This window comes from Odontesthes bonariensis, chromosome 16, assembly GCF_027942865.1.
Source record: "Odontesthes bonariensis isolate fOdoBon6 chromosome 16, fOdoBon6.hap1, whole genome shotgun sequence".
NCBI classification, from domain to species: Eukaryota; Metazoa; Chordata; class Actinopteri; order Atheriniformes; family Atherinopsidae; genus Odontesthes; species Odontesthes bonariensis.
Genome location: NC_134521.1, coordinates 31,374,485 through 31,662,842, shown reverse-complemented (window position 1 = coordinate 31,662,842; position 288,358 = coordinate 31,374,485). Strand labels below are relative to the sequence as shown.

General features: G+C 40.9%; 7 protein-coding genes and 3 long non-coding RNA genes across 14 annotated transcripts; 5 read left to right on the top strand and 5 right to left on the bottom strand.

The window, feature by feature from the left end:
• Positions 1-60,180: 60,180 nt before the first annotated feature.
• On the bottom strand, positions 60,181-67,597 carry nsrp1 (nuclear speckle splicing regulatory protein 1). Of its 3 annotated transcripts, none has more exons than XM_075486924.1 (8): positions 67,582-67,597; positions 66,364-66,403; positions 64,489-64,579; positions 63,917-63,973; positions 63,628-63,756; positions 63,228-63,435; positions 63,031-63,133; positions 60,181-62,885 (listed from the first exon to the last, which is right to left on the bottom strand). In XM_075486924.1, the coding sequence occupies exons 2-8, from the start codon at positions 66,381-66,383 to the stop codon at positions 62,051-62,053; spliced, it is 1,443 nt and encodes a 480-aa protein (XP_075343039.1). In that variant the 5' UTR covers positions 66,384-66,403; positions 67,582-67,597; the 3' UTR covers positions 60,181-62,050. The 3 variants fall into 3 exon arrangements, with proteins under 3 accessions (XP_075343039.1, XP_075343037.1, XP_075343038.1); XM_075486922.1 differs by lacking the exon at positions 67,582-67,597 and adding an exon at positions 64,797-64,858 and having other exon boundaries at positions 66,364-66,394; XM_075486923.1 differs by lacking the exon at positions 67,582-67,597.
• A 1,984-nt stretch (positions 67,598-69,581) lies between these two features.
• Positions 69,582-100,458, top strand: ssh2b (slingshot protein phosphatase 2b). 2 transcript variants are annotated; one of them, XM_075486921.1, is made up of 15 exons: positions 69,582-69,840; positions 72,653-72,696; positions 91,575-91,687; positions 91,812-91,876; positions 91,975-92,096; positions 92,187-92,252; positions 92,379-92,444; positions 92,617-92,811; positions 93,074-93,167; positions 93,399-93,527; positions 93,822-93,868; positions 94,100-94,246; positions 94,922-95,122; positions 95,683-96,721; positions 97,111-100,458. In XM_075486921.1, the coding sequence occupies exons 1-15, from the start codon at positions 69,778-69,780 to the stop codon at positions 98,410-98,412; spliced, it is 3,693 nt and encodes a 1,230-aa protein (XP_075343036.1). In that variant the 5' UTR covers positions 69,582-69,777; the 3' UTR covers positions 98,413-100,458. The 2 variants fall into 2 exon arrangements, with proteins under 2 accessions (XP_075343036.1, XP_075343035.1); XM_075486920.1 differs by lacking the exons at positions 69,582-69,840; positions 72,653-72,696 and adding an exon at positions 79,227-79,699.
• Positions 100,459-101,978: 1,520 nt separating this feature from the next.
• Positions 101,979-124,131, top strand: coro6 (coronin 6). The gene is made up of 11 exons (XM_075486916.1): positions 101,979-102,216; positions 105,776-105,975; positions 110,423-110,545; positions 118,267-118,396; positions 118,545-118,723; positions 120,560-120,679; positions 120,789-120,893; positions 121,044-121,189; positions 121,890-121,947; positions 122,608-122,835; positions 123,313-124,131. Exons 2-11 carry the CDS (start codon positions 105,778-105,780, stop codon positions 123,433-123,435), a joined length of 1,410 nt encoding a protein of 469 aa, XP_075343031.1. The 5' UTR covers positions 101,979-102,216; positions 105,776-105,777; the 3' UTR covers positions 123,436-124,131.
• On the bottom strand, positions 119,966-130,755 carry LOC142401478 (uncharacterized). The gene is made up of 2 exons (XR_012773134.1): positions 122,556-130,755; positions 119,966-122,415 (listed from the first exon to the last, which is right to left on the bottom strand). It is a non-coding gene; the product is annotated as an uncharacterized LOC142401478 (long non-coding RNA).
• Positions 130,756-131,018: 263 nt separating this feature from the next.
• On the bottom strand, positions 131,019-145,856 carry LOC142401473 (von Willebrand factor A domain-containing protein 7-like). Its single transcript, XM_075486914.1, has 16 exons — positions 145,840-145,856; positions 144,819-145,013; positions 144,456-144,728; positions 144,275-144,368; positions 144,020-144,154; positions 137,849-138,035; positions 137,588-137,763; positions 137,357-137,469; positions 137,141-137,257; positions 134,979-135,173; positions 134,769-134,901; positions 134,289-134,438; positions 134,045-134,137; positions 133,699-133,958; positions 133,301-133,600; positions 131,019-131,160 (listed from the first exon to the last, which is right to left on the bottom strand). The coding sequence occupies exons 2-16, from the start codon at positions 144,999-145,001 to the stop codon at positions 131,107-131,109; spliced, it is 2,463 nt and encodes an 820-aa protein (XP_075343029.1). The 5' UTR covers positions 145,002-145,013; positions 145,840-145,856; the 3' UTR covers positions 131,019-131,106.
• Positions 145,857-157,529: 11,673 nt separating this feature from the next.
• Positions 157,530-166,753, bottom strand: LOC142401479 (uncharacterized). The gene is made up of 3 exons (XR_012773135.1): positions 165,940-166,753; positions 165,742-165,798; positions 157,530-165,572 (listed from the first exon to the last, which is right to left on the bottom strand). It is a non-coding gene; the product is annotated as an uncharacterized LOC142401479 (long non-coding RNA).
• A 164-nt stretch (positions 166,754-166,917) lies between these two features.
• On the bottom strand, positions 166,918-185,028 carry cul5b (cullin 5b). Its single transcript, XM_075486915.1, has 19 exons — positions 184,977-185,028; positions 182,268-182,377; positions 182,074-182,173; positions 181,156-181,332; positions 180,916-181,057; positions 179,974-180,119; positions 176,592-176,672; positions 176,227-176,320; positions 174,410-174,540; positions 174,037-174,144; positions 173,883-173,947; positions 173,673-173,805; positions 170,728-170,859; positions 170,362-170,485; positions 169,825-170,000; positions 168,991-169,152; positions 168,673-168,791; positions 168,186-168,309; positions 166,918-168,019 (listed from the first exon to the last, which is right to left on the bottom strand). Exons 1-19 carry the CDS (start codon positions 184,998-185,000, stop codon positions 167,825-167,827), a joined length of 2,343 nt encoding a protein of 780 aa, XP_075343030.1. The 5' UTR covers positions 185,001-185,028; the 3' UTR covers positions 166,918-167,824.
• A 5,532-nt stretch (positions 185,029-190,560) lies between these two features.
• slc35f2 (solute carrier family 35 member F2) lies at positions 190,561-218,575 on the top strand. Its single transcript, XM_075486917.1, has 9 exons — positions 190,561-190,802; positions 191,301-191,406; positions 206,390-206,562; positions 210,239-210,366; positions 210,756-210,915; positions 212,528-212,684; positions 217,138-217,190; positions 217,271-217,425; positions 217,826-218,575. Exons 1-9 carry the CDS (start codon positions 190,766-190,768, stop codon positions 218,027-218,029), a joined length of 1,173 nt encoding a protein of 390 aa, XP_075343032.1. The 5' UTR covers positions 190,561-190,765; the 3' UTR covers positions 218,030-218,575.
• Positions 218,576-218,653: 78 nt separating this feature from the next.
• elmod1 (ELMO/CED-12 domain containing 1) lies at positions 218,654-245,886 on the top strand. Of its 2 annotated transcripts, none has more exons than XM_075486918.1 (11): positions 218,654-219,956; positions 220,341-220,412; positions 224,742-224,887; positions 225,120-225,148; positions 225,278-225,375; positions 225,574-225,703; positions 226,130-226,263; positions 226,654-226,722; positions 230,129-230,179; positions 230,546-230,679; positions 243,194-245,886. In XM_075486918.1, exons 2-11 carry the CDS (start codon positions 220,396-220,398, stop codon positions 243,367-243,369), a joined length of 984 nt encoding a protein of 327 aa, XP_075343033.1. In that variant the 5' UTR covers positions 218,654-219,956; positions 220,341-220,395; the 3' UTR covers positions 243,370-245,886. The 2 variants fall into 2 exon arrangements, with proteins under 2 accessions (XP_075343033.1, XP_075343034.1); XM_075486919.1 differs by lacking the exon at positions 218,654-219,956 and adding an exon at positions 220,002-220,141.
• Positions 245,887-261,507: 15,621 nt separating this feature from the next.
• On the top strand, positions 261,508-262,285 carry LOC142401481 (uncharacterized). The gene is made up of 2 exons (XR_012773136.1): positions 261,508-261,722; positions 261,800-262,285. It is a non-coding gene; the product is annotated as an uncharacterized LOC142401481 (long non-coding RNA).
• Positions 262,286-288,358: the final 26,073 nt, after the last annotated feature.

Sequence of the window (288,358 nt, the reverse complement as noted above, 5' to 3'; positions counted from 1 at the left end):
GGAACCTACCTAGAATTTATATATATGAAGGACAAAGGAGTTTGAACTTGTTTTGACTGAAGGAATTCATTTTATAGCAAAAATACCAATTTGGCCTTAACTCGCAAAAGTAAGGCTATTCCTGTGTTTCTTTCTCAAACAAGGTCATTTAAAGGGGTTTATGCATGGAACCTTCTTAGAATGGATATATATGAAGGACAAAGGAGTTCGAACTTGTTTTGACTGAAGGAATTGGTTTTTATAAGTAAAAATTCTGATTTCGTCTTAATTCCGCAAAAGAAGGCTATTCCTGTGTTTCTTTCTCATACAAGGTCATTTAAAGAGGTTTATGCATGGAACCTACTTAGAATGGATATATATGAAGGACAAAGGAGTTTGAACTTGTTTTGACTGAAGGAATTGGTGTTTATAAGCAAAAATCCGAATTTCGTCTTAATTCCGCAAAAGAAGGCTATTCCTGTGTTTCTTTCTCAAACAACGTCATTTAAAGAGGTTTATGCATGGAACCTACTTAGAATTGTTATAAATATGAAGGACAAAGGAGTTTGAACTCTTTTTGACTGAAGGAATTCACTTTATAGCAACAATACCAATTTGGCCATAACTCGCAAAAGTAAGGCTATTCCTGTTTTTCATTCTCACACAAGGTCATTTATAGAGGTTTATGCATGAAACCTACTTAGAATGTATATATATGAAGGACAAAGGAGTTTGAACTTGTTTTGACTGAAGGAATTCACTTTATAGCAACAATACCAATTTGGCCTTAACTCGCAAAAGTAAGGCTATTCCTGTTTTTCATTCTCAAACAAGGTCATTTAAAGAGGTTTATGCATGAAACCTACTTAGAATGTATATATATGAAGGACAAAGGAGTTTGAACTTGTTTTGACTGAAGGAATTCATTTTATAGCAAAAATACCAATTTGGCCTTAACTCGCAAAAGTAAGGCTATTCCTGTGTTTCTTTCTCAAACAAGGTCATTTAAAGGGGTTTATGCATGGAACCTTCTTAGAATGGATATATATGAAGGACAAAGGAGTTCGAACTTGTTTTGACTGAAGGAATTGGTTTTTATAAGTAAAAATTCTGATTTCGTCTTAATTCCGCAAAAGAAGGCTATTCCTGTGTTTCTTTCTCATACAAGGTCATTTAAAGAGGTTTATGCATGGAACCTACTTAGAATGGATATATATGAAGGACAAAGGAGTTTGAACTTGTTTTGACTGAAGGAATTGGTGTTTATAAGCAAAAATCCGAATTTCGTATTAATTCCGCAAAAGAAGGCTATTCCTGTGTTTCTTTCTCAAACAACGTCATTTAAAGAGGTTCATGCATGGAACCTTCTTAGAATGGATATATATGAAGGACAAAGGAGTTTGAACTTGTTTTGACTGAAGGAATTGGTGTTTATAAGCAAAAATCCGAATTTCGTCTTAATTCCGCAAAAGAAGGCTATTCCTGTTTTTCTTTCTCAAACAAGGTCATTTAAAGAGGTTTATGCATGGAACCTTCTTAGAATGGATATATATGAAGGACAAAGGAGTTTGAACTTGTTTTGACTGAAGGAATTGGTGTTTATAAGCAAAAATCCGAATTTCGTCTTAATTCCGCAAAAGAAGGCTATTCCTGTTTTTCTTTCTCAAACAAGGTCATTTAAAGAGGTTTATGCATGGAACCTTCTTAGAATGGATATATATGAAGGATAAAGGAGTTTGAACTTGTTTTGACTGAAGGAATTCATTTTATAGCAAAAATACCAATTTGGCCTTAACTCGCAAAAGTAAGGCTATTCCTGTGTTTCTTTCTCAAACAACGTCATTTAAAGATAATTATGCATGGAACCTACTTAGATTTGATATATATGAAGGACAAAGGAGTTTGACCTTGTTTTGACTGAAGGAATTCATTTTATAGCAAAAATACCATTTTGGCCATAACTCGCAAAAGTAAGGCTATTCCTGTTTTTCTTTCTCAAAAAAGGTCATTTAAAGAGGTTTATGCATGGAACCTTCTTAGAATGGATATATATGAAGGACAAAGGAGTTTGAACTTGTTTTGACTGAAGGAATTCATTTTATAGCAAAAATACCAATTTGGACATAACTCGCAAAAGTAAGGCTATTCCTGTTTATCTTTCTCAAACAAGGTCATTTAAAGAGGTTTATGCATGGAACCTACTTAGCATGTATATATATGAAGGACAAAGGAGTTTGAACTTGTTTTGACTGAAGGAATTCACTTTATAGCAAAAATACCAATTTGGCCTTAACTCGCAAAAGTAAGGCTATTCCTGTTTTTCTTTCTCAAACAAGGTCATTTAAAGATAATTATGCATGGAACCTTGTTAGAATTGATATATATGAAGGACAACGGAGTTTGAACTTGTTTTGACTGAAGGAATTGGTGTTTATAAGCAAAAATCCGAATTTCGTCTTAATTCCGCAAAAGAAGGCTATTCCTGTGTTTCTTTCTCAAACAACGTCATTTAAAGAGGTTCATGCATGGAACCTTCTTAGAATGGATATATATGAAGGACAAAGGAGTTTTAACTTGTTTTGACTGAAGGAATTCATTTTATAGCAAAAATACCAATTTGGACATAAATCGCAAAAGTAAGGCTATTCCTGTTTTTCTTTCTCAAACAAGGTCATTTAAAGAGGTTTATGCATGAAACCTACTTAGATTGTATATATATGAAGGACAAAGGAGTTTGAACTTGTTTTGACTGAATGAATTCACTTTATAGCAAAAATACCAATTTGGACATAAATCGCAAAAGTAAGGCTATTCCTTTTTTTCTTTCTCAAACAAGGTCATTTAAAGAGATATATGCATGGAACCTTCTTAGAATTGATATATATGAAGGACAAAGGTGTTTGAACTTGTTTTGACTGAAGGAATTGGTGTTTATAAGCAAAAATCCGAATTTCGTCTTAATTCCGCAAAAGAAGGCTATTCCTGTGTTTCTTTCTCAAACAACGTCATTTAAAGAGGTTTATGCATGGAATCTTCTTAGAATGGATATATATGAAGGACAAAGGAGTTTGAACTTGTTTTGACCGAAGGAATTCATTTTATAGCAAAAATACCAATTTGGCCTTAACTCGCAAAAGTAAGGCTATTCCTGTTTTTCTTTCTCAAACAAGGTCATTTAAAGAGGTTTATGCATGGAACCTTCTTAGAATGGATATATATGAAGGACAAAGGAGTTTGAACTTGTTTTGACTGAAGGAATTGGTGTTTATAAGCAAAAATCCGAATTTCGTCTTAATTCCGCAAAAGAAGGCTATTCCTGTTTTTCTTTCTCAAACAAGGTCATTTAAAGAGGTTTATGCATGGAACCTTCTTAGAATGGATATATATGTAGGACAAAGGAGTTTGAACTTGTTTTGACTGAAGGAATTCATTTTATAGCAAAAATACCAATTTGGCCTTAACTCGCAAAAGTAAGGCTATTCCTGTTTTTCTTTCTCAAACAAGGTCATTTAAAGAGGTTTATGCATGGAACCTTCTTAGAATGGATATATATGAAGGACAAAGGAGTTTGAACTTGTTTTGACTGAATGAATTCACTTTATAGCAAAAATACCAATTTGGCCTTAACTCGCAAAAGTAAGGCTATTCTTGTTTTTCTTTCTCAAACAAGGTCATTTAAAGATATTTATGCATGGAACCTTCTTAGAATTGATATATATGAAGGACAACGGAGTTTGAACTTGTTTTGACTGAAGGAATTGGTGTTTATAAGCAAAAATCCGAATTTCGTCTTAATTCCGCAAAAGAAGGCTATTCCTGTGTTTCTTTCTCAAACAACGTCATTTAAAGAGGTTTATGCATGGAACCTACTTAGAATTGTTATAAATATGAAGGACAAAGGAGTTTGAACTCTTTTTGACTGAAGGAATTCACTTTATAGCAACAATACCAATTTGGCCTTAACTCGCAAAGGTAAGGCTATTCCTGTTTTTCATTCTCACACAAGGTCATTTAAAGATATTTATGCATGGAACCTTCTTAGAATTGATATATATGAAGGACAACGGAGTTTGAACTTGTTTTGACTGAAGGAATTGGTGTTTATAAGCAAAAATCCGAATTTCGTCTTAATTCCGCAAAAGAAGGCTATTCCTGTTTTTCTTTCTCAAACAAGGTCATTTAAAAAGGTTTATGCATGGAACCTTCTTAGAATGGATATATATGAAGGACAAAGGAGTTTGAACTTGTTTTGACTGAAGGAATTCATTTTATAGCAGAAATACCAATTTGGCCTTAACTCGCAAAAGTAAGGCTATTCCTGTGTTTCTTTCTCAAACAACGTCATTTAAAGAGGTTAATGCATGGAACCTACTTAGATTTGATATATATGAAGGACAAAGGAGTTTGACCTTGTTTTGACTGAAGGAATTCATTTTATTGCAAAAATACCATTTTGGCCATAACTCGCAAAAGTAAGGCTATTCCTGTTTTTCTTTCTCAAACAAGGTCATTTAAAGAGGTTTATGCATGGAACCTTCTTAGAATTGATATATATGAAGGACAACGGAGTTTGAACTTGTTTTGACTGAAGGAATTGGTGTTTATAAGCAAAAATCCGAATTTCGTCTTAATTCCGCAAAAGAAGGCTATTCCTGTGTTTCTTTCTCAAACAACGTCATTTAAAGAGGTTTATGCATGGAACCTACTTAGAATTGATATATATGAAGGACAAAGGAGTTTGAACTCTTTTTGACTGAAGGAATTCCCTTTATAGCAACAATACCAATTTGGCCTTAACTCGCAAAAGAAGGCTATTCCTGTTTTTCTTTCTCAAACAAGGTCATTTAAAGAGGTTTATGCATGGAACCTTCTTAGAATGGATATATATGAAGGACAAAGGAGTTTGAACTTGTTTTGACTGAAGGAATTCACTTTATAGCAAAAATACCAATTTGGCCTTAACTCGCAAAAGTAAGGCTATTCCTGTTTTTCTTTCTCAAACAAGGTCATTTAAAGATATTTATGCATGGAACCTTCTTAGAATTGATATATATGAAGGACAACGGAGTTTGAACTTGTTTTGACTGAAGGAATTGGTGTTTATAAGCAAAAATCCGAATTTCGTCTTAATTCCGCAAAAGAAGGCTATTCCTGTGTTTCTTTCTCAAACAACGTCATTTAAAGAGGTTTATGCATGGAACCTACTTAGAATTTATATATATGAAGGACAAAGGAGTTTGAACTCTTTTTGACTGAAGGAATTCACTTTATAGCAAAAATACCAATTTGGCCTTAACTCGCAAAAGTAAGGCTATTCCTGTTTTTCTTTCTCAAACAAGGTCATTTAAAGATATTTATGCATGGAACCTTCTTAGAATTGATATATATGAAGGACAACGGAGTTTGAACTTGTTTTGACTGAAGGAATTGGTGTTTATAAGCAAAAATCCGAATTTCGTCTTAATTCCGCAAAAATAAGGCTATTCCTGTGTTTCTTTCTCAAACAACGTCATTTAAAGAGGTTTATGCATGGAACCTACTTAGAATTGATATATATGAAGGACAAAGGAGTTTGAACTCTTTTTGACTGAAGGAATTCACTTTATAGCAAAAATACCAATTTGGCCTTAACTCGCAAAAGTAAGGCTAATCCTGTTTTTCTTTCTCAAATAAGGTCATTTAAAGATATTTATGCATGGAACCTTCTTAGAATTGATATATATGAAGGACAACGGAGTTTGAACTTGTTTTGACTGAAGGAATTGGTGTTTATAAGCAAAAATCCAAATTTCGTCTTAATTCCGCAAAAGAAGGCTATTCCTGTGTTTCTTTCTCAAACAACGTCATTTAAAGAGGTTTATGCATGGAACCTACTTAGAATTGATATATATGAAGGACAAAGGAGTTTGAACTTGTTTTGACTGAAGGAATTCATTTTATAGCAAAAATACCAATTTGGCCTTAACTCGCAAAAGTAAGGCTATTCCTGTGTTTCTTTCTCAAACAAGGTCATTTAAAGAGGTTTATGCATGGAACCTTCTTAGAATGGATATATATGAAGGACAAAGGAGTTTGAACTTGTTTTGACTGAAGGAATTGGTTTTTATAAGCAAAAATTCTAATTTCGTCTTAATTCCTCAAAAGAAGGCTATTCCTGTGTTTCTTTCTCATACAAGGTCATTTAAAGAGGTTTATGCATGGAACCTACCTAGAATTTATATATATGAAGGACAAAGGAGTTTGAACTTGTTTTGACTGAAGGAATTCATTTTATAGCAAAAATACCAATTTGGCCTTAACTCGCAAAAGTAAGGCTATTCCTGTGTTTCTTTCTCAAACAAGGTCATTTAAAGAGGTTTATGCATGAAACCTACTTAGAATTGATATATATGAAGGACAAATGAGTTTGAACTCGTTTTGACTGAATGAATTCATTTTATAGCAAAAATACCAATTTGGCCTTCACTCGCAAAAGTAAGACTATTCCTGTTTTTCTTTCTCAAACAAGGTCATTTAAAGAGATTTATGCATGGAACCTTCTTAGAATGCATATATATGAACGACAAAGTAGTTTGAACTTGTTTTGACTGAAGGTATTGGTGTTCATAAGCAAAAATCCAAATTTCGTCTTAATTCTGCAAAAGAAGGCTATTCCTGTGTTTCTTTCTCATACAACGTCATTTAAAGAGGTTAATGCATGGAACCTACTTAGATTTGATATATATGAAGGACAAAGGAGTTTGACCTTGTTTTGACTGAAGGAATTCATTTTATTGCAAAAATACCATTTTGGCCATAACTCGCAAAAGTAAGGCTATTCCTGTTTTTCTTTCTCAAACAAGGTCATTTAAAGAGGTTTATGCATGGAACCTTCTTAGAATTGATATATATGAAGGACAACGGAGTTTGAACTTGTTTTGACTGAAGGAATTGGTGTTTATAAGCAAAAATCCGAATTTCGTCTTAATTCCGCAAAAGAAGGCTATTCCTGTGTTTCTTTCTCAAACAACGTCATTTAAAGAGGTTTATGCATGGAACCTACTTAGAATTGATATATATGAAGGACAAAGGAGTTTGAACTCTTTTTGACTGAAGGAATTCCCTTTATAGCAACAATACCAATTTGGCCTTAACTCGCAAAAGAAGGCTATTCCTGTTTTTCTTTCTCAAACAAGGTCATTTAAAGAGGTTTATGCATGGAACCTTCTTAGAATGGATATATATGAAGGACAAAGGAGTTTGAACTTGTTTTGACTGAAGGAATTCACTTTATAGCAAAAATACCAATTTGGCCTTAACTCGCAAAAGTAAGGCTATTCCTGTTTTTCTTTCTCAAACAAGGTCATTTAAAGATATTTATGCATGGAACCTTCTTAGAATTGATATATATGAAGGACAACGGAGTTTGAACTTGTTTTGACCGAAGGAATTGGTGTTTATAAGCAAAAATCCGAATTTCGTCTTAATTCCGCAAAAGAAGGCTATTCCTGTGTTTCTTTCTCAAACAACGTCATTTAAAGAGGTTTATGCATGGAACCTACTTAGAATTGATATATATGAAGGACAAAGGAGTTTGAACTCTTTTTGACTGAAGGAATTCACTTTATAGCAAAAATACCAATTTGGCCTTAACTCGCAAAAGTAAGGCTATTCCTGTTTTTCTTTCTCAAACAAGGTCATTTAAAGATATTTATGCATGGAACCTTCTTAGAATTGATATATATGAAGGACAACGGAGTTTGAACTTGTTTTGACTGAAGGAATTGGTGTTTATAAGCAAAAATCCGAATTTCGTCTTAATTCCGCAAAAGAAGGCTATTCCTGTGTTTCTTTCTCAAACAACGTCATTTAAAGAGGTTTATGCATGGAACCTACTTAGAATTGATATATATGAAGGACAAAGGAGTTTGAACTCTTTTTGACTGAAGGAATTCACTTTATAGCAAAAATACCAATTTGGCCTTAACTCGCAAAAGTAAGGCTATTCCTGTTTTTCTTTCTCAAACAAGGTCATTTAAAGATATTTATGCATGGAACCTTCTTAGAATTGATATATATGAAGGACAACGGATTTTGAACTTGTTTTGACTGAAGGAATTGGTGTTTATAAGCAAAAATCCGAATTTCGTCTTAATTCCGCAAAAATAAGGCTATTCCTGTGTTTCTTTCTCAAACAACGTCATTTAAAGAGGTTTATGCATGGAACCTACTTAGAATTGATATATATGAAGGACAAAGGAGTTTGAACTCTTTTTGACTGAAGGAATTCACTTTATAGCAAAAATACCAATTTGGCCTTAACTCGCAAAAGTAAGGCTATTCCTGTTTTTCTTTCTCAAATAAGGTCATTTAAAGATATTTATGCATGGAACCTTCTTAGAATTGATATATATGAAGGACAACGGAGTTTGAACTTGTTTTGACTGAAGGAATTGGTGTTTATAAGCAAAAATCCGAATTTCGTCTTAATTCCGCAAAAGAAGGCTATTCCTGTGTTTCTTTCTCAAACAACGTCATTTAAAGAGGTTTATGCATGGAACCTACTTAGAATTGATATATATGAAGGACAAAGGAGTTTGAACTTGTTTTGACTGAAGGAATTCATTTTATAGCAAAAATACCAATTTGGCCTTAACTCGCAAAAGTAAGACTATTCCTGTTTTTCTTTCTCAAACAAGGTCATTTAAAGAGATTTATGCATGGAACCTTCTTAGAATGGATATATATGAAGGACAAAGGAGTTTGAACTTGTTTTGACTGAAGGAATTGGTTTTTATAAGCAAAAATTCTAATTTCGTCTTAATTCCTCAAAAGAAGGCTATTCCTGTGTTTCTTTTTCATAAAAGGTCATTTAAAGAGGTTAATGCATGGAACCTACTTAGAATTGATATATATGAAGGACAAAGGAGTTTGAACTTGTTTTGACTGAAGGAATTCATTTTATAGCAAAAATACCAATTTGGCCTTAACTCGCAAAAGTAAGGCTATTCCTGTGTTTCTTTCTCAAACAAGGTCATTTAAAGAGGTTTATGCATGGAACCTTCTTAGAATGGATATATATGAAGGACAAAGGAGTTTGAACTTGTTTTGACTGAAGGAATTGTTTTTTATAAGCAAAAATTCTAATTTCGTCTTAATTCCTCAAAAGAAGGCTATTCCTGTGTTTCTTTCTCATACAAGGTCATTTAAAGAGGTTTATGCATGGAACCTACCTAGAATTTATATATATGAAGGACAAAGGAGTTTGAACTTGTTTTGACTGAAGGAATTCATTTTATAGCAAAAATACCAATTTGGCCTTAACTCGCAAAAGTAAGGCTATTCCTGTGTTTCTTTCTCAAACAAGGTCATTTAAAGGGGTTTATGCATGGAACCTTCTTAGAATGGATATATATGAAGGACAAAGGAGTTCGAACTTGTTTTGACTGAAGGAATTGGTTTTTATAAGTAAAAATTCTGATTTCGTCTTAATTCCGCAAAAGAAGGCTATTCCTGTGTTTCTTTCTCATACAAGGTCATTTAAAGAGGTTTATGCATGGAACCTACTTAGAATGGATATATATGAAGGACAAAGGAGTTTGAACTTGTTTTGACTGAAGGAATTGGTGTTTATAAGCAAAAATCCGAATTTCGTCTTAATTCCGCAAAAGAAGGCTATTCCTGTGTTTCTTTCTCAAACAACGTCATTTAAAGAGGTTTATGCATGGAACCTACTTAGAATTGTTATAAATATGAAGGACAAAGGAGTTTGAACTCTTTTTGACTGAAGGAATTCACTTTATAGCAACAATACCAATTTGGCCTTAACTCGCAAAAGTAAGGCTATTCCTGTTTTTCATTCTCACACAAGGTCATTTATAGAGGTTTATGCATGAAACCTACTTAGAATGTATATATATGAAGGACAAAGGAGTTTGAACTTGTTTTGACTGAAGGAATTCACTTTATAGCAACAATACCAATTTGGCCTTAACTCGCAAAAGTAAGGCTATTCCTGTTTTTCATTCTCAAACAAGGTCATTTAAAGAGGTTTATGCATGAAACCTACTTAGAATGTATATATATGAAGGACAAAGGAGTTTGAACTTGTTTTGACTGAAGGAATTCATTTTATAGCAAAAATACCAATTTGGCCTTAACTCGCAAAAGTAAGGCTATTCCTGTGTTTCTTTCTCAAACAAGGTCATTTAAAGGGGTTTATGCATGGAACCTTCTTAGAATGGATATATATGAAGGACAAAGGAGTTCGAACTTGTTTTGACTGAAGGAATTGGTTTTTATAAGTAAAAATTCTGATTTCGTCTTAATTCCGCAAAAGAAGGCTATTCCTGTGTTTCTTTCTCATACAAGGTCATTTAAAGAGGTTTATGCATGGAACCTACTTAGAATGGATATATATGAAGGACAAAGGAGTTTGAACTTGTTTTGACTGAAGGAATTGGTGTTTATAAGCAAAAATCCGAATTTCGTATTAATTCCGCAAAAGAAGGCTATTCCTGTGTTTCTTTCTCAAACAACGTCATTTAAAGAGGTTCATGCATGGAACCTTCTTAGAATGGATATATATGAAGGACAAAGGAGTTTGAACTTGTTTTGACTGAAGGAATTGGTGTTTATAAGCAAAAATCCGAATTTCGTCTTAATTCCGCAAAAGAAGGCTATTCCTGTTTTTCTTTCTCAAACAAGGTCATTTAAAGAGGTTTATGCATGGAACCTTCTTAGAATGGATATATATGAAGGACAAAGGAGTTTGAACTTGTTTTGACTGAAGGAATTGGTGTTTATAAGCAAAAATCCGAATTTCGTCTTAATTCCGCAAAAGAAGGCTATTCCTGTTTTTCTTTCTCAAACAAGGTCATTTAAAGAGGTTTATGCATGGAACCTTCTTAGAATGGATATATATGAAGGATAAAGGAGTTTGAACTTGTTTTGACTGAAGGAATTCATTTTATAGCAAAAATACCAATTTGGCCTTAACTCGCAAAAGTAAGGCTATTCCTGTGTTTCTTTCTCAAACAACGTCATTTAAACATAATTATGCATGGAACCTACTTAGATTTGATATATATGAAGGACAAAGGAGTTTGACCTTGTTTTGACTGAAGGAATTCATTTTATAGCAAAAATACCATTTTGGCCATAACTCGCAAAAGTAAGGCTATTCCTGTTTTTCTTTCTCAAAAAAGGTCATTTAAAGAGGTTTATGCATGGAACCTTCTTAGAATGGATATATATGAAGGACAAAGGAGTTTGAACTTGTTTTGACTGAAGGAATTCATTTTATAGCAAAAATACCAATTTGGACATAACTCGCAAAAGTAAGGCTATTCCTGTTTATCTTTCTCAAACAAGGTCATTTAAAGAGGTTTATGCATGGAACCTACTTAGCATGTATATATATGAAGGACAAAGGAGTTTGAACTTGTTTTGACTGAAGGAATTCACTTTATAGCAAAAATACCAATTTGGCCTTAACTCGCAAAAGTAAGGCTATTCCTGTTTTTCTTTCTCAAACAAGGTCATTTAAAGATAATTATGCATGGAACCTTGTTAGAATTGATATATATGAAGGACAACGGAGTTTGAACTTGTTTTGACTGAAGGAATTGGTGTTTATAAGCAAAAATCCGAATTTCGTCTTAATTCCGCAAAAGAAGGCTATTCCTGTGTTTCTTTCTCAAACAACGTCATTTAAAGAGGTTCATGCATGGAACCTTCTTAGAATGGATATATATGAAGGACAAAGGAGTTTTAACTTGTTTTGACTGAAGGAATTCATTTTATAGCAAAAATACCAATTTGGACATAAATCGCAAAAGTAAGGCTATTCCTGTTTTTCTTTCTCAAACAAGGTCATTTAAAGAGGTTTATGCATGAAACCTACTTAGATTGTATATATATGAAGGACAAAGGAGTTTGAACTTGTTTTGACTGAATGAATTCACTTTATAGCAAAAATACCAATTTGGACATAAATCGCAAAAGTAAGGCTATTCCTTTTTTTCTTTCTCAAACAAGGTCATTTAAAGAGATATATGCATGGAACCTTCTTAGAATTGATATATATGAAGGACAAAGGTGTTTGAACTTGTTTTGACTGAAGGAATTGGTGTTTATAAGCAAAAATCCGAATTTCGTCTTAATTCCGCAAAAGAAGGCTATTCCTGTGTTTCTTTCTCAAACAACGTCATTTAAAGAGGTTTATGCATGGAATCTTCTTAGAATGGATATATATGAAGGACAAAGGAGTTTGAACTTGTTTTGACCGAAGGAATTCATTTTATAGCAAAAATACCAATTTGGCCTTAACTCGCAAAAGTAAGGCTATTCCTGTTTTTCTTTCTCAAACAAGGTCATTTAAAGAGGTTTATGCATGGAACCTTCTTAGAATGGATATATATGAAGGACAAAGGAGTTTGAACTTGTTTTGACTGAAGGAATTGGTGTTTATAAGCAAAAATCCGAATTTCGTCTTAATTCCGCAAAAGAAGGCTATTCCTGTTTTTCTTTCTCAAACAAGGTCATTTAAAGAGGTTTATGCATGGAACCTTCTTAGAATGGATATATATGTAGGACAAAGGAGTTTGAACTTGTTTTGACTGAAGGAATTCATTTTATAGCAAAAATACCAATTTGGCCTTAACTCGCAAAAGTAAGGCTATTCCTGTTTTTCTTTCTCAAACAAGGTCATTTAAAGAGGTTTATGCATGGAACCTTCTTAGAATGGATATATATGAAGGACAAAGGAGTTTGAACTTGTTTTGACTGAATGAATTCACTTTATAGCAAAAATACCAATTTGGCCTTAACTCGCAAAAGTAAGGCTATTCTTGTTTTTCTTTCTCAAACAAGGTCATTTAAAGAGGTTTATGCATGGAACCTTCTTAGAATTGATATATATGAAGGACAACGGAGTTTGAACTTGTTTTGACTGAAGGAATTGGTGTTTATAAGCAAAAATCCGAATTTCGTCTTAATTCCGCAAAAGAAGGCTATTCCTGTGTTTCTTTCTCAAACAACGTCATTTAAAGAGGTTTATGCATGGAACCTACTTAGAATTGTTATAAATATGAAGGACAAAGGAGTTTGAACTCTTTTTGACTGAAGGAATTCACTTTATAGCAACAATACCAATTTGGCCTTAACTCGCAAAGGTAAGGCTATTCCTGTTTTTCATTCTCACACAAGGTCATTTAAAGATATTTATGCATGGAACCTTCTTAGAATTGATATATATGAAGGACAACGGAGTTTGAACTTGTTTTGACTGAAGGAATTGGTGTTTATAAGCAAAAATCCGAATTTCGTCTTAATTCCGCAAAAGAAGGCTATTCCTGTTTTTCTTTCTCAAACAAGGTCATTTAAAGAGGTTTATGCATGGAACCTTCTTAGAATGGATATATATGAAGGACAAAGGAGTTTGACCTTGTTTTGACTGAAGGAATTCATTTTATTGCAAAAATACCATTTTGGCCATAACTCGCAAAAGTAAGGCTATTCCTGTTTTTCTTTCTCAAACAAGGTCATTTAAAGAGGTTTATGCATGGAACCTTCTTAGAATTGATATATATGAAGGACAACGGAGTTTGAACTTGTTTTGACTGAAGGAATTGGTGTTTATAAGCAAAAATCCGAATTTCGTCTTAATTCCGCAAAAGAAGGCTATTCCTGTGTTTCTTTCTCAAACAACGTCATTTAAAGAGGTTTATGCATGGAACCTACTTAGAATTGATATATATGAAGGACAAAGGAGTTTGAACTCTTTTTGACTGAAGGAATTCCCTTTATAGCAACAATACCAATTTGGCCTTAACTCGCAAAAGAAGGCTATTCCTGTTTTTCTTTCTCAAACAAGGTCATTTAAAGAGGTTTATGCATGGAACCTTCTTAGAATGGATATATATGAAGGACAAAGGAGTTTGAACTTGTTTTGACTGAAGGAATTCACTTTATAGCAAAAATACCAATTTGGCCTTAACTCGCAAAAGTAAGGCTATTCCTGTTTTTCTTTCTCAAACAAGGTCATTTAAAGATATTTATGCATGGAACCTTCTTAGAATTGATATATATGAAGGACAACGGAGTTTGAACTTGTTTTGACTGAAGGAATTGGTGTTTATAAGCAAAAATCCGAATTTCGTCTTAATTCCGCAAAAGAAGGCTATTCCTGTGTTTCTTTCTCAAACAACGTCATTTAAAGAGGTTTATGCATGGAACCTACTTAGAATTGATATATATGAAGGACAAAGGAGTTTGAACTCTTTTTGACTGAAGGAATTCACTTTATAGCAAAAATACCAATTTGGCCTTAACTCGCAAAAGTAAGGCTATTCCTGTTTTTCTTTCTCAAACAAGGTCATTTAAAGATATTTATGCATGGAACCTTCTTAGAATTGATATATATGAAGGACAACGGAGTTTGAACTTGTTTTGACTGAAGGAATTGGTGTTTATAAGCAAAAATCCGAATTTCGTCTTAATTCCGCAAAAGAAGGCTATTCCTGTGTTTCTTTCTCAAACAACGTCATTTAAAGAGGTTTATGCATGGAACCTACTTAGAATTGATATATATGAAGGACAAAGGAGTTTGAACTCTTTTTGACTGAAGGAATTCACTTTATAGCAAAAATACCAATTTGGCCTTAACTCGCAAAAGTAAGGCTATTCCTGTTTTTCTTTCTCAAACAAGGTCATTTAAAGATATTTATGCATGGAACCTTCTTAGAATTGATATATATGAAGGACAACGGATTTTGAACTTGTTTTGACTGAAGGAATTGGTGTTTATAAGCAAAAATCCGAATTTCGTCTTAATTCCGCAAAAATAAGGCTATTCCTGTGTTTCTTTCTCAAACAACGTCATTTAAAGAGGTTTATGCATGGAACCTACTTAGAATTGATATATATGAAGGACAAAGGAGTTTGAACTCTTTTTGACTGAAGGAATTCACTTTATAGCAAAAATACCAATTTGGCCTTAACTCGCAAAAGTAAGGCTATTCCTGTTTTTCTTTCTCAAATAAGGTCATTTAAAGATATTTATGCATGGAACCTTCTTAGAATTGATATATATGAAGGACAACGGAGTTTGAACTTGTTTTGACTGAAGGAATTGGTGTTTATAAGCAAAAATCCGAATTTCGTCTTAATTCCGCAAAAGAAGGCTATTCCTGTGTTTCTTTCTCAAACAACGTCATTTAAAGAGGTTTATGCATGGAACCTACTTAGAATTGATATATATGAAGGACAAAGGAGTTTGAACTTGTTTTGACTGAAGGAATTCATTTTATAGCAAAAATACCAATTTGGCCTTAACTCGCAAAAGTAAGACTATTCCTGTTTTTCTTTCTCAAACAAGGTCATTTAAAGAGATTTATGCATGGAACCTTCTTAGAATGGATATATATGAAGGACAAAGGAGTTTGAACTTGTTTTGACTGAAGGAATTGGTTTTTATAAGCAAAAATTCTAATTTCGTCTTAATTCCTCAAAAGAAGGCTATTCCTGTGTTTCTTTTTCATAAAAGGTCATTTAAAGAGGTTAATGCATGGAACCTACTTAGAATTGATATATATGAAGGACAAAGGAGTTTGAACTTGTTTTGACTGAAGGAATTCATTTTATAGCAAAAATACCAATTTGGCCTTAACTCGCAAAAGTAAGGCTATTCCTGTGTTTCTTTCTCAAACAAGGTCATTTAAAGAGGTTTATGCATGGAACCTTCTTAGAATGGATATATATGAAGGACAAAGGAGTTTGAACTTGTTTTGACTGAAGGAATTGTTTTTTATAAGCAAAAATTCTAATTTCGTCTTAATTCCTCAAAAGAAGGCTATTCCTGTGTTTCTTTCTCATACAAGGTCATTTAAAGAGGTTTATGCATGGAACCTACCTAGAATTTATATATATGAAGGACAAAGGAGTTTGAACTTGTTTTGACTGAAGGAATTCATTTTATAGCAAAAATACCAATTTGGCCTTAACTCGCAAAAGTAAGGCTATTCCTGTGTTTCTTTCTCAAACAAGGTCATTTAAAGGGGTTTATGCATGGAACCTTCTTAGAATGGATATATATGAAGGACAAAGGAGTTCGAACTTGTTTTGACTGAAGGAATTGGTTTTTATAAGTAAAAATTCTGATTTCGTCTTAATTCCGCAAAAGAAGGCTATTCCTGTGTTTCTTTCTCATACAAGGTCATTTAAAGAGGTTTATGCATGGAACCTACTTAGAATGGATATATATGAAGGACAAAGGAGTTTGAACTTGTTTTGACTGAAGGAATTGGTGTTTATAAGCAAAAATCCGAATTTCGTCTTAATTCCGCAAAAGAAGGCTATTCCTGTGTTTCTTTCTCAAACAACGTCATTTAAAGAGGTTTATGCATGGAACCTACTTAGAATTGTTATAAATATGAAGGACAAAGGAGTTTGAACTCTTTTTGACTGAAGGAATTCACTTTATAGCAACAATACCAATTTGGCCTTAACTCGCAAAAGTAAGGCTATTCCTGTTTTTCATTCTCACACAAGGTCATTTATAGAGGTTTATGCATGAAACCTACTTAGAATGTATATATATGAAGGACAAAGGAGTTTGAACTTGTTTTGACTGAAGGAATTCACTTTATAGCAACAATACCAATTTGGCCTTAACTCGCAAAAGTAAGGCTATTCCTGTTTTTCATTCTCAAACAAGGTCATTTAAAGAGGTTTATGCATGAAACCTACTTAGAATGTATATATATGAAGGACAAAGGAGTTTGAACTTGTTTTGACTGAAGGAATTCATTTTATAGCAAAAATACCAATTTGGCCTTAACTCGCAAAAGTAAGGCTATTCCTGTGTTTCTTTCTCAAACAAGGTCATTTAAAGGGGTTTATGCATGGAACCTTCTTAGAATGGATATATATGAAGGACAAAGGAGTTCGAACTTGTTTTGACTGAAGGAATTGGTTTTTATAAGTAAAAATTCTGATTTCGTCTTAATTCCGCAAAAGAAGGCTATTCCTGTGTTTCTTTCTCATACAAGGTCATTTAAAGAGGTTTATGCATGGAACCTACTTAGAATGGATATATATGAAGGACAAAGGAGTTTGAACTTGTTTTGACTGAAGGAATTGGTGTTTATAAGCAAAAATCCGAATTTCGTATTAATTCCGCAAAAGAAGGCTATTCCTGTGTTTCTTTCTCAAACAACGTCATTTAAAGAGGTTCATGCATGGAACCTTCTTAGAATGGATATATATGAAGGACAAAGGAGTTTGAACTTGTTTTGACTGAAGGAATTGGTGTTTATAAGCAAAAATCCGAATTTCGTCTTAATTCCGCAAAAGAAGGCTATTCCTGTTTTTCTTTCTCAAACAAGGTCATTTAAAGAGGTTTATGCATGGAACCTTCTTAGAATGGATATATATGAAGGACAAAGGAGTTTGAACTTGTTTTGACTGAAGGAATTGGTGTTTATAAGCAAAAATCCGAATTTCGTCTTAATTCCGCAAAAGAAGGCTATTCCTGTTTTTCTTTCTCAAACAAGGTCATTTAAAGAGGTTTATGCATGGAACCTTCTTAGAATGGATATATATGAAGGATAAAGGAGTTTGAACTTGTTTTGACTGAAGGAATTCATTTTATAGCAAAAATACCAATTTGGCCTTAACTCGCAAAAGTAAGGCTATTCCTGTGTTTCTTTCTCAAACAACGTCATTTAAACATAATTATGCATGGAACCTACTTAGATTTGATATATATGAAGGACAAAGGAGTTTGACCTTGTTTTGACTGAAGGAATTCATTTTATAGCAAAAATACCATTTTGGCCATAACTCGCAAAAGTAAGGCTATTCCTGTTTTTCTTTCTCAAAAAAGGTCATTTAAAGAGGTTTATGCATGGAACCTTCTTAGAATGGATATATATGAAGGACAAAGGAGTTTGAACTTGTTTTGACTGAAGGAATTCATTTTATAGCAAAAATACCAATTTGGACATAACTCGCAAAAGTAAGGCTATTCCTGTTTATCTTTCTCAAACAAGGTCATTTAAAGAGGTTTATGCATGGAACCTACTTAGCATGTATATATATGAAGGACAAAGGAGTTTGAACTTGTTTTGACTGAAGGAATTCACTTTATAGCAAAAATACCAATTTGGCCTTAACTCGCAAAAGTAAGGCTATTCCTGTTTTTCTTTCTCAAACAAGGTCATTTAAAGATAATTATGCATGGAACCTTGTTAGAATTGATATATATGAAGGACAACGGAGTTTGAACTTGTTTTGACTGAAGGAATTGGTGTTTATAAGCAAAAATCCGAATTTCGTCTTAATTCCGCAAAAGAAGGCTATTCCTGTGTTTCTTTCTCAAACAACGTCATTTAAAGAGGTTCATGCATGGAACCTTCTTAGAATGGATATATATGAAGGACAAAGGAGTTTTAACTTGTTTTGACTGAAGGAATTCATTTTATAGCAAAAATACCAATTTGGACATAAATCGCAAAAGTAAGGCTATTCCTGTTTTTCTTTCTCAAACAAGGTAATTTAAAGAGGTTTATGCATGAAACCTACTTAGATTGTATATATATGAAGGACAAAGGAGTTTGAACTTGTTTTGACTGAATGAATTCACTTTATAGCAAAAATACCAATTTGGACATAAATCGCAAAAGTAAGGCTATTCCTTTTTTTCTTTCTCAAACAAGGTCATTTAAAGAGATATATGCATGGAACCTTCTTAGAATTGATATATATGAAGGACAAAGGTGTTTGAACTTGTTTTGACTGAAGGAATTGGTGTTTATAAGCAAAAATCCGAATTTCGTCTTAATTCCGCAAAAGAAGGCTATTCCTGTGTTTCTTTCTCAAACAACGTCATTTAAAGAGGTTTATGCATGGAATCTTCTTAGAATGGATATATATGAAGGACAAAGGAGTTTGAACTTGTTTTGACCGAAGGAATTCATTTTATAGCAAAAATACCAATTTGGCCTTAACTCGCAAAAGTAAGGCTATTCCTGTTTTTCTTTCTCAAACAAGGTCATTTAAAGAGGTTTATGCATGGAACCTTCTTAGAATGGATATATATGAAGGACAAAGGAGTTTGAACTTGTTTTGACTGAAGGAATTGGTGTTTATAAGCAAAAATCCGAATTTCGTCTTAATTCCGCAAAAGAAGGCTATTCCTGTTTTTCTTTCTCAAACAAGGTCATTTAAAGAGGTTTATGCATGGAACCTTCTTAGAATGGATATATATGTAGGACAAAGGAGTTTGAACTTGTTTTGACTGAAGGAATTCATTTTATAGCAAAAATACCAATTTGGCCTTAACTCGCAAAAGTAAGGCTATTCCTGTTTTTCTTTCTCAAACAAGGTCATTTAAAGAGGTTTATGCATGGAACCTTCTTAGAATGGATATATATGAAGGACAAAGGAGTTTGAACTTGTTTTGACTGAATGAATTCACTTTATAGCAAAAATACCAATTTGGCCTTAACTCGCAAAAGTAAGGCTATTCTTGTTTTTCTTTCTCAAACAAGGTCATTTAAAGATATTTATGCATGGAACCTTCTTAGAATTGATATATATGAAGGACAACGGAGTTTGAACTTGTTTTGACTGAAGGAATTGGTGTTTATAAGCAAAAATCCGAATTTCGTCTTAATTCCGCAAAAGAAGGCTATTCCTGTGTTTCTTTCTCAAACAACGTCATTTAAAGAGGTTTATGCATGGAACCTACTTAGAATTGTTATAAATATGAAGGACAAAGGAGTTTGAACTCTTTTTGACTGAAGGAATTCACTTTATAGCAACAATACCAATTTGGCCTTAACTCGCAAAGGTAAGGCTATTCCTGTTTTTCATTCTCACACAAGGTCATTTAAAGATATTTATGCATGGAACCTTCTTAGAATTGATATATATGAAGGACAACGGAGTTTGAACTTGTTTTGACTGAAGGAATTGGTGTTTATAAGCAAAAATCCGAATTTCGTCTTAATTCCGCAAAAGAAGGCTATTCCTGTTTTTCTTTCTCAAACAAGGTCATTTAAAGAGGTTTATGCATGGAACCTTCTTAGAATGGATATATATGAAGGACAAAGGAGTTTGAACTTGTTTTGACTGAAGGAATTCATTTTATAGCAGAAATACCAATTTGGCCTTAACTCGCAAAAGTAAGGCTATTCCTGTGTTTCTTTCTCAAACAACGTCATTTAAAGAGGTTAATGCATGGAACCTACTTAGATTTGACATATATGAAGGACAAAGGAGTTTGACCTTGTTTTGACTGAAGGAATTCATTTTATTGCAAAAATACCATTTTGGCCATAACTCGCAAAAGTAAGGCTATTCCTGTTTTTCTTTCTCAAACAAGGTCATTTAAAGAGGTTTATGCATGGAACCTTCTTAGAATTGATATATATGAAGGACAACGGAGTTTGAACTTGTTTTGACTGAAGGAATTGGTGTTTATAAGCAAAAATCCGAATTTCGTCTTAATTCCGCAAAAGAAGGCTATTCCTGTGTTTCTTTCTCAAACAACGTCATTTAAAGAGGTTTATGCATGGAACCTACTTAGAATTGATATATATGAAGGACAAAGGAGTTTGAACTCTTTTTGACTGAAGGAATTCCCTTTATAGCAACAATACCAATTTGGCCTTAACTCGCAAAAGAAGGCTATTCCTGTTTTTCTTTCTCAAACAAGGTCATTTAAAGAGGTTTATGCATGGAACCTTCTTAGAATGGATATATATGAAGGACAAAGGAGTTTGAACTTGTTTTGACTGAAGGAATTCACTTTATAGCAAAAATACCAATTTGGCCTTAACTCGCAAAAGTAAGGCTATTCCTGTTTTTCTTTCTCAAACAAGGTCATTTAAAGATATTTATGCATGGAACCTTCTTAGAATTGATATATATGAAGGACAACGGAGTTTGAACTTGTTTTGACTGAAGGAATTGGTGTTTATAAGCAAAAATCCGAATTTCGTCTTAATTCCGCAAAAGAAGGCTATTCCTGTGTTTCTTTCTCAAACAACGTCATTTAAAGAGGTTTATGCATGGAACCTACTTAGAATTTATATATATGAAGGACAAAGGAGTTTGAACTCTTTTTGACTGAAGGAATTCACTTTATAGCAAAAATACCAATTTGGCCTTAACTCGCAAAAGTAAGGCTATTCCTGTTTTTCTTTCTCAAACAAGGTCATTTAAAGATATTTATGCATGGAACCTTCTTAGAATTGATATATATGAAGGACAACGGAGTTTGAACTTGTTTTGACTGAAGGAATTGGTGTTTATAAGCAAAAATCCGAATTTCGTCTTAATTCCGCAAAAATAAGGCTATTCCTGTGTTTCTTTCTCAAACAACGTCATTTAAAGAGGTTTATGCATGGAACCTACTTAGAATTGATATATATGAAGGACAAAGGAGTTTGAACTCTTTTTGACTGAAGGAATTCACTTTATAGCAAAAATACCAATTTGGCCTTAACTCGCAAAAGTAAGGCTAATCCTGTTTTTCTTTCTCAAATAAGGTCATTTAAAGATATTTATGCATGGAACCTTCTTAGAATTGATATATATGAAGGACAACGGAGTTTGAACTTGTTTTGACTGAAGGAATTGGTGTTTATAAGCAAAAATCCAAATTTCGTCTTAATTCCGCAAAAGAAGGCTATTCCTGTGTTTCTTTCTCAAACAACGTCATTTAAAGAGGTTTATGCATGGAACCTACTTAGAATTGATATATATGAAGGACAAAGGAGTTTGAACTTGTTTTGACTGAAGGAATTCATTTTATAGCAAAAATACCAATTTGGCCTTAACTCGCAAAAGTAAGACTATTCCTGTTTTTCTTTCTCAAACAAGGTCATTTAAAGAGATTTATGCATGGAACCTTCTTAGAATGGATATATATGAAGGACAAAGGAGTTTGAACTTGTTTTGACTGAAGGAATTGGTTTTTATAAGCAAAAATTCTAATTTCGTCTTAATTCCTCAAAAGAAGGCTATTCCTGTGTTTCTTTTTCATAAAAGGTCATTTAAAGAGGTTAATGCATGGAACCTACTTAGAATTGATATATATGAAGGACAAAGGAGTTTGAACTTGTTTTGACTGAAGGAATTCATTTTATAGCAAAAATACCAATTTGGCCTTAACTCGCAAAAGTAAGGCTATTCCTGTGTTTCTTTCTCAAACAAGGTCATTTAAAGAGGTTTATGCATGGAACCTTCTTAGAATGGATATATATGAAGGACAAAGGAGTTTGAACTTGTTTTGACTGAAGGAATTGGTTTTTATAAGCAAAAATTCTAATTTCGTCTTAATTCCTCAAAAGAAGGCTATTCCTGTGTTTCTTTCTCATACAAGGTCATTTAAAGAGGTTTATGCATGGAACCTACCTAGAATTTATATATATGAAGGACAAAGGAGTTTGAACTTGTTTTGACTGAAGGAATTCATTTTATAGCAAAAATAACAATTTGGCCTTAACTCGCAAAAGTAAGGCTATTCCTGTGTTTCTTTCTCAAACAAGGTCATTTAAAGGGGTTTATGCATGGAACCTTCTTAGAATGGATATATATGAAGGACAAAGGAGTTCGAACTTGTTTTGACTGAAGGAATTGGTTTTTATAAGTAAAAATTCTGATTTCGTCTTAATTCCGCAAAAGAAGGCTATTCCTGTGTTTCTTTCTCATACAAGGTCATTTAAAGAGGTTTATGCATGGAACCTACTTAGAATGGATATATATGAAGGACAAAGGAGTTTGAACTTGTTTTGACTGAAGGAATTCACTTTATAGCAAAAATACCAATTTGGCCTTAACTCGCAAAAGTAAGGCTATTCCTGTGTTTCTTTCTCAAACAAGGTCATTTAAAGAGGTTTATGCATGAAACCTACTTAGAATTGATATATATGAAGGACAAATGAGTTTGAACTCGTTTTGACTGAATGAATTCATTTTATAGCAAAAATACCAATTTGGCCTTCACTCGCAAAAGTAAGACTATTCCTGTTTTTCTTTCTCAAACAAGGTCATTTAAAGAGATTTATGCATGGAACCTTCTTAGAATGCATATATATGAACGACAAAGTAGTTTGAACTTGTTTTGACTGAAGGTATTGGTGTTCATAAGCAAAAATCCAAATTTCGTCTTAATTCTGCAAAAGAAGGCTATTCCTGTGTTTCTTTCTCATACAACGTCATTTAAAGAGGTTAATGCATGGAACCTACTTAGATTTGATATATATGAAGGACAAAGGAGTTTGACCTTGTTTTGACTGAAGGAATTCATTTTATTGCAAAAATACCATTTTGGCCATAACTCGCAAAAGTAAGGCTATTCCTGTTTTTCTTTCTCAAACAAGGTCATTTAAAGAGGTTTATGCATGGAACCTTCTTAGAATTGATATATATGAAGGACAACGGAGTTTGAACTTGTTTTGACTGAAGGAATTGGTGTTTATAAGCAAAAATCCGAATTTCGTCTTAATTCCGCAAAAGAAGGCTATTCCTGTGTTTCTTTCTCAAACAACGTCATTTAAAGAGGTTTATGCATGGAACCTACTTAGAATTGATATATATGAAGGACAAAGGAGTTTGAACTCTTTTTGACTGAAGGAATTCCCTTTATAGCAACAATACCAATTTGGCCTTAACTCGCAAAAGAAGGCTATTCCTGTTTTTCTTTCTCAAACAAGGTCATTTAAAGAGGTTTATGCATGGAACCTTCTTAGAATGGATATATATGAAGGACAAAGGAGTTTGAACTTGTTTTGACTGAAGGAATTCACTTTATAGCAAAAATACCAATTTGGCCTTAACTCGCAAAAGTAAGGCTATTCCTGTCTTTCTTTCTCAAACAAGGTCATTTAAAGATATTTATGCATGGAACCTTCTTAGAATTGATATATATGAAGGACAACGGAGTTTGAACTTGTTTTGACTGAAGGAATTGGTGTTTATAAGCAAAAATCCGAATTTCGTCTTAATTCCGCAAAAGAAGGCTATTCCTGTGTTTCTTTCTCAAACAACGTCATTTAAAGAGGTTTATGCATGGAACCTACTTAGAATTGATATATATGAAGGACAAAGGAGTTTGAACTCTTTTTGACTGAAGGAATTCACTTTATAGCAAAAATACCAATTTGGCCTTAACTCGCAAAAGTAAGGCTATTCCTGTTTTTCTTTCTCAAACAAGGTCATTTAAAGATATTTATGCATGGAACCTTCTTAGAATTGATATATATGAAGGACAACGGAGTTTGAACTTGTTTTGACTGAAGGAATTGGTGTTTATAAGCAAAAATCCGAATTTCGTCTTAATTCCGCAAAAGAAGGCTATTCCTGTGTTTCTTTCTCAAACAACGTCATTTAAAGAGGTTTATGCATGGAACCTACTTAGAATTGATATATATGAAGGACAAAGGAGTTTGAACTCTTTTTGACTGAAGGAATTCACTTTATAGCAAAAATACCAATTTGGCCTTAACTCGCAAAAGTAAGGCTATTCCTGTTTTTCTTTCTCAAACAAGGTCATTTAAAGATATTTATGCATGGAACCTTCTTAGAATTGATATATATGAAGGACAACGGATTTTGAACTTGTTTTGACTGAAGGAATTGGTGTTTATAAGCAAAAATCCGAATTTCGTCTTAATTCCGCAAAAATAAGGCTATTCCTGTGTTTCTTTCTCAAACAACGTCATTTAAAGAGGTTTATGCATGGAACCTACTTAGAATTGATATATATGAAGGACAAAGGAGTTTGAACTCTTTTTGACTGAAGGAATTCACTTTATAGCAAAAATACCAATTTGGCCTTAACTCGCAAAAGTAAGGCTATTCCTGTTTTTCTTTCTCAAATAAGGTCATTTAAAGATATTTATGCATGGAACCTTCTTAGAATTGATATATATGAAGGACAACGGAGTTTGAACTTGTTTTGACTGAAGGAATTGGTGTTTATAAGCAAAAATCCGAATTTCGTCTTAATTCCGCAAAAGAAGGCTATTCCTGTGTTTCTTTCTCAAACAACGTCATTTAAAGAGGTTTATGCATGGAACCTACTTAGAATTGATATATATGAAGGACAAAGGAGTTTGAACTTGTTTTGACTGAAGGAATTCATTTTATAGCAAAAATACCAATTTGGCCTTAACTCGCAAAAGTAAGACTATTCCTGTTTTTCTTTCTCAAACAAGGTCATTTAAAGAGATTTATGCATGGAACCTTCTTAGAATGGATATATATGAAGGACAAAGGAGTTTGAACTTGTTTTGACTGAAGGAATTGGTTTTTATAAGCAAAAATTCTAATTTCGTCTTAATTCCTCAAAAGAAGGCTATTCCTGTGTTTCTTTTTCATAAAAGGTCATTTAAAGAGGTTAATGCATGGAACCTACTTAGAATTGATATATATGAAGGACAAAGGAGTTTGAACTTGTTTTGACTGAAGGAATTCATTTTATAGCAAAAATACCAATTTGGCCTTAACTCGCAAAAGTAAGGCTATTCCTGTGTTTCTTTCTCAAACAAGGTCATTTAAAGAGGTTTATGCATGGAACCTTCTTAGAATGGATATATATGAAGGACAAAGGAGTTTGAACTTGTTTTGACTGAAGGAATTGTTTTTTATAAGCAAAAATTCTAATTTCGTCTTAATTCCTCAAAAGAAGGCTATTCCTGTGTTTCTTTCTCATACAAGGTCATTTAAAGAGGTTTATGCATGGAACCTACCTAGAATTTATATATATGAAGGACAAAGGAGTTTGAACTTGTTTTGACTGAAGGAATTCATTTTATAGCAAAAATACCAATTTGGCCTTAACTCGCAAAAGTAAGGCTATTCCTGTGTTTCTTTCTCAAACAAGGTCATTTAAAGGGGTTTATGCATGGAACCTTCTTAGAATGGATATATATGAAGGACAAAGGAGTTCGAACTTGTTTTGACTGAAGGAATTGGTTTTTATAAGTAAAAATTCTGATTTCGTCTTAATTCCGCAAAAGAAGGCTATTCCTGTGTTTCTTTCTCATACAAGGTCATTTAAAGAGGTTTATGCATGGAACCTACTTAGAATGGATATATATGAAGGACAAAGGAGTTTGAACTTGTTTTGACTGAAGGAATTCACTTTATAGCAAAAATACCAATTTGGCCTTAACTCGCAAAAGTAAGGCTATTCCTGTGTTTCTTTCTCAAACAAGGTCATTTAAAGAGGTTTATGCATGAAACCTACTTAGAATTGATATATATGAAGGACAAATGAGTTTGAACTCGTTTTGACTGAATGAATTCATTTTATAGCAAAAATACCAATTTGGCCTTAACTCGCAAAAGTAAGGCTATTCCTGTTTTTCTTTCTCAAACAAGGTCATTTAAAGAGATTTATGCATGGAACCTTCTTAGAATGCATATATATGAACGACAAAGTAGTTTGAACTTGTTTTGACTGAAGGTATTGGTGTTCATAAGCAAAAATCCAAATTTCGTCTTAATTCTGCAAAAGAAGGCTATTCCTGTGTTTCTTTCTCATACAAGGTCATTTAAAGAGGTTTATGCATGGAACCTACTTAGAATTGATATATATGAAGGACAAAGAAGTTTGAACTTGTTTTGACTGAAGGAATTCATTTTATAGCAAAAATACCAATTTGGCCTTAACTCGCAAAAGTAAGACTATTCCTGTGTTTCTTTCTCAAACAAGGTCATTTAAAGAGGTTTATGCATGGAACCTACTTAGAATGGATATATATGAAGGACCAATGAGTTTGAACTTGTTTTGACTGAAGGAATTGGTGTTTATCAGCAAAAATTCGTATTTCGTCTTAATTCCGCAAAAGTAAGGCTATTCCTGTGTTTCTTTCTCAAACAAGGTCATTTAAAGAGGTTTATGTATGGAACCTACTTAGAATTGATATATATGAAGGATAAAGGAGTTTGAACTCGTTTTGACTGAAGGAATTCATTTTATAGCAAAAATACCAATTTGGCCTTAAAGGGATAGTTCGCCTCTTTTGACATGAAGCTGTATGACATCCCATATTAGCAATATAATTTATGAACATTGACTTACCCCCTGCCGCGTCCTGTGAGCCGAATTCCAGCTGAGTTTTGGGGTCCACGAAGCTAGTCCGGCTAGTTGGCTGGGGTCAATAAAATAAAGCGTTTTGCTTCTAAAAAAAATATCCGTTCCAAAGAGTAATACATTTGCATCACAAAATCGTTGTCCAGGAAAAAGTAAGACCTCACTTCGCTTGGCGCTATTTTTGCCTCCCTTGATATCAATGCGTCCAATGTAAAACTGTGCAGACCGAAGAACAGACCGAGCACTCCCTAGCCACCTAGCGATAGCTGCACCTGTTACGGTGTTTGCTGCTCGGAAGCAGGGGAGTGCTCGGTCAGCACTTCGGTCTGCACAGTTTTACATTGGACGCATTGATATCAAGGGAGGCAAAAATAGCGCCAAGCGAAGTGAGGTCTGACTTTTTCCTGGACAACGATTTTGTGATGCAAATGTATTACTCTTTTGAATGGATATTTTTTTGAGAAGCAAAACGCTTTATTTTATTGACCCCAGCCAACTAGCCGGACTAGCTTCGTGGACCCCAAAACTCAGCTGGAATTCGGCTCACAGGACGCGGCAGGGGGTAAGTCAATGTTCATAAATTATATTGCTAATATGGGATGTCATACAGCTTCATGTCAAAAGAGGCGAACTGTCCCTTTAACTCGCAAAAGTAAGACTATTCCTGTCTTTCTTTCTCAAACAAGGTCATTTAAAGAGATTTATGCATGGAACCATCTTAGAATGGATATATATGAAGGACAAAGGAGTTTGAACTTGTTTTGACTGAAGGAATTGGTTTTTATAAGCAAAAATTCTAATTTCGTCTTAATTCCGCAAAAGAAGGCTATTCCTGTGTTTCTTTCTCATACAAGGTCATTTAAAGAGGTTTATGCATGGAACCTACTTAGAATTGATATATATGAAGGACAAAGGAGTTTGAACTTGTTTTGACTGAAGGAATTGGTGTTTATAAGCAAAAATCCGAATTTCGTCTTAATTCCGCAAAAGAAGGCTATTCCTGTGTTTCTTTCTCAAACAAGGTCATTTAAAGAGGTTTATGCATGGAACCTACTTAGAATTGATATATATGAAGGACAAAGGAGTTTGAACTTGTTTTGACTGAAGGAATTCATTTTATAGCAAAAACACCAATTTGGCCTTAACTCGCAAAAGTAAGACTATTCCTGTTTTTCTTTCTCAAACAAGGTCATTTAAAGAGATTTTATTCATGTAACCTACTTAGAATGGATATATATGAAGGACAAAGGAGTTTGAACTTGTTTTGACTGAAGGAATTGGTTTTTATAAGCAAAATTCAAATTTCGTCTTAAACTATGTAACATTTCTACCTTAAAATAACAGCTTGAAAAAAATTGTGCGGCTAGAATGAGTTTTAATATTACGATTGGCTTATCTCCTATGCCCTTCGGGGGTCTGAGTTGGAAAAACTGCGCTATGTAACTTCGCTGGAGCGGCCCGGTAGCGGCCCGGGAGCTGAGCGGAAGTACTTCGACTTGCTTTCTGGCACACCTACCGCAAAAACAAATAGACCCCTCTCACGCTCCCAGGTACATTTGATTACTCTTACCTTCTCGGTCGACATAGCTTGCACCTTCTAACTCCTCGCCGGTTCGTCAACAAACGTAAAAAGTGAAAGTGAAAGGGTAGTAAACCTTTAACACATGTCTTAACTGTGTCACTAAAGACTGGGGTAGTTCCTAATGATCTTAAAGTGGCAAAGGTATTACTTCTCTTTAAAGAAGGTGAACCCAGTGTTTTTAACAATTATAGACCGATTTCTATGTTACCGTGTTTTTCCAAAGTTTTGGAAAAGTTAGTTTTCTCCAGAGTTATGAAACACCTTAATGATAATAATATTCTGTTTAAACACCAATATGGGTTTCGAAAAAAGCATTCAACATATATGGCTGTTTTGCAACTAATAGATCAAATTTCTACTGCTCTGGATAAAAATATGTTTGCTATTGGTATTTTCTTAGATCTCTCAAAAGCATTTGACACAGTTGACCATGATATTCTTTTGTCAAAACTTCACAGATATGGTCTTCAAGATGTTGTGTTCAAATGGTTTACTGATTACCTTAGTAACAGAGAACAGTATGTTTGCTTTAATGGTCATGAATCTATGAAAGCAAAACTATTCTATGGTGTGCCTCAAGGGTCAATTCTTGGCCCCCTTTTGTTTTTAATTTTCATTAATGATTTTGCTGTAATGTCTGACTCTTCTTTGTCCATTTTATTTGCGGATGATACCAACATTGTCATATCTCACTCTGACTTTGGATGTCTAATCAGAAATGCTAATACCACACTGGAATATGCCTCAAAATGGTTTCAGATGAACAAGCTTTCTTTGAATGTGAACAAATCCAATTATATACTTTTCAGAAACAAAAATAAAACTTTTCCTAAGCAGGACTTAAAGCTGCAAATTAATAACCTGGAAATTAAACAAGTCTCATGTATGAAATTTCTTGGGATATTAGTCAATGAAAGATTGTCCTGGATAAACCATATTGAGTATGTATGCAAAAAAATTACGAAGTCTTATGGTATTATCAGAAGAGTCGCTCCCTTAGTTAATCAATCTTGTCTCATGACGTTATATTACAGTTTAATTTATCCATATTTAACATATTGTAATATTGCTTTGGGTGCCTCATATTCTTCTTACCTTAACCAGATACTCCTAATTCAGAAAAGATTCTTAAGAATGATTTCAAACTCTACAAATCAGGCGCCATCTGCACCTTTATTCAGTAAATTCAGACTCTTGTCAATTTTTTCTATTAATATGCTTCAAACATCTCTGTTTATGTTTAATTTCATTCATTGTAAACAAGACATTCCAGGCACTTTTCATACGTTCTTTTTGTTATCATCAGATATTCACTCATATTCAGTAAGAGGTCAGAAGAATTTTCTTTTACCTCTTTGTAGAACTTCCAGACATAAATGTTTTATCAAATTCCATGGTCCCCAGCTCTGGAACTCCCTAGACAGAGGTCTCAAGCTTTTATCCTCCTACAAAATGTTTAAGTCTAGTTTGGTGAGGTATCTTCTGTCCAGGCAAAATTTCAATTGAAATGAAATTGTGATTTTGTTCTCTCTCTGTATTTTTCCTTGTCTCCTCCTCTTTTCTTTTCTGCCTTTTCTTTTCTTTTATTGGTTGATTTAATTTAGTGTTTTGTATTGGGGGGGGTTTATATAAGCCCTTGGGCTTCCTTTCCTCTCCTGCACATTCTTTTGGCATTTGTATTAATAAGTGTATTTTATTGTTTTATCATTGTGCATATTTAAATAAAAAAAAAATAAATAAAAAAAAAAAAAAAAACATGCAGACGGCTGCATGCATGACTCTTCCCATGGCCAAAGCATGACTCTCACATATAACATATAACATACTACACATCTCATGAACAACAAGATTTTTGTCTTTTTCATTTTAAGTGGGCCAAATCGCTTATATTAAAAGTAAACTAATGAAAATTGCTGCTGTGATTTGATTCTTTTAATAAGCCATGTAACTTGCTATGATCCAAGGTTTTGAACAGGTGTGATACTGGTGTGTGGCCACAGCGTGCACATCTGATGCTGCTCACAGTGGTCCTCAGTGTGCTCAGGGGGCTTGTGTGTATGCCCAGACACATGAAAAATTAGAGGGAACATTGCCGGAGACCAAAACATGTTGCTTTCCCTAATGCAGAAACCTCAACAGCAATATCTCAAAAAGAGACGATTCTACCCAATTGGACTCACCAAGGTATGCTCTCTGAATTTTTGTCTATGAATTCAAAATTAAACAGGTCAAATTATGACTTCGATGTTGTCCCTGTTTCTTCAGCGTGTGATATAACTTTTTTGTGCACATAAAAGGTCTGAAAAGTTACAAAGTCCATGTTATGTTGTGGACCTTTTGGAGGCCTTTACTGACTGGACCAAAAATAACTGTTTGCTCCTGAACACCACCTAGACCAAAGAGCTGGTGGTGGACTTCAGGAGATCTAAAACTCCATACAAGTCAGTCTGCATTGATGGAGGGAGATAGAGACTGTTCAGACCTGCAAATACCTGGGGGTGGTCCTGAATAATAAACTGGAGTGGTCTGCCAACATAGAAGCAGTGTACAGGAGGAGCCAGAGCCGTCTCTTATTCCTGAGACGGCTCAGATACTTCAATGTCTGCAGTGATATGATGTGCATGTTTTATCACACTGTCATTGAGAGTGCACTGTTCTATGCTGTTGTTTTCTGGGGGAGTTACACGACAGACTAAAACTGTAGGCATCTGGACAAACTGGTGAAAAAGGCTGGTTCTGTTGTAGGTAGAAGGCTAGACCCTCTCAGTGCTGTGGTGGAGCAACAGATGAGAAAATTGTATTCTGTTTTGGAGAACAATAAACATCCTCTCCACAGCATCCTAGCAGGACAGAGGAGCAGCTGCAGTGAGAGGCTCATCTCTCTGCGCTGCAGGACTGCGAGGTTCAGAAGGTCCTTTGTTCCCACAGCCACAAGGCTTTATAACCAGCTCATTGTAAATATTAATACATTTTTTGAGCTACTTGACTAATTTGAATTTCCCCCGTTGGGGGATGAATAAAGTATTTTTCTATTCTATTCTATTATCGCTATATAGTTCCCATTTTTTCACAGAATATACTTCTCCCGAATAGCCAGAAATGATATTCGTTTACATGTAACATGTTGCATGATGCATGCCAAGTCAATTAGAGCTTGGCCTGGAAGAATTTGGGGAGTGTTATTTCCACACCAAGGGTTAGGGTTTTCTTCAGTGCAAAAGGAAATTCTGTTCATTTCAACTTCCAAAAGAAGTGAGGAAAGAATCACTTCTGCATGACAATCTAAACCCTTCATATTACAAGGGCTGCTACCTGAACCAGGCTAGCTGACTACTCAAAACAGAGTATATATTTAATAAGGCAGCTTTGAAGAGAAATAAAATCAAATGAGTTGTTTCAGGCGGAAATGCATAAATAAGCTATGATATGGGCTCTTTAAAGGACACAAAATGAGAATAAGTGAGTATGAAAAATGCTGACTTGAGGAAAACAAAATATTACTAAGATGTATAAAGATTATTAATTATTAGTTGGACAGGAAACTCCTTTTTCTTCTTTTTACAGCCATTGTTTTATGTATTCCTGAGACAGGAACATCTGTCTGGTTTGAAAACTGTATAATTAAATTTTTTTTCCCATTTCATGTTCAACAGGTTCCACTAGGATCCCGCTAGGATGCTGTAGGTGCACACAAAACACACACAAGCAGACTGTTATAAAATGGCTTTATTCTTAGACTTTATGTATTCATATTCTGTAGTTCACTAAATAATCTATGTTCCTAGTTTGTACGTGTACACTCTGCTCATACAAACGCAATGTATGTCCAAGACTTTAAGATGACGTAGCGGGATAAAATAACTGGGTCAGATAAAGCGTCTCTTAGGACAGATAGGTCTGGTGCAGTAGATACCTAAAACAACACTCACACACAGACATCGCTTATCACATCCAAAGAACATTATTGCGGCTAGATCCAACACCAATTAGTTCAGCGCCGCTGTGGGCTAAGCAGGGGGAAATCAATTGTCTTACGCGCACTCAATGATGTAATGTCCACACACTCATCCGGTTTCTTCTGTTTATTGCTCTCCATATTATTCAGACTCCAATAGTCCTTTCCAATTGCAAGATAGAGCAGAAACGTTGAGACAAAGGCTTTTAGTCCATGCAATGTGAGAAGTGCGATGCGGTACACAAAAGGATAGCCTTCCCCCGTACTCACCCCACGCCAAACTGAACTGGCGCACAGGTGCCAGGTAGGGCTAATTAAGGGCTTCCAATTGCGTACCACACACGCCCAGTGTCACACCCATGTCCAATGATAACCAATAAACAAAAACACAAATCAAAGTGAACCAATAACCATAAAGTGTACCATAATGAAAACAAAAAATATAAAGAAAATAATTATGGCTCCTACAAACATGACGAAGATGGTGGATGGCCTTCTCACATCACTAGTAAATATTCAATGATAGTTGTCAAGTGTAGGTACAACCTCTGAGATAAAGGTGAACATAAATATGAAATGTTTCCGGATCGCGGGACTGGGTCGGACGGATTTCATGCGAGAACTATGTCTCTCCAAGTCCAGCGCTGATACTTGACCTGTGACCACCAATAAATACTTTGTTTAACTTAAGACTGCTCCAGCTTGTTCTTGGGCTTCCAACAAAAGAATCGGGCTAACAAGACTCTAGAACAAATATCACATACAAAACTCCTCGTTTCAGTAACCAGAGTAATTTGAGCTGATGCTTAGTGTAGCAGCATAAAAAGGTATGCTGCCACTTCAAGACAGCCAATTTCAGCGCCTGTCTATAAGTAGGCCTACGTCTCCACCTGTCATGAGGCTTTTTGCATCATGACGTCTGCCTGCTCCTGGTGTTGCGGCTGCTAACTGTTCTCTGCCCGTCCTCTGCTGCACCTGCGGATTATCAGGACCGATTCGTCCTTTGTGTGCGTTTTATGGCTGAAAGATGGCGGTGCCATAACCTACCAGTTTACAGCTACCTGATGAGCTCTTCTGCTGGCTTTCCACCTGGATGTCACCCGCTGCTGTTTTGCCTAATGGAAGATTAATTTAAGACCAACTTGGGTCTTTCTCTGTTGGCTGGGGCTTTGACTGTACGATTTTAAAATCGAATTGACTGAATTATTGTATTTGTTGTGACGTCACTGTTTTGTTCAGCCTGTTTTTGTTTATTTCTTCCTGGAACTGAGACTCTGTGTGGTGGCGGCGGTGACCCCTGGTGGCGGTGTCTCATCTTGTGTTTATTTTGTTGGAGCACCCTTTTTCTCGTTTGCTGTGGTTTCTTTGTAGTGTCTAGGGTGATCCCGTTTTCTTCACTGCATGTTGCCCCTTTTTCTTCACCGCCCCCTCTCCCTGGTAAGCCTCAGTTTCCCCTGAAATTAAACATTGTTTGTTCAACCTAAACCTTAGTGAACAACCGTCGAATTGTTTTATCTTTGTCATTTTAAAATACTGGAAATTAAAATAAATCTTTTAACTATTGAATTGTTTGGCACACTAATAAATTTTGTAAAACTTTTGAATCTTGTCTCCTTCTTGCAGTAAGACGAACCTGTGTCCTTTTACCAATTCAATTTGGAGTACAATTCCAGGTGGCGTTGTTGGTTTCCATTTCTCATTACAAAACTGACCATAGATTTGACATCTTGGACAATCATGGTTCCACAATTTTAAAGAAAACCCACCTCGGTCTGCCACATTAGGAAACAATTTCATGCTAATAAAGATGTCTTATTTCTTCTCAGACTTCACAAGTATGCTTGGGATCCTCCTCCTTTAAGAGGAACTCACCTGTCAATGGACAACAGACTTAAAGCTATGAAAGGGATGTGATCGAGGTGCATAGCCTGAAGGCCGGAGAATATGTCATCATTCCCTCCACCTTAAGACCCTACATGACTGCAGACTTTGTTCTCTCTGTATACACCAAGGCTAATGCTAAAAATCAGGTGAAGGCTTGCTGTGATACTTCACACAAACCATAATAGAAGCTCGTCTGAATGTCTGGCCCATCTCTAAGGGATGATGATAAAAGCCTGATACATAACAAAAAGTCGTTGTTAGTGACAGGTGAAAGGGTCTCATTCCTCTTTGCATCCAGTCCCCATGACGAAGGTGGTGATGTTTATGATGAATTTGTGGGAGCATGACCAGGTCATGACATGGCCTAATTACATCGTGTGCCTTATTGTGCGGCTCATATGAATATGGGTAAAGGGTAGAATGCGTGTTTATGATTACAGCAGAAGCTCGGCGCCGCCGAGGAAGATTGTGGCCCGGATGACGCATGCATGTTATGATTTAAACCAGTATAAAGTTGGTTCGCAAGATGAACCTGGCGGACATTTTGTAACATCCTGTATGCGTATTTGCTGTGACAGTTTGTTCAATAAACTCCCCAATGGACTGCTGACCGACGCGTGATTCGACTCCTTTTCTCCACAACATAATGGTGACCCCAAATTCGTGAGATTTTGCAATTGGATCCCGGCGGAGCGTGTCCTTGTGCCCCGACAACCGACATCAGCTGTAACAAGCCGGCAGGTTGGATGTTTTTCCTACCATTACGCAGCTGATTTCTGTTGGTGGTGCACAGCTGACGCTTTTGTCCGGCTTCCCCAAATTTAAAAGAACACAGGAGAGAGGACGGATCTGCTTCGGTAAGCACTCCATTGTTTTCCTCTGCGCAGGGGGGCTGCTGAAATTTGTTTGGAAATTTTGGGCCAAGAGGAGCCGAATGTTTGAATTGAGATAAAATTGGGTAAACAGCAGCTTATGTGAGTTGTAAAGCAGACAGCTGTGTTCAGTTGGTCTGGCTTGTGTTGTTGTATTTTTGTGATTAAGAACGGCTAGTCGCTAATGCTCGGGCAGGAAATAAATCAATGAGTTTAAACTGGAATAGTGGATACGCTTTTAGAGCGGGCAGGGTGGAAATCACCCGTTCATAGTGATGTCATAGAGCCAACGGCCGACCTTTAATGCATTGGGGGTTGGGCTACCGTGGGACTAAGGCGCACATTAGTCATTACTATATGTGAAAATCATTTTCACTAGTCAAGGAGTAGACGAATGCTGGTAATTGATTGACTTGCGAACATAAAAGTTTGAAGGTGGAATCAAAACGGCAGTTCAAGAAAACTCCGAAAAAGTCAATTCCAGTTCTATACGGGCACATTTTAAATATATATGTTTATATCATTTTATTTCTGCTTAGAACTCTTGGGAGTTATCCGAGACCTCAGTATAAAGACATTTTTTTTAGAAGGAAATTCAAATTCGTTCATGAATTGGCCACAGGAGATTATTAAGAGGTCACAGCGAGGCTGAGAAAGTACACGTCAGCGTCTGTTGCTTTGGTCAAGAGACCATATCACAAGGCTTGTAGAGAAACCACATTTTGTATTTCATATATTGCCAACACCAACATCTCCTGAAAAATTAAAAGTCTAAATGAAAGAAATTGACAATTTAAAACTGTGAAGATTTGAACGGTGACTGACACAAAACTTTGATTGACTGACTTGGTGTGAGTGTGTGTGACCGGTCTTTCTTTGTCTGTCAATGTGTGTGAAATCCTGCTGTTTTATGTGAATCTAAAACAGAAGAAAAGAAAAAGTTATTTTGTGTGAGGAATCAAGGTTCCAACTCATCTCATCCCTTGACTTTTGAGTATTTTAGTCATTTTGAGTTAACACAACGTCTTACATATAATCTTAGGCTAAATAAAAAATTAAGTGAGTGCAGAGACACTCAGATTTGCTTCATTGTTATAATTTGCTTCATTGTTATAGTTGCCGCATTGATAGTTTGTTGAAATAAGGTGTTGTTACAGTGATGAGCTGTGATTTTTAAACGCTGTGTGCTGATTTCTTTCATATTGTGCATTGCAAGGTGTTTGGTTTTCGGGAGGACAGCGAGGTGCTGCGCGGGCACGCTGCTTGTGTGGAGGCGCGCTGCTCTGTCCTTGACATTCTTGTGCTGTCTTTACACTCACAGATGTTCGTGCGTAATCACATTTTCTTTCCTTGTGTCTTCCAGGGGCAATTTATGGTTGAACTGTAATAATTATTAGTTTTCTTTAGGTAATGTGCTAATTGCGGAGTTGTTATCAGTCGAGTGAAAATCGGTTTCGCAATTCTAGGGAAGAGGTTCTGTCCCTAGGCCATTTGATGTTGACATTCCTGATAAAGAAAGTTTTCGCTTATGCATTGTTTCTGTATCTTTTGGTCTGTTTTTTCCCCTGTCCACAGCGTGTTAAATTGTATTTCTTTCTCTTTCCTAACAAACGCCATTTGAGGTGAAGAATAGTGCAATTGTTATTTCTGTATTGTTGGTTTGTATTTCTCCCTGTCCGCGGCTGGACAGCTTCTATTTCTTCTTCTCTCTTAACTTGTTACAAAAGTGTGACAAACGCCATTTTGAGTTGGGGTGTGGTGCAATTGTTATGTCTGGTTCAATTGTTATGATTGGGAGGAGTTAATAACAGCCTGGGAAGTAGATTTAGAGGTGTGTTCATATTTGATTGGTCAGAAATTCACGTGGTTCATTGGAGGCGGGTTTAGAGGTGTGTTCATTTTTTATTGGTTAGAAGTTACGTGTCTCAGACGTGTTTCATTGGAGGTAGATTTAGAGGTGTGTTCAGATTTCATTGGTCAGAATTGACGTAGCTGTGACGTGCATTGTATCATCGGGATTGGTGGAGAGACATTGTGTGTGGATTGGATCGGAAACATCCGGATGTGAGCAAAAGTTGGGGCAGCGCCAAGCCTGAGTCACTTTAAACAGAGTAAGCATTAACTGAGCTGTCAATTAACATTGGGTAGCATTAGTAATACAGCCAGTATTGGTTAGCAATAACTAGCATTGATTAGCATTGGTTAGCAATCACTAGCATAATTAGCACTGACTAGCATAAATTAGCATTCAATTAGCATTGGTCAACAAGGAAGCTAGTATTGATTAGCAATAAGTAGCCTTGTTTAGCAATAGTTAGCATTGGTTAGCAAGTGTTAGCATTTGTTAGCATTTCGTTAGCCATAATTAGCATTGATCAGAAATACAATTAGCATTGATTAGCAATAGCAATAAGGCAAATATTGGTTTAAATCTTAATTGACAATAAGTTAGCATTCATTAACAACGGCTAGGAAGCCAACATCAATTGGCATTGGATAGCAAACAATAGCATTAACAATAAGCTAATAAGTACCTAACTCCAAACTAGGAATCAAAATAGCAACGAGCTAAATTAGCTTAACAGTAGCATTGATAATATCTAATCCAATAATTAGCAGCATCTAAGCTAAATTTAGCCAAGCATTAAATTAGCATTGATTAGAGTTAGTTTAATTTAAATTGACTTTTAAAAATTGTTTAAAAAAAAAAAAAAGGGGGATAATAATAATAAGAATAAAAATAAAATTAGGGAAAATAAATAAGTAAATAAAAAGTCAAAAGAAGGGAACTAACTAGGTGAAACAATGGATGTAACACCAACAATAACCGTTAGCGCCAGGCACCCAGAACATTACAAAGATATTCAAAAAGTATCTCAAAAATGGGAAAAAAGAACCAAAAATATGTTCCCACCCTGGCCAAAGGATGGCACTTTCGATGTAGCTGTCTGTGAAGTTATGGAATAAAGAATCAAAGATCACAAATCAAAAAACAAAAGCAAAAAGAGACAGAAAAAGAGGGAGCTTGAATTAGAAATTTTACACTTCTTTGAAACTGAAGGTCTTCGTTACAGAAGGAATTTGAAGGAGGGCATTGCCATACTGAAGGGGGAACAGCTGGTAGTGGAGAAGGTCAAGCAGCACGAGTCTGCAGGACTATATCCAACACTGTCAGGGGTGATGAACATTCAAGGAGATTTTGAAATGAAAAATCAGGAAGTACCGTATGTACGCCCTGAACCACAAACAGCGACTTCAAGCCGTCAGGGAGCTCCTGAGCCAGGCGCTGTCGGTGGTTCAGATCAGGGTGCAAGGGGAAGCCCCCCACAATATCAGGCAGCATCAGGTCAAAGACCATCATGTGATCAACTATCACCTTGTATTGAACAGAACAGTCCAACAGCTTCAACAACAGCACAGGCCTCAGGTTATCAAAAACCACCATCTTTTGTAGAACCTAGGAGTCCAACAGCTTCAGCTTCAGCAACGGCACAGGTCTCAGATCACCAAAAAGCATCAAATCAGGATCGTACCACCACTCCCATAGTAGAAAAGTCCATAGTACTGGAAAGGACTTTACAAGAAAAATCCCTACTACAAGAAATGCCTCCCAAACATTGTAGTACGGCCAGGAAGACACCCCAGGGTTTAGGCTGTTATGCAGAATATGAGGAGAAACTTGCAGAAGATTCGTATTGGATAGAGCATAATCGTTCCATGGTTGATTTACAGCAAGAGATAAACCAAGCAGAGAAGCAGGTTCAGGAACAGAAACCACCAGGCCAGCAGGGAAAAGGCAGAGACAGGGATTATGATTTAAGATTCCGACCAAATATTCATCCACCACAGAGATATACTGATGCAGGTCAATATCCGATTTTGGTAAATGGGATGCAGGGACAGTATGTGCCGTGGCAGATGCTCGACCTATCGGGGCTGGTTGCTAGGACATTCACACAGGTGCAAGCAAATGGATAAGAGCTTTTGAACAAGAAACTGTGGGTAAACTGTTGGCTGTGGGAGACATTAAGGCAGTGTGGGCAAGGTGTTTTGGAACTACTACCATGGAGCGACACACTGTTGGATACAGATAATCCAGCGGCGTACGTTGCACGCCAGTTGGAAAAATGGAAACAAGAACTGGAACAAGACATTGAACAAAACCCAATGCTCAACTCTGTGTTCAGAGACTTCATTCTAGAGGCTCTGCCCGACTCAGTTCGAGCGAGGCTGGAGGATGTGGTAGAATTGAAAGCAATGACACATGCGGCATTCCGGGATAATGTGGTGCATGCAATTGACAAATACAGGCAAAGTGAACGGAAACGGAATGAGCAGGATAAGAACTTGCAGAGGAAACTCACGCAGATGCAGTTGGGAGAACCAAAGGTAGGAGGCCAGGCCCTGATGACACCGGGGACCACTGAACAGGTACCTCCACCCTCTGCACCCTCTACACCCTCTGCACCCTCTGCACCCTCTGCACCCTCTGCACCCTTTCAACCCGTCACACCTTATGCCTACCCACAACCACCATACACACAACGTGCAGGAGGACAAGGCCAGTATCGATCCCACCGAGGGTTCGGGAGAGTCACAGCTGGGAGACGGAGGCCCTCGGGAGCATGTTGGGCTTGTGGCGAGGTTGGACACTTTGCGGACAGATGTCCGCGAGCACCAGGAAATCAGAATGTGCGGCAGGACCGTGGCCAGTCCCCGCGGGGTGGATCAAGTGGCCCGGCAGGCCCATGGGTGAGTCCAAACTTTGGTTATTAGGGGTGCCCACAGAGTCCTAAAGGGGAGGGTCAGTTTCCAGTCGTAATGGTGGGAGCTGATGAAGAACCGATGCTGCAGGTTCTAATTGAGGATGAGCCAACTCCAATGTTGGTGGACACTGGAGCCACCTACACTTGTGTAAGTCAACATTATGCCACACACCTCCCCATGTCAAATAAATTTATTGAGACAATAGGATTCTCGGGAATTAAGCAGCTAGTACAAATGACCGCCCCCGTGCGCATCTCCACAGGGGAAAATTAAATCAGGATGCCAATCGGGGTATCTTTTCAGACTCCCCTTAACTTGCTGGGGAGGGACGCTCTGTGCAAACTAAAAATTAAGATTTGGTGTTCCCCGCAAGGCATAATCTTGGATAAAAAGGGTTTGGAGTTTCCAGAGTCAACGCAGGCAGACACAGCAAGAATTTATTGGTTGGGAGACATTTCTGAGCCAGTAACAGTGGCTTTGAACAAATGGGAAAAATACATTCAAGTCCAGTGCCCTAAAGCAAGGAAACCCACGCTCGATTATCATTGTACAATGTATTATGATGTTTCAAAAAGTGGAGAGTTCGAAGAGCCATGGGACAAACAAACAGAACACTCTGAGATGAATTTGACAACTCAATACATTATCATTGGAGAACAAGGGGCAGCCATGAATGTGGAATCAAATGCATTTATTTCAAAATGGTACAATGTGCCAGAGTCTGCTCCACATGTTACCTTGTTGGTGAATGAGAATTTTAAAGCAAAGGATGTGGGGCCCATGATGAAAACTGCTTTAGGAGTAAAGTGGGAGCAAACAGAGAATCCATTAATTTTCCAATCACAGGATGCCACAATGATTAAAATCCTATGCAGCGTATCAGCATTGGCGAAACCGCAGGCTGTTATGGCATTGGCGAACCAATCAGTCCAGACAGCAAAGCAAAGTGAGACACAAAGTGTTGAGAATGATCTGTTGAAAGAAATGATAGCTCATGTCCCAAACCAAGTGTGGTCTAAGAATGAGGCCGATGTTGGTTTGGTGAAATCTGCTAATCCAGTGAAAGTAGAACTGAGACCTAATGTTAAACTTCCTAATCGTCCTCAGTATCCACTCAAGCCAGAAGCAGAAGAGGGGGTAAGTGGGACAGTAGAAGGTTTTGTGGGAAAAGGAGTGTTGGTTGAGACAGTCAGTGTGTGTAATACTCCAATATTTCCAGTACTGAAGGCAGACAAATCCAAATACAGGTTAGCACATGACTTGCGTATGATAAACGCGATTGTGGAAGATTGGCCAGCAGAAGTGCCAAATCCATACACACTCCTCACCAACGTGCCTCCTGATGCAAAATTTTTCACAGTAATCGTTTTATGTTCCGCATTCTTCAGCGTTCCTCTGGCTGAGGAATCCCAGTATTTGTTCGCATTCACATACAGAGGTAAGAAGTACACTTACACCAGACTTCCTCAAGGGTTTAAACACAGCCCTCATGTGTTTAACCAGGTCCTTGGACAGGACCTAGAGGGCCTCGCATTGAACGGCACCCTACTACGCTATGTTGATGATCTCTTGCTATGCTCACCAACACTTGAGGCGTGTCATCAGGACTCCATGAAGATCCTTGAGAGGCTGGCAGAGGGAGGGTACAAAGTTTCTAAATCGAAACTGCAGTATTGTCAACCTAAAGTAGATTATCTGGGGAGGGTAATCTCGCAAGGAACTATTGCTATTTCCCCAACACACTTGGAGGGAGTAAGTAAAGCACCATGTCCAAAAACAATTGAGGAAATGATGATCTTTTTGGGGATGACAGGATTCAGTGCAGATTGGATAGAAGATTATGCAATCAAATGTGCTCCCTTGAGAGGGATCATGAAACAATCCAAAGACCAAAGGTTGAAAGCACCACTTGTGTGGACCAGCGAGGCTAAGTTAGCCTTCGAAAGTTTGAAACAGGATTTGCAGAAAGCACCAACACTGGCAACACCGGACTATGAGAAGCCATTTTTCTTATATGTCTCGAACAGACACAACATGTATGCTTCTGCAGTGCTGATGCAGGAAACGTGTAGTGGTCGCAGAAAACAAGCCATTGCTTATTACAGTACAAAATTGGATAATGTTGTACAAGGCTGACCACCGTGTTATCAAGGGTTGGCCGCAGTGCAGTATGCTTATGAGAAAGCATCCACAATAACAATGGGGTACCCAGTCATCTCAGAACTAATAAATCAGGGAAAGTATGTTGTGACTCAGGCAATGTTTGCAGTTTATGCATCTGTTGACACATCCGGATGTGAGAATACAGAAGTGTACCACATCGAATCCGGCAGATGTCATTCCACTCGAGTTTGAAGGAGAACCACATGAGTGTGTAGCAGAAACTATGAGATATACCAAATTGAGACCTGATTTAGAAGCAACTCCGCTTGGGCAGGCTGATGTCACCTACTTTGTGGATGGTTCATGTTTCAGAGATCATTTGGGTAATCATGCAGGTTTTGCAGTTGTGAAGCAGGAAGGCGGAGACTTTGTGACGGTGAAGGCTGAGAAGTGTGAACAGCCATGTTCGGCACAGTTGGCTGAACTGAAGGCATTAACGGAAGCATGTCGACTGGCGAAAGGTAAGGTTGCAAATGTGTACACAGATTCTGCATATGCTCATGGTATTTGCTATTTGTTTGGAGCAGTTTGGAAGCAGAGAGGGTTCAGAAGGGCAGACGGGAGTCCAGTGCGACACGAGGTCCAAGTAAGGGAGCTGATTGCAGCTATGATGCTCCCCGCGGGACTGGCAGTGATAAAGTGTCAGGCACATCGTAAAGGTAACGAAATGGTCAGTAAAGGTAATAACGAGGCTGATGAAGCAGTGAAAGTAGCATCAGGATGCCAACTGGCTGTTTTGGCACCAATGGTGTCACTGGAGCCAGTTGTCACGCCAGAAGACATCATTCTAATGCAACAGGAAGCAGGGGTGGGGGAGCACAATGTCTGGACGCGAGAGGTGCCACAAAGAACGAGAAGGGGTTGTGGAGATCGCATGAAGGTCTCCTGGTGGCACCGGTGGCTCTGCTGACAATGCTGATCTCGGATGTTCACAGTGTGCATCACTGTGCCAGGGGAGAGGTAGTGAAAAAGGTAAAACAACAAGGATATTGGTCACCATACATGCATGCAATGGTTGATGAAGTGTTGGGTCAATGTGAAATCTGTGCACAGAACAATGTGCGAAAGGGTGTGAAGACACCAGTGGGACACATTCCGATGCTGGAGGGACCCTTTAAGTCATTGGTCATCGACTATGTGGACATGATTAAAACAGTACAAGGTAAAAGGTACATGCTAGTGGTGATTGATCGTTTCAGCCGATGGGTCGAAGCAACTCCATCTAAGGATTTGGGAGCAGAGATGGTCGTGAAGTTTTTGGTAAGAGAGGTGATTCCTCGGTTTGGCATTCCAGCAGAGATTAGCTCAGATAACGGCTCAGCGTTTGTTCAGAAGGTTGCGAAAGGCATTCTGCAGCAGCTGCGAATCAAGCAGCGCTGTGGGGCCGTTTATCACCCACAAAGTCAAGGGATGGTTGAGAGAATCAATGGAACTTTGAAAGTGAAATTGAATAAAATCTGTGCTTCAACTAAGCTAAACTGGTTAGATGCTTTGCCGCTTGCACTAATGAGCTATCGTATGCAGACTCATAGAGTCACGCACCTAACACCGCATGAAATGCTAACGGGTCGACCCATGCCGGCACCTCAGTTGAGAGGTCCATTTAAAGGGCCCCCACTTGAGCAGTTGCAAACAGAGTTGAAAGCTTACATGAGGCAACTGACTGCAATCCATAGAACAATCTATCTACAGGAAAAGTCCAGAGACGTGAGTCTCGAACAGCCGGTTGAGAGACCAGTGGTGCCGGGCGACCAGGTGTACATCAAAGTATTCCGAAGGAAGTGGCACGAGCCAAGACGAGAAGGACCGTACGCAGTGGTGCGAGCAATGCCAACAGCAGTTCAAGTGGAAGGTAGCAACACATGGTACCATTTGAATCACTGCACTAAGGTTCGGGCTAAAGGCACAGACGGAGTTAAGTCCGAGGGGAAGGATGAACAAAAGGAAGGTGTTAAGATTTCTGACACTGATGAGCATCCAGGTGTGGGTGCTGGCCGAAGGCATGGGCTCAGGAGAGCAAGGCCTGGAGATGTGGGACGGGATCCCGCATCCAGGAGAGGCGGGAAGGGGTCCCGTGAGGATACCACCCCGCAGGGGAAGTAGCCAGCCTGGGTCAGATGAGTATGATGAAACAATACACACCCACTCAGACCATGCCGCACCACAAACTTTGCCAGCAATACACACTAGAGGTAGTCGTGAAAAGGCAGATGTTAAGCTTGAATTTAAGTACGTGGGAATAAAGGATGGTGAGGAAGTGTGGATCATGGGTCCGGTGGAGGAGATGACCAAATCACCGCCTCCGGATGCCACGACGAAGGGGCAATCGGAGGAGATTAGGTCGTCCTCGGGCCAGAAAGGAGTTGTTCACAATGGTGGTAAGAATAGGAAGATTTCTCGTGAAAATCTAGGGGGACTTGATACCATTAGCACTACAGGACGGAATAATCGTGTTAATCCAAGAACATATGGAGGGTACATGCACATGAAGAGACAGGGGAACAGTGTAACGGTGGAAGATGGTTTGTGGGGGAAGGCAGCACAGAATATGTGGTATAGATGGGCATGGTACACTACGAGAGAACTGACAGCGACGGAGTGTCTCATATGCGCAGACGCTCCAGGGGCGTTGCCTGTTGTTGTTCCAGAACCACACACCTTCAGGGACTGTGCAGTGGTCCAGCAACGGGAATGCAGAGAAGGTAGGTTTACACCTCAGAAGGATAAATGGTTATTGTTTAAGCTTCCTATGTGTGGGATTCAGTGCAGATTGATGTTTGGGGCAAATAAATTACAGGACTTTTTCAAAAAAGGGAGGGGCCACAAATTGGAGTCGTCCTGTGTGGAATTTAATCTTAGTACAACACAGGATGGGCCTCCAACTGATTATAGAGTAGATTACGATGGTGAGTTTGAATGCTTTACGAGTGGTGGATTTACTAATGACAGTGGAACTCACGTAGGTAACACTACCGTTAAATGCAATGTCACATGGGTTTTGTCTTGGTTTCCACACGCAAATATGAAACCAATATTTATCAGGACACCTGTGTGGTATGAAAATCCGGTTCCTTTGGATCAAAAATGTGAAGATATAGAAATGACAATTCCGACTCTCTACCTGTTTGGGGATCAGACACATCCAATAGCTGATAGCTACTGGATGTGTGGAGATGATGTTTTGTTAAATGTGTTACCCAACAGGTGGATAGGCCTGTGTGCACTTGTGAGGATGAAAACTTCGGTTGTGTTAGTGTATGACAAGGTAAACGAGTTACTGGGGTTGGATGTGGAAAATGGGAGAGTTAAAAGATCTAGTGGTGACTACATCATGGATAAGCACGTTTACTTGGATGCAATAGGGCAGCCGAGAGGGATTCCTTTTGAGTTCAAAGCACGCAGTGAGATTGCGGCTGGATTTGAGTCTATTTTGCCGTGGATCACGATTAACAAAAATGTGGAGTGGATTAATTACATATACTACAACCAACAGAGAATTCTTAACTACACGAGTGAAGGGCTTGCAGCCTTTGGAGAACAACTACATGAGACGAGTAGGATGGCTTGGCAGAACAGACAGGCTTTGGATTGGATATTAGCGGAGAAAGGAGGCGTTTGCCAGATGGTTGGGGAAAAATGTTGTACATTTATACCCGGGAACACTGCAGCTGATGGAACGTTTACAACGGCTATGAAGAAGATCAGGGAGCTGAAAGAGGAGCTGAAGAGTAATGCTGGTGGCAGTGAAGGGTGGTGGACTGGTCTGGATGGGATTTTGGGAGATTGGGGAGCGATGGCAGTGAAGGCGGGAATAGCTATATTGGCAATATTCATAATGGTCTCCCTATTGGTGTGTTGCATTATACCCATTCTGAGAAGGTGGTTGCTGCAAGTGATGTTCAAACAGGGTATGGAACAAACCAGGAGGCAGATGATAATGCGAGACCAGGTCTGAGGACCAACGCATGGGAGAGCGGGCCAACGAATGAAGGTTACCAACGGACGGTTCACATGATTCTTTCCTCAGATGTGGAACCAAGTTTAGTCTGATAGGGAGAAGAGATGCTGAAGATCTCTTTGATTGGGAGTGATGTACTGGCGACTTCTCCTCCCAGAGTTAGCTTAGCAGTTCCAGACCCAGCCGGACGGATGTTCGGCCAGGGGCAGACGACACCAGATTACGGGAGATGGGACGGGACTGGAAGAGCTGCATTACATTGCTTTTTATTACTATTGTTGTGTGATAATCCATAATTTTATGTATTGTACTTGGTACAAAACTGTGATTGATTGGTTTGATGGTGGTGTATTCATTCTATGTTTATTATCAATCAAAACTGATCACTGATATGTCCATTGCCAATTGTGTTAGTCAACTGTTCGGAGTGCGACCTTTGGTAAAGTGGTCGGTCGCCAAGTGGGGTGGGGCCGTAGGAGAGTTTTCCCAAGATAAGAACGTGAGTTACGAAGTAGCAGTCGGTGGGTTTTTCGCTCCTATGCACTGCGAACAGTGGACAGGTGTGATGGCAATGTTAAAATTTGTGTTATTGTTGAATTCATTTAATCATTGAATGTGATTCGGGTGCGTATATATATATTCCTTTTCAGTTATTCAAACATGTTCCCGTTAATTGAGATTGTAGGATTATTAGAATAATTTAGTGTTGATTATGTTATTTAATTATTAATTAACTATGTGGGATGATTTTCTTTCATTTTAGATTAGTTCTTTATTAAATCACTGATAAGTGATTTCAGGGGGGACTATGTGGGAGCATGACCAGGTCATGACATGGCCTAATTACATCGTGTACCTTATTGTGCGGCTCATGTGAATATGGGAAAAGGATAGAATGCGTGTTTATGATTACAACAGAAGCTCAGCGCCGCCGAGGAAGATTGTGGCCCGGATGACTCATGCATGTTATGATTTAAACCAGTATAAAGTTGGTTCGCAAGATGAACCTGGCGGACATTTTGTAACATCCTGTATGCGTATTTGCTGTGACAGTTTGTTCAATAAACTCCCCAATGGACTGCTGACCGACGCGTGATTCGACTCCTTTTCTCCACAACAAATTCAAGGTAAACACAAGAAACTTGTGCTAAAGAAAAAAAATAAATGGACCAGACTCGGTAAATAATTCCCTATTCTCCCTATAGAGATCAGTGAGCAGTGCTGACCAACATGTCATTGGGGTCATCAGGTGGGAACCTCCTTTCATCAGTGTTTCATCTAGTTAGGCCCACGACACCTCCAGGAGGCTAGACAATGACCACTGGCATCCCAGAGTCACCCCCCTAATGCCAGAGAACACTGCTCCTCACACCACAACAACCTTTTTTTTTTATTATATACAGCCACAAGCTACCTCAGCCTCTCACCAACTGCACACCAGTCACAGCCCGCTGTGGGGATGCATACTCTGGTTCAGATAGGGGGAGAAATAATAGAGGTAAAGATAAGTAGGAATGGGATTCAAACCCTGGTTCGGGTAGGGGGTAATGAAAATATAGAGGGTGCCAGAGATGGAGGCAGGACAAGACACACTAGCAGATTCAGCAGACAAACTCACCTAAACAGTCCTATAATCACTAAAAATGCAAGCAAAAACTAAGCCATACAACTCACTCAAAGCCAACTCACCCAAAACTCGCCGCCTGGTTTCAAAAGGCTCACATGGGCCACACCCTCCACTTAAATATCTTGAACTTCTTCTTTGCTTTTTCCAAAAGTCTTTTCACCCTAAGTGTTGCCCCTGCTGGGCCCCCAGCTGCTACTGCTTCTTCTAATCCAAATCCACTGACTGGACTTTACTGCCTCATCTGACACTTCAATTCAATTCAATTCAATTCATTTTTATTTATATAGCGCCAAATACAACAAATGTCATCTCAAGGCACTTAGATAGTAAGTCCAATTCAAGCCAATTGGAATTCAATTAATTAATAATAATCATAATTCATAAAATAATCCAATTCGTTCATATAGAGCCAATTCAAAAACAATTTCCTAGCTAAGAAAACCAACAGATTGCACTGAAAACTTTTTGTTTTTCGGTCCAATCTCCCGGCCTGAGCGGCGTGCCTGAGGCGACTGTGGAGAGAAACGACTCCCTTTTAACAGGAAGAAACCTCTGGCAGAACCAGACTCAGGAAGGGTGGCCATCCGCCTCGACCAGCTGGGGTTTGAGAAGACAGAAAAAGGGGGGGGGGGGGGGGGGGAAGGGGGGGGGGGGAAGGGGGGGGGATGGGGAGGGGGGCAGGGGGCCACCGCGACGGCGGCACTGTAACACCATTCAAAGGATATCTGTTGGAACAGGGAAACACGAGTTAATGACCACAATAATATCACATATACATAAAGAGAGTAAAGTGAGGAAAGGTGTGTCAGATGAGGCCCCCCAGCAGTCTAGGCCAATAGCAGCTTAACTATGGGATGTTTCAGGATCACATGAGCCATCCCTATTCAAGGTAAACACAAGAAACTTGTGCTAACGAAAAAATAAATAATAAAATAAAGTAAAGGTATCTGCTCCTCACACCACAACAACCATCTTTTTACAGCCACAAGCTACCTCAGCCTCTCACCAACTGCACACCAGTCACAGCGGGGTGGGGATGCAAACCCTGGTTCGGGTAGGGGGAGAAATAAAAGAGGTAAGAGAAGCGGGAATGGGATTCAAACCCTGGTTCGGGTAGGGGGTAATGAAAGTATAGAGGGTGCCAGAGGTGGAGGCAGAACAAGACACACTAGCAGACACACTATCAGATTCAACAGACCTAACTATAAGCTTTATAAAAAAGGAAAGTTTTAAGCCTGGTCTTAAAAGTGGAAAGGGTGTCTGCTTCCCGGACATTTACTGGCAGCTTATTCCACAATTGAGGGGCCTGATAACTGAAGGCTCTGCCTCCCATTCTACTTTTAGAAACTCTGGGAACCTCAAGTAAACCTGCAGTTTGGGAACGAAGTGCTCTGTTAGGAAAATATCTTACAATGAGATCTTTAAGATATGATGGAGCTCGGTCATTAAGAGTTTTATATGTAAGGAGAAGAATCTTAAATTCTATTCTGAATTTAACAGGGAGCCAATGAAGAGAAGCTAAAACTGGAGAAATATGATCTCTCCTGTTAGTTCTCATCAGAACTCTGGCTGCAGCATTTTGGATCAACTGAAGGCTTTTCAGAGAATATGTAGGACAGCCCAATAATAAAGAATTACAGTAGTCCAATCTTGAAGTAACAAATGCATGAATTAGTTTTTCTGCATCACTCTGAGACAGGATGTTCCTGATTTTAACGATATTACGAAGATGAAAGAAGGCAGTCCTAGAAACCTGTTTTATATGCGAGTCAAATGATAAGTTCTGGTCAAAAATAACTCCAAGGTTCCTCACTGTAGAACTAGAAGCCAAGGAAATACCATCTAGAGTAACTATATAGCTAGACAATTTCTCCCTGAAACGCTCAGGTCCAAAGATAACGACTTCAGTTTTGTCTGAATTTAGCAGCAGACAGTTCTGAGTCATCCAGGTCTTTATGTCTTTAAGACATGCTTGTAGTCTGACCAACCTATTGGTTTCATCTGGTTTTATAGATAAGTACAGCTGAGTATCATCAGCATAGCAATGGAAATTTATGCCATGCTGTCTAATAATGTTACCTAATGGAAGCATGTATAAAGTAAAAAGAATCGGTCCAAGCACAGAACCCTGGGGAACTCCATGACTTACTCTGGTGTGTGAGGAAGATTCTTCATTTACAAGAACAAACTGAAATCTATCAGATAAATATGATTTAAACCAGCCTAATGCAGTTCCTTTAATCCCAATAACATGTTCAAGTCTGTGTAATAAGATACTGTGATCGACCGTATCAAATGCAGCACTGAGATCCAACAGGACAAGCACAGACACAAGTCCGCTATCAGAGGCTAAGAGGAGATCATTGGTAACTTTCAGCAGTGCTGTTTCTGTGCTATGATGCACTCTGAATCCTGACTGAAACTCTTCAAACAAATTATTTCTGTGTAAATGATCACAAAGCTGAGCTGCCACTATTTTTTCAAGAACTTTAGACATAAAAGGGAGATTGGATATAGGTCTATAATGAGCCAACACTTCTGAATCAAGAGTAGATTTTTTAAGTAAAGGTTTAATTACAGCAACCTTAAAAGTCTGAGGTACATATCCTGTCAACAAAGACAGATTGATCAAATCCAATATGGAAGTGTCAATTAATGGGAAAACCTCCTTGAACAGTCTGGTTGGGATTGGGTCTAAAACACAAGTTGATGGTTTAGAAGAGACTATTGCTGTTGTTAGTTCAGAGAGATCAACTGGGCAGAAGCCGTCTAAATACAAATCAGGTTCTAAAGATACTTCTAAAGCTGCTGTACTTGATGATACATCACTAATAATAGTGGGAAGGACTCCATCAATCTTCTCTCTGATAGAAACAATTTTATTAATAAAGAAGCTCATGAAATCATCACTGCTGAGAGTTAAAGGAATAACTGGCTCAGCAGAGCTCGGACTCTTAGTCAGACTGGCTACAGTGCTGAAAAGAAACCTGGGATTGTTCTTATTCTCTTCTATCAATGATGAATAATAAGCAGTTCTAGCTTTACGAAGGGCTTTCTTATACATTGTTAAACTATCTTTCCAGACTAACTGAGACTCTTCTAAATTAGAGGAACGCCACTGTCTCTCCAGCTTTCTTGCAGTCTGCTTTAAAGCACGCAGCTGTGAATTATACCAAGGAGCCAACCTCTTCTGACTGATTACCTTCCTTTTCAGAGGGGCAACATTGTCCAGTGCTGTACGCATTGAAACTATAGTGCTGTCAACAAGAGAGTCAAGTGCTGCTGGAGTAAAGTTTATGTAGTCGTCCTCTGTCATATCTGCACATGGCAGTGAAGAAAAGGATGATGGAATTAATTCTTTAAATCTGGTTACAGCATCCTCTGATAGACACCTTCTATATGTAAATTTCTTCTCAGAAACTGTATAGTCAAGTAATGTAAACTCAAAGGTTATCAGAAAATGGTCAGATAAGACAGGGTTATGAGGGAACACTGTTAACTGTTCACTCTCAATGCCATAAGTCAGAACAAGATCAAGGGTGTGATTAAGGCAGTGAGTCGGTCCGTGAACACTCTGAGAAAATCCAATAGAGTCTAATATAGAATTAAAGTTCATATTCAGGCAGTCATTTTCAACATCTACATGAATATTAAAGTCACCCACTACAATGACTTTATCTGTACTCAGCACTAACTGGGATAAAAACTCTGAGAATTCAGACAGAAACTCAGAATAAGGGCCAGGTGGACGATACACAACAACAAACACAAGAGGTTTCTGTGATTTCCACTTTGCGTGGGAAAAACTGAGAATCAGATATTCAAAAGAGCTCAAACTAATCTTGGGTCTGGGACTGATGAGTAACCCTGATCTGAAGATAGCTGCCACTCCTCCTCCTCTGCCTGTGGTTCGAGGAACGTGAACATTTAAACAGTCAGAGGGAGTTGATTCATTAATGCTAACATGATCCTCCTGCTGCCGCCAGGTTTCTGTAAGACAAAATATATCAATATGATGATCACAAATCAACTCATTCACTAACAGAGACTTCGAAAGGAGAGATCTGATATTCAGCAAACCACATTTAATAGTTTGATGTTTTTGTTCAGTTAAAGTTTTTGTTTTAATAATTTCTTTTTGCACAAGAGGATTTGCTCCTTTTGTGTTAATCGATTGGGTGGGTAGCAGCAGGTGGGAAGCTGCAGAGAAGTGTGTAAGACTACAACTCTGCATCCTGGTCTGAGCCCTGGGTTGTCATGTTTTAGGGTGGCAAATAAATTCATCCATATTTCTAGAAATGAGAGCTGCTCCTTCCAAAGTGGGATGGATGCCGTCTCTCCTCATCAGACCAGGTTTTCTCCAGAAAGATTGCCAATTATCTATGTAGCCCACGTTGTTTGCTGGACACCATCTAGACAACCAGCGATTGTAGGACGACATGCGGCTAAACATGTCATCACTGGTCAGATTTGGCAGGGGTCCAGAGAAAACTACGGAGTCCGACATTGTTTTGGCAAAATCACACACCGATGCAACATTAATTTTAGTGACCTCCGATTGGCGTAACCGGGTGTCATTAACGCCGACGTGAATAACTATTTTACCATATTTACGTTTATCCTTAGCCAGCAGTTTTAAATAGGATTCTATGTCGCCCGCTCTGGCCCCTGGAATGCATTTGACTATGGTCGCTGGTGTCTCTAATGCCACGTTTCTGACTATAGAGCTGCCAATTACCAGGGTTTTGTCCTCAGCGGGTGTGTCGCTGAGTGGGGAAAATCTGTTAGAAGCGTGGACAGGTCGATGGTGAACAACGGGCTTGACTTTAGAGCTATGCCTCTTCCTGACAGTCACCCAGCCACGATGTAATCCCGGCTGCTCGGGTTCTGCCTGGGGGCGGCTAATGGAGCTAGCTACGCTAGGTGGCTCCACACTGGCAAAAGGGGCCTGGCTCGCTATCGGTTGATTTTCAACAGTGCAGAGCCGAGCTTCCAATTCAGATAACCTCGCCTCCAAAACTACAAAAAGACTACATTTGTTACATGTACCATTATCGCTAAAGGAGGCAGAGGAGTAACTAAACATCTGACACACGGAGCAGGTGAAAGCAGGAGAAGGAGGAAGAGAACCGGTAGCCATGCTAAGCTAGAGAGCCAGACACACCGCTAAAAAGTGAGAATAAAGATTAAAGATCTGTAGGAGTGTGTTAGAACAGAACGGTAAGCTATAGAGTTTAACTATGCAAAATTGTGTAAGTTATAGATCGAAATAAAGTGATTATCAGTACTCCAAGCGGAGCAAGAAATTCCACAGTGCACAAGCAAGGTAACAGGAAGTGATGCAACACGTCTTACCGCAAAGCGTCAATCCGTTCTGTTCTATTCTGCCCTGACAACCTGTTAAAGATTATGCACTTCCTTCACTATTTTCCTCACACTCTGTCCACCCAACTCCCTCAACATGAAACAAATGAAAATGAAAATGAAAATGAAGATGAGATGAGATGAGATGAGATGAGATGAGATGAGATGAGATGAGATGAGATGAGATGAGATGAGATGAGATGAGATGAGATGAGATGAGATGAGATGAGATGAGATGAGATGAGATGAGATGAGATGAGATGAGATGAGATGAGGCGGCTGTGGCTCAGTGGTTAGAGTTGGTCGTCCAATACCAGAAGGTTGGCAGGTTTGATTCCCACTCTCGCCACTCAAAAAGTGAACTGAACTGGTAAGACCTTCAGTGCAGTTGATTGAATGAAACAAGTCAGCTGTGCTGTCGCAGGGTTGGAACAAAAACCTGCACCTACACGGCCCTTTCATGGACCAGTTTGACACCCCTGAATTAAGAGTATATTCTCTTTTTGGAAGGTTCCTATCTCGCACTAACTGCCAGGTTGACAATATATATTTTATTTTATTATTATTATTGTTATCATTTTTCTATGTGTCTGTATGTTTCTAAGGGGGGAGGGGGGAGGGGGCAGGGTGGGAAGGAGTGCTACTCAGTTTATGGTCGTATGTACCAAGCAAGAAAGGGGAAGAGACTGAGGTATGCCTTCATTCTATCTATATAATGCATGCTGGGAAACAGTTTGGGAAGAGTGGTGGTAATTTAAACTTCTGCTCATGGAACGTGAATGGTATTAATGAACCGGTTAAGAGAGGTAAAGTGCTTGCTCATCTTAAATCCTTACAAGCGGATATTATGTTTCTACAAGAAACACATCTAAAGACTGACTCACACGGAAGACTTAGATGTAGGTGGATACAGCAAATATACCACTCAAATTTTTTCATAAAGGCTAGAGGTGCAGCTATTCTAATTCGCAGGGGGGTTCCTTTTAAACAAATGTCCACAATTACTGACAAGAATGGGAGGTATGTAATTGTTGTGGGGGAAATTCATTCCACCCCAATGACCTTGCTGAATATATACGGACCAAACCATGACGACCCAGAATTTTTCAGAAAAGTCCTAAATTTGATACCAGACATTTCCAACACTAACCTAGTCATTGGTGGTGACTTTAATTTTGTTTTAGATACATACCTGGATAGATCTTCTACCATTAGAATAGAACCCTCAAAGGCATGCAATCTCCTTAGGTCATATACAGAGAATATGAATCTATCTGATGTTTGGCGGCTCTCTAATTCTTCAAGTAGAGAATACTCCTTCCATTCCAAAGTACACAATGTCTACACAAGGATAGACTTCTTCCTGGTTGATGGCAAATTGTTGCCCTATTGTTACAATGCCAAATACCACAACATTATTATTTCTGACCATAGTCCAGTGTCATTTGCAATTAAGCTCCGTGGGCATTTACCCACACAAAAATCCTGGCGATTCAATCCAGAACTCCTTACAAACCTCAAGTTTTGTGAATACATAGAAACGCACATAAAACTCTTCTTTGAAACTAATGATAAAGATGACATTTCACCCACACTATTGTGGGAGACCTTTAAGGCGTATTTCAGAGGCTGTGTTATCTCTTTTCAATCATCACTTAAAAAGAGTAATAAGGAACGACAAATGGAATTAGAAAAACAAATTAATCAGTTCGACAGAGATAATGCTCAACAACCCTCTTTGGAAAAACACACAAAGATCGCTGCACTGAAATACGAGCTAAATAAAACACTGTCTGCTAAGATTAGCAGAGCCTTTGTTTTTGCTAAACAAAAACATTTCGAATTTGGTGACAAACCGCATAAATTACTGGCAAGACAATTACGAAAAATTAAAAATGACAGAGCAATTCATAAAATCAATTCAGGAACGGGACCTGCCCTCACTTCACATAAAGACATTAATGACAGATTCATGCAATTCTACAAACATTTATACACATCCGAACATAATGCATCGCCGGGCGCAGCACAGTCATTTCTGGATAAATGCAACCTTCCATCTTTGAGTGAAGCAGAGCGTAAGATCTTAAATGCAGACATCAGCTGTGAGGAGCTACTAGCAACTATTAGATCACTGAACAATGACAAAACCCCAGGCCCTGACGGGCTCAGTAATGAGGTATACAAAAAATTTGGAGCATTGTTGGTTCCATATTTGCGTGCACTATATACCAGGTCATATGAGGACGGTGTGTTACCGCAAACTTTAACTGAAGCCACTATCACCCTACTATTAAAAAAAGGAAAAGACCCAGGGTGTGGGTGTGGCCACACATTTCTGTCCTGGATCAAGCTCCTGTACAATAACCCCTGTGCTAAGATACTTACAAATCGGACACTGTCTGCCCCATTCCACCTGGGTAGAAGTACTAGACAGGGTTGTCCACTTAGTCCGCTGCTCTTTGCTCTAGCCATAGAACCGCTTGCGGAAACTATCCGTGGACATCCCAGGATACATGGCTATGAAACGGAATGCACTAGGAACAAGATCTCTTTGTATGCAGATGACATATTGTTATATATTACAGAACCCCCAATAACTATCCCTTCAATATTGGAGGTGGTTGGCTCTTTTGGCGTTTTCTCTGGGTACAGGATTAATTGGGGTAAAAGTGAGTTGTTACCAATACGATTGGGAGATCAGGAGTGGCTCAAACAGCTTCCTTTGCGTGTAGTCCAGGACAATTTAACTTACTTAGGAGTGACAATCACCAAGAACTATAGCGCCCTTTACAAGGCCAATTTCCCAGCCTTGCTAAGAAAACTGGAGCACAACATTCAATTTTGGAGAACGCTACCAATTTCCCTTCTGGGAAGAGTCAATGCCATTAAAATGATTTTTCTCCCTCAGATACTCTACCTTTTTCAAAACCTACCCATATTCCTCACTAAATCTTTCTTTAAGAAGCTAGACTCCATTATTCTTCCCTTTATATGGAACTATAAAGCACATAGAATTAAAAAAGAACACCTCTGTAAACATAAATCTGTTGGAGGGCTAGCTCTACCCGACTTCAAGCATTACTATTGGGCTGCTGGGTTGCGCTCTATCGCACACTGGTTGGAGGACGCTCCTTCGCTTTTCAATGGGCTAGAGATGGAGCGTGAAGACTGTTTACCATATTCAATAAGAGCAATTATATTAGCACCTGTGAAGATCAACAGAACATGTTACAAGAATAACCCTATCATTCATGACACTATCAGGACATGGAAACAACTGAAAAAGCATCTCAACCTTAGTGTGCTGTCCTCTCTATTGCCAATTGCAGCCAACCCCACCTTTATCCCCTCCACCTTGGATGGAGCATTCAATATGTGGATGGAGTTGGGGATAGGAAACATTGGGGATCTGTACATTAGGGGCACATTTGCCTCTTTTCAACAACTCCAGGAGAAATTTAAATTACCAAATAATAATTTCTTCAGATATCTCCAGATTAGGAACTATGTTAAAACATATCTTCCTAACTTTGAGACAGTAACACCAAATGCTTTGGAGATCTCCATTAAAATGTTTGCCAGGTCACACTCCATGATCTCTCAACTGTATGACACATTGCTGAGCATGTGTTCACCCAAAACGAACGCCCTAAAGGACAAATGGGAAACAGAACTTGGAACCGAAATATCTCAATTTGTGTGGGAAGAATGGCTTGAACACATACATGACTGTTCCATTAACACCCGACACTGTTTGATACCATTTAAAATTCTACATAGGTTACATTACTCCAAGGCCAAGTTGCATAAAATATTCCCAGACGTATCGCCACTGTGCGAGAAATGTGAATGCGCAGAGGCTACCTTATCACACAGTTATGACATATGCCATAAACTACAAAAATATTGGGGTGACATATTTCATTTCCTGTCTAGGATTCTGGAAGTCCAGATAATCCCAGACCCTGTTTTGATCATTTTGGGAATATCTGATGAGCTCTTAAAGCTGAATGTAGCACAACAGCGTCTACTGTCATATGGTGTTATAACTGCCAAGAAACTGATCCTTCTACATTGGAAGGGAAAAGAAGTGCCCTCATTTAAACACTGGTTATCAGACCTGACCGATACCCTCCACCTGGAGAGAATCAGATTCATCCTAAAAGATAAGTTGAGGGAGTTTGAAAAAATTTGGGAACCACTGGTCTCTTACCTTGATTCAATAACTGACTAAGGCTACGGCTACACGAAAACGAAACGAGGGTTTTTTTGAAAACGGGTACGAAAACGATTTCGACCACACAGGGGAGCTTCTCTGTCCACATGACAACGCGACGCTTGCTGAAAACGATGCAGTACACACGAAACACCTCTAGGTGCGCTGTAAGCCACCCCCACCGGTTACACCAGAACAATAGAAGAAGCAATGCGCATGCGTGTACGCCCCTACTTCTAACAGCGCGAAGCTCACGTTGTTCCTTCAACAACGCCGCTGTAGTTAGCAGTGTCTGCAGCAGTGCTGCTATCAATGTTGTGGGGTCCATGATGATTGCTGTCTGTCCTTGTTGTGTTGTCTTCTTCTTCCGGATTTTGAATAGAAGCCGCTTTTTGTTCTGGTCACTGACGTATGTGTATACGTCACTGGCGTTAGCCATGTGGCTGACGCAGATATAAACAAATCCGTTTTCGCTGTAACAATGGAAACGAAACGACACCATTTTCAAATCTTCCCACTCTGGAACCCGTTCTCAAAAACTATCGTTTTGGGGTAGTGGGAACGCCGGCTCCGTGTGGCCGCGACAGCCAAACGATAAGAAAAAGTATCGTTTACAGTGAAAAACGTTTTCGTGTAGCCGTAGCCTAACATGACCAACTGCGGGGCACTCCTGGGGGAGGTGGGGTGGTGGTGGTGGAGGGGGGAGGGACTTGGGTTTGGGAGGGGGTGGGGGGCTTGTCCTTTATGTCTTGTAGGTCTTGTATTTCATGTTTAATTTCTTACAGCGGACCACTACTGTCTAATGTCTTTTATTTTCAGTATTATTATTATTGTGTTAACGCTATTGTTTATGTTTTTATTATTTTTATTTATATTATAGATATTGTCACAATGCCTTTTTTGTTGTTATATATGTCAGATTTTTCTTAAAAGAAACATGTTAATGTCAGACCAAGTGCCTTGTTGAAAGAAATGTTTCACAATAAATATATTTGAAAACAAGTTTAGTATCCGACTATTAATGATGACTTGATAAACGTTGTTTTCCTTAAGACTCCTGACAAGCCCATGGAAGACACCACGGATGAGGACCCCATACAGGCCTTATTCAACCTCTATGCTGATCACGTCTGTTTTTGGGTTTTTTTTCCTCTTACTTTTTTTCAACTCTTTATATTTCTCTGTCGGCTCAAACGTCAAATAAAGAATGTTCTTTCTTTACCATTTCTGTGTTCCTGTGCCTGTTTTCAGGGTGGCGAACTGAGTGCCATCCAGCTCCAAAAGCTCCTGAATGACCGGTTCTGAGTCGTGCATTTGAAAAGTAAAACCCCAAGTCAAAATCCTTATAAAGCTCTGTTTTTCCACGTCTGTACCATACGCAGGCAACCAAAATGGTTTTGGTTTGGAAACCTGCAGGAGTATGATTGCCATAGTGGATGTATCCTAAAATACTGAAATAAATAAAAACATTTTTGATCTGAGGTTTAAATGGTTTTTCATGCTTTTGATGAAAAGAACTTTAACATGCAAAGCTCGATCAAAGGATGATGACCTTCTGAGTTCTCAATTCTCTGGAGGAAGATTCATGAGTACAAGGTAATGTAGGAAAAATCTCACTTACATTAGTATAATCCTCTGAGTATATTTAGGCTTAGTATGTCTTTAATGTTTGGTTAGGACATGCATGTTTAGGTTTAAGCCCTTATTTGGCTCAAAATGTTTACTCATCTTGTTTTGCAGTCTCTTACATTTGAATCGCAGTGGATCCCTGTCTGACTACGAGCTACAGAAGGCAACTGACGCTGCAGGTGACATTATCTACTGCTTGATTAAATCAAACATAGTATTTGAACTAAGAGAAAATCTGCTACCAATTTACTGATTGGAGTATTTGTCAATGTCCACTGTCTGTCTTGGAATGCATGTCAATGATTACATGGTGAAACTGATGATATTCCGATATTCAGGCCTCGCATCCACTTCCATGGAAGACTTCATCACTCTGTTGCGCCTCGACAGGATGTCAAGTAAGTAAATGGCGGTCCTTTCAAAAAGGACAGCTATACATTTGAACATTTGATTTGCTCAAAATGAAGGGCAGAGAAGGGGTACAGGACAACTGTGGCATTTCTCAAGATATGTTCAGGCTTACGGTGCATTCAAAAATGTGATTTATTTTCTAAACAATGTTTTCAAGGACAAAAAAATCCAATGGAGCTATACGCCTGACCTGGGACGAGGCAAGTCGGTCTTCACTTGACTATATGATAGAAAAGACAGCATGGCAGAAATGGCCATATAACGTTAAAGAAGGAATAATGCTAATTTATCTGCAAAAATATAAACAGTGTAAGTGTTCTATTACAACAGGTCAAACATCTTGTGAAAATGGTCTATTAGAAATTGTTTTTACGAGAAAGTATGACATATTACTCTCTTTTCTTATGTTTCAGTAGTCCAACATCACCATGTACCACTAGATCATAGCTGACTCACAAGCCGAGCGCACTCACACAAAAAAGTTTGAGTAGATTGCTTTTACTCTTGTTTCATTGGGTCCAAGCAGCTGTACTGGAAACCTACTGTTTGTTATGATTGTTCTTCTTGATATGGTGCCAAACTTCTCCAAATACTACTTGTAACTATCCCATACTGCTTGGTTTGATATATAGGAATTGTTTTTTTTTTCTTCTCTCAACTCATCTTTGCTGTATTGGTCTTGTTTTGTTTTTTTTTAACATATCTGCTGGACCAGTGGTCCCAGATCTGACTTCAGGGTGATATAAGAGCTTTAACCATTTCAAGTTACACAAGAAATTTCACTGTCAATTATTCTGGATTTTACATGCCAATTTTTAATCGAGATTAGCTCCAAAAGATCATTTCTAAAAGAAAAATCTGAACTCATGAAGACATCAAACACATGAAAAGTTAATAACTTGCGACTGGCTACGTGGATTCAAACCGAACAGATTAAAGGAGAAGGGATATATTACAAGATCTCTTTAACATTGTTATACATCAAAATACTAAATAACAATATAAAAGGAATATAATAAAGTCCCAAGGAGCTGCTTTTTTTCCCTCGGTAAATCAAGTGATAAGTGTCAAAAGTTTGTGTCACTGCAATCTGTGGTCAAATCAATGTTTATCAGTCTACTTTTCTAAATTCAATTCAATTCATTTTTATTTATATAGCGCCAAATACAACAAATGTCATCTCAAGGCACTTAGATAATAAAGTCCAATTCAAGCCAAGTGAAATCATAAATATTCATAAAATAATCCAATTAATTCATATAGAGCCAATTCAAAGATAATTTCCTAGCTAAGGAAACCAACAGATTGCACTGAAACTTTGTTTTCGGTCCAATCTCCCGTCCTGAGCATGCCTGAGGCGACTGTGGAGTAAATGTACTCAGTAGATAAATTCTTTGGATATTGAGACATCAGATGTCTTGGGTGAGATCATCTTACTGGCATTGTGCACAGAACTTTCCATTTCATCAGGTGTTTGGATAAAATATTTGATAATACATGCAGAACCAGGTGACAGGTCAGCTTTTGGCTGTCATTAGAAGGTGTGTGGAAAACTTGGTCTGTTACTTCTGCTTACAATATATTTAGAATAATTCAATATATTTAGAGGTGCCAAAAACGTCAGTAAAAGCCAACAGTTAAAATGCAGACAATCTGCTGGGACTCTGACGGCCGTTTGTGGTTGTTTGGAACGGACGTCTTCCAGTGTAAACCCTGCAGAGTAGAACACATTTTCGGGATCTTTTGTAATAAAGAAATGTAAAGGATATCCTCTGAAAGTGTCATTCTTACACACATTTGAACATGTAACGGGCACCAAGAGAGGAAACGCAACATTCAGAAGGTATGGGAAGGAAATGTGGACCAGAAGTGATTTAATAAACCCATCATTGACTACAGCAGAGATTTAAGAAGAAAAAGTAATAAACATAAAGTCACTAGTCATTCTGCACTCATCCTGATTACATTATGAGGTACAAACGTCCTATTTACACTCATCGCTGTATTGATATAAAAGCTAAAATTCCCACATAAGAAACGCAACCTATTCCTGTCAATAAGGACCGTGAGCAAACTCTGCTTTCTCTGTTTGTCCATCACATGCACAGTGAAGTCAGTGGCTACAGGATACAGCTGTCGTTTATTTACACTTTCCTTATCATGCCACGAAAAGACTAAAACCAAGCATGAAGTGACCCAACTGACAAGTACTGCTGGCTCAATCCTGTTACAGACCTCTACTGCAAATACACAAATGTGTATTAATGTGTGTTTTTTTTTTTTTAAACGGTCTTCAACACTGTCACATTTTGCTTAAGGAATGTTAGCCAAGTTGGACAGTGTTCAGCTGCTTTTGGAAGCCCAGTGAAACTATATTCATGTCCGGGTTTTTAACAGATTAAACCTTCAGTAGGTTACTGGATGGGCGAGTTGAAAAGTATTGGCTGACAAAAAACAGACTTTTGTTTAAAGTCTAAAGTCATTTATCTTTTAATTGTGATAAAGGCTGAGTGCAATTCAGAGATGTTTTGTCATGTGCACAACCTAACTTAGTCCTCCTCTTTCTCGATGTAACTCTTACAGGCCGAACGAGCCATCTGCCTGGCCATGTACCTGTCTCGCGCTGAACTTACAGTCTGATTAGTACTGCGCTTTGCAAACTTGTTTCCCTTTTCCTCGGTTTCCTCACTCTCTTCAGCCTTCTCTTTCTGTTCATCTTCATTTTCCACAGCACATTTCCCAGCTGGTTCCACCTTTTCAAAAAAAAATTCTTCTCTCCTCTCTGCCTTTTCCCTCTCAGGTTCTTTCCTTTGCTCCCTCTCTTCTTCCTGATATTTGTCCTTCCTTCTGTCTTCATCTGAATTCCGCCTCTTCTCTCTTTCGCCATTCTTATCATGCTCCCTTTCTTTTGGGCTCCTCTCCCTTTTCCCATGCCTCTCTTCCCTCTCTGCGTCTCCCCTTCCTATGCCTCTATCATCATCTCTGCCTCGATCTCTGTCCCTGTCTCTATCTTTCCTTCTATCCCTGTCACTTCTTCTATCTCCATGTCGATCATCCCTTTCTCTTCCCCTGTGTCGGTCTCTGTCTCTTTCTCTATCTTTGTCTCTTGCCTTCTCTTGGTCTCTGTGGCTCTTTTTATGTCTGTCTCGGTTTCTTTCTCTCTCCTTCTCCTTCTCCTTTTCCTCTCCACTCCCTGATGAAGGTGACCTCTGTCTGTATTGACGTTTTGAGTGTGTGGAGCTTCCGCCAGGCTTGCTAAATCCAGACTTCTGCTCACGACCCTCCTCACTGTCACTGCCTGAACATGGGATATTCTCATGGGACGTAGGAGAGGGAACAGTTGAAGTCCTCTCTGTGTCTTTTGAAACATTTGTGGTTTGACTTCTGTGGAGGGACAAAAAAAATAAAAATAATATATATATATATATATATATATGATCAAAGATTAAGGATAACTTAGAAGAATATGTTGATTTAGATGAGAACAGCTATGTGTTTAATCAGCAAGTAATGAGAAGCTATGACTGACATGTTGGCTGAACAATCTGGTATCGCCTCCTCTCCAACAGTCTGATTCAGCAGGTGCCGGTAGAAGCCGCTCAGGTCTTTCTGTTTCTTCACATCCAAAGCAGCTAAGCAGAAAAAAACCCCACAAAAACTGAACACATTCATACAACTTCTCTGGAGACAGGTTTTTAAAAATATAGTTAGAAATGTTTATCTAACCTTCTATCTCTGTCTGTCTTCTTTCTTTTGCCTCCTCCTCCTTCTGCTCCTGCAGTTTCTTCTTGTACGCAGAGGTAACGTAAGCCTCTTTATCAGCAAACTGCTCTCCCTCTGCCTCCCTTTCCTTCTGAATCTTCCTCTCCTCTCTTCGTTCTTGCTCTTTCTTTCGATCCTCTACTGCTTTCATTAACTGATGGATATACTTTGGCTGTAACAAAAAAGACACAGTCAAAAATACTTACATCACGCCATGCTCACAGGGGAGTTCGAGGCTCAGATTTTTATTTGCCGACAGCAAAAGGACACAAGAACACAATGGCAACTGTACAACGGCACAACAACATAGTTTCAACCACTGGAGCAGCATGAGTTTCCAACTGTTCGACAAATGTGACATTACCCTTTTGTCGGAGCCACCCAGAATTTTTGTGTTGCCCTCAAGTCTCTGCTTTTGAATGTCATCATATACAGCATCATAGTCATATACAGTGCTGTCCTGCTCCAGGGCCTTATGCATCTCCAAACGAGTCTTTAAAAAGAGAGAGAAGAAGAGGAGGATCGATGAAAAACCAAACAAATGTCTGAAAAGATGACTGTGAGGAGGCCGAGTCCAAGAATTTCATTACAAGTAATGATGTCCCATAACTATCGCCTGTATATTATTTATTTATTTTATTTTTTTAACTCACCTGCTTCATCATCTTCTTTTTGATAGCCTCCTTCTGCAAACTTTCCCCAACTGAGGTCTGAGAAACAAAATATGTTAAGTAGATCTAGAAGAAGTCTTTATTTCACAGAAACCTGTTTATAAGAGGTCTTATACCAAACCAACCTCTGGAACCAGCAGAGATGAAACAGCCCCATGCTGGGTCTCCTTGCATTACCAGCTGTTGCTCAAAAATAAATAACTTAAATAACACTCAGAAACGCTGCAAACACTTTTTTTTTTTTTTTTGGTTTTTTGGTTGTGGAGCCAGCCAAAAAATAAGCGCACCGAGTGTGTGAACTCACGGGTTCTCCAGCTACACTGAAAGCTAGTTGGAATAATCTTCCTCACTGAGAGGCCCAACACCGATTCAACATGCTGAATCTCCAATAAAGATTAAACCCAGCAATTGTATCCAACAGTGCAGATAATGCATAACACACGAGAGACTAATGTTAACTGTTGTCTTAGAGTAATAGGGCCCCAGCAGTGATAAAATACAAATAACACTGTTCTGCTCATAAAAAAAATTCCTTATGAAAGAAGTGTACCCACCTCATCATCCGAGTCATCCCCGAACACTGATGGTCTCTGCAAGACTGCAGTCTTTGATCCTCCCTTCTTCTGTGGCAAGATCAGCCCATACCTGATCATAAAACCAAAGAAAGTTTCTTAAATCCTGTCTTGGAACGCATATTTATGTGAAAAGTAATAATCTACAAGGAAAACTGGTATCTCTACTGGAACTAACACAGAGTAGATCTGGAACAGCTTAATTAAGCTTAAAGGAATAGTTCGGCTCTTTTGACATGAAGCTGTATGACATCCCATATTAGCAATATCATTTATTAAATTTGACTTACCCCCTGCTTGCGTCCTGTGAGCCAAGTTCCAGCCTCGTTTTGGCGTTGAAAAAGGTAGTTAGCTGGGGCCACAAGATATGAAGGGAAAGAAAATAGCGCCAAGCAATTGTGAGGTCTGACTTTTTCTGTTGAACGATTTTGTGATGCAAATGTATTACTCTTTTGAACGCATATTGTTTTGAGAAGTAAAATGCTTTATTTTTGTGGCCCCAGCCAACTAGACTACCCAGACTACCTTCGTCAACGCCAAAACGAGGGTGGAACTCGGCTCACAGGACGCAGCTGGGGGTAAGTCAAATTTAATAAATTATATTGCTAATATGGGATGTCATACAGCTTCATGTCAAAAGAGCCGAACTATCCCTTTAACAAAGGAAAATCACAGCAAGTTGTGACATAATAAGGACATCCAATCTTTCATTGGATATATTACAAACGTTGGGAGAGCGACTTTAGAAAACAGAAGACAGCATGTTGAATGAGGAACATTCATATGATCTTTTGGACAGATCACTAAGCTACTGAGCAAAGGCTTTTGATGTGAGACCAATTTAAACAGTCAGCTCATCAGTTGGTGTCTTGTACCCTGCGTTGCCAGGATTAGGACTGCCAACAGAACCAGCAGGCTCTGTTGGGTCAGGTTTGCACTGATTACCATAGATGTATAATAATTTTTTCCAACAAATTCCTTTCAAACCACATCAATATGTGACCACTGGTTGTGCATATTGTGGTTTCAAGCTGTGTTTGAAATTCATAAAATTATCCGAACATGAAACATGCCAAATAGAATCCAAATGTAACAGGAAGACTGATGCATGTTAATAAAAATTAACCGACGAACAGAGGACACTAGGATAGAAAAGCTCCAGTAGAATGTTACACTAAACACAACTACCAAAAGCTGATAGTTCCCAGTATGACAAAGAAGGATCTCCGTGTCTTGTCCTAATGCTAACATTAATCCAGTTCATAAGGAGACAATAAGTTAGTAGTAAAGCACTATCCATTCTCAACAATTTCTGAATTTATATATATATTATTTTATTTTACAGAGTCAAGAAATGCTACTTATATAATAAGGTAATCAGCCCACTTATCAGTGCGCGACAGCATGGACTAAAAGTTAAATATTTTTATTTTTAAATAAATGTATTAAATACATTCTTAAAAAGCCCAAAACCAAGGCGAAATCTTTCAACTTAAGACACATTTTGATCATGTCATATTTTTTGCTCACGTAGATTAACCTACATTGTTACTATTCATAAGTAAAACCTATAAGTAGGCAAACATGTGACAAGAAAAAAAAAAAGACGTTCATAAGTGTCATACAAAAAGACAGCCTCTTTGGTTAGCACAACTTTAGCATTATGATAACCGGTTAGCTTAAGTAGCTGCAGTAGGAACCTTCGTTTTGACAAGGTAGCTAAAACTAATTAGCTACAGCGCCATGGCTGTTACTGTCACTTCGGATCCGACTCTAACCATATTAACAGATTGAAGCTGTTGTAATTAATTGTAAACCACACATTACCATAGCGTCTTTAGCATGTTAGTCACTTACTGCTTTGTAGGGACCGCCATCTTGCTCTGCAGGCTGTAAACTAGCACCACAGATTCGACACAAAAAAAGAAGAAGAAAAAAACTTAAATAAACTCGTACAAATAAGGAACGGAAGGCTACATTTGGACACTAATATGAACATAGCTGCTACGTATATAAAACAAAGCTGTATTTCTGGAAGTTGTATTTATCCTATGAAAATTTTATACATATTTTAAAAAAACAGTTTGACTGTTGCTAATGTACTGACATGTATTGTATTGTATATTGCAAAATATTTTGGTTTTAGAAAAGTAACTACACCATGAAATGAAAACATTACGGTAGACCCCTTCCCCAAACTGAAAACGGGGTGCATTTGTAGCCCACATCAAGAGATGGCGACATTGCTTCAAACATGACTTTGGCAACGGAAGTATGACTCTAAGCGTCACTTAAATCTGTACACATACCTGAAGATTATATTTTAGTTGCAATTTTAACATAATTTACATACTAAACAAAACACATTAACCAACAAAGAAATTACCCGTTTTCCCCCCTTTCTTTATCCGTGAAAATGAATTTCCAAATTAGAAACAGTCTATTTGAGCCCCTAATCAAAGAATGCATATCGAGATGTGAGCAGATCAATAAGAGTGGTTATTATTGTCCCTTATATTGCTAATATTGAAATTATATAGGCTTTTGTCAGTATTTACAAAATCCCAAAAGATCAGAGATACTTGAAATATAGTTATAATTTAGAAAAGCACAAATGTACCTTTTATATTTCCAAAACTGCAAAGTACACTTAAACTGCAGAGATCCTGATCCCCCCCCCCCCCCCAAACAAATTTCACTGTACCACAATAACTGCAAACCCCAGAGGTTAAAGAAGATTCACCTTTATTCTACATCAGTGATTATAGTTCATGTAGTTGCAAAATGCCAAAAACAAATTATGTGACAGATCCCTCTTGAGGAAAAATGAGAAGTTGATAATTTTGTGGAAAAGCCAATAGCTTGAAGTGTTTCTTTAAAGATGAACTGAGATGAAAGATCAACGGCAGTTTGCCACTCTGACTGGAGAGGAAATTGTGTCTAAGTAACAACAAAGAAACTCTCCTCTTCATTTGATTTGCTCGAGTCATTTGTTAGTTTCAGTGCTGTCCACTCTATTTTTGAAAACTGTGGTTAACTGTGCTGTTAAGTCAGATCAAAGACAACATGGCTCACCTGTGATTAAAGCGGCAGTTTTGAATCTCCATTGCTTCCCCTGTGTGACTCTAAATCCAAACACCATTATCTCTGTCGTAATCTGCATCTCATCTCCTCTGTGGCCTCCCTGCTAATCCTTCTGGCTCAAGCAAAAACAACCAAAGCTGCCTGACACATAAACGGAAGAAGTGATGATAGAATGAGCTACAAGGTGAACAAATAAATGGGCATGTAGACTGACATAAAGGGAGCAACGTTATCTGCCGAGACATTAGTTATTGAGTGATACATTCCTTCTCATCGTTGTGCAATGATGTATGAATGTCGACAAGGAAATACAGTTAATGATTTGAATTGCATTGTTTCAGGTTGACTTCACCCTCTGAATCATCCTCATATTTTCGTTTTTTTGGTATTTCAGTCCGATTATCACTCTAGTACATATAGAAGGAAAGGAAAGAAAGAAATCAAGCTGCATTAATGGTTGGAATAGTGGTGCTGTGGATCTGTGCATACCTGCACACGTTGGTATCTGGGCTGGTACCTTTCCTGATGACACACATTTGAGGTTTGTGTCAGGCTATTGTTGTTGCAATCGTTGATCTAGGCCCTCAGGTAGGGAAGATAACAGTGTAGCAGTACAGGTTCAGACAGGCAGGCTACGTCTCAAGAGTCATGAGATTTTGACTGACATTTTTTCTCAGTTTGTCTACCATTACACTCAGGCTCATAGGTATGCAAAGAACAAATCATATTAGCCATAAGACAGCCCTCTTCTTCTCTGAACTTCAACTGTCAGCTGGAAATACCACAACTTTAGATTTACTCTCTTAAAGTAAGCCAAAAAATACCTATAACTAAAAGAATAACTAAAACTAACTACAGCCCTCCAAACATAAATGCTTGTCAAAGCTGATCTAAACATTAATTCATAAGAACGCAAGAGCCAAGTGAAGAATAATGAAATCCAAAGGAAATGGCTTGATCGAAATTCTTACTTAAACTTTTAATTACACTCAGAATAGGTTGTTCCTATAGCTCTGAAAAAGGAATTAAAAATATCCTCCATTTGAATTTGAAAACTGACTTGAGTGAGAGTGACTTTAGAAAGTTGATTAGGTAACATTTTTACCATCAGTATTCTGGATAATAGTCAATAAAAATGTTTGACGCCTGCAAACACACAAGAACTAAGTAAAAGGATATTCTGATGTCACACATCAAAATCCTCGCAATCAGCTGTACCCGCAACAAGTGCACCTGTATAGTATCCTCTGTTGCTCATTCAAGTCAGAAGATGTTCTGGTTTAGTCAGATTCAGATTAGATTCAGATTTTTATTTGTCACATGTGGATGTACACCCATAGTGAAATGAAATTGCAACAAGCTCCAGTGTACAACTGTGCAGTATAGAATAAAATAAAATATGAAATAAAGATAAAAAATAGAAAGATAGAATATACATGGACTTCTGTGTAAGTGTCTCTTGAGATTGTTTTAAGTAACTTTTGTGTTATCTTAAACTTAAGTTGAGGTTCTTTAAGGTTGTTTAGAGATTTCTTGGAACCATCATGTGGAGTCTCTCTTATTTTGATTCATATAGAATTTCTTTGCTGCTCTTTTTAGTAAGTCTGAGTCTCTTGTCATTGTTTTATGTTTCCTTGCGGTCATTTGACTATCAAGAACAGTTACTAGTCACAGCCAAGAGGCTCTGGACCAGGGGTGTCTTGACTCACTAGACCCCTAAATCCGTGGCCATGAGGCCAAATTAGTAATGGATCAATTCCTGACTATATTTTAGTAACCTCCATCAAGTTATTAGAGTGCTCTTCTTCTGGGCCATATATTTATTGAATTCTATAGCTGGAGACTGCTTACTGGTTTACTAATTTTTCAACATAATAAATCATTACTCAAGTAATGGTCGAATTATTGTTTGACTGATAGGCACTACACATAACTGCTTCGTTTACCTCCAGCACTCAGATGGTTAACCGAGATTGACAAGCAAAGGGAAATTGGGCATGCGCAGAAGGCGTTGACAGAGGAAACAGCCGGGGGGAAGTCAAGCAGTCCACGATCAGGGAGAAAAAGGGAGGCAAAAACGAGTGGAGATAAATATTTCGGGTTCAGCTGAGGTTTTGTCCTCTCAAGACAATTATGCTCTTGTGGCCGCCGTCGCTTCCTCACAGGTGTCCGCTTCCCGGTCGCTGAATGGCGCTGGTTACTGTGCAGCGTTCACCTACCCCCAGCACCAGCTCCAGCCCCTGCGTTTCGGTAAGAGCAGCATAAATTTTTCAGCCCTCCTCCCCAAGGGCTTTCACCGCCACCAAACTCATATCTCCTTGCCGTTTAAGGCGACAGAGGGCTTCGTTTCCGCTGTCTTTTTATCGGCTGCTGACTGTCACCAAGTGCCTTGCCTTTGTACTCGTGCGCATGCGTGACATATCTGCTCATCATTTTCAGTGAACAGTAATAAGTGTCATTGCTCGCTGCTATGTTAACCTGCCCGAAAATCTTTAGTAGTTTTGCTCGAGAGAACTCCTAATTTTGCCTCATTTTTAATGTAGTCTGTTGACATGGTTTATTTTCACACATTTCTCTCAATTCAAAGGTTTTGCTACTATTTAGCTACTTCACAGGGTCCAGGATAACAAAACAACTTATAATACAGCATGCTAAGAACTGTTATTTGATTGCAGAACCTCAGCTTAGAAGTTTTCATGATATGTTACATAAACTTCCGCCCGTGTCAACGCTTTGTGACACACTCAAAAGCTGGTATTTATTTACACATTACGTTACTTTCGTACGCTCTCTTGATATGTATACGAGATTGTGGATTTTTTTTGTTTGTTTGTTTCTGCACGTCAGTCAACCCCCCAGATTGTCCCGCATATTTTATCCTGTCTCCCCCTCTCTTCCTGTCTGTCTGTAATGTGTGTGTGTGTGTGTGTTCGCGCGCACGCGCATGTTTGTGCGCGTGGTGAATACAGGTGTGTGCCCATGCAAAGCAGAGGTGCAGGTGGCTGCCCTGTTGCCATGCCTTCTGCTTGTCTTGTTTCTACAGAAGCAGGAACCAAACTAGAAAATCAGAAAACAGAGAAAAAGTTAAGCATACTGCTGTACACAACCACCGACACTTCCTGTGTGTGTGCTGCATTGTGTACTATTGGCAGTGTCTTCTCAGGCAGTAAAGTTTACACCTTCGTTTAAATACGTAGAAACACCCTTTGCCATCAGGGCCTGAGTGGATAAAGGAACAAAATACCCCGAGGGCGGGGGTATTGTGACCTGAAAGCAAACCTGTCCCTCACACCTTTTGTATTCTGAGAGTAGAACAGGTTCTGTGAGTAGACATAATGATAACCATCATGCAATGTACATGCATATTTGAGCCTATTTGCTCTGTCATCTTGAACAACTCAAAACATGTAAAAGTGTAGATTCGCGTGTGTGTTCTCTGAAGTAATCCGTGGGTGAGAGATGTGACTGTGGGCCAGTCTTTTGTGAAAATATGTTTTTAAACTGTGACCAGCAGTCGTGCACCATGATAACAGATTGCACAAACCCATGTCTGGCTTCCTGTGTCTTGCTGTCATGTGATGTGCACTTATATAAAGCCTTTCCTGAGATGCTTGTTTTCCACACCATGTTTACTTGAATGTTTGGAGTTTTGTCTGATGAGGGTGTTTGTAGTGAAAATACACACAATGCGTCAGGTACACTTGGGCACCATCACTTAGCCTTAAGTGGAGGAGATTTTCATACTTTTGTTTTGGTCATTGCAGATAATCTCGGCTGTAACACGTGTGCATGGGTAAAGATCCCCGCCCAGAGTGCATACTCAGGGTTCACATTTCCATACACTTTGGAAAAATCTGCATGTGTTTTCCAAAACAAAGTTTGGGTATGATGGCATGGAACAGCTGAGATTTACCATGCTACTTACTACATTACTACATATTACATTTAATCGTAGAGATATAGCCTTACTTATGCTTTGTGTGCTTTGCCTTTATTTGAAACTGGCTTATTAATTATATTCGGCGCAACAAACATAAATAAAACTGGGGTATTACAATCTTGCCATCTCCTAAAGTCCTGTCAGCTACACACTTTTTTTACGAGTGCAAAGATGGCTGTAACATCGGTATAAAATAACAGCAGCAGGCAATCTTGAGAAATGTACTACAACAAAAGAGAAAATAATACTCCTTCATTTCTCTTTGGATCTGCTCAGTGTTGGGGCTTCCTATTAGATTGTCCTCTCTGCCCTCCCTGTTTCCCTGCTTATTTGTATATATGTGAATATGTTGTTATCTGACCAGTCACATCTAAAAAGACAGACTGAGGTAATTTTCACGAGAGTTTGTAAATTGAGTTAAAGCTGAACATTGCTCCCGGCTCCGTCTCTCTGCACCCCTGCTCTGCTCGGGCAGAACCCAACACAAAACTGGATGCTGCTTGGAGTTTTAATGTGTTTGTGGCTTAATATTTGTGTGCATATGGAAGCATACAAGCTGCGCTTTATTACCCCACAATGGGAAACGGTTCCTTTTCCTTTTTCTAACTCTTAGTGTGGTTGAATCGGGCTTTGCTGCCATATTTAAAGCTTTCCTTATTGCACATTTCTTAGACTGCTCCCTCAGAGCACCATAAAATGAATCCAGTAGAGCCATGCCAAAATAATGATTGGTTTATAATGGCTTTTTCACGCTGTTACTCGCATAGTGTTAAACAAAAAGTATTTTCACATAGCTGATGTGGGCTTGTATGTTGTCATTTCACACAGAAAGAGAGGAATGATAAGAACTCACAAACTTTACCATGTGTCAGTAAAGCATTGTGCTGTGTCAACATCCAACTTACTTTGATCATTTTAATCTGATGATGTATCGCTTTTTCTGAACTCAGTTGTCAGCTTTTTTGATTTGTCATCCAGCTGCCACCAGTTCTATACCCTGATATACACATCATCGATAAAGGCTCATGCAAGACATTTGCTTGTTGAAACATTACATCCAGAATCTCACTTTGGTGACTGTAGAACCCTATCAGATATATTTCTCTTTTTTCATCCTCCTAGGAGTCCGGTAGTGGGGAGGATGACCACCGCTCTCAGCCGAGGAGGTAAGGTTGAGATGGATATGATTGTCTCTTCTGTCTCAGATGAAGCTCCTTCATCTTTTTTTCCCCTGTTGCATTGGCATTTTTCGAAAGTGCGGTGTGATTTTTGCAATCATGATTTTGAAATTTGTAATGCAAGGCCAAGTAGTTGAAGACACCAAGTCATCATGATATCAAACCCAAATCAGAACACAGAAGTTTCTGCCTCTAAAACCTGACCTAATCAAACTCAGAGGAACAGGAAAGAAAGTAAATTTCACACGTCTCTGACCCCGAAGACCCTCTTCCTGTACTGCTGTGCCTTGACAGAGCGCTGCTGTGCTATAGTCGTATCTCAATCCAGTGCTGCCCCTTGTTCTCTTCGTAGTTGAAGATCTGGTTTATCCTGTTTAACTCAACCATACTGGCAACCGCTTTTAGTCCACTGGTTATCAGCAATTTCTCTACACCCCCTGCTGTTTAAATGTTCTACATGACTGAAATGAGCACTCTTACTTCTCCTTTGTTATGCTGGTACCTTAAGCTCACATGAAAGCCTAAAATTCTCTCGTGTGAGATAATTCATGATGGTTTGCTGGCTGTCCATCAGGGGGCAGCAGCGTCTGTGTCGATGTGGGTCAGCGAGAGCTACACTGCTGATCCGGGGACAGATTGGTCAACTGCTCCTAAAGTCTGTGTGGTCATTGGCGCTATGAGCCATTCATCATAGAGGACTGTGTATTTGTGCAGCTGGGAGTGAAATCAGTACACACATACTGCGCTTTGTGTGTCTGTGTACACAGAGATAGGTACATGAAACAATATATAAACTAATTTTAGATAGACCTGATCATATTCCTACTCTCCTTTTCTATGACCGTATGCATCTGGATAAATGTGGAGTTCTCGGTGGAAATCAGGTGTTCCGAGTGCTTGATTTGACTGCATGCTGTTCCACCCTCTTGCACTATCAGCTTGTTACATTTTTTAATAGATGACATACATTTATATGGAGATGAAGTTCCTAATGAAGAGCTGGGGTTTGTGTTAATTTCAGCTGTGATTTTATTTATTTTTTTTCTTTAGTTATTTTTCTTATTTATTCTATTTTGAACATTTAGTTAATTAGCTCATCCTACCACATGTTTCCTTATCTGCTGGCTAGCCAGGTTGCAGTTTTGGTGGTCTTTAATCTGCAGCTACTTCCGTAGTTAGACCCTTGTCCTGCAGACAGTTTCCAACTTTGTTCTACTTGACAGAAGATGTGTTTTGAATTGGAGGGACACAACCAGAATCTGCACGAGGTGGAGAGCTGTGTCATGATTGACTTCCCCAAGCACACCGGGGCTACAGAGTAGAACAAAGACTCATAAACTTTGCTATCTGAAAATTGTGGAGTTTGAGTCTGTCTGTGGGACAGTTGACTCAATGTGGGGGGGCAGCTGAAAATCCCAGCAGTCATTGGGCAAGAGGCAGAGGGCACCCTGGAAAGGTCGCCAATCCATCACAGGGCCACAAAGACCCAAACGAGACAAACAACCATCCACGCTGACACTCACTCCTAGGGACAATTTAGAGTCACCAATTAACCTGACATGCATGTTTTTGGACAGTGGGAGGAAGCCGGAGTACCTCGAGAGAACCCACGCATACATGGGGAGAACATGCAAACTCCACATAGAGAGGCCCCAGCCGGGATCCGAACCAGGAACTTTCTTGCTGTGAGGCAACGCTGCTAAGCACCACACCACCGTGCAGCTTTCCTGATGTTTCCAGTATGAGATATCATAACTAGATAAAGAATGCCATGGAAAGAAACTCTCACTTTCTCCGTCAACCAGGTGAACGAAACAGGGTGTAGCCTGCCTCTTGACCCATGACAGCTGGGATAGGCTCCAGCAACCCAGCAACATAATTAAAATAATCAATAATTATTTTAAGGGTAGCCAGAAATGATAATTAAAAGGTTAGTTTCAATCAAACACAGATCTGACTGTATCCTGTTGCCAAATACTTTGTCTTGCGCATCTCTGAAAAGATGCAAACAGGCTGTCAGCTCTCTACCTTCCTGCACAACTGAGCCCGTTCACACCGCACACTGCTGATGTCTTTTGCCTGCCGTGCTGTAGAAACCAATTGCTGCAGCAGAGCTCATCTCTGACACAGGTAGTGAATTCATTCAGACTAGTATGTAGCGGTGCAGTGTGTGCCTGCGTAAGCGAGGCCCACTGCAGTGCTGCTGATTTAAACTCGGTGACACCAGCAGGATGGTGACAAGAGACTGACAAATTTTAGATAATTCTACAATTGTAGAGTTAATCTTCATGACGCATCAGTCTGATGGAGGGGAAAAAAGTGGAGAGAGGAATTATTTTTCTGAATGAGGAAGACGTTGGTTACATTTAGCAGTCCGTTTTTGTCTCCACATTTCTTTTGACCTTACAGTTACATGTGTATGTCTTTAAGCCTCGTACATTATGTGCTATCTGTCATACTGATTAGACTGTTATTAATCAGATTAAACTAGATCTAACGTTAAGTTGGTGCTAATCACTGATGAGTTTGTTTGTCTGTGTTTGAAGAAAATGAATAACCTTGGGTGCGTTGTACTGTAGTGTTGTGAGCACTAAGGTGACTGTCTATGTTTTTGTATACGTGGAAACTGTAGAGCAGCAGCAGAGTGTCTGGTGTCTGTCTGCCCATAAAAACCACATCCTGGTATTCACTGCTTGTCATTGGATGGTGTGAATTTCAGCCGTCAAACAGGAGGGAAGTCAGGTGGAACTTGAGAAATGGGTCCAACAGTCACATAAACATGTGGGTTGCTAAGACGATGCTGTGGCCTGTGATTGTTTTTAACTAGACCTGCAAGGCTTTTTACAAAAGACGCCACATGCGCTCCCTTAACTGATGGAGGAAATTTTGAAGGGGTCAGTGTGAGGGACAGAGAACTGCATGACAAGAAATGAAACGCATCATCTGGCATTTTAACAGGAAGCTGATGTGTTTTTCTGTAACGTTTGGATAAAGTGGCTGTTATCCGTTCACAACAAGTATTTAAGTCTCATAAGTGTCAATAGCTTTAGTCTTCTTCCCGCTTGACTTAATGTTTGACGATACTCAAACACGTTTCATTGTACACACTTGGACATTTTAAAACACTTGTGACCGAGCAGAGTAATGGACACGGGCCACTAATAGACCTTACAGAAAAACACCAAACTGCTGTTGTTGTTTATCTTGAAATATGAATTTGCTGTCAGGTGGTGCCTCCGAGCAGTTGCCCTCGGTATGTAATCCACACTAAGAATTGAAACCATGAGGGATCAGTAATCGGTGTAACCAAGTTTAAGGTCAGGTTTCTCCTCAACACACAGTGTGTCTGATGTCTTCTCTTTGATTTTTCAATCTTTTTTTTTTTTCCCCGTAGGCATGTTGTTGTTTGCTCTGTTGCTGGAAGGACACAAGGTGTCAGGTGTTGCTGACTCTGGTGAGAATGTTCCTTAAAGGCCTCAGACCTAGTGCTGGTTATGCAACTCTGTTATCCTTCCTCCAGCAGCAGGAATGAAACAACACAAATGTGATCAGCTGTGATCCCAGTGTCCAGAGGATGCCTCCTCTGCACGTGGTTTGGGGTGAGAGTAATTGATGATCAGGAGACGAGTTGCAATGGAGGCTTTTTCTGTTAATGTTAATTTTTTCTACGAGAGAGAAAGTTCTCAGCACACATAGTTGTCACTGCCTTGTCTATGAGCAGAAAATCAATTCCTGACACATACTGAATTTGAAAAAAACTAGATGGTTTCCATCCGTCCATTTTTTTCTATACCTGCTTAATCCAATTCAGGGTCACGGGGGGCTGGAGTCTAACCCAGCTGCCGTTGGAAGAGACGCGACGTACACCCTGACGGGTCTTGTGATGCTGTGTAGTTCCTAAATAGAAAGAGAGTTACTCCAGTTTGTTCAGCGAGCTCTCTAAAGTTGAAGACTTCAGGAATTGGGCTGGTTGGTTGGAAACAACTTTTTCAATAATACGAAAGTAAAGCATCTAAGTCGTACAAGTTGTATGGCCTCTGCTGAATGTAAGATATGAGTTCAAGTGGTAAGGATGGACTGAAAAGTGGAAAGTAAATAGCTTATGAATAATGCACTCAACCACAAAGCTATGCCTTTACTGCTGCACAGTTGAGAGTAAATGTAAACATACAGAAGAATGTAAGACATCCTTTTTATTTGGCTGCACTGTGATACCTTCACAAAAAATAAATAAATAGATGCAGCAAACATGGCAGAAAAACTATAGTGATAGTATCATTCTTTTCCCATTGATCTCCACCAACCAGTTATCATTTGTAAGTGTAATTTCTGTGCCCATGTGTCATGCAACTCAACCACATGTGTTTATTTGTGGTTTCCTGTACTTTAGACTTGTGTAAGTACAATACAAAGGGCCTTCATCGGCATTAAATGGACAATGGAAGGTTTTCTGATCTCCCATTGGGAAAATTGAAAATAAAAACACCACCAATAGTTACATTTCCTTTTACCTGAAGTTTCACATTTTGCATCTTTCTGCAAAAACTTTGGGCCTCATGCAAGAACATTTTCGTATTTTTATTTTAAATTTCTCTTACTTTTTTCGTACGAAGGTCTCGTGCGAACACGCCACGTCAGATTCAACAAACGCTCTTAACTTCGGAAAAAGTGTGTAAACGACCTGCGTAAATGATGAATGCCACCCGTGCGTATTTAAGTGCATGTCCACGAGGTAATACCAAATAAGGCTACGCTTCCTCTCTCCTGTGCCAGGAAGTGTTGAGTGTTTAGTCATGGAAACGGCATCAAGGCGCAAAAAGAACAACTTTACGGGTTCTGAGATTGAAATTCTGCTTTCAGAGATCCAAAAAGGAAAATCTGTCATTTTTAGCAGTGTCAGCAGTGGAATTACGGGACCTGCTAAAGCAAAGAAATGGGAAGCAATTATGAGTGCTGTTAATTCCGTGTCACCTGTTGTTCGTAATGTCCCCAAAATAAAAATGAAAAGGTTTGATATGAAAATGGCTTGAAAAAAAACGTCTCGCCATGGCCAGGTGCTCGATGACTGCAACAAAAGCTGTGCTTTTGAGTTGTTGCCTCATCAAGATGGCACTTTGATGGGGCGGTCCATTAGGGGGGTCTCCTGGCACCACAACTTCTGGTCTGCCTGGGCTGGTTCAGGTAGTAGGAGACCCTCGTGTGGTGGAATTGGGTTTGATCGGCGTGTTTGTCTCTGGAGTTGTGGCTCTAGCAAGCTGCATATTTGCAGCAGCACAGTCCTTGGCAATCTAAATCTGATCTCAGCCATTTGTCTGTCTACACGGTCTCGGAGCACACATGCGCTAAGGCATCCAAAAGTCAGCCGCTGGTTACGCTTCCCATTGACCTTATTATACACAGAGTCAAATTAACCTTCAATTGTTGCATAATTTAAGTCAAACAGAATAATGTCAGCATCATTATGGGGTATAATGTATCTATTTATGTTTGCTTCAAAGTAATTAAATATATATTAATTAATAATATGATTATTAATTAATAATTAATTAATAAATATATTCTGTTGTAGGCAGAAGGCTGGACCCTCTCAGTGCTGTGGTGGAACAACGGATGAGGAGGAAATTGTATTCTGTTTTGGAGAACAATAAACATCCTCTCCACAGCATAGCAGGACAGAGGAGCAGCTGCAGTGAGAGGCTCATCTCTCTGCGCTGCAGGACTGAGAGGTTCAGAAGGTCCTTTGTTCCCACAGCCATAAGGCTTTTTAACAGTGACAGCTGAGTTCTTCTCAAATTGATTTATTTATTTATTTTTATTTTATTTAGTCATTTATTATTATTAGTTAGTAGTAGTATTTTTATTAGAATTTGTATTATTATTGTTGTTGTTAATATACAATCATTGTAAATATTAATAATTTTTTTAGCTACTCCACTAATTTGAATTTTCCCCCATTGGGGGATGAATAAAGTATTTTTCTGTTGTATTCTATTCTATACAATCCATTAGTCAAGCAAATTTGATTCGAATAACAGCAGACTATTTTACGAAAGTCCTACGACAGGTCTGGATCACTCGTAAATTCTGTTCGTACCTGAAAGAAAACGTAAAATACGAAAAGATTGGTGAATGCGCAAATTCTCGTAAGCACGATTTAAGAACAAATCTGTGCGTGTTGTTGCATGAGGCCCAGTGTCTGACACAAATCTTTCTTTTGTTTTTCTTGATCTAAATTAAGCTTAGGGCAACATCCACCTATTGAGCTGTGTATATATATATATATATATATATGAAGAACTGCCATGTTTCTTCCACACATTCCATCAAATGACGGAATTTTATAGTCAGACTTTCCATACAGGATCACTTCTTGTACCAATATTTTCCTTAAGGTAGGCTACATCAGGAAGTCGAAGCACAAGAAATTCCATAAATGAAAACCCTGTTTGGAAATCCCCCCCCAAATTCTCCTTGGCGCTAATAATCCGACAAACAGACTTGTACATACTGCTGTTGTCACGGATTGGACCCTAGGTGTCTCCTCCCCTTCAGCTGCAGGATTTATCACAGCCTGCTGCGGACATGGGGCAGTATCACTGAGCAGATGGTGGTGCAACTGTTCTCCGGCATCATGCGTTTCTTCATACAGTAACAGGCGCCCCTCTAAATATCCCCCTTTTTTTTCTTTTTTTCATATCGAGACGACTTAGATGCTAAAACTAGAGTTTACACCCCTAGTTTTAGCATTTGAATAACTACAATTTTGAAAACTACCTTCCTTGTGACCACCTCCGCAGTCAATTGGCAGTTATCTGTAACCATCACCCACTACTGGGCGTCCTGTCGCCGCCACCCGACCAGCGATGCCTCCCGGTGTTGTAACCGCCCCGCGCAGCTCATCGGCCGGCTGCTTCTGCGCCTGCTGCGGGGCGAACATGAGAACTTATTTAACCGAGAACTCCGTGGTCTCTCGGGGGGAAATATATCAACTGTAAGTGTACTGAATGCCTTGTTCCTTCCCATGTAGAAATGATACTTTTTAATGTGAACTTCTGTTACACGGTGTAATATTTTCAACGTCACTTTGCTCGATGTTGGCCGTTTGAATCTGAGTGAGCCACTCACATATTGAGACAGTAGCTACTCTTCGCTGTATTGACAGTTCATGTCGTTCCCCTCACTCTCCACTATTGCACGACAAAGGCTTGTGGTTTTCCAATGGTAACTAAATGGGAAGGAAATGACAGCACAGCGGCAGCATAATTTGTAGTTGCAGAAGGATGTTTCCTTCCCTTTGCTCCATGATAAATTTGTCTGCCAGAAGCTTCACCTACTCTCCCCTCCACGGGCCTCCTCTTCTCCCCCTGTGTTTCAAAAGCATCCAGAGGGGACACAGGCGAACAAGGCACACTGTGTACTCTAGACAGACTCCAAGGATGTGAATAATTTGTCAGCCAGTGTCCAGCCAGTAAATGCTGGGGATGACACTGGGATTAACTGTCAATTCATATGTTTAATCAACCAAACCGAGATGGATCTGGTCTGCATTTAGACATTAGCCGCTTTCGGACTGTAGGAACCTTTGGCAGTTCTAATAACCTTTTAATCCGCGGGGCCGTTTTCTCCCGTGTTCGGACATACAGGAACTCGGGGCTATCTCCCTTAGTTCCTATAACTATTTAGCTCCTTCTCCTCAGCTGGGTCTTTTCATAGTTCTATAGAACGCATCTGACGGAGGTGTGTGGTGGTTGGTAGCTACGCCCCATGTCATGCTATCACGGCTGAAATGTTTCCTCATAAGACACAGACACAACCGGCGGGTGTTTAATAAGTTAAACTTACACTGGTCTCATTTGTCTGCAGCGCTCTGCTCTCCTTTCTTCCTTCATGAAATGAAAAAGTATCGTCTCCTGACTCTCTGTGAGCTCTTCCAGCCTCGATATTAGACGCCTGATGTGATCGTCCATGATTAATATCACCATCATGCAGACCATGAACACGGTGGGCTCCCCGCTCTCCATGTTAGCTTCTTTGTGGTGTGTTTTCTTCTCTCCTACTTTTACGGGTTTTGTTTTGTTGTTGAATGTGGCGCTAAACGGCTAACGGCTAACACGTCACTGACGCAGACGGCTGCACGCGGCGCATCAGTCCCGATCAGGTCCCGACTCATGTGCGAATGCAGACTGAAACAGAAGGACAGTTATCAGAACGAAATTCGAGTAGGACAGTTCTGATAACTGCGTTCTTAGAACGGTCTGTCCGAAAGCGGCTATTATTTGCGCTTTTAGATGATGTTGGGTTTGTGTGAACAGGCTCGGCTGTCCTCTCTCACAGTGTATCGGCATTAAGATCCTTCAGGCTTGTCTGTGTGTGTGTTGTTTATTTAGAAAAAAGTATTTTCCCGCATTTCCTCTCTAGTTTCAGTGTTGCCAATGCTTTCAGTACATCTAATTCCTGTTGAGGTCTTGGCTGGCCTGAGGATGGTATGAAGACTTTAGCCCCTTTCACACTGACGAATAACCCGCGTTTAATCCGCGAATTTAGCGTGTCCGCTGCTGCGTTCACACTGCCGACCCGGGCTGCCGCATCAACTCGACTCGCCTTTCGACCCGCGTAGGACCCTAGTCTTTTTGCCGAGCTGAGTTTGGTGTGAACGCAAACGACGCGGATCGGACGTGGCCGTGGCGTGACGTGAGGAGTTTAAAAGACAGAATGGACAGCTGATTCAGAACAACAGCGACAGGTGAGGACAAGTTTTACTCTGTTTTAGCCTACATCAAGTTCGAGACATTTTTTAATATGGCCAACTGGGGAGCAGTGTTCGAATTACGGGGGGTACCGGGGGGGGGGTCTGACCCCCCCGATTGAGACTTGATACCTCCCAAATGGGACTAAATTACACTTTTGGGGGGTACTGAAAAAATTGATCTATTATTAAAATCAGGTGTTGAAAATGTCTTGTTACTTAGCATTTTTCAATGTGTACTATGAATAACCAAATAAAATGCGTTTTGGAACACCCCTTCAATGGACTGTACCACCAGCGGGCGTTTCGCATGTTCGCAGGCAGCTCGCGCATAGTCCAAAACATCGGCAGCACTGAGATGCAGGGTTTTGATGCCCGTTAAAATGATGTTTGAGATGCGAGCGCGTGGAATTAAGCTGTCAAGGTGGAGGTTTCCCATGATTTGTTAAATGAAACTAACAAATCAGACTAATATTATTTCAACTTTAAAGCACTGAACTTACAAACACTCAAGACAGGTGACCGCCCTTCCCTTTCTCCCATGCGAAAAAAGTTAGCCTACATCAGAATTCCATCGCGAGTCAACATGCACAAGTAGTTTCAGTTCAAAGACAGAGGCGGACTGCTCTAATCCAGAATACACCAACCAACATACTTGATGTCAGAAAATAAAGTACAAGGCTTATCATGTGTTTAAAGCACAATTGGAATAATATAATTTAACTAAGTTAGAAGAAGGCAAATGGATAGTGTGACTCCACCAAGCAAGAAGCAAGGATAGCTGTGTTTAGCAAGAAGGCAAAAAGGATAGCATGCCCACAAAGAGGTAGGAAAAATGGGATTCCTTACCATATGTCCGCCGTGACAAATATAGGATTAATCATAATTTTGACTGTGTTTGAAGCCATTTCATGTAGCAGCTAGCAGTATACCATGACTACTAGCACCACGGGGCTGTCTGATAGCACTTTTCAATCTCAAGAAAAGCGCACACTGTTTACAGCAGACATTACAAGCTATGTTGAATTTGGCAGTTGTAGTCTGATAATTTACAGCTTGATTCTGTATGCGTCATTGGGTTCACTTTGCTGTTTGACATTTCTTGATTGCGTTTCGTGGGCACTACATAATGGCTAGTTGCTAGTTTGCTAGTGGGCTTTTGGTAAGCCATACAGCTGTTTGAAGTTGGGTCGTTGCTAGGTTTAATATTTATGTATTATTCTGCATGTGTTGGTTCTGCTGCTGTGCTTGTTGCTAACTGGAAAGTTAGCAACGTCCTGCTGCAGCAACGTGTGTGAGACAAACTTTGGCTAGGTGGTTGAACTTGACAGTGCTGCGTGCAGATTTGAGCTGAATTCACCTGCGCAGCGCGGATTTTGCAGGGTTGCCAGATGATTTCCAAACATGCTCAAACCCCGCTTGGAGGCACTACATCTAAACTAAACCAGTCTAAACTGAATTGTATTTATTTCTATGGCCATAGAGCCATATACAGATACAGAAAAACTCGCCCAATACCCATTTTTACCCGCAGACGGTCATCCAAAACAGCCCAATCTGGCAACACGGAGTTTACGGAGACGAGTGCTTTGATGTGATCTTCCCGCGAACGTGGTCACTTGATTCATGTGAGGCTCTAGCAGGGAGTTTGCAAATGATAACGTATTGTTGTGTTTGCATATCATGATATATTTTTTTTTGTGTGGGGGGGGGGGGGGGGGTGATGTCATCAATTGATCCGCAAAAAGTCTGACCCCCCCGAAGCCCGGTGGATAATTCGAACACTGCTGGGGAGACAAGGAGGTCCGCAAGCTCCTCAGCCTCCGAGCAGAGGACGTTATTTACCGCCACATTTCGGGGACTATAGTGCTTTTGTATTCTCCGCATATGTTCTTCGGCGGCATCCCACATTGTAACCATCCACACCCCGTAAAATAACATCTCCATGAACTCCATATACAATTGCAAAAACGAGTCCTCAAGGTGTATTTAACCCTACCTCCGACGCATGGCTTGTGCCTACGTCATTGTACACGCCCAGCATTTTATGTGTTTCGTGTGACGCTCTGCCACTAGGCAACGCCCCCTGAACTCGGCTTCAGGCGACACGGGTCACCAACACGCCAAGCTTTCACTTTGCTCGACGCGGTGCAATGTGGAGGTGCAATTTGGACCCGCTAAGGTAGCGGGTCGCAGTGTGAAAGGGGCTATTGTTTAAAAGTGAAGAGTTCAACTAAAAGACAGCCTAAAATAGCCCAATTAAAATCCATGTCAATATTTGTGATTTTATGTTTTTTTTTTCTTTTTAAATTAATTTTTTGTAACATTGTTAGAGCCCTTGGTTGAAATGTGTACATGCATACATACATACATATACATTATTATTAATCTAACTAAAGTCACTTTACTAGTTTACATACTGCTTTCTGTCCCACTTTCCCCCCCTTTTCCTCTGTTCCTCACCTCTTTCATCTTCATAGCAGACAGACCTTTTCAGACTTCCTTTCCTGGTCCTTCCTCAGGCTTGGCCCGTGTTTATCATTGTTTAAGTAAGGAAAGAAAAAAAACTACAGTCAGTGATCACTGGTGTTAGTGGTAAATCTGCTTTGTCTCTTCGGCGTACGACACAATGGGCCTCATGCAACAACCGTTCGTACGCACAGATTTGTTCTTAAATCGTGCGTACGAGTGATTTAATAGAATTTGCGCATTCACCAATCTTTTCATATTTTACGTTTTCTTTCAGGTACGAACAGAATTTACGAGTGATCCAGACCTGTCGTAGGACTTTCGTAAAATAGTCCGCTGTTATTCCAATCAAGTTTGCTTGACTAATGCATTGTATATTTAAGTACTTTGAAGCAAACATAAATAAATATATACATTATACCCCATAATTATGCTGACATTATTCTGTTTGACTTAATGCACTAATTGAAGGTTAATTTGACTCTGTATATAACAAGGTCAATGGGAAATGAAACCAGCGGCTACTTTTGGATGCCTTAGCGCGTCAGGCTCTTGGAAGAGACCGTGTAGATATCCATGTGGAGACAGACGAATGGCTGACATCGTGATTTAGATTGCCAAGGACTGTGCTGCTGCAAATATGCAGTTTGCTAGAGCCGCAACTCCAGAGAGAAACACGCCGATCAAACCCAATTCCACCACACATCAAGATCCTCACCACCCTTGGATTTTTGGCCACTGGAACCTTTCAGAGGGAGATTGGAGACAGATCGGGTGTGTCCCAGTCCTCTGTGAGTCGTGCGCTCCCATTGGTCATCAAAGCTCTCATCAGTTTATCACCCATGGTACATCAAATTCCCATACACCGCTGTCCAACAAGTACAAATTAAGAGGGACTTTCATGCCTTGGCTGGACTGCCAATCATAATCGGAGCAATAGACTATACGCATCAAAACACCCGTGCCCCTGTCGTGGAGCGCACTGAGCCGAAGGCCAGGTGGGTGCATCTCGATAAAGCGGGAGGCAAACTGCTCTTTAGCCAAGAGAAGGCATGCCAGGTTTGCACAATATTGCCATGAACAAGGGTCTCCACCTGAAACAGCCCAGGCAGACCAGAAGGTGTGGTGCCAGAAGATCATGGACCCTCATGGACTGCCCCATCAAAGTGCCATCATGATGAGGCAACAACTGATTGCTTTAGTTGCAGTCATCGACTCATGGCACTCATGGTGAGATGTTTTTTTTTTTTTTTTTTGTTTGTTTTTTAAGCTATTTTCATATCAAACCTTTTCTTTTTTTTTATTTCGGTGACATTACGAACTACAGGTGACACGGAATTAACAGCTCTCGTAATTGCTTCCCATGTCTTCGCTTTAGCAGGTCCCGTAATTCCACTGCTGACACTGCTAAAAATGACAGATTTTCCTTTTTGGATCTCTGAAAGCTGAATTTCAATCTCAGAACCCGTAAAGTTGTTCTTTTTGCGCCTTGATGCCATTCTCATGACTCAACACTAAACACTTCCTGGCACAGGAGCGAGGGAGCACAGCTCCTAATATGGTATAATTTTGGGCGTGGAGTATTCAAATTTCCTATCCTCGTGCACTGAAATACGCACAGGTGGCATTCATCATTTACGCAGGTCGTTTACACACTTTTTCCAAAGTTAAGAGCGTTTGTTGAATCTGATGTGGCGTGTTCATACGAGACCTTCGTACGAAAAAAGTAAGAGAAATTTTAGAATAAAAATACAAAAATGTTCTTGCATGAGGCCCATTGAGACTTCACTTTGACGTCAGGTAAATTCCAAGCCCAGGGGATCTTTATTGACCATGAACAGTCCATTTAATGCTCAGTTTGGTCTGTAATTAAAAAAAACGTCAGAGAAATTTCAAAATTGAAGGAATGCCTTAAGACCGTTACGTAACGCTATTACTCCGGGAGCAGTCGCCCCCAAGCAGCATAACGTAGCCAGAGCTGCCAATTAGTAGTAGACAGTAGTGACGTCCCAGTCAAAGCCAAGGTACTCACACATTTTGCAATGGCATGAAAACAAACTGTTGGTTAATAAACTCAATTAGACAGTACATCTTAGCTTATTGTGCCTCTGTAGTTTTATAAACATGTCCAGTTCAGTTAAGCCAACATGTAATTGGAAGCAGCTGGCTTTTGTTGCCCGTTGTCGTGTCTTGAGCTCATAATCCTTCCCTTTATTGTTGTGCATAAGAATGTTTGTTTTGGAAGGCATGGGTGTTGTTAAACAAACTTGAAATTCAGTCATCCTTTTTGAAACGCTTTTGACATTTGGAGGGTAAAATCCTTCATAGCTAACAGATATGTTCGTACTGTGGAACTTGAGCCTCTGCGTCAGTTGGGGAGTAAAAAGCCAAAGTGATGACATTACCCACTGTTGGAGGATCAAATGTCTTGAAATTATGAACCATTATGAACAACTTTCCCATTGCAAGGTCATTAGCACTCTTATTTATATTGTCTAACCAATGGTACAAAATCAAAAGACAAACAGTGTATTATTATATACACATTACAAAGAAAGTCGGCTTGTGAACCCAAAGAAATCGGAGAGCTTATGTTTGTTTTGCTCTGGCAGAAAGCACCTGGGGGGTATTCCAGAAAGGAGGTTCAACAAACTCTGACTCTATCCCTGAACTCTGAGTTGACTTACTCTGAGTATCCGGTTCCAGAACCGCTGATCTGCGTTAGTTCAATCAACTCTAAGTATGTTCACCCTGAGTTAAGCGCGTGCATGACGACAATAAAAATCCATCATCAATGGATACGAGTCACTTTGGAGACCGAAGCAAAAAAAAAAGGAAACGCTCAACATACTTCACCCCACTGGAATTGGAAGGACTAGTGCGAGCATATGGCGAGTAAGAGCTCATCTTTAGAAAGAAAAGCAACAAAAAAAAAGAAAGAAAAGCAACACAGCTGCAGCGGGTTTAATGCATAAGTTAATCTAGTATTCATGTAACTTTTATCCACACTGTCTTATACTATTACAGGTGAAAACAGTGATGTTTAGGTATTGAATGAAATTTTATTGTCATTTAGTTGCAATCTCGCAGGCGTAAAACGCACTTGGCAGCAACTGAAAATGAAATATAAAAACATAATTAAAACAGGTCGGGCATAATTTGCTTTTACCCATAGGCACTTGATTGCAACTCACTTCGGTTGTATTCATATTTGACATATTAAACAAAGTTCTATACGTATCATTCAGTGGCCATTTCAACATGTGGCTGTATCCAGTTTAGTAGATTAACAGGTGAGTTCTACTCAGCCAACAAAAAGAAGGCAGAGGCCCGCAAAACGAGTATATATGTGTGTGTGTGTGTGTGTATGTATATATATATATATATATATATATATATATATATATATATATATATAGTCATGTGAAAAAATTAGGACATTGTATGAAAACCTGTATATTCTTTAACATATTTGGACATGTGGATATTTAATATTAAATTTAACAGTACTGAGATATCCAAGTAATATGACTAAACAATTAAAAATTAAGAAACGCCTTTTTACAACTTTATGTAAAATGTAATTAAAAAAGAATGCAATTTCTGGTGAGGAATAAATTAGGACACCCCTATATATTGGGCCACTTAAAATAATTAAGATCACACACAGGTGTATCATATGAGGTGCACATGATCAGAACATCGTTACCCAGCATGTTGAATGAGGCTTACCCTATTTAAACCTCAGAAATTTAGTTTGGTGTGTCCCTGACTGTTGAAGTAAGAGTGAGCACCATGGTGAGATCCAAAGAGCTGCCTGACGCCCTCATAAAGAAGATTGTGGCTGCTTATGAGTCTGGAAAGGGATTTAAAAAGATCTCCAAAGATTTTAACATCAGTCATTCCACCATCCGGAAAATTGTTTACAAGTGGAGGACATTCAAAACAACTGTGACCATGCCCAGGTCTGGCCGTCCAAGCAAGTTCACCCCCAGAGCAGACCGTAAGATGCTAAAAGAAGTCATGAAAAATCCTAAAATTTCATAACAGAACCTACAGCAGGCTTTAGCTACTGTTGATGTGAAAGTGCGTGACTCAACTATCAGAAAGAGACTACACAAGTTTAATTTTCATGGGAGGTGTGCAAGGAGGAAACCTTTGCTCTCTAAGAAAAACATTAAGGCCAGACTGAAGTTTGCCAGAGAGAATGCAGACAAAGACCAGGACTTCTGGAATAATGTTCTTTGGACAGATGAGTCTAAAGTTGAATTATTTGGACACCAGAAAACAAGACATGTCTGGCGTAAACCAAATACAGCATTCCAAGAAAAGAACCTCATACCAACTGTGAAGCATGGAGGTGGAAGTGTCATGGTTTGGGGATGCTTTGCTGCAGCGGGACCTGGCCAGCTCACCATCATAGAATCCACCATGAATTCTGCTGTGTATCAGAGGGTGCTTGAGGAATATGTGAAACCATCTGTAAAAAAATTAAAGCTGAAGCAGAACTGGACCCTGCAACATGACAATGACCCAAAACATACCAGTAAATCCACCAAGGACTGGCTAAAAACTAAGAAGTGGAGAGTCCTGGAATGGCTAAGTCAAAGTCCAGATCTTAATCCAATTGAGATGCTGTGGAGTGATTTAAAACGAGTTGTACATGCAAGACGCCCCTCAAACATCTCACAGCTGAAAGAATTCTGCATTGAGGAGTGGGGCAAACTTTCTTCAGATCGATGTCAGAGATTGGTAGGTGGCTACAAGAAGCGTCTCACTGAAGTTATTTCAGCCAAAGGGGGCAACACTTGTTAGGGTAGGGTGTCCTAACTTTTTTCCTCCATTATAATATGCATTTTTGTTCATAACTTTTGTTTCATGAGTAAAACGATGTTAATTTAGGTTGTTTAGTTGCAATTAAATAACTTTCTTTTTGAGAAATAAATAAAAACAATTTTGGACATTGATATGTGAAAATTTCTTAACTCATTGGCTGCCAGCCATTTTCAGTGCAGAGACACCCATACTGCCAAGTGTTTTACAGTATTTTGACTGATTTTCCAAGACCCACAGAAAAGTGTGTCTTATGACTATGTACACACCGAAATTACCAAAAGAAAGAGTAGACTCTCTTCTTTCATCAGGAAAAACAAGTTTGTTTCTACCATTTTCAGTCCTTTAGTAATAGACAGTAGAACATAGGTTGGTTTCACCAAAAACAGCTGTTTTTGACCAAAAAATTGAGAAAACAAGCTTTTTTTTTTTTTGTGAAAAGTTGCACTGCTGCCACCTTGCGGGTAATTTTGCCAGTATATTCTCTGTTTAGTGTTTACAAGCCTAAGATTTAGTGACAAACTCCGCTAGATTGTTCCCCAGCCCACTCCGTTAAAAAACGCAATTGACGTCTATAGACGTCTTTGGCAGAAAACGTTTTTTTTTTTAAATGACGTCTATAGACGTCAATGGCAGCCAACGAGTTAATAAAGAGCTGACTATTTAATGGGGTGTCCTAATTTTTTCACATGACTGTATATGAGTATGTGTAAGAGAACTATGGCTCTCTTCCTATTCACATTTTTTTTTTTTACATGTACACTGAAGTGATGTGGATACATAATGAAAGATGGAAAAACGTGCACATTCTTATCCTTTTTGAACATCCTTTTAACAGAGTGCCATTACCAGGAGCCTCTGCAGCACAGATTCACACAGTAAACATACCAGGTTAATGTTGCATGAATTGTAGAATTTAGTGTCATCATTATGTTTACAGTTACCAGTGAAGGACTTGTACAGAATCCATCTAATAAAAAAGATGGTAAAAACAGACCAGGAAATGGTTTACTTGGAGCGACAAATCAGGAAGGCAGATCTGGAAATAGAAATATTGGAACATAAATTACTGGTGGGTGCATGGTCACAGGTGAAATATGTTGATTAATGGAACAATATGGGCCTACGAATACTGACTTTTGTATTTGTAGGAAATAATGAAGTGAAATATTAATGATTTGTCTTTATTTGGCTGCCGTTTGCCAAAAAAACTAAACAAAAAAACCAGCGCAAGTAATTTGCTCTGAACTCAGAGCACGTCTGTGGTGTGTGACATTACAAATGTATGGCTGGAGAATGTTGTTCAGATAGTTGATGGAGCGAGACGAAAAACGGTACCACTCAATTACATATTCGTCTGGCAATGACAATATATCGATCCGTGGTCTAAGAATTCTCTCCCGATGCAAGGCTATGCAGATTAATTCCGCTTTAATATCAACAGGATTTCGGATAAACAGACACCCCATGTGTAAAAGCTCAGCAGGAGGGAGCAGACGGGGATAAACTCTGAGTTTATTTAATAAAACCTGCCAGTGAGCAGGTTATGTTCACAGAGTAAGTTACCGCAGTAACAGCCCCAGAGTTTAAGTTACCTCTCTTTCTGGAACTGAAAACTCCAGAAAGTTTCCCTCATTTCAGGGTTAACAAATTCAGAGTTTTCACAAAACTAGCTTTCTGGAATACCCCCCTGGCTTGCCTCCCATCCAAATAGATCTCCACCTAGTTTTGCCCCCATTAGCCAATCGCAACTGTTTAAAAAAAAAAAAAAAAAACACAGATAAGTCAAAGTCAGCTTTATTGTCAATTTTGCCATACATATTCGGAATTGAAATTTCGGGACTCTCGGTTTCCCTACCAACACAGTAAAAGTAAATCGGTAAACACTGAATAAATAAAGTCTTAATATAAGAAAATATTAACAGAAGTATAAGGAGAAAAAGTATCAGAAATAAAATATATACTATTATGTGCAAAAACAGTAAAGTATAAGTATAAATACAAATAACAAACAGTGGGTGCAGTAAATGAGGTAGTGGCGGTTGCAGAATGCTGTGTAAAGCCATGTTTCCGTAAATGCAAACATGGCTCGGATACCTCCAATCTTGCCCCTGTTCCGTTTCCTCTCATGCCGCTAGTGGCGCCTCCTTTCTGGGCGAGGTGCAGGAGTGGGGGTCGGGGCTGGTCCAGGCCTCCGAAGCAGACCGCAGCCTCGTAGCATAACCTCGTACGCTGGGTTTGGGTTGAAAGGTGTGTTTCTACCAATGTCGAGCAGAAACTTACAACTGTAAGTTTGCCTCAGATGTTGGTTGACACAACACGATGACGACGAAGACATACAAAAACACTGCGACTTATACAAAAATGTTGGGTTGTCGGGAGAGAGAGAAGCCGCAGCATGGACACACGCTGCCATCTTGGTTATCTCATAAGGCTCGTTGCTTAGAGGAACATTGCGTGCTTCATGGATCGGATTGCTTGTGGAGCCGTACAGGCATTTTGGTTTACGCCTTTTGATCCGCCACTACTTGAGCCAGTACCAGGCTAAGAGGCACAAGATCTTCTCCTTTGAAAGGTTGCACCAGAGATACTTTTAGCACTTCACAAGAAAAAATGGCTAAACAATGAATTGATTTGCAGGCTGTCTTTCTGTTGACAGAACCCTTCTGGTAATTTGTTTAGTTTGTGTTGAATGTAGCCACTAAAGTAAAGTCACGACTTATAAAAGCAGCAAGATTGGATTTTATGTTGCATATATTGGTGGTTATCACTCACTTCAGTTTTTCTTTCTTTTTTTTTGTCCTCTGTGTCTGTGCAGCATCAGTGAAAGTTTCTTGACTGTTAAAGGAGCTGCTCTCTTCTTACCTCGTGGAAATGGCTCCTCCCCTTCTTCTGGCTCTCGCTTCTCCCAGTTGCGGAGTAAACATGCAGGTGAGGCCAAAGGTTCTCCTGGACAGCCGCTGCCTGTTTACCAGTTGCACTTTTGTCAAATAAGGTGCCATTTTTGCTCAGCTGCCGTTCATCACTCTCAAAGTTGTTGCACTCCTCTCACCAGGAGACATCCAGCAGCATCTACAGACCATGTTCACTCTCCTCAGACCAGAGGACAACATCAAGCTGGTCGGTACACGCCTCGATATGTAAACAATATTAAGTCAGGACGTTGTTGGGGAGCCGTCAAGTCATTACCTGCAATCATTTTTTTTCCCCTACATCAGGCGGTTCGTTTAGAGAGCGCCCACACTCAGGTGACCCGCTACATGGTGGTGGTCTCAACCAATGGTCGACAGGACACAGAGGAGAGCGTGGTGCTGGGGATGGATTTTAGTCCAGGAGATGGGTGAGAAAGTGACGCACACAAACCCATATCTACACGCTAGTTACAATACTGCACATGAAGTTGTAACATGGAGATTTCTTCTCCCTCCAGCTCATGTTCTGTGGGGCTGGTTTTGCCTTTATGGAGCGACACCTTAATACACCTGGATGGAGATGGGTAAGAGCTTAGAGCTCAGTAAACATCAGTCTGCAAAGATGGCTGACAATGTTCCTTTTTAAAAAAAAAAATATTATTTATTAACGCCACTTTTCTTTACTGTGCTTCCTCTCGTATTGCTTTCAGAGGTTTCAGTGTGTCGACTGATAGCCGAATACATGTATTCAAGCCCGTTTCTGTGCAAGCCATGTGGTGAGTCACGCTGCATTAATCGCACAGCTAAATGGAAATTAATAACTTTATGTTCCTTTACATTGTTGGTATTTCATTTGTGCCATCTATTAAAAACTCTTTTTTTTACCCTTGAGCTTCTGTCTTAAAAATAATCAGATTTTTTTCTTTTTGTCCCCAAACTGCTTCACAGGTCGGCCCTGCAGTCACTCCATAAAGCCTGCGAAGTGGCTCGTTGTCACAACTACTTCCCAGGCAGCTTATTCCTCACGTGGGTCAGCTACTATCAAAGCAGGGTCTGCTCTGACCAGGCTCGTATTAATGAGTGGAATGCCATGCAGGACGTACAGTCACACCGCGCCGATTCGCCTGTGCTCTTCTCTGATGTGTAAGTATCCACATTATCTGGTTTTTCCGATTTTTCTTTTGCCTCTACCCCTCCCCCCTTTTTTATGGAGTTATCAGAGTACGAGTATTTATTTTTATTTTTATGAACAACTTTTTTTTGTTGAGCCGTTGCAGGAGCAATATGCAGTTACATACATACGGTTTTTATGAACATAAAAGATTATGAGTATTTATTGAAATACTGAAAGATGAGCAAATATTAAAGGATATTAAAATCTTTTTTTTTTTTTATGTTTCGGCAGTCCTACAGAAAGGGAGCTGACAGAGCGACAGATCAAAACCAGCTTGAGGGAAATCATGATGCAGAAAGATCTTGAGAATGTCACCTGCAAAGAGGTGAGTGGGTGCTTCGGCTGCTGGATTTGAAGGGAGTCCAAGCAGATGTCGTCATCACTTAAATCTTTTGCATCAGCTTTGGTCCCCCTCAGCATTAAAATGCTTTGGGGAAAAACAAGAAGAAAAAGTAATGTCCTCTAATTATCAGGAATTAGCTGAACAGCAAATTACTGACTTTCTTTCTTGTGTAGTTTTGCCCACATGCGCGTCTGTTCTCTGACCGTCCTGCAGATCCGAACGGAGCTGGAAATGCACATGACATGCAACCTGCGAGAGTTCAAGGAATTCATTGACAACGAGATGATCATCATTCTGGGCCAGATGGACAGTCCTACAGAGATCTTCGATCACGTCTTCTTGGTGGGTTGACAGCAAAGCTCTCATGTCTACTGCATTTTTACACCAAAGAGGACAAACTCCCCTTCTGCACAATTGAAAGACGTATCACCACTCTGCGCATGAGGCCTGATCTGTTTTTGTAGAACCTGCACAATCTGATTTATTCTTGTGTAATTCTATGCTCTGCCCAATTTTAAGGTACTTTGGTCTTGTTTTGTTTGGAGCGCTTACTTGATGTCAGGCATGTCTTGCCACAGGATTTAAGCATTATGAAAAGCTCGGAATAAGTCTGAGGATTGTTTTTGTTTCCTACAGGGATCCGAGTGGAATGCATCCAATTTGGAAGAGTTGCAGAAGAGCGGGTAAGGAGGGGCTAAAACAACAACAAAAAAAACCTCTACATTGTACACTTTGTGCTAAGGACAGTACGAATACCAAATCACATGAATATATATATATATATATATATATATATATATATATTATATTTTTTTTCTTTAAGAATGAAATAAAAAACATTTTTGAAACAGACTCAGGGTAACGTTTAGTCATCTCTCATCTTCTTCCAACTTTCATGCCTCTTTGCCACGCAGAGTTCAGTACATCCTGAATGTAACGAGAGAGATCGACAACTTCTTCCCTGGCATGTTTGAATACCACAACATCCGCGTCTACGACGAGGAGGCCACTGACCTGCTAGCCTATTGGAATGATACCTATAAGTTTATATCCAGAGCAAAGTGAGTTCCAGATCACGTCTTTATAATCTAATAAGTGTTCCTTCTGCTGTCAATTCCACATGATTGTCCAATTGCAGTATCAAGCTGACTTTCATAGTTTTTTCATAATTATGAAATTGGTTGTTTAACTTCTTTTTTTCTTTTCTTTTTTTTCTTTGAATGTAATATTTGTACGTCACTGTTTTCTGGTGCTTTTAAGGTTTCAATGTTCCATTATTTATGGGATCTTCCTGTTGTTTTGCTATGGTGCGATGGCACCTGAGTGGAAAATTGGTATCACCAACTATCTCAAAACCACATTTTAATGAACATCTATTAATATTAACTTCATTGTTCAGTGTTTATCAGAAAAACAACGCTGAACAGCTGTGGAAACTGCTTAGTTTTTACTCGAATGTAAGAGAAGAGCAATGCAACCTGAATGATGACTTAAATCTAATAAACAGCCTATGGGTTCACCAGAACACCCAATCTGCCAAACTAAGAAAGATGGCCCCAGCTGCAGTTCAGCTGGATCTTTATTTGTGTAAGGCATATGTGTCATATTGAAATAAAGGCTTAAACTATAACAAAGAAAGTTAAGTCTTTAATGTGATTTGTACCATAGTTATCAGCTTATTGTCATTATCATGACAGCTATGATAATGAGTAACCTATTCTTCATCTTTACCCCAGGAAATCTGGGTCCAGGTGCCTGGTGCACTGCAAAATGGGAATAAGTCGATCTGCAGCCACGGTGATTGCATATGCCATGAAGGAGTATGGCTGGGATTTGAAAAAGGCCTTTGATTACGTCAAGGAGCGTCGAACTGTGACCAAGCCCAACCCTTCTTTCATGAGACAGCTGGAGGAGTATCAGGGCATTCTCCTGGCCAGGTAACAATACACACACACACACATGCACACAAATAACTCAATGACAAGAAATGCTGTAAAGGAATATGCACACACAGCTAATAACAAGCACTTTTCCGTTCCAATTCTTGTGTTTTTCAAAAAAAAAAATTTAAATGTTTTCTTTGCCCCACAATTTTTATATCTGCAACTGCCACCACTTTCTGTGTTGTGTGGAACATGCTGTGCTTGTTGTAAGTTCTTTTTTTTGGGACGTTGGGTTGGCTAAACAAGTCAAACATACACCTTTTTATAAACAATATAGAGTTGTGATGGCATACATGTTGGCAAAGTTAAAGCAACAATGGCATCTATGTAGAGTTGTTACTTTTCGCCTGATGCATTTTAAGTTGGGTTAAGAGTTGGCACAAACAACTTTACTGGTAATAAAAAATAATAATTTAATTGCGGTAAAATTGCATTTTATGTTATCCGTGAAACACTACATGTAACCCTATTAAACAGGACAGGAGTGACATGAAGAACGCCTCTTAAAACAAGTTTATTGTATTATTTTACCAATTTATCCTTTTCTTCTTCAGTAAACAGAGGCACAACAAACTGTGGCGTTCTCACTCCGATAGCGATCTGTCTGAGCACCATGAGTCACTGTCCAAATCCTACGCCCAACCCCACAGCCTGGGTCGCTCGGACCCCCACAACCAGGCCAGTAGCACAGCAGGTCCTTCTGTGAAAGAACTGCTGGAATCATTGGGAACTCCGTCCAGCTCTGGCAAAGCAGCACACTCCAGTAGCCAGCCTGATACTGGCATCCAGTCCTATCGGCTTGGATCTACATCCTTTAAAGGAGTGGCAGCTCTATCAGGTGATGCTGAAGCTCGAAGCCTTGAGACTCCCTCTCCTTCTGCTGTAGCCCAGAGCAGACAGATGGCCCCTCCTCGTCCTGTTTCCACAGCTGGTTCTGTGTCTTTATCTCCTCTGCTCGCCAACGGCTTATGTGACTCTGAGGAGCAGCCTTCATCACCTCCTCTCTCCCAGCCGAAGGCTGCCACTGTGGTGCCCCAGCCTCCAAAGACCGATATAGTGACTGTTGCAGAAAGTGTTTTGGTGGGCCAACCTCACCCCCCTCCTTCCGTTCACCACCTACCCCTCTCTCCCGCTCCGTCCATGCAGGACGAAGCTGTCAAACCACAGGTGTCGTCCTGCTCTCTGCCTGCGATGAAACCATCGTCGGTGTCGGGGCCTGCACCCATAACAACACAAACACCAAGTACACAACAAGCTGGACCCCTCTATGTATCTGCACCGGTGCTTGTCAAAAAAACAGACGGTGACCAACGGATATATAGCTCGTCTTTGGACAGTTTAGCAGCTCATCCTCCCTCCACTAATGATTTTATCAGCTATCCCAGTGCCATTCCACAAGACAACGTGCTGCTGTTTGGCCACAGCGCAGATCACATAAACTTTTTTAGTGCCAGGGAAAAGTTCAAGGGAATGAGTCAAGATGATAAAACTCTCAGTGCTGCAGTGCAGCAGTCGTCCGCGCTGAAGAGTTGTAGCAAAGAACATCAACCACTGCCTCAGGAGGTCCCTACTAGTGAGGGGGAGAAAAGAAAGGTAAATTCTGTTTGTATAAACTTTCCAAAAATTCTGCAAACTTGTTTTTCCATAGCAAACAACAGCATACTAGTATAAACTTTGGGATTTCTTCTCAAGCTTCTTTTGTTCTCCAGTCTCAGTGTATGTGCATGACAAGATGTTTTGATCTCTTTCTACGCTATGCTTGTGCAAGAGGCCCAGATAAATTTTACATTGATTACTAAAATGTTTGTCGGAGGAGAATTCCACAGTAGTTAAATATTTTGTCTCGCATTGTTACGGTTTGTTTCAGTAGCTCAATTATAAATGGAATACTACATGTGAAATATCTGCCAAGTTTGTATCAATTTAACTTGAGTATCCTCCAATAACTTTATTCAAATTGTCAAATTTTCTCTGCTTTGTAGGAAATGGATGTTCCTGTGCAGGTCACAGGAGTGAAGCCCACAGAGACTCTCAGCAAACCAGAGCCTCAAGGCTTCCAGGACCAGGAAGTAACAAAGATGGGGGAGGAAATGATGGATCAAGATGTTTTCCCACACGAGGAAGCTGAGAATGTTAAAGAGGAAATGAAAAACAAAGAGGTTGAGGAGGGGGCTCTCTACAGCGACTGGGCGAGGGGGTCCGTGCGGCGTGTCACACAACAGCTAGAGCAAAGAATGAAACAAGAGCATGAGACTCCTTCGCCCTCGTCTTCACCACCGTCCCTCTCTGGTTGCTCCTCGTACTCTCAGTGTCGTCCGCACAGCATCCATTCTACAACAGTGTCTCCGCCTCGGGATGCATCAGTTTGCCTGCAGGGGTCAGTGGGTAGCACTTTGCAGGAAGACCAGGATGAGGAGGATGGTAAGTTTGGACCGGTTAAAAGGGGGAGTGCTCTTGTAGTTGAGATGAGGAACTTAGAAAATAATGACAAAAGCACAAAAAGACACCAACTCCAGCCTGCTAATACTAGATTGGGTTCTACCTCTTCTTTTCACTTCTCTGCCCAGTCTCCTTTTGCCTCTGTGAACTTCCTGTGTTTGGAGGGAATGACCGAGCTTGAGTCAGGCACAGACTGGGACTGTTTCACAGCGGGAACCCACAGTGACATCGTCATGAGGGAGACGTGGGAAACTTTGTGTGAGTTGGGTGCCTTCCTGCAGCAGGTGAGCATGAGTGGAGACTGCAAAGCCAGGCACGTTGGACTGGCTCTGGAAACGACTCGGAAGCGAGGCAGCAGTGTCCACAAGAGGGCTAGGGAGGTGGAAGCAAGGATTCGCCAGGCAGGACTGACCCCTCCATCGTTGATGAAGCGGTCGGCCTCACTGGCCAAACTGGGCTGCTTGGACCTACTCGCCAATGATCTGAGTGAGTGGGAGCTCAGCCGATACACTGTAGCTCCGCCCTCAGCACAAGCTCCAATCCACACAGTTTCTGATGAATCAAAGAAGCAACGAGTCCACAACTCTCCTTCCTTAAGTGATGAGCAACCAGAAGCCCTCAATGTGGCTGCAAACTGGCTTTCTGAAGATGGAGAAACCTCACCGGGAGCTTTTCTGCCATCAGATCAGAGTCCGGAGAGAGGAAATCTCCTAAACACTGGCCAAGATTCTTGCAGTTTGTCCGGCCCGACACTTCTGACAGCAAGGCAGCAATATGGAAGGACTCACCCCCTGAGGCGTCTCAAAAAAAGAACTGTTAGTAGTACCCTTTACCACACTATGTAACCCTCACAGCGTGTGTCTGTATTATGTGTGAGACCAAGAGGGATTGTGCACCTGTAAGAACTGGAAATCCAGCGCATATGTTGGATTTATTCAACAAAGCAAACAAATGCCTTTTGCCTTAAAGGATGCATAGTAGATTAGTAGATTCTGTACATTGTTCCCTACAGATCCTCCAAGAGCCTCTTAAAATCTCTGTGTGAAACCAGCCTCCATATGAGAGCAGTGAGAAGGCTGTGAAGGTTCCAGCAAACTACAATGAAATCAAAGTCAGATTTGTTTCAAGAAAAGTAATTTAAAAGCAGCAAAAACATTTAAATATAAAATGTGGTTTTAATGTAGAAATGCCTGAGCCTACACGTGTTCTCTGTGTACATCATTCCTGGTTTCGCCTCCCTCGCTCTGATGTTTACTTGATTGTGGTTAGTTGATTGGATAAGTAAATATTCCAACCCGATGTTAGGGGGAATGTAGCCTGTTATTCATTTCCCTCTTCTTTTTTTTTTGATTTGATTTGCAGTCCTTCATTAATATTTGCAAGTTACGCCAGAGACAAAATAATGCAATAATGATCCTCTAATGCTGTCTGTAAACAAATCTCTTTCACATTACAGTAACACAGACTTGATGATCTAAAATTGGCAGAAATATCACGCATCAGAAATACCGGTGACATGCAGCAAAATCAGTTCTCGGTACACAAGATCTCAGGTAAAACAACAGGCACCATTGATTAGTGTTTTCCTGCAAACAAAGCTGTATCCAGATGTGGTGATAGTAACTGAGAACTGTCACACACCAGTTACAAAATGCAAAGAGTGGTGGCATGTGTATTCATTATTATTGTTTTTTTTGTTTTGTTTTTTTAATTTTATGGCACAATACCTCAACCAAATCTGACCTTCACAAACGGCAGGCTCTGGCTTCCTGGAATGTGCTCCTCAGTCTGAAACAATTTGATAAACTGGAATAAACTTGTCTCTTTCATGTCTTCACAGTTCTGACACCACTCAATGTAGATTCCTTATGTATAACTGTGAGAGAGAGAGAGGTTAGGTTTGGGGGTTAAAGGCAGGGTGTACATTTGTGAGTTTTCTGCTGTGTTCTCTTTGGGATGTAAAGGTCTATATCGTGAGTGTCAACATTTTAGGAACTGTACATGTTTTATATCTGGTTTGTGTCGGTGAGTGGGTAGTACAATTTTACCACGTGGATGTGTACTTTTATTTTTTTTTTCAAAATTGATCTCTTTGTACAGATTTTAGGAGTGTGCCTGTGACTGGCTGGTGAAGCTTCTCTGCAATCAGAAATGTCCGTACAGGGACGTGTGTCATACATGCACTTTACTCTTTTATTTTGACCTTTTTTATTTTTAAATCTCTTTCTTTTACGTGTGATTGCTACCTTTGGGGAGCGTGCTTAGGTAGCAGCGGGTTTTTGGTATGTCTGTTTTGTCAAAGACCTTTTTTTTTCTTTTTTTTTTTTTTTTTTTTTTTGCTTCATTTTAAACTATCAGTGTAAATATTCTTTTATATCGTGTGGTTCAACTGTGACCATTAAACAATGAAGATTATTAAGAGCCATGTTTACTGTGTGTGTGTAAAGTTGCGACAAATCTGAATATAAGAGGAGTGGTACAAGCAGACCCCAGCGACGGTATGGATTAGGTTTAGCTCTTTATTTACTTTATTATTTTGTCTGTAAGATATAAAAGAATCGTTTACAGCATCTCGGACTCCAAATGTAGGTCTTCATTTTGCTTGTTTTATGACTAGCAGTTCAAAACTTTAAGCAATTCTATGATATAAAATGCATAAAAGTAAAAGTCCTTGCATTATTTTCTGTTTATTTTTGATAATTATCATTTGTAGCTCAGTTCAAATGTGCTGCCAGGGAAGCACATTCAGAATTAATGTGTTAATACTTGTAATGTAAGTTTCTACAAAAATTGTTTAAACCAAAACATTACGTGTGCACATCAGTCTTGTTTGCAACCTGTTCACCGTTTGGTCAAAATTCCCGATATGATTAATAAATTGAAGTTCAAAAGACATGGGGTTAAAGATTGAATATTTTAAGCCGCTATTTTTTTTTTTTGTTTCATACGGTTTCAAAGTTTAAAAAAAAAGAAAAGCAGGTCATCTTGAAAAGTGAAGGCTCCCGAGGAACATCTTACTTTGTGTAACTTCCAGCACGGTTGTAAGAGCTTTGACCTGTTCACAGTCACCGTTAGAGAAGACAATTTCATGACAATTTCATCTTTATAAATACTGGTCTCAACATCCAGCAACCAGTGGCTCCTCTTGACAACTGCTCAGTTCTGTATAAATTAAAATAATGAACGCCCCAAAAATAGGGAGAGTTCATACTGTTCATACTGCTGTCATGTTATTGACCCGCCCCCCCTATGCGGGGGGGGGGGGTCTATGCAGATCAGCCACCTAACTCTATCAACAAGTATTTCCAGAAATTTGATTTGGTGGGAAAAGATAACTTTTGGAAATTTTTGCAAATGAGGAGTTGCATCACTTCGAAGCCATTACTGATATTATGATGAGCGATTATATGAAACTTCCACTTAGAAAACGAAAAGCCTCACAATTTTATAAAATGGCTATTTCTTGTCTCGCAACTGACTATAATCAGTTAAAGATGATTTGGCAGAGGGACCTTGGTGGAGAGATTGATTGTGATAGATGGGCAGTAATTGTGGTAAATATGTGAGGGAGGCAAGGGGTAAACTTACACAATATAATGTATTACATAAATACTATTACACACCATCCAGACTGTACAGGATTAAACTATCGGGTGATGACTTGTGTTGGAAATGTAAGGAGGAAATTGGTACCTTTGTTCATTGTATGTGGGAATGTGTCTTGATTAGACCTTTCTGGACTCAGATTCTTGGTGAGTAACTGGAGCAGAGATTCCCCTCAGTCCAGAGCTCTGTCTACTGGGGGTCATTTTTCTGTAATCTCAGCGGGTACAACAACAGCTTGTCGAGTCATCTTAAGACATTGGAAGGCATCAGAAATTCCACATGTGTGCAATGACTGAAACTGCATCCTATGAATGTATGCTTGGTAGATTGAGTGGTGATGGGGAAGAGGGGGTGACCCCCTGGGGCAGGTTTTGGAACTATATAAAGGTAAATAATGACCACCACTAGGACTCTGGTTTTCTTGTTTTGTTGTGCTTTCCCCAAGTGGGATCCTGTAATACTGTATGCCTCAGCAGTCAGATATCATTCTGTACTCACCTTGTCTTTGTATCAGCTGCCTATTTTTGAGACAAATATGTACGAAGTCGGTTATTAGAATTAATTCTTACTCATATACTACTTGTTCCTGTATAAAGAAACATGTTTAATTTGCCATGAACCAAGCCTAAGGAAAGTTCAATAAAAAAGTTTAATTAAAAACAACAAACAAGTATTTCCAGATCAGATCACGGTATTATTTATCCACCCATTAAAGTCGCAGTATGCCTATCAGATATTACCCCCCCCCCCCCCGGCGTCACTTCTCTGACAGAGCCTGTTCCAAAATAGACGGCACCCACCCCCCAAAACGCTCCTCTACTGCTCTGTCCCGGTCCCCTCTCTCTTTCCCTGCCGAAGAGCGTCGGACAGTTTTCCAGTGCGTCTTCCTAGTAAAGACTCCGCACCGACTCCAGGACATCGGCTCACATCGGGAATATAGTCAATTCAAAGGAGCAAAAGCGGCAGCGGCAGCAAGAGGAGGCAACGCTACAGCAAGTCGTACCGATTTTGTCCAGGGAAGAGGGGTCTCCCCAAAACCTCAGGTGAGCTGACTTGTGTCCACATATCTGTGTCAGTGTCTGTGCTGCAGTGGGGTGAGAGGTGCGTCAGCTTCTCTGCTGCACTGCTGGAAAAGAGTGAGTGCGTCCCTACCTTTGAGACCACAGAGACGGTGCTGGCATATCATTTTGCGCACTTTGTAAACCTCCCCAAACACGTGAGCGGAGCAGATCTTGAGTCCTGGATAGCAGCTTTGGGGTACCTTAAGAAGCTCTTTAACCAACCTCCCTCTCAGCCCCCCAGCCCCCCCCCCATGCGCCCCTGACAATTCTGTGTCTGTGTTTACGTTTGTTTGTACAGGCTGTGCACATCAGCTGTTTAAATTTACAGTCAGTTCATTGGAGATAAAGGGCCACAGAGTCCACTGCATGCATTCTGGGACAATTTGGGATCGAGCAGGGGGTAGGAGGAGCCGCCGATCCGGGTGGGACAGAGCAGTTTGTCATGTCTATATTAGGACCGTGGCAGTGTCATACTCTCGCTCTGTGCCATGTCCGACAAGGAAGGGCTGTCTCATTAACTTGAGAAAGAATTGAGGAAGCATGTTGGAGGTTATTATACATTTACTGTACATTTCATGACAAATTCTTTCACAACGTTAAAGAATGTTGGCAATGTGCTCTGCTTAAATCTCATTTACAGTTTGGGAGCCTGCTTATTTGAATAAGAAAAGACAAAAAGGTTATAGACAAAAGGTCATAACAGCAGACAGCAGGAGAGCTTCCTAAACCACTCTTGAAAACTGACTCATTGTCAAGTGTATTGGTTCTGGTGCTGTCCCTGAATGCCTCACTGTTGGCCCACTGGTCCTCTCTGGAATGTGATTCACTAGATAATGCAGGGCTTCCAGGAAAGCAGAGGGTGTCTGTCCTCTCATCACTTTGGTAAAGTCATGAATCCTGCAGTCGTTAGGGTCACTCTTGGGTCATATTCTGGTGGGAAAGTTGGCTTCAGTTGGTTATTTTCAGGGTTTTATTCTGATGGTAAAAAAAACCTTTAAATGTAAGAACAGGAGGAAGAACTGCATTTATCAGATGTCCGCAGGGACTGATGAAGGCCTACTTTTAGATTTAGGTTTTTAGTTTTGTCCTTATGTAACCCTGGGTCTGGTAGTACAGTCATGTGTAAGAAAATGTACACCCTCTTTCATTTCTAAGGTTTTACATATCAGGACATGACGGGAAAAAAAAAGAATCATGCGGTCATTACAGTGCTTCATTAGAAGTAACAGCCAGGTACTACTGATCAAATGCATTTGATTAACTGATCATCAGAAGCACCCCTATAAGAGCCGAAGTTCTGGCAGTTTGCTTGTCTGGGCATGTCTTAACACAAAGCCAATGAAGAAGACTTTAGCAATGATCTTAGAGATTCATTTTTTTCTGCCCATCAATCTTAGAATGGTTGTAAGGCCATTTCTAAACTGTTTGGTGTCCATCATTCCAGTCAGAGAGAATATTCACAAGTGGAAAACATTTAAGACAGTTGCCAATCTTCCCAGGAGTGGATGTCCCAGCATGTTCTCCCCAAGGTCAGACAGTGCAATGCTCAGAGAAACTGCAAAAAAACCAAGAGGTCAGACTCTACATGCCTCAGTTAGCATGTTACATGTTAAAGTTCACAGTACAATTAGAAAAAAAGAAGAACAGGTACGGCTTGTTTGGACAGGTTGCAGGAGAAATAACTTTCTCTTTAAAAAGAACATGACAGCACAGCTAGGGTTTGCAAAGTTGCACCTAAACAAACCACAAGACTTCTGGAACAATGTTCTTGGACAGAAAAGACCAAAGTGGAGTTCTTTGGTCATTATATACTGTGCCATTTTTTTGTGAAAAAAACAAAAGCAGCATCTCAGCGAAAACACCTCATAACCAAGTCAGGCAAACACAGTATAGGAGGGCTGATGATTTGGGCTTGTTCTGCAGCCACAGGACACCTTGCAGTCATTGAGTCCACAATAAACCCCTCTGTATACCAAAGTATTCTAGAGTCAAATGTTAGATCATCTGTCTGACAGCTAAAGCTTGGCTGAAGCTGGGTTATGCAAAAGGAGAATGATTCCCAAAAAACAGCTGATAAACAACACAATGACTTAAAGAGAATCAAATTATTGCAATGATCCAGTCAAAGTCCAGGACCCCACTTGATTGAAATCCTGTGGTAGGACCTTAAAAGAGCTGAGCTTAAACAGATACCCACAAACCTCAATGAAACTGAAGCAATGTTTTAAATAGACTGGGCCAGAATATCTCCATGATGTGCAAGACTAATAACGTCATACATAAATTTATTACTTTATAATGCAGCTAAAGATGGGGGTCTTCAGGCTGTTGAATCATAGGGTGTTCTTAGTTTTTCACAATCAGCATTTTTTAGCTTTTTTTAACTTTAAAAATTGACATGGTATAATATGTCATGTGTTGTTGTTCATCTTGAAGTTTTATTTACTTGTTTTTAAGATGTGTTAAAGACACTTGATTTTTTAAATTAATTCATTATGTCCTGATAAAAAAAAGCCTAAAATTGAAAGTGGGTGCACTTTCTTTTACACATGAACGTATATGCTGATCATGTCGATCATTCCCTCCCCCAGTTGTTCTCTGCTTTATGCCTCTTAGTGTATGTCTTTGATGTTTTGCTCTCACATAGTGCTTGGTAAGACAATCAACTATTAATATCTACACTGATGGCAGGCTGTGTTATACAATATCCCCTGTGTTTTGGAGGATTACAGTGAGGACCACAGGACAGCAAGTTGTCAGTCAGCAGCCAGCTTAAAAACAGGCTTGAGGGGTCATTATTCAAAGTAAAGCAGAGAGTTATTTAAAGCTGCTTTAATGAAAAGTAAATTCATGAAGCATGCAATATTCACAAATAGATAAGCTACATCACAGTCAAAATACAATGACAGACATCTTGCATGGACACGATCAACATGGACATACAAAATAGAAATTATATCACCATTTTGGCAAAATCACATTCTATTGTGACTGAATCTGAATGAAATTTATTTTAAACCAGCTAATCTAAGAAATTAAAAATTTGAAAATAAACATAAGGGGGAAAAAAAGCTGCTTGTAACAAGACATAAGTGCTGAAACTTTTACAGTTAAAGAACAGATTGATTGAGGAGTGTCTATCATTGTATTTTATGACATTTCTTCCCTCTTGAAGGGACAAGATCTAATCAAAACTGCTTATATTCACCACTGTTTTTCAATGAACCCTACAGTATAGCCATCACTTAAGAGTTCACGTGAAACTGAAGCTATCATTACACCTTTGGCCCAACATGTTCATATAAAACCCATAGACTGGATAGTGCCAAACCGTTCATGTAACCCTGAAGGTCATCTTAATTCAAGTTATCTTTACTTTTAAAGCTAATGAAGCTGAACTATTTAGTGAATGCGAAGGATGAACATTTATAATCTGCTTTAATATTTTGAATAATTTTTCCTAATCTTTTTTAACATCTCTTTATTTATTTGTCTTGCTTTCTCATCTTTACATCTTCCTGCCTACTTCCATTCTCTGCAGCCATGAGTCGCAGCATCGTGCGACAGAGTAAGTTTCGCCATGTCTTTGGCCAGGCGGTCAAAGCTGAGCAGGGTTACGATGACATTCGCGTTTCCAAGGTTACATGGGACAGCTCCTTCTGCGCTGTCAATCCAAAGTTCTTGGCGGTCATCGTTGAATCCAGCGGAGGAGGAGCTTTTCTGGTCCTGCCCGTGTCTAAGGTCAGTAAGTTGAAAGCATCAGACCATAGGACAAAATGACTGTCACAAGACAGTGTAAAAAGTTTATCAAATCTGCTCGAAGACTGAAAAATCAAACCAATTTTATGGTTCTATGCTCGAACCAGATATGTAAGTAAATTGACTACAAGGGAACAGAAATAGAAGATGGTGTCCCAAATGAATAATGAATAAATTAGCTTAAGTTAAGAGGAAAAATAAAATTACAAAATTCAAAGAATTAGACCCTTTCATGGAACAGAGTGAATGTCAATAATATTGTAAATGAAACAGTACAACTGTATTTGCAATGAAGTGTATCAGGTTTTATTTTGTTCCATTCTTCTTGCAAATTCTTAAAGCTGCAGTCTGCAGGATTTGTTGTTGTCATACGTAAAGTTCTCATTTTTGGCATTTTAAGAGTTTACATGATCTATCAGAACGCTTGAAGTTGAAAACGGTGACCTCCGTAGTCGCAAAATGCAAGAAATGCTTATTTTTTAACCGAAAAATAAAAAGTTATTCAACTTCCTGTCCCGCCCCATCAAAACACATGAGAACTCGTGCACGTCTACGTGCACGCCAGATGCACGAACGCGACTCCTCATTCATCAACTCACCTGTCATTTGCGATCATGGAAGACACAGTAAGTAGACTAGCCCGTAATGAAGTTCAATAGTCTAGATAAATAAGCGTGGGGACGAGCCTACCTTGTATCGCGCTTGCACAATCGGTGATTGACAGGCAGCAGAGCCCAGCTCGTAACCTGATTGGTTACCTTTTACCGGTCCGGTCTGCAATTTTGTAAACAAACCTGCTGGCTTTGGAGGGACCTAGCGGGACATATAGGGGACCTAGAGAACTCTTTTTTTTTTTTGTATTGGGGTATTTAATGTACTACTTTCAGAATCCCCGGACAGTTCCAGGCATTATGCTTGAAAAAGAGTTGCAGACTGCAGCTTTAAGTGTACATCCAGTCAGAGTCTTTGTCAGACATTTGTTTTAAGATTCTTTACAATCTCTATTGGCAACAGGTTAGGACGACAGACTGGTCAGTCCAGTACCCGTACCAGCTTCCTCTTCCATAGCCATGTGTTTGTAATGTGTACAGAGTGCGGTTTTGCATTATTTTGTTGAAAAATTAATGGGTGTCCCTGGAAAAGATGTTGTCCTGAAACAGCCTACGTTGCCCTAAAATCTCAAAGAACTTTTCTGCTTTAATGACGCCATCACAGAAGTGTCAATGAGCTGCACTAATACAACCACATTCCCTCACAGCCAGGCTTTTGGACTTATTGCTAATGACAGCATAGATGGTCCTTTTCATCTTTGGTCTTGATTTCTTCCAAAATTCTCTTTAGAATATTGATTCATCCTACAACAACATGTGATGATCCATTCCAGGCGCCTCTGAACAAAGTTACCATGATGCTTTATTAGTGCACACATCCACACATGTTGGGCATACATTCTGGCTCTTTATGCACTCCTCCAGATTAGCTTTGTTTCATGATATAATGCCCTTTAGTGCAAGAAATATGCAATACACTTCCAATCTATCCGTGTGGGAAATTTTTATGAGAAGTTTCAGAGATTCTGCTTTTACACCAAATTATGATTACAGTTGCCTGTTGATATAATCCCGTTTGAAATAGCAAGCTTTCCCTTACCCCTTTTTTTTGGGATTGTGAACTCTTTCCCAACTTTTAATTTGGGGTTGAATATTTTAGCCATGATAACAGTGTGATGACTCTGTCGACATGTTGGTTTGTATATCAGTTTGTGTTTGTCACTAAAGCTAGCTTGTATAGCTTATATCAGATGGATTTGGTCACAAGTCTACATTCAGATCAGTCCTGTGGGTTCTGGCGATCCCCTGACTTTTAAGATTTCTTTTAATATCCTGCTTTTCTGTTAAATGTTTTGTTTAAAAAAAAAAGAACAGGACCTCTAAGTCCCATGCTGTCAGCAGGGGTTTCAGTTCAACCTATAAGATGCATGTATACAAGAAGAAAGAGGATAACTTTAAAGCTTTAAAAGGACATAAAGACAGAGAGGTGAAGGTAGTTTACATCCTGTGACCTTTCAGTGTCCATGAACTGCTGATATCGATCAGTTCAACAAGGTCCTGCAAATCAGTCTTGTGAAGGATACTTAAATGTATGCAGTCTCTTCTTTATGAGAAGCTACAATCTACATATTGTTCTGTTAAATGAGATCTATGCTGAAGATTCTATACCAATCTTGCATAGAATTATCAGAAAAGACAAAAAGAAAGCTCCCATATAGGCGCAGAGGACTAAATTTGAAATTAAACTCCAAGCCTATACATAAGCTGACTTCTCACTCTTGTTGATAGTCAAAAACTAGAGGTGGATTTTGATGTTTAAGTTCTGCTTGAAGGCTTGTTTCAGCAAATGTTCTGGCTAATGTTCTGCAATGTCCAGCTATAACAGGGCTTGACCGTGCATGACAAAGCATTTAGCAGGCAGCTGTGTGAGGTCAAATGATTCCTGTGACCCCCAAATATTTGAAATGCACAGAAAAGTCAACATCTCCTCCTGTGAAGTTGGACTTAGAAGGAAAATAAATAGTTTTTGAAAAAATATGGTGTTTCAGTTCATTATCTTGTCAAAAATTAAAAAAAAATATGCTAAATTCAACACTTATGGTTGGTTTAATATTGCTACCGTAAATCACAAACACTACATTTTCCACATTGAGTCAGTCAGCAGATGATCAAGGTGGACCTTCGCAAAGAAGTGCTGACACTGCTGTAATCAGACAAGTCTGACAGAAATTTTAGTTGACCCGCCCTGTGAGATGCCTCCACTCGGTAGGTTTAATTTGAGCCATGCTGCTAAAAACATTTGTCAATCAAGCCGACGAGGACAGAGACATTCAAAGTCCTTAGTCAAAGAAATACAGATGAATGTTTTTGTTTTATTATTATCCAGTTATATCTAATGTGTGTGCTTCGTGATTTAGATTACTTTGGCTTGCAAATGGACTTAAGAGGTATTGATAAGTTTTATCAAACTCTGAAAAAAAAAATCAGATACTGAAAGCTTTGTTAATTCATGAAAACGTGTAGGAGGACCAAGAGTAATGTCTAGTTTTTTGGACATACTGAGCGTCATGGTGAACAGACATGCTATTAATACACACCAGAGCGCTCTCCATCCTCCTTCTCCCCCTCTGGGTCCCCAACAGGCAACAAGAAAAACTCCCCTTTCAACGCCTCGTCACTTGAGCTATAAATACACTTCGCTTAGTATATGTGTGTGTGTATGTAAGGGGTGATATCTCCAAAGCTGATACACATGTTCACATGATAAGAACCATTGGAATGGAGAAACATGGACTTATGAGCATTTCCACTTTGTGTCATCTGAACACTTTGTGTAGAGAAAGCTTCTGTTTTCAATTTTCAACACCGTTTGGACACCGCATTTGAGCATCAGAAATACTCTTAAGACTAAGAAAAAGGTTTGATATTTGTTGATAGTTAGCACATTTTAGCATGCTAACAGTTAATAGTTACAGTTAATTACACCTGCTCAACAAGCATGCTATAACGTTTATTATAAGCATGTTGGTATTGCCACTCTCAAGTGCAGCCTTACAAAGGTCTTTCTTAAGAAAATAAGCAGGCTGACATAAATATAATGATGTACTTTAAGTTGTTTATTCTTCTTGAAGTCTGAAGACTTAGTCATCAAATGCTTTCCTGTCTGGTGACACTTTCCAGGCTTTAATGTTGCCACTTTCAGTTGCTGTTTCTTTTGTTTGTCTTAGAGGCTTCAGTTGTTTTCAGAAAGTGAAACCAATGCTGGTTGGGTTCAACTCAAGTGACTGACTCAACCATACATTAATTGCTTTAAAGTTCCTCTTTAATGCATTTGACAGAATGTGAACAAAACCAGCACCAAACATTGCCCTAGAAACTGCGGAATTCACTTGCTACTTTAAATTTGGAGTAACATCACAAAGACACACCATTGACCTTGTTCCAGTGACAGCCATACATGTCCCTACTGTACCGTCATACCTCCAATACCATGTTTGATAGATCTTATGGTTTTCTTATGATCTTGATCCCTCTCTGTTGTTCTTTGCACCTGTGTTTTCTCATCATTCTGGTTGAAGACAGTTCCTTGTCTTAACTGTCCAAAAAGTTGTGCTACAAAACTGTACTCTTGTCATCATTGGTCTACATCTTGATCTACACCCACTATGTTTACAAGGCTTTTGTTTTGATGGCAGATTCTGACTCTTTGATCGAATCGTGTCTTGATTGCTTCATTTCAAATCCGCTGTGGCACTATTCAGAAGCAAATTTACAAAAAAAATAATGATAATGATAAGGTAAACAGCTGTTTTCTATCTTTTATTCTCTTATGTATAATAGATATTTGTTCATCTTAAATACTGCCCTTTGTGTTGCAGACAGGTCGTGTGGACAAGAACTACCCGCTGGTGATCGGCCACTCTGGACCCGTCCTCGATATCGACTGGTGCCCTCACAACGACAACATCCTGGCCAGCTGCTCAGAGGACTGCACTGCAATGGTAATCACAGTTTGCTTGTTTGTGTGCGAGTGTGTTTGGGAGAGAAGTTGCAAATGCATGTGAAGGAGTTGGTTGTGTGATGACTCAGATAATAGTCACAGAGGCCATTACAGCTTGAGTTTGTCACGTCTTCCTGGCTGTTAAGAGAACATTAAGTGAAGTGAATCAGTCACGGCATCAGTGTGTCCACCTGTCTGACTGTTCAGCCACCTGCTTTGCGTCATCTGTATCTCCTCATCACATGTTTTTTTAGGATGATCAGTGTCATCCCTGCTGCTTTTATCTGTCCAATAACCCAGATAGCTAACCGTCAGGCTAGATTTAAGGTAAACACAACAAGACACTTGTGCTAAAGAAAAAATGGACCAGACTGGTGAATAATTACCTATAATCCCTATATAGATCAGTGCTGACCAACATGTCATTGGGTTCATGAGGTGGGAACCTCCTTTCATCAGTGTTTCGTCTAGTTGGGCCCACGACACCTCCAGGAGGCTAGACAATGATCACTGGCGCCCCAGAGTGGCTCCCCTAATGCAAGCCAACACTGCTCCTCACACTACAACAACCATCTTTTTTTCTTTTTTTTTACAGCCACAAGCTACCCCAGCCTCTCACCAACTGCACACCAGTCACAGTGGGGTGGGGATACAAACCCTGGTTCGGTTAGGGGGTATAAATAGAAGATGTAAAGATAAGTAGGAATGGTATTCAAACCCTGGTTCGAGTAGGGGGTAATGAAAGTATAGAGCAGACATACTCATTGCGCGGCTCGCAAGCCACATGCGGCTCCTCAAGCTTTAATTGGTGGCTCGCACTCGCATAGTAGCTTATAACAATATGGTAACAATAACAATATTTTTTTTCAAATAACATACAGCGAATACTGCACAGTATTAAGTATTTTTTATTAAGTATTAATTAAGGCTTAATGGTGTTTCCTAAAGGGGGCACTGTTAAACCTGGCAACGCAGCCCGCTTAAACCACAGTCACACTTGACCGCAGAGCACGCTATCTCCTTTAGCCAGCGCGAGATGCAGGCACAGGTGGATCGGTTTTTAATTAAAAAAGGTGCAAAAACCAGCACAAAAACCATGCTCATCTTGAATGTCTCACTATGATTACAACAACAAACTACAAATACAACATGAAGAAAGTCAAGGACATGCATGCCAGCTTCCGCTCATCCCAGTATTAAGGCAAATGTGGTCTTAATTGAAAATGTATTGGCTGTGTTGTTTCTTTTTTTGTGGGATTATTTGTAGAAATGCATATTTGCAAAAGAGGACTTAGTATGTTGTCGTAAAAGTGGCTCTTCCCTTGATTTTGCTCTGCCAATGTACTCTTGTGAAAAAAATAGTGAGTATCACTGGTATAGAGGGTGCCAGAGGTGGCAGCATGGTAAGACACACTAGCACAGGGGTGGCCAACCGGTCAGAGACTAAGAGCCGCATTTTTTACTGTGTTACCACAAAGAGCCACATTATTTTTGAAAAATGACCGAATTCTCTCCGTTCCATCCGTCTGTTCTTGACTCGCTCTCGTCTCGGTCACGTGACGCATCAACGCTGATATTAAACCCACGAACCAAGCAAAATGAGTAAAAAACAGACGTGTTTGGAAAGCTTCTTCCCAGCGAGGAGACAAAAGAAGAGGCTGTGACCACTAAGAAAAAGAAAGCTGTATTTTGAAGGCATGTTTAAGCGATACCATAGCGACCAGAGAGCGTTAGGAGGCAGAGAGGATGTTACGTCAGGAGGACGCTGCTAATAGTTACACACAAGTACACAGTGGATTCAAGTTTATTATTATATATACTAAACACCACAGAGTCTGTGTTAGTTGGTGATGGGAAGTTTGTCTCTTTTCCGAGAGCCGGCTCTTTTGACTCGGCTCCCAAAGAAGAGCCGGCTCTTTCGACTCCCGAACAGCTCCTTATTTAGGATCTTTTGTAGCCTATATTTTACCTTAACTTTGCAAAAAAAATAAATCATGGTTTATGTGTTGAAAACCCTTTTGCTTTCAGTGTTTTTATGAGAGACCTTATAATTGCCTAATTCTTTGCATTTATTCTGTGACAAAACCACTTTTACATTTGTTTATTTCAATTAAACTTTTTTATTGCACAAATTAACAATACACTTCAAACACATCCACAGAACAGAACCAAACTCAAGCTAACATTAATAATGTCCTCAAGTAAACTTTTTTATTGGACAAATGAACCAAAAAATTTCAAACAAATCCACAGAACAGAACCAAAACCAGAACCAAACTCCTTAATTCTCACGTGAATACCACATGCTGGTCGCCATGCTGGCCAATCATAACAAAGCTCTGTCAGAGCTGGGACTGAGCACTGAAAGTGAAACCTAAGCAGCGAATGGAAAAAAACTTGGAGTCGGCTCTCACTTGATGCGAGCCTGCACGGCTCTTCTGATTCACTACAAAGAGCCGATGCTTGTGCGCATGACACATCACTAGTGTTAGTTGTATTATTTTATTTTGTAGTATTTATCCGCCACGCCTGAAAGGCCGGTCCGTGAAAATATTGTCTGACATTAAACCAGTCCATGGAGCAAAAAACGTTGGAGACCGCTGCCGTATTGAACTCAAACGAAGCGGAAAAAAAAAAAATAAATAATAATTTGGTATGAACGTAAGAGCCGCATGAAACCAGACAAAGAGCCGCGGGTTGGCCACCCCTGCACTAGCAGATTCAGCAGACAAACTCACCTAAACAGTCCTACAATCACTAAAAATGCCAGCAAAAACAAAGCCATACAGGCCAACTCACCTAAAATGGCCACTTTGTTTCAAAAGGCTCACATGGACCACACCCTCCAATTAAATACCCTGAATTTCTTCTTTGCTTCTTCCAGGAGTCTGTTTACCCTAAGTGCTCCCCCTGCTGGGTCCCCAGCTACTTTTGCTTCTTCTAACCAAAATCCACTGACTGGACTTTACTGCCTCATCTGACACTTCCTTCACTATTTTTCTCACACTCTGTCCACTTACACCCAGCTCCCTCAACAATGAGACAGCAGACTTTGCAACAAATTCTCTACATCCTACTTCCACTGGACATATCCTAACTTTCCATCCTCGCTGCTCTGCTTCTGCCCCCAACTCCACATACCTAAGCTTTTTCCTTTAATATGCTTCCCCTACTAATTCCTCCCAAGGAACAGTCAGCTCTATGAAATAGACTCTCATTCTTCTCATAGACCACAAGACTATATCAGGCCTTAGATTTGTAGAGGCTATTTCCTGGGGAACAACAAGCTTATTTCCTAAATCTACCTACAACTCCCAATCACAAGCATCCTCCAAGCTGCCTTTCCTCCTTAAGGCTCTTGCATGGTTGCCGCGTCTGCTAGCCCGAGCGGTTTTGATGACGTCACGATTTCGTGCCTGCAATATATAGTGGCGCAAATCGATGCGCCAGTCGTTGCAATTTTCTCCGTCACAGAGGTGGCGCTGCTACGTGAAGGTTACCGCTACTCTACAATGACGAAAGTGGAGAAGAAAACAATGAAGAGCAGGAATACTGTCATTAATTATACTGCTGCAGTATTCGGATAATTTAAATTTTTTAATTCAGTTAAAAGAGGTGAATGTCTGAAGCCCCTGGCATCACCACTTTGAGTCTCTACCCTCTTCTTTGCCTTCACGTATCTGTCCCGTAGCTTCTTCCACACATTCTTACAGAACTCTCCCTCTTTCCCCAAAGTTCTGCCAATCTCAATCTCAAAGTTTTGGGAGTTTACGTTGGTCCCTGTGCTGTTTCACTGCAGTTTCGTACAGGTGCTGTAAAAACGCACCTCCTGACTGCCTGGTCTCACATTGGTCCATCCGGTTTGTCATTCTCGGCGCAGCCAAGTTACAAAAATCGACTGATGCACGACAACGCGATGCGTCGTCTTTTCAAGGCAAGCGCCATGCCTGAAACGTCATTTTGACGTCACGGTCCGCCACCGCCGTGACAGACACGTCAACTGTAAATCCAGCTTTATCGTCTTATTAACTTTCTCCCCCTCTTGAACAAACTGAATTGCCACTCTCTTTAGCTTAGACCTTCCTAAGTTTACCTGTCTTCGTTTATCTTCAATACCTGCAGCTAAGCTTCTTAATACTTGCCTTGTGACAGAATAACCTTGAAGATATAAGCAGTAATAAGGAGAAAGTGCATGCGGGAGGAATCCTTGTCACAGTAACATTTTTTTTTTGACACTTTGGTATCTTCCCCAGTCTCTCTGTTTCTCTGTTCTTTGATACTTCGCTGAGTATCAAACCTGCGGGATATGTAAAAACAGAATGGTGAGAAGAGTTAAAATAATCACCAAGTATGTGCTTACGATGCTCAGCTGCATATTGTATAAATATTGTATTTCTTTATTCTAACTTTGATTGGCTAGATGAGCTGTGTTTGGTCAGCAGGGGTCACTGTGTGGCTTTGACTGCACGACTGCAACTTAATAGTTTAACACGGTTTCTTCTTGAAAATGTTATTTGTGGATCCGAATAAAGAAAGTCTGAGTCATAACCTTACTCACCGCATAAATAACAGCAGCTTGAATATATGAAATACCCTTTTTTTTTTAACTTTATTATTGTTACAGTTTTACTTTAGAATATATCTTAAATGCTGAATATGTTCACACTTTTTCAAGTCTCTTCAGTCCTGTGTAATCCACTAACAAATCTCCTTGTAATGGTTACAATGTAATGGATAGGAAACAAGATATACTGTCCTTGTTAGAAAGTTTATCTGAGTATACCACAAGGCTTCAGTTGTGTGAAGAAGACAAATCCTTTTATTTTCCAAAGCTACAATCTATTTGTAGAAAATTCAGTCTCAGTCCAGCCGAACTGCAGATAAGGACAGTGTCACACTTTTTTGAGACATGCTTGGTAAACAGTGAATATATTGATACAGTGAACAACATAGTCCTTCATGAAAGTGAAGATTTACAAAAAGAACAAAGATTTTCCAAATTTAGAAGCATAACACCAGCTTTGGTGCAAAAGGATACTGAGTAACTGAGAGGGGATGACCTGCTCCACTGACACGTTTTCGAACACATGCGTCATAACTATGAAAACACCATGGGAGACTTTTTTCCTGATTTAGAATGGGGCAGCTAACATTTGATGTCATTCATTTTCCTCAATGTTGGAAGTATTGATAAATGATTGGTATGCAAAGGTGAAAGAGTTGCAATTTCAGAAATCTGGAAAAGAACTGAAAAATTTTAAAGTGGAAAAAGTTCTCTTGATTTCTCTCTTTTTTGTTTTTAAGGTGACTCCAACAGTTATTATTCTGTCAGAACAGTTGTGATTAATAAAGTGGCTTTCATATGAGTCACTCAGATTCTATATGTCAGCGAACGTAACTGAAGAGTGCATGGGTATTGATGGTGTAACATTAAAAACCAGTGAGGAGTTAATCACTTAGAGGGAGTTATATATTATATTATTATTATTATTATTATTATTATTATTATTATTATTATTATTATATTATATATATTATATATTATACTACTATTATTATACTGGCTATTAACTCAGTTAATCTTCCTTTCAAGTAACAACACCATTCACACAGTATTGTAGCTTGACTATTCAGAGCTACTGCTACAGTATGTACCAGCACCAAACATGGTTTGAAGATACCCCACATGACTTCATGAACCTCCCTGTATAAACACAGTGTCATTAAATGTGACTGCCACTGATGGAGAAAGATGATTGGATCACAGAAAGGGAAACCAACAGATTAATGGCTTTTATATAAGCATGTTATCTCATTTGTTGCTATGAAACAAAATCTGTACCTGGACCCTGTCTAACATTAACTGTTTGTTACTGTGTAACATCTCCCCTAAAATAACGAGTTATGTTCATTAGAGGCTGTAGGTCAAATGTTTCAAAGTTAAATCTTAGGTTTGGATGATACATGATTATTTTAGAGTTTGTATGTGGTGTCTATGTAAAACATTTGTTGCCACTTAATAGGTTTACATATTAGAACATAAAATCTTATGTTCCGGTGACTGTATTCACTATGATGGACTAAATATTCTTTAACCTATGCTCAAAATTTAATATGCTCCTCAAGTTATAGTATTTTTTTGTATGTGCGTGTAATCCACAAGAATACATTTAAATTATGTGAGCATGTGGAATTGCAACATTTCTCTACCTGTGTAATGATAGCATGTTTTAACATGTGTGCGTAATAACAGCCGTCAGTGAAGAAAGATTTTCTCACTCGCTCATATTGACATTGCAGGAATCTCATGATTGAATCGCTGCTTCTCTTTTGGCAGCAGCTGCTTGGATGCTGTTTGAGTGCTTCTCTGTCTGTGTGTGTGTGTTTGATTTGTTTATATCCAGACAGACAGTTGCAGCTGCCTTGGCAGTGTTGCTGCAGTGAAGCTATAGAAAGGCCAGAACTCTGATGTCATTCCTCAGTTCATGGAGACTGATCATTGTGTCATCTGGAGGGGCTCATTAGGGAGTGTTTATGTATGTGCGTGAGTGTGGATCAGTGTGTGGAGAATTTTGTGTGCGTGTCTTCAGCATATGTGGATTAGTCATCACCTGCTGCGGGGTGTAACTGAAAAGGCCACACAGAAGCAAACTGCTAAAATACCTGCAGAGAGTAGTGAGAAATTAATTTTTGAGCATCGATGTAGATGGTTGTATTTTGTTGGAACTTACACGTGGTCTCGCTGTGCAGTTCATATTAACATTAACAGTAATGAGAAGTACAGACTCGTGTCCTGATGCTCAGCATGGCTTTAAAATAAAGCCTGAAAAATAGAATCTTTGTAGAAATGTAACTTTGCAGCCTCTGTACATCAGGGCAGTAGCTGCCATTGAGGACACTGAAGTCATGTCCTCTATATTGCTTCTGGGAATTTAGTAGTTTAAACATTCAGAGAGTACTTGACATTCAGCAGTTACATAATATTTCATTTTAAGGGAGCATTTTTGATATTTTTTCACACCATTTAATTGGAATTTGAATGTATTTTTCTCCACAATAAATGTTGACATAAATGTTAACAGTTATGAATGGCACATCAATTAAAAAATGTAAAATTTAAAAACATAACTCCACTGATCTAAGTGATTCTCAATTCTTTGCCTCGTTCATCCTGTAACACATACCCAAAGTGTGTAAATGATTTCTGCACACGAGTGTGGACTTTATTAGGCTGGTGTCACTTTGGTAACGAGGCATCAGAAATATATTTATGTGTAGTAACTCACTGCTACCCGTGAATGAATAAATCACAGCGAAATCTGTGGCAGTATGATAAGTTTTAAAAAGATTATTAGTGACAAGAAAAGGAAAAAAGCAGGGAGTGATTTAGTACGATCACTTGGTAGATTTTATAGGGACTTTTTTCATGATTGTCTCTCAGATGTAATTCATGACAAGCTGTGTCAAATAAAACAGGACTTTTACTAAAAATTTGAATGATAATTCATAGCAGTCATAATATCTCTTCAAATTGATGTTTATCATTGTGTTTATTGTGGTTTGATGCAGATTTTTACATCCTGAGGTGCAAAAAGAAAAATTTGATTAATTTATTCATATTATGATTTGTACTTCCTGCATGAATAACTTTTGAGCTTTTATTTACTGTACTGCTTGCTCTGCAGATTATAGGACAGAAAACATGATCTGTGTCCTTTCCAGGTGTGGCAGATCCCAGATCATACACTGACCCGCCCCCTTTCTGACCCCGTTGTTGTCCTGGAGGGACACTCCAAACGAGTCGGCATTGTCAGCTGGCACCCCACCGCACGCAACATCCTTCTCACTGCGGGTAGGATTTATCCCCACAAACGCATCCTTCAGTGATCATTAGTTTCCTGAAATCCTTCTCATCTTATTCATTTATTTACTTATCTTTATCTAAGCAGACATCAACAGGATTACAGAAATCTTTTATTTCTGATCCAATCACTTTCCAGGCAGTGATAACCTGATAATCATCTGGAACGTGGGGACAGGCGAACCCCTCATCTCCATGGACGACCATCCAGACCTCATCTACAGCGTCAGCTGGAACCGAAATGGCAGCTTGTTTTGCACCACTTCTAAGGACCGACGTCTACGTGTCTGTGACCCACGCAAGAAGGAAGTGGTGGCGGTGAGTGTACAGAAAATACTGACAGATATTTGTCAAACAGTATAATACACTCATGTAAAATTAGGATCACTATCAAAGTTATCTTATTTAGCATGAAAATACAGTATGAGACCAGTGGAAAGTTGGGATGTTTTGTCCACACTAGCCTTTGTGTTAACACAAACTGTGTTAACACAAAGACTAAAGACAGAGAGAAGGTTCTAACCTGATTCTGTCTAAATCTAAGACCATGTTGTAACTGCTGCTTTAGATTTTTATTCAAACACATAGAAAATAACTTGAAAATGAAATGCCACTTTGCAGGACACACCGAGATGTTTTAAAGACAACTTTTGAACGTGCCCCCAAGATTAGAATGTTTAGGTGTTAAATCAAAGGAGCATTAACATGTTGTAAAATGAAGACAACCTGAATATATTAGCAAATACTTCTTAGGAAATATAGTTCCATTTCCTCTGGCCCAAGATGAATATTCTGGCCCATATACTTCTTTACTGTTAGATGCTGCCTCTATGTTTTGGCAACTCTGGCAGTTTTCCACCCAAGGCGGCTGGCAGCCACCCAGATTGTCTATGTGTGTGTTTACCTCAACACAGAACTATTTCAAGAAAAATATGCTTGGAGACCACACCTACTGCAAAGGCCAATTTTCATTTTCTCAATTCTCAGTTTTTCCATTTTTAATAAATTGATCTGAATGTGCACAAAAATTCAATCGTTTTTTTTCCTTTCTATATTGCCACCAAGTTTCATGAGAAGTAACGCAATAGTTTTCGCATTAGCTTGCTTAACAAAAACATCAGGTCTCTCTGAGGCTTCGGAAGACTGGGGAGAATATCGCATTGTTATTTCTCTGTTGCATATTGGGGAGTTACATCCTATGTGACGGAAGTTTGACCAATTTTCTTAATTGCTGGTTCTGGTGTTGTACTTGTATGTTTAGCCAATCACTGTACAGTTACGTCTCATAGACCAATCACCCTACAGCTGCTTCAGAGACAGTTCCCCTCACAGTAGGAAAGCTCCAACTCCGAAGTAGAACAAGGTCCCATAAAAAAAAAATTTAATTTTTTTTTTTAACTACAATCGGCCACAATTTTTAGCAAATAAAAAAAACTTAAGAACGAAGGGCAATAATGATTTTATTACAAATCATTTGCTCTTGTACCAATGTCTGTAATAATGTCTGTCCCTCTGTTACGGCCACCAAGGCACAACATATTTGGAGGACACGAGACAAGATTGAGGGTTCAAAAATATATATTTTATTATTAAACTCTCTGGAACTTTAGTTCTTGATTCAGCTGCTTTTGATTTTCTGTGAAGAAAAGAGAGTTAACTTCCCTCAGTTTTCCCGTGTCCCAAAAAGAAAGAAAAGGGAAAAACACAACCCCAAAAGTATTAACAGAAAGTTGGACCTGGTGAGCCGATCAAACAGAACAAAACGGTACAGCAGGGGGCCAATCCTATACAGGGCCGTCGAAGCCCCTACTAGTACCGGACTAAAGCGAAAAGAACCTAATGCCAAAGAAAGATCGAAACCAGGACAACCGGTCCCACCAGGCCAAAATCATAACGAGAAAACGAGCAAACAAAGACTAACCAAAAATACCGCATGGCAGGCTGCGGCCTACAGCGACTGGACGCGCGCGCACCGCGTCCGGACGCGTTCCCGTTGGTGCTGGAGCGAGCGGCAAGGTGGAAGTGGAATTCCCCGACATGTCAAAACCCAGCCTATTTATAGGCGGACCAACAGCGCCACAAATTAACTTAAACTAATTACCAAAATAGTTACTAATGTGCCCAAAGCACATAACACCCTCTGCTGACCAACAGGAACGTCTGGCTCCACACGAAGGCATCCGGCCAATGAGAGCCATCTTCACAAGAGATGGAAACATCTTCACCACAGGATTCACCAGGATGAGCCAGAGAGAGCTCGGCCTCTGGGACCCGGTAACACGAAAATTTCGTATTCCCTTTATGCATATCAGAGACATAGACAAACTTATATGCATGTACATGATAAAATCCAAGCTTTAGTAACTGTTTTTATTCCCCACAGACAAATTTTGAAGAGCCTATAGCAGTTTTGGAGTTGGACACAAGTAATGGAGTGTTGTTACCATATTATGATGCAGATGCAAACATGGTCTATCTGTGCGGAAAGGTACATAGACACAGGTTTATTTATTCAAATCATGTTTGAAAATCATGGCCATTTATTGTAAATGTGCTCTATTTTCAGCTTTGATTACGAGCAGTGAGCCGTTTGTCTTTGCTTTGTTTTATGCAAATGATTATCTGGGTTTGTGTGTAGGGAGACAGCAGCATTCGTTACTTTGAGATCACAGAGGAGCCACCGTACGTTCACTACCTCAGCACCTTTAGCAGTAAGGAGCCCCAGAGAGGGATGGGCTTTATGCCCAAGAGAGGGGTGGACGTCACCAAATGTGAGATTGCTCGGTAAGATACTGACAAAAATCTAAATGTACAAGACTTCAGCTTCACTGCATTTTTCTGTGAAACTACATTTAATGTGTTTAGAGGAATGTGTAGTTAAGGCTGCAGGCATTTGCTGAGTCAATTAAGTTCAACTCCAATTCTGAGAAAATTATTTTAAGACGTCAAGCGCAACAATATTTTCAGGCGACTAGGTTTCAGTTCTCCTACCATCTTTCTTCTTAACCCTTTTTCAGTTACTCCAGTCATTTGATTTATTTATCAGTATGTTACCCTCAAATGTAAATGTTGCAAAGGTTTAAGATACAAACTGGTTATTTCACTGGCGATATCCTTGCTTAAGTTTCATCAGATATTCAAACAGGCAACATTGAGTTGCCTGTGGTATGAAATGCGCTATATAAATAAAGATGCCTTGCCTTGCCTATTCTGGACCAATGTATATGAAGAAATTAGTGTTTTTATTTATTTTGAAATAAGTCAGGAATTACTCTACATATCCTCTGTGAGGTAACCACTTAACCCACTGCAAATTATTTGTTAGAGGCCATTAGAGGCCAAGGCATCTAAGATAAATCAATCCTTTCCTTTGCATACATTAAGTTGATGTATTAAATTAATTGATGTGTTAAAAATGCACAGCTCTTGGATCCCTATCATTTTCTTTCTTTCTGTGTCATCTTTTTGTCACTCTTCTTCTTAGGTTATACAAACTGCTTGACAAGAAGTGTGAGCCCATCACAATGACAGTGCCCAGAAAAGTAAGCCCAGCTGACACACAGATAACAGCCACATTGTTCTGCTGAGTTCTTGACTTCAACAGTTCTGGGATTACACCACATGCACAGATGAATTCCACTGAAATATGATTCAGAGATCAAATCCATGCTACTTCATACTTAATTCCAACTCTTCTAACTGATGATATCAATAATAACGGTCCAATATTATACATATAAAAATACAACAGTTTAAAGCTTTATAGAGTTCAATAAATGTAAAGTTGTAAGTATATTATGGCCTTTTGTCTGTATTCTTATTTGTTTAAATCTCATATGTGATAGTATGAAAATTTTGCTTCAGTAAAAGTTTAGAAATTGTTTTCAGTCACCAGACAATCTCATCCTAAAGTCCTACCTATTTCCGTCTGAATTTCACCGTTGCATTTGAGATGTTTTACCTCTGCCCCAGTTATTTTTCCCTCTGTTCATCATCTTGGAAACACAGTGCTGCAAAACAAAGACAGACAGAAGCGAAAGAGCACCTGTGCTGCAGCTACCCACAGATTAAGCTCATATGGACATGAATTTTTTGTTTTTTAACAGGCTGAAGGAAAAACATCCGTTTAAAAAAAGAAAATCCACCATACCATAGCTGAGGGTAAAGTCTCTCGTTTCTTCTCCCCCATCTCTCTTGTACAGTCGGACCTCTTCCAGGATGACCTTTACCCAGACACCGCAGGGTCTGAGCCTGCCATGGAGCCTGAGGAGTGGCTGGTAGGCCGCGATGAAGATCCCATCCTGATGTCCATGAGGGATGGCTATGTGCCGCCTAAGAGCAGAGAGCTCAAAGTTGCAAAGAAGAACGTGCTTGACTCCAGACCCACCACCCGACGCAGCATGTCCACTCTGGACACTAACAGCCTTCCAGTAAGTTCTAATCTTTTCTGTCATTAGGTGCTCACATCCTGTACTTGCTATATGCGATCCACTGCGAAATAAAATAAAATAATATGACTCATCTATCTTAATTTGGATTCACAGTGTGGGTTAGATTTAACAGGCACTGCATTGTACTGCATTTATTGTTCATATTTCAATAAAAATAACCCAGACCTTCTAAAACTTTTCCACCTGTAATTTGTACCATTACTCATACAAACATCTGTCTCTCTATTCAACCCTTTTCTGTTAATCTCTTTTCTATTTGCACCTGCCCACAACTTTTTTTCTCCGTAAAGCTCCTGTCTGTGTTTTGGTTTATTTTCTGTAGTTGCTCACTATCCTTGACCTATTATCCTTTCTCTCTTCATCCTTATTCCCCCCTTCCTGTCACTATCCTTTTACTTTGACCTTGTTTTCCTTCTTTCCTCCTCTCTGCTTTTCCTCACCTCTCTTCCTGTCCAGCCTCAGTTTCTTGAGAGGTTGTTGGAGGAGATTCAGAATCTGAAGGCCACAGTTTTGTCGCAGGAGAAGAGAATCTGTGACTTGGAGAATAAGCTTTCCCAGTATACCAATGGCACTGTCTGATGTGCTCAAGAACATCTTCTAAAGAACTGGTTTGAATTTCAGAGTCACCTTTATGAAAGGAATGCATTTCCACTGCTCTGACAAGAAATCACCCTTATAAATACTCTGACAGTGTTGCCTCAAGGCACCATTGTGTAAGAATATGAATGTGGATGGTTGATAGCTTGTGAAAAGCCACACACAAATGCTTTGTGTTTAATTCTACAAATTTCTAATCCCGGTTTTAGAATAATGCATCTTTAATGTAATGGCAATATATTTTAGTGTAGCCACATCTTTATGGTGATATATAGGGAGTGAGACGAGAGCAGTGGAGCCCGGAGCTGTAAGTTTGAGGGTTATGTGAAAGTTGGATTAAAGGTCTTAAGAAAGTCTGCACTGTTTTCACAGTTTTTGATAGAGAGAAGGGAAATTTTTGCAAATAAAATGCCAGAAAAAGACTAAATGCTCACAGACATTGGCATGAAAGGAGCGTGCACACATTTTAGCCATAGTCGCTGCCTCGCCCTCTGTACCAAATGACCACATTATTTAGCCTCACCTAAAAACTTTTCAAAATGTAAATAGTGGTAAAGGACACAGGTGAAAACAAATATTGAACTTGTATCAAAATGTGAAAAACAATAAGTTTTGTGTTCTGTAAAACAGCAAACATTAGACACGTTATGAAAACAATAAAAATGGTCTTTTTTAAAAGTGCCTGCCTCTTTTATTCAATGTTATACCCTTTCTTAGTTAACGCGCTGTTAAGAAATGATCTCTTCCTATCTAGAGACTCTCATTTGTGAAATGGGTCTAGAAAAATATCCAAAAGCTGTGCATGTGGAAGATGAGCAAGCTGGGGAGTTTTCCCTGAATAGAATTTATTGGACTTGTCTCTGAAGCAACACGATAGCCAAGCAGTCAGTGAGACATGTTCATAGTATGAATCAAATCGAGATGTCAAGGTGCTTCAATCAATTTTGGCCATTGGAAGGAGATCCAAAACCATCTGAGAGACGCCGCTGTAACTTATAATAAATAGCATGCACTGTTATGCATAATTATTTGCATTTGAATGTCTGTTGTAGGTATGACTTAGTGCAACATTAGACAAAGGTAATGCTAACATAATACAAAAAGCTTTGCTGTTATAAAAGACAGACAATGATTATTAAACAAGTTTAATTAGTTTGCCTTCTCTCCCGGCGTTGTATCAGGTTGTTGTTTCAAAAGTTATAGAGAATTAGCTTAAGGTTGAATTGTGTTTTGCCTGACACTTCACACACAAGTTACCTGCTCTCTCTGATAAAACATACAAAGGACAACGAATAGCATGTCTGAAATTAGTTATTTATCCACGCATTATGGAAATGTTGATGATGACAGTCGCTGTGGAACCACTGGAGATGGAAGTTTTGGTTTAGGCAGTAAAACTCTTTTATTAGGATTTATTTATCAGAATTCAGCAGCCTGGCTGGGGAAAAGCATGGAACACAGCTCAAACGAACTAACTCCTGCCAGGTCGTGTATGTACACTTTGTGCATATTGAGAAGTAAACAACCCCCATTGTCCTTGTAAGAATAATGGGCCTCATGCAAGAACCATTCGTACGCACAGATTTGTTCTTAAATCGTGCGTACGAGTGATTTAAGAGAATTTGTGCATTCACCAATCTTTTCGTATTTTACGTTTTCTTTCAGGTACGAACAGAATTTACGAGTGATCCAGACCTGTCGTAGGAGTTTCTTAAAATAGTCCGCTGTTATTCCAATCAAGTTTGCTTGACTAATGAATTGTATATTTAAGTACTTTGAAGCAAACATAAATAAATATATACATTATACCCTATAATGATGCTGACATTATTATGTTTGACTTAAATTATGAACTAATTGAAGGTTAATTTGACTTGTATATAACAAGGTCAATGGGAAGTGAAACCAGCAGCTACTTTTGGATGCCTCAGGCTCTTGAAGAGACCGTGTAGATATCCTTGTTGAGTCGATTAAGACTGCCAAGGACTGTGCTGCGGCAAATTTGCAACTTGCTAGAGCCACAACTCCAGAGAGAAACACGCCGATCAAACCCAATTCCACCACACGTCCAGGTCCTCACCACCCTTGTTCTTTTTGCGCCTTGATGCCATTTTCATGATTCAACACTCAACATTTTCTGGCACAGGAGCGAGGAAGCACAGCCGTATATGGTATCATTTTGGGCGTGGAGTATGCAAATTTACTAGTCCTCGTGCACGTGCCCCTTAAACACGCACGGTTGGGATTCATCATTTACGCAGGTCGTTTACACGCTTTTTCCGAAGTTAAGAGCGTTTGTTGAATCTGACGTGGCGTGTTCGTACGAGACCATCGTACGAAAAAAGTACGAGAAATTTAGAATAAAAATACGAAAATGTTCTTGCATGAGGCCCAATGTCTTTATGTCAGCAGACTGTTTGGGTCAGAGAGGGCAAACATACTTGCGCCCAATGTTCCCTCTAATTTGTGTCTGGGCACACACACAAGCTCCCTGAGCACACTGAGGACCACTGTGAGCAATATCAGATGTGCACACTGTGGCCACACACTAGTATTGTGATACTGTTCAAAACTGTTAAGCATATTTTGTTATTTAGGCAAAGCCAAGTTATTCAGCGCATCCAATGAGGTATATATGACGTAGTGACGTCAGCGCCACCACCATGTATATTATGTTGAATAAACGGCTGACTCAGCAGTGAGCGTGAGTGTGTTCAGCCAAAGAGAGAAGATGGTCTCCGTGTATTTCTACTAGCACTGCTAGCCGGTTAAGTTCTTCACTGTATGTCTAGTAAAACGCAAGTGCTGCTGCGTAGCCAAGAGATGGCTAATATCCCCACAGGTTATGGGCCCAGTCACTTAGGCCACAGGTGGAGCAGACTTTTATTCGACGGCGAAGAGAAAAATTATGAACTTTGGGAAACAAGGTTCCTCGCTCACGTGGAGCTCCGGAGTCTCAGGGAGACCATCGCGGAGACGCCTGATATCGACGAGGGGGATGAAGGAGCTCTCGCCGAAGATGAGGCAAAGAATGGTGAGGCGTACGCGGAACTTGTGCAAGTTTTGGACAACAAAAGTTTATCGTTGGTGATGAGAGAAGCGGAACGAGATGGAAGAAAGGCATTGGCGATTCTGCGAAAGCATTACGTTGGCAAGGACAAGCCACGTGTCGTGAGTCTTTATTGTGAACTGTCCTCACTCTGCAAAGCTAGCGATGAGACAATTACCGAGTACATCATTCGAGCAGAGACTATTTTCATGTCATTAAAGAGAGCAGACGAACAAATCAGTGATGGACTTATGATTGCAATGGTAGTGAAAGGGCTACCCGAGTCCTACAAACCGTTCGTTGTGCACGTTACACAGACAGATGAAGTCGTGACGTTTGGCGAGTTTAAAAGTAAACTGCGCAGCTATGAAAGTACAGAAAAATATGGAAGAGGAGACGTAACCGAGGACAACGTGATGAGAACAAGCGGGGCAATGAGAGCGCGCGGGAGAGGCCGAGGGAAGAAGGTGGACTTGGCTGACATGGAGTGCTACGCGTGCGGGAAAAGAGGACACATGGCCCGGGCATGCCCCATGCAACAGAGGAGAGATGATCGAGCATGGGACACACCACAGCGAGGAAAAGGGCGCGGTCGTGGATGAGGCCGAGGTCGTGACCAACTCAAGAAAGCTGATGAACAGACAGATGCACAGTCGTCATTTTTCTTTAGGGTGAGTGACTGTCAAGTGCAAGGAGAAAACAAGAAAGGGCTCATGGTTGACTGCGGAGCCACATCGCACATGATCAACGACCCCACCAAGTTCAAAACGGTGGACAAGAGCTTCAGACCCGAGGACCACGTGATCGAGCTGGCCGATGGAAGCAAGGTGAGCGGAATGGCGAAGATAAGGGGAGACGCTGAGGTCTACTTGCTGGGCAGCGAGGGACGACAAGTGAGAACGAGACTCAAGCAGGCGCTCTACATCCCATCGTTCCCACAGGACATCTTTTCTGTCAAGGCAGCAACAGGCAACGGCGCCGAGGTCCGATTCAAAGACGGCGATGACTGGCTGGTCAACAGGGACGGTACAAAATTCAAAATGGATGTGTATGGTAGGCTGTATTACCTTAGCACAGTTGAGAATGAAAATATGGATGAAGTGTATGGTTGTCATGATATGCAAACGTGGCACAAAATCCTAGGCCATTGTAACTTTGATGACATTGCAAAGTTAGAGAATGTGGTTGAAGGGATGTCTATTAAGGGCAAAAATGATAAGTCAAACCAAAAAACTGTGAAATATGCACGCAGGGCAAATTCACACAAAGCAGAAACAGACAGGCAGATGCAAAAGCTACATCCATACTTGAGCTAGTGCACACAGACTTGTGCGGCCCCATAGAACCAGCAGGTAAAGATGGGTACAAGTATGCAATAGCGTTTACTGATGATTACAGTGGGATGATTTTTCCCTACTTTCTGAAGGCGAAAAGCTATGCAGCGCAAGCTACAGAAAAATTCATAGCAGATGTAGCTCCCTATGGGAAGATTAAGTGTATAACGTCTGACAACGGTACAGAGTTTACCGGGCAGGAGTTCCAGTCCTTACTTAGGAGTAATGGGATAAGGCACGAGACAAGTGCACCCTACTCGCCCCATCAGAATGGAACGGCCGAAAGGGGATGGAGAACCTTATTTGAGATGGCGCGATGCATGGTGTTGGAGACTAACCTCCCAAAGCATTTGTGGACATATGCAGTGCAAACAGCAGCTCAGATTCGCAACAGGTGTTACAGTAAGCGTCTAGAGCAGACACCTTACTGTGTTTTCACAGGGAAAACACCCAACCTGTCTAATATGAAGGTATTCGGATCAGAATGTTACACGTATAAGCAGGACAAAAAGAAGCTGGATGCTAGGTGTGACAAAGGGATCTTTGTCGGCTACGATAAGTATAGCCCAGCTTACAACATCTACTATCCGGAGACAGGAAAAGTCCTAAAACATAGGCTAGTGAAATCGATCACTAAAGGCAGCACAGATAGCCAGACACAGACCAGTTATGACATGGAGGAAGACACAGAGAGCTATGGAGATGCGACACCAAAGGTAGTGAGGCAGGGTCAGGGACAGTCTGAAGAGACGGAAGAGCCTAGTGTGGAGGCTGAGGCAGGTCCAACCCAGGTAGATGGTACAGAGAAAGAGCAGGTAGAACAGAGATATCCTGTGAGGGAGAGAAAGGCCCCTGAATACCTGAAAGAGTACCAGTGCAAAGCAGATTGTGATGAAACAGAAAATGTGGATTATTTCTACAGAGTGACCTATGGTGTGCCTAAAACGTTTAATGAGGCAATTAATTCACAGAAATCAAAATTGTGGGGTGATGCGATGAAAGATGAGATTTAATCCTTAACTGAGAATGAAACGTTCACTCTGACACCACTGCCACGGGGCAAACAAGCAGTGGGAGGTCGCTGGGTATATGCAGTGAAAGAAGGCCCAGATGGATCTGAGACTTGTAAAGCCAGATATGTGGCAAAGGGGTACGGTCAGGTGGAAGGGATTGACTACAAAGAGACTTTTTCACCCACTGCTAATATGACCTCTGTCCGAGCTTTGATGCAGGTAGCTGTGGAGGAGGATCTTATCCTTCACCAAATGGATGTAAAGACTGCTTACTTGCATGCTCCCATGGACTGTGAGGTATATATGGAGCAACCGGAAGGTTTTGAGGTTAAGTCAAAAACAGGTGAACACCTTGTGTGTAAACTCAACAAGTCATTGTATGGGTTAAAACAGTCCGGTCGCAACTGGAATATGTTACTGCATGATCACCTTACAGGGAATGGTTTTGTGCAAAATGATGCTGACCACTGTGTCTACACCAGGGAATCTGGGAACGAGGAAGTCACACTGTTAGTGTGGGTTGATGATTTAATCATAGCAGCGAGCAACAACACCATACTGAAAGATGTGAAAGAAATGCTGAAGAGAAGGTTTAAGATGAAGGATATGGGTCCCCTTAGACACTTCCTAGATATCGATTTTAACTACAGTGATGGAGACATCAAAATGACACAAAAGAGGCACATTGAGAAAATGTTAGCCAGATTCGGATTGTCTGAATGCAAACCGAGATCCACCCCATCTGAGCAGAAATTACATTTTGACAGTGGAGGTGATGTAATTGATCCAACAGGTTACAGAGAGATAGTGGGTAGCTTGATATACATTATGACATGTACCAGACCCGACTTGAGTTGGATAGTCAGTAAACTATCACAACACCTGGCAGAACCAAAGCAACAGCATTGGACTGCTGCGAAACACTTACTGAGGTACTTAAAGGGTACTATGGATCAGGAATTACACTACAGGAAATGTGAGAAAAGCTTACAGCTTGAGGGATATAGTGACGCTGATTGGGCAAATGACAAAAATGACAGAAGAAGCACCACTGGATATTGTTTCAGCTTAACTGAGACTGGTGCAGTAATCTCATGGAAGCTGTGAAGCAGAGTACATGGCTCTAGCAGCAGCTACTCAGGAGAGCATGTACCTTGTTCAACTACTGAAAGGAATGGATGGTAGTAATCAGCATTTACCAGTCAAACTCTTTGAGGACAACTCATCCCAGAATACCCCCAAACAGGGCTTAATGTGCAAAATGGCGAACTAACACTTTAATGGTACATCAGTTTGTTGCTTTGTTAACTTTGAAAAGATGCAAAGCAACTTTTTTGTCTGTGTCGTGCAGGCAACAGTCTATGCAGAGTGCTCAGAGTTCATGCTCAGCAGCCATCCCACGACTTCTCCACTGGAAGCTGTCCAGAGGGCATTTTATCTGGGAGCAGTGGTTCTACTCTGAGCCTCTCTGAAACTATGAATGGTTTACGAATTATTCAACAAGAAGGGTGAGAATTTGTTGTCGATCAAAATAGACAGACAAAGCAAAATTTAGAAAATGTATAGATTATTCAACTGTTTGATACTTTGACATGGGGAGTGTGGAGGGGGTGTGGTGCATCAGCTGCAGGAGGGAGGTGTGGAGAGAGCTCAGGGGGAGCAGCACCAGGTGAGTGATTAGTACACCAGCATCCACTTGTCTAATCACTCTCCTCCTTTATAAACACAGTAGCATGCTGGAGCTCGGGGGGGAGAGAAGGAGAGCAAGCTTGCATGAAGCCAAGGAAGGAGGCCTGTGCAGAAGAAACACCACTGGATTGTTGTCACGAATAAAACCATTGACGTAAAGTCTCGCAGTCCTATTTTAGCTGAAAAAACCCGCAGCGGCATCGAAAACGCCACAGGGAGTTATTCGATGCCCAGTTCAGTCAGTATAAGGAGTCCAAGTGTCAGTACACTTATGCACAGGAAGGTTGACTGAGTGACTCTGGTGGACACGGAGAGAGGAGCTGCTGAACCTTCCCTCGCACTGAGGAGACAGGAGCCCACGTTACCCACCCGATCCACAACCAGCAGCTCCGCATCAGGCGAGCAGCAGGAAGCAGTGTAGGACACCAGAGTTATGTTCTCATTTCCAGCTGCCAGACTGGTGTTCATAGTCCCGTTGCCTTCTGTGATGCTGACACGGTTGACACCAGTTCCATCAGCGCCGTCAGTCACCCTGACAGAGATCTCCCACACCGATAGTCTGCAGTTTTCAGTGCAGTTGGCCTTCAGACTGATCAGCTGACACTCTGGTGGGGTGAATCACCTGTGAGGATGAGTTAAAAATGCAGATATTCAGTTTTTACATAAGTAACATAAGTAACTTCAATGCTCACGTGGGCAATGACAGTGAGACCTGGAGGGGCGTGATTGGGAGGAACGGCCCCCCCGATCTGAATCATAGCGGTGTTTTGTTATTGGACTTCTGTGCTCCTCACGGACTGTCCATAACGAACACCATGTTCAGGCATAAGGGTGTCCATATGTGCACTTGGCACCAGGACACCCTAAGCCGCAGCTCGATGATCGACTTTGTGGTTGTATCGTCAGACTTGAGGTCGTATGTCCTAGACACTTGGGTGAAGAGAGGGGCGGAGCTGTCAACTGATCACCACCTGGTGGTGAGTTGGCTCCGCTGGTGGGGGAGGAAGCCCGTCAGACCTGGCAGGCCCAAACGTATTGTGAGGGTCTGTTGGGAACGGCTGGCGGAATCCCCTGTAAGGAGGAGTTTCAACTCCCACCTCCGGCAGAGCTTCAACCATGTCCCGGGGGAGGTGGGGGACATTGAGCCCGAATGGGCTCGGAACGCGGCCTCGGCGGTTGCTGAGGCAAAAACTCGGGCTTGGGAGGAGTTCGGGGAGGCCATGGAGAATGATTTCCGGACGGCCTCGAGGAGTTTCTGGTGTGTTCAAACTATAGGGGGATCACACTCCTCAGCCTCCCTGGTAAGGTCTATTCGAGGGTACTGGAGAGGAGGATCCGCCGGATAGTCGAATCTCGGATTCAGGAGGTGCAGTGTGGTTTTCGTCCTGGCCGTGGAACAGTGGGCCAGCTCTATACCCTCGGCAGGATCCTGGAGGGTGCATGGGAGTTCGCCCAACATGTGTTTTGTGGACTTGGAGAAGGCGTTTGACCGTGTCCCTCGAGGACTCTTGTGGGGGGTGCTCCGGGAGTATGGAGTGCCGGATTCCTTGATATGGGCCGTTCGGTCTCTGTATGACCGGTGTCAGAGTTTGGTCCGCATTGCCGGCAGTAAGTCGGACATGTTTCCTGTGAGGGTTGGACTCCGTCAGGGCTGCCCTTTGTCACCGATTCTGTTCATAATTTTTATGGACAGAATTTCTAGGCGCAGCCAGGGCGTTGAGGGGGTCCGTTTTGGCAACCTCAGAATCGGGTCTCTGCTTTTTGCGGACGATGTGGTTCTGTTGGCGTCGTCGGGCCGTGACCTTCAGCTCTCACTGGAGCGGTTCGCAGCCGAGTGTGAAGCGGCTGGGATGAGAATCAGCACCAAATCTGAGACCATGGTCCTTGGCCGGAAAAGGGTGGAATGCCCTCTCCGGGTCGGGAATGAGATCCTTCCCCAAGTGGAGGAGTTCAAGTATCTCGGGGTCTTGTTCACGAGTGAGGGACGAATGGAGCAGGAGATTGACAGACGGATCGGTGCGGCGTCTGCAGTGGCGTCGTGGTGAAGAAGGAGCTGAGCCAGAAGGCGAAGCTCTCGATGTACCGGTCAATCTATGTTCCTACCCTCACCTATGGTCACGAGCTGTGGGTAGTGACCGAAAGAACGAGATCGCGAATACAAGCAGCCGAAATGAGTTTCCTCCGCAGGGTGTCTGGGCTCTCCCTTAGAGATAGGGTGAGAAGCTCGGTCATCCGGGAGGGGCTCGGAGTAGAACCGCTGCTCCTCCGCATCGAGAGGAGTCAGATGAGGTGGCTCGGGCATCTGGTTAGGATGCCTCCTGGACGTCTCCCTGGTGAGGTGTTCCGGGCCCGTCCCACTGGGAGGAGGCCCCGGGGAAGACCCAGGACACGTTGGAGAGACTATGTTTCTCGGCTGGCCTGGGAACGCCTCGGGGTCCCCCCAGAAGAGCTGGAGGAAGTGGCCGGGGACAGGGACGTCTGGGTTTCTCTGCTCAAGCTGCTGCCCCCGCGACTCGATCCCCGGACAAGCGGAAGATGATGGATGGATGGATGGATGGATGAACATAAGTAACAGAGGAGGCGGAAAAATCTGTCTTTACTTTGCGATTAAAATTATGTTTAGAAAATCCTTTCTAAGCTATCTTGTCATTTGTCACTTATAATTATATGATGATATGATTCTAAATTGATTTGTACAAGGAAACTAAAGAAAAAAAACACAAAAAAGCTTTGTTGAAATTTCATACTATAAATGTTATTACCGTGTTAACAACAGTGAAGCACAACACAATGTAGTTCATATCTGCACTCCCCGGAGCCTCAGCTTCAATTGTCAGTATGACGTCAGTACCAGACGGGATGTTCAGAGGTGCTGAGAGGGTCACTGTGCCATTAGTGCTGTTTCCGCTTTCCACAAATAAACTGGTTGGAAATGTTGAGTCAAAATCTCTGTTGTTGGTGGCTCGGATGGTTAAGTTCCCGTCTGTTCCACCACTCATCACAGAGAAGGACACTGAAAACAGTGTCCCTGGAACCAGGATGATGTTTGAATCCGAATCAGCCTAAATAAAAAAGGAATTGGTTAAGACTTTCAAGTTACTGCATATGCATACCTCACCATGTGGCAGACCACATGGTGAGGTCTCAAATGGCTACTTACAGTAATAGTCAGGTTTGAAGCTCTGAAGTTTGTTGGTGACTGCCTTTGGAAGACAGTCGAAGATCTGGAAATTCTTCCTTTCACACGCACCACAAACTCCCCTGACGGTATTCTGTTGACCTGGGCTAAGAAGTTCCCACTTCCCTGTGGTACCAACTCTCCTTTAATCTCCTCTGACCCTGACGATTGGACCAGTGCGACTTCCGTCACTGTGGCAGATTCACTTCCCGTTAAAGACACCAACAAGCTGCCATTGAGACCTTTAGAGAAAAAAATTAATCCATCATCTCTGACTTATTTATGCGTTGATAAATCATCAAATTCACATCCTAACAGATGCCTTTACCTGCTCTGGGTCGTGTGTCAAGAGTATCAAATCCACCGAATGGGCCCTCAGATGACTCCACAAAGTCAAACAAGAAGTCAATGGGACTCTGACCTATGAATTAAAAGTCATGACGACACAAAAAGTGCTGAAATGAACTTTCTGGGCCAAACTCTTTTTCTTTTTAATCAGAACCTGTCTTTTGTGAGAATGTCTGCTGCTGTAATGCCACACGATATATAACATATTAAGATGCTTGGCTCACCTATAACTTTCAGGGTGTAGGAGTCAGTTGAGACCATTCTGATTTCCCATTGTCCAACTTGCTTTTGTAGCTGTAGTGTCTTTAAGTTTCCCACTGACTGGGACGCAGAGATCAGTGAGCCTGCTGAGTCAGTGCTTTGCTGAGATACACCTATAAACAAAACCAAAATAAGTATGCTGGTATGGAGTAGTTCTAAGAATTAGATGGCATGCTGATCTACCGAGTTTTTTTTTTTTTTTCTTAACATCAAACATTTCAACTGTAAAATCTGTGAGTGAATGAATGAAACAGTTCCAATGTACATGTAGCTTTGTTAGATAAAAAAAATCATGCAGATACATCTCTTTGTATTTGTCACAGGTGGAAGTTGAGATTACAAGTTTTGCGACTGTATTGTGTCAACCCCAAATGAGCCTTTAAATCAACTGAAATGAAAGAGTCATTTTCATGATTAAACAAATCATTCAGAGGCAGAATTACCGCTTGGGCTGATGAGTGTGAACGTGACAGAGTTGCCAGTGATGTAAACAATCAGGCTTTTTACTGATTCATCAACTATGAATATGAAATTATCAGCCTTCCCTGGATTCCTGAATGTCTGTAGAATAGTCACCTGAAAAATAAAAGTCAGATATTAGATTAACCAAGTAAGATCTTTGAACTGAGAGAGGTCAATTGTAGTGATATTACCAGTGAAGAGGTGGCAGACTGCTTTATGATTTCTGTGGCCACAGGAAGTTCAGCCTTCGTGACTTCAACAGCCTGACCTCCCGATGCCCGAGCCACGTCTCTGTACAGCTCAGCATCAGATGCTGTTAACCTTCTGGACTGTTGTAGGTTGTCATTACGATTGGTCACCGTTGAGTCAGTGATCATGAAGTTCACCTTTCAAGAGAAAATGTGGATAAAAAAGTCAGAAAACTCTGTTGTTCCTAAAAGTGAGTTAACAAGGAAACCTTAAGAATGATTTTTTCTTTTTTTTTTCTTTTAAATAATCCAATTCATTCATATAGAGCCAATTCAAAATCAATTTCCTAGCCAAGGAAACCAACAGATTGCACTGAAACTTGTCTTCAGTCCAATCTCCCATCCTGAGCATGCTTAAGGCAACTGTGGAAAGGAACTCCCTTTTAACAGGAAGAAACCTCTGGCAGAACCAGACTCAGGAAGGGTGGCCATCCGCTTCAACCAGCTGGGGTTTGAGAGGACAGAAAAGAGGGGGAAAAAACCCCACTGTAACACCATTCAAAGGATAGGGAAACAAAAGTTAATGACCACAATAATGTCACATGTACATAATACCATTTGAGAAGTGAAGTGAGTAAAGGTGTGACAAATGAGGCCCCCCGGCAGTCTAGGTCTATAGCAGCTTAACTATGGGATGTTTCAGGATCACCTGAATGATCCCTAACTATAAGCTTTATCAAAAAGGAAAGTTTTAAGCCTAGTCTTAAAAGTGTAAAGGGTGTCTGCTTCCCGGACATTTACTGGGAGCTTATTCCACAAAAGAGGGGCCTGATAACTGAAGGCTCTGCCTCCTCCGGAACCACAAGTAAACCTGCAGTTTGGGAGTGAAGTGCTCTGTTAGGTAAATATCTTATAATGAGATCTTTAAGATATGATGGAGCTCGGTCATTAAGAGCTTTATATGTGAGCAGAAGGATTAAATTCTATTCTGAATTTAACAGGGAGCCAATGAAGAGAAGCTAAAACTGAATAAATATGATCTCTCCTGTTAGTTCTCATCAGAACTCTGGCTGAAGGCTTTTCAGAGAATATGTGGGACAGCCCAATAATAAAGAATTACAGTAGTCCAATCTTGACGTAACAAATGCATGGACTAGTTTTTTCTGAATCACTTTGAGAGAGGATGTTCCTAATTTTGGCAATATTCTGAAGGTGAAAAAGGAAGTGTTGCACTGGATAGATATTTTCCCATCCTTTAAAACTTTTTTTAATGACCTTATTCTTTAAAATATCCAGAAGCTGGTTTATGGGAATTACATCAGATGGCATATCGTGTAAAGTGTGATTAGAGTAAGGCTAAAGGGTCGGTATATTTCCCTAATTAGACAATTTAATAAGAATCGTAATGAATGAGGTAAGATCAATTTGATTGAATCACTTTTATAACTATGGCATTGGTTATCTAAGTTCAAATAGAGATGATTAATACAGAAACAGGTTATCATGTCTTTACACCCTATCACAGGAAAAATGCATTTGATAGTTTTATTGTTTTTGTTTGACTTCTTTTTGTCATATACTATCCTGGCATGGGATTGCTAAGGTAAAATACAGTCAAGTTGGTGTCCTTTACCACAACTTTAACATACGTTCAGTATCATGTCACCAAATCCATCCCTCTCAAACCACACTGAAAGATCGTAAATGTTTAGCAATAAATCCTGCAATTGATCCTGTAATTACCTTTGACCTTGAAGGTTGTGGTATGAAAAATTGCACCTCTATGCTGACAACACCATAATTTATGTACATGTACGTGGCTATATCCTTTTTGCAGAGTTTTGATTCAGTTTACCAAACAAACCTATTTTTTCTTAAAAATGTGAAGTATTTTAAGGACTTGGAAACACGGACATCATTGGCCACTAATGGAAAAAGGCACCAGTATGTTTTTGGTCTGTGTCGTAATATTAAAACATTTGGTGATAGAGGCATGTGGTTATTATAATAGATGTTTTAAATTGTGGTGTGCTTTTTGTGTATTATAAGGTGTATTTTAATGTACCTTGCCTCGGCTCTACAATTTTAAAACTTTCCTGACCTCAGGGAGATTTCCTAGTTAAATACAGGCTAAATAGATATCCAAACCTTGTAGAGTATCTCACCACTGTCTGGGTCCGCTCTATGAGTGCAATCACTGTGTTCTTCAACTCTTTGTCTTTAGCAGGTGCATCCGTAAAGAGAAAGATCTCAGAATTGAAAGGAGCACTAGTTACAGCCAGCTATATGAGGGAGAAATGATCAAACAGCAAAGAGGATTTCAGTTAAAACTTTTTTATACATCAGCAAGCTGTGGAAATAGTCAAAGAAACGTAGCCCACCTGTAGCCCTGAGAGACTGAATTCCTCATCATCTCCTCCACCAGTTGCTGTTAATGAGTTAATGATATCCTTGAAAAGTGTGGAGTCTGCGGTCCTTATCAGCGGCCCGAATCCTGAGGTTTATTTGGTGACAAAAGTAAAAAACGTGGGGTTTTTTGTTCATCCTACCCTGATCGAACAAACAAAAAAAAGCACATTTTCGCACGACAAACATTACCTTAAAGAGCCTACCTGGATCATTAACAGGGACAAGAATGTAAACTGAAGGCTCGTTCTCTGTTCCAACGTCATTGTCGATTATAGTGGAGGTAACAGACTTCACTGCTTTGATGTCGTCGCTCATGCTTTTTGTGGTGTCAATGACAAAACAAAGAGCTTTGCTGGATCCTTTGGAGATTCCTACCATCCTGAGGGATAGAAAGAGTTAAACAAGATAAGACAAAGACAAAACCCTTTATGGTGCATTCCTAAAACACAGAAAAGTTTCCATACTCCAGGAATGGCCTGTTCCCGGCTGCCCCTCGAATATCCTCCAGTAGCTGACTAGTTGCAGCTATTGCCATGTTTGCTGCTTGGGTGTGGAAATGCCCATGGCTGGAGCTGAAACTGTCTTTATTGATCCCTCCTTTGGGCTCGATCCTACTCGTTCGATCAACTATTCCTCCATGACTGCACTTCCCTTTTTAGGAAAGAGTGATTAGCATAACTCTGTTTTCCAGGATTTTTTTTATGTTATCTGTTATCACTATCAATCATTACATGAACCTCTTTTTCAACTGTAAATACTGTGTAGCAGTTAGTGAACGTTTTCTCTTGAATGATCTCGTAATGCTTGAGACGGAGATGGCAGCAGTAAACAGAGCCTTCTAAGTTTGATAAATAAACTCTGAAACAACAAGGAATACAAAGTTAAGGAATACCCTCATGACTGTAAGAGCATGAGTGGAAAATATCTCAGAGGCACAAAACTCCACAAAGACAACACAACAGAGGACGTTTAACAAAAGAAACTAATCTTAACATACAATTTTAGAAAGTTCAGGGTAAAATTCTAAACATGCAATGTAAGTAAAGAATAAACACATTATTTAATCTGCTCAGTCTGGGTTAGGGTTAGGGTTAGTGTTTAACCAGACTGTAATGTACAATATGCTTGGTTCTTTATTAAAGGTACATTTAAACAGGATATTACCATAAAAAAACATGTCATTATAGGCGTTTTTTTTTCAAATATGGCTAGAGCTTAACAGGTTAAGTTAGCATGTACTTTATTACCTTAATTAATTTGAAAAAATTATCTTTATTTTAATGATCGCTGATATACAAGGTTGAGTTAAGTGCAATAATTCAATTCAATTCAATTCATTTTTATTTATATAGCGCCAAATACAACAAATGTCATCTCAAGGCACTTAGATAGTAAGTCCAATTCAAGCCAATTGGAATTCAATTAATTAATAATAATCATAATTCATAAAATAATCCAATTCGTTCATATAGAGCCAATTCAAAAACAATTTCCTAGCTAAGAAAACCAACAGATTGCACTGAAAACTTTTTGTTTTTCGGTCCAATCTCCCGGCCTGAGCGGCGTGCCTGAGGCGACTGTGGAGAGAAACGACTCCCTTTTAACAGGAAGAAACCTCTGGCAGAACCAGACTCAGGAAGGGTGGCCATCCGCCTCGACCAGCTGGGGTTTGAGAAGACAGAAAAGGGGGTGGGGGGGGGGGGGGGGCAGGGGGCCACCGCGACGGCGGCACTGTAACACCATTCAAAGGATATCTGTTGGAACAGGGAAACACGAGTTAATGACCATAATAATATCACATATACATAAAGAGAGTAAAGTGAGGAAAGGTGTGTCAGATGAGGCCCCCCAGCAGTCTAGGCCTATAGCAGCTTAACTATGGGATGTTTCAGGATCACCTGAGCCATCCCTAACTATAAGCTTTATAAAAAAGGAAAGTTTTAAGCCTGGTCTTAAAAGTGGAAAGGGTGTCTGCTTCCCGGACATTTACTGGCAGCTTATTCCACAATAGAGGGGCCTGATAACTGAAGGCTCTGCCTCCCATTCTACTTTTAGAAACTCTGGGAACCTCAAGTAAACCTGCAGTTTGGGAACGAAGTGCTCTGTTAGGAAAATATCTTACAGTGAGATCTTTAAGATATGATGGAGCTCGGTCATTAAGAGCTTTATATGTAAGGAGAAGAATCTTAAATTCTATTCTGAATTTAACAGGGAGCCAATGAAGAGAAGCTAAAACTGGAGAAATATGATCTCTCCTGTTAGTTCTCGTCAAAACTCTGGCTGCAGCATTTTGGATCAACTGAAGGCTTTTCAGAGAATATGTGGGACAGCCCAATAATAAAGAATTACAGTAGTCCAATCTTGAAGTAACAAATGCATGAATTAGTTTTTCTGCATCACTCTGAGACAGGATGTTCCTGATTTTAACAATATTACGAAGGTGAAAGAAGGCAGTCCTAGAAACCTGTTTTATATGCGAGTCAAATGATAAGTTCTGGTCAAAAATAACTCCAAGGTTCCTCACTGTAGAACTAGAAGCCAAGGAAATACCATCTAGAGTAACTATATAGCTAGACAATTTCTCCCTGAAACGCTCAGGTCCAAAGATAACGACTTCAGTTTTGTCTGAATTTAGCAGCAGACAGTTCTGAGTCATCCAGGTCTTTATGTCTTTAAGACATGCTTGTAGTCTGACCAACCTATTGGTTTCATCTGGTTTTATAGATAAGTACAGCTGAGTATCATCAGCATAGCAATGGAAATTTATGCCATGCTGTCTAATAATGTTACCTAATGGAAGCATGTATAAAGTAAAAAGAATCGGTCCAAGCACAGAACCCTGGGGAACTCCATGACTTACTCTGGTGTGTGAGGAAGATTCTTCATTTACAAGAACAAACTGAAATCTATCAGATAAATATGATTTAAACCAGCCTAATGCAGTTCCTTTAATCCCAATAACATGTTCAAGTCTGTGTAATAAGATACTGTGATCGACCGTATCAAATGCAGCACTGAGATCCAACAGGACAAGCACAGACACAAGTCCGCTATCAGAGGCTAAGAGGAGATCATTGGTAACTTTCAGCAGTGCAGTTTCTGTGCTATGATGCACTCTGAATCCTGACTGAAACTCTTCAAACAAATTATTTCTGTGTAAATGATCACAAAGCTGAGCTGCAACTATTTTTTCAAGAACTTTAGACATAAAAGGGAGATTGGATATAGGTCTATAATGAGCCAACACTTCTGAATCAAGAGTAGGTTTTTTAAGTAAAGGTTTAATTACAGCAACCTTAAAAGTCTGAGGTACATATCCTGTCAACAAAGACAGATTGATCAAATCCAATATGGAAGTGTCAATTAATGGGAAAACCTCCTTGAACAGTCTGGTTGGGATTGGGTCTAAAACACAAGTTGATGGTTTAGAAGAGACTATTGCTGTCGTTAGATCAGAGAGATCAACTGGGCAGAAGCCGTCTAAATACAAATCAGGTTCTAAAGATACTTCTAAAGCTGCTGTACTTGATGATACATCACTAATAATAGTGGGAAGGACTCCATCAATCTTCTCTCTGATAGAAACAATTTTATTAATAAAGAAGCTCATGAAATCATCACTGCTGAGAGTTAAAGGAATACCTGGCTCAGCAGAGCTCGGACTCTTAGTCAGACTGGCTACAGTGCTGAAAAGAAACCTGGGATTATTCTTATTCTCTTCTATCAATGATGAATAATAAGCAGTTCTAGCTTTACGAAGGGCTTTCTTATACATTGTTAAACTATCTTTCCAGACTAACTGAGACTCTTCTAAATTAGAGGAACGCCACTGTCTCTCCAGCTTTCTTGCAGTCTGCTTTAAAGCACGCAGCTGTGAATTATACCAAGGAGCCAACCTCTTCTGACTGATTACCTTCCTTTTCAGAGGGGCAACATTGTCCAGTGCTGTACGCATTGAAACTATAGTGCTGTCAACAAGAGAGTCAAGTGCTGCTGGAGTAAAGTTTATGTAGTCGTCCTCTGTCATATCTGCACATGGCAGTGAAGAAAAGGATGATGGAATTAATTCTTTAAATCTGGTTACAGCATCCTCTGATAGACACCTTCTATACGTAAATTTCTTCTCAGAAACTGTATAGTCAAGTAATGTAAACTCAAAGGTTATCAGAAAATGGTCAGATAAGACAGGGTTATGAGGGAACACTGTTAACTGTTCACTCTCAATGCCATAAGTCAGAACAAGATCAAGGGTGTGATTAAGGCAGTGAGTCGGTCTGTGTACACTCTGAGAAAATCCAATAGAGTCCAATATAGAATTAAAGTTCATATTCAGGCTGTCATTTTCAACATCTACATGAATATTAAAGTCACCCACTACAATGACTTTATCTGTACTCAGCACTAACTGGGATAAAAACTCTGAGAATTCAGACAGAAACTCAGAATAAGGGCCAGGTGGACGATACACAACAACAAACACAAGAGGTTTCTGGGATTTCCACTTTGCGTGGGAAAAACTGAGAATCAGATATTCAAAAGAGCTAAAACTAATCTTGGGTCTGGGACTGATGAGTAACCCTGATCTGAAAATAGCTGCCACTCCTCCTCCTCTGTCTGTGGTTCGAGGAACGTGAACATTTAAACAGTCAGAGGGAGTTGCTTCATTAATGCTAACATGATCCTCCTGCTGCAGCCAGGTTTCTGTAAGACAAAATATATCAATATGATGATCACAAATCAACTCATTCACTAACAGAGACTTCGAAAGGAGAGATCTGATATTCAGCAAACCACATTTAATAGTTTGATGTTTTTGTTTAGTTAAAGTTTTTGTTTTAATAATTTCTTTTTGCACAAGAGGATTTGCTCCTTTTGTGTTAATTGATTGGGTGGGTAGCAGTAGGTGGGAAGCTGCAGAGAAGTGTGTAAGACTACAACTGCATCCTGGTCTGAACCCTGGATTGTCATGTTTTAGGGTGGCAAATAAATTCATCCATATTTCTAGAAATGAGAGCTGCTCCTTCCAAAGTGGGATGGATGCCGTCTCTCCTCATCAGACCAGGTTTTCTCCAGAAAGATTGCCAATTATCTATGTAGCCCACGTTGTTTGCTGGACACCATCTAGACAACCAGCGATTGTAGGACGACATGTGGCTAAACATGTCATCGCTGGTCAGATTTGGCAGGGGTCCAGAGAAAACTACGGAGTCCGACATTGTTTTGGCAAAATCACACACCGATGCAACATTAATTTTAGTGACCTCCGATTGGCGTAACCGGGTGTCATTAACGCCGACGTGAATAACTATTTTACCATATTTACGTTTATCCTTAGCCAGCAGTTTTAAATAGGATTCTATGTCGCCCGCTCTGGCCCCTGGAATGCATTTGACTATGGCCGCTGGTGCCTCTAATGCCACGTTTCTGACTATAGAGCTGCCAATTACCAGGGTTTTATCCTCAGCGGGTGTGTCACTGAGTGGGGAAAATCTGTTAGAAGCGTGGACAGGTCGATGGTGAACAACGGGCTTGACTTTAGAGCTATGCCTCTTCCTGACAGTCACCCAGCCACGATGTAATCCTGGCTGCTCAGGTTCTGCTAGGGGGAGGCTAATGGAGCTAGCTACGCTAGGTGGCTCCACACTGGCAAAAGGGGCCTGGCTCGCTATCGGTTGATTTTCAACAGTGCAGAGCCGAGCTTCCAATTCAGATAACCTCGCCTCCAAAACTACAAAAAGACTACATTTGTTACATGTACCATTATCGCTAAAGGAGGCAGAGGAGTAACTAAACATCTGACACACGGAGCAGGTGAAAGCAGGAGGAGGAGGAAGAGAACCGGTAGCCATGCTACGCTAGAGAACCAGACACACCGCTAAAAAGTGAGAATAAAGATTAAAGATCTGTAGGAGCGTGTTAGAACAGAACGGTAAGCTATAGAGTTTAACTATGCAAAATTGTGTAAGTTATAGATCGAAATAAAGTGATTATCAGTACTCCAAGCGGAGCAAGAAATTCCACAGTGCACAAGCAAGGTAACAGGAAGTGATGCAACACGTCTTACCGCAAAGCGTCACAGCGTCAGTATGATAATAATAATAGTAATAATAAAAACGTTCCGGAGGGAAATTCACAGTCTCCAGCAGTTTTCAACAACAGAAACCTTAGTTTAAGGCAGATATATCAACTTAACCAAAAGTAACTTACAAACAAACACTAAAGGAAAAACTTGAGGGCAGTCATATTAAAAATGAAGAACTTGAGTGAGAAAGGCTTGTATGATAATCGACAGTCCAGTCCAGTGCAGTGCAGACAATTCAAAAGTCCAGTGCAAACAGGCATGTTTTGTTCAGATGCATTGTGTGCTGTTAGTGGTGCAGTGTTGTGGGTGTTCGGCTCCCTCGATCAATGATGTCCTCGGTCTGTCAGTGGAGCAGCATCAGCGACAGAAGCCTATTCAACTGATGCTGCACTTCTGTTTGGAGATGATGTTGTCGTAATATTCTGATTACTCCATGATTCCATTCTGATTCCATGGACAGACTTCAAGCACACATCTTTATTATGTTCATAAAAACCTTTAAATGATGGTGTAAATGAGAATGCTGCTGTAAATAGATCAATAAATCATTTACCTTTTGGTTTGGTTGAAAAAATAGGCTTGATATCAAAGTACCCAGAGGTCAGGATACTGCCTGATATGATGTCTTCCAGGATGTTATTCCTACAGTCGTCTCCATCACAGTTGCGACATGTAGCTCTGCTTTCAGCTAAAAGAATGTAGTTCAGCAGTTCAGTTATGTGCAAATAAATATTTTCTTTCTGATTTCCATCTAAACTGCATAGTGCCAGGATTATCTGTTTTCTAAGCCATTGCATCATTGCTTTACCTGCTATGTGACCAATGCTGGTGTCTGCTCTGATCAAATTGGAGTTTGGGAGAGTATTTCCCAGTTCAACCCAGTTACTGTGACTGTAGAAGTCCTGCAAAGTGGTTAAAGAAGAATAACCTTAATAATTTTTCAATCTTTCAAACAGCATTTGTGAAGCATTTAAAAATGTGTCAAATACCTGTAAAGGATGAAGAATCTCTCCCAATTTCTGCCTTGCTGCCTCATACTTTTCCAGCTTGTTGCTGGCTTTGACAGCTATCATTCCCTCTGTGATGATTCTCCTGCCTTGAACAAACATCTCATCATCAAAGTGGAAGCTTGAATTAAGAGCAAAGCGGATGTCCACTCGAATGTTCCTCAGCTGGATGAACACAATTGCTCTACGGAAAGTTTTGGACGACTGTGGCGCACTGCATGCAGCAGCAACAGCCTCTGCAATGAAAGGCTGCGCCTGCATACATAAAGTCAAACTATGTTAACAATACTTACAACAGGTGTACTTATTTTTTTGTAAATGAACTTCGCTTGAGTAAATTCATACAGGAAAATTGAAGTTTGTTCCCTCAGCTTGGGCCAAAGCACGGCATGTCTGCACAGTGGCGTTCAAAATTGCTTGCTTTGTAATGTCCAGATGATTCAGAGATTTACCAGGTAATACACCAAAACCCCGAGCTCCAGTATGCAGGAGCAGGAGACAGAGCGCAGCCAATCTGGAAGACATCATTGCTCGAGTGTTCTGAGGAGGAGGAAACACCTGAGTTTAATATAATTTTCCTTCAACATACAGATTGCAACAGTCATGAATGCTTTGAATTCTTCGTTACTAAGTCTCAATCAGATGTGACTACGAGGAAGAATGGGGAAATGTTTCTCTTGCTTTATCACAAAGATGTGGTGGCTGGATAGTAGTGGTAAGATTGCTGCCTTTCAAATCCCATCTTGATCCCACCATGAAAAGGTACTACCTCCAGTAGGGGTCTTTTGGCAAGGACACTACCTGCCTACCTGGGATATGAGTGTAAGTCGCTTTGGATAAAAGTGTCTGCCAAATGAACATAAACATGTGGAACTCAAAGGGATTTTGAAGAGAAAGAGTAATCAGTAATTAGTTACCAGCTATTAAAATGATCACATAATAGTGCAGTGAAGAATTTCTCTGTTTCTCTGAGAACCAGTTCTGCAAATTACTTTATGTTTCAAACTACTTTTTGTCTCTCTGAATGATCGCAAAACAGATTTTAACTGTCTTCTCTTTAATTCACTTTCAAATTAAAACAAGGCTCAGTGTTTGTATGTAGGTATTACCAATATGCTGCCATTCAGCCCGGGGCTTCAGACAAAGGTGAAAATAAAGCAGTCACTGTTGCAAAAGTGTCCTTTCTCTGGTCATGAAGGACAACACAGACACAACAAAGGGCTCTGCAGTTCATTTCTATCTCTAACCATCTCAGAAATGTTTTCTTGGGACCCATCTCATTTCATCTTAATGTATGTACGGGGTCATCATAACCAAAAGTCTATCTTCTAGGTATTTCACAGGAGTTAAAATAAATGCTACTTACCTTATGCTGTCCAGCACACTTATGTGACTATTTTGTCAACACCTACTTTATAACGCTCCATCCCAGGGTGGAGTCATGCAAGAGTCGTTTTACCTGTTGCTTGAGTGAGATACTATCGGTTTCATGTATAGACACTGATACCACAACTTCACGTCTTTTGATTTTGATTGTTACATTTCCAATTTATGTGGAAACTGATTGTTTCAGCTCGTTTAAGCTCTTTTAAGGTTTGTGCTAAAAGAAATTAACTGCTGAGCCCTTTGCTGTGTCTGTGTTGTCTTTCATGTTCAGAGTAAGGACACTTTTGAAACAGTGACTGCTTTATTTTCACCTTTGTCTGAAGCCAAGGATTGAATGGCAGCATATTTGTAATACCTACATACAAACAGGCTTGGGATAGAACTGATAGGAAGTGAGATATGAAGCACAGAGAATGTGCCTTCAATGTGCCTGTGTAACCCACGTTAAAATGTGACATAAGTCAAAGTTAAAAATGTCAATAAAATAATCATTTAATGTTAAAAAAACTAAAAACATGGTGACAGAAAAGACGCAGCGCCTCACTGACGCTGCGGCAGATACCTGAGGGAGAGAACAAAGGATAGATTGCAGAAAGGGAGTGGCGGCTAATTAGAAAAATAAACAGTGAAAAAGTTGATTAAGAACCCATAAAACGATACTTACCGGTTCGGGAACTGAGGAAACAGATACAACCCTAGCGACCCTGGTTTTGGTGAGTTTTGAATTTGAGCTTAGCAAATTTTTTGTTACACATTATATGTTACACATTGTACTGCCCTCCTAATGGTGTACATAACCAAAATTAGACAGCCAGCCAAACTCCCTGAATGATCGACGCGAGAGTCAGGATGTAGCGTCTCAAGCTTCAGGTTTTAATGAAGACTCTTGTTGTCAGACAAGGTGTAAAACTGAAATAATAACAGAAATATGCTTAAATGAATTTCTTATACGAATACTAAAGCATGAATATTAAACCAAAATTCCATGAATTATAGTAGAAAATAAAGTACAGGTATCTTAAATATCCTGGTTGTATGATACAATGAGCATATCCAATGCTCATTGTTAACAAACCAATATCTAGATAGTAATCTAGCAACATAAAAATTTCCATCAATATGTCAAACTAAAAATATATCTGTGTAAATAATATTTTTTACTTACAGACAATGCTTTCTATGGCTCAAACCAAACAGATGGCGAAAGGATTAGAAGACAGCTCCATCATCTGCTGACCTCTCCATTGACTGACAGGAACATGTGCTAATTTTTAACTCTCTGCTGCAATACCACATTTGCCCACATTAGCAAACAGGGGGGCGCTAAAACACCTAAAACTTCAAACTGCCTGGGAGGCAGAATACACATTGTTATAAGTTTTTACTTATTTTTTGTTTTGTGTACTGTGTTTTATATGTTTCTACTGCATTCAATAAATTGCTGGCCTTAAAGCAGTGGTCTCTGATCTTATTATGGACCGAGCAGTGTAACTGCAAGGATCATATTGTATCTGTAAGGTTTATTATTATTATTCCGCCGTATTATTCTTTGCAAAAGGTACTCGAAAACTCTTGAAATTTTGCAAGCACCCCCTGCCAGTCGACGACATGAAGGACTACTGTAATTCTTTATTTATGGGCTGTCCCACATATTCTCTGAAAAGCCTTCAATTGATCCAAAATGCCTTCAGCCAGAGTTTTGATGAGAACTAACAGGAGAGATCATATTTCTCCAGTTTTAGTTTCTCTTCATTGGCTCCCTGTTAAATTCAGAATAGAATTTAAGATTCTTCTCCTAACATATAAAGCTCTTAATGACCGAGCTCCATCATATCTTAAAGATCTCATTGTAAGATATTTTCCTAACAGAGCACTTCGTTCCCAAACTGCAGGTTTACTTGAGGTTCCCAGAGTTTCTAAAAGTAGAATGGGAGGCAGAGCCTTCAGTTATCAGGCCCCTCTCTTGTGGAATAAACTGCCAGTAAATGTCTGGGAAGCAGACACCCTTTCCACTTTTAAGACCAGGCTTAAAACTTTCCTTTTTTATAAAGCTTATAGTTAGGGATGGCTCAGGTGATCCTGAAACATCCCATAGTTAAGCTGCTATAGGCCTAGAGTGCTGGGGGGCCTCATCTGTCACACCTTTCCTCACTTTACTCTCTTTATGTATATGTGACATTATTGTGGTCATTAACTCATGTTTCCCAACAGATATCCTTTCAATGGTGTTACAGTGCCGACGCGGCCCCCTCCCCCCCTTTCTGTCTTCTCAAACCCCAGCTGGTCGAGGCGGATGGCCACCCTTCCTGAGTCTGGTTCTGCCAGAGGTTTCTTCCTGTTAAAAGGGAGTCGTTTCTCTCCACAGTCGCCTCAGGCACGCTCAGGACGGGAGATTGGACCGAAAAACTAAAAGTTTTCAGTGCAATCTGTTGGTTTTCTTAGCTAGGAAATTGTTTTTGAATTGGCTCTATATGAACGAATTGGATTATTTTATGAATAACTAGAAATGCACTCAGAGAGTGCAGACCTCCGCCAACTGCCAACCTACCTGTGGATAGCGAGCCATGTATGGACATACGTTCCTGATGTGGGCTACTTGTTGTTTGGCGCTGTCAGCAGAAGAGGCATTCCCTTCTCCCTATTCATTATTGAACAGCAGTGTTCACCGTTATTAATTATTATTAATATTATTATTATTATAATGTTTTGTCGGGAAGCAATGTTCTGTCGGGAAGCAGTGTTCGCCGTTATTATTACGCTATATGCAGTTATGCACACTGGCTTGCCGTGCAAGTAAATCCGCGCACAATGCATTCTGTCTGGCTTTGGGCACGCTATATGCAGTTATGCACACTGGCTTGCCGTTGCAATCTTTTGTTGTGCTAATTACAGCAAATCCGCGCAAAATGCATTCAATCCGCGCACTATGCATTCTGTCTGGCTTTGGCTCTGATTGGCTTTGGCACCTTGAGGTCGCGCCACCTTGTGGCAGGTCGCAAGATTGCAGCACGAACAGACGAACGAACAGACGAAAATCCAGACAAACCAACAGACAAACTCGGGCGATCACATAACCTCCTTGGCGGAGGTAATTATGATTACAATGAACTGAATTCCAATTAGCTTGAATTGGACTTACTATCTAAGTGCCTTGAGATGACATTTGTTGTATTTGGCACTATATATATATAAATATATATATATATATATATATATATATATATATATATATATATATATATATATATATATATATATATATAAGAAAATGAAATAAACCATATATTTTTGACTCTGTAGCGCCCCCTACGATGCTTAAAAATGGTCCCCGCATCGGGTTTAGTTTCACATGGAACGACTAAATTCGGTACACTCATTCATCATGCCCAGACGCACAAAAAAGTCTCTTGCCTCCATGCTCCCACGTCCACAGGAAGGCGGCCATTTTGGATGGAAAGTGAGTTTTCGTGCCATTTTTGACCGATTCCACGCCTTGCATATGATGGAACTTGTCCTACAGATTTAATTCTACAGACTTCAAACTTGGCCAGGTTACTCTTAAGACATGGGGGAAAAAAATCATTGGGCAACTTTTTCAAAATTTAACATAACATCGTAATCATGTCCGGGATCATTTAAGAGGATCCCTGTGTCTAGAGGTACAGTAAAAATGAATAAATCCCAGATGAGCCCCCACTTATGTTACGACCTCAGGTCTAGGGGATCAGGGTGGCAACATAAATGTGTCCAGAGGGAAAAAGTTTAAGTTTAAAAATAATTTATTACAACGAAAAAGATTCCAAAAACAAGACGGGGTACACTGGAACCACACAAACGACTAATTGGAAGCAGTAGAGTCAGCTAATTCAAACTACTAAACCGAGCAAACAAGTGGAAGTACAAATTCAATCGAAGTTTCCATAAACCATCAAACAAAAGGCTACAGCAACCAAAGTCGGGGATCAGCTGTACAAATTGTTTTCCTAAGGCTGTCCCATGGGGAAATGAGTTCAGGAGCCTTTTATAGCCTGCAGGTGGACCTCATCCATCACTAATTGTTTTGTCATCTCCAGCTGGTCCAATAGTGTTGCTCTGCAGTTCCCAGGCAGCCAATCACCGGAGAGTGCTCCCATACTTGAATCTGCATAGACATAAAAAAATAGACATGCACATGCACATGCACATGCACAGCCTCTAGAGGCCAGGGGCCGTAACACTCCCCCCCTTAAATTGCAAAACTAAGTTTTGTACATTCTTAAAGTCAAAAGAAAAAACAAATACTCACATCCTGGAAAGGCCATCGGCGAAAACATTTTCTGTTCCTAATTTATGTCTAATGTTCAGATTATACTCTTGCAAAAGTAACACCCACCGCATGAGACGCTGGTTGTGGTTGTACATGCGGGAAAGAAATACTAGTGGGTTATGGTCAGTAAATACATCATTTCTTTTTCAATGGTGGAATAGTTTAATTGATTTTTGTTAAACTTTAGGGAGTAGTAACAAACAGGGTGATCTAAACCTTGTAAGTCTTGCTGTAACAGCACAGCGCCAGCCCCAACGGCACTGGCATCAACCTCTAATTTGAAAGGTCGGGTCAAATCAGGTGCAGCTAGCACTGGTGTATGGCAAAGAACAGACTTGGCACTTTCAAAAGCATTCTGACATTCATGTGACCAAACAAAACCAGTCTTTGGGCCAAGTAGATTAGTCAATGGTTCGACTACAGAGGAAAAATGTCTGCAAAAGTTACGGTAATAACCAACCATTCCCAGAAATCTATGCAGCTCACGTTTTGTTTTGGGTGTGGGATAATCATTAATCGCAGCAACTTTTGCGTTGATGGGGCGTACCACCTCTTTGCCCAAGTATGTCACTGTGGCTTTGGCAAATTCACACTTTGCCAGGTTTAAAGTTAAAGAAGCTTGGGCCAAACAGTGAAATACTTGGCGTATAGTCTTCAAATGGTCTTGCCAAGTTTCAGTATAAACCACCAGATCATCTAAATAGGCACTGCAGTTGGGGATACCACGCAATACTACTCTATTTATCAGCCTTTGAAAGGTAGCCGGAGCGTTACACATACCAAATGCCATAACAGTGTACTGTAGAAAATCATCTGGGGTTACAAAGACTGAAATGTTAGAAGCCCTTTCAGTTAAAGGAACTTGCCAGTAACCTTTAAGAAGGTCCAACTTTGTGACATACTTTGCAGCTCCAACATTGTCCACACAATCCTCAATTCTGGGGAGAGGGTATGAGTCAGGTACTGTGACAGAATTTACTTTACGAAAGTCTGTGATAAATCGTGGTGTACCGTCTGACTTGGTTTCTAGCAAACAAGGTGAACTCCAGGGGCTTTGACTAGGTTTAGCTAAATCATGTTCTAAACCATGTTCTAGTAGATATTCAGTTTCCTCTTACATCATCTGTCCTGGCAGAGCAGGACACAAGGGGATGTGCAGGATGTTCAAGGAGCAGCACAACATCCAGAGTTCAAAACAAAGATAGCACAGTTCAAAACAAAGATACCATGCCATGATGTGTTCAGGGTCCCTGCTATAGTAGTCCGACTACTGACAGCTGTTCTGAGAACAAGCTGGGACCCAATAGGATTCCTGTATTAGTTAGTAAAAGAAGGAATCGAAAACAGTCAACCTGCTGGGTGAATCTATCTAATCTGTTAACGTACAACTCAGAATACAACAGAGACCAGTGTAAACTCCACAAAGCTAGCCTTACTTAATATTAGATCTCTGTCCAATAAGTCACTGTTAGTTAATGACTTCATAATTTCAAACAATTTACATTTTCTTTTTCTGACAGAAACATGGTTAACAGAGAGCACAAGTGCTACTGTTCTTAATGAAGCAGCCCCCCCAAACTTTAGTTTTATGGATAAATGCCGAAATGGGAGGAAAGGTGGTGGGGGAGGCTGCCTTATTTAAAGATACATTCCAGTGTGAAGAGATCTCATTTGGTGAATTCACTTCTTTTGAATATCTTAGTTTTATTTTAAAGGGTGTTCCTAAAATCCTGTTCTTAATCATTTACAGATCTCCAGGATACCGTGCAAGTTTTATTGATGAATTTTCTGAATTATTGTCTGTTTTCTCGACTGATTTTAACCATTTTATCTTGACCGGGGATTTTAACATTCACATAGATAATATGACGGATGGTAATGCCAAAGAATTTTCTTCTGTGCTGGACATGTTTGGTTTGTGGCAACATGTAACAGAACCAACCCACCTTCGAGGTCACATTCTGGACCTGATAATTTCTAAAGGTGTTGATATTTCTTCTGTTGTGGTTATTGATTTGGCCTTGTCTGACCATTTTTGTATTTTATTCGATTTATGGATCCCTCAGAATGTTCAAACAACCAGCTTCTCAGTTAAGAAGAGGTACATTAATGAGAAAACAAGTGCTCAGTTTAGGGAGGCCATAGCTATGTTACCAACAATCAGCGCAGAGTCGGTTGAAGGACTGCTGGATGATTTCAACTTGAAAATTTTGAATGTAATGGAAGCTGTTGCACCGATAAGAATCAAAAGCACCTTGATCAAACAGAAAACCCCATGGAGAAACACCACATTGGTCAAAAACCTGAAAAGAGAATGCAGGAAAGCTGAACGTAAATGGAGGAAAACAAAGCTTCAGATTCACTATGAGCTGTACAAACAAAGCCTGCGTAGTTATAACAATGAGCTGTGCAAGGCCAGACAGCTGCATTTATCTGAAATGATTAATAAGAATGTCAACAATTCTCGAACTCTGTTTGCTATGGTTGAAAAACTCACAAATCCTCCTAAACAGTCAAACCCAGACCTCCTTCTCCACAGAGAAATGCAACGAATTTGCCAACTTTTTTAGCCAAAAAATCAAAACAATTAGACAAAACATTCACGCAACACAGACAAACAAGAAAACTTATCTGTGTCTAAAACCTAGTAATAACTCTGACGTTATGTCACAATTTAATATTGTTAATTTAAAAATCCTAGAGGAAACAGTTCGGCATCTGAAATCAACAACTTGCACTCTGGACATAATACCATCCGACTTTTAAAAAACTGTTTTTACCTCAGTAGAAAGTGATCTCCTACAAATAGTTAACAGCTCACTGGCATCAGGCATTTTTCCCAAGTCACTAAAGACAGCTGCCATTAAGCCACTCCTAAAGAAGAGAACTCTAGACGCCTCTATGATGAACAACTACAGACCTGTCTCTAATCTCTCTTTTATATCTAAGATTATTGAGAAAGTTGTATTTAACCAGCTCAACGACTTACTGAATGAAAGTGGAAGTCTTGATAACTTTCAATCAGGCTTCCCGTCGTCATCACAGCACTGAAACAGCTCTGGTCAAAGTGTTAAACGACATCAGGTTGAATACTGATTCTGGTAATGTTTCAGTCCTGGTTCTGTTGGACCTCAGCGCTGCATTTGTTACTGTAGATCACAGAATCCTGTTGCCCAGGCTGGAAAACTGGGTTGGACTTTCTGGAGTGGTCCTTAACTGGTTCAGGTCCTACTTAGAAGGCCGGAGTTATTTTGTTACAATTGGCAGCTATGAATCTGAGCGAGTGGCCATGACTTGTGGAGTCCCCCAGGGGTCAATTCTTGGACCTCTTCTGTTTAACTTGTATATGCTCCCTTTGGGTCAGATATTGCAGAACTTTAACATCAATTATCACAGTTATGCAGACGATACACAACTTTATGTGTCTCTGTCACCAGACGACTGCAGCCCAGCAGACGTACTGTGTCAGTGTCTGGAGGAAGTAAACACCTGGATGATAATAATAATAATAATAATAATAATACATTTTATTTATAACGCACTTTACATTTACAATAAAATCTCAAAGTGCTACAGTAAAAGCACTTTACATTTACAATAAAATCTCAAAGTGCTACAGTGGGATAAAAGACAGATATTATTATAAAGACAGAGAGAGAATTTTCTACAATTATATGAAGACAAAACTGAGATCATTCTGTTTGGGAGCAAAGAGAAGAGGGTCAGCGTTGGTAAATATCTTGAGACTCGGGACCTTACAATCACTGACCATGTTCGTAACCTCGGAGTGTTGATAGACTCAGATCTGACTTTCAGCAGCCACATCAAAGTTGTCACCAAGGCAGCTTTTTACCATCTCAGAAACATCAACAGAATTAAAGGTTTCCTCTCCCAAAAAGACCAGGAGAAACTCATCCATGCATTCATCTCCAGTAGACTCGATTACTGTAACGCTATTTTAACTGGACTTCCCAAAAAGAGCATTAAACATCTGCAGCTCATCCAGAACGCTGCTGCTAGAGTTTTAACCCGGACTAAGAGATCTGAACACATCACACCAGTTTTAAAATCTTTACACTGGCTTCCAGTCAGTCACAGAATAGATTTTAAAAGCCTGCTGATGGTTTACAAATCCCAGAACGGTTTAGGCTGTTTAATACATCTGTGATATGTTCAGAGAATATAAACCCAGCAGAGCTCTTAGATCCAAGTACTCAGGTCAGCTGGTCCAGTCCAGAGTCCAGACTAAACATGGAGAAGCAGCATTTAGCTGCCAGTGGAGATTAAACTTTCACCAAATGTAGATATTTTTAAATCCAGGTTAAAAACATTTCTTTTCTCATGTGTCTATGCATGAAATCTGCACGGTATCTTTTCAATCAATCAATCAATCTTTGTTTATATAGCGCATTTCATACCACAGGCAACTCAATGTGCTTTACATAAAGACATAAAAAATACAACACAGAAAAAATACAACACAGAAATACAGAGCAGGTAATTTGAGTAAACTAACAAAAGCTAACAAACATGGATAAACTTTCCTCTAAGAGGAAGCATTTAAAAATATAGCTAATAACAGAACGGTTGGTATAATAAATGATAACAGATCTTCAATATATGAATATGACTAAGTTCGCCTCCTAGTGAAGCATTAAGCATTAATAAGATCAGAAACATGGATAAGCTTTCCTCTAAGAGGGAGCATTTAAGAACCCGTTCAATGGTCCATAAATTAAATTAAAGGGGACTTGGGTAAAAAACTTTCATCTGAGAGGAAATATTAAGGTTTATACCGTGATAATAGGTCTTAATAAACCATTTGAATATGACTAAGTTTTCATTAATAAGATAAACCATTTGAATATAACTAAGTTTTCCTCTTAGTGAAGTGTAAAGAAGGAATTGGGAAACAGTGAAGGAGGTGTGGTGTAGGAGTTGCGTGTGTTATTCAGTGAGCATGTGTGTGTGTGTGTGTGTGTGTGTACGTAAGTCTGTGCTAAACTTTTATCAGGCATTTGTCCTTGACAGTGATGTGAGTATGTCAGCCAGTCCAAAGAGTTTCCACAGGAGTCTCAGGAAGGGGGGGTGGGGGGGAGCACATGTTTACATAACAAACTTGGAGAACGATTTTGTCAGGCCAGTCCTGGGGCGCCAGATTGAAATAACAATTTTTATTTTTGGTTCAGACAGACTACTGATTTTGCCGTCTATCTTTAAGTTTCTGCTGATGCGTCTCATGGCGAAATCCGATCAGCCGAATTGTGGAATGTAGACCATTTCCGCCCGGTCCAAGTAATCAATCAACTTTACTCCCAGTTTTAATCCATTTCTCTTCTGAGTCCAGGAATCTCAGCCGGCCTGCGCGTGCGCATCCAGCTTCCGATTCAGCTCACGTAGCATCTCAGTCTGAGCGTTGATTGCTCTTGTGACCCCCTCGAACGCTTTCCACGTTCTCTTAATTTCGTGAAATACCAGGTATCCTCCAACTCCAAATAGCAGGAACCCGAGTATCATAAATCCAAATATATAGACATCTTCGACGTCCTCGGCGTACAGCATCACTAGACACAGAATTCTCCATTTCCCCCAGGAGTCCATTGAGTATCCAGCGAAGAATGTCCCGTCGGGGCATGAGGGTTCTCCTTTCCCCAACTTTGCATTAGAGAAAATTTGATCAATAGCGTTGAGAGACCAGCTGACCAGATCCATCATACTTGAATTCGTCTGATATGTAAAGAGATGCTCCAAAAAGACAAAAATAAGCAGGGAAAAAAAGGGAGGGTTGCGTCCTCCTTCACCGAGAGCAGGAAGTAACTTATCTTGACTGTTGCTTGTTTTTAAATTCATTTAAATGATTTTATTTGTTTCTCTTTATATTCTTTTGTGTATTTTAATGCTTCTTCCACTCCCTGCTGCAATGCTATTATTTGATGTAAAGCACTTTGAATTGTTTGTACATGAAATGTGCTATATAAATAAATTTGATTTGATTTGATTTGATCAGTGAAAGCTTTATAGGATTAGCACGATAAGGATGCTGCTTTGCATTTTGGACATTTATGTCATGTTCTAGCACTGTGGTGCATGTTGGGACGTCACCAAATAAGCAAGTGTACTCATTAACTAGAGCTGTTATATCCTCCTGATGTTCAGGGGATAGGTGATCAAACTGGCTCTTCAGAGATTTTAGCATCTCTGAGTTTTTAAGACGAGGGCTAGAACAGATGGGATAATTCATTCTTAGACCATCAGCATTGTTTACTTCATCCACTGCGAGTTGAGTCGTGTCTTCAATTGGAACACACACACAACTAGGTTCTGGTGCAGGTCGGGGATGGTATAACTTAATCATGTTTACATGGCAGACACGTGTTTTGTGTCGCTGATTAGGGGTACCGATCACATAGTCATTGTCTCCTATTTTCTCTAGGACTTCATAAAGTCCATCAAATTTGGCAGATAGGGCTGAGCCAGGAACAGGTAGGAGAGCGACAACCTGATCATTTGGAATTCCCTTTTGACTGCTGTCTTATCATAATTACGTTTCATCTTCCTCTGAGAATCAGCCAAGTGCTTTTTAGCCATAGCGTTAGCATGACACAGGCGTTCACGAAAAGTTTGCACATATTTAGTCACACTTTTCTTAGAACCTCCCAGTATCCCAGTGTCTGACTTCAGGGTCTGGTTCCACCGTTCCAACGCACCCTGGGACTCTGGGTGGTAAGCAGATGAAACAACATTCTTAATATTTAAGGTTTTGGCTACTTGTTTAAACAACTTTGACTGGAAGCTGGTTCCTTGAACGGTTTGTATGGTTTTTGGTAGGCCAAACACAGAAATAAATTTTGTTAGTGCTTTAACCACAAATTTTGCTGTAATCTTATTTAATGGAATGGCCTCTGGGAAACGAGTAGCAGCACACATGATGGTGAGAAAATATTAATTTCCAAACTTTGTTCTTGGTAGTGGTCCAACACAGTCTACTATTACATGGTCAAATGGCTGATCTATCACTGGGATAGGGCACAATGGAGCAGGAGGTATTACCTGATTTGGTTTACCAACTATTTAGCACACGTTACAACTGTGACAGAACTGTGAAACATCACGTTTCATACCAGGCCAGAAAAAGTGCTTTAACAGAAGCTTGTATGTCTTGGTAACACCTAAATCAGCAGTACACTGGCTTTCATGTGCCAGAGACAGAACCTTCTGTCTATATGTAGTTGGGATAAAAATCTGTTTAACTTTACTCCAGTCTGAGCTTTCTGCACCTGATGAAGACCATTGATGCATTAAGACACCTTGTTCCACAATGTAAGCTTGTTTCTCTTTATTGGCTTTTTCAGCACTTACCACATTCTTGAAACATTTTTGTAATGTTTCATCAGCTTGTTGTGCAGAAGACAAATGTTGTCTAGTCAGGGGGATGGATGCTCTCTCCCAGAGTGGATCCTCCAGCTCCACCAAATCTGGAACGGCGGGAACGCAGGAGGAAACCATGGAAACATGAAGAAACAAACGACATTGGCAAGTTTTTTCACCAGAGCTGCTGAAAAAAGGCCCACAGACAGCGAAAATAATGAAGAAACGAAAAGAAAGAAATCCAAATTCAACCGAAAATATGACGACAGTTACATGAAATTCGGTTTCATCACATCTGGGGATGCAGCTGCTCCTAATCCACTGTGCGTTGTGTGCGGAGAGAAGCTAGCAAACGAAGCTATGAACCATCAAAGTTATTTCGGCACCTGGAGACGAAACATCCTGCTCTTAAAGACGAGCCAGTTGAGTATTTTGAGAGAAGATCAGAACAGGACAGCCAGCGGCAAATAATGAAGTCCGCAACTGCAATTAACGTAGCTGCATTGAAGGCATCATACGTGGTCGCGCATCGTATTGCAAAACCAAAAAAGCCCTTTGACATCGGGGAGAAGTTAATTCTGCCAGCAGCCAAGGACATTTGCCAATTACTTTTTGGTGGAGCTGCAGCAACTAAAGTTAGACACGTTCCTCTCTCCAATAACACCGTTAAAAGGAGAATAGATGAGATGGCAGTGGATGTTGAAAGCCAGCTTTTGGAAAGATTAAACGCATCCAAGTGGTATGCGATTCAATTTGATGAGTCCATGGACGTGGAAAACAAGGCGGTTTTACTCGTTTATGTCAGATATATTTATCAAGATGACTTGCAGGAGGATTTGCTGTGCGCCTTGAACCTGCCAACTAAAACTACGGGAGAGCAGATATTTAAGGCCTTGGATGAATACATGTCCGGTAAACTCAGCTGGCTGAAGTGTGTTGGTGTGTGCACCGATGGGGCCGCAGCAATGACTGGCCGCATATCTGGCTTCATCACCCGCGTAAAAGAGAGGGCTCCACACTGCGAAGCCACTCATTGTGTCATTCATCGTGAAGCGTTGGCATGCAAGAGACTTTCACCAGAACTCAACCAGGTCATGAAGGACGTAGTTGGCATTATAAATTATGTCACAACACGTGCGCTGAACACACGTCTGTTCGAACAGCTTTGTGACAGTATGGATGAGGACCACAAATCGTGTCTTCGAACTCCTCCAGCCACTGTTGGTATTTCTGTCCGAGAGACACTCCCCGCTTGCCGACCACTTCAAAGACCACGACTGGTTGTCAAAACTGTCTTACATGTGAGACATATTAGCGCATTGCAACGAGCTCAACCTGTCACTTCAAGGTAAAACATCCACCGTGTTCAAAGTGGCCGACAAAATTTCAGCTTTTAAAGCAAAACTGAATTCCTGGGCTAAAAGAGTGGAGAAAGGTGTCTGTGACATGTTTCACACATACACGGAGTATACAGCAGAGGACGGATGCCCACACCTGAGAGCGCTCATCCTGGATCACCTGGGCCCACTGTCAGCGGAGTTAGAGAGATACTTTCCCTCCGCGAAGGACCCGAGGGTCGGAAAGGAATGGATACGAGATCCCTTTACTTCGGAAACATCATCTCTCCATCAGCACAAGAGGACAAATTACTGGAGTTAAAAAATGACGGAGGCCTCAAGACTTTATTTATACAAAGTTCAGTCTCATCATTTTGGGTTAAAGTTATGGGAGAATTCCCAGGACTCGCTGAAATAGCACTGAAGACACTGTTGTCTTTTCCGTCCACTTACTTGTGCGAGGCTGGATTTTCCGCTTTGACAGTCACCAAAACAAAACAGCGCAGCAGACTGAGAACACGCTGCGCATATCACTGACAGACATAACACCACGTTATGATCACCTTGTGTCTGGAAAACAGGCTCAGGATTCACATTTAGGGTGAGTTGAGTTTTGATGTAAATGTTGTTTAGGTGGTTTTATTTGTAGTGTTCTATTGTAGTATCCACATTGCCTATTTATTGTTACTGTTTTTGTTAGAGTACTTATGTCATGACATGTTACAGCATGTTATGTCTTGTTATGGTAGCTGCTGTACGGTGTCCTGTCCTAAGAATTTCAGTGCCCAGTCCGACTCTCTTGTTCTGTGTATCCGACAATAAAAGACCTGACTTGACTAGGTTGCGTCATGTTTCTGTTTTGCATGTTAACATGATACTAGTGGTGTGACGTCACGTAACATTCCCCACCGGTCCGTCTGAAATATTACAGCTGCGCTCTGGTCCGTGCAGTCAAAAAGGTTGGGAACCCCTGGTCTAAAACCTCCAGCGATATCATTCCCTATTAACATAGCCACGCCGTCTATGGGTAAATCTGGGCAAACGGCGACAGGAAAAACTCCTGTGACAAGTTTTGACTTGATGTAAATTCGGTGAACTGGTCTGGGAGCGTAACCCATCTCTATCCCCCTCAGAATAGAGTTGAAACCACACGCACTCTCATGTGAGAAAGGTAAGACACTTGAGAGAATCACAGACTGGGAGCCTCCAGTGTCTCTCAAGATGCATATGGGTTTTAACTCAAAGTCCGGTGTCAATGACACCAAGCCGTCAAAGATGAATGGTCGGAAACAGGAATCAGGCATTTTGTCACCACAACCAGGGTTCTTTTTTCACAAAACCAACACCTTTAGTTTGAGAATTTGGCTGAGTTTTGCGTTTTAAAGCTAAACAATCAGCAGTGACATGTCCAGGTTTGTGACAGTAGAAACATTCACGATTTTTTTTTGGAGTTGCAGTTTTAACCATGCGTGTCTGCGGTACAGAGCTAATACGCGTCTTTTCATTAACAATGAAGGTTGACTTATGAGTAAGCACATACTCGTCTGCGAGAACAGCAGCAGATGCCAGAGTAGTCACCTTCTGTTCATTTAAATACAACACCACACGATCTGGAATGCACTTTTTAAAGTCTTCCAACAGTATTAACTCACGTAAAGAGTCATAACTATTGACTTTTGATGCAACACACCACTTATCAAACAGGATGCCTTTCTCTCTGGCAAACTCGACATGCGTTTGTCCAACAGCTTTCTTTTGTTGTCGGAACTTCTGTCTATAAGCTTCTGGGACCAACTCATAAGCTTGTAAGACAGCAGCTTTAACCATTTCATAATTTAAGCTGTCCTGTAGAGGAAGCGCTGCCAACACCTCCTGAGCTTTACCAGAGAATTTGCATTGTAACAAAAGAGGCCAAGTTTCCCTAGGCCACTGCAAAGCACCAGCAATGCGTTCGAATGCTGCAAAGTATGAATCAACCTCAGATTCTCTGAAAGCAGGCACTAGGGAAATACACTTACTAATATCGAATGGGATAGCAGACATGGAGGTGAAACCTGGGGTCTCAGCAGAGGAAGGAGGTGCTCGAGTTTGGGCCTCCAGCTCAAGCCTACGCAGCTTCACCAAAAATTCAGGTCCTTGGAGGTCAAACCAGAGGAAAGCCCTCGTGAGTTATATGCAAGGCTGAAGGAACTTTATGGAAAATGGATGCAGCCAAGGGGTAAAACAATTTATAACATTGGTGAAACTATAATCTTGGAACAGTTTCTGAGAATGTTGTCCCCTGAGATGCAGGTTTGGATCCGGGAGCACAATCCTGGTTCAGCAATGAAGGCAGCTGAGCTAGCGGATGTCTTTTTTGCTGCCAGAAATAAGGGACAAGCGTGGAACCATGACGCATGGAAAACATCACGGGATGTCCGGAGGATTCCTCAGCAGCACCATCTGGAGTCAAGTGTCAGTAAGACTCATCAGCTGCAAGGACACTCTACTACTAAACCTTCAAGGGCCACCAGTAAAACAATTGTCTGCTATCTCTGTGGGTTAGAAGGCCATACAAAACCTATGTGCCCTAAAAATTCTGCTAAAATGGTCCAAATGTGCTTTGCCCCTCGGTCTAAGGTTAACCCTGAGCTGCCGGATGATAAGACTATCAGAATGAGTCAAATTGAAGTGAATGGGGTTGTACTTAATGCCCTGCTTGATTCTGGGAGTTCTCGGTCACTTGTTCATTCAGATTTTGCCCCACTTAATAGTGTTCGCACAAATGACACAATTTCAATATGTTGTGTCCATGGAGATGAGAAAAGATATCTAACAGCTGACGTTTACATTAAAGTTAGGGACCAGATGTATTTATTACATGTGGGTGTTGTCAGCGGTTTGCCTTATGCTGTTCTCGGGCGTGACTTTCCGGTGCTTTTTGAGTTGTTGGAGTCTGATCATATCCAGGAAAGTCATGTGGCTGTTACCAGAGCCCAGGCCAAACGGATCGATCCTGGCTCTGAGACTCTGAGGGCCCTGCCTTTTTTCAACGAGGAACTGGAGACTCCTGCAGTGAAACCACAAAAGACCCGGAGACAAAAAAGACAAGATAAGTTCCAGTTTTCACCTGGGGAAGCACCAATGGACACTGAGCCAGTAATGCCACCATGTGGGTTTGATTTTCCAAATGATATTGCTGAACTCCAACAATCTGATCAGTCTTTGACACCTTTCTTACAGAAGGCAAAGTTAAAGGAACCCGGAGTGGAGCCAGACCCTAATGGTGAGGAGTACATTTTGCAAAATGACATACTTTATCATCAGCAGGGATCTGTGTTGCAGCTAGTGGTTCCCCAACCAGTGAGAAATGCTATTCTCACCTTGGGGCATTCAATCCCCTGGGCTGGCCACCTAGGTAAGCACAAAACCCTAGCTCGCATTAAACGCCAATTTTGCTGGCCTGGTCTGAACAAAGATGTGGCTCAGTTTTGCAAAAGTTGCCCAGAGTGTCAGATGACCTCTGCTAAAATACCTCCGAGAGCTCCACTTCAACCTCTCCCTCTCATTGGTATTCCTTTTGAGCGTCTTGGAATGGACATTGTAGGACCAGTGGAGAGGAGTAAAACAGGGAATCGCTACTTGCTTGTTGTAACAGACTATGCAACAAGATACCCTGAGGTGTTCCCTCTAAAATCTATAAAGGCTTGACCTATTGCATCTTGCTTGGTGCAGTTATTTGCAAGGGTTGGGTTTCCCCGAGAAATACTAACGGATCAGGGAACCAATTTTATGTCTACTTTATTGAAGCAAGTCTATCACTTGCTGGGCATTCAGAGCCTGAGAACGTCCCCTTACCACCCTCAAACCGATGGGCTGACAGAACGCTTTAACCAAACCCTGAAACAGATGCTCAGAAAATTTGTCAATGACAGTGGCACAGATTGGGATCAGTGGCTGCTGTATCTCCTTTTTGCTTATAGGGAGGTACCTCAAGCATCCACTGGTTTCTCTCCCTTTGAGCTGTTGTATGGGTATGAAGTGCGTGGCCCTCTCTCTCTGCTGAGGGAGATCTGGGAGGGACAGAAGGTGGGGGCAGGACCCAGTAACATTGTGTCTTATGTTATCCAGATGAGAGAGCGGTTGGAGAAGATGAGTGAGCTGTCTCAATTGAATATGTCAAAGGCCCAGCAGCAACAGAAGACTTGGTATGACAAGTCTGCTCGACAGCGTTTGTTTGTTCCACGACAAAAAGTGCTTGTGTTCCTCCCTAGCGACAACAACAAAATGTTGGCCAAATGGCAGGGGCCATATGAAGTCATGAGGAAGCTTGGACCTACCACATATGAGGTATCCACCCCAGGGCGGTTGCGCCCCAGCAAGGTTTTGCACATAAATCTTCTAAAAGAGTGGGTGCAACGTATGGAAAACAAGGCAGATGCAATGCTCATACGGAAGGTGCCTGAAGAGGATGAAGTGGATGAGCTATACCTACCACCTGTTGGCTCTCTGGATTTGGATCTTGGCCATCTTCCCAAGGATAAGCAGCGGGTGAGAGAACTATGTACATCTGCAGTGTTCCAACAGAATCCGGGGAGAACTGATGTTGTTGAACATGATATTGTTTTGCGAGAAGGTGCTAGTGTAAGACGATTAAGTTACCGTAGCCCAGAACGCCTGCTGTCTTCATTAAAGGCTGAAGTTGATCTGATGCTGTCCTTAGGGATCATTGAGAAATCTAAAAGTGAATGGTGTAACCCAGTGGTCTTGGTGCCTAAGAAGGATGGAAGCATTAGGTTTTGTATTGATTTCAGATACCTAAATTCCATATCTATGTTTGACTCCTACCCAACACCCAGAATTGATGACCTGCTCGAACGTCTTGGACAAGCAAGGTATTTGACTACATTGGATTTGTGTAAGGGTTACTGGCAGGTCCCGCTCACTGACCGATCCAGAAAGTTCACTGCGTTCAGGACACCATGGGGGCTGTTCCACTTCACAGTCTTGCCGTTTGGATTACATGGAGCTCCAGCCACCTTCCAACGACTGATGGATCAGGTATTGTACACCTGCTCTGATTTTGCTGCTGCTTACTTGGATGATATTGTCATTCATAGTGCCACCTGGGAGGAGCACATGGAACATCTGCACATTGTCCTGGATTGCCTTCAATCAGCTGGGTTGACAGTAAATTCATCAAAGTGCGTCTTCGCTGCGGCTGAGACAGAATACCTGGGGCATGTCATCGGCAAGGGGGTTATCAGGCCACAGATTGATAAAATCAAGGCGATGGAATCATGCTCGCGGCCCCAAACAAGGAAGCAACTTAGATCGTTTTTGGGCATGGCTGGGTTTTATCCCCCAGTTCTCCCACAGGGAAGCTCTGCTCACTGACTTGACGGGATCCCGCTCTCCCAATTACATACAATGGGCAGAGGAGGCGATGGCAGCATTTTATGACATCCAACAGTCATTAAATAAGGAACCTGTATTGTACAGTCCCAACTTTGATGAAAAGTTCATCTTGCAGACTGATGCTTCAGATCGAGGTTTGGGAGCTGTCCTCCTGCAGGAATCCACAGGAGATCGTCATCCAGTGGCATACATCAGCCGGAAGCTGTTCCCCCGGGAGGTCCGTTATTCCACAGTGGAGAAGGAGACATTAGCAATTAAGTGGGCTCTGGACTCCTTCCGGTAGCATCTGTTAGGGAGGGACTTCACCTTGGAGACGGATCATAAGGTGCGCCAGTGGCTTACGAAGATGAAGGATACAAATGGACGAATTACCCGTTGGTACCTGGCCTTACAACCGTTCCAGTTAACAGTGCGCCATATACCAGGCAAGGAGAACCTCGTTGCGGATTATCTCTCTCGCTGGACCAGCGAGAGTCCTGAAGAGGGGAGGTGTGTGATGGCAAACCACACAGGGTAAGAGCCACACCCTTCCACAATTTGGTTTCTTTAACTTACTTTGTAATTATTACTTTGAATATTGTTTAATTATATAATGTGTTGTAGTTTGTTACTTTATTGCCTTGCAGGGTTTGTATGGAGTGCACACACTCATATACATTGCAAGGTAAATTCAGTTGTGTTGTATTAATACTTTCTTTCTTTGTTTGAGTTACCTGGGTTTGGTGTTTGGGTTCCCCTTCCTGATGGGCAAAAGGCGTGGCTACAGGCTGAGATGCATGAAGTACTGCTGATGGCCTGATTGGACTGAACCAATGCTTCATGTCAAGTGGGGGGAACTGAAGGGGGTTGTGTTAGTATTTATGTGGCAGCCTTTTTGTTTTCCCCTTTTGTGTGTGTGAATGGTTTAGTTAGATAGTATTTAAGGGCCCCTATGTGTCATTTCATTAGGTCAGTTTTTTTGTCTGTCTGAGTCCTGTCAGTGATGTTTTTTGACTTAGTATCTTGATTTGACCTCTTTTATTGGCATGCCGGTTCAGTTGTTTATTTTGTTAATCTTTTTTCATGTTTTGGGTAAATAAAAACCCACTTTTGAACTCAACACCTGTGTCCTCCCCTGTGTACTGCTTGGTATCCTGCACAATCTCTAATACAAAGTTTCACATAAACCTTTTTTTAATCTAACTCAACTCACTTTCACAAGATTGGCTGCAAAACTGGTGGAAGCCCCATCACCATAAATAAACTTAGCTGTAAACACCAAAGAGCAGAGTCCAAGGAGATTGCAAACATTTGAGCCGAAGATATCTGTAGAAAATAGAAACAAACTGTGAGGCAGGGAGTCAGAAGCCTTTGTATTGTCACATCATTTACTCACCGTTACGATAATCAATCGTGGACACATTTGACATGTGAACATAATTTGAAATCTAATATCCAATGTTCAAATCAGTTTTGATAGCATCTGAAAACTAACTTGTTGAGATCCATTTGTAAAAATGTAGAGTGATGGGCTGGACTCAGTGACCACCACCTGCCGTGGAAAAAAAAACAACAACAAAGAAAGTATAACAGGTGGTGCAGTCACTTTCACGCTGGTGGCACCGTGTAGAGTGGAGCATCACCTTTAGTTCATTCACCAAGTAAATATTCCAAACGTATCACCAACACTCACCCTGGCAGATGCAGAGAAGCTCGTCCACGCCTTTGTCTCCTCCAGGCTGGATTACTGTAATGCTCTCCTCATTGGAATCTCTTAACAAGAACATCCAGAGACTGCAACACACCCAAAACAGCGCTGCTAAGATTCTGTTAAGAGTCTGCAAATATGACCACATCAACCCCGTTCTGAAATTTTTACACTGGCTCCCCATCCCACTCAGAATTGAGTACAAGGTTTCCCTCCTCACTCATGAGTGCATTCACGGACATGCCCCCCAATACCTAAAATAACTACTCACCCTCCAGACCTCCTCATGCACCCTCCATTCTGCAACCAAGAACACCCTCCAATCCCCCAGAACCAAGTTCCACTCTATGGGCAATCAACCTTTTCCTCTGCAGCTCTGAGGCTGTGGAACACCCTCCCCGACCACCGAGGGCCCAACAGACTGCAGAGGCTTTTAAATGTGACCTAAAAACTCACCTTTTTAAGAAAACTTACTGCTAAAATATCTTTTATATAGCACTTGGGGATTGTTAGCACTTTGAGATTATTTTGAAATTATATAATGTGCAATACAAATAAAATTAATAATTTTTATTATTGTATGTTTTGGCCTTCAGGTTTGAATCAGGTGTTTGGTAGTTATTGCAAAATAACTGGATTGTAACTACATGGACACATTTAATTTTCCTTCATCTGGTTCAGCTGTTTCAGAAAACCAGCTGAGAAAATAGATGAATTTTCAGGCCAAATACTAATCAAGATGACTGCAGCGCAGCACCATACATGATTTCATCAGATCAAGCTGGGCTCTGAGAAGTGACCAGCATGTTAACAAAGTTTATCTTCTAAGCTCTTGTAGTTTTGCTGCACAAACAGTTTAAAGATAGAAAAATGAATAATAAGAGGAATCAAGACAAAAGAACCTGCTGCACCTTTGCTGCCTGGACCCTTTGCCTGAGCTATGATGAATGACAAGCCTGTGTGTTTTATAATAAGGTGCTGTTTATTTATTCATTCCATTATTCACATCTCATGTTACACTCACTTATAGCTTTGAACTGTAGTATTTTGTAATACTGACCTCAGCCTCCTCTGCCAGGATTCCTGCAGATGAGAGGGCTGTTCCAAACACGAGCTGACCTCCCGGACTCCAACACCACCTCTGTCCCTGGGTACGGTTGGAGGAGGGACTCCCCACACCCTCATATTTACCCAGAGACAGAAGCTGATGGGTTGGAGTTGGCTTTATGTTGTGGTTTGGTTCAGTCCACAAACTGCAAAGTGCTTGTCTGAATTTTTAAACACTGTCCAAATTTTTATCACAGTTAAAGTTTATCACCTCAACTGTGATGCTAAATCACAACAGCATCAGCCCTCAGTGATAAACAGAGGCGCTCATAGCAGCCTGCTTCTGAGGAAAGAGGGCAGCGTTTTGTTCAAGTGGTCTGGATTTGACATGGATTAAAACTGGACTGCAGATATTTCGAGTTCCTCAGCCTTTCCTGTCAACATGCCTTTAGACTTGTGCAAGCATTGAGCAGGAATGTAGTAGTAGCTGCCCACATGAGACATCATGGCATCAAAAAGACCACTGCCTCATCTGGAGAGCAAAGAAAACTCCCTGCACCTTAAAACAGTTGTGACCACTTGGTGCAGACTCCCACTCCAACTTGAAGATTTATCTCTTTTTTTCTTTATACAAGTTTAAGGCAGGAAGTTTAACTTTTTTTTTTTTTAAACAGGTCTCAGTCTTAAACTCATTTCTCCCTGCACAAGATTAGGTTTTTTCTTTTAAATAGAGGACGGGAAGCCTGGAAGTATTCTAGCGTCCATCAGGCCTGATCCACTGAAACCAAAGTCAACTCAAGTCATCCTAATGTGCTGTGCAGTGCTATGCCATGTAGATGAAGGTGTTTATATCCGTCTCATCCCGCTTTATGTACTTGTGATCTATCAGCCACTCAATCTGCTCTTTGATCATCTTCTTCTGTGGTAAAAACATGTTCTTTAGGATTTCCACCAGCTCTGTCTGCAGCTGGGCGTTATTGATGCGCTTTCTCATCTTCATTATCTGGATGATGGCCTCCTGGATGTGGGAGAAGAAGATAAAGCAGAAGAGAAATAGCAGTGAGCCACATGGAATTGTGGATACGTTTATACAAACTTTACCCCAGATGTTTGTTGAACTTCTGCAAAGGGAAATGTTTATTCAGAGTGTGAGAGCTCCGCATGCTGTAAGCTCATCTTCATACCTGTGTTCTTAGTATCCTGAGTTGGACGATGCCCTCGTTCTCTTCTTCTCTCATGCGCTCCGTGGTGAGCTGCAATCGACCAATCAGGTTAATCTTCCCCCTTTTTTGGACCTTTGAGTTTTTTCTGTGAGGTGATAAAGTAAACTGTTCACCAGTGCAGTTTGCTTTCAGTCTACTGGTTGAAGTTTACAACACACACAAATGTTGTTCTGTCTCACTTCATACGTGTTAAAAAGTAGCATTTTGTATGTGTTTTGGCCTTTTGTGCACATGTAATTCCAGTTTTGGGTTTCAAGTTTCTATTTAGAAAGTTTTAAAAGGAAGGAAAACCCTGTCAAATCCATCAAATCCCACAGGGAAATAAAGACAGCTGGCAAAATGAATGCCAAATCCCTGACAGAAAGTCCTCTGCTTTTAAACCCATTACAAAAGTCAAACGTCTCTGACAGTCGGTCACACACAACATGCTGACTTTAAAATTCCTTACATGAGAGAAAACTCCTGGTTCACATAGAATAGAGTTCCTTCTGTAAAGTCTTTGGGTGAAGACACCACTGGGTCGTACGACAACACCTGCCGCTTAAGTTTGGGGAACGCCACCAGAGACTGGGATTATGGAGGAGAGTTTAAGGGGAAAGAGTAGAAAAATCAGATCAACACCAAGTTAATAAAGTGAAAAAACTGAGCACAGAGATGCACTGCAATCTACAACATCTGTGGCTAAGAAGAGCTAATTTCCAACTGACATCAAAGAGCAAATTTCTAACATTCTCTGAGCAGTTTTATCTTCATCATGTGACTTTACCCAGAGAGTGCGTCGCAGCTCTGCATCGGGCAGCTCAGTGGCTAATTTGAGGTTTTCAAAGCTGATCCGCTCCCTCGGCCTCTGGTTCCAGGCAAACATCACAGCTAGTTGGAAAGTGGTCACTTCCAGGTCATACTGGCCCACCTCATTCTTAAAGGTTATCTGGAGAAATGATGGACATTTGTTTAGTTCTGACAATTCAGCAGCCACTTAAACTACTGCTAAGTGAACACATATAGGTGGAAACTCATTGAGCTGTACTTTGAAAAATATCTGAAGGATGACTACTGGGCGACAAAATTGCAGTGTTCAATTTATGAACAGCTGATCAGTTAGTTGATAAACACAACTAAACCAATACAGCAAAATCTCCTGATAATCAGTTATCCATTCAAGTACATTTTCATTTACAATCAGTTTTTAATTTCAGTGAAAAATGCTGTTCTTTGTTGTTGTTGATCTCAGAGCTGAATAAACATATATATGTAGGAGAGTTGAGTAGCGGAACACACTTTACATGGCTGAACTGCTGCGTATTCAACGTTCCAGACTTAATATGTAGTCACAAAAACAATCATCAGATTTATCAATCAAGAAAAAAAAAACTGCAGCGCGAGGGGAACTCTGAGAATTCTGCTATATCTATTTAATTTCCACATCTTAAAAAAAGAGAACAATTTCATTAGTACTTGAAGACAGATTTTGTTCACAGCTTCACATTATTTATTGCTCTGGTTATCTGTATTTGTGACGACACTTCAGTGCATGATAAATTCAATTGAGTCTCTTTCTAGTAGCTGGTGAGGTTCTTTTTTTCAGATCTGTTCCACTCACAATGCCGTTGGACATGAGGTGGTGCCAGTGGAGCTTCCTCCCACTGTGGTTCTTCTTGTAGAAGTCTTCAACCTCAGGTATCAAATCCTCCAGCTCAGTGGGAAGAGAGACGAAAACCTTCTCGCTGCTTCTCGACCACGCTCCGGCATTCAGGATCTTTATGTTGACAGAGTCGGCTGCAGGGGTAGAGCACAGCAGAGAAATAAAATATAGTTTACAAATCGTTTCACAGCAGTTACGTTCCAAAACACATAAACACATATCGATATGTTGCTGTAAGAACGAATTCCAAAAATACTGGTATTATATACCAATACATGATGTCTAAGCTAGTGTACATTACCTACACTGAGTCAGTACCGTTGAACTCTGTCATGTCAACATGATGTTTGAAGAAACATGAACTTAAAAGTTGGCAATGTCTGAATGACGGAAAACTATCACTTTTCCAGACTAACGAAGCCATTAATGTTACACCTTTCATGTCTAAAAAGGGCTTTTCTGTCTGCTGCTGCTCACGTGTGATGAAGACTTTACCTGGTAAAGCAAGCTTGTTATGTTTATGCATTTCTTTGAAATGCTGGTTGAGATCCTCAGACACCTTGATGTCTTGAAACATCCGGGCCAGCTTGTTGACATAGTCAGCTGGCATTCCTACTTCCTGTTAGGATAAATGACATCACAGGTTCATGTCCTTTGTAGCTAAAGAACAACTGCTTCTTTGAAATGTCTCTGAAAGTCAGGGGATGACTGACTTCATTAGGTTTTATTATGATGTATATCGTTGTAATGTATATTCAGGTAAAGGAAATGGATTCCTTTATTTACTGAACCGAGTATGGAAAAGAAAAAACAACTTAAGATAAATGAGATGAAAAACATATCCATCCACCCAGATCTTACCCTGAGCCATTCCACCATGTTCTCCTCTATCTCGCTGTCAGCTGAGATGTCCAGGATGAGACGACGTGTGAGGTGGGCTTTGTGGTAGCGCATGAACACGTCTTTGTTCTGGACGTACTTCAGCACTAAAAGCTGCAAAAATCACACTGCTGATTAATATTAGAAGTACCGGCTGTTTTCTTATGCAGATTTCTCCTTAATTCTGTCATCATATTAGTCAATTAAAGTATGAGAAAAGCTAATTCAGGGATTTGCAAGGGAACAAGTTATATGTGCAAGTTGCTGAAAACATTTCAAAAGCCAAGATCTTTGTTTTACTGAATTGTAAAATTGGACTGTTAAACACACCAGCAGAGCATCCTGGAAGTTTAAGGGCTGTAAATCCACTCAGAGCACAGAAGTTTCAGATCCACTTTGGTCAGTGGATGCAGTGTGAATTTGTCAGTGATAGAGTTCAGAGATAGCTAGGTTTAACAGATACATGGCTGCTACTGCCAGACTCAGCCTCTCACTCCACTGCTGTGCTCACACTGCAGAAAATGTATGTCTGCTACCCCTCTGCAGTTTGGACATACTCACTGTGACAATGTAAAGCTGCATAATCTAATAATGTTGATAACTTAGGTCACTGCTGGATGGTGACCAAAATATGTCATATCTGCACCGTCTGCATCTGATTTGAGAACTGTCAATCAGGGACAGACACACCCCCAGCATCTTAGACATTTTGGACCTAACTTTATTTAGCTGATTTTTTCTTTAATCATTCGTGTTTGGCTGAGTGGTTAAAAAAACATTAGTCTGTGATGTGACAAACTCAGAATGTAGATGTATTTCCGCTTCATCAGACTTTAACCGCGTAGAGCTCGTTGGGCTGCATGATTCTATGTGTTTTATACAGTTTTTTCCCCTTAAGGGTTTAATTTTCGTGGCAGCACATTCTCAGAGCAGGCTGAACGGACATTTTGACATATGTCTATTTGACATTTTGTTGAAAATAGGTTCCTAGACATTGTGCTGACCCATATGGTTGTCCTGTCAAAAGAAAAAAAGAAAAAAGGCTAACCAGAGTTTGCCGTAAAGACTGACTGGTTAAATCTTGTGCCATGAAAAGACTTGATGTCCAGTTTGATTATAACGAAGAACCAATCTGCCTTGTTTATCTTCATTAAATCAACAACATACACTCCTGTGGTCAGTTACAGCTCTGGGTGAAAGCCGGAAGTGCTGAGCTGATACTTTTCCTACTTCAGACTACAGATATACTTTTTTGAATTTCAGTTTTAATTATTATTTTTTTAACTATAAGATGAAGCAATACAGCAACACGCATATTAAAAGGCTCTGCTGAAAAAAATACAATAAAAGATTGGGAGTTGAAACTTTTTTTTTTTAAACTTCTGTCACAAAAGACATGAGTTAATTTTAGCCAAAGCCAGAGCTGGATTGATGCTACACTAAAGTGACAATAAAATAATCCTGTTGAGGGGGTGTTCTCATACTTCAATCATCATGTCAGTGCACGTAGAGTGTATTTATCACCTCAGCCTCCTCTCTACAGTCCAGTTGACACCATCATTACAACATAAAAGGCTGAGGGACACAACCTGCTGCCTCCATCACGATATTGCGATATGCTGAGTATTGCTATACCAAATATCATGATATATAGCAAAATTTTCAGCTGCAAAGGATACCAACATAATTAATCTTGATCAACATGCTCAAAAAAAGTTTTCAGTCAATTCACCTCGTTCATCCAGAAAGTCAGACCTCACAATCGCTTGGCGCTATTTCTTCGTATCACTACGGTCTATGTAAACCGTGCAGACCGAAGTGCAGACCAAAGTGCAGACCGAGCAGTCCCCTGCTTCCGAGCAGTAAACAACGTAACAGGTGCGACTATCGCTAGGTGGCTGAACACATTGATATGAAGGGAGGCAAAAAACAGCGCCAAGCGATTGTGAGGTCTGACTTTTTCTGTTGAACGATTTTGTGATGCAAATGTATTACTCTTTTGAACACATATTGTTTTGAAAAGCAAGGCGCTTTATTTTTTAAGCCCAAGCCAACTAGCCGGACTACCTTCGTCAACGGCAAAACGAGGCTGGAACTCGGCTCACAGGACACAGCAGGGGGTAAGTCAAATTTAATAAATGATATTGCTAATATGGGATGTCATACAGCTTTATGTCAAAAGAGGCGAACTATCCCTTTAACTTGTTGCAAAACCCAGCATTTTCCACCACGCTAAATGGACGTAAGTCTTTCACCATGAAGTAAACAATGGACTGAGTTAACTTCCTTGCACGCTCAGAATGTGAAGGTAGCTTTGCTAATCTCAGAGTGTCCAGTGTCGTTGATTTTTTTGCAAGCGCTGCTTTCGTTTGGCCCCCCTCACCTGCCAGTACTGCTGGGTGGTAGCGGGAGAGGTGAACTCTCATGTTAGTTGTGTTCCCGGAGTATTTTACTTTCGCACGACAGTCCCTGCAGATCGCATGTGTCATGTCAATGTCTTTCTTTCCCTCTTTGTTCAAAAATTCAAAATAAGTCTAGACATTTGACTTACATTTTGATGGCGCATTTATCAGTTCTCCTTCCTACATATTGCTGTGATCACCTATGACCTACGTCACGTGCCAGCCAGATCTCACGAGAGCCGCGCCTTCGCTGTGTTGAGCTCACCAGACAGTGAATGGTTAGCACCATCTAGTGGACTACAGCAGCAATTGATTTTATTTTGGTGCATAATACAGAGTTTATTTTTTTATGTGTATGTGACCAAAATATCGATATTTTGTGTCTCTGAATCGATACAATATCGCCACGCGAAATATCGAGATATGTCACTGTATCGATATGATGATTTCCCCCACCCCTAGTATTGTAGATTCCAGTAATAGACTACATGATTAATGACCAAAACACATGAAAGTAAAACATACCACTTCCTTGAGCTTGGCCTCAATCTCTTCAGAGGTAAGCTTCTTACTAAGTGGGGTCTTCCTCAGGAGCATGTCACAGTAGTTGGCCAGCAGCTCTGGACATTTGGACTCTGGTTGAGTTTTTAATCCTACCCTGTAAAGCAGGGATGGATATGACTACTTTTACTGTTCAGAACTACAGCAGAATTTGATGGAAGGTGTTTTTCTTACCCTTTCTGTTTCATGGGAAGCTCTAATTTAAATATAGTTGCATCATTCACAACAGCTTTATATGCCTGTAGAGAGAATTTAAGAAATAGTTGAGAATATTTTGAGTCATCATATTACTGTTAATGATGAACAAGTTAGTGAAAGTCTAGCTCACTTTGTCTCTTGCTGTCAGGAAACGCGGGTCATCCTGAAAGGCCTCTTTCACCAGCCGACTGAAGCGGTTAAACAGGGTGAGCAGCTGCTCCACGTATTTCTCTGAGTCCTGCAAACAAAGAACAGGACATGAGACTATACATTTATTATCTTACATTCAGGTGGAACTTCAGTTAAGATTACTATGTATGATGACTAAGCATTAAATAATTCTTATTGACCTTGGGTGTCCTTCCAAAACCTGCAAAAATTAAGAACCAGCTTCCCATAGCTGGCAATCATCCCTGAAATTCAGGATTCAGTTACATTTCATGGTGTTTAGGGGAGTTCTCAGTACTGTGTATGTTGTGTGTGTGTGTTTATGAGATGCTTACAGAGGTAATGGTCTCTGCTGAAGCCACCATGTCAGCCAAGCCCGCACTCATGATGTGGTCCTCTAGGTCCTTCAGCATGGGTTCGATGCCGCTGGGTACTTTGTCCATCAGAGAGAACATCAGATGCAACTCTGGGATCAAAGGAAAACAGACTCTAATAGTTTGTAGATACACTGTAAGCTGTAAATTACAGGGGAGACTATTCTTGTAAAAGAAACAGTGCTTTTCTTTGGTCTTTATTGTTAATTGCTTAATTACAATAAAACGTATGATTCCGAAAAAAAATAAATCAAACAGGTTTATATCATGAGGATAATCACTATTTGAATTGCTACATGGGTGATCACTGCAACCAGACTTGTCTTACTCTGCAGTAACAGAAATGTGAGCAGTGCCTGATGTAACACTGAATATTAAACTCTCATTTGGCAGCTACATTACAAGACAGGCAAAATGTTGGCTACTTTAAAACCCATTACTGAGGGGGTGCACAGACGCACACATCCATTAAAGTTGCTAATGCAGTCCAGAAACAGGCAGCGGTCTCAATTATAAACATTTTATTCAACTTAATACACTCTTAAGATTATTCATTCTGGTGTTTTCCATTTGAATCATGAGAAATATCTGGGTAGAGATGTTGCATGAGCCCAGTTTGAGTGGATTTTAGGTGGCAGTGATGAGCTCATGTAAACAGGAAATGTTTGATGGATTGATAACAGCACTCAGAAATATCAAGCCTCAATACTTTTTGAAAAAAAATAATTGTATCCATGACCCAGAGTAGCAACTCTTAAACTTCATTATTTAGAAAATTATTTTAGATCAACTAAACCCTAAACTGCAAGAAGAGATACATCTCACTTCTGTTGTTTGATGAACAAAAAGATTCAAGAGAAAAAACATACAAGTCTCAAAATACTGAAAAACATACAGGTCTTATCTGTAATGAAAACTTTCAAACAACTGCATCATTTCAGGAATTTGTCACTGAATTTGCCTTTTACACCTCTTGTTAACTGTCTGAATTTCTATTTAAGGTTTTTCTTTCCTCCACCAGAACCTTTCATATGTTGAGGAACTTTGCTGCAGTATGACTGTTGCCTTTATAAATTTGCCCTATGACTGAAATGTTAACATTTAGTATGTAAAATTAAAGCATTTGTCCATGTGTTGTTCTTTGGAGTCAACTTTAAGAAAACATTCCAAAATATGATTTTTACCATTCATGTATTTTAAACACAATCAGTATATGAGTGAATAGAGAAGATAGCACTTATTAGAATCATTTAAGGGGAGCAGAATGTTATTTACTGTAAAATGAATATCATTCATGCTGTTATTATTAATCATCCTGTAAGTTTCAGAACTACAACTGCCATGCACTCCTGGGTCTGCATAACCATATACCTTTTTGTTGTAAATGGTATATAAAGGGGTCAATCTAGGCAAGCTCTACATTTACATAGGGAGACTTCTTCTAAGATTTCCAAACTAATTTATATTTAATTCACAATGGGCATCCAACTTAATGACAGCCACTGGCAGTGTTGGTCACAGCACACCTAAGAATATTTGTATCATGGCTATGTGGTCATATTTAAAAGAGTTATGATTCAATGAGGAATCAGCAACATTACACAGCTCATCTCTTAAAACCTATTATTAAGTTTGATTTCTGAGCCAAGCCGAGGTCATCTCAGAAACTGTTACTTTGTGACTATCTTCATGTCACAGTAGTGGAGCAGACAGGACTACATCCTGGTGCAAACCTGAGCTGGCTCAGCTTTCGGTGGGAGCAGCCTAGCTGTACTCACTCTCTGTCTCATTTCGTTTGATCATGCCTGGACATTCGGCCAAGATGGTCTCCTTGAATGATGTTACAAGTGCATTGACGCAACACTCCATTAACTGGCAAGATAAACAGAAGGAATACATTAGAAATACAGTCTGTGCAGTATAATGATAGATGTTGCTATTTGAAAGGATGGTTCAACATTTTGGGAAAAAACAAAGAAAGAAAGAAACCACTCAGTATTTTCTCTCTTGATCAAATAAATGCAACTTTAAGATATATACATTTACATATTTCTTAAATAAAATTTGAAGAAATATGCATTTTCAGGCTAACCCAACTCTAAACTGTCAGCAATATGAGAACCACACCATGTACAATACTCACTGCTTGCACAGAGTTACAGTCACGTCTTGTTTCCAAATATCGCAGAGCCCGTTTCTCCTCTTCCCTCAGTTTTGAATCCGCCTGGTGAGAGAATACATTCATATAAAGATATGATTTAAGAAGACATTATTCATCTCCGCTGTGATGCTATTGTCATTTTACTTGCACTGAAAGTTAAAACATGCTTTGCCTTTTTTTCTATAAAAAGAATATTAGTCTCGATAGTGACTGAGTCTGCTTCTAAATTCAGACAAACTTGAAGTTTTTATCTTTGGACCTAAGCGCTCTAGGGAGAAATTGTCTAGCTATATAGTTACTCTAGATAGTATTTCCTTGGCTTCTCGTACTACAGTGAGGAAGCTTGGAGTTATTTTTGACCAGAATTTATCATTTAACTCGCATATAAAACAGGTTTAAAGGATTTTCTATGACTTTCACCTTCATAATATTATTAAAATCAGGAACATCCTGTTTCAGAGTGATGCAGAAAAACTAGTCCATGCATTTGTTACTTCAAGATTGGACTACTGTAATTCTTTATTATTGGGCTGTCCCACATATTCTCTGAAAAGCCTTCAGCTGATCCAAAATGCTGCAGCCATGAGAACTAACAGGAGAGATCATATTTCTCCAGTTTTAGCTTCTCTTCATTGGCTCCCTGTTAAATTCAGAATAGAATTTAATTCTTCTCCTTACATATAAAGCTCTTAATGAACGACAGAGCACTTCGCTCCCAAACTGCAGGTTTACTTGTGGTTCCCAGAGTTTCTAAAAGTAGAATGGGAGGCAGAGCCTTCAGTTATCATGCCCCTCTCTTGTGGAATAAGCTGCCAGTAAATGTCAGGGAAGCAGACACCCTTTACACTTTTAAGACCAGGCTTAAAACTTTGCTTTTTGATAAAGCTTATAGTTAGGGATCATTCAAGTGATCCTGAAACATCCCATAGTTAAGGTGCTATAGGCCTAGACTGCTGGGAAGCCTCATCTGTTACACCTTTCCTCACCTTACTCCCCCACCATTTAATTTCTCAAATGATATTATGTACATGTGACATTATTGTGGTCATTAACTTGTGTTTCCCTGTTCCATCAGGTATCCTTTGAATGGTGTTACAGTGTTTTTTCCCCTCTTTTCTGTCTTCTCAAACCCCAGCTGGTCGAGGCGGATGGCCATCCTTCCTGAGTCTGGTTCTGCCAGAGGTTTCTTCCTGTTAAAAGGGAGTCGTTCCTTTCCACAGTCGCCTCAGGCACGCTCAGGACGGGAGAATGGACTGAAGACAAGTTTCAGTGCAATCTGTTGGTTTCCTTAGCAAGGAAATTGTTTTTTGAATTGGCTCTATATGAATTAAGTGACTTGAGATGACATTTGTTGTAATTTGGCGCTATATGAATAAACTGAATTGAATTGACGGAAAATGCTGAGTTTTGAAATGACCTGAAGACATACAGCATCTTTTGGAAAAGACTCCAAAAACTGAAAGCAGTGTAAAAAATATCTCAACAAAACCTTTGGCCTCATTCATTAAATTGTAAAAAAAAAAAAAAAAAAAAAAAAAAAAGGTGACATCTCTTAAAAACTTATGAGTAGAAAATAAACATGGCGATGCAGACGAACATAGCTCCAAATCTAAAAAAGAATTAAAAGGAGTTTTAGAATAGGGTAATACTGGTGAAAGCTTGTTGCAGTACCTGTCGTCGTAATACTTTCTGCTGTCTTTCTCTGTGATAACATTGATTTCTTTAAACATTTTCCTGTTTAAGTCATTTCTGCTGGTACTTAAGGCAATTTTTAGTATCTTTTTTAAGAATTAACCATGTCAACAGAAAAGTGGTGTATATGCGAGAGCATCTGATTGAGCTTTGCAAAACACAAGGAATTCCGAGAAGGACTTTTAACCCTTTGTTTTCTTGATCGTCGAGTACGGCGTGCAGATGAGGACACAGTAGGAATGTCTGTATTGCAGCATTATGAGTCATGGCGGCATAAACATATTCTGGACTTCCATTTGTCTCTTTCTACCAGTTCACCTGTGCAACCTGCAAATGCTGCACGAGACATCGTTGGCTCCGTTGTTGCTAAGAAACAAACCCTGGAGATGGTGATCCCTGGAGTTTTCAATCATACCTTTCTCTCTGGTACACTTTCCAACAGTTTGTCAACTGCTTTTTAATCTTATTTATTCAACTTTTCTTCTTTCTTTTTTATTTAGTTATTTTTCCGAAATAACTTAAACTACAACTTTATAATTTCACCATAGAGATGAATAAAGTATAATTCAACACAGTTTAATTTAATCTGGCCTCAAGAGCTTTTTACTATTTACATCACCATGGCAACTGCAACAAATTCAAAAGCACTGCGCCACAAACAAACAAGAAAATACTGCAGTTAGAACAGATATCTCAAAAGAGGGAGCAGATTCTCAATCAGAAAGACTAAGTAAAGCTTCCTGCTCTATAGCCTTATAAGATTTTAAAGTATGTGATGTTATGTAATGAAATGCTGTATTAAAATAACTAAAGTCTTGAAAAAACAAGAATGCAATGAATTTAACTGATGTGTTTTACAATTTACATCCTGACTGATACCACCAGGGTTTCACTTGAAGATAAACTTTAAAAATAGTCTTTTATGCAATAAAAACACAAATTCGAATTTGATTTCCTTGAGTATTATGATGGGGCATCCTACTGATCCCTTTCTGCCAGCTTTCCATCCTGAATGTAGCAGCTGTGTTGTTCTATTTGTATTGAGGTTCTAGTTTGTTCGTGCTGTCAGATTTATAAATCGAACCTCAATGCTTTCACCACAGTTGATTTAGTCACTACAGAATAAATTACTTACAGCATCCATGGCACATCATTTTCATTTCAAAGCATGAGAGCAAATTAAAAAGAAATTGAAAGAAGGATTAACAGACCTGAAAGTGCTTTCATTCACTGAAACATGTCTGAAATGAGTCGTCTCCAGCAAACAGTCAGATCAGTTTTCTCTCACAAAGGAGGGCATACTCTAAATTCATCTGAATAATATTCATCTTTTACGGTTCTACTGTACTCCAGGGCTCCAGGGAAAAGGGTCTGGAGGAATTCCTAAAACTGAATTTACATGTCAGTGACTGTACACCGAGTGTGAACATGTTGGCCTATGCTGCGAATACATAGACATGATATGTCTGTTGTGTTTGAATCATGACATGTGACAAGGTCAGGGCAGTAGATCCTGCTGGATGTTGTTTTTTCTTTTTCATTCATCCAACAGACCTTTAAACCATCATCATCAAAACAGGGAAAAGATCCCTCAGGTCTCATCTTTCAACTTTGTGTTGTGTCCAGCTATAGCTAAACAACAATCATTTACAATAATGCATCCATGACTCACATATTTCATGTAGTTTTGCACTCCGTTCTGCTGAAGGTAGGATGGTGCCTGTGTTCTGTAGAACCTCTCAGTAGAGTCCATATAAGCTTTCTCAAAGTTGTCCCTGTAGATCTGCAGCTTGTCGTCACTGTTGGAGCACAGGTTCACTGCTCACAGAAAAGAATGATATTACAGTCAGACACAGGAACAGCACATTTCATGCCGGGGTCAGACTGACATGGTGGAAACATTCATTTGAATCTGCTTCATGTTGGTGTCAAACACAACTTGTTTGTCAGCTGCACTTTTATGCTCCGAGTCCCCTCAGATCACTGCCATGTTCATAAAAACATTTTAGGACTTTTACATGGTGACTCAGTGCCCTCAAAATGATGTAAATTATGGGACTCAGAGCGCCAATAAAACCATCTCAACGAATCACCACCAGCTGTATCCTGGAAATCCTTCTGTCAGTTCTGACCTGTCTGTCAGTTCACCAAAGCTGGAAAGCTTTGGTGAACCTCTGCAATACCACATATCTGTTCTTGGCTGACACGGTGGGGCCCCAACACATTTTTATGCTGTTGTGGATCCATCATGTATTCTCAACTGACCTCTCATCATCAAACTATGTCTGTCTGCACAACAGCTGCTTACTGGATTTCACACTTTTCTGGTTGATGCTTCATGTGAACATTAACAAAAGCTTCTGAATTGCGTCTGCTGGATTTGATCTTCTGCAGTGCTGCCACATGATTTATTAAAGAAGCAGCTTTATTGCTGATCCTGATAATGTGAAAAATGATGGGAAATAAACTTCACTAGCTTAGAAAGACATGTTACAAAATGCATTATGAGCCCTCTTTTAAAAAAACACATTTGCTCCTGAACAAAATTTTGATCCAAACAATAACACTTTTCACAATATTGCTAGTTTGGTGACTGCATCACTGTGCTTCTCACCGTAAGACTCTCGCACTCCGATGACCAGCTGAGAATCAAAGGCCTCTCCCAGCCTTTCAGCGTGAACCAGCTTCATGGCACTGTCTTGTAACCTGTTTTTAATGTTGGAGAAGATGGACTCGTTCCATGTGTCCAGCATGAGCTGCAGTTACCACAATGAGCAGAGAAAATGTAGAATTATTTACTATTTCTCTCATAACATAGCTACTTTCGGTCTCAGAGGACAGTGGTACCCCTCACCTTGCGGACGATGCTGTCCTCCACATTGGACTTCTTGTTGCTTCCTTGCTTGCCCATCAGAGTGATCTCCAGCTGGCAGAAAGGCTTGGGCAGGATGTCACACTGTGTGAAGAACTTCCTCCACTCTACAATGTAGGCCTTTAGCAGGGCTGTGTCATCCTGGTGACTCAGCACCCGCTTAGAACACAGGACAGGGTCGGTTTGCAACATGCACAAGCTTAAAGCCACTTTCACACATGCACTGTTTTCTATTAAAATGGTGCCAACTGAATGCGTAAAAGACCACTCTGGTGCTTTTCCACAACATTTTCCATTGACAATCTGACTCGGTCGAGCCCAGTAACATATACATATGATTTTCAGCATGAAAACACACAAGTGGGTGAAGGGGAAGGTGAATCTTGCTTCTGATCAGCTGTGCAGAGATATTCAATAGGTTACATTATTCAATAAATAAATATACTGTATAAAAGCGCGGTTCAAACTTTCCTTAACCGTGTTTTTTCCTACAATAATCAGCTGCAGCATCAAGTATTTTCTCAGCTTCTGAACCAAATCCAAACAATTTGAAAGTGTTTGAACTGCAGCTGAAGCGTCTGCTCTGTCTGATCAATATGAATATGTTTAACACAAGCTCTGATACGCAGCATATGACACGCAGGATACAACAATGTTTCTTTGGAACAGTCCAAATCATGGCTTACAAACTAGCTGGGCAGCTAACCACAGTCACACTTCATGTTAGTAAAACTGACAACTTCAAGCACTTTTCTGGGTGTTACTGCAAGATATTCAATGATAAGACAGAACTGTGTCAGTGCATGTAGGGCTGGATTTAATTAAAGTAGACTAATGAACGATTGTGTAAACACTAAAGAGATAAAATGACAAAGAAAAACTTTAAAACTGTTGTCTTACTGCTTGTGCTTGTTTGATAAAATCTAAGATGTCCTCTTTGAGAGCCTGGTGGATTTTAGCTGGACCTTTGTCATCCCAAAGGCAAACAGCATGGACGTCTCTATGGAAACAAAGAGGAAACACAAAATTGACGATCCTCTTCCACTTTTAACAACAAAGTATCAAAACCTTATCTGAAAGCATAAAACACTCACGAGAACAAGTCAAACCACTGTTGTTTGGTGACAGACTCCTGCCGCAGGAGCTTCAGTACAATAGGGCGCATCAGGTCCCATTTATCCTCAAACTGTAGGGAGCCTTTGTTCTGGGAACAGACAGGAGAAGTGAACTACATGAATCAAAGTGTTCAAATAGGTGAAACGCAAGCAAAACTAAAGCAAAACAAATCATTACAGTTTCACACAGTTTATCTCTTATCTGAATACATAAACATTATTCAGAAGATTGTTTTGTGGACATGTTTTATCTGAACAGTGTCTTTCCGTTGCATTTCTAAGACGGATCTTTCCAATAAGAAATGTGAAGTGCAAATTACCTGAAACACTGAATCAGTGACAAATCTTCCATAAAGAAATTACAAAGGCTCACTCAAAAAATACAGTATGAAAATTGCGTGAATCACATGCTTCAGTGTTTCACAGTCACCAGATGAAAACCTGGCAGGGACTGTCCATGAGTTTGTTTCAAGGAGTACAGCAGCTGATCTAAAGTGTGATGTACAGTAGTGCAATGCATTTTCTGCAAATGACAAGAATATGTTGAGGTGGATGGAGATTGGGACAGAGTTGAAAGTAATAATATATCTATTTTGGCAATTTTTTCAAGCAAAAAATGACCAATAATACTGAGCTCAAGCTTCATAATATGGCATAACAGATATTTTGACTTATCATAGCTTTTTGGTAATAAAGTTGCAAAAACTGAAGACTTCGTTAATTCAACTTGGCTATCTTGTATCTAGTGGTCTATATGAAAATGGCTCAATATCTTGCCATTTTAAAACAACTGGCATCAGCCAATTATTTCAAAACACTGGCAAAGAATAAATAAATAAAAAGAGCTCAGAAACATTGGCAGTACAAGCAGCCTTTTCAGTTTGATTGCTGTGGAACAATGATTTTGATCATGTTTTTGGATGATACATTCAGAATAGATCTGCTGAAGCTAAGAAAGCAGAAAACACTAAGTGTTGAATGCTCATTTAAGTTCTGGCAAATAAGACGTTTTGTTTACATCTTGAAGTACCAGTCCAGTAAAATCCAGTATAATTTTTAGTTTAGCCAGAAAAGACCATCAGCAGAAAAGGAGCATAAAGAGAGTCCGCTGAATAATCAAATGTGGCAGTAATAAAGCGAAAGGTGACGTAACTCTGACATACAACAAATAAACTAAATTAATCATGTAAAGTAGTTATTATGTAGTATGGTAATAGGACAGATCTGTCAAAAGGAGCTTAGCAGAATTTATTTTCTCAGGTTCTGCAATGCTCCCGACCACAGTATTCAACCAAATGATCCCAGGCTGGGTTGTAGATCCACAACACAGCTCTGGTGTCTCTGCTAAATTTACAGGGTTGAGTGTAATGCGGATTTGGAAAGTGCAAATTAAACAGGTTTTCTCTTATATAAAAAAAAAAAATACTATCTAATTAACAATAACAAATTACACAAAATTGCTAAAATTATATAAAGCAAAAAATACCATTTTGTCTGCATTGGTCTTTTTGCCCGAGTCAGTCTTTTCTGGTCTTTGTCTGCAGTGACTTAATCTCAACTATTTTTCTATATTCATGCTTTAAATAAATATTAAAAAGCAATAACGGTGATTGCATCCTGCATCTTAGTCAAAGTGGTTCAGATCTGCACCAAAGTTGTGCGGGTTCCAGCAGTCCAAACTTCCTGAAATTCAACAAGTTGGTTTAAAAGGAATTTTTCGACCAAATACCTCAGCATAGGTAAAAGGAAAAGTGGTCTATGTTGAAGAATGGGCCAAAATGTGTGTATACTATGAGAGGTGGGACGAATGCAGAAGCTGGACTGAGGGACAGTGGAATTGGCTGATTTTGTGACTTTATTCTGTTTCTATACTGTACTCTCATGACGGATATCTGTAAATAAAGCTGTATTAATCACATTAGGAAAAATGAAAAATGAAATATTGTTTTAGCAAAGGGTTCATAGGACAGGCACATCATTTAGAGGGCAGCATATTTTTGCACAGGGTATCTTTAACAGGTTAATGATGCAGTGCCCATACTGTTTATATACATGTATGCTTCGTGTAGAGGACTTCATTTTTGTCTGCAGTGAATTTTTTTTGTACAGTCAGCCTGTAAATGTTAGGCTATCATGCGTCCTTTCCTTCACCTGCTTGGCGATATGATTTATCATTGTCATAAACGCCTGGCGAGCAAAGCTTTGTTAGAAAGCATCAGAGAATTGTGAGGTGCTCAAAACGATTCTGACAGTTGCTCCTTGCGGCTTTTAGCGTGTCTTTTAAGAGTCTGGTCAGCTGCAGACTCTTGAGCCATTGAATGACAGATGATATGAGCTTAGAGGCTAGCATGTACAAAGACTATGGTCACATTTTAGCGGAGGTTAGACTAACAGAATGCCTCCTATCCGCTTCTGTGACTCTCCTGCTCCCTTGTGTCTGCCTTTTTCCAGCACATTTAGCTCTGTTGTAGCTTTTCAATTTAGCCAGCTAAATCACTGATAAGTAGCTAATGTTAGCCAGTTGTAACTTGACTGCTCCCAGCTAAAGTCAGCACTGACAGCATAACCGTGTACACGTGCTGTGAACTGTTCGTTACGGTTGGAGCTAAACGTCAATATTGCATGACAAAAATGACAAGCACTCCGATGAGTGTTAGATACAAATAATTGAATTGAAGTGGGTCCTACCTTTAGCAAATTAGACGTCGCCATGTTCCCTCAACTTATCCTCTCGTGAAATCTCGCGTGAACTACGAGACGGATGAAGATTAACCTTATCACATTACCACAGCTCTTGCAGTGCTCTGGGCAATAGCAACGCTCTCTGAACATGTACTTTTTAGTTGTCCAGTGAAAGAAGGAGTGAATAAATATGACTTTTTATAAATAGCTAAATAGTAGCTGAGTGTATCAAGCACCAAAGTTCTTCAAGTGTGGTGCCAAAGAAGCGGTCTGGAGGTTGAATAGAATAGAATAGAATAGAATAGAAAAATAGAATAAAAAAATACTTTATACATCCCCCAATGGGGGAAATTCAAATTAGTCAAGTAGCTCAAAAAATTATTAATATTTACAACGATTGTATATTAACGACAACAATAATAATACTAATTCTAATAAAACAAAATACTACTAATACTAACTAATAATAATAATAATAATAATAATAATAATAATAAATGACTAAATAAATAAATAAAATTTAAAAAATCAATCAATCAATTTGAGAAGAACTCAGCAGTCACTGTTAAAACGCCTTATGGCTGTGGGAACAAAGGACCTTCTGAACCTCTTAGTCCTGCGAGATGAGCCTCTCACTGTAGCTGCTCCTCTGTCCTGCTAGGATGCTGTGGAGATGATGTTTATTGTTCTCCAAAACAGAATACAATTTCCTCCTCATCCGTTGCTCCACCACAGCACTGAGAGGGTCCAGCCTTCTGCCTACAACAGAACCAGCCTTTTTCACCAGTTTGTCCAGGCGCCTACAGTTTTTGTCTGTAGAGCTACTCCCCCAGCAAACAACAGCATAGAACAGTGCACTCTCAATGATAGTGTGATAAAACATGCACATCATATCACTGCAGACATTGAAGGACCTGAGCCGTCTCAGGAAGAAGAGACGGCTCTGGCCCCTCCTGTACACTGCTTCTATGTTGGCAGACCACTCCAGTTTATTATAAAGCATCACCCCCCCGGTATTTGCAGGTCAGAACAGTCTCTATCTCCCCTCCATCAATGCAGACTGACTGGTATGGAGTTTTAGATCTCCTGAAGTCCACCAACAGCTCTTTGGTCTTGGTGGTGTTCAGGAGCAAACAGTTATTTTTGGTCCAGTCAGTAAAGACTTCCACGAGGTCCCTGTACTCCTTCTCCTGTCCACCATGCACACATGCCACAATAGCTGTATCATCAGAATACTTCTGTATGTGGCAGGACTCTGAGTTGTACCTGAAGTCCGATGTGTACAGGGTGAAAAGAAAAGGAGCTAAAACAGTACCCTGCGGAGCCCCAGTACTCCATTCCAGTGTACCAGAAACACATTTCCCCATCCTGACATACTGTGGTCTGGCAGACAAATTCTCTATAATCCATGATGTCAGGGAGGGGGCCACACCCATACCTAGAAGCTTGTCTTTCAGTATGGGAGGCTGTATGGTGTTGAAGGCACTGGAGAAGTCAAAGAGCATGATTCTCACATATGAACTAGGCACATCCAGATAAGCATATGCCTGATGCAACATGTACAGAATCGCGTCTTCCACTCCTATGTGTTTCTGGTAGGCAAACTGGAGGGGGTCAAGAGCCTCAGCAACCTGCAATATCATGCGACGAACAAGGAGTCTCTCCAAGGTCTTCATGATATGAGATGTCAAAGCCACCGGTCTGTAGTCATTCAGCTCCACCGGTTGCCCTAATTTGGGCACTGGTATGAGACAAGAAGTTTTCCACAGCACCGGGACTTTTTCCATCTCAAGGCTCATATTGAAGAGCCTCTGAAGAGGGACTGCTAGTTGACCAGCACAGTCCCTCAGAAGCCTTGGACAGACTCCATCTGGGCCTGCAGCCCTCCCTGATTTAAGTCTCCTGAGCTCAGCTCCAACCTCCTCTATAGTTAGACACAGAGGTTGTAGCGGAGGGATGGCGACAGGAGTGATGTTGCTATCAACCATAGAGATGGGGGTGGGGGTGCTGCTGGACAGAGGAGGGCTAGTGGTGGGAGTTGCTGCAGAGGTTAATGCGCAGCTGGGCTTAGGAGGCCTGGTGGTGGAATCTGCTTCATAGGTGAAGGTGTGGCTGGGTTCAGAAGGCCTGACGGTGGAAGCTGCCGCAGAGGTGGAGGTGCAGCTGGGCTCAGGATGCCTGGTGGTGGAAGCGGCCGCACAGGTGGAGGTGTAGCTTGGTTCAGGAGACCAGGCAGTGGAAGCTGCCGTAAAAGTGGAGGTACAGCTGGACAGAAGAAGCCTGTTGGTGACAGTTGCTGCAGAGTTGGAGGTGCAGTCAGGCGGAGGAGGAGGCTTGGTGATGCGGGTTGCCTTTGAGGTGGAAGTACAACAGGGCAGTGGAAGCAGTATAGAGGAAGCAGCTGTAGTGGTGGGGGTGGAGGAAGGAGCAGCAGAGGTGGAAAAAGCCACACTATCAAACCTGTTGTAATATTGGTTGAAAGTATTGGCTCTGTCCACATCACCTTCCACAGACTGAGAGTTCTTCAGTCTGTATCCAGTGATGGTCCTCATGCCCCTCCACACCTCTTTGGTGTTATTGTTCTCTCTACCTTTTTCTTGTACTCCACCTTAGCTCGACGTAATGTCTTTTTAAGCTCCTGTTGTACACTCCCCCGCCTTTCTCCATCCCCATTCTGGAACGCCCTCTTTTTCTGGTTTAGGAGGTCTTTAATGTCACTGGTGATCCATGATTTATTATTTGGATAGCACCTTTACAGTCCTCACTGGAATCACAGTGTCCTACTTGATGCTGATAAGATTAAAATTATCGTTTTTATGGTTTTATAATAGAGTCTCTTTTACTTGACAAGGGAGTTACAAGAATATTGCTGGATTTAAAAAAAAATGTTTTTACAAGAACAGTACAAAGCTGTTCTGTGTTTCCTACTATACTAGCTCTGTGTCAGTTTCACTCATTTAAGTTTCATTACATTCATTTAACAGGAGAACTGTTGTTGATGAGGGGCAATGTGTGGTTCAGTATTTTGCCCAAGGATGCTTCAACATGTGCACTAGGTCAGTTGGAGATCAAACCTTCCTACTGAAAGACCACAAGCACTCCCACATTGTACTGCTGATTTTCTGCTGTGTTGTACTGAAAACTCTATTTTGTCTACTTTGCAGGACAATAAAGTCCTATTTATTCTAATCTACTATAAACCTCCCTTAATTCTAAAGATTCCGGCATCAGGCTCAGCTTTCCAGGCAGACGCTCAGTATGTTACTAAATGGTTGCTGGGCAGTTACAAGGGTGTTTTGGTTAGATCAGTTCAGTAACAGGATTTTGATTGGACATCCTGGTTGCTATGGCATTTTTAAAGGGTTGCTAAGGTTCTGTGATCAGTTGCTAGGGTGCAGTGGGAGCAATGTGAAACTACTGATATGCCTGTAATCAATAACTGCTGCTACTTGTCATCTACCAGTACAAATAAATATTGCCTGGTACTGCTCCTATTAGTGCAGTTACAAAAAATGATTTGGGCCTATTCATTTCTTATCTCTTTCAGCACTTGGCTCCAGTCTAGTTTGAATGACCTTCTGTTCAATCTCAACACTGTCTGTTCAAAGTTAGAAAGGCAGCCTTTCCCACATATCACAGCAAGTAGGACAAGGGTGAGAAAACAATATTTGTACAATCTCTGGGGAAGTTAGTGTTTAATTTCTGCCTAGTATTTTTCTCTGTATGATATTTTTGGTATAGGGTTTCAAACGCAAGCACAGGGGATTTCAACCTTCATACAAGAGTAGCATGGACAGTTTGGATAACCAGTGGGGATTTCATTTCAGACGATGCAATTCTAACCCTGAAACATAGACATAACATTTTTTATTGAGAACAAAAGAAAAACTTAAAAATATGGAAAAGCTTTTGAGATATATTTGCTTCTGTTGAGACATAACATTTTATATCAATAAATTGTCCTAATCTTTATCCATACCCCATTCCAGAAATTGTATAAAATGCAATGAAAACTTGTGAATCTATATTTAGTTAATTAATTTGAACCTTTATTTAACGGACAAAGTGAGATTAAAAAGAAGTGTGGCGTAAGACTACAGTAAACATGCCTTTGTCCCAGCCTTTTTTCAGTGTGTAGCTGGTAACAAATATAAATTTGTTTGTATTTTCAAAATACAACGAAGCTAGTCGGTGAAGATTCTGGAAATTGTTCTTTGAATACGTGTCTGTGAAGTACAGATTCATACAAATTAATAATTTGTTTTGTAGTGATAATCTTTTGATTAGATCATTATATCAAAACTTGGTTTCTCAAGATAACTAATCAATATATTTCGTTTGTTCAGCCTTGTAAAGTTAGTTTTCCAATTACCCTAAACAATGGGATCAGCTGAAGGGCAGCGACAGGCTAAAGAGTGTCAGAGTTGGTTAAACTTGTATCTATGCCCCAGACACCACTGTCTGCATAAGAGCAGGTATTTACTAAACTCAGAGCTGCAAAAAGAAATAAAAAATAGCACATTCATGCCCTGACTTAATGTTATAGATCCTCCCCAGCTGTCATGATAGTGATCATGAACGATGCAGTAAGGTGTAAGCCGCTCATTTTGGAACTCATCATAATCAACTTGTGAACTCACAAACACCAGAGCTTATTTTTTTCATGATAACAGATTACTGTATGTCACGATTTTCAGTAAACAAATGGCTTATTTCTCAAGAAACAAGATAGATTTACTTAATATCATGAGAAAAACTTAGCTTCGTTATCTCAAGATAACAGAATAATCAACTTGTGATCTTGGAAATTACAGCATTAAAATAGATATGCAGTCAATGGTGCTCTCACTGTCCATTAATTTAATATTTTAGTGCATTTTAAAACACTTTCACTTTTCTTGAAATATATGTAGTAAATGTGTATTATTTAGGCCTAGTTACGGACTTACAACTTCACTAGAGTAAAATTCCAATAGTAGAGATAATTGTATTGTTTTTGAAATGGAGGAACTCGCTTCTCACATGTACAAAACAGACAGGGTGTGTACAACTAATCGAAACAGTTGAAAACAGTATCTAAAAATCATAATCAAAGTTTGAGTGAATTAATTTATTTTCTAACATATCTTTAGGAAACCCACAGACATAAATGGTGATACTTTGGGCCGTAATGTTTCAGAAAGTTTACAGATCCTTTATCATTAGTATGGCACTTTAAGTAAACCTTACTTTAGTAAAAGTGAGACAATTTACCAAAAGTAATTAAATCACCTGAAGATGATCTTTACCCATTCTGCATCATTTCTTTTTTACGCTGTTAAATTATTTAATATTTGTCTGCTTTGAATGTTTTGAAGTTAGTTTTGTAGGCAAAATCACTGGCTGTATATGTAACGTATCGTGTATCATATTTATTTCAATAATTTTGTATAGAATTTATAACCATTTTTTTAAGGCTCGTGTGACCGAGCGGAATACGCGTTGACAAGCGAAGCCTCCTCTCATTTCCATCCACAGCAAGTGATTGCAAAGTCCACACGTCATTCAGTTCTTCTTCAACCAATCAAAGCTAAGAAGGCGGGCCCACACAGCACGAAGTTAGACTGACTCCCATGTGGGCCAGAATGTGATCAAGTCACAGAGAATTAGAGCATCCTACGTTGCTTTAAAAATTCCCCACTATTATCATGGCATGACTGAAGTGTAGAATGTATGCGAAGATTTATAAATTTGTTGAAATCTGTTAGTATGCACCTTATTTTCAGGCGTTTGTTGTTCAGGGACACAAGGAAGCGATGATGAACGACGCTGTCACTCGGACGCCAACAGCAGGTACTCCAAAACTTCATTGAACAAGTTAAAGCTTAACTATTCTACCACTATTGTCAGTCATTACTACCTGTTTAAACGCAGTGGAACATATTTTACGACTTTTTTTTGGTTGCCAAGTCGGTATTCATCCTTTACTCTAATATTTGGGTTTATTGCGGTTAATTGTAATCTACAACACTGCCAACTTGTCTGTACACTAAAGCTTTAAGTGAAATGAATTTTGAGTGCTTTAGTTTTTTCCATGCTGACCACATTTACTGTGGTAGGCCTTTGGAGTCTAGAAACAACTCACAGTAGACTGTCAGAACAGAGGAGAATGGCACTTACCTAGTCCATAGCTGAAGTCCTAATCATATTATAAAGCACATCACATTCTTGTGGAGATTTGGACCATGTTCTGCTTGGGTAGTCTGATGAAGTTGATTTTGGAAGACATTAATTCTTAATTCCTTTTTTTTTTCAAGAGTTTAATCTGTCCCATTCTTTTTGTCTTTCCAGGTTTAGCTCTCAAAGTGATGGAGCATCCTGAGGAGGACAGACTGTGTGGGAAATGGAGGGTTGTATGTGGATTATATAGTTTTAACTCAAGAGATATCTTCACATGGTGAGCAATATCAATGGCAGCTTTGTTTTTTTTCTAAAACTTTTGGTTGCTCTACCTGAAATAGAAGCTCCAGTAAATTAGGGCTATTTTAGTAGATATCTCACCCTAAACTTCATATGATTTCTGTTGTGTCCTCAGGAGATGTCTGTATTATACTGTTGGTTATTTAAAAAATGTAACAGAAAGATTCCATTGAATGTTATGAGATGACTATTTCTGAGGTTTAAAGACAAAGTCATCTGAAAAAGTACATAATTGTACTGCATGTCAGAGGATCTGTGATAGAATAGGCAGTGTTTTGTTCCTGTGGCATTTCTGCTGCTTGAGTGAGATGGTTTTAATTATTTCAGGCCTGAACAATTCATCATTCCATATTTGAGAGCCATTGCTTAATGGCACCACTCAGACCCCTGTTGAAATTTGGCATTAAATGAATAACAGGAGAAGCTTATGGCTCTTATTTAATGGTTTAGAAACAGAGCTGAGAAGGGGGGAATGATTAAATAACTTTATTGGATGATGTTCATCATCCAATAAATATTTTGTTTCGTAATTTACCTTGAATGGTAAACTGCAAGTTGTGTGAGGAGTTATTGTTAGTTATGAAGGGCTATTTTGTAAGAATTTATTTATTCAAGAAGTGACTGTGAGATCAAGATGGGAGTTCAGTGGTAACCTGAACTACTTGTCACTGCACCAATGCAAGATCAGCTCACTTTTCACAGGTTATATTCAGTAACAATCATTACCATAGATTTTCATTCCCAATGTTAATTCTTCCCCTGTGGAAGTTGCCTTTAGGCGAAAAGATGAGCCGAAAACTTCTCACATTAAGACTCTGTGAGTCGCGTTTATTAACTGACAAAACTGAAAGCTCGCGCATCAACAGAACAGCCGTTATCATGAAACGTCACCGGATCTCTTAAAGAGACCGCAACTATTAAATGCATCATAACATTCAAGACAATGAACCGCACAACATTAAAGACGATGAACCAACAACATAACATAACAGAACACATATAAGAAAGTGAATTATGCCGTCAGTGTTGAGAGCACTACACATGCCCCCCCAGAATTCACTCTAACAGAAAACCTGAGAAAAAATATCAACGGCGTGGGGGGCGAATCAAACGTCCAGTGCAGCTCCGCCGAATTTGAGAGTGCGGAACCGCCCCCTCAGTGGCTGTCTGTGGGGCTCCCCTGCGGCATGGTCGAGGGGCAGGAGGAACGGGAAGAGGGGGCCTAGTCAGAGGCCGTCCCCGTTTTGGGGGCTGCGCCAACTCAACTGGCCTGGCCAGATCAAGGTGAGCTGGTTTAAGGCGGTCCACAGAAATACACTCCGGTTTGCCCCCAATGTCCACCACAAAGTGCTTATCCCCAGTTTCCACAACACGGAAAGGGCCCTCGTAAGGCGGACGGAGAGGTCCGCGGTGCCCATCCACACGAATGAAAACATACCCAGCAGACTGTAGGCCACTGGGGACGTGAGAGTTTGGTACACCATGGCAGGAGGTAGCAAGTGGAGCAAACAGCTTGGCATTGTCTAACAGGCTGGAGCGCTGGAGTGTGGCTGACCAAGGGGTCGTGGTGCTGGGGACGAAATCCCCGGGGACCCGCAGTGGCTGACCATAGACCAGCTCTGCGGAGGAGACCTGGAGGTCTTCCTTCGGCGCTGTCCTGATGCCCAGCATGACCCATGGGAGCTTGTCAGCCCAGGAACTGTCCTTCAGGCTGGCACGCAGGGAGGCTTTCATGGACCTGTGAAATCGTTCACAGAGGCCATTGCTCTGGGGGTGGTAGGCCGTGGTGCGGTGGAGTTTAACTCCCAAGCTCCCTGCGACAGCGTTCCAAAGCTCGGAGGTAAACTGAGCGCCACGGTCTGAGGAGATGTCTGAAGGGGCGCCAAAACGGGACACCCAGGTGCCAATAAATGCCCGTGCCACGTCCGCTGATGTTATGGATGACAGTGGAACAGCCTCTGCCCACCGTGTGGTCCTGTCGACCATAGTGAGTACATGAGTGTAACCCTGCGAGGGTGGAAGTGGGCCAACTAGGTCGATGTTGACGTGGTCGAAACGTCGTTCAGGCACTTGAAACTGTTCCAGTGGCGCTTCGGTGTGGCTGTTTACTTTGGCACGTTGGCACTCCACACAGGTGTTCGCCAAGTCCCTCACGTCCTTTTTAAGTCTGTGCCACACAAACTTTGCTGCCACCAGCCGTTGTGAGGCCTTGGTTCCGGGGTGTGAGAGGCTATGGATGGCGTCGAAAACAGGCCGCCTCTACTTCGCAGGCACAACAGGCCTAGGGGAGCCCATAGAGATGTCGCAAAGCAGAGTGGTGCCAGCGTCGTCGAATGCCACATCCTGAAGCTGCAGCCCAGTAGCGGATGAACGGCAAGCCTGCACGTCCGGGTCTGTGGCCTGCTCCGTTGCCATGCTGCCGTAGTCCAAACCGAGGTGGACCGCCCCCGCAACAGCACGGGAGAGGCAGTCTGCAACCTGGTTGTGCTTCCCAGAAAGGTGTGCAATGTCCGTCGTGAACTCTGAGATGCAAGTCAGCTGCCGCTGTTGCCTGCCGGACCATGGCTGAGTGACTTTGGACATGGCGAAGGTCAGAGGCTTGTGGTCCACAAAAACGGTGAACTGGCGTCCTTCCAGCAGTGAACGAAAGTGTCGGATAGCGAGGTACACTCCAAGTAGCTCCCGGTCGAAAGTGCTATACTTCCGTTCACTGGGACGTAACTGCCTGCTGAAAAAGGCGAGAGGCTGCCAAGCATTACCCACCTACTGCTCGTAAACCGCACCGACCGCGTAGTCCGAGGCGTCCGTGGTAAGTGCGATTGGGGCAGAGGAGGCGGGATGGGCCAACATGGCAGCCTTAGCCAGGGCTGTCTTAGCGTCCACAAAACCCTTGTCTCTTTCCGGGCTCCAGTCCACAGTGTGCTTAGGCTTGGCACCTTTCAGAGCCTCGTACAGGGGCCGCATGGTTTGGGCAGCCTTGGGGAGAAAACGGTGGTAAAAGTTAACCATGCCAAGGAACTCCTGTAAGGCTCTGACAGTGACTGGGCGTGGAAAAGTGGTGATGGCCTCCACTTTTGACGGAAGAGGAACAACCCCGTCCTTCGTGACTCTGTGCCCCAGAAAGTCTATGGTGGACCGACCGAACTCGCACTTGGCTGGATTGATGATGAGCCTGTGCTCGGTAAGTCGCTCGAACAGAGTGCGAAGGTGCGAAAGGTGCTCTAGAGGTGATGAACTGGCCACGAGGATGTCGTCAAGGTACACAAACAGAAAAGGCAGATCCCGTAACACAGAGTCCATGAGCCGCTGGAACGTTTGAGCAGCATTTTTGAGCCCAAATGGTGTGCGCAGGAACTCAAACAAACCAAACGGTGTGATTACAGCTGTTTTTGGAATGTCCCGAGTGTGTACGGGCACTTGATGGTATCCTCTGATCAGGTCCACCTTCGAAAACATGACCTTACCAGCCAGGTGCGCTGAAAAATCCTGGATGTGCGGCACTGGGTAGCGGTCAGGCGTTGTCGCGTCGTTGAGCCGTCGGTAGTCCCCGCAAGGACGCCAGCCCCCCCCTGGTTTGGGGACGAGGTGTAGGGGAGAGGCCCAAGGACTGTTGGAGCGTCGAACAATCCCCAGGCGCTCCATGGACTCGAACTCTGTCTTGGCTACGGCAAGCTTTTTCGGCTCGAGGCGTCGAGCACGGGCGTACACAGGTGGGCCAGTGGTGTCGATGTGGTGCTCTACACCGTGCTTGGCTGTAGAAGAGGAGAAAGTGGGCTGGGTGAGTGCTGGAAACTCGGCGAGCAGCCGGGCTTCCATTGGCGGCTTCCATGGGGGGGCCGTGGGTGTCAGCCACCACGTCCACCTGTGAAGCAGGAAGTAGACTCCGCTGTGCCCCTGTGTCGCAGAGGAATCGCCGGCCGGAGATGGAGTCGTGGATGAAGAGCAGCCCGCCGGCATGGCCGACGCTCACGGCCACTAGTAAGCGCCGGCCTTGGCGTTTCCCGCTCCACTGAAGCTGCATGGAGAGCGGCATCGTTTGGCCTTGGGGCCAAACCTGGCATGGTAGTAGCACACACCTGAAGACTGCTGCCGACGCGGGTCTGCTGCTGCGATGAGCATGTGATCATCGGATATTTCTGATACAGCAACAGCACCAGCAGGGAGAAGGGCAGCTGCGCAGGGCTGTTGACTAGCCAGGAAACACTTGTCAGCCTCAGCAGCCAGTTCTCTACAATCAGTGCTGGCAGTGTTGGCCAAAGCAGCTCTCACATGAGCAGGCAGTTGGCGCAGGAAAAGGTGGAGGAAAAGGAAATCTGGCTTGTTGTCACCGAGCAGATCGAGCATTCGGTCCGTTAGCTCTGAGGGCTTGCTGTCACCGAGCCCTTGAAGAGAGAAAAGCCTGCTAGCCCTCTCTGTGTCAGATAGTTCGAATGTTTTCAGTAAGTATTCTTTCAGAGTTTCATACTTTCTCGTCAGAGGAGGACGTTTAAGAAGGCTCACTACTCTCGATGCCGTAGAACTTCCGAGAGCAGATACCACATAGTAGTATTTCGTTTCGTCGGCCGTTATCTGACGCAAGGCAAACTGTGCCTCAGTCTGAGCGAACCAGGCAGAAGAAGACAATTCCCAGAATTCGGGGAGCTTGAGAGACACAGCGTTTGCGGTCATGGCGATCTGGATACGTCCAGCAAACAAACGTCGGGGTCACCAGTGTGGAAGTTGCCTTTAGGCGAAAAGATGAGCCGAAAACTTCTAACATTAAGACTCTGTGAGTCGCGTTTATTAACTGACAAAACTGAAAGCTCGCGCATCAACAGAACAGCCGTTATCATGAAACGTCACCGGATCTCTTAAAGAGACCGCAACTATTAAATGCATCATAACATTCAAGACAATGAACCGCACAACATTAAAGACGATGCACCAACAACATAACAGATAACAGAACACATATAAGAAAGTGAATTATGCCGTCAGTGTTGAGAGCACTACACCCCTCAGTTTCCACAGATTTTCCTTCCATAGTTATGTAGAGTTTCCTCCAGCCTTTTGGTTATTGTTCTCACTGGGCTTCTTAAAAAAATATTCCCCACTGTCAGCCGAGTTACTTTAAAAACACAATTCTTCATGCCATTGCTTAAAGTTTAATCAGTTTACCTTTAAGTAAATACAGACCTATCTCTAAACTGTCCTTATCCAAGGTTCTGAAGAAAGTCGCTTCTGCACAGTTGATTTAATTTATAAATGGTAACTTCATCGAGACAGCTTTTGTTAAGTGACCAAAGACCTACTGCTGAGTGCAGATAGACGAGAATGTTTGACTTAGGTTTTACTTATACAAGAGCTGCCTTTGATGTAAATTTGTTTGAGTTAAAGATTCTCCTCTCAGTTTACAATGCTCTTTAATAGAAGCTTTATGGTCCCTCTGAATAACTTTTCCTCCTCAGCTCAGCTGACTTACCAGCTGGCGTATTACAGGGTTCAGTCCTTGGCTCCCTTCTGTTTTCTGTAGACATGGTATCTCTAGACCATTTTATTCAAAATCATATACTATATTACTATTTTTACACTGATGACACTCAGCTGTACATGTCGGTAAAGCCCACAGATACTAGCAAGACTGCTTGTATCTCACAGTAATCTCACAGCTTGTCTTCCTGACTTAAATCCTGGATGGCCAAAGATTTCCGTGAATTCAGTGATGAGAAGTTTACAGAGTTTTTCAGTCCTGTTGGTTATAATCTTAACAGTCTTTCAAATAATGACTGCTTAGAATCTTGGTTTAATATTTGAATTTAATGCTAGTTTTGATTATGAAGTCAAACGTGTTGTTCAGTCTTGTTTTTTTCTGGTCTGAAGGGCTGGGCCCTTTACAGTTGCTGTGATGGCTCGCGCGAGCGGTGTTGATGACATTCACGGTGTCGTGCCAGCTATATATATTGGCACGGTCAGGGTGGACGTGTGTGCCAAGTTTCATGACCTTGCGATGATGATAAGGCTTTGAAATCACAAATGTCATCACAAAATTTTCACCGACTGGTGACTTTATTTTTTGTGGCGAGTGATGGCGAGTCATCGAACATTGAGGCGGCGCCACGGCCACGCCCTTTGAGGTTTGAAAAAGTTTTTTTTCCCCCCATAGCTTAAGAGTAACCTGGCCAAGTTTGAAGCTTGTAGCATTAAATCTGTAGGACGAGTTCGATCATATGCAAGGTGTGGAATTGGGCGAAAATGGCCCCAAAACGCACCTTCCATCCAAAATGGCCACCTTCCACTGGACGTGGGATCATGGCGGCATGAGACTTTTTTGTGCGTCTGGGCATGATGAAGGAGTGTACCGAATTTTGTTGTCACACGCGAAACTAACCTTTTTTAAGTATCGTAGGGGGCGCCAATGAGCCATTTTGCTCCGCCCACACACAATACCCTTGGGCGGCTGTAGGTCAGGAGGAAGAGCAGTCGCCCACCAGTCGGAAGGTCGGTGGTTCGACTTCGGCTTCCCCGGGCTACATGTTGAAGTGTCCTTGGGCAAGACACTGAACCCCACGTTGCCTACCGATAAATCCATCGGTGTATGAATGTGTGTGTGAATGATTAGAAAGCACGTAGTGTGTGTATAGGCATAGACGTGCTGTATGAGTGTGTGTGAATGGGTGAATGTGGCATGTAGTTAGAAGCACTTTGAGTGGTCAGCTAGACTAGAAAAGCGCTATACAAGTACAGTCCATTTACCATTTACATACATACGAGGTCGTCAGGGTGGACGTGTGTGCCAAGTTTCATGACCTTGCGATGATGATAAGGCTTCCAAATCACAAACGCCATCACACGATTTTCACTGCCTAGCCACGCCTACACCGTTCAGAGTTTGGAAAAGTTTTTTCCATAATTTTTTTTCCCCCCATGTCTTAAGAGTAACCTGGCCATGTTTGGAGCTGTTACCATTAAATCTGTAGGAGGAGTTCGATCAAATGCGAGGTGTGGAAAAAACGTTTCCAACCACCAGCAGGTGGCGCTAAAAGTGGATGTCACTATGATTATATGTGCGCGTTCAGGCTGGGTCCAGCATTCGCCGTATGAAGTTTGGGACAGCTTAGATAATGTATGTGGTAGTTATAAGCGACTTAATTTTTTGTGGCGAGTGATGGCGAGTCATCCAACTTTGAGGCGTCGCCACGTCCTCACCCTTTAAGTTTTGAAAAAGTTTCGGGGACCATTTTTAAGCATTGTAGGGGGCGCTACAGAGTCAATGAGCGACTCCCAAAAATATAAAGTTTAGATTTTTTCATGTCGTCGACTGGCAGGTGGTGCTTGCAAAATTTCAAGTTTTCGAGCACCTTTTGCAAAGAATTCATGAGTTTTCGAGAAACTCCTAGGGACATAATTTATTTAAAAATAATTGCACAAAGTATTTTACATGACACAACCGTCAGATGTGAGCCTGTTTTCGAATTGATCCATCCGGTTTGTCGTTCTTTGTGCGCGCCAATTTACAAATTTTGACTGGTGCACGACTACACGCCACGCTGCCTTTTCTTGGCACGCGCCACGCGGAAATATGTAATTTTGATGTTGCGCGCCGTGAGCGATGCGTCAACTATAAAACAAGATTAAGACAATCTAAAAAAATAGTTAATTTCTCTCAACTGCTGACTCACAAAAAGTTCTGCATGCTTTTGTCTATTCATACTTTGATTGATGTAATTCATAACACTCTCTGGTTGATTAACAAAACTCCAGCTATACTCATTACCAGGACAAAAAGGCAAGAACACATCACTTCCTGTACTGATTCCCTGTTAGATTTAGACTTAAATGCCCACTGAAATGAGCATCACTACATCTGTAGCTACCTTAAAACTTTTCCTGAAAACTTTTCACTTTGAAAAAGCTTGTGTTCTTGTGAAATTATATCCCACCTAACTCACCTTATCGTTTACTCTAAAGAACTTTGTAACATTTCTAAGTAAAGTGCTATACAAATGATACTTAATTATAATTAATTATATATTAATTATGTATAAATTAATTAATTTATACTAGGGCTGGGCAACGATTACAATTTTTTATCTAATTAATCACATGATTTCCCTGATTAATCACGAGTAATTGCAAATTAATTCAAAAGTAGTGTATAGCATTTAGATTTATTTTAAATGGGCTGCCATATGAATGAAAGTGCCATAACATTTGTTGTGCAAACACACTTTTAACATCAGCATTTTTATGTAGTTTTTATGTAGAAACCTCGCTCCACTGTCTGTTTCGTTGAATGACCTGCTGGTATCAATTGTGTGTTTTGCCTTTAAGTGATATTTTAGACTGGAACTATAGTACTACAGTGATAAGACAATTCAACTTGGCTGTAAATGCAGGAGTTTTTTTTCAATGTATTTTGAAATATGTGCTTTTATGTTGAAACAATTAAAACAGGAAGTAGCGCCGGATAGCTTCGTCGGTTTCACACAGAGACCGAGGAACGGTGATGTTACCCATAGACATAATATAGGTAGACGCCCCATTGACTGCTTCAGCCCGTTGCCGTGACGTAAAACGTCGCGCCATATTGCTAGTGGAGTCATTTGGACCAGAGGTCTGTCAAACAAGCGCAATTTGCCGGGAGCATTGGTTTTTCTGGATAAAAATCACGATTGTCTTACATTTTGCAACCGATTTCACTCGGAGTCGTTTTTACATTCAAGGGTGTATAATCTACGTGGAGTACCCCCCAAAAGATTTGTCTCAATGTTTGAATCTTTGAATCTCGCTAATTAGGCTATAACCTCCATAGTAGACACATGTGCATATGTCTATGATAATCGCTGATAGACGCTCACTTTTCTTGTACTCCCACAGCTCGTGCACAAATCTAAACTATCGAAATGGTGCTTCTTTAGCTACTACGTATTGACCATCATTAAGAGAAATAGCCTACAAATCAAATAGTGAGACACTGGCAGTCAGTCTGTTTTTTATAGTTGCGTTTCAAATATGTGCATTGAGAAACCACCTTGAACAGTGCAATTGACAATAAACAGTAATTTGACAAACCAACATTACAAAAAAGACAATGGTGAACAAACATCAAAACAGCTGCAGCTTTCTATATTTCTATAGCAGTAAAGTATACATATCTCAAAATATTTAAATAGTCTAATATAAATACCATAATATATAATATAATGACTCAATATTATGTGTGATGGAATAACATATATATGATATGTATATACATATACATACAATATAATATAATATAATTTAAATATAGGTATATATATATATACAATCATGCTCATAGAGTGATGCAGAAAAACTAGTCCATGCATTTGTTACTTCAAGATTGGATTACTGTAATTCTTTATTATTGGGCTGTCCCACATATTCTCTGAAAAGCCTTCAGTTGATCCAAAATGCTGCAGCCAGAGTTCTGATGAGAACTAACAGGAGAGATCATATTTCTCCAGTTTTAGCTTCTCTTCATTGGCTCCCTGTTAAATTCAGAATAGAATTTAAGATTCTTCTCCTTACATATAAAGCTCTTAATGACCGAGCTCCATCATATCTTAAAGATCTCATTGTAAGATATTTTCCTAACAGAGCACTTCGTTCCCAAACTGCAGGTTTACTTGAGGTTCCCAGAGTTTCTAAAAGTAGAATGGGAGGCAGAGCCTTCAGTTATCAGGCCCCTCTATTGTGGAATAAGCTGCCAGTAAATGTCCGGGAAGCAGACACCCTTTCCACTTTTAAGACCAGGCTTAAAACTTTCCTTTTTTATAAATCTTATAGTTAGGTCTGTTGAATCTGATAGTGTGTCTGCTAGTGTGTCTTGTTCTGCCTCCACCTCTGGCACCCTCTATACTTTCATTACCCCCTACCCGAACCAGGGTTTGAATCCCATTCCCGCTTATCTTACCTCTTTTATTTCTCCCCCTACCCGAACCAGGGTTTGCATCCCCACCCCGCTGTGACTGGTGTGCAGTTGGTGAGAGGCTGAGGTAGCTTGTGGCTGTAAAAAGATGGTTGTTGTGGTGTGAGGAGCAGATCTATATAGGGAGTATAGGGAATTACTCACTGAGTCTGGTCCTTTATTTATTTATTTATTTATTTTTTCGTTAGCACAAGTTTCTTGTGTTTACCTTGAATAGGGATGGCTCAGGTAATCCTGAAACATCCCATAGTTAAGCTGCTATAGGCCTAGACTGCTGGGGGGCCTCATCTGTCACACCTTTCCTCACTTTACTCTCTTTGTGTATATGTGATATTATTGTGGTCATTAACTTGTGTTTCCCTGTTCCAACAGATATCCTTCGAATGGTGTTACAGTGCCGCCCCCCCCCCCCCCCCCCCCCTTTCTGTCTTCTCAAACCCCAGCTGGTCGAGGCGGATGGCCATCCTTCCTGAGTCTGGTTCTGCCAGAGGTTTCTTCCTGTTAAAAGGGAGTCGTTTCTCTCCACAGTCGCCTCAGGCACGCTCAGGCCGGGAGATTGGACCGAAAAACAAAAAGTTTTCAGTGCAATCTGTTGGTTTTCTTAGCTAGGAAATTGTTTTTGAATTGGCTCTATATGAACGAATTGGATTATTTTATGAATTATGATTATTATTAATTAATTGAATTCCAATTGGCTTGAATTGGACTAACTATCTAAGTGCCTTGAGATGACATTTGTTGTATTTGGCGCTATATAAATAAAAATGAATTGAATTGAATTGAATAAGATTTTCACATCTAAGCAACAGTGCAATTGACAATAAAAAGTCATTTCACAAACAAAAACTTCTGATACAGAAGACAAATTTAAACAAACATCAAAACACCTGCTGCTATTATAAATACCATAATATTTCAATAGTTTAATTCTAATACACATATAGTAATATAAAATATAATATAATAATTTAATATAATTTAAATATGTATGTATATATTTGTATATATAAGCTTGTGTCTAGGCTTGTATCTTGGAGCTAGAACCCTTTAAAAAGTATAGTTTTGCTAAGCCTTTTTCGGCTGTTGCCACTGTAATTTCAGTGTACTGAGTTTGGCTATGTGGTGCAGTCTGAGTTTGTGAAATGTGGACACAACCAATGACAACAGTGAAAAGTGGTGGTTGTGTATACCAAACTGTGTGTAATTACTGACAAACAAGCAACGGTAGATTACACATATACCCTATATATTTCTCGCCAATATTATCCTCTGTTGACGAACGATATATTAACGTTAGGCTTTGCTCTCCATGTCCATTTCACGTTTCACGTTAGTCTGATTCTAGTGGCACCTAACTGTTATTAGCTCTCAACATAATACATACTTTATGAAACATAACATACTTTTATAATGGCAAAATAGGAATACAAACAATTGTTCAGTCTTACTTGTGAAAGGTAATTCCTCGCGATCTTGATTCTAGCGTTCTGATGGTAGAGCATCCCCATGCTGAGCAGGACGTACAGTCATGTGAAAAAATTAGGACACTCTATGAAAACCTGTATATTCTTTAACATATTTGGACATGTGGATATTTAATATTAAATTTAACAGTACTGAGATATCCAAGTAATATGACTAAACAATTAAAAATTAAGAAACGCCTTTTTACAACTTTATGTAAAATGTAATTAAAAAAGAATGCAATTTCTGGTGAGGAATAAATTAGGACACCCCTATATATTGGGAAACTTAAAATAGTTAAGATCACACACAGGTGTATCATATAAGGTGCACATGATCAGAACATCGTTACCCAGCATGTTGAATGAGGCTTACCCTATTTAAACCTCAGAAATTTAGTTTGGTGTGTCCCTTACTGTTGAAGTAAGAGTGAGCACCATGGTGAGATCCAAAGAGCTGCCTGACACCCTCAGAAAGAAGATTGTGGCTGCTTATGAGTCTGGAAAGGGATTTAAAAAGATCTCCAAAGATTTTAACATCAGTCATTCCACCATCCAGAAAATTGTTTACAAGTGGAGGACATTCAAAACAACTGTGACCATGCCCAGGTCTGCCCGTCCAAGCAAGTTCACCCCCAGAGCAGACCGTAAGATGCTAAAAGAAGTCATGAAAAATCCTAAAATTTCATCACAGAACCTACAGCAGGCTTTAGCTACTGTTGATGTGAAAGTGCATGACTCAACTCTCAGAAAGAGACTACACAAGTTTAATTTTCATGGGAGGTGTGCAGGGAGGAAACCTTTGCTCTCTAAGAAAAACATTAAGGCCAGACTGAAGTTTGCCAGAGAGAATGCAGACAAAGACCTGGGCCCTCATTTATCATTAGTGCGTAGAATCCCCTCTAAATCCTGTCGTATGAGTGAAATTTAGAATGTGCCCAAGTACAAAAAAATCGGCATTCATCAAACGTTCTTACACAGGTCGTATGCACACCGGTAGGTAATCTGCAATGATAAATACCACACCTGCCAGTTCACCTTGCGCGGGCACGATCAGACTAATTTGCATCATGGAACGCCCCCAATTAACCATATATGGCACCAACATTCCCTTTAAAAGCCACCGGAACTTGCTTGCTTGCTTGCTTGCGCTTGACTCAGAGCGTGGATCTCGAAAACACATGAGAAGCTATACAGAATCATACGCGGCGGACAGCACAGCTTTATGCCAATTACGCACACAGGCTCCACACCTCCACACACGCATCGCGTCTGCAATCATAACTCATTAGGGGAAATCACATTTTGCCAATATTTTAGAGACCCCCCAACATTTCCCAAATCATGTTTTCGGGGGGTCTCGTGTCAGTTTTAGGGGGTCTCGGATCCCCCGAGTCCCCCCGTAGTTCGAACACTGACCATACATATAACCAATGTTGCAAACATGCTGCGCAACACTCACCAGTAAGCCATCCATCTTCAACAGCTCCTTCTTGTAAACGAAGGCCCACGGAGCTGTTCTGCAAAATAAAGGAATCGTGCGTCCCCCCTGGCCATCGGGCAACGACATTGAGAAGCAGCATATAACTGTCGCATATAAGCTGTACATTAATGGAGTGCTTCCCCTTCCTATTCACGAAGTTGTATTCGTGCTGTGATGGTGCTTTTAGTGCGACGTGAGTGCAGTCTATTGCTCCTATGACGTTGGGGAACTGTGCGATACCATAAAACCCTCGCTTAATGTCTGCCTGGCGTGGACCCCCATAAGGGAATCGAATGTAAGTCGGTGCCAAAGAAATAATCGCATCCAACACTGTGGGCAGAATTCGGCTCATGGACGGCTGAGAAATGCCGCATCTATCTCCTACTTCGCGCTGAAACGTACCTGTAGCCAAAAAGCCCAGAGTGGACAGCACCTGTATATGCACAGGTATGGCTTGCGTGCGCTTAGTTTCTCGCTCGAGAAATGGCCCCAATTCACGGCAGAGGTCGAGCAATATATGTTTTGGAAATCTGAACCAGATGAGTCTAAAGTTGAATTATTTGGACACCAGAAAACAAGACATGTCTGGCGTAAACCAAATACAGCATTCCAAGAAAAGAACCTCATACCAACTGTGAAGCATGGAGGTGGAAGTGTCATGGTTTGGGGATGCTTTGCTGCAGCGGGACCAGGCCAGCTCACCATCATAGAATCCATTATGAATTCTGCTGTGTATCAGAGGGTGCTTGAGGAACATGTGAAACCATCTGTAAAAAAATTAAAGCTGAAGCAGAACTGGACCCTGCAACATGACAATGACCCAAAACATACCAGTAAATCCACCAAGGACTGGCTAAAAACTAAAAAGTGGAGAGTCCTGGAATGGCCAAGTCAAAGTCCAGATCTTAATCCAATTGAGATGCTGTGGAATGCTCTAGAAAAACTACGTTCAAGTATTTAAAACATTACAACAATACATGCCCAGTAATATTGTTGTAATGTTTTAAATACTTGAACGCAGTTTTTCTAGAGAAGATTAATTGTTTTGTATATGTGATTATCGTCCATCGACTCTTTTGGGCTTTCACATGCGCGAGCGTACAAATAACCGGTGAGTTACATGCTGTTTATAAAGTTGTTTTGTAACGTCCCCATGCCAGTAATGTGAGAACCATGCATATGGTTTTGATGGTAAGGCTTGTGACTTTATTGTCAGATGGTTTATAAAGTTGTGTGACGTTTCTGCAGTGTGCAAGTTGTTGTTTTAGGTGGAAGGGTTAGCACTTGCCCCTAGCCACTACGTATTAGCCTCGCATGACAGGCTGCGCAAACAGCGCTATCTCCACACAGGGAGCGCCGATTTGCACCTGTCTGTGTCCTACTATCAGTATTTGACAACCTCTAGCAATGGGATTGCGCTTCAAATGCCCCGGAGTTTTCCTTTAATAAACATCTGTGAAAAGAACCGGAGTCTCGCATCCAATCAATGGGCGGCATATTGGCAGTGTTTACAGATGACTTTGGTTCTGTCGACTCCGCCGAAGAACTTTAAAATGAAAATGGCCGAGTAAAAGTTCTGTACCCTTCTCCATGTTTGATGGATCTGCCAATTACTTTCTTTTCCGGTTCCACAGCAGACAGCAACAGACTTTTACAAAATAAAAACCTGTGAGCAACAGACTTTTACAATAATAAAATAAAAAATAAAACCAGCGTTAATGCGCAATAAAATATTCATCAGCGTTAAATAATTAACAAGTTAACGCGATAATAACGAGTTAACTTGCCCAGCCCTAATTTATACATTTTGGATCTTTATTAAAAACAGCTTTTAGAACCTGCAGTAGGTCTACCACCAAATAAAACACAACAATGAATGAATGAGAGGAATTTTGGCATTTTGTATTTGTGAACTGGTGTTGAGTCATTATTCGTAGCCACAGATCAAAACTAGAATGTATGAGCTGGTAAAACATTATTATCAGCCTTAGCTCCCTCTTCCTTCACCGTACTGTGATGATAAGAGGATGAAGAGAGCTGTTGTATGTCCATGTGACTGACTATGCCGTTGCCAACTCCTCAGGCGTCTGGTGAAGACCATAATAATGGGTCAGGTCCTGTCCCTGCTGATCTGCGGGACCGCAGTGAGTTGTCAGTACCTGACAGATGCAAAGGTGGAGACCCCCATGCTGCAGAGCTTCCTCAACTACGCCCTGCTGCTGCTGATCTACACCACAATCCTCAGTACCCGCAAAGGTCAGACCACCACTCACTCACTCAAGTAATGTGTCGCTCTTATTGATTCCAGTGGGTCCTCATTTTTTAAACGTCTTTCCACCTGCACTGTAGCCTGGGAATTCCCATGCTGCTTTGTGCGCGATTTCATTCACACTGCAAAGGCAGCCTGGAAACCACCGCCCTTATTTTTGCCTGAGTTAGGGAACCAATCACAGAACGGGGGGGGGGGGGGGCTGCAAGACGATGACGACGTCTATCCGCGACACCGAAGCTTGTAGAGTGTTAATCCAACATGGCAGCGGACACAACGTTACCGTTCGATGCAGCCTTAGAAAGTGTTTTAACCCATTTAGGCCTAAGACGCCTGGAAAAGAATGCCTGTAAAACCTATGGCCGATTTAAGAAAGACCCCCTAAAACCTGAAGTTTTTCTGGAAATTCAGCAATTGTGTCAACGCCTACTAAATGATTGATTTCTCAGCCTCTGTAGCAGATAGAAACAAAATTCAAAAAGTATTTGAGAGCTTACACCTGTGGCTTTCTTTGGAAATTGAGTTTATTTACATACACCTTCACGAAAATAGAAAATGTAAAAAGTAAAGTGCAGGAACAGCACTATTTTCAATAAAAAAACCAGTTTTAAAATCAAATAAAAAGTCAAGTGTAGGAACAGCGCTATTTTCAATTAGAAAACAGTAATAAAATAAAATAAAATTTAATTTTATATTTAAATTATTTATTTATCTATTTATTTTATCGCCAGTCTCTTCGTACTGGCAGCACAAGGAGCCCATACACATTCCAATAAACGTTTTCATCTCCGGCACAGTTACGTGTGACCACCTTGCCATCTTTGCTCGAGCTGGAGTCTGAAGTACCTGCTCACTGTATCTATTCGTCTCGGAAACGAGATGCGCCCAAAGCTCCTCAGTAAAAATTTGATTAAATGCCTGCAACGGTGTGGTATCTGCAGGTAAACCGACTTTCACCCCTGGTGTGCGGTTGAAATCTCTCCGTCGATTACGGTGGTAATTGTCAGTCTTCCACTCACATTCAAACCCTTCAAAATCATCCTCAAACATATGTGCTAGCCATAAATCTGCATCAATTGGGTCAGCACGTTCTTCAGCATCATCAAAGCCAAGAAACTCCTCACAATCGCTACCGTCTGAAATATCTTCCCACTGAAAGTCCTCCATGCTTGTTCGATGAAACTTAACTTTTTTTTTTTTTTTTTCGATGTAACTTAACTTCAAAACAATGACACAAGGAACATGACGACACTCTCACATGTCTATTATAATGCATTTAATTGGCGCAGAGGTCAATAATTGGTGCAAAACAACCTTATACAGGAAAAAGACGTGTACACTTTCCCGGCCTTAAAGGTAGAATAACGCAACAGCGCCCCCGGCTTTAAAGGTAGAAATGCGGCAATGCTTTCCCGGCCTCAATGGGTTAAAGGAGAACTGCCGTATTTTCAACATTAAGCCTCTTTTATGAGTCGTCTGCATTGTTTTAGAACCCCCCGCACCGCTTTTTTGAATTTTACTGCTGTCTCCGGTATTTGCCTAATTTTGATTCATCTCAACCTGCTTCAGAATGGAAAGTCATGTGCATGTCCTAAAAGGTCCGTAAAAGCACCATAAACGTCCGTTTTCAAAATCATCAACTCACCGTGGTTACTGGTGTGCACTGGTAATCCATATCAAATTTCGTTGCGAAAAGTTGCTTCTGTCGTGTTTTATTTGGCAGCTCGTGAATGCTCGAACTATTTTCTTAGCAGTGGCGGAGTAATATCAACGAACATCCAGTACAAAATGTCAAATAAAACACGACAGAAGCAACTTTTCGCAACGAAATTTGATATGGATTACCAGTGCACACCAGTAACCACTCCGGTGAGTTGATGATTTTGAAAACGGACGTTTATGGTGCTTTTACTGACCTTTTAGGACATGCACATGACTTTCCATTCTGAAGAAGGTTGAGATGAATCAAAATTAGGCAAATTCCGGAGACAGCAGTAAAATTAAAAAAAGCGGTGAGGGGGGGTTCTAAAACATTGCAGATGACTCATAAAAGAGGCTTATTGTTGAAAATACCGCAGTTCCCCTTTAAGTAGCTTAGAACGCAAGTTTACTTTTAAAAAAGCAACGTTTGGCGTTGAAAGATTTAATTGCCAAGAAGGATGTATTTCCTCGTCGAATTTCTGTCGCTCTACATACGTCATCTGGTATAAGTGATACAATTGGCTATGAATCGCGCGCAAAGCAGCATGGGAAGAACCAGATGCCATTTGATAGACATTCGTAGCTCCCAATAAACGGCTCTAGGCATTCGTAAACCACGCCTCAAATACGAGAAAATGCACACCTAGTTCCCAGACCACCATCTCATCGAGATGTGGACGCGTCAGCCAGGCTACCTGCACTGTGAAAATTAAGGTAAATTAGTTTCCCATATCTTATAAGTTTAAACACTTAAATCACTGTACAAGTTTAATTATAGAATCATATACTTGCTTTAGGGGGGATATTATTGCTTTGATATCCACACTGTCAGTTAATTTATGACAGCATCATGACAGACTCTGGAAGGTCTACTTTTTTACCTGCAGTAAAAAAACAACTGTAAACAGAAAACTGACACATGAACTCTTCTGGTTTACACACAGCAGATAAATGGACATATTAGCATTCATTAAATGTCTTCTTTCAGCTCTATTTTGCAGCAGCAAATCTCTAACTTTGTTTTTATGTTGCTTGATGGTAACAGTGCTTTTTGGAGGAATGTAAAACAATTAGCTGCTGCATGTATAAGAGCATTTAATCCCATGATGTCTACTCATCTAGTCTGTTTGTCAAATTATCTGTGAATTTGATCATTTTTGCAACACAAGTTTCTGCAAAGTGTAGCTTTTGTAAGTGACCCCCATGGCCCTCTTCTGAAAAATATTTGCTCAGATGAAAGAGGGCAAGTTTATTAGTAAAGCTGGGCATACACTGTGCGATTTTTGACCCGATGTCGACAAGATTTTCACTCGTGCGACTATTTTGGAGATCGGGCCGAGTTTTGGCTCAATCGTGCGTCTCGCATCGTGTAGTATACATGGGGTAACTAACGACAAACGATTAAGCCCTCCCGACCACCTCCCGATCAGTCGGATGAAAATCAAACTTGTTTGAAATCCTGGTCGCCCCTCGTGAGGCTCTCGCACAGTTGAAGCAGTTGCACGAGCCGATTTACCTCATCCTGTCACACTACGCATGCGCGAACATAGATACGGAAGAGAAAATTGTCAAATTGTCATTCTCTCCCACTTCTGGCTTCTTCTTCTTGCAATTTCGGACAGTCCGACCGAGTCCGACGTGTCGTGTAGTGTGAGCAGCCAGATCGCATCAGACCATCGGATCGTACAGTGTGAGAACAGGAATCGTGAGCTGCGACGTTTTAACCCTTGCGATTCACTCGTACAGTATGAGCAGCAGCTGAATACCGCGATTGAAAAAAATCGCACAGTGTATGCCCAGCTTAAGACAACTGACAACTGCAAGGTGATGGAAAGGCAAGAAGGTATAGAAACAAATGGAACAGAAAAACACAAATATTTGAAGCAGTTAAAATTTTAGAAAGAGTACCGTTTAGAAGCGACTTCTCTAGTTTTTGAAGTACTGGCTATTTTGTCTCCACAGGTGACGGTAACATCCTACAGATTCTAAAAACCAAGTGGTGGAAGTATCTGGTGATGGGTCTGGCAGATGTGGAGGCTAACTATGCAGTTGTGAAGGCTTATCAGTTCACCAACCTGACGAGTATCCAGGTACAGGAAAACTGTGGAGGTTGTAATAACTTCAGTATTGTGTTGCTATGGCAGTTTTATATACCACGTTTATCTGAAATTGAGAAAAATAAATTGTAATGGTAATGGTTTTCATTGATATCACAGTATATGGAAGACCACATAAAAAGTGACTGCCTAATGTGAAAGACATGTATATACAAGCTTTTTGTTGATTAAACTTGTATATATACTTATTGAAGGGAAACCGTCTTTTCAAATGACACCACCTGCACCCAGCTGGAGCATAAATGCTCGATCAAAACATGAAGCTGCTAAAACAGGATCTCATCATCCTGGCTTGTTTTATGTGACGAAATGTCTCTCCTCACTTTTATACACCGCTATATCTGCATTTCTGTGTGTTCCAGCTGCTGGACTGCTTTGTAATCCCAGTGCTGATGCTGCTCTCCTGGCTCTTCCTGAAGACGCGATACAGGCTTGTCCATTTTGTTGCTGTGACAGTGTGCTTGTTGGGGGTGGGGGCCATGGTGGGAGCCGACATTCTGGCCGGGAGAGTTCAGGGATCGAGTAAGGATAATTTTTGTCTTTTTATCTGTAACCTTCACCCCAGTTTAACCACAGAAAAAAAAAAAACATACTACCTATTGTTAGCACAAATACAAAATCAGATGTCAAGGTTTGCTTGAAAGGTCACAAGACCACAGTTACTTTAAATTTCAGCTTCTAGGAATGATTATTTAACTCACATTTTTCCTTTTAAAAGTCTCTGTCTTCTTGACAACCATGCACACTTTCTGGGTGAAGAAAGCCAACTGGAAATATAGATATCTTGTTTGTTTTTGTTTTTTTATTCACATTTCCTCTCTTTGTACAACATTGTGCCTCTGAAAGGGCTGTCAAAGATGCAGACAGCATCGAGGTTAAGGTTCCGACAGGTGGACTACAATAGGGAGTCATAGAAGGTGCATTCTGACATCAAGTATGAGGAGCCCTCAGACCAGGCTGACAGGAGTGCAGTAGTCCACTGTATAGCAAAGTCGAGGAGTTATTTTGATTTGTGGGAAACCCATCTTGCAATAGCCACAATGTCACACTAAGCCTAAACACAGGCAAAGATCGGCTGTGTCGTATGGGGGACACAACGACCGGCCTGAACGTCCATAAACACCAATGTGCCTCAGAAAACCCCTCATTGGAGCTCAGTGAACAATGGGCCTCATGCAACAACCGTTTGTACACACAGATTTGTTCTTAAGTCGTGCGTACAAGTGGTTTAAGAAAATTTGCGCATTCACCAATCTTTTCGTATTTTATGTTTTCTTTCAGGTACGAACAGAATTTACGAGTGATCCAGACCTGTTGTAGGAGTTTCGTAGATTTGTCAGCAGTTATTCGAATCAAGTTTGCTTGACTAATGGATTGTATATTATATTACTTTGAAGCAAACATAAATAAATATATACATTATACCCCATAATGATGCTGACATTATTCTGTTTGACTTTAATTATGCACTAATTGAAGGTTAATTTGACTCTGTATATAAAAGTCAATGGGAAGCGTAACCAGTGGCTGACTTGCTACTTTTGGATGCCTTAGCGCATGTGTGCTCCGAGACCATGTTGACAAACAAATGGCTGACATCGCGATTTAGATTGCCAAGGACTGTGCTGCTGCAAATATGCAGCTTTCTAAAGCCACAACTCCAGAGAGAAAGAGGCCGATCAAACCCAATTCCACCACACGCCCAGGTCCTCACCACCCTTGGATTTTGGCCACTGGAACCTTTCAGAGCGAGATTGGAGACAGATCGGGGTCGTCCCAGTCCTCTGTGAGTCGTGCGCTGCGCTTTACGCAGGTCGTTTACACACTTTTTCCGAAGTTAAGAACGTTTGTTGAATCTGACGTGGCATGTTCCTACGAGACCTTCGTACGAAAAAAGTAAGAGAAATTTAGAATAAAAATACAAAAAAGTTCTTGCATGAGGCCCAATGTTGGAGGTTGGATGGTCAGTTCTAAGAGGCAGAGGCCATCTGTCCTTACACTGTTCTAAACCGGGAGATCCTCAGCATGATATATCCAGGATTCAACAAGCAGGTTTTGCCTCTTGATGTCTTGTGTCATGGCTTAATACTGTTGCTGGATTCCCATTTGTATGAACTCCTCTGTCTCTGTGCAGCCAGTGATGTGGTGTTGGGCGATGGTTTAGTCCTGCTCAGTGCCGCCCTCTACGCTGTATCCAACATGTGCCAGGAGCACACGGTGAAGAACCTGAGCCGAGTTGAGTTTCTAGGCATGATGGGCCTCTTCGGGACTGTTATTAGTGGTATACAACTGTAAGTTATGATTTATATTCCTTGTATACTCTGGTGCTTTTGTTCTATTGTTTGTTGCACCAGTGACAGAGTTACAAACCACCATAGCCATGTGTTCAAAGGTGTGTAAAGCAGTGGCGGCTGCTGGAAAGAAACAACTAAAAGTATGAGTGAAACTCTGACAGCACTTTCACAGACAACCAGTCTCTTTCATATCCGCTTTGGGACTGAAGTTCCAGCGTACTTCTCCCCGCTTAAAAGTTCGGCTGCCACATGATGGACAAACACTAACTCCAATCATCACGACACAGCCCCTCATATTGACACGCCCACGTCTAATCTACCCCCAGAGACGCCGGGCAGCCTCGGAAGTGATGAGTTTTTGTCGATTTAGCCAATGATGACCTAGAAGAATTGTAGAAAAAAACTTGACTCTCCCGCCCCCTCCTGAAGCCGGGCAGCCCTCGGCTCGGAAGCCTGGCTGTTAGTGGCGGCTTCATAACATGATTTCCTCAGTGAACGGCGGCGATTTCAGAACAAATCACTTCATTAAGCTACAGGACAGCATGTTGTAGTTATGAAAGTAAATGCAGTATTGGGTATCTCTTCTGTTTTGTGAATCACTGTTTTATCGTCAATTTAACATTGAAGATGTAGCAATTTCGCCAGAGAATGGGAGAGGCTGTCCGGCTTCCCGTGTTGTTTCTGAATAGCCGCGGCTGGTGTAAAGTAATAAAAAGAAGTGACAAAAGCAGTGGGTAGTACGTCACCTTCCATCGTTGGTGTGTTCTGAGCTTTTCTCCAACATATGAGCTACACAAGGAACTCAGAACGAGCATGATACAGTGATAACCACTGTAAGCGACAGATCAAACCAGGGGTATTCAACTAAAATTTAAAGAGGTCCAGTTAGAGAAAAATTCTTGAAGCAAAGGTCCGGAAGATCATAATGTCTAACTATTTAGTGTGATATATATTTAAGTTTAGTGTGATATATATTTAAGTAGCCAAGTAGTTGTATCAACATCTGCATGTAATCAATACCTGACGGTTAAATCAAATGAATTCAGTACAATTCAAAAACTTTTTGACAATATTTATTGTCACGTAACATAGAACTGAACATGTATGTATGACTGCAGATAATGGCCCTGTCACACTGTTGCGTATGGCACTAGCGTATGCCAGCGTATGAAAATTATCACTCATACGCTGGTATACGCTGACATACGCTAGGAGAACGTTAGGCATAGGTTGTATACGTTTCAAGCACGCTGGCATACGTTGGCATACGCTGAGGCAGAAATAAATTTTTGAACATGCTCAAAACTTTTGTGCGTATGGTTAATACGCTAAGCATACGCTGAATACGCTAGAGGTACGATATAGGTATGTTACTGATAGGTCGAGAACGCTGGACATAAGTTGCCATATGTTGGCATGAAGGTGTACCATACAGCTAGCGTATTTATAGCCTCTGCCCGTCTGCCGCCTCCATCTCCGCCAGACGGGCGGAGATGGAGGCGGCAACTGACATATCTGAGGCAACCGACGATTCACGGGAGCGGTCAGGAGGAGGAGTTGGGGATCTTGATCGCTCAGAAGCATGTAACTCATCAGCCGCAGGTGCATCAGGCATTTCAGCAGGTTTGGGTGAGAATGATTCTTGTGTTTTTTTTTGCCTTTTCCTCGACCTCGGCCCAGGGCCCGGGCAAACGACGATTGCTTCTTGGGAGGCATGATCGAGATGAATGTCTCGAGAGATGTTGATAGCGCGTCGTCTACTGCAATAATGGAGCAATATGGAAAGGCTGCTGATATAGGCGCGTTGAAATGTACGCTGGGCATGCGCAGTTCATATGCTACTCATACGCTAGTCATATGCAGAGTACGCTGGTTATACGTTGTTCATACGCTGACATACGCTGTCAATACGCTGACCATAAGCTACTCATACGCTACTCATAGGTTCAATACGGTAAGTATACGCACAATTCTTTATTTTCAAGGACTTTTCGTGCGTATGAAAATTATATTATTAATTTTCATACGCAACTCATACGCTTCTCTCATACGCAACAGTGTGACAGGGCCATAAGTATAATGTTCTCGATCATAGCAGGGGCTCCAGCTGTGGTTATTGAAACCACTTGTTTTGGCTCTATTCCTCTCTTTGTTAACATCTCCTTTATGGCCAGGTAGATGTCTTCTCCTCTTGTACTGGTCTGAAGGGGAGTGACACCTAACAGGTCTTCACAGAACGCTTTCTGGACTGGTCATATTGGGCTCTGAGACAACTTATTTTCTGTGATCTCACTTCAGATTTGAGTGGGTATGTTTGTTCAAAACCTTTATGTTTTGTCTCATAATGGCGTTTCACATTGGCACTTTTTATAAGTGCCACAGTCTCTGAACATATGAGACACACTGCTTTAATGCTCCCAATGGGAAGTATGAATAGAAACGAGTCTGTCCATTCCGGATTAAATGCTCTATTTTCGCTGTCCACTTTTCTTTTTTTGGAGAGCGCCATTTGTTACTTAATTTTCTCTACCTTTCTCTGGCTCCGTCGTCCGTTCCTCTCCCTTTCTCCATCTCACTCCTGTTTCTCAACTTTCTTCAAGTCAGTCGTCTGTATATCTCCCTTTGTTTTCTCTAACTGTATGCTATCTATCGTCTTTTCATGTGTAACTTGACTCAAACTCTTTTCTGTCTGCACTGTAGGTTCGCAATGTTTACCGCCTGTAATGACTTGATTGGCTGAGTAGTATCACGTGGGATTGGTCTGTGCGTTTCCACACCAGCTAAACTGCTACCGTAAAGACTACAAAAGCTGCGCCGGTTAAAATGGAAGCGCTCCGTCAGGTTTTATCATAACCTTCTGTTTTTGGCCGGTTAGGTCCGGGTCCGTATGGGACGGCTTTGCGGTCCGGACCCGGACCGCGGTCCGCCAGTTGGTGACCTCTGGATTAAACTATCAAAAGCTTTCAACGTAGCCTCTAACGTAGCCTGGTTTCATTACTTAATGTAAGCAACCACAGCACTGACAGATATTACAGTAAAATTAAATTGAAGTTAACAGTTTATGTGTCTTGTGAAAAAATGACAAGTTGGTATTAAAAATAAATAGATGGAACTCAAACTCATGTACACATTCACAATGTATTCACATATTTGAATGATTATCCTTTTTTTGATCAATCCTTTTCTGCGCTTGTGGTCAATGCTGAAATGACAACCTTGTCCTGCAAGTTGTTCTGCTTTCCAACATTTCGAAAGATTTTTTATCGTCATATACAGGTAATAGTGTGACATATTTACCGGGAATGAAACTCTTGGACTTTGAATATTAGAAATAAAATTAAAAAAATAGAGAATTGAAATGTCAAATTGAAAATAGAAGTGAAATATATATATACACAGAAGTAGAGGTAGAAGTGCATCTGCTTTTGTAGAAAAGTCAAAGCAGCAAAAAAAAAGTTTTGGGCCCAAAAAAGTTCTGGGACCAAATTCCAGTTGTTTCTTAGAGTTGCAGCAATCCATTTGGTTCTTTTCTCTTCTCTTTACTTTTTGTTAGTTTGTAAAAAAGATAACTCCGACATTTTGCTGAATTTGTTTCTATTCAGTTGTACAACAGCCTCATCAACCTCATTTCAGACATTTTTTTTGTTTTTGTCAGACAGTCTGCAGTCAGTAAGTATGGTGTGTTTTTGCTGTTCTGTGCACGTAACCTGAGCACCAAGATCTTTGAATGATGTCACATCTACGCCAGTGAAAAATTCTGTGAAACTCCTAGACACTGACAGCCTTTTCACACACATGCACACGAAAAAAAATAAAACAAAAGCGTGACATCTGCGGTGTAAAATTTGTCAGTTATTTTCTGAGGAGATAAGATGCTTTTAATAATATCTTACAAGAGAGAACAACACAGTACAAAGTACAGAACTGCTCTGACCACTGGGGCAAAAACAATTAGGTTCTAATGCAAATTGTTGCGTCATCGCTCCTTGGATATAGTTGAGCGTTCTTATCCACCTTTCCTTTCTAGCTACAGCCAAGGTTACACTGGCACAGCTCCAAGTACCATCTTCCCTACCTATCCTCCTTAAAATGCAGTTTTATCATATAACGAGCACACGATGCCCTCAAGAGGAAAGAGAAAAACAGGTTGGTATCTTGCAGGAGGTCATCTACAGGTTATACACAGTAATACAATGCATAGAAGAATTAATTTTCCATTACACATCTTAAAAACTTTTTGGAAATATTGTTTATCAATGCTAATGGTTATCAAATAAGTATGTGTCCTTATAGAACACTAACCCTTATGACCAAGTGAAAAGCTCTTCCTACTTTTCAGTTAATTTCTTTGCATGTTTAACCAACCAAATTGGTTGTTCTAGAAGTCTTGATTAAAGTAGTCAGTCAGTAATGAAATTCAAGCAGGACATAAAACTGGTGTTTTTTGCAGTGCTGTTCTGGAAACACATGCAGTAGCAGCCATAACGTGGAGTCTTTACATATGTAAGTCAACAATGCACTCACAGTTGCTGAAATATATTTGATTGTTCTGTCGCTTTACGTTCATCCATTGTGCTCTTCAGCCATGCTGTTTGCAGGCTACGCCTTGTGTATGTTCGCGTTGTACAGCTTCATGCCTGTTGTGGTGAAGATGACCAGTGCTACAGCGGTCAACCTCTCACTGCTCACTGCAGACCTCTTCAGCCTCTTCTGTGGCCTCTTCCTCTTTCATTACAAGGTGGGTAGCGCACTTGTCTTCCCAAAAGTGTGTGGGTGGGTGACCAACGGCACTCACCTCTGAATTGAACAGTCAATTAACACCCTGTTAGTTTGTAGAATCTTTCATTTCTTTAAAATGATCTGTGTGCTGTGTGTGCGCAATTTTCAGGAAGTTGATGACTGCTGGAAATATTTAAATGACCAGTTAATTCATGAAAGAAGTGTTTAGAAAACCAAATTTATTTAAATTATAAAATGTGTTCCTAATAATGGACTATAGCACTGTGGTAGAAAATGGCACATACATGGTGCCCTTTCCTCTGCAGTTCTATCATTAGACTGGTTTAAGTGGAACTTGTGACAAAAAAAATATTTTCTTAAACATGTGAATAACATTCTGTCCTGCATCTCATCCTCAGTTTTCCGCCCTGTACATCATCTCCTTTGTTGTCATCACTGTGGGTTTTGTCATTTTCAACGGTATCCCAACATACTTGGCTTTGCCTGACGACCCCGCTGAGGAGTCCGTTGACCACAGGACTGAGAGCTCCTCAGACCGCCTGCTGGGCCCACACAGAGACGCTCAGAGCACTGAGGCAGTCACAGCTGTCTCTGCACTGTGACCAAAGAGGGATGTGTTTCCCCATTAATGGTCACTTTTTACTTTGTACTGTTACTGAAGTTCGTATCAAGAAAAGCCCAAACAAACTTATTGGCACAATTATTGTTACGTTTGTACTTGTAAGATATTTCTTTATAATCACATGTCATCAGATACTAGATGTCAGCTTTATGAAAATAATTGTTTATTGTTCCAAACTGGTCAACGATCCGAACCCCTCTTTTCTTTTAAAAAAAAAAAAAAAAAGAAAGAAAAAGAAATTAAATCTGACATGGTTTACAGCGCTCATTTGCTCTGTCATTCTGCTATAAACTGAACTATATGGGTTTTTTAAAATTATTTTTGTCATAAAGAAATCACCAGTTACATTTAATTTTATTTTATTTTATTTTATTTTGCCTCAGTTGTTGCTAAAATTTTCATATGGTGGTGATAGTTGACTGAACATTGGAAATCAAGTGGGATTGCCTTCTATTGCCAAAAATGAAGTATGTTTGCATGCAGCAGGAGTTTTACTTTTTACTATTAAATTTGTTGTTGTTTTTTACTCTGTGGTCTGCCTAGTTTCTGATGTCCTCGACTCTTTAAACGTGTGTAGTGACATTTATCATCTGTCTGCATCCAGCTGATGCCTCCTACTTTGCTGTCTTATTTCGACCAGTATTGTTAATGTAAAAGTTTTTTAAACTTTGTAATTCGACACTTTAAAACATCATTATGAATATTACATTGCATTTCAAACAATCAAGCCAATAGAATAAAAGCAAAACCATGTGCTGTGGAGCTGGAAAACCAAAGTCATGAACTGCTGCCATGAATGTGTAGAACAAAAGTCACTGTGCTTCAACATTTGTTAATCTGAAACCAAAGAGTCATAACTCAATCACTGATGAGGGGTACCACATTTTAAATCATGTGATGGCCCTCATCAACACACATACAGGTTTCAGTGTGGTAATGCATGTGCCACACCCTGCATAAATAAGGAAAACCCAGGTACTTCTTTCTCTGCACATGTACTGTACGTTCAAGCCATTATGAAATTGGATTTATTGCTTAAGTTTAGATAAAAATTCAGTTACTGTGAGCTGAATCTTCTGTAATGTTCTAATTCTAAATTTACTCCACTGTCCATCTCATTCGAATATTTAAACTTCCAGTTTAAAAATGATATAATTTAGAAGGCCTCTCTTTATGATATGTTGTCAGATTCCTTCTCTATCTCTAGGGATACCTAATAACGTGATGTTACATTTGAGGCTACAAAGACCTTGCTAATTTTATATTCCTATTAAAAACATCGGTATCGACCACAAACAGAACTGTAATACACAGCAAATACAGTGTGTACATACCGATCAAAGCTGTAATCGGAACATAATCTGGTTGTGAACGGATGTGTAAATAAATGCATATTTGGCATCATGATCTCCCTATCGAGATAAACCAGAAATATGTGTGAGCTGCTTGTTGCACTGCCATCAAGTGGCCAAAAGTGAGTTGATGAAGTTTAAAAAAAAAAAAAGCATAAATCAGTAAATCCCTCTGTTTTACCAAAGAGCAACAAGAAACTACGACTCATCTGTCATTTTGTAATAGATCGGGTGAACAAAATCCCTAAAATACATGCTTTTGTCGATCTGTGTCTTTAGATTATGATGTGTTATTGAAGAACTTAAATGCTGAATCAACCTCTTTACACGTTTGTCTGAAGAAAATGTGAAATAGATATGTGAACCGGTGAAAAAACTGTCCTGGTGAAGGTCTAAGCCCACTCTTCCGTACTGCATTAATGCGCTGTAGCTTTTAGACCTGAGCCTCAGTCAGTTGGTGTCATCATGGAAGAGTAGCAGACGACTGGAGCCGAGTAACAAAACACTGCAGCCTCATTGCATTCCATCTGCATCGACTCTTGCTATCTGAAAGCGGTAAGAAGGAACGTTTCATTTTTTTTTTTTATAGCATGTAAAGCTTGTGTACCCGATGTTAGATCACACTCATTGTCCGCTGCTTCGGATTATTCACACAGCGTTTATGCTTTGGTTTGCTAATCAGAGTGGAGAAGGACCGGGAAATAATCACCGGGTTTTACAGGATTATGTCTCCCTGAAAGGTGAATCAAGTGTCTGTAAGGTTCATGAAAAGGTTCATTTGGGTTCTGTTTCATCGAACCAATTTTAAGGCCAAACAGAGACGCTGCACACAGCAGGAGTCGGGCTCCTTGCAGCGGGAAGCCGAGCATTTACATGCAGGTTGATCCGTCAGCACCGCGGACAGCACCGCACAAACACTGACGTCTGCTCTGTCCTCAGGCCGTCACCCAACCGAACCAGCACCGGACACACCTGAGGGCAGACAGCGGCCAGGATGAAGCACTTCCTCAGGTAACGTCAATCTCCGTTATAAAGATGGAGGGAGAGCTTAATTTACATTACATGAAAAAACGTGAAGCAATTCATTGTAAATTCAAACACACCTCCCCCTCTTTTCAAGCCTGTCTCGATTTATTTAACTACAAGAATTCCCTGCTCTCCCATTTAAGCTCTTCCTGATCGATTATGTTGTTGTGTGGACAGTAAGTGGATGTTGGTGGGTGAAATGGTTTGAGTCGCTCAGTTAGGAGGCCTCTCAATAAGAGCACACTCTCCAGAGGTGTTTCTATTCATAGCTCTGCTCCATCTCTTGTTGCAAACATGTGAAGCCTATTTAATTGTGAAACACAGAGGATTATTGGTATGATTAATGTGATTATCTATCCTATTATTAAAAGTAAATATACTTATGTCAAAATAAAAATGACAGAAAAAAATACACAAATAAGACTTTAACTGGGTTATTTAGTGGATTGATTGAGGTTACTGAGGAAAAAGTGGAAAAGTTATACACATTGTTTAAAAAAAAGTGACTTACATGTTAATGTCCTCATAGATGCAGCGTAAAAGTGAAAAGAAGAAATCATGACACAACAAAGGCAATACTAATGCTCTGGAGAAAGTAAGAAAGATGACACAAACTGAGGAAAGAAAAACAAATCAACTAAAATACCCAAGCAATTCAGAACTATTGAGATAATTACTCACAAGTATTTTATTTTTTTATTAAAAAGAAGGAGCAGCTGACATGGAGTTCTGAAGACGTCTGCACACTAAGATCAGACTGTGCTTTAAGAACATTTTCTATGTAAAGGATAATCTGGTCCTGATTTGACAATCATAAGTGATGTATTTCATGTGGACCTGGTCTAAAATACTTGGTATGACAAAAAGTAGTTAAATGGCTCTTTTCTCAACTTCAACTCAGAAGCCAAACTCGACCACCTCAGTTGTATGGAAGATTCACAATATAACAGCTGACCTGACATCTATTGGGGCCTTAAATGATTGAGTACTTTATCTAAACCAACAGCAGTATTTCAAATCAGAAACATCTGCATGTTTTAACATGAACAACAATAATCTGCAATACATTTCTGTCTCAGAATATCCTTTTTGTATTCATACTTGTTTAAAAGACTACCTTTACAATAAACCCCTTCAAATTCATCTTTCCCCCTTTGGTATCTCTCAGGGAAAAAAAATAAATTCAGGTGATATTTTACTAATCTTTTTATGGTCTTAAAAATATTTAGCGTACTTAACCTTTAATAGGTCAAGCTTCAAGAACACTGAGCCATGATGATAAAAATAATATTTAGTTCTTTTATTATGGCAGTAATAGTTTAGAGAGGATGAGCTCTTGCATTGCAATCGCTCTGATATGAATACAATTTAAAAAAGCAAATAACAGATTATCTGAAACATACACAAATACATCATGTGAAAAAGAAAGTTTAATTTCTATGTTTATGTATCAGGACTTAATAAATTATCATTTATTATATAATTATCAAATTAGTCGAATAAAGCCTTAGATGAACAACAGCACATGACAGGTTACAATGTGTTGTTTTTTTGTATTTAAAAAAAAAGAACTATGCCAGAATGCAGAAGCAGTGTGTAAAAACTAAGTCCACAACCACCTTCAGCAGCAATAATCGTTTTCTATATGACGTTATCATGATCTCCCATCATTGTTGAGGAATTTTGGCCCACTCTTGTTTACAACATTGTTTTAGGTAATTGCTTTAGCACGTGGTGAATTGGACTTTACGTTCTGCGCACGCTCGAGATTTTTTCACGGGGTCGTGATATTACTGTTGTTGTCGCCGCCATCCGAAAGAAACAAACAACGCGATGGAGAATGCGCCGTTGTGCATCGCGTTTGTGCAATAAGCATGCTCATCACAAACGAAATGTAGAGGCAAGTAGCTTCATCTTGCCCTTCGTTCGCCATCTTTCGCCAGTTGACCGTGTAGCGGTCAACTGGAAGTGGCTCTATTAGCAATAGTTGAAACGGGTACAGCGCCACCTATCGTACCGGGGTATGACATGCTTTGTGCCTATGATTCGATTCATTCCCCGCCATATATCCAAGGATAATTACCCATGTTCAAATAAGGATCATAACCCAACTATAGCTATAATCGAATTAATCTCATCATGTAGACCCACTGACTGATTCTTAATCCGACTGCAAGTAACCCGATCCGATCCAATTTTTAGTCAAACTAAGGTGTATACATGAACTTAATAACTCAGTCTTATTGTCATTTAGACATTAATCGTTAAGGTGACAGTGACATTGTAAAAAGAATGTGTTTTTGTCCTAACCATGACAAGTGCCCCCCTGCTGGGTTCTGCTCATTTCACCATCATCTGAACAAAAAACATAGCAGTTATACTCATCACAAAGACAACATCCAAAAGGCGTCCAGGACGTACAATTCACACCTGCATAAGAACACGAAGGGACAGAGGTAAAAGATTATTTTAAAAAAAGGAAATAATGTAAATATAGCAGTGTCTGCTTTGTGTTCTTTTGTAGTGCCATTCTGAGCAGGTCAGTTTGAATGAAGCCTCCAGCGGGTTGAACGTAGTCTATAAGCAGCCTGAGGAGCAAACTGCAGGCTTCAGAAAGCTCCAAAGTGCTCAGTGTTGCTAGTGGTGCTTAAATATTATGGGGATTGAAACACTGCCAGATGAGCTCATCAGCCTTTTGATCATGCCGTCTCTTCATAAAACTGGATTGTTGGGTCACAGTCACAGAGACTTCCGTGAGTAGATCAGGTAGAAACAGGAAAGTGGGAGATGATATTAGAAACATTTTACCCTTAAATTTATGGCCAAAGGATTTGTTATATATTTACAGAGCTGTGTAAATATATATGCATGTTTTAACAGGTTGAGCAGCTCTCCCTATGACTGGCGAACTGAACTTTATGTGTAAAACTCAATAAGATGACCCTTTAAAATGACGTAGCAGGTGGCTGGATCTGGATCAAACCTGTGACGGTTTGTGTTATCATCACAGGATTCTTTCACCATCCCTTTTTGCTTAGTGCTCACTTCCTTGAAGGTGAAAAAAAGACAGAGTGTATGTCAGCTGTTTAATATGCTGCTCACATCCACAGGCTTAAAAATGGGATTAATCCTTCTGGACTGCACTTTCCCTCTTTTCCTTGACACAGACAATGATATTACACTGTGATCCTTAGCCATCACAAGGATTTATTTCTGCACAGTTGTAAACTGCTTGTGTGGCTCACAGTGGGAGGTTTTCTAGATTATTTAAAATGCAGGTGTGTTCTCTTAGATTTGCTGTCAATGGGAGCTGTGATTATAGATGGAAAAGAGTATTGCATAAAAAAAAGAGCGTCTTCAGCTTTCACTGCTGAGTGAAGCAGGTAAAGGCTGGGTGTCGTTTAACCTATACAGTCTCTTAATGGGTCACAATGGATTTCCCAAGACATCTCCATTTTCCTTCTGAGCATCTGCCTCAAAAGTAGAACATTTTGATCTTCTGCAAGATTGCCCTGATGTGAAGCACAATGTTCCGATTTTACCATTAAAATATCTCTCTGCTGCTCTCTTTTCATTCAGTGTCATTTCTCCTTTGTTCGCCGCAATATCTAGATCCATGTTCTTATATCTATATTCATAAAAAGTTATTTTATTGATTTTTGCTTTACAAAGTTAGTTAAGGATACGGATTGCTTTTTTGTATAAAGCTTCAAATATATTGAGGTGCAAAGCTAAAGATGAAAAAAAAAGCAATAATTTACATTGGATGCAAACATGAGGAAACAATAAGGCTGTATTTCATGGTTATTTTAATTGACTAAATGAAGATGGGATAATTTGCCCCCACGTAAGACCAAGGTAAGAAATGATTTGGACTTAAAAAGCATTAAGATTTAAGATTTTTTTAAGATCAGATTTATTGTCATGCATACATCATTATTGTATGCATGCATACATGCATACAGATGAAATTTGTCCTCTGCTTTTAACCCATCCAGGTTGGCACCTGTTGACACTCTCATGCACAGAGTCACACACTCATTGAGACAGATGTCATTAAGTGTTTAGGGACTCTGAGTAATTAATCATTATAATGAGTCGTTAATTCATTTTCTCTTAGTTGACTAATTGTTACAGTTATTGTTTAATTTAAAACCTCCAAATTCAGACCAGAGGACGACAGCAGCATCCTGGACAAGCTGGCATGAGTAGGAATTGCCTCTCTAAAAAAGGAAACACAACAAAAGTTGTTTTTTCATGCTATCAAACAAACATAACATATCCCTGTTTATACCCCCGCCTTCTCTTCTCCAGAGTGGTGACCCAGTTCTTTGTGTACCTCTACTGTAAATGTCTGTGGCGGGGCCTGAAGTTTGTGGTCAGGAAGTTCACGGGGCGCTGCGAACTGCAGCGAATCTGCTACAACAACAAACATGGAGCTTGCAGGACCCTCAAGATAGGCAAGCTGCACATTGCCTGAAAATTCTATTGAACTTTTTTCTTTGTATATATTGTATGAAAATAAATGAAGATGGTAGTAAAAAATATTTTATGCATAATGTCTAAATATCAATATCTATTTATTTAATTTATTCCCCTTAATATTTGCACCCACATCATTCCATACTACTTGTGCTGCTTCTTATGCTACTGTATGTAGTTATCTCACACTTTTCAACTGTTTCCTTTTAGAGTCGTCTCTGCGGTACTCCAAGAATGAGGTACTGGTCTTAAAATCCAGCATTATGTTAGACATACATGACATTTAACATATTCCATGTGTGTCGAGCTGAACGCTCTTTAAATATGTCGCTGCTTTGTTCTTCTCTTTCTCCTCTTGTCCCCTCCAGCTGCTGCAGTCGGCCCTCAGTGTCCACCCTGACAAAGTGGAGAAGACCATTGATGACATAATGGTCTTGAAGAAGATTAACCCTGACACCAACCCACAGTGAGGCTCAACACTATTACACATAAACTATTTTTTGCTGCTTCAACAATTCTGTTAGGTCATTGTGATAAATGAGTTTAGTAAATCAAGATCATCCCTGATAATCTCCCTCACTAACTTTTATAGGACAGTTTATTTCATTAATAGACTTGAGTTTCCTCAAACAAACAGCACTTCCTGTCCCTTGTGTGTCCACAGGCTGGGCATCTCTCTGCAGGCCAGCCTGCTACAGATTGTGGGCTACAGGAGTCTGGTGGCAGAGGTGGAGAAGCTGCGCAGGGAACCCTACAACTGTGACAACCCTGAGCATGAGGACATGCTGATGAAGGTGTGCAGCTGTCTGTAGCTACTGGAAGCAGAGGAATATTCTACAAGAACAATCTTTTTCATTTTGTTGTGTCTTAAAGTGACAGTTAGATTCCAACTCTGACGTTAGCTATAAGATACTGTTACATATAGTATATCTATAAGTTAAAACCTCAAATGAAAGGTCAACACTTTGGCTGCCTCTCTCTATTGTACGATCCTCTCTTTGCAGGTGTAGCAGTCTTTTAAGCCTCCCCCCAATTACTCTTGGTTAACGCTTACTACAGATCACTTATGACAAAATATCAAAGATATTCAGATTTGAGCTTTCCTAATCTGTACTTACTGTATAGCCCGAATATACTGTATAACTGTAAGATTCCTATCTCTTATCAACACATGGAATAAGTTTAGTCAGTGAACTGTGGTGTGTGTTTGTGTGTTGTAGGTATGGAAGGAGCTTCGTCCTGACACACCTCTCACCAGCCGTATCTCTAAACAGTGGTGTGAGATCGGTTTCCAAGGCAGCGATCCCAAGACTGATTTCAGAGGCATGGGCCTGTTAGGCCTGCACAACCTGTTGTAAGCTCTCAGTCTGGAAAACACTTAGGATCAAAGCCCAAAAACCACACACTTTGATCAGATACAGACATGACATACAGACACACAACTCTTACAGTGTATTGAAACACACAGAGCCTATCCCAGCTGCCATTGGGTGGGATTCACCCTGGACGGGTTGCTAGTCCCAGGGCCACACAACTCACACTCACAATTCAGAGTCACCAATATCCCAACACATGCATGTTAGGACAGTGGGAGGAAGTAATGCATCCACATGCAAACTCCACACATAAATCCCCAGTTGGGATTTGAACCTTGCTGTGAGGCACCGTGGAGCCTCTTTTTAGAGAGGGGCTAATAAAATCTGCAAATAAAAATGTTAGCTGGATCTTTCTCATCTTTCTGCAGGTACTTTGCAGAACATGACAAGGCTTCAGCTCTGCAGATGCTTCAGGACTCCCTGCAACCAAAGCACAAGTATGTTAATGTCTCCTTTGCGCATCCACATTTAGGGAATATACAAAGTGTTTTGGTGGAATGTTCCTGGTTGATCACTGTGTTCACATTAGATTAAGTAAACGAACCATTATTTTGTAGATTATAAAACCAGATTTATTGATGGGAGATTGAAGTACAATAAACAGAAAAACTTCTCATGAGCAAATGCTGCTGTCAACAGGGTTATCATCTTTCAGGGTGCCATGTGCCCTATTCTGTCATTTGAAATCTCAGGTTTTCTCCCTGACTCTGATCCATCCATCTCATCAAATCACAACACTCATTACACCACGCCACCACACAAACCCAGCAAAACAGCAAGACTTCTGTCTTTATATTTAATAAGAACTTTAATCCTTTCTTATGAAGAGAAACTGTCTTTACATTGACATTACATGGGGAATTCTACTTACTTGATGTTTAGGTTCAAAAGAAAAATTTTTGATAAGAAAACTTGAATTTGCGGAATGCCTATTCTCATTTTAGTCTAGTTCAGCATGTACATGCTTAATTCATATGGCACCTCCCCAGCTGCATTATCTAGGTGTGTTGGTCCAGCTTTTACAAAACTAAATTTTGTACGATCCTGGTCAAACTAACATGTTTACATGCATTTTAAGTCCAGTTTTTCATAGAACAAACCCTATTTTTTTCTAGTGTCACGTAAACAGGCCTAATTCTACATTGTTCTAATGATTACCAAGTTTTGCTTTAAATCAACCAGATAAAATAATGTGTTATCATAATGAGAATTATTTTTCCTCTTTTGTGTGTGATAAAACCAACACTGCAGTTCACCTCAGATAGAGCTTTTTAGCCTCTTTCAGCTCAATGGGCCTCATGCAAGAACATTTTCGTATTTTTCTTCTAAATTTTTCTTACTTTTTTCGTATGAAGGTCTCGTACGAACACGCCACGTCAGATTCAACAAACGCTCTTAACTTCTGAAAAAGTGTGTAAACGACCTGCGTAAATGATGAATGCCACCCGTGCGTATTTAAGTGCACGAGAATAGTAAATTTGCATACTCCACGCCCAAAATTATACCATATTAGGAGCTGTGCTTCCTCGCTCCTGTGCCAGGACGTGTTGACTGTTGAGTCATGAGAATGACATCAAGGCGCAAAAAGAACAACTTTACGGGCTCTGAGATTGAAGTTCTGCTTTCAGAGATCCAAAAAGGAAAATCTGTCATTTTTAGCAGTGTCAGCAGTGGAATTACGGGACCTGCTATAGCGAAGAAATGGGAAGCAATTACAAGGGCTGTTTATTCGTGTCACCTGCAGTTCGTAATGTCACCGAAATAAAAAATAAATGGTTTGATATGAAAATGGTTTAAAAAAAAAAAACGTCTCGCCATGGCCAGGCGTTCCATGACTGCAACTAAAGCCGTGCAATCAGTTGTTGCCTCATTCTGATGGCACTTTGATGGGGCGGTCAATGATGGGGGTCTTCTGGCACCACACCTTCTGGTCTGCCTGGGCTGGTACAGGTGGAGACCCTCGTTCAGGGAAATATTGTGCAAATCTGGCATGCCTTCTCTGGGCTATAGAGCAGTTTGGCCCCCGCTGTATCGAGACACACCCACCTGGCCTTCAGCTCAGTGCGCTCCACGACAGGGGCGCGAGTGTTTTGATGCGTATGTGTGCATTGCTCCGATTATGATTGGCAGTCCAGCCACGGCATGAAAGTCCCTCTTAATTTGTACTTGTTGGACAGTGGTGTATAGGCATTTGATATAACATGGGTGATAAACTGATGAGAGTTTTGATGAACAAGGGGAGCGCACGACTCACAGAGGACTGGGACTCCCCCGATCTGTTCCAGTGGCCAAAAATCCAAGGGTAGTGAGGACCTGGACGTGTAGTGGAATAGGGTTTGATCGGCGTGTTTCTCTCTGGAGTTGTGGCTCTAACAAGCTGCATATTTGCAGCAGCACAGTCCTTGGCAATCTTAATCGCGATGTCAGCCATTCGTCTGTCTCTACACGGTCTCTTCCAAGAGCCTGACGCACTAAGGCATCCAAAAGTAACAAGTCAGCCGCTGGTTACACTTCCCATTGACCTTGTTAACCTTCAATTAGTGCATAAATTAAGACAGAATAATAAAACAGAATAATGTCAGCATAAGTATGGAGTATAATGTATATATTTATTTATGTTTGCTTCAAAGTAATTAAATGTACAATCCTTTAGTCAAGTAAACTTGATTGGAATAACAGCAGACTATTTTACGAAACTCCTATGACAGGTCTGGATCACTCGTAAATTCTGTTCGTACCTGAAAGAAAACGTAAAATACAAAAAGATTGGTGAATGCACAAATTCTCTTAAATCACTCGTACGCACGATTTAAGAACAAATCTGTGCGTACGAACGGTTCTTGCATGAGGCCCATTGTTTTGTTTTTTTGTCCCACAGACTCCTCCCCTATTATAAAGAGATTGTATGCTACTTGTCTTGGTAATATTCCTTATCATATGACCAGAACAACAGACAGTTTAAGCAGCTATAAAATCTACCATAAACTTGGTGCATCCCCTCTACTTTTAAAATCCACATAATCATCCATAACTCTGCTTTCACCACTCTCTGCTTGATTATATTCATTTTTACAGCTTGATGTCATTCACTGCTTCATCTTTTTCTGAATGGTGCTGTTTCTACTGTCACCATCCCAGTAAGCTGTCTCATTTCTTAAATGAAGATTCTTCTTATTTGTCCCTCCTCCACCTCCATTTCTGCCCATTCCCTCTCTTTCTGTCTGTGTCATGCACTGTAGGAGCACACACACACCGCCAAGGTACTTCACTTTCATTCATTTGCTGTATTCACTTTGACATTCATAGCTTTCTCTCTTTGGTTTATGCATTTAGACCTGCACTAAGCAGTATGTAACTACTGTATGCACTACTGTATGTAAGCACAATATTGCATTATTAGAAATCAAAATTTATGTTTGTAAACAGTCTTTGAAGATTTCTATCTCCAGTAGAAACAAATAGTCTTGGGACTTTTGACAGTGATGAAAAATATGTTGAGTTACCAAATCCATCAAAGGCACAAAATATGACATTTAGTTGACTGATTCAGCATTACTTTATCACCTAGAATAAAATGTCAGATTTGTTCGTTCTAAACAAGGGCCTGACCCCAGTTTATAACCTCTGACGCGATATTTGAGCTCTCAATTTCCTTTACAGAAAAAAAAGTAATCAAAAGGCTGACATTTATGATCAGTTCTGATGTTAGTCTTTCCTTGTAAATACTGAAAATAAAATCTGTTTAAAGGAGCCAGCTTCTGAAATGTAGTTCAGAGTAGGTTTTGTTTTTAACCACACTGTGGTGGTCAGTGTTGCTTCACATGGCTCGTGTGTTCTTAACAGTGAAGTAAACAAGTCTGACTGGGAACAGAAGAACCTTGACAAAGCTATCGGGTAAGAGTCCATGAATCTGCTTCATTTGGTCATGTATGTGTCTGTGTAAGAATAAGCTGCTTGTTGCTGCTGTATCTGTGTGAATGTTGGCCTTAATACAGAGTAGCTTATGCATGAGTGCAAGTGTATGTATCTATAAAGGGGAGAGATTGTGAGTGTGTTCAAATGTACAGGATGTGGCCTACACAAACAAACTTAACAAGAGTTTCTTGTCTAATGTAAGTTTGCTGCTTAATGTCACAAAATCCTCAGCTGCCTCTGTAAGTGCAGATGCTTATGTGAAATAGTGATCATTAAAGACATAAACCTCTAAATAAACCGAACTTCATCTTAAATAACTTCCATATTTCTATCTCTCCGATTCAGCTATTCTTTTGCCATTGTGGGCATCAACATCACAGACCTGGCCTACTCTCTGTTGGTGAGCGGAGCTCTGAAGACCCACATGTACAACGTGGCCCCAGAGATGCCCAGCCTGCTGAACTTCCAGCAGACTTTCTGTGAGCTGAGTTGATTGAGATACACATAACATACAAAACATTTTTTTTTTTAAACATATGTTTATTGCACATTTTGTCAATTTTAAAACGGTGAACAACATAGAACAAGATGGTACATGCAAGAAAAAAAACCCAACAATAATAATAGCAATAATAATTATAAAAATAAAATATAAAATGAATAAATAAATAACTCAAAGAAGAAAAAAACGGGGGTGCTTTTAACCACAAAACAAAATATCATTGCTTGTGTAAGAATCATGGTGGTAGAGAGATAAATAAATGAAAAATATGTGAATAAATAAATGCATATATCTATATATACACACACATATACTGTACATATATGTAAAGGTCTAAATGTGTATACTAAATCAAGATATTATGAAAAGATGGATAAATCTTCAGTTCAGCTCTTCATTCCAGCCATCTACTTCAATATGATTTTTCTCAAGGAAATTACAGAAAACCTTCCAGATTTTCCAAAACTTGTCAAGCTTATCTTTTCTAAAGCCAAGTAAAAAGACCTGTTAACCATTGTGAAGTTGTACAAGGTTTATCTCTTTTCCATGAACAGGCTATACATATTTTAGCTTCCAGAAAACAAATATTGAGTAAGGATTTTTCATTTTTGGAGGTCACAAAGTTGTCCGGGTGAATATTTAGTAAACATAACTTTGGTTTGAGAGGTACTTCTTTTTCAACGATTCGACTGGCCAGGTTCAACACTTTTTCCCAAAAAGAGAGTATCAGAGGGCATTCCCACATGCAATGGAATAAAGAACCTTTTTGTTGCTTACATTTAATGCAAGTATCTGGGATATTTGGGTTAAAAAGGTGCAGCTGAGGTTGTCTGTGATGTGCACCCCCAGAAACTTGGTACTGCTGACGACCTCCACAGCTGAGTCGTTGATGAAGAGTGGTGTCCCGGATGAGGCCCACTACTGTAGTGTCGTCCGCGTACTTCAGGATGTGATTGGATCCGAAGCATGGACGACAGTCGTGGGTCATCGGGGTGAACAGCAGGGGGCTCAGGACGCAGCCCTGGGGGGTTCCAGTGTTCAGGGTGATGACACTGGAGGTGTTGTTCCCCACTCTGACAGACTGGGTTCTGTCGGTGAGGAAGTCCAGCAGCCAGTTGCACAGGGGGGTATTTAGTCCCAGGGAGCCCAATTTGCATACCAGGTCCTGGGGGATTATCGTGTTGAATGCTGAGCTGAAGTCCAGAAACAACATCCGCACGTGGGCGTTCTTCTCCTCCAGGTTTTCCAGGCTCAGGTCTAGAGCAGTGGAGACTGCATCCTCAGTGCAGCGCTTGGGCTGGTATGCAAATTGGAACGGGTCGAGTGATGGGGGGGAGTGTGGAAATGATGTGGTCCTTAAAGGATAACTGCGGTATTTTCAACATTAAGCCTCTTTTCTGAGTCGTCTGCAATGTTTTAGAACCCCCCTCACTGCTTTTTTGATGTTTACTGCTGTCTCCGGTATTTGCCTAATTTTGATTTATCTCAACCTGCTTCAGAATGGCAAGTCATGTGCATGTCCAAAAAGGTCCTTAAAAGCACCATAAACGTCCGTTTTCAAAATCATCAACTCACCGGAGGGGTTACTGGTGTGCACTGGTAATCCATATCAAATTTCCTTGCGAAAAGTTGCTTCTGTCGTGTTTTATTTGGCAGCTCGTTCATGCTCAAACTATTTTCTTAGCCACCTCACAGCCATGGATAAACTTCCGCTATCAACGTAATATCAACGAACATCCAGTCTTCAATAGAACTCAATGGGATTTACAAAATGTCAAATAAAACACGACAGAAGCAACTTTTCGCAACGAAATTTGATATGGATTACCAGTGCACACCAGTAACCACTCCGGTGAGTTGATGATTTTGAAAACGGACGTTTATGGTGCTTTTACGGACCTTTTTGGACATGCACATGACTTGCCATTCTGAAGCAGGTTGAGATGAATCAAAATTAGGCAAATATCGGAGACGGCAGTAAACATCAAAAAAGTGGTGAGGGGGGTTCTAAAACATTGCAGACCACTCAGAAAAGAGGCTTAATGTTGAAAATACCGCAGTTATCCTTTAACTAGCCTTTCAAAGCACTTCATGATGGAAGATGTGAGTGCGACGGGTCGGAAGTCGTTAAGGCACGTGACTGTAGACGTTTTCGGGACCGGGACCATGAGCATGTGGGCCAGCTGATCTGAGCATTCCTTCATCAGCCGACCTGGAATGTTGTCAGGGCCTGCAGCTTTCCGTGCGTTAACCTTCCTCAGAACTCTCCGCACAGCCGTGGTTTCGAGTCTGAGTGCCTGTTCGTCGGGGTGTGGAGTCGCTTTCCTCGCAGGGGTGTTGTTCAGCTCTTCGAAACTTCCGAAGAAGTTGTTGAGCTCATTTAGGAAGCCGGTATCGTTCTGACAGGATGGGGGTGTGGGTTTATAGTCCGTGACGGTCTGGATGCCCTGTTGCTGGAGTCTTGGAAGAGACCTTGGATTTTTCGACTGTGGGCTCGCTTGATTGATTGATTGATTTTGTTTATTGACATTGTACAAAGCATTAAAAAGGTATACAAATAAATAAGTCAATAAATATGTCTTGAAAACCTTGTACAACATGTCAAAAGGATAACACAAAAAAGCTTGGGGAGCTTATTTCCATTGTGGTCCTTGTGAATGTACAGCATGTATGTGCTAGTTACCATCAGTGTATATGAATATGTGAGCAAGCCAAACATACATGTATCACAATGGACAGGGACACCAAAAATAAACAAACAAATACACACTCTCTCACACACACTCAAACACAAACACACACACACTCACATACACACATACACACACACACACAAAGCCCTATAGTGCTCTACTACCAAGCCATCTTTTAACTCCTGTCTTAAAACAGTTTGTTGATGCAATACATTTGATATTAGCAGGCAACCCATTCCATAACACTGCTCCTGAATATAAGAAAGACCATTTCCCCATTAAGTTTTTAAATCTATAGAGCACACAATCAGTAGTGCTCCTCCTTGTGGAGTGCCTATGCACCTCCTGCACTTTAGAAAAATAATCTCTAAAATATTTTGGACCCAGATTATTTAGAATTCTGTGTACCATGGTCAATTTTATGTATGTTACTCTATCCTCCACATTTAGCCAGTTAAAGCTTTCAAAATGGGAAGGTAAAAGGTGGGTATGAGGGTGCAAGTTTAGGATCAGTCTTACTAGTTTATTTTGAGATGTCTGTAACTTTTTTTTGAGTGATTTAGGCAAATTGGTAAACCAGGAGGTGCACGCATAATCAAAGTAACCTTGAACCAAAGCCCCTGCCAGAATCTCCAGAGCTTTCCTGTCAATTAAAGGAGAGATTCTAGCCAAGAATTTAGTTCTCTGGTTTAGTTTAGAAATGACCTTTGTAGCCATGGCCTCTCCACTTAATTTGTTATCAAGAATACATCCTAAATATGTTACTGATTCTTTAGCTGTAATTACTGCATCACCCACTTTCACATTCAACAATGGTGAGTTTCTTAGTTTGACATTTGATCCAAACATAAATGATTCAGTTTTTCCTAAATGCAAAGAGAGCTTATTTTCGGCTAGCCAAACTCTGACTTTTTGGAGTTCTAGACTGAGAATCCTCTCAATCTCAGCTTTTTCATGATGGGAAACAATCAGGGGGAATCATCAGCATATAAAAACAGATCACAATCACAGGCTGCTTTCATGTCATTGACATACAATAAAAACAACAACGGTCCTAAGATGCTCCCTTGGGGAACACCACAAGAAAGAGGTAGAGGCTTGGACCGCAGACCGTTTACCTCTACTACCTGATCCCTGTCCCCTAAGTAGGACTGTATCCAATCTAAAGACATTTCATTAAAACCCATGGCCTTAAGTTTGGCTAAAAGAATACGATGATTGACGGTGTCAAAGGCTTTTTGAAGGTCCAGCATGAGCATGCCACAGTATTTACCAACGTCAATCTCTTTCCTAATGTAATCTGTTAAATAGAGTAGTGTGGAAGTTGCCTTTAGGCGAAAAGATGAGCCGAAAACTTCTCACATTAAGACTCTGTGAGTCGCGTTTATTAACTGACAAAAACTGACAGTTCCAACTGACAAAAACTGACAGTTCCAACTGACAGCTCGCGCATCAACAGAACAGCTGTTATCATGAAACGTCACCGGATCTCTTAAAGAGACCGCAACTATTAAATGCATCATAACATTCAAGACAATGAACCGCACAACATTAAAGACGATGAACCAACAACATAACAGATAACAGAACACATATAAGAAAGTGAATTATGCCGTCAGTGTTGAGAGCACTACAGTAGACATGTTTCCGTAGAATGAGACTTTCTAAAACCAGATTGAAACTCATAGAGAAGGTTGTGTGAAGAAATGTACGTATCAATTTGTTCATAGACAACCTTCTCTATAATTTTGGATATACAACATAGAATTGACACTGGGCGGTAGTTTCCATGTTCAACTTTGCTACCTTTTTTATAAAGGGGGATTACTCTTGCCCTTTTGAACTCGTTTGGAAAAGTACTTTGTTTGATAGACAGGTTTGTGATATGTGTTATACATGGGGAAATTAATTTGGCAGCATCTTGAATAAAATTTGCGGGAATATTATCAAGCCCTGTTGCTTTTCTGGGATCCAGACTTTTAAGCTTTTGCAGAATTTTTTCATTTGTGACCTTAACCAGAGAAAAAGTGTCTGCCACTACACCCCTCTCCTGGTAATATGACTGTACATTGTTTGAATTATATTGTCCTGTTTGATCAGGTAATTCCCTTACCAATGTGTTTGCTATAGTTGTAAAATACTCATTTAAACTATTGGCCACCAGTAATTTATCAGAAACAACAGTGCCTCCTATTTCCAAGTTTAAATTGCTTGATTTTGTCTTGACTTTATTACTGTATCCCACAAGATTCAAGGTCTTCCATAATTTTTTTGGATTATTTCTATTTTCCGAAATTTTGTCAGTGAAAAAACCTGTCTTTGCTTTCCTGATCATCTGGCTTACCTCATTCCTTTGATGTTTATACTGATTAAACAATTGCTCTTCCCTATTTTTCCTAAATTTACTAAACAAGTGGTTTCTTAGCTGTATGGCTTTTAAAATTGTGTCATTCATCCAGGGCTTGGTTTTTGTTTTAATTCTGATGTTTTTCTCTGGGGCCACAGTGTCAATGGCCTTAACTAGCGTAGATTTTAAAATGAGACCAGGCATTATCCACATTTGTACCATTAAGAACTGGAGACCAGTCTATATCCCTTAATAGACTGCAAAAGGCCTCCCTGCTGTAATTTTTGAGGGATCTAATTTTGATTGTATTGTGACAATAAGCCTTGGGTTTTTGGATTTTACGTGTACAGTAGATCATTGAATGATCACTAAGGCCATAGTCTATCACTCCACTTTTTGAGATTTTTGCTTTGTCTGATACCATAATTAGATCTATGGTGGTTTGAGTGTTTACACAGACCCTTGTAAACTGTGTAATAAGCTGCTGAAAATCAAACAAACTGCAGAAATTCTTCAGAGCTTTACATAACGATGTGTCAGGTTTTAACACATTAGTATTAAAATCCCCAAGCATTATCACCTCTGACTTAACAAAATCCACATATTTAACACAAGACTCTTCCAAAAGTTCATAAAAATTATTTTGATCAGTTGGTCTATAGCAGGTTCCAATCAAAATTGGCTTCGATTTAGGCAATAAAATGTCTAGCCACAAATTTTCTAGGTCCCTATGGTCCAAGTCGGGTCTAACATTAAAACCAATATCTGCACGTACATATACACACACACCCCCTCCCTTCCGGTTTTGGTCCTTTCTGATAACAGCATAATTTTCAATTTCAATTTCTGCGTCACTTACAGAACTGTCAAGCCATGTCTCTGAAAATGACCAAATCGCCACTTTCCCTGTACTAACAAGAAGTCTGATTTCGTCCATTTTGTTAAGAAGACTTCTTACGTTAAGATGTAGAATATGAAGTCCAGGTCCTGCAAATAACGAGTCAGGAAAGTTATGAGGAGGCCCAGCTGGATGAGGAGGCCCAGCTGGTTGAGGAGGCCCAGCTGGTTGAGGAGGCCCAGCTGGTTGAGGAGGCCCAGCTGGTTGAGGAGGCCCAGCTGGTTGAGGAGGCCCAGCTGGTTGAGGAGGCCCAGCTGGTTGAGGTGGCGGCCCATCTGGATGAGGTGGCGGCCCAGCTGGATGTGATGGTGGCGCAGCTCGATGTGGCGGTGATCCAGCTCGATGTGGTGGTGATCCAGCTCGATGTGGTGGTGGCCCTGCTTGATGTAATGGTGACCCAGCTGGTTGTGGTGGTGGCCCAGCTGGATGTAGTGGCCCAGCTGCTTGTTGTGGTGGCCCAGCTGGATATGGTGGTGGCCCCGCTGGTTGTGGTGGCCCAGCTGGTTGTTGTGGTGGCCCAGCTGGATGTAGTTGCCCCAGTAGTTGTGGTAGTGGCCCAGGTGGTTGCGATGTTTGCCAGGTCTGATGTGGTAGTAGCCTAGCCAGTGGTATTGAAGGCCCAGTTAGCGATGGTAGAAGGCCTGCTAGCTGTGGTGGAAACCCAGAACAAAGTCGAGCCTGATGTAGTTGTAGCTCTGTTAGCAGGAAAGGCTGCCCACCTGGATGTGGTGTTAACCCAGAAGGCTGTATGTTTGGCCAGGCATAATATGCAAGCCCAGCCAGAGGTGGTGAAGGCCCAGTTTGCAGTAGTGGGAGGCCTGCTAGCTGCAGTAGGGGCCCTGCTGGCAATCCAACCTGGTATAGTTGTAACCCATCTAACAATGGGGGCCCAGTTAGTTGTTGTGCTGGCCCAGCTGGTGAAAGCCTGGCCTGGTGTAGTGTATTCCAGACTAATGATGGTGGATGCCCAGCAAAGTATGGTGATGGGGCTAGCTGTGGTAGCATTCCAAGTAGCACTGGCATAGGCAGTTGTGGTAATATGCCAAACAGCTGCAGTTGTGGCACATCCAAAACATGTAAACCGAGAAACTGAGGTCCATGATTTACTTCAACATCACCAGCCAGTAGCAGTATCATCAGGAGATTAACAATTCCCCAAAACGGATGAGTTGTAATTGAATGATTGTCTTTACCTGCTGGTGGCCTAGCCTGGCCATGATGCAGCACTCTTGTGTACAAAGCAAGTTGGCTCTGCTTGACTGGTAACAAAGTCAAGTTATCCACTTTTCTTGGACAGGTTAAACTCAGAAGGTATAGAATAATGAAGACAATAGACAGACAAGATGATGGTGAAATCCGAGGTGAAATCCGAAGTCTTTTCTTGTGAATATGGGACTTTTTAAGCAAATACACAGGACCTGCCGAACTGTGAGTCTGCTCCTCGGCAGCCATCGACGCTTGGCGTCTCTGATGGCACGTTTCAGATTGGCCCTCGCTGATCTGAGAGCCACCGCATCACCAGATTTGAACGCAGCATTGCGTTCTTTCAGCTTCGCTCGCACCACTTTGGTGGTTTCCAGGGTTTCTGGCTGGCCCGTGTGACTATTGTTTTTGTTACAGTCTCTTTCTCCAACACCAACTAATATAGTCCGACACAGACGCAGCATACTCCTCCACGTTGGTGTGCTGGTTGTCTGTTGCAGCCTCTTTGAATATGCTCCATTCATTGCACTCAAAACAGTCCTGCAGTGCAGACATCGCTCCCTCAGGCCATACTCTCACCTTCTTCACCGCAGGTTTTTTTCTGGTGAGCCGGGGCTGGTATGCAGGAATTAGCATCACAGAGAGATGGTCTGAGGAGCCCAGGTGGGGGCGGGGGGCTGCTCTGTAGGCCTTCTTTATGTTGGTATATATATAGGTCTAAAGTATTCTCCCCTCTGGTAGCAAAGTTCACATGTTGGTAAAAATTGGGAAGCACAGTCTTCATATTGGCCTGGTTGAAATCCCCAGCAACAATAAAAACGCCTTCCGGGTGTGTGGTTTGCATGTCTGTAATGTTGTTGTAGAGAACACTCGGAGCTTGCTTCGTGTTGGCGCTGGGTGAAATGTAGACAGCAACAATGTTGACGCTGGTGAATTCCCATGGCAGGTAAAAGGGTCGGCATTTTACATTCAAAAGTTCAATGTCCTCAGAGCAATGACTGGAGACTCGGTCGCATTGTTACACCAGTTGTTTTTACTGTAGATGCAGATGCCCCCCCCTCGGGTTTTACTTGTGAGAGCGCAGCTCCTGTCGGCTCGGAATGTTGTTAGCCCGTCCAGGCTAATTGCGCTCTCGGGGACTGATTCACTGAGCCATGTTTCAGTGAGAACAATGGCACAGCAGTTTCTTGTCTCCAGTTTGGAGTGTATTCCAGCTTGAGATAGTCCATTTTATCTTCCAGGGCGCGTACGTTGGCGAGCAATATTGAAGGAAGCGGCGATCTGTACGGGTTAGCTTTTAGCTTGGCCGTAAGTCCTCCCCGGCAGCCGCGCCTCTGCTTCCTGTCGCGCCGCCTCCGACGTCTCCATGGGCGGGCTTTGTTTGTGGGAGACTATTGGCCGCTGAATCTGCCAAAGTAATACCACATAAGATTTGGTAGCTGTAATCCACCTCTGTCGTATGGTAAATATAAAAGTGTGAGCCTGAGCCTGGGTCGCCTGTTGTTCCAAGCTTTTCAAGCGACCGGAAAAAAGAAAGTGGGGGAGCAAGTGATTTCTTTTCCAATAGATTGGAAAAGATATAAATACTTAGGTAAAATTGACATTTTCAAAACATTGATGTGCCCGATCATAGATATAGGTAATCTTGTCCACCTGCTTATGAGCTCTGTAACTCCATCTGTTAAGGGGTTGTAGTTCATTGGGACAATTTTGTCAATGGTAGGAGTGATCTTCACACCCAAATACAGTATGAATTGGAGGGTTGAGTCTCTCATTTTCATTCATGAATAATATTACTGATTTGGTCCTATTAATTTTGTAACCTGCAAAGACCCCGAAAGTGTTTGTGAGAGAAAGTAAAGTAGGTAGAGTCTGTTTCAAGTTAGAACAAAACAATATTACATCATCTGCATATAAAGCTATGCCATGTTCAATATCTCCTATCTTTATTCCATTCAGATTGGTGTTTTTTTCGAATCGCCATAGCAAGTGGCTCGATAGCAAGGGTGAATAGCAGGGGCGACAGGGGGCAACCCTGTCTTGTCCCCCGGTGCAGTTCAAAAGGTGTGGAAGACAACCCATTTGTTAAAACTACAGCCTGTGGAGCAGCATAAAGAAGTCGAATCCAGCTGAGAAATTTCCCCCCTATACCAAACTTTGCAGTATCTCAAATGAATAGCCACTCCACCCCGTCAAAGGCCTTCTCGGCATCCAATGACAGAATGGCAGTGTCCGTAAAGCCAGATTTATTAAACACTATATTAAGTACTCTACGGATATTGTGAAGGCCCTGGCTTCCCTGCACAAAGCCATTCTGGTCAGAGTGAACTATTTCCGGCAAACTCAGCTCAAGCTGTCTCGCCAATATTTTACAAAGAATTTTGATATCATTATTAAGCAGGGAAATTGGAAATTCTTCCTTTAGGGGAACAAAGTCTAATAAATCAAGAAATTCCTTTTGTTTTTGAAAAGATGAGGTTGAATAATCCAAACGGTATAAATTTTCATAAAAGCTTGAGAAAGTCTGATTGATTTCTTTAGGGTCACTAGTTACCAAGCCTTCATCTGTTTGTATTGTATTTATTGCTCTTTCAGATTCCATCTGTTGAATACTCCAAGCTAGGAGCTTACTAGCTTTCTCACCCTGTTCGTAATAGGACTGCTTCAGTTTCATCAAATTTTTAGTTGCCTTATTTGTAGATAGAACATTGTATTTAGCTCTTAGCTCGGTAAGTTCCACAAATAGGTTTTAAGAAGGATTTGCAAAGTAGTTTGTTTCAGTATCCTTTATCTTTTTTTCCAGTTGATCTGTTGTCCCCTTTCCAATTTTTAATATACTGTAGCAGCTCCTTTCTTGTCTGATTGTATGAAGCATCAATTCCATTAGATCTATACATTCCAGGCTGTAGAGCACAATTAAAGTCCCCACCTATGATAAAGTTGCCAGGTAAAGTAGCCAAGGACAAAAACAGGTGTCTGAAAAAAGACGGATTATCTTCATTGGGCCCATATATATTAACCAGATTTAATCGAACTGAGAGAATTTCACACTGGATAATGAGGTATCTGCCTAAATGATCTTCATCCACACTAATAAGATGAAAAGGGACAGAATTGTGTATCAGTATAATTACTCCACGTGAGTGTGAACTGAAAGAAGCTGAGAATACTCGACCAGGCCACCTCCTCCTCACCTTGATTACATCTTCAGGGGTTAAGTGTGTCTCCTGGATAAAAACAATTTTAGCTTTTAGCTGTTTGATCCTACTCATAACCTCTTTTAGCTTGAAAAGTTTGTTTAAACCCCTTACATTACAAGATGAAGTTCAGATGGCATGTTGTAATGACAAGGAAATTGGCTGTAGTAAACTTTAAATGACTGAAAACAAAAGACAAAGGATAATAAATAAATAAAGTAAAAATATGTACCTATGAACATAACTGAGTGTACATCCCCAACTGAGATACGCCCATCCCTCCCACAGTACACACATCGAAACCATGGAGCCTAACTGGTCCACCCGCACCCACAACGCAGCGAGGAACAGCATGCCCAACAACCGTAGCAGGGCCCCGCATGAAATAACATTAATATAAGTAGAACTAAGTTTATATCAACCAAACAGCAATTTTACACAATTTAAACAGTGTTTAAATTGGCTCCCTGTGAGGTCAGAGAGCATAGTTCAGTGACTTAAACATACCAGCCATACAATCAGGTCTCAGGTTGTCTCTCTTTCCCCGGGGTACAGTCCTTTAATCCATGCACAAAATCCTTTGCTCCCACTGTGGTGTCAAATATGTGTCGTCTCCCCCTAACAGTCACTAGGAGTTTAGCCGGAAGATTTATCCCATAGCGCATAGTCGGGATGGAGAGGGAAGCCAGCTCTTTCACCGAGTCGAAGAGTTTTCTCCGTCTGACCAGATCAGCAGAAAAGTCCGGGAAAAACATGACTCTTTGGTTGACATAGAGTATTTCCCCCTTGCAACTGGCAGCCTTCGTGACCCGAGACTTGTCCGCATAGTTGAGGAACTTCATTATTACCACTCTGGGATGCACACCAGAGCGGCCCACTGCCACAGCATCATCAACGCCGGCCCCACCGACTCTGTGCGCCCTCTCTATCAGTACGGGTCGTGGAAAATTATGTTCACCAAGCACTTCAGGAATCCACCTTTCCAAAAAGGCACACATATCAGACCCTTCTACCTTCTCTGGGAGACCGACCAGGCGAAGATTCGAGCGGTGGGCTCGGTTATCCAAGTCGTCCACTTTTAAGACTAGCTCTTCAATAGACGCTTTCATGGTGCTGGTCTGTGTTTTCAGTGATGCTACATCGTCTTGATTGGTGCTAATTCTGTCCTCTGCTTCAGTAACACGTGCCTTCAGATCACTCTGTATTCCCTCAATAGCACTGAGCAGGCCGTCAAACCTCAGTATGAATTCTCCTTTCAAGAATGGAGATTAATGGCGTTAAGAATTGAGTTCGGGCTAGCCACCACATCTGAGTCTCCACTGCTAGCATTAGCATCTGCCAATCCCGGATCACCCGTGTCTTCTGTTTTAGATGATTTCTGAGTTTTTGCAGCTTGTTTTGGAGGCATTAGGGCAGGTTGTTTGATTCCGCACAAATTTTGAGAATTCACAGGTCCTACACTGGCTGTTCGGTTAGTTTATTCTCTGAATTTTCACGGGAGCTCCGACACACGTGTGTTCAACACAGCGACATAACCGGAAGTCCACATACAAAACATTCTTTTTGAGTTCAGCTTTCAAGCAAAATCAGACAGATCAATCATTTTTTGTTGGTACCTGTTTTGACTAATCAGAACCATGTCCCATTAAATCAAAATCAAGTTAATTTTTACTATACTCCAGTGTTAAGATATGTAAGTGTCCTTCAGTAAACTACAGCAATTTTGAATTCCTAAATCTAATATTGGTTCATGTTTTTAATAAATCCAGCAATTAGCATATAAAATTATTGTTTACATTTTTTTTTTTTAAGACCTAATTTTTCAGTCTGATATGTACAAGACTGATAATAAACAGCAGCAAGCACAGCCAGTGAACAGGCAGCGTAACCAGGTATGGAACCAGAGATCCAGCAATTTGGTCCTGAACAACCCATTCTTCAGACAAAGTATTTGTGGATGGGTGTGGGTTTTTTGATATAATTTCCTTTGCAAGCAATTTACATCTACATGTACACATAATGAACCCTTAAAACAAATGTTCAAAATTACAATCACCTGTTCAGTTCTTCTCAATTACAGAGCAAACAGAAGCCAAAGCATAGCAGCTGATCGGACCATGCATCAGAGTAACATAACTTTCTCTCTGTGGTAGGTTACCTGATGCAGGAGTTCCACCGCTTCTGGATCGAGGAAGATCCCAACGACATCATGGAGTTCAACCGGGTCCGCTCCAAATTCCACCGGAGGATCCTGCGACAGCTGAAGAACCCAGACATGGCTCTTTGCCCCCACTTCTCTGCCTCTGACCTCCATCTGGTCAACCTCTAAACTCACCACCATCATTGAACCTTTCATGATCTCACAGAGATCTCCACTGGGTGTTCAGCAATGAAAATAGAAAAAGCTAACATTATATCACGTCACTGCCAACAGCTCACTGTGCACTCAGACACACAGAACATTAATCCTGAGCCTAACCTTACTTTAGTCTTAAACCAACTCTTCAACATAAAATCTAGACTTACATTACAGGGACTCTCTGTCTTTGTGGCCAGAGGGAGGTAAAGTCCCCACAATGTGATAGTGTAAACAGATTAATGTCCCCACAACAGAAGAAAACAAGTACACACACGCACTGCCTCTACACCCTTACAGCGTCAGACCACCAGCATCAGAGACGACCATAGCGATTGTAGCTGTGCATGAGGAGGCCGCACCACACCGTCACCACTCATTGTTGCTTTAATGATTCATTATGATTGTATCATAGCCGTTACACCTCAGTTATCAACCATTTGCTTATTTTGATAAACCAAATTTATTTCCACTGCCAAAAATATCTTTTTGTGTTGATCACAGGTTTAGAATATATTGGTTGATCTGCTATAACATGAGCTGAATTTTTATATTCCGATTTAGATATATACAGAAGTCTGAATGATTGGTTGTAAGAAAAAAGTTGCTTGCACTGATTCAATCAAACTTAATATGTTCACCTTACCTCTAATCTTTGAACTGCCATAGATTGTAATCTATGTCATAGATTGTACTTTTTATGTCACCTAGACATGAACACCTGAAACTTCTCCTTGCCAAAATATCAAATGTGGAGAAGTTTAGCAATCACAGTATCAGTTTGGGTCTGATGAGCTCATATTTAAGTCTAGTAAACCTGTTAAATATGGTTTAGAATTGTTCCAAAAAGTTTGCATACTAAAAATCTAATGTTCCTTCTCTTGTACTAAATATCTTAACTGCTTTTTTTCCCCCTCACTTTATTGGGGAAAAGAGATTAATAACATTATCTTAACTAACATTTTTTGGGAGCATTTTTTACAGGTTTGAATAAGTTACTGCCTTTGATTTTTAACCCATGCAGAGATTCTGTTATGAATGTTTCTCACCTGCTCACATTCATGATTGTTTGATTCTATTTTATTCACTGAATGTGACAATGTGTCCACTGTTGTATCAGCCAAAGCAATAATTTACATAATTTCCACCAAACATTTCTTTAAATGTGTTTATTTGCACCATGTGCGCCTATGTAGTTTTGCTTCGTTTCAACTCAGAGCTGGAATGATAATCAAATCAGAAAAGTGTTGGAATTTTTTAATAAATTAAATGTCCAGATTCTTCTTAAAGAATAAATTAATTGATAAAACAGAGGAGAGCTGATTGTGAATGTTTAAAAAGCTAAAGATAGTTGCATTTACCTGTCAGTCAATGCACCAGCTGCACAGCTCGTAACTGTCAGCTTTCTATTCTGGGCTGCATTCATATATTCTTTTAATTAAATGAACCATTAGCTTACATGGAAAAAGGTGACCTGATCACTAAATACTTATCGAATTACTATCTGCTATGAAGATCATTAAATCATATTATTCACAGACCACTGGTACCCAGCCTTTGACTTAAAATGGATGCGGCAATGTTTCATCATTCCCAATGGTCCACTTCTTAAGACCAAAGAATGTTTTTAATTGAATTAGTTCTATAAGTACAACCTTTTTACTAGGGGAGGAAGTAGAAGCACTAAAAAGTGTTATTCTGCTTTCTTGTCTGGATGATCTTTTCGTGAGCCTTCAGACATCCTCTCGGAACAAGAGACATCTTTTAAATCACTCACGTTACCCAAGGGCTCCTAAAGAGTCACTTGTGTAACAATGAGTTCATAGTGTCTAAAGCAGCGGATGATTATTATCTCAGCTCTGAGTCACACGTTCAGCTCCCATTGAATGATAAAAGCCCCCATCTGACACACTCTTTACAAAATCTCTCATGAACACACTCACTATTTAACTATCATTCTCTCAGAATGCCCTGACAAATGTTCTTATCACAAAACTTAAGATTTATACTATAAACATTATTTTCCTTGCATTGTTGATTGTGTTTGAATAGTATTGAATGCTTTTGTTCCTTTGAAGTAAGCGTCAAAGCTTTCAGTCAGTATTAAAGAGCTGTTAACTTCAGAGAATGTCAGCGCTGGTTCCATCTTCTGCTTGCAGTTTGCTTTGCTTTACTATGATCAGCTTTGCACTATTCTAAAAACAAAAAAGCTGTTTTGTTTACTGTAATAAATTAGTCATTTGTGGTGTAAGGGCCATTGTGTACCACAATAATGTAGATGAGGATGTAGATTATCTAGATGACTTAGGCGTATGCTGCTGTTTATTCTGCTTTGAAACTGCCTATAAGACCTCGATCTGCATGATATTTTCAGTGTCACTGCTCTGGCATTCTGTACTCTTCAGTAAAGTACTCCTATATATTGTAATGCTGTGTTCAATTTGTGGTGTACTTTTTGAAACCTCAATAAAAACTAAATGTCAATTAAAACTGTAGTTAACTGTATTTTTTTGTTTTTTTATGTTTCTGTGATGCTCAGAAGACTTTTCCTTGAATGTGAAAAAATTCCATACAAAAGATTCACTTCAGGAGTTTGTGGAAACAAACTGAGAGCAAAAATCATTTTCACGTTACTGCTTGAAAACAGACAGTCAAATTAAATATTCAAGGCGATCCCATACGAAGTGACTGGGTTATGTTTCCTAAAAGTTTTTGAGGTAGTAGTTCCATCAGACACCTAAATACATGCCCTGAAGCACAGAAAAGTGATTTCTACCCCTTTCTTTTATATGTCCACCTTCACACGACCTTTTAAAAGATCAAAATTTATTTCAAGAGTAGCTGAAATTTCATCGGGAGCAGTCTATCAGCACCAATCTTCTACTAAAGTTGAATGCTGCTAAAAATGGAACTGAATGAAATGGAAAAGCATCTCCATGGGTGTTGGCATTAATACGTGACTGACCTCACCACCCTGCATTTGGAGCCAGATAACAATTAAAAAATATTGTTGACATAAAATTGATTGCAGCTGAAAAAAAAGAAAAAAGTTTTAGAGGAGAGTTTTACATTTTCGAGAAGACCTCTAAGGTTATAGATGTTTTTTTTTGTTTAACAAAACCTTAAATCTGAATGGGGTGAATCTTTGTCGACCATAAAATAATAAATAGACTTAATACATTCCCTGCTGTAAACATTACATCACCCATAAATTTTCTACGGTGGACTAAAGCCAACAATTATGACAAGTTTGCAGGTTTGTCTCATTTCGTCCTCGTGTATTTTATTTCTCTGGACAGCAGAGGGCAGTAATCTCACACATGAGACAGACTGAGTTCAGATTAAATAGGGGAAGGTAAAAGTAAAGTGTTTCAAGATTTGTTTATTTTACATACTTGTAAAAGCCCAAATGGCCTAAATGTGGCAAGCAGTCACAGGTTTAAGATTAACATTAATGGTTTGCATCTTTAAGGCTGCTTACAGTGCCAAACATATTGTACATGAGCTAGCTGTCGCTATTGAATATAAATTGGGATTTATGCTTAGTGCTATTTATGCCATCAAACCACTTTTAGTGACTGTATGTATTTATGCTTACGTAGCATTTCAAAAGCAGTTCAGTCAGTATCTGATCAAGATTTGCCATTTATTTTCAGATCAGAGGAAGGTCTAATCTGACAGAGTCTGGTGAGTCAGAATGCATATTTCTTTTGTTTGACGGTACAGATCCAGATGACAGGCTCAGTTTGAATGATCCAGGACCTTGGGAATCAGACTGGGATGATCATCACAATCTATCAGTCAAAAATCACCCGACTGATGCCGATCATCCCGACTGAAATAAATCCACTGATGCTGATTGTCTCATGATTTTTATATAAAATCTTATTCATTGCCATTTTGTAACTTCTCCACTTAAGTGAAAAAATCCTTTTTGAACATATCTGAAATAACACATACTTGTTCTAATATATTTGATTGTTGTGTTGTTGAATATGCGGTGCCTTCATTCAAAGTTTCCCTGCATTCAAACAAATGTTTGTGGTGGAAATTTTAGTAAGGCACAGAGTCAGTTATTTTCTGAGGAGATAAGATGCTTTTAATAATATATTGCAAAAGAGAACAACACAGTACAGAGTATAGAGCTGCTCAGACCACTTGGGCAAAAACAATTCAGTTATAATACAGATTACGTAATCGCTCCTTTGATATGTTCAAGCGTTTTTATCTATTTTCCCTCCCTTCCTGCAGCCAAGGCTACCTTGAAAATGTACCATCTTTCCCACCATCCTCCTTAAAGTTGTTTAGTCATAATGAGCACACAATGCCCTCATTGAAAGAAGAGAGAAAAACAGGTTGGTGTCTTGCAGGAGGTTATTACAGGTTATACACAGTAACACTCAATACAATGCATATAGGAATTAATTTTTCCCTTACACCCCACCCTTTTGATTATAATAATACCATTATATTAATCAACCCAAAAGAAGCAAGAAAAATAATAACTTTATCAGTAAACATCAGCCTGCATTCGCACACAACGTGAGTTTAAAACGAAGGCATCATAGTGATAAAGGGTCCAATGATAAACAATCAAAACATCAACAGTTAAACAGAAACATCGTCATCCTAAAGGGAGAACCTGAAAGCAAAGGAGTTAATTTAGTCATTTGAACCACATGCTGGTTACAAATAATAAAATACAAACAACAAACAGTTTCTGCCATTGTTCACACGTGTGATGATCACGTCGTTTCATCGCAGGTCTCGGTGAGGATGTCTGAATCTTCGGTGTCAGAGGTTACTAGCACTTAACACAACGGTGGAGTACAGCTTTTACTGCTTTTCTTTGTCCTTCAGGGCGAGTTGGTTAGGCTGATGTATGTCAGGGTGGAAGTCATCTATTGGTTCTGGCACCTTCTTACAGTGACTGGCGTGAATCCAGGTTGCTCTTTCTGCGACTTTAACAGCTGTGTGAGTGACCAGTAGCACCTGGAACGGGCCTTGTCAGCGTTTGGACTTCCAGTGTTTCCTGCGAAATTCCTTCCAATCACCTGGTTGGAGTGGGTGCAGGGATGTGTCTGCTGAGGCTGGAAGTGCTGCTTTCACTGTCTGTGAAACTTGAGAGAGGACAGTGGAAAGGTTTCGACAGTAAGACAACATTGCTTCATCACAAACAGTTGTGGAGGGGAGGGGTCTGGTTACAGGTCCCACTCCCAGGTTAGGAGGTCTCCAAAATAAAACTTCAAATGGGCTGAGGTTCACTCGAGCTCTAATTCTCATCCTCATATAGGTGACCACAATAGGTAGGCGCTTGGCCTGTCGGTACCCATCAGCTGCTTCCAGAGTCCCACTGGCCAAAAAGGCCCGATAGGACTCCTTCTTCAGCTTGACGGCTTCCCTCACCACTGGTGTCCACCAGCGGGTTTGGGGATTGCCGCCGACCACTGACCATCTTACGGCCACAGCTCCGGTCGCTGCCTCAACAATGGAGGCACGGAACATGGCCCATTCGGGCTCAATGTCCCCCACCTCCCCCGGGACATGGTTGAAGCTCTGCCTTACAGGGGATTCCGCCAGCCGTTCCCAGCAGACCCTCACAATACGTTTGGGCCTGCCAGGTCTGACCGGCTTCCTCCCCCACCAGCGAAGCCAACTCACCACCAGGTGGTGATCAGTTGACAGCTCCGCCCTCTCTGCCTCCTCCAGGGACTCCAAAAAAGTTTGTGTACTCTGAACTGCTGTTCGGTGCATAAGCACAAACAACAGTCAGGACACGTCCCCCCACCCTAAGGCGGAGGGAGGCTACCCTCTCGTCTACCGGGGTAAACCCTAATGTACAGGCGCACAGCCGGGGGGCAATAAGTATGCCCACACCTGCTCTACGCCTCTGACCGCGGGCAACTCCAGAGTGGAAGAGAGTCCCACCCCTCTCGAGGAGGCTGGTTCCGGAGCCCAAGCCATGCGTCGAGGTGAGTCCAACTATATCTAGCCGGAACCGCTCAGCCTCGCGCACCAGCTCAGGCTCCTTCCCCAGCAGAGAGGTGACGTTCCACGATCCATCATTATTATATTATATATATTAGTCGGTGGTTAAAGTTAGTTTCTTGCTGTTTTTTGCTGGTTAAACTTCAGTTTAAGATCTTTCTAACAAGCCCCTGATCGTCTCTGTGGGCATATATTAATAACCCCGTGCATAAAGTGTGAAATGTCTTAATGGGCCTCGACTTTTCCCCGGCGCACTTCTGCACGTTACTGTATGAACACGTTGTTGTGAGTTATACAAAACCATCGGTATTTAGCTTGGGGGTAATCAGTCACCCACATGAGCTCCCACCACCCCATGAGAGAGCACTGTCACCCATTGTTGCCCTGACTCTCTGTTCAAACAGAGTCGGTCACCCCCCCCCCACCCGACTGTTTTGGCCACACTGCAGCGGTGGGCAGCCAGTCTCCGCTTCACATCCACCTTAATGTTGGACCACTTCTTCTTCACCTCTGCTTGTGAGGCTTCTCAGACCCCACAGCATTGACAGCCTCAGGCTCTCCCACCCACTCTTCTTGTGTTTGCCGGAGGACAGCGTGCCAAAGAACACATTTTTGCCTTCACTTCAGAAAGTAGCACCGACATAAATATAAATCAATTAAACTTTAATTTAATCTAGAAAAATTGAGTCCACTACTTAAAGAAAGCAAACATGGTAAAAGACTTTAAAGAAGGTGGTTTACAAGCCATTGACTTTGAATGCTTAAATACAGTCCTAAAAATAAACTGGCTGAAATCATTTTTAATAAATGGAAATAGTATATGGTATTGTCTTCCCAAAGGTTTGTTTAAAAAAAATGGAGGCATAGATTTTGCTCTTAGATGTGACTTTGGTGTTGACAGACTCCCTGTTAAGCTAGCCTCCTTTCACAAACTGTCAGGATGTGGTGCTAGGGAGGACACGGATGCAGACTTTCAAAAATAAAGGTTGATTCATTAACAAAAAACAAAGTGCAAAACAAAAGGCGCGGCAGAGCCGGATTCAAAAACTTGACTATGGAAAAAGCAAACAAAACTCTTGGCATAACAATAAATAAATACTTATCTTGGGAAAAGCGACGTGGAACATGGATAACGGGAATCAGGTCAAGGCAGGTAACAAACACAAAGATCCAACGACAAGACAGGGGAGACTGGAAACTAAATAGAGGGCTGGGAGTGATAGGAGAGTGAGTGCAGCTGGTGACAATGACTAACGGGTGCAGTGAATGAACTAACGATGAAGGGGGACTAATTCTCTTCAAATAAGTTCAGTTCTTCACAGGTGTCAAGGAGGTGTATACTATTCTTGCTTTTCATGAATTTCAAGGCTCTCAGGTGGTTCTTCAAAACATAAAAATAATCATTAATCACTTAAATTAAAAGCAAAGAGTGCAGATAAAATACTTTCAGTTGTCATGTGCACAGCTAAATAGAACTGTTTTCAGCCTGGATTTGAACATTGTCACAGTTGAGGCCTGTCTCACATCTTCTGGAAGACTGTTCCAGATTTTAGGAGCATAAAACTGAACACAGCCTCACCTTGTTTAGTCCTGACTCTGGGCACCAGCAGGAGACCCCTCCCTGTGGTTCTCAGAGTCAGAGTTGGTTCATATGGCTTTAACATGTCAGAGATGTACTTTGGCGCTAGACCATGAAGAGACTTGTACACAAGCAGAGCTGTTTTAAAGTCTATTCTCTGAGCGACAGGAAGCGAGTGCAGAGACCGGAGCACTGGACTAATATGGTCATATTTCCTGGTTCATGCAGTAATGTTAAGGCTGAGTTATACTTCTTTTAACTGCGCTTGCGTCTTGCGCGTATGTTAATGGCTCGAGACGTTTATACTTCATTTTGCTTTGTCGGCGCTTGCGTGTGCTGCGTGGCGATTCACCGCCAGGACAGTAGGTGGAGTAGCGGGTTTTTTCAATGACAAGCCTACTATGATGAAAGCAAATTCACCGCCAGGACCTCTTCGAGTGGATTCATGCTTCTACTTCTTGTAAATAGCCGGTATTTTGTCAGATTTTCAACACCTTGGGGGTCTAAACGACTACTTTCTCGCCTGAAAATGTTTCAAATGTTGCTAAAGTTATATATTTACAGAGTTTATAGCTTAAGGGAAATCAGCTTTTCAGGCTGGCTGATTTCGGCTTGGACAGGAGTGAAGTGCACTGTGTGTAAACGCTCTGCATACTGTCAGATCGATGAGTGCCGTTTTCAAGTAGTAGGCGGTTTCGAACACAGCCAGTGGCTTGTGCTTGAGTCTTGCGTAAAGTTTAGAAAATTGAGGTGACACACGCAAGCACGCAAGGGGGGGCTTGCAACCGCGCAAGGGCTTGCGTTGCGTCTTGCGTTGCGTCTTGCGTTACCGACTATAAACCAGGCTTTAAGGCTGAGTTATACTTCTTTTAACTGCCCTTGCGCTTTCTTCTTGCGCGTATGTTAATGGCTCGAGACGTTTATACTTCATTTAGCTTTGTCGGCGCTTGCGTGTGCTGCGTGGCGATTCACTGCCAGGAGAGTAGGTGGAGTAGCGGGTTTTTTAAATGACAAGCCTACTATGATGAAAGGAAATTCACCGCCAGGACCTCTTCGAGTGATTCATGCTTCTTCTTCTTGTAAATAGCCGGTATTTTGTCAGATTTTCAACACCTTGGGGGTCTAAACGACTACTTTCTCGCCTGAAAATGTTTCAAATGTTGCTAAAGTTATATATTTACAGAGTTTATAGCTTAAGGGAAATCAGCTTTTCAGGCTGGCTGATTTCGGCTCGGGCAGGAGTGAAGTGCGCTGTGTGTAAACGCTCTGCATGCTGTCTGATCGATGAGTATGTCGTTTTCAAGTAGTAGGCTTGCGTCTTTTCTTGCGTGAAGTTTAGAAAATTGAGGTGACACACGCAAGCTCGCAATGGGGGGCTTGCAACCGCGCAAGGGCTTGCGTTTCTTCTTGCGTCTTGCTTTGCGTCTTGCGTTACCGACTATAAACCAGGCTTAAGAAACACACAACTTAACCACCAGCACAGGTGAACATCAGCGACCCAGTGATACTTTTGTCACAGCTTCTCAGTTACTCATATAGTTCCGTGTAATACAAGTATTCCTAAATTTGACTTTTTGGCTCTTTACAACTATTTCATATGGATGGTTTCAATAAAAAAAATATAGATATAGATACCAGAACTTATCATAAATACTTGAAGTGTGTGTTGAAGCATTGGTAAAGTACTGACTGTGATGGATTCCCCATCTTTTGAGTTTGAGTGGATGGATGATGAAACCAACTCAAGATCAGCATGCATTCTTCACTCTTCAAAGATAATGAGAAAAAACATGAATATCACAAATGATGTGTGTTGACACTCTTTGGATGATTCCTGTAATAATTTAAAAAGTTTCTGCATGGTTAAAAGATGAGCTTTAGAATAAGTTGCAGTATGGATGTAGCATTAGCAGAGCCTCTGTGTCACTTAAATGTTTTAAAGCAATACTATGTAACATTTCTACCTTAAAATAACAGCTTGAAAAAAATTGTGCGGCTAGAATGAGTTTTAATATTACGATTGGCCTGTCTCCTATGCCCTTCGGGGGTCTGAGTTGGAAAAACTGCGCTATGTAACTGCGCTGAGCGGAAGTACTTCGACTTGCTTTCTGGCACACCTACCGCAAAAACAAATAGAGCCCTCTCACGCTCCCAGGTACATTTGATTACTCTTACCTTCTCGGTCGACATAGCTTGCACCTTCTGACTCCTCGCCGGTTTGTCAACAAACGTGAAACGTGAAAGCGAAAGGGTGTTGTATTTATGACAGTGTAACCGTACATTACCTCCCAGCCTGTAGGGGGAGCTCCATAATGGGCTTTTTGAGAAGTTACATTGTATTGCTTTAATTTAATATCACTTTGAAAAAAAATAAAAAATGTATTAATATGATGAAACCCAAGTAATAACATTTTGGTTCAGAGAGTCTGGCCCTATCTCTCCTTATTCATTGAGGGGGCAGTTTACCTAATAACTGTATGCTGGGTGAACTTAGAGGTTTTGGCTTTCTTTCGTCTTAAACCAAGCTTGATAAGTGATAAGGGTAGCACACACAAACTCTAAAAATAAAGGAAAGGGACAGTGCGTCATGTCTTCCTTGCCATAGTAAATGGTAAGAATGAGGTGACAACAAATTGACTAGCCGGTTCCCACGGCTTGCCATTTTTGTCCATTTTTCTTATGGCTTGAAGCCATAAATCTCTTCCCTTCCGGTTCCGTTCACTGCATGAAAAGTGGGATTTTCGTCAGTATGCGGCACTGTAGATTGTCGTGAAATTTCAGGTTTACGGCTGTTTACGGCAATTTGCAAGCAATGCAGAAAACTGCCGTGAATTGCCGGAAATTGACGTGGGCCTGGCTTGGCAGTCATCCCCCTATGACCCCCCTGCTCCTAATTCTAGGGGAGGCTATACAAATGCAAATCAGAGTTGCAGGGGGAGTTTTATCCCAGGTGAGATTTTTCCAAAAGGTAAAATCTCTGGTACAAATAGATCAGGCTAAGATATAGCCTAATTATAGACTCTTACATTTTAGCTTGAATTGATTTATTTAATGAAAGTATGCTAGATTAACTACTGTGTATGTCATTAGCAATGGCAAATGTTATGTAAAAAGACACACAAAATCAGAATCAGAATTAGCTTTATTGGCCAGGTTGGCGTAAACAAACAAGGAATTTGACTCTGGTTAATCTTTGCTCTCAAAGTACAACACTCAACAATAACATAAAAAAGAATAAAAAATACAGAACAGTAAGAATAGAATTAAGGCTACACATAAGAATAAGATGCTATGGGTGGGAATGAAATTGCCTGGAGGGGGAGTGCAGCTGGGAATGTCTGCTTTCTTGTTGTCCCTGTCATAATAGAGCTCAACCACTGTGCATAGTGGCATGACTACAGTGACCTTTTCTTTGGTCTTACTGAAATGCACAGTGGATGTATTAACCACACATCTGCAAGGAAACTTGCGCAATAACATATTTGAATGCAGTACCCTTTGACACAACATTAACAACTATAAACTGCTTTATAATGGCTGGTTGTAGTTATGCTAGAGGGTCAAGGATGGGTTGTCCTTTGCACTGCACTCCCAACATGCATCTACATCTTCATTTGAAAGAGTGCATGTTGGATTACGGACCAGTTTATTCTTTTTGGTGTTTTTCATTTGAGCGTTTTAATGGAATACAGGGAAAGTTTAATCATAACAATAGGACAATTGAAGTCCAGATTATGAGGCAATTTCAGCAGAGCCAACAGCTTCATATGCCATGGACATGTGAATATGGTGCAGAATTTTCCAGTATTTTAGGAAGACAAGTGGTTGGGACTTTGTCATGCACTGACACAGCTGATATGCTTCTTGTGAAGCACAGTGTTTTGGTGTCAGCAGAAAGACTTTTCTTAGAAAACTGTACAGTGGTGCCTCTGTCTCCATTCCACCAGACAATCTTGGATGAGCTTGACAGACATGCAATGTCTGGATGCAACTGGATATCAGCAGACTCCGTTCATTATCTGACCTAGCCCTTTTGGATTTTCTCTCCCAAACTCCATTTTTGAAATAGCGTCTTCTGTGGTCATAATACTGTGAATGAGAGAGTTCATAGTTGCAATGTTCACAGAAGCGCCGAGGTCTTTCCTACCGTCTTGGGACTTCCATCTTTCAACAAACAAGAGTTTCACAGGCACACCTTTTTTATATCATAGACGCGAGCCAGGGTGAGCTTATCTCGCGAGTCCTTCCGTATAGCAATAACCTCGCATGTGATTGGAGGAGCCCGACGAGCTTTCTACTCCTCGTCCAATCACGTGAGAGGTCATGGCCACGGCTACTTGCACGACTAGCATATTATCGTACCTAGCTAGTTCTCAGACCTTCATCTCCAGTTCCTGTGGTTTTGCTGCCTTGTCTACACGCTAGTAAGGATTTTTGCTACAATGGCTGGACGGCGTCTCGCATTTAGCTCTCCCGCCTCAACTCCTCTGGTTGAACGCGACCAACTTCCAGCCAGTCCAACAAGAAACTGTTGGTTGCCATCAGCGGACTGTCTCATCAGTTGAGTCTGGTTGCTACTGGCATGAACGAGCAGTTCAGTGCCGTTAACTCCAGGTTGCTGTCCATTGAGGATCGGTTGGTTGCTCTGGAGTCTAAAAACTGTGCGGGAGAGGCTAACTCCAAGAAAAGAAGACGGGTGCACAATCCTAAGATTGCGGTAAGAATATGTTTGATGACTGCTAGCTAAGCTAAACGTACTATAAAACCACGCCTTTGTTGGTTGCCCAAGCTAAAAGTAGCCTAGTAGCCTTGCAAAAGAACAACAGAAGCAGTGTAAGTTTCTTTATTAAAGTGTATTTGTTGTCTTGTAATTTACAGGAAGCCATACGCCGCCTTCACAACTCGGAGACCAATACTAGGCGCTACGATCTGGAGCAAGGGTAAGATTTAAATAATATGCTTTCATTCTTCTGTATAAGGAAATGGACACGTTAATAGATGCCGATCTTAACTGTATGATTTGTTTTCACAGGCTAAACTCTCCTCACAACGAGGCCGTCACGTCTTTTTTGCAAGGAGCTATGTCCGCAAGTCCAGATTTACACGATGCTGATAATGACAAAATTGTGTGTAAGTAACTTTTTTTTTTTTTACTGGTTCTCCTTCCTTGCTTAATGTTACTGTGACTTACGTTTGATTTTTATTAATTCCACTCTCATTTAATTGTTTTCCAGCGGACTGTAAGACGTACTTTGAAAGCATACGCCGGAATTTCCGATATACCCAGCCAGGACTTGCAGGGCAGGCAGAAGCTGCGAAGATTTCAGCTCAGAGTAGGTCGAGAAGAAAGAAGGTAAGACTTTTTTGTTGACTATTTTTCAGATGCATTGATAGATGTGTTGTGTCCATACGCAGTGCATAGCACAGTGCTGATTGCCTTTATTGATTTGTTTTTTACAGCTGTTGGAAGCGAGACAGAGCTGTGCTAGCAGCGGAGGTGGAACTCTGGAAGTCCGCTACAGTCGACCTGATGTCCGACGAGGAAGATGGCACTGTTGGCGGGGTGTCTGGATGGATAGTTCGTTCTCCCTCCTTCCGTAGCCAAGACCTCTCCGAACTCTGTACTACGTTGCAGTCGCGATTGGAGGGGACTCCGAAGTACAGAGCGACCCACCATAAAGGGCGGTTTATGGTCGGAAACCAGGTCGTCTGCCTGTGTGTCGCAGTTAACGCCCCCCCTTACGCAGACACTCTGGTGCACCTCCCCAAAATTGTAACTCACCGCAGACAGTGCCGCAGATGTCGTCGCAGGGAGGAGAGAAAGGAGGCCTCTGATTGGTCAACTCTACATCCGCTCTACACTATGCGTATTTCCGGTTTGCTAACCGGCTAATGGTGACGCTAACCGTGCTAACCGTGACGTTTTTAAAAAAAATAAAGCTCTTTCTTTGCATAAACGTGTTTCTGGTAAATGTTCCTTGCCTCAATAAATTCAATCATGTCGTGTAGTAGCCTACATAAGAGAACAATGATATACAGCATAATAGCATATAAATTAAAAAATAAATATATAATATAATAAATATATATATTATAATAATAAATATAATTTATTATTGGGATTTACATTTATGAGCCTGCCTACTGGTAGCTCTGCCAACCAATCACGAGTGATTTTACTTGTTTGAAAAGTAGTGGTTTCATCCAATCCTGAGTAAGGACATTCAGGGCCAGGCGCGCGGTTTCTGCATTCATATGCTAATTAGAGCCGCGAGCATGGTACGTTTCCGACAATTTGTGGCACCGACAAACGCCACGTTCGCAGGCTGTAAATTGTCGTTAACTGCCGAAAATTAGGGAGATTTTCGGGCGTTTACGGGGACGAAAATAGAGATGCCTAACTCGAATCTTTTGGGAAATCCGGGCTGATTGGATCATTTCGAGGAGGGGATTCGAGTTATACGGATCACTTGAGTCACTTATTAAAAAAAAAAAACAAAAAAAAACAAAAAAAAAAAAAACTTTCTGCCGTTTAGTGGCAATGCGCCTCGCCTTTTTTTTGTCCCATTTATCAATTCATTTTGATAAATCAAAGAGCAGCCTACGGCTACAAGTTCATTCATTTATTTTTGTCAAGTAATAATTCAATGCCATTTTATCTGAAAGCCAGACACAACAGCTAGTGTGTGCATTTACACAGCGACAAATGTGGTAGCATTAGGTGAGGCAATGCTGAGTTTAGACCTACAAGTAAACAACATGGAATGATCTTGCCCTCCCTATATCACTAAATGATTATTTTTCAACGACTGTACAAGATGCATGAAGCCACGCTAACCGAGCCTGTAGCGAGGCACAGAGGCCTCAGCAGTCAGATGGGTTGACGACAATCCTTGCTGCCGACTGGGCGCTCGCTCGTCAAGTCACGAGACAGAATCGAAACTTAAAAAGCTCAGAGTTGGCATGGATTCGCTACTTGCCCGTCTGAGTCACCCAGAGCCGCGAATCCATGCCAACTCGGAGCTTTTTAAGTTTCGATTCTGCCGCGTGACTTGACGAGCGAGCGCCCAGTCGCGGCAGCAAGGATTTTCGCTGTCGGGCCGTGAGTCACCCAGAGCCAGCATGATTCGCAAGGACACATCGCAAGTCAGGACGGATCAGTAGGGGGCATGGCTCACAACCGACAAACGGGCTCGTGACAAACGGGGCGGGAGTTAGGTTTCGTTTCACTCAGTGTGTGACTGTGTATTCGTGACTGAACACCATGCTAGAGAATGACTGTAGCCTAGTAGGCAACTAAAGAGGGATGTATATTCCGGTTTCATCATTTCTCTCACGACTAAGGTGCAAGAGCGCTGTAACTGCCATTTGTTGACATAATGAAATGCCGTCTGGCTCGACTTGGGCGGATCATTTATTTATTTTTTTTATTTTTTATTTTTTTAAGGCGGATCAAATGCATGCCACCATCCGGTCTGCTCGGGTGACGTATTTATCCGGGTTGAAAACCGGATAACCCGGATTTTGTTACAGCTCTAGACGAAAATCCCAATTTTCATGCAGTGGTTCTCTTGAGGGGAGCAGGGAAAATGGTATGTTGGTCTCTTTCAATTTGTTCGATGAACAATATAGCACGCAGCAACCCTTCGGCATTGTGGTTTTTCGTATTGGCCCCACTATTAACACTGAGGTCCTCTCCTGTGTTTTCACCGGAATGGGGGCGTGGCCCTAGGGTTGCGGTCGTCTATCAGGCAGGCAATGAACGCTGGAGAGTCTCGCATGGATGCATAGAACAATCTGCCGAAAGTGAGTGTGCTGGAGAGGCTTATATGCAGGGCTGATTGGGAATGAGCTGCAGCTGAGCTTGCATGTGAGTGTAGTCGGGCTGATTAGGCCCAACCAGAGCTATGTATTACTCTATAGCTCTGGGCCCAACTACACTCTGGACTGGCTGGCAGGTAGAGAGGAGCAGCGGCAGGGGAGAGTGGAAAATTACTGGGGCAAAGGGATAGGAGGTGAGATAAGGAGGATGAAACTGTGACAGTGTTGTGATTTTGTTTGAGTTTATAATCTATATATATATATATTTATATATATAAAAACTTATAAAGTTTAGATATTCATTTTTTTAGGGTTTGTCATTTTATTTTAATAGGGCTCGGGCATGTGACGTCACTACGTGAGCGGCGGCCATACTGGAGGCGCAGAACTGTTTGTTTACATTGTTTTCCACTGCGCGCAGGACGTACTCCCGCCTGGTCTTGGAACTTCCTTCGTTGGTTTATCTATCTTACTTATTGTCTATGGTCGCACGTTGCTGTGTCGTGGGGTGCAATAGCGCAAGCCGTGACAGGAATGGGGGGGGAATCGTAAATGGTTTATCTTTTTACCGGTTTCCTGCTTGGAGGCGCACCCACGGAGCCCAAGTGTCCGAGATAACAAAGCGTCGTCGACTAGCATGGATCGCTGCTGTAAGACGACCAAGCATAACTTTCCACTCAATCCCGGTGTCGATGAGAGTGTGTTCTCTGCATTTTCATTCTGGTAAGTTACAGACTTTTGTGTGCTGAGGTAAAAATCCCCCAAGTACCCCTGACTGCACAAGAGGACACTGTCAGTTGGAAGCAAGGGATGTCTCAATGGGTTAAAAGCGGAGGACAAATTTCGTGTGTATGCATGTATACATGACAATAAATCTGATCTTAAAGGCCTACAGAAAGCTGACACTACACCCAATACATAATGATAATACATACACAGAGGAACAATAATGATCATTGGACTCTACACCAAAACATTTCATAAACGCATGAAATTTGCGATTTTGAATTTGCCGCTTGGAAATCCTTCCTGGAATTCCAGACTGGGGGCGGGGCTTCCGTGTGACGTCACAGGTGCCATGGGTTTTCCTGGCTGCCGCTATTAGTAGCCTATGCTTGTTGAGTGGTGAAGGCAATAAAACGTTGGGTTCAGTGCAGTTTTTATTGCGAGTAGATGTACAAAGTGTGTGTTGCCCTCAGCAGCAGCAGCTCACACCACCGGGGACAGAGGAAGCAGAGAGACCCGCGGTCTTGTGTCTGTGTCTCCCTGTCCTCCTCTCTGGTGAAATCAGCCGGAGCCATCCCGCCGTGTTCAGCTCCCTGCGGTGCGGACGCTCAGGGGGAATCCACCTGGCGGAGAGCGGACACACCGCGGGATGGTTGCCCGGACACACTCTCCGCGGCACACATCGAAATGTGCCGTGAAGAAGCTGTCCAGGTCTGGCAAACTGCTGGCTTCGCTACTAGAACTACTGGGGGTTGTTCCAGCAGCTGGCACTCGCGACGTCACGCACCTGTCGTTCCAGTTTGCCAAATTCGAGTCAAATGTGGTGATAGTTTATTGGGCCTAATCAGGACTATCCAGGGGCCTAAAATTATTTTAAAATCATAAAAAAATTCCATGGTATATAAGGAATCGATCTGCTATTTCAGTTTTGTGCAAAAAATCACCTCTCTGTAGGCCTTTAATCTTAATCTTAATCTAATGTGGAAAATACAAGGAAAATTGCCCATCTCCGAATTCACGTGGAAAGGGCGATTGGAACTGTCAGAAACAATACACCTTTTTGTCAGCAAAAGTACCTATCAACATAGTATTGCCATGCAAAGGTGAAGACAAAACATTCTTTGACAAGATTGTGTCTGTATGTTGTACTTTGACCACCATGAGCAGGAGTGTTGTGCAAAGTTGAAGTCGTCTGAAATAAATATGCTTTGAGATACAGCCAAGTGTGTGTGTGTTTCATTATTTATTTACAAGTAGAGTAACATGACAAAAGTGTCATTATAATTGAAACTGTTGCAAAGTATAAGCACTGACACCACATACTATATATGCAATTATGTCCGAAAGGGTGAACTTCAGCAGTAAATCTTCGTCGACACTCCATTCCTTGCTCGGTATTTCATAAGGGTCCAGTCCGTTTATAACGCCAATCTTCTGTATGTACCGATCTCTGGCTTCCTTCTGTAATGTATCCCGGTATATCCCACATCCTTTCTTCGATTTTAACATGCTTTTCTCTCACTTTTCTCTCACTGTTTTTTCCTTGATCTCTGTCTTGCCTCGGTTTGTTTACGATAGATTGTGCCTCCAATATGGCGACCATATCCCAGAATGCAACGCGTGTGCCCGAGCCCTATTATTTCTTTGATTAGTCTGGGAGTTTGAAATGGATTATTAGTGATAAATATCACTATTTGATTTAATTATAGATTTTAATTGTTGGTAATGAAGAAATTCTTCTTCCCCAACTCCGAATTTCTGGATTAGTGTATGAAATTAAAATAATTGGTTATTTTTTAAATAAATGGTGAAGGTGAGAGATGCTCCCATGTGGGAAGTATACTGTAGCAGCTGTTATAACAACTTTATGTAACGGGGTCCTCGCCAGCAGGCAGCGCTGACTCCTCACCTGGGGAGGCTATTTAGGTGCGCCGGTAGCAGGATCCGTCCTTTCTCTTCCTCTGCCGGGTCATTGGGAACTCAGCCAGTGTGAGGGGATGCCTGGCTTCCGTGCTCAGTTGCCACTGAATATACGAATAAGTTGCTGTACAGGTACACACACTTTCGATAATGCAGTTGATAATTAATCCCCGTACATGCGCACATTGTGTGGCATTGTGCGACATGTTGTTTACCGTTCTGATTTCCTCAGCGTCCCACGATTTGCAGCGCGAACACAGCGGCACTGATCACTAACATAAGGCGTGTATATGTGAGTATTATATACTGATGCATGAGGGTTTATACAAACTGAATTAATGTTGATGTTAATGTTTGTTATGCAATTAGTTTCGGCTGATTGGCGGACGGGGATCGCGGCTCGTCGGGCGTCCTCAGACTGACAAAGGGACTGTCGCTGTTTTTTCTCCCCATATAAGGAGCCTGTTAGGACGGGCTTTTGTTCTATTTTATTTCTTTATTTGTTTATTCGTTTTTAAAACCTTGGTATCGTTAGAGGGCATCATTCATTCTTTTATTTGATATTGAGCAACTTATTCCTCAGACTGCCATTTTAGATCAATTGTACATTTGGGGCACCTTTGTTTTGCTGTGACTTGAACTGTTTTAAGCACCTTATCTGTGTGTAGTGTGAGACGTGTATTTGGTGCCATATTTTAACTAGCTCTGTGAATATGTGGTGTTTTGGGTCCTAAATGCATAAAACTGAAATCTAGGATTGGCGGCCTGAGGAGTTACTGCCTACATTGCTCCGATACTACTTTTATCCCATCTGTGTCCAAAATCATTGCTAATAAAAATTGTAATTTATTGATAGACGCATCTCTCTGTCGTCCTGTTTATTCTGGACACTTACCTGGAGTATAGTGGATTAGGAGGGTTGAACACATTTACACCAACCACCTTTGACACTTTTCCACACTACATTTATAACAACTCTATTTAAACTCATTGAATTCTGTCTCATTGAAAAGTACTTTTCATCAATCTAATCACACCTTACTCAACAAATCACAACAAGTTTGTCATGGTTCTGGAGCGGTCGGTGGCGTAGTGGGTTAAAGGATAAGACCGGTTTTTTGACATTGGGCCCTTGATTTCACATTATAACATGATGTTCTACTCACCCCTGCTTGTTGTTTGTCATTTGGAGCTGTTCCGAAGATATTCGCGAGGCGTCTGGCTGCTCTCTTGAGATATTCGGCCATGAAACGGTTTCCTATGGGCAAGCTCATACAGGCACAAACTATGCTGTTTATAATTTATTAATTACTCTACACTAGAACTGATAACGTGGAGGTGCGTCGCTTACTTAAAAAAATCCGGGTTATTGTAATTTAGATTTTTTTGTCGTAAAGTGGGTGTTACCCCCACAGACCTGCTGCCTATTTATTCATTCGGCTAAAATTCAAAATTAGTAACCCGGATTTTTTTAAGTAAGCGACGCACCTCCACGTTATCAGTGCTGGTGTAGAGTAATTAATAAATTATAAACAGCATAGTTTGTGCCTGTATGAGCTTGCCCATAGGAAACCGTTTCATGGCCGAATATCTCAAGAGAGCAGCCAGACGCCTCGCGAATATCTTCGGAACAGCTCCAAATGACAAACAACAAGCAGGGGTGAGTAGAACATCATGTTATAATGTGAAATCAAGGGCCCAATGTCAAAAAACCGGTCTTATCCTTTAAGCAGCCGCCCCATGTACAGAGGCTACTAGTGATGTGTCGTTCGCGAACGATCCGGCTCTAAGAGCCGGCTCTTTGAAGTGAACGACAGGAACCGGCTCCACAATGGGAGCCGTTTTTTTCTTTCAGTATCTCTCCTCCTCCCTGTCGTTGCGCTTGTGCTCTGCAAGTGCCACAAAGCCGTCAGTTTTTTCTTCCACGTCGTTTTTTTTGTCCTTCGGTGCCTCTCTGTCTCTCCCCTCTCCCTCTCTCCCCCTCCCCCTCCCCCTCCTTGCGCGTTTTGCTCTGCTTCTGCCAGTGCTAGACGGAGTTTTTTTTCCTCAGTCGGTGCCTTAATGTCTCCACTGCCCTCATGTCAAGCGTGTGCTCCACACATCTGACCAATCACAAGCAGCTTTCAATTAATAAGGTGACTGGAAACACTGAAAAAAAGTTTGTCCACTTTTTTCTTTCCTCTGCTGTCCTCGTGTCAAGCGTGTTTGTATTTATAACTGTTTAATTTATTTTAAGTTATTTTTGTGGAAGTAGTGCTATTTTGTGATAATTTAATTGGTTATAATAAAACTTTTATTCATAAAGCATTGTTATGCCGCATTTTACTCATCATAAGTGCTTAAAAATGTCAATAATGAAACAAAATGTTGTAAAATTAGGTTAAATTTATTAATTGATTAATAACGTAAAAAATGTGTATGGGGAGCCGTTTGGGAGCCGAAAGAGCCGGCTCTCCACAGTAAGAAGAGCCGAAAGAGCCGAATCTCAAAATAGAGCCGGAAATCCCATCACTAGAGGCTACAGTCCTCGCTGCAGCTGGTCCTAGTTCAACTCCCGCACTGAGCAGCCCTTTGCTGCATGTCTTCCCCATCTCTCTGCTTCCTGTCTATCCATTAAAGGCATAAAAAGCCCCCCAAAAAAAATTTAAAGAACGTTTGTCATGGTTCTTAATGTGGGACTACTCAAACTGCTCAGTATGATGTATGACTATAAGAATGACTAATGTTAAAGCAGTCAATATAAGTAATTTTCTGTCCTGTTTGGACCAGAGTTAATCAGGGAGGACTCATGAGGACAGAGAGACGTGTGATCAATTTATTGATAATTATTACTCATTTCTGCCACTTGGTCCTCTTGTAACTAATCATTACTACAGTAGTACTGGATTGTGCCTCATAAGGGAATACTTATCTGGGACATGTGAGCTCACTGGTTCTCCTCTTATTTTCCTTTACTGATCATCATTCTGTTGCCCTGCTGTGTCTCAAACTGCAAGCTAGAAAACGGAATTGATGATGGGAAGGATGTCATAAAACTCCACAGGACTCAGTTATTGGAATATTTTTAAAATCTGATTATTTTGTATTTACAGCCAACAACCGCTTTGAATCACGCTATTTAGATTCGTGTGTATCCATATAACGAGAGTGAACTGGGGGATCCGCTGATGCCCCTATATATGGATATACGCCAATTCTTATCAGCAATGCAAGATGTACCCCATTGAAAGTGAATGAGATCGTTGAACACTGAAGCATTTACGTATGAATTTTTGTCAACAGTAAGGAACCAGTGACAAAAGAGTTTAGAGGACTTTCTAAACCTGCCTGCCTTTCCTATCAGACCATCAGTTATCCCCACAGTATTCCCATCTTTAACCCGTCTGCTGACTGCTGACACCTCACCTGCCTTAACATTACTCCTTCACAAGGGGGCAGCGGTGACTCAGGTGGAGTAGGTTTTATAATCATAAGGGTGACGGCTTCATTCTGAGCAACTCCACGTGTAGAAATGTTCTTGCGCAGAAAAACTGAAGTTGCTGCAGTTCAGATGCCTTGCGTGGCAAGCTTCGGTTACTGTGAGTCTATGTTGTATGAATCACAAACATATATAAGTGCAGATATTCAATTACCAACATCACATTTATACAACTAAATCTCTTTAAGGGACAGAGTACAAGTAAAACAGCTAAAGAAGTGTACAATACGTGTGAGTTATGTGTTTTAGGATGGTAGGAGAGGAGTTGTTCATGGAATACAAAAGATAATTCATGGTGAAATAAAGAGAGAGACCCTTGCTCTCTATTTGGTAGCTTGTTCCCTTAACATGGAGCACAAATTAGAACAATTTTACTTAAAACTTCTTTGTGTGTGGGGATGGCATTCACAAAGGATGTTCCTGAGCAGAAAACAATGGTTGGGAGGGAGCAGGAGTCAGTATGATTGAGCAGCCTGCTGACCCAGAAGTCACTAAGCAACTAGAATTTGACCAGGTAGCCAGTGAAGTTCAATGAGTAAATTAGGGAAATATGCCCTTTTTGGTTGATTTAACAAAAGATGTGCCTCTGTAATCAAGACTATCTATAGGGGGTGAATGAGAAGTTTCAAGGTTTGAACAGCACAATAAAATGGCTGACTTATTATATAATGAATGTGTGTACGATTGGAACACCGCCTCTTTGTGATCCTATTGGCTGTCTTCAGCACTGCACAAGTCGACCTTTTGAGTAACCTGAAATGGAAAAAAGAAATCTGCTAGTGCAATTGCAGTTATTCAGCAGTATCAGTTAATCTCTGTAAAGATCACACACACACACAAATATTTCAGAATCATCTCTACAGGATAGTCTGATAAAGCCTCATATTCTCTTGAGATGCTGAACAACAATATCCAATGATGCCATGTGATTCAGTTTGGAAGTGTATCCCAGACGCAGCACTTGGTTTCTGTCTGTGCGCTAATACATTGAGAACAGTTTTAAAACATCAAGATGCACATACAAGCATATGCAGTTGTAGCGTTACCGGGTATTTATATACCTATTAAATATAAGGATTTATGAGATGTTCTTACAGTCTCAAATAAACCTTACCTCGAATTCAGGGCACCACCTACCTAGGTTTTTAACTTAATTTAAGTCACAGTCAGGTAGGAAAACTGTTTGAAATCTTACGATCCTGGTGTTAAATTAATTAATAATTAATATTCAATTAATATTCAGTCTCATATCTCGCTACTTTCGTGAAGTTCTCGTTTGGTTGGACAGACATTACGTAAAGAAAGCATACGACACAATCTGTGATTATAACATATATATAGATATATGAGCTGTTTATTACAATGATATGATCTTAGACATGAACCTTTAAACAAACAGGAGATGCATGGAATATGGGTGATTATATAAAACACTTAGTGAATATAAAATAAAATATGGGAATGGAGAGTTACTGGATTTATTCAAATAGTTTGGGTTGGCTGACTATTTGAATCTAAATACTGTACTGACATTTCGGATTAATGTATCATTCTGTGAAAGCCTCGAGACATCCATCAAACCCACTTTAAGGTGAAAACGGGTCGGTCTTACTGTGCTGAAGTTCTATTCACGGTAGCGGCCACGCGGGTCCGAGGGGATTTCTCTTCCGCTCTCTGGGCCTTCCTGGCTGTGGTGGCTGACTTTAGCGGACTTCTCAGTTGTTTCTTTCACCGGGAAACCGAAACGATGGTGCCGAGGACTGGGGTTAGATGGTCGAATCTTCTTAGTGTCAGTGGGTCCGTTGCTTCTCTGATGAAGTGAACTTAAGTTTACAGAAGATTAAAAAAAGGTTGCTTGGAGTTGGCTTTCTTGGTAGGAAAAGGTGATGATGGCGTGAAACAGCGGAGGTTAGGACGTGCGACGTAGAAGGACGTGGATGGCGAGGGACGAACAAAAACACGTAAAACGTGCATCTTCAGAGTATTTCAATCTGTTTCTTTGTTCGGGTCTTTCTTTCTCGTCTCCGGGGTCTCACTGGGTTCTGGAGGGTCTCCTCCGGTCGTCCGCTGCATCGTTATCCACACGTCCTTCCGTTCTCTCCTGAGATTATGGGAAAACTCCCAAACTCTGGTGAGCTCTTCTCTTCTGCTTAAACCATCTCCAAATCTCTCTGAGCAACTGTTCTCTGCTCAAATCTCCTTCTGAAACTCTGGGTTGGAACCCTTCTGGAACAAGAGGCAAGAAGCAAGAGAGCAGACGCCTGAAGCGAGCCAGCAAACGAGAGAACTAGAGAGAGACAGAGAGCACAAGAGAGAGTGTGTTTTCCGCGGGTTCTGGGTTTTGACTCTCGGAGGCGGGGCTTACACTACTTTTTCAGCCAATGACATGCTTGAACTGTGTGCATGTCTGTGTAAGGTGATCTGTGCTATATGGGGATTTCTGGATTTAGACAAAGAAAACTCTTATTTCTCCATTACTCCCATCTCATAGAACATTTGTCTCAGTGATTGTGAAAACACCACATCTTGTTAAGATATGCAGATTAAAGATATAACATAGACTTGTAATATAAAGACATCAAAATAACACACATGATAAAGACAATTATGACTTTCAAAATTCAGATGAATATCTATGAAATCGTGACATATGAATAGTGAGCCATACAATGTTCATTTTCTGTGTTAACAATGGGGACACTAAACAAATACCAAATAGATACCGAAGGGACATCGTTAGAAGTTACTAGTTGCATATATTGTCCATTTTACTGAGTCCTCTGGGATTTAAATGTTCAACTAATCAACACTGCAGACCACTAGGGGGCAATGTGGTTCCATCAGGCAGGTTGGGCGTTTTCCACCAAAATCAGTTCTTTGTCAATATTTAAGCCAGAATCGTACAAATTGTCTCTATATGCGTCTTGTGATCAAGCTGGAAACCTGAAAGAAATTGTACACGGTTATCAAACACATTTAATATAGTTTTAAGATTCGACTAAAAGTGAGTCTTCTCAGTTCGTGTGTAGCCATCTGGTCGGTTTGCTGGTGAAAAGGGGTGTTAAAGTGTCAACTTTCGAGTTATGGTCTAGATAAGATAGTAAGTGTCCCACTTTTCCAAGAGTGAGTTCGACTCCCCAAAAGCTCTTAAGGGTGTTGTAAATTAGGCAGTTTCTGTCTCTTTTTCCTTTGTGGAAAGAAAATGAAGATCTGGTTTATATCCACATACGTAAACATCCCCCACAGGAATGTTGGTTTTGTCAAAGTTTGAAAAACTCTTAATCCACACGGCACTGTGACTGCTACACAGTGTTTGTATTGATCTGCCCCTTAAGGTTCAGTTTGTGTCCTGGTGAGCTCTTGCTCTTGCTATTAGAGTGAATATCACATGTGGTGGTTTGACAGGAAACAGATCTGTGTTTAGGCTCCTGCAGGAAATCAAGCTGCCATAAAAATGATCTTTGATTGTCTCCTCGTTGTGTTACACTTCCTCTGCGCCTCCATGTTCACAAACACATCACACTCTTAACATATTCTCTTCCCCATACTGCATCTTTTGTTCCCATCACACCCCTACTTCCCCTCACCTCCTTCACCCCCACCCTCCCTTTTCTCATTCTGTGACATCTTATACCTTTCTTACTCCCCACCTCCCTTTCTGTCTATGATTAAGGTTGCTGCTGCATTAATAAAGTGTCGTCGTCCCCCCCCAGTGGGATTAAGCAGAGCACTAATTCCATCTCCAGTCCTGGCCGCTTTGAAGTCGACTGCCAGGGAAACCGGCAGCTTCTTCAGTTTATCATTTGCATAATCCCACCACTGCACTCGTACATGCCCATCAGAGTGGAGGATGAGCTAATATGCTGAATAGAGCTGCATTATAATAATCCAGTCATTTCTAGTACAGTAGCACCTCTTTCTTCACCACCAGCACCATCAGGGATCACTGTCATTATCACCATCAGGATGTCATCATTGTTCCAACCCACTTCCTCATCACTCTCAGTTAATTTTGCCATCCTTATCGTTAGTAATTAGCATGCGCAAATTATCATTTTTGCTTGCTGGCTGTGGCTGATTGTATTTTTGTTGCATTATCTGCCTGAGCAGCACCATGTGGGTAATTCCACTTCTGTGACGAGGAGTACCTGCATTCTGTCAAACAACACTAATAGTAGAACTAATGTGTGGCAGACAGAGATGTTGTCAACTCACTATCATCTTCCTTGTGAGGAGAGAGATGAGGTGGTGAGTAATTAAAAACACTGAGGGTCCCATAAAAAGTGATTGCCTCACTAATAAAATGTGAGTCAGCAACCTTTGGTCAGAATCCATGAAAGTAATTTAGATACAGCAAGCATATCTTATTAGCTTTTCAAACAGTATATGATCACTCAAGTCCTGTTTGAATCCTTTGATTAGCACCTTGTTGTGATTTGTAAAATCTGAAGAGGTGTAAAAGTAATGCCTATGATGATTTATCAAACAGGGATGCTATATTTGGGCATCATTTATGTGGAACTTTGTGCTTTTGTTTGATTTTATTTTATTTTCTCAATTAAAGTATCTTGTTATTCATATGTAATTTGCCAGAGTTATAGAAACTTATTTATTGTCACCTACAAAGTAAAATTAATATCTTTGTTCAAGAATCTGTGATGGATTGGTGACCTGTCCAGGATGTTTCCTGACTCTTGCCTGAAGGTAGCTGGGATAGACTCCAGCCCCTCCCGTGACTCTGGATTGGATAAAGCAGGTATAGGAAATAGATGGATTGATGAATGGATGTGGATAAACTGTTAAGAATTGTACCAAACTGAACTGAGTAAAACTAAATTATTTTTGTTTAAAAATGAGTCCGTGATTCATATCTTACGTTTCATATCTCGTATGTTGAAATCCACACCCTTCATTTCTTCTATGTTGTATATGGTAAATCTATACTGCTGGACCCATTCATGTCATAAAGTAAAACAAAGTCCTTATCTGATATCAAATTGCCTTGTTAAACATATTTTAAGTGCTTCTGGGTATTTTTTTTTAACAGTCTTATTGGAGTCAAAACATCTGTTAAGAGTTATGGTGTTGCTTTGAAATCCAACTTCCAGTATGAAAATGCTTCTGAATATGTAATGGATACCTTAGTCGCCCTTGCACCATGTCTACTTAAAGCTTGCAGCAGCAAGCACATTCACCAAGGATACACAAAGAGGGACAGTCATGTAATATTCAGCCAAAACTTGCACCACTGTCAACAGGTTAAACTTTGTCACTCAATGGCAAATGATTGCAACACTTAAAAAGGTTCTGTTTGTTTGAATTCATAGGGCTGACAGTTAGTTGGAAGCATAATTAGAAAGCAAAAGTTTATGTCCGGTTGGACTGCACAGTGCATGCATATGGCTATTTCCTGGATACAGCGCTTACCAGTGTAAACATTATCTACATCAAAGTTGCAAAATGATCTGGAAAAAGGACAACTTACTGATCTCACAACTCTCTGGAAGCATATTTGGGAGTTTCCTGTGGATATTCAAATAATGGGTCGTTTTGTCTCAAGTGTACCCTCATTTGTGTGAAATGCTTCTTTTGAATGAAATACTTTGTCAAGGGCACATCCATCCATCCATCCATTTTCTATACCGCTGAATCCATCGGTCGGGTCGCGGGGGGGCTGGAGCCTATCCCAGCGGTCAATGGGCAAGAGGCAGGGTACACCCTGGACAGGCTGCCAGTCCATCACAGGGCCACACATAGGCCGTAAGGTGAACCTCGAAAACTCCTTCAGAACACCAGGCTTGTTCCACGCTCTCCGTACCAAACACGCTTCAGCTCATAAAAAGATTGAGTTATGTTGAGGTTTAAAAAAAAGTTTCGCCGCTCAGAACACAGTACTTTTTTAGTTCGCAACGTTTAAAGGAATAACTAGTGCCTGGCAAGGCGTATGTACATATTCGGCAGGCGTAATAACAGTTTGGCTCGCGAGAGGTGCCACGGTTGAGACGTCATCAGAATGGACGAATCGGATAGCTAGTATGTCAGCTGAGCTGGTAAACAGAAACAGCACCGCAGTAGCAGCGCGATCATCCAGCAGTACCGAAGAAGACGAAATTTCGACCGAAAGATTTGTTACATGCACATATCTCTTGTTAAGCATGAGGAAACACAGAATTTCACCTGCACAAGGTGGAAGGGAAGGAATCAGAAGGAACAAATAAAGAAGCACTTGCTGAGTTCTTATACGATGCGTGGCCACATGCTGATCTTACAGCAGTGGGAAGAAACTTCAGCTTGTACATAGCACATCAACACCAATGTCACTGTGTGACTGTACTGGAAGGTGTGCAGTCTGTTCATGCTGTGGAAGACCTGCAGTGTGACCACAAAGAATGTGACACTGGTGTTTTTGCACAACATGCTGCTCAGGAACATAAGACTGTCATTATTAAGAGCCCTGACACTGATGTAGCAGTCATTGCTGTGAGTCTGCAGAAAGGTTTGCCATGCAGCTTGTACTTTTTCACAGGGACGGGCAACAGAACACGCATAATGGACATTACCAAGGTGTCATCAGCTCTCGGAGCCAGAGTGTGTTCAGCCTTGATTGGGATCCATACATTCACTGGGTGTGACACCACAAGGCAAAAAGAAGACATTTGCTGTGGCATGCGAGAAAGATGTCTACCTGAAGGCTTTCAGAAATCTGGGGACTGAATTTAACTTGGACCACTCTACATTTGCATTACTTTGCAAATATGTGTGCCATTTGTACGATCAGCCAACCGCAGAAAACATCAATGACGCTAGGTACAAAGCTTTCTGTGTGGCATCATCAGCCTTGCCAGAATTATCTATCCCCCAACAAGTGATGCCCTCCACCAGCACTGCAAAAGGGCAAATTATCAGGCTAAAATAATGAGGTCATGTGTAAAGCAAAAGATTGGTGCTCCATCTCCCACTGGACATGGTTGGCATCTGGAAGATGGAAATCTTCAAGTGACATGGATGACAAGAAATCCAGCACTGATAGTGAGGAATAGTGTGTGTGTGTGTGTGTGTGCTTTTTTTTTTCTTTACCTCTATTCTATTCCATTTGTATCATTCCTTTTATTATGGTTATGTATATATGTATATAAGTTTATCAAGGTCAAGGTCAAGGTCTAGGTAAACTTTATTATCCCCAGGGGGAAACTCAGGTGGTCAACAGTACACATCTCCTCAAGACATACTATGAACATACAGACAATAGACACTAGACATACCACATTAAAATAAATAGGGGATAAAATGTGTGAAGTACAATAGAAGATAAAAACAGTGCTGTGTAAATTAAATAAAAAGCATAAAAGGAGATTAGAGCAGGTGAGTTAACTAAAGTGAGTCAACTAAAGTGCCGCAGTTGCTTTTGGCTTGCTGTTATATAGCCTGATCGCTGTAGGTACAAATGATTTGTGATATCTTGCTGTCCTGATTGGTCTTTGCAGGAGTCTGTCATTTAACCTAGTACTCCTTAAAAACTTTGGGTGGAGGGGATGGGTTGCGTCAGGTAAAATTTGGTCCATCTTCCTTAAAATAAGTTCATTGTACAGATCTTCTGCAGATGTCTGGTCCACACCAATCACCCGGCTGGCCGACTTAATGATGCGCTGCAGTTTTTTATGGTCCTGCACACGCATGTTACCATAGACACAGATTAGTCCAAATGATAAAATGCTTTGTAAAAGTGATTGGTAAAATAATTGGAGAATGCTGCAGTCTAGCCTAAAATCTCTGAGCTTCCTAAGAAAGAACATCCTCTGTTGCAACTTTTTACATTTGTTCTGTGCACATTGATTAAAAGACATTCTGTCGTCTATCTCAATTCCTAAGTATTTATATGATGAGACCCGCTCTATCTGCTCGCCATTGATCTCGGATGGGGAGATGGACATTGGTTTCTTGCTAAAATCTATCACCATTTCTTTTGTCTTTTTAACATTCACCTGTAAGAAGTTGTCTGTGCACCACTTGATAAAACCATGAACCTCCCTTTCAAAACCATCAATAGATAAAATGTCTGGGTGTAAGAGGCCCACCAGTGCTGCAGGTACTATTAGTGATTGTTTCCACAGACTGGGGACCACACCAGTGTCTATGGACCACTGGAATAGCCTTTGGAAGGGCTGTGCCAGCTCCTCTGCACACATTTTAAGGGTTCTGTTGCTAACACCATCAGGCCCAGTAGCTTTACGTGGGTTTGTTCGTCTAAAAAAAATTTTTACATCATCAACAGAAATGTCCATACTTGCACAGTCCATACCTCTCACCTCTTGAGGTAATCAAATGCTGCTCTGTTTTAAAATCATGTGTGTCAAACCTACAATAAAAGTCATTTAATTTATTAGCCATGTCAAGTTCATTGTCCACTGCCATCAGATGGTTCTTAGGCTTATAACCTGTGATGGTTTGGACCCCTTGCCATGCTCGTCTTGGGTCACTGTTGAAAAAACCCTCTAGTTTACGTCTGTATGCAGCTTTACAGTCTTTGATCAGGTTTTTGATCTTTCTCTGTACAGTCTTTTTGTCTTCTGTGGTACCCCCTGATTTAAAAAGACTCTTCTTCTGATTAAGAAGATGCTTTAATTCCGGCGTCACCCAAGGTTTGTTGTTGGGGAACATTTTAACTGTCTTTTTGGGAATTATTGTGTCCTCGCAGAATTTAATAAATCCGGCAATGGCAAACGCCGCGTCATTGATATTCTCTGTCCCATCCATTATTACATCCCAGTCTGTGCTTGCAAGGCAGTCCTGAAGTGCGTCTGTCGCAGTAGCAGTCCAGCGTTTAACGTCCATTTTCCTCACTTTCTCGCGCCTGAGCCTGGGCACATAGGCAGGGCTTAATTTAATCATATTATGGTCCGAATTCCCTAGACCGGGTAGTGCTTTCGCGTAAAGCGCATCGGGTATGTTACCGTAACAATGGTCAAGGCATGCCTTATCGCGGGTGGTGCAGGTGACATATTGCTGGTATGTGGGCAAAAGTTCCTTTAGACTGCAAAGGTTAAAATCTCCCAATATGAAGTTAGCCGCATCAGGAGCCTTTGTCTCTACCTGCGACACGAGTTCATGAAGCAGAGTGGCAACGGCCTGTGTGTCGGCTGAGGGCGCAATATACACAAGGAAGAGCCTAATTTGGTGTATTTCCCGGGGCAAGTGATAGGGCCTCAGGGAGAGCGAAAGCAATTCAATGTCCTTCGTGCAAACTTTGTGCTTCGTTGTTATATGGGCAGGATAACAGTACTTGTTGTTCACAAAAACACACACGCCCCCACCTCGCTTTTTCCCGGAGTTTTGATTGCGGTCCATTCTCACCAGCGTGAAGCCCTCCATGTCAACTGATGAGTCGGGGTCAGCATCCGTGAGCCAGCTCTCGGTGAGACATATGAGGCAGGAATTCCGGTAGTCCGAAAAATATTGGCTGCTGGCCCGCAGCTCGTCCACCTTATTCCTTAAACTTTGGACATTACCGAGCATGATCGATGGAAGTGGTTGTCGGTAAGGTTTCCTTTTAATCCGCTCGCGGAGCCCACCTTTCCTTCCGCGTTTTCTTGCTTTAGAGTTCTTTTTGACACAATCGAGTGACAGCAACGATGTGTCATCCAAGCGAGAAAGTACAGGAGATGGTCTGAGATTTAACAGAAATTCCATTGTGTAGGTGATGCGATTTTGGCCATCTTTGAAGTTTGAATTGTGGCCTGCTGCATATCTGGCGAGATCAGCCAAAAAAGTGATCAAGACCAACAGTAAAACGACCGAGTCCAGTTTCATTTTTGCAGCTTATACGATGACGGTTTACCAACTTAAAAGCTTGCTACTTTGTTGCGTATGGTAGACAAACATTTAAAACAAACAATACAGGTAGAGGAGACGCGCAACAGACCGTGTCGCCGCTCGCGCATGCGCCACAACAGCTTAGGAAGGACATTCCACGTGTCCCGGTTGATGTAAATTCCAGTTGATGTGTATCCCCTACTTGTTTTGACTTTTTTATGTGTTGCATAGTTATTAGTGGATAAATCAATAAATGAATACCTGAATGGTCCTTATCATTGATAATTAGAATTATTTCCATTCATTAATAAAAAATGACAACATGAAAAGGTAACCTTATCATCCACTTGCACAATAGTTGTTTGTACTATAAATAAAGCACTGTTTGGAATTAATTTAGCCCACGTTACAAACACGTGGATGGTTATCAATAATTATTGGAATTCCATTAATTGATCAAAATGACAACATGAAAGGTCACTTGCATAATTGTTGTAGCGTGCTCTCAGGAAAGACAGAGAACGGAGATGTTTACATTAACCTTCCCCCCTTTTTCAAATGTCTTGACATCGAAAACATTTCACTGTTTATGACCCTTTCAACGGATTACCTAAAGAAGATAAGGACCCAGATGTGAATTCCGACCAACTGGAGTCTCTTTGTGAGATTCTCTCCTCCACGCATAATAAATTATGCAAACTGACACCCTCTGACAGAGAAACAAACCAGGCTTGCTCTTCTTTCCTGGCCTGTTACAAAGGAATGTTCAACTCTCTATTTTCTAGAAAGTAGAACTTTCACCATAATCCTCACTTTCTCCTGGAATAAAACTGTTAAAATCGGAACTGCATAAATCTACAGATCATTTTGAAACATTCGCCATTCTTGTACCTTCATTAATTATCAAGCTATGAAAATTGGATTTAAAAGAGATCCCTCTCGTGGAGCCACAGTGCCCCCCAAAGGACATGGATAACGGACACTTTTCACTATGTCAGCCTAAACAACCATGGACAATTTCAACTACGGATGTTTAATGTTCTCATTATGTGCAATGCATAACCTAATAGTGTTTAATTCCACAGGTATTACCCAAACAGCTGCAGATCATTCTAAATTAACAGCAACCAAAGTTGTCATACCATTTCTATCATGATAATATGAAGTATTGTATGCTGATAACTGTTCCATGTTCATATTTGTGTTTATGCCTGCTCGTATGCAACATTATTGTCTGTTAGGAACATTATGTTGTATAAATCAGTGTAACGTAGGTAAATGCGTTTGAAAGAGAGAAGTTCCCCCTTTTCTTCTCAGTAACCCCCGTTTTTAGCTTTTTGGGTTGGAGGTCAGCTGAACACTGATTGGACGAAAGCCGACATGTGATCTCCAGCTTAAAAGAGAGGCGCGCATGAAATCGCTCTCTCTCCGCCCTCTCAGCCTCTCATCAAACTCTCATATCTACCATCTTCCCCCTCTTAGCTCGCTCTTACTGTTTTACTCTCAAAATCCGCAACTCTGGGACCTCCCTGTGGTCCTCCAAGCCTTGACCACTCCCTTTGTCCCCTAAGCTTATGCTTACAATTTTTGACCTCTTGTAATCTTGCCTTTCCCCGCAACTCTTCTGTCCTCTCTCTATTTTACTCCGTAACTATTAATTCCCATTTTTTTAGACTTCCCTTTTTTTTATAAAAGTCTGGTCCGATACACGCGAGTGTTTGCTAAATCACACCGCCCGGCCCAAGAAGAACAGCCGACTAAACGTCACCCAGCCGGTCACCAAGGAAACGTGGTCTCTAACAACGACGCCCAGCCGCTGGCAACCAAGGAAACGTGGTCTCCAACAACGACGCCCAGCCGCTGGTAACCAAGGAAACGTGGTCTCCAAGGACTGACGCTCACCTTGTAAATAACCACGATACTCTACGGCAAAAGTAAGGTGCATAAAGTCTGATATCTTTGGAGCAGTGGAACTCTGCTGAACTCGGAGTGCTGAATCCTTCCTCTGGAGGTGATGGTTGTGCAGAGATCCGTAGGAAATAACCGGCCGAAGTGATTAGCCATAGCAGTTTCGTGTGAAGAACCAGACTCAGTATTAATGTTTTAACCCCAGGTCACTAGTCCTCCCGTTTAGCTAAGTCATCTCTCCCTTTCAACCGTGTTTCCCTACAACTATTGCAAAGTACCCATATTCTGTCTCTTATCAATTGTTTATACACCTATATACCTGTATAATGTTGAATAAATGTTTATATTAACCCATTTAAGAGCGTCACAGACAGTTACTAAAGCCGATTACCACTCCAAATAGGACGCACGACTCAGAATGAGACTGATTCTTAATATAACATACTAGGATTGCAAGATTTTAAACAGTCTTCCTCTTTGGACTGTAACGTAACAAATTAAAATAAAAGAGGTGGTGTCCCTGCTATTTTCGAGGTAAATATTAATTAATAACGTGTCAACGCTACATATATTTTGGTGCCGTCCGTCCGAGGCTATTTGTGAAGTAGCCGCGCTTAGCAAAACTGCCTGTGTGTGTGAGCATTGTTCTACAAACTGTTTGTTTCCTGCAGTTAAGAGTTAACGAAAGCAAAGATATAGAGCCAAATAACAAACTTTATGGACGCATAAACTTGTTGTTTGAATGGTTTTTGTAGTAAGAAAGAATTACAAAAACACAGAAACGGAACACACCAGCTGCCTGGGGTGCTTCCTCCTGAAGTAATTTTGCATGCAAGAGCGTGTTAAAAAAAAAACGCTCAATAATATATGGCCAAGTGGGGATTAATGGTTGCGAGTATCCAACATTGATATAACCACTCTGAGGAACAGAGATAATTATCCGCGAGATTCCGGTGATCGTCTGCTTAACTCAGGACTCCGTGCTGAAGCTAGTGTAGCTACATAGCCAGCAGCTGGTTTGTTTACAAACAGCCAGGAGATTAGAGGCGGCACGGCGAAGCTTCCCGTGACCGAAAAGTGACGCCTACGGCGTATATTGTGACCTCCCGAAGAGAGGGTAGTTATAGTCAATTTTGAAGAGTTGAAGCCTGTTTTAACTTGGTCATCGGAGAAACGCTCACGAGACCAATTGAGTCAGCACGTCGGCAGAAGCGCTGACGTGTTGGAAGCCCTTAAAAGCTTAAGGTGGAAAGTTGGAGACTGCCACGTCTCGCAAATGCTGCCTCTTCTGCAAAGCTGTTGATAAAAGCTGTGTTAGAAACCGCCGTGTTTCTTTTTGCTTGTGACATGAATGTTGATGTTTAAAAGCTTGGTTTTGATTCTACTAAAGCTAAATTGCTGTGACAAAGAAAGCCACACGCTAACGAGTCTTCCTGAGTGGGAGGTGCCAAAGTTGTCAACATCTGACGTCAGCACTTTCTCACTCTTCCCCTGGAAGTCCGCTGCAAATAACGCAAGAACGAGCCTCAGCGTCATCTGCTGGTAGCTTGGTTAATTACAACAAAGTGAAGGAATTCTGGGAAATGGTGTTTGACTAACAAATCTGACCAGCGCCATTGTAACTTGTGGTGAAGTGATTGAATTGAAAAGCAATCACGTGGTTCACAACTAATTCCTGTACTAACAATGACTGTTTGCATAACTTGTTTGAAGGTTTAAGAGAAAAACGATTCTTAAATAAATAGGAAATTTAAAATCAGAAAACTCAACAGTAACTGATTTTTAAGGTTAAAAGAGAGTCAACCTAAAACGGTGGATTATATCCACAACTCCTAAATTGCGACACCCCAAAATTAACATCGTTAGAAAAGGAACGACACTTGGAAGAAGGAAAGAACTTATCAATAATTTGGCTTAATCAAGTAAGATAAATTTTATTAAGGAATACTTCTTTCCGAATTTTCTTTTGTTTGATTATTTCCATCTTGTTGTTATTTAATTTTGTTTTAAGTTTAATTTCAAAAGCAATTTGGAATTAAATAATTTTAAGCGATAAACTTTTAAAAAATTTTTTTTTGATCATTAATTTTAATTTTTAATTATTTTATTTTTTTTATTTTATTAATTTTAAATTGAAAGAATTTTTTTTTTTTAATTTTTTTTCTTTTTCTTTTTCTTACTTTCCTTCCCTTCTTCCAGACACGCTAAACTTAGTCTATAACTTGCCTAACTGCTTACCACGGTTACGCCTAAACAAATAGATTAACAAAACTTTTCTCGACAAATCAACATGACTTCTGACACGTCCAGTCAGGACGATCCATTCGAAGCAATGGAAAACACCCTGATGGATTTGACTGAAGAGCTAATTCCAGGTTATGTCAACAAAATAACAGGCACTGACCCCAACGAGCTCGGGGCAATAGTGTCAGAACTTATTGCAGGAGTGGAAGCGAAGACGCCCAAAGACAAAACTTTAACAAAGTTATTGGGGAGCTTAGCTGTCGTCTTCTCCGCGCGATTCAAACATGCCCATAAGGTGGTGGAGCAAGCCGCTGAAAAACTCAAAACTCGGTCGCAAACGATAACGCAATTACAGGAGGAAAAGAAATTCCTCCAACATAAATTAGAAGTCTCTGAAAGGACAGCAAGCCAGGCTGCTGACCAAATAGAGAAATTAACAACCCAGGTTGAACAATCAGACAGAGATATGAATCAACTAAAAGAGATAAACGGGGAGCTTGGGGAATCGCTCCAGCAGTGCCAACAAGAGTTGCTGGCTAACCAAGCTAAACTGGAAGAGGTTGATAAAGCCCATAAGGACTCGCAACAACCTCTCCACGATGCCCTGCAGACAGTGCAGGATTTGAACACTGAAGTCGCATCCTATGAGACGCATCTCAGTGCTAAACAAAAACAGATACAGCTTTTGCAGGAACACCTCGGCGAAGCTAAAGACAAAATCAATGAAGCGTATCAGCAAAACGAACGCCTAACAGGAGAGTTGATAAATGCAAAAAGAGATTTACGTCAGTCCTTGGAGGCTGAACGCAAACTGAAAATGCATGATCCCTCTCAACCAGAAAAGGAAGGCCGTTTTAGCTATAAGGGAGCCCAGGGGGAGTCGTTCTTTCCCCCAACAGGGCCAGCCACCCCAAATCCTTTCAGAGCCCACGGTGAGTCCCCAGAACCAACCAGACTGGATCAGTCGGTCCTTGCTCCGGGAAACCACACACCGTTGGGACCTTCTGACCGAGAATTAGACAAAATCGCTCGCAACGTGCCAAGGTTCGAACCCACTCCTGGGGGGCCGCACGACACCCGAGCTTACTTAAATGATATTGACTTCTATTTGCGTCGATTTCCAAACGCATCCATTACGGACAAAATCTACTTGATTAAAATCACGTCCAGCCGTGAAGTAAGTAGATTCATCGAACGTCAGCTTGATTACATCCAAAATGATTATGCACTTCTCTGTCAAACGATGGAGAGGGAATTTTCAGATGAGCTGTCTCAGTCTGGTCTAAGTACCGCCATGATGGTTAAACAGGGACGTAGTGAGCTGCCTCAGCAGTACTATTACCGTCTCCTCAAAGCTTATTTTGGCTCACGCAACGACAAGGGAATGGAGGAAGATATAAATTTCAAAACGCTCTTCATCCAAAATCTCCATCCCGTTACTAGTCACCACTTGGGGGTCATGGCTAATCCGCGAACAGCCACAATTGTGCAGCTCCGTGAGTGGGCCACTTTAGGTTTCCAGAAACACAGACAAGCTAAACAGCCAGAGCATAACACTGTTCTGACGCTGAACGCCGAACACCCACCTATGGAGCTCGAAGGAGCCCAAAGGGGTAAGGCACCTGGTCACGACACCCGACCACAACGGTCTAGTGAGAGTCACAAGACATCACAGACTCAACCGTCTCATCCGAGAGACGGCTACTCGAAACCTCACTGGCCCAGAAAAGAGCGATCTTACTCACGTGCAGAACACAACGAACCTCCTTTTAACCCTCACAGAGGAAAGTTCTTCCCAAACCGGTTTCCCAAATACCCAGCTCGGGAGAACCAGAGTGACTATAAAAATAGGCCTCGGGACACACATCCACGCACGGAATGGTCCAAATTATCCCAACAGGAATCGAATGATTCACACAAAAGGAGCAACAAAGACTCTCCAGGCATGAGATCTGAAAAGGAAAAAGAAGCCTTTGGTCTCAGCCAGGATGAGATAGACAACATTAAACGTTTGTTGCAAGAAATGAAAGAAAAGAAAGTTAACAAAAAGTCTGATCTTCTGTCTATAACCACTGTGACACAGAACCTGGCCCTGCCAGCTGATTCCCTTTTACAGCCAGAACGAGTAGCCGAGCCAACTCCAGAATCTGAGCTGGACCCACAACAGGCTCAAACAGAGTCACAAACTCCTGTGAACAGCACAGAAGAAGAGGCAAAAGATCCTCTCCCACCTAGCGCAGTCTTGGTTGTACAGCTGGATCAAAAAGAGATCTCCTCTGACCAGGATGCCTCTCTGATACAAGTTGAACCACCTGTACACCAATTTCTGTGCAACCTCTCTGAAAAGGGAGTCGCACGCAAGTTTTACATGTCACTAACCTTGGAAGATGTGCTGAGACATGAAGCTCTCCTCGACACTGCCGCGGATATAACTTTAATGTCTCTATCTCTTTTTAACAGACTTCGTAAGGCAGCAAACCACGGCAATAAAGAGTTAAAACTCCAACCTTGCTCTCTGGAGGTGCGCCCGTACGCCTCTAATAACACTACGCTGTCAGCAGTATCTCTGATACAACTGTCAATCGGACCAATGACTCTGATTCATCCCGTGTATGTGTCATCGCTTGAGTCCATTCCTTTGCTTGTCGGAAAAGATCTTCTGAACCGTTTCGAGCCTTTACTCGATTTCAAACGATTGAAAGTGTGGGCACAAGTGCGAGAACCTCTGACGATTACTTTTCCGTACAATGAAGATTTTAGCTGCTATGTCATTGAAAGTGAAAAGCATAACTCTGTCCAACAGATAACTTCACTCGAGCCGTCCGAAACCGTAACACACGATGAGGTTGTCCACAGCAGTCCAGCCGCTCAGGCCGACCCTGACAACCTGGTGACGCAGCTCGCGACACAGCGAGACACTTTCCTGTGTGCATTACAACCGTCAGCCACGCAGGACGAGTACTGTCCACAGGTGCTCGGAGGTCTTGAACTGCAAAAGTCGCAGATAGATGATGTGATTATAGCTTTATGGGCTGATAAATCCGCAATCAGTAAGGATCTGTATGAGTCATTGGCACGAGAAAACGCCAATCTCCGGATGGTGAAAAAGACATTCCGTTTCCCATCAGATCCTACACCAACCACAACACTCACTGCCATGGGTGTTTGTGCTCTCACAGTAAAGTGGAATAACAGAATGCTGGTTCACACTTTTCTGGTTATTCCCGACCTTCCACACTCAGTGTACGTAGGAGGCGATATACTGGTGAGACTAGGAGTCCAAATTGACACAGTAAATAACATTCTGTGGTCACTAACACCCGTGCGTGATTCTTCTTATCTGCCTGACGCAGACAACCTGAAGTCAGGACAGACAATTCCAGAGGTATGTCAAGTAGCTAACTTCCAACATGCCACAATACCAGCACGCACGGCGAATGCCCCTCTCCAGATATGCATGCAACCAGGCCAGAGTCTTAACCACTCACAAGCTCTGTTTCAACCTTCGCCATTGTTCTTCGAACTTGGACTGTCCCTGGAAGCAACTCCTCTTTTGGGCCTAAATTCTAGGACCACATTCTTGCTGATCAACAACATCGGCGAGGAAGCCATACTGATCCCAAAAGGCACGCCACTGGGCTGGCTTATCAGTACTGACTTCCATGACTTTGAGCTGGGCATCCCAATACTGGGACAAATCCCAACTCCACTCTTCCCAAAACATCAGACAACCCACGTTGTCTACACAAAGCCTTCAAGGGCGATCGCACTCTTTTCGGTCGTGACTCTCGACCGGAACTCAGTCAGTCGCATTGATCTTAGTCATGATGAACAAATGACACTTCACACGGTTGACGTCTTGGCGGTTACATCAACCCCAGACTCTCCCGACGCACAGGAAAAAGTAACAACAGGGCCATCCCCTAATGTTGCTGATCGAATCGAAGAAGTGGTAACGCAAGCTAACGCTCTCGTTAATGACGAGGAACGCGACAAGCTACGCCAAACCCTTCTCAAATATCAGGATTTTTTCTCACTTGATTCTTCGGATTGTGGGTTAACCACAATCCACTCAATGCGCATTCCTACTCCACCCGACGCACCGCCAACTTTTGTGCGTCAGTATAAGATTCCTCTAGCATCACAGGAGCCTATACAAGAAATAATAGACGACCTGTTGAAAAACGGGATCATTCGGCCTTGTAACAGCACTTACTCGGCACCGCTCTGGCCGGTCGTGAAACCCAATGGAAAATGGAGACTCACGATCGACTATCGAAAACTCAACCAACAGGTCCCTCTCTCGAGGTGGCCAATGACTCAGCTTGAACAAGAACTTCCTCGCGTTAAAAATGCCAAATACTTCTCCACTCTAGACGTGGCGTCGGGTTTCTGGACCATTCCAGTACACGCTGAGGACCAACACAAGTTGGCATTCACGTTCGCTAACCGTCAATATACATTCACCAGGTGTCCTTTTGGCTACGCCAACTCACCTGCTGAATTCAACATATTTCTGAACAAAGCATGTCCTGATGCCGGCGAACGAGGTAACCTCATCTACGTCGATGACATCCTTCTCCGTAGCCCCAACCTGGATGCACACATTCAGGAAATCGACCATGTCCTGGGTCAACTCACCACTGCGGGTGCAAAAATATCACTCTCAAAATGTCAGTGGTGCAAAACCAAAGTAGACTACGTCGGTCTCCTAGTAGGACCAAGTGGTGTCGAGCCACAAGTTAACCGCATCCAGGGCATCAGTAACATCAAAGTTCCCTCAAACGTCTCTGAGCTCCGCAGCTTCTTAGGAGTCTGCAACTACTCTCGACAGTTCATTGAGAGCTATGCCGACATAGCAAAACCTCTAACTGAACTACTTAAAAAGGACACACCTTTTATCTGGGCTGAGCCACAACAAAAGGCCATGTCCACCTTAAAAGAAAAACTGTGCACAGCACCATGTTTAAACTACCCTAACTGCGACAAACCATTCCACCTCGAAGTGGGCTTCTCAACTCACTGTTTAAGCGCTGGTCTGTATCAGAAATACGACCAGGATAAGAGAGTAGTGGCGTACGCCAGTAAAACGCTTGCTATACCCGAGCTGAAATATTCTGACTGTGAAAAAGCTCTGCTAGCCACAGTTTGGGCAGTTAAACATTTCTCCAACTACCTTGGAGGCCAAAAGGTCATTGTAGAAACACAACACCAACCTACCACGTTCCTTAACAGCCAACGTATAAGGGATGGAGTTGTAACAAATGCCCGTGTGGCCTCATGGCTAATGGCTCTGCAAAGTTTCGACTTAGAAGTCCGCTACGCGCAGAACAAAAAGAGCCCTCTCGGCACCGATCTTGCTGCATGTCAGAACTGCACTGCAGATACACCTCCACTCTGCGCAATTACAGATAAACCCTCACCTGTAACCAACCCCCACCACCACTACTACGATGAAAACGTATGTAAAAACATGACTACTGCGTATGTAGATGGGTGCTCTTTTCATCATGACACGGTTACACGAGCAGGTGCAGGCGTCGTTTGGCTCCAGAACAACCCCTATGAACCTCAAAGCTTCCAGCTTGGTTCACAGTCGTCCCAATACGCAGAAGTGGCAGGTGTCCTGATCACGGTACAACTCGCTGCAGAAAAAGGTGTGAAAGACTTATTGATTTGTACTGATTCAAACTACGCCCGTCTCAGTTTCTCTTGCCACCTTGCCACGTGGAAACGCAATGGTTTCCTGACTTCCAGCAGAAAACCTGTGAAAAATAAAGAATTGTTCCTGGCATGTAACCACGCCATTGAGTCCAACAACATGCAGATCTACTGGAAAAAGGTCAGAGGCCACTCACGTGTACCGGGGCAAGACAAAGAACTGAACGATCTAACTGATTCCTTGGCAAAACAGGGAGCGATGCATGGCATCCCCTGGTCACTGGATCCCTCGTGGCTAACCGCAGCCACCGCGGACTCCTCCGAACCACAGATCTGTGTGGTGACGCGTTCCAAAACAAACCCTCCCGCCCAGACATCTAACGATGGATCAGTGTCAGTGGACCCAGCGTTCACCGACACTGACCTGGTCACCCTTCAATCGCTCGACCCTGCCATCAATAAAATGGTGTTGTTCGTGTCTGACGGCTCAAACACACCCTCTGAGTCTGACCTCAATAACATCCCTGATTTAAGGAAACTCTTTGCCACTCGATCAGCCCTGCGGTTGGTCAAAGGTGTCTTAGTTCATGTTTCCGACGCACTCTCTTCACCTGCGTTCGTGGTCCCTCGAAACCAAAGGGGGGTGATGCTCGTGCACGCACACGACCTTCCCGCGGCTGGACACAAAGGTGTCAAAGCAACATACAGCGCGTTAAAACAAGTGGCATACTGGCCAAAAATGAGAAAAGATGTAGCCGACTACATCAAAGGATGCCTTGTGTGTTGCCAGTTTCAGCCGACAAACCCGATACACCGGGCTCCGTTGCAGAGGAGAGGCATCTCATTCCCATGGTCAGACCTCCAAATTGACTGGGTGGGACCTCTCACCAAATCAACCAGAGGCAACAAATACTTCCTCACGGTTACATGTGCATTCACCAAATGGGTAGAATGCCTACCAGCTGCAAACGATACAGCTGAAACTACCGCCTACCTGCTCATGAACCATGTGTTCTCAAGATTCGGCCTTCCGAGTCGTGTCAACTCAGACAGAGGAACACACTTCACGGCAGAAGTCATGCAACAGTTGTGGCAAGCTCTGGGTGTGAAAGCAAACTTTCACATCAGTTATCACCCGCAAGCCTCAGGTCAAGTAGAGCGAGCCAACCGAACTGTGGTGAACATACTCAAGAAGTACGTTGCATCCAACCAACGAGATTGGGATGTAAAATTGCCGTTGGTCTTAATGGCCATCAGAGCAACACCACACGAAGCAACGGGAATCTCCCCGTTTGAAATGATGACAGGCAGACAGATGACAATGCCACTGCATCTGCTCTACCAACCAGGTGAAGCCAGTGTAGCAACAGCGTACACCACTCACCAGTACATGAAGGACCTCAGCAGACACCTACAGGTAACCTTTGCATTCGCTCAGAAACACCTGGAAAAATCGGTCGAGGGAAGAAAGAGCTATTATGACCAAAAAGCCTCACAGGAGGAACTCCAAGTGGGGGACAAGGTCTGGTACTACAACTTCACCAAAACCGGTGAACAGACAAGTCACAAGGTTGGAAAGCTGGCCAAAAAGTTCCTTCCTCGATGGACAGGACCCCACCTGATCACCGAAAAACTGTCACCAGTGGTGTATCAGATAAAAATCAGCCAAGGACAGAAAGAAGCCAAGTCCAAATGGGTCCACAGAAACCAAATTAGACCACATAAAAGCTTTAGGGGACCCGCTGAGGACAATCAGGTCTCAGCAAACCCATAAAACCGAGATCCACAAGGGGGGGAGCAAAAGCCTTAACAAAACGATAAAAGAAAAGAACACAGAGCTCCCTCCTAAACAATATTATTAGCAAGGAACGAAAATCAAAATAGGCAAAACCAGAATAGTTCAAACTAAAGTCCGTCTTCCCGATCCGACTGCCTGTCTAATAAAAGCTACTAACACACTAACTGCAAGTGGGGGTGAACTAGCCAACTCTAACCTCCGTCCAACCAAAAGTGTATCAATTTGAAATAAGCCCTAATATCCATCACTGTCTTTCACCAGGATGATGACACTATGGCTCATACTTGCGACGATGGGACTGGCAACTATTCCCACTTGGACTGAGATCGTTGAACCCGGACCAGACTCCGGAATTGTTCTAATGGAACAACCCGGACTCCTGATCACCAACTGCCGGCTACACACCCAGAAGGTGTATGTCCGGTTCAGTCCTAGTGTGCTGTGCACGAGGAACGTGCCTAGCTCCGCCAAACTGACTTCGTGGGCCGGCGCTCGGTGGAAGAGAGAAGTCATCACTCATGCGGAGGTAGACATCACCCATATGTTGCAACAACTCCAGAAGTTCACCATCACTCAATCAGAACTGAGTGGGGCGAACAGAAGGGAGAAACGCTTCATTGGGGGACTACTGGCAGCCGCATCCGCCGTCGGCTCCCTATTCAGTTTGGGGGCGTCAGCCGTGAATGCCGTAAACATTGCCGCGATAAAGCGTCATATGGGTGAGTTGCAGAGTGAAATCCCGGGCATCCAACAGCAACTAGACTTGCAGAGAGGACAGCTCAGCACGGTGACCAAAACTGTGGAAGGCACGGTCTTGGTTTTGAACTCCCATAGTGAAACCCTGATGAAGACAGTCGCAGCAGAAGACACACTTCTGGGAGTTTTAAAGGTTGATTATGCTCACACACAGCTGGTAACTATGCTCATGTCTGATCTGATAAGAGATGTTAGCTCCTCCGTTGATACTCCAGCTATGGGAAAAATCCCTCCGTACCTAGTGTCGCTAGCCGTAGTACAGGACATTCTGTCCACGGCCACTAGAGAAATTGTTAACCCCTTGCAAGCACATCTAGCTTATACACTAGGCAGCGCAGTCCCCATTCACGTAAATCCCGAAGGCCGCGAAATAGCCTTCCTCATTAATCTTCCCATAGTTACCCTCGACAACATCTACCGACTAAAAGACGTCATCAACGTAGGAATCTGGAAAGGTGAAACCCACGTTAAAGTGCACACACCAACAGTGGTAGCGTACCACGATAGTTCTCCAGATCTCTACCTCGCGCCCAATTTAAAAATGTGCACCCTTACCAGAGACATTCATTATCTCTGCCCCAGCAAACCATTCGTTAGAGACGACACTGGGGGCCTCTGTGGACTTAAACTTCTCACCGAAGACTCCCAGTGCCAAACAACTCTCACACCAAAATACCAAGTAACTAACACCCAAGCAGAAACTGTGGGAAGTCGCTGGTTGGTTAACACTCCAGCGAAAACCGCCACTATTAGTTACGATCAACACGACACGTCTACCAAAATGGAACTACCAAACCGCACATTGTGGGTCACAGTTCCTGAAGGCGCAATCCTTCACATAGGAGACCTGGCCCTTTACCACCTTAATCCTGACCAATACGACGGGGAAATAGAAATCTCCGATTTCTACTCAAAGCAATCCCTGGAGCTTGAGGCAGACACGGTCACTCAACTCCAATTTGAAGGTTTTAAAACCATTGACGTCAGTCCCATAGAGAACGTGCTGAAAGAAATAACCTCCAGCAACAAACCTCCCCGACCAACTATATCCTACTCGTGGTCAGGCCCCGACACAGTAACCGCGACTATGGTTGCCCTAGGCTACCTCCTCACCTTCGGAATCGCGTACCTATATTCTCGACGCGCTAACGCCCTCCAGGGCCAAATTAACCTACTCAAATGGACCACGAGACGTAACAAACGTAAGAAGCCAGATCAGGACAAAAACACCACCGATCTAGTGACTTTTGATGAGGAGACAGAATCGGAAGAA

Bases quoted from the DNA above. Each gene is read 5' to 3' on its own strand.
- nsrp1 (XM_075486924.1), bottom strand. From the start codon at position 66,383: ATGGCGGTCCCTACAAAGCA. The intron at 64,580-66,363 runs GTAAGTGACTAA...TTTTATGATCAG, and splicing joins ATGGCGGTCCCTACAAAGCA to GTATGGGCTGATCTTGCCAC. The intron at 63,757-63,916 runs GTGAGTTAAAAA...CTCTTTTTAAAG, and splicing joins AAAAGAAGATGATGAAGCAG to ACTCGTTTGGAGATGCATAA.
- ssh2b (XM_075486920.1), top strand. From the start codon at position 79,572: ATGCCTCCCGGTGTTGTAACCGCCCCGCGCAGCTCATCGGCCGGCTGC. The intron at 91,688-91,811 runs GTGAGGCCAAAG...TCCTCTCACCAG, and splicing joins GTTGCGGAGTAAACATGCAG to GAGACATCCAGCAGCATCTA. The intron at 96,722-97,110 runs GTAAATTCTGTT...TCTGCTTTGTAG, and splicing joins GTGAGGGGGAGAAAAGAAAG to GAAATGGATGTTCCTGTGCA.
- coro6 (XM_075486916.1), top strand. From the start codon at position 105,778: ATGAGTCGCAGCATCGTGCGACAGAGTAAGTTTCGCCATGTCTTTGGC. The intron at 121,190-121,889 runs GTAAGATACTGA...TCTTCTTCTTAG, and splicing joins ACCAAATGTGAGATTGCTCG to GTTATACAAACTGCTTGACA. The intron at 122,836-123,312 runs GTAAGTTCTAAT...CTTCCTGTCCAG, and splicing joins TGGACACTAACAGCCTTCCA to CCTCAGTTTCTTGAGAGGTT.
- LOC142401473 (XM_075486914.1), bottom strand. From the start codon at position 145,001: ATGATGTCTTCCAGATTGGCTGCGCTCTGTCTCCTGCTCCTGCATACT. The intron at 144,729-144,818 runs GTATGAATTTAC...TTATGTATGCAG, and splicing joins GAACAAACTTCAATTTTCCT to GCGCAGCCTTTCATTGCAGA. The intron at 144,155-144,274 runs GTAAAGCAATGA...ACATTCTTTTAG, and splicing joins CAGCATTGGTCACATAGCAG to CTGAAAGCAGAGCTACATGT.
- cul5b (XM_075486915.1), bottom strand. From the start codon at position 185,000: ATGGCGACGTCTAATTTGCTAAAG. The intron at 181,058-181,155 runs GTGAGGGGTACC...TGGTAACTGCAG, and splicing joins AGGACAGCATCGTCCGCAAG to CTCATGCTGGACACATGGAA. The intron at 170,860-173,672 runs GTATGTTTTACT...TGATTTTTGCAG, and splicing joins AGGCCAAGCTCAAGGAAGTG to CTTTTAGTGCTGAAGTACGT.
- slc35f2 (XM_075486917.1), top strand. From the start codon at position 190,766: ATGATGAACGACGCTGTCACTCGGACGCCAACAGCAG. The intron at 191,407-206,389 runs GTGAGCAATATC...CCAACTCCTCAG, and splicing joins TCAAGAGATATCTTCACATG to GCGTCTGGTGAAGACCATAA. The intron at 217,191-217,270 runs GTAAGTCAACAA...TGTGCTCTTCAG, and splicing joins AACGTGGAGTCTTTACATAT to CCATGCTGTTTGCAGGCTAC.
- elmod1 (XM_075486918.1), top strand. The intron at 226,723-230,128 runs GTATGTTAATGT...TGTTCTTAACAG, and splicing joins TCCCTGCAACCAAAGCACAA to TGAAGTAAACAAGTCTGACT. The intron at 230,180-230,545 runs GTAAGAGTCCAT...TCTCCGATTCAG, and splicing joins AACCTTGACAAAGCTATCGG to CTATTCTTTTGCCATTGTGG.